Source organism: Oncorhynchus mykiss, chromosome 25 (assembly GCF_013265735.2).
Source record: "Oncorhynchus mykiss isolate Arlee chromosome 25, USDA_OmykA_1.1, whole genome shotgun sequence".
Classification (NCBI taxonomy): Eukaryota; Metazoa; Chordata; class Actinopteri; order Salmoniformes; family Salmonidae; genus Oncorhynchus; species Oncorhynchus mykiss.
Window position 1 is genome coordinate 22,481,510 of NC_048589.1, and position 288,236 is coordinate 22,769,745.

Below are 288,236 nucleotides of genomic sequence, written 5' to 3' on the forward strand. Positions count from 1 at the left end.
CAGGTGGCCATGAAATGACCAGTAGTCCCACAATGCAGGCAACTCTTTATGTGAAGCCTGTATAGCCGTTTGGCTGGGGACAGCCTAGCTCTGCCTAGTTGCATCAACTCAGGAGGAGGTGAAATGGTAGACTTCGGAGACCCTCTGGGGAACTCGGGTAGCCTCGGGTTCTCTCGGCAACGGAGCCATCAGGGACTTCCGGGATGTCTTAGAGGCGAGTTGGAAGCCTTGGGCGGGTGAGTGAAATTGAACCTCCTCTCCTTCCTTTGCTTCCGTCAAGGCGATGAGCGAGTCGAGAGCCGTCGGTAGTTCCCGGGCTGCAAGCTCGTAGTTTACTTCCTCCGATACTCCTTGCAGGAACATGTCGAACAACACTTCCGGGTTCCAGGTACTCTCAACTGCCAACGTGCAGAAATCCACTGCATAGTCTGCCACACTACGGGAGTCTTGACGAATCTGGATTAGCTTCTGGGCAAACTCTCTCTCGAACAATGAAGCATCGAAAACTTTCTTCACCTCCGACACAAACTCCTCCAGACTGAAGCATACTGTTGTTCCCATACTGCCTTAGCCCAGGCTGGAGCCCTCCGGGACATCAGCATGATGAGGTATGCTATCTTAGAGAGCTCTGAGGGGAAGGAGGAGGGCTGCAGCTCAAGGATGAGGGAACACTGAGCAAGGAACGCCGACAGGTGCCTGACTCTCCATCGAAGCGTTCTGGGGGATGTAAGCGTGGTTCCTGGGAAATCGTGGTGGCCAGAGAAGTGGCGCTGCTTGCAGCCGGGTTACTGGCTGGAAAGTTACCATCGTGTTAGGCTGCCTAACAGACAAGCTGCAGAATTGTACCAGCAATGTGTTCAACGCTCGGTCATGGCGTTTGGCCAAGGTCTGGAACCCTTCCATAAGACCACAAAGCAACTCCTTGTGCCTTCCAATGGTGGCTCCTTGGGAGGAGATGGCGTTGCAGAGTTGGCAAAAGTCTGCTGGGTCAGTCAAGGCCAGTTCGTACTATTGCGTTTCAGGAGAAGACCCAGATGCAGACAGTATTGAAGTAACACAAGTTTATTACTAGAACAGGGTACAGGCAAAACAACATGTCAAGGGCAGGCAGAGGTCAGTAATTCAGGGTAGTGTGACAAGGTACAGAACAGAGCCAGTTTGCGCTGTTCTGTGAAGGGAATAGTAAACAGCGTAGTACGAGATCGTCAGTTTCTTTGCAATTTCTCGCATGGAATAGCCTTCATTTCTCAGAACAAGAATTGACGAGTTTCAGAAGAAAAGTCTTTGTTTCTGGCCCTTTTGAGCCTGTAATCGAACCCACAAATGCTGATGCTCCAGATACTCAACTAGTCTAAAGAAGGCCAGTTTTATTGCTTCTTCAAAAGGAACAACAGTTTTCAGCTGTGCTAACATAATTGCAAAATGGTTTTCTAAATTATAAACTTGGATTAACTAACACAAGTGCCATTGGAACACAGGTGTGATGGTTGCTGATGTACGCCTATGTAGATATTCCATAAAAAATAATCTGTTTCCAGCTACAATAGTAGTTACAACATTAACCATGTCTACACTGTATTTCTGATCAATTTGATGTTATTGTAATGGACAGGAAAGAAATGTGCTTTTCTTTCAAAAACAAGGACATTTCTAAGTGACCCCAAACTTTTGAATGGTAGTGTACGTAAATGCCAGTAAAATAACGTTTTGGTCAGTGTGGTGTATGTGTGTAACCTTTATTTAACTAGGCAAGTCAGTTAAAAACAAATTCTTATTTACAATGACTGCCTACCCGGACAACCCTGGGTCAATTGTGCGCTGCCCTATGGGACTCCCAATCACGGCCGGATGTGATACAGCCTGGATTCGAACCAGGGACTGTAATGACTTCTCTTGCAATGAGATGCAGTGCCTTAGACCGCTGCGTTTGTATGTGTGTGTTAACTATTTACCTGTACTAGAATGATTAATTGGCGGCAAAAATGTTAAATATCGGTTATCGGTATCAGGTTTTTTTTGGCATGGAAAGTATCGGATATCGGTATCGGCCAAAAATGTAATATCGGTGCATCACTACAACAGACATGTGTGTGCCTTTCCAAATCATGACCAATCAATTGAATTTACTACAGGTGGACTCCAATAGCTCAAGGATGATCAATGGAAACAGGATGCACCTGAGCTCAATTTCGAGTCTCGTAGCAAAGGGTCTGAATATTTAAGTAAATAAGGTATTTCTGTTTTATATTTTAATACATTTGCTAAAACTCGTATAAACCTGTTTTTGCTTTGTCATTATGGGGTATTGTGTGTAGATTGAAGAGGGGGAAAAACAATTTAATATATTTTAAAATAAGGCTGTAACATAACAAAATGTGGAAAAAGTCAAGGAGTTAAGCGAGCAGTGTCAAGAAGCAGTGTGGCTTTGCAGGGGCGTGTTTCGGAGGACACATGGCTCTTGACCTTCGCCTCTCTCTAGTCCGTAGGGGAGTTGCAGCGATGGGACAAGACTGTAACTACCAATTGGATGTCACAAAAATGGGGAGAAAAGGGGCTAAAAGGACACACACAAAAAAAGACTCTCAGACCATGAGGAACAAGATTCTCTGGTATGATGAAACCAAGATGGAACTGGTCTGAATGCCAAGCGTCACGTTTGGAGGAAACCTGGCCCCATCCCTACAGTGAAGCATGGTGGTGGCAGCATCATTCTGTGGGGATGTCAGTGGCAGGGACTGGGAGACTAGTCAGCATTGAGGGAAAGATGAACAGAGCAAAGTACAGAGAGATCCTTGATGAAAACCTGCTCCAGAGCGCTCAGTACCACAGACTGGGGCGAAGGTTCACCTTTCAACAGGACAACGACCCTAAGCTCACAACCAAGACAACACAGGATTGGCTTCGGGACTAATGTTAATGTCCTTGAGTGGCCCAGCCAGAGCCCGGACTTGAACCCAATCAAACATCTCTGCAGAGACCTGAAAATAGCTGTGCAGCGACTCTCCACATCCAACCTGGCAGAGCTTGAGAGGATCTGCAGAGAAGAATGGGAAAAACTCTCCAAATACAGGTGTGCCAAGCTTGTAGCGTCTTACCCAAGAAGACTCAAGGCTGTAATCACTGCCAAATGTACTTCAATAAAGTCCTGAGTAAAGGAAATTAATAAATGTAAATGTATTTTATTTTTAATACATTTACAAACATTTCTAAAAACCTGTTTTTGCTTTGTCATTATGTGTGTAGTTTGTGTGTCGTTTGATGAGGGGGGAAAACAATTTAATCCATTTTAGAATAAGGCTGTAACATAACAAGGGGTCTGAATACTTTCTGAATGCACTGTATAACAGACATGACCTCATCCATAACTTAAGGCTGGTCTGACGTCCAATCAGGTTATCCTCCTGCAACAATGCTGTTATTTAGATCAAACATACAGTTACGTTGACTTATTACATCTGCTAAGGTTCAAAGTTCAAGATCAGGGATTATACTTAATTTTACCAAAAAAAACTGCATTTACATATATTTAAAGTGCTCCAGTTTATTCTCTTACTCTCCACATCCACTAAAATTACCACACACAAGGCATGATAGACATGAATAATTTTGATGATGTAACTTGAGTATGTGACATCAAGTTTAGAATTAAGGGCATATATAAACTGCAAAATGCCAGTTTAGATTCCATGATTCATTAAAGAATGCATAAATGTATCTTTTGAAACGGAGAGTAGAACAACAAAGGCTCGTGTGAAATATTATCACCCACTAGATGGAGACTGTGACTATAAAGATGCATCAAAGAGAACATGCTTTGTTCCAGTAAATAGCCTAACAGTGACATCACTGATTCAGGTTCAGAATCAGAAAACTTTAATGTCCTTAGAGAGTCAATTCATTTTGCAGCAGTCGTAAAACCATATCACATATAAACATTTCAAATAAATAGCAACGGATATTTTCAAGCAAATAGGCAGGGTACGTGCAATTTCATAGCGCAAGTGTTAAGCGCAATTAGTCCAACATTTTGTTGAATTGCAGAATTGCATTCGGAATAAAAGAGTACTTGGCCCTATTTTTTTTAACCTTAGGTAGGCTGTACCTGTGTCCAGAGGGAAGGAGCTGGAATTCGGAGTGGAGTGGATGGGAAGAGTGACCGCTATTGTATTTGCCTTCTGGAGGGCTCTGCCCAAGTAGAGAGATGACAGTTCTTGCTGTTGCTGCCCATGATTTTCCCACAAGTCCTGACTATCTTGCCTAACCTATTTTTCTGTGCAACCTTGATATTCCCAAACCAGCAGGTCAAGCAGTAGGACAGAATGCTCTCAATGAATGATGTACAAGAGAACCAGGATGATTAGAACAACTGATGTGTGATGTCTCTTGACTGTCTGTTTTATAAAGGGTTACCTTGTTGTTTGAGATTATTAGGTGTCCTTAACTAATTTTCAGTATTCTCTGTATTATCTATTATTTGTTCCCACTGGGCACAGATGTAATTTCAACGTCAATTCTACGTTGGTTCAAGGTCATTTCATTGAAATGACATGGAGACAACGTTGATTCAACCAGTGTGTGCCCAGTGGGTTGTTTTTTTAGCACTATTTTTCTGTCAATAAAGTCTCTGTCAATAAAGCATGGATTTCAGAAAAAAAGGGTGTGTCAATCACTGTGTCATCATGGTGTGTCACTGAGCTCACACTTGTGCACATCTTGATGAGTACACGACTCCACTCATCTTGAATTAAACACTATGTATGTGTATGTTAAGTATGGGACAGGCCACATGAGCTCTCCAGGTTTTAGGTAGTCCACCTCATCTCACATTGTCCAGTAAAAACGTCTTATCTTGCAGTAATTCAACATTGCCACATGGTGGCGAAAAAGACCAGTGTTATATGTCCTAACTCAGTCAGGGATGAGCAACTCCAGCCTCGCTCAAAGGCTGCAGTGCCTGCTGGTTCTCTCTTCCCCATTACACTTTATTGATCCATTCATGTCACTTATTGTTCAGAAAGTGCACACACATGGTTTTCCAGTCATTGATTTGAAGGAAATAACCAAAACCAGCAGACTCTGTGGCGCCCAAGGATTAGAGTTGCCCAAAATCATAGTTTGAAACTATTTTTACCCCTTTTTCATGATATCCAATTGGTAGTTACAGTCTTGTCCCTTCGCTTAACTCTCCTACTGACAGGGGAGAAGCGAAGGTCAAGAGCCATGCGTCCTCCGAAACACAAGCTGCACTTGCTTCTTGACACACTGCTCGCTTAACCCGGAAGCCAGCCGCACCAATGTGTTGGAGGAAACACCGTCTAGCTGGCAACCGGAAGTCCGCTTGCAGGCACCCGGCCTGCCACAAGGAGTGGCTAGAGCGCAATGGGACAAGGAAATCCCAGCTGGCCAAACCCTCCCCTAACCTGGACAATGCTGAGCCAATTGCGCGCCACCTCATGGATCTCCCGGTCACAGCCGGCTGTGTCACAGCCTGGGATCGAACCCAGATCTGTAGTGACACCTCAAGCGCTGCGATGCAGTGCCTTAGACCCCTGCACCACTCGGGAGGCCTGCCATTGCAGATTTAGTCAATTTTGTCTATTACCCTCTTGGCGCCAACCAGCTGTATGGGGCCATATTGAGCATGATTCACATGGCCATATCTCATAAATAATTGGTACATACAGCCCAATGATGGCTCAAAATGTTTGAGGGGGTCTGGAAAACACAGTTTTCATGGCTAGTGTAAACACTCTAAAAGTTATAGAAATGTGGCAGGAATCCTGCCCTGTACACCTCACTTTCTGTGAAATCCCATAGGAATGCATTATGTCCAGCAAAGCGAATGGTAACACATTTTAACAAAATAGTTTTATGATGAGACCTTTCAGCCTTTACACAAAATAAGTAACATTCAAAATAAAGATGTCAAGCTATAGTGCCATTGCAGATTGAACCTATTGTACTCTAAATGACTAGTTTTCCAAAATGACTTCCAGCTCCATGTTGGGCAGGATTCACATATATCCATAAATAGTTGGTACATAGAGCCCAATGAGGGCTTAAAATGTTTGAGGGAGATCTAGAGAACACAATAAAATGGCCCTAGTCAGCCATATGTATGTATCCTTAAAGATTTTGTAGAAAAGTGGCAAAAAAGTGACCAGAAACCTACCTAAATTCTGATTCTTGAACACACTTTCATCCTAATTTTCAGTATTTTACATTTAAACACTTTTAGAAAAAAAATAAAGAAAAAAAACGGTGAAATGGGTGTTCCCTAAAGTCTACTAATTACAATGATATATAATATTATATTCTGTATTTTGTCAATTTCTAGAAATATGACAAGAAACCTTCCCTGTACTTACTTCCTTGTACTTAGAATGTTGAAAAAGGAACCACAGACAAAGCCATTCCTATTTAAACAATCATTGGGCTGTATGTACCAATTATTTATGGATATATGGAGCTACAAATCCTGTACAATTAGAACCAATGTAGCTGGTTGATGATGATTTTGGAAAACTGGTCCAGCTACAGCTAGACATCTGTATTTGGACTTTTACTAACTTTGTGTAGCCTGAAAGGTCTCATCATGAAATTGTGTCAAAATGGGTTACCTGGGGCCTCCCGAGTGGCGCAGCGGTCTAAGGCACTGCATCGCAGTGCTAGAGCCTTCACTCAGGCTATGTCGCAGCCGGCCGTGACTTGGAGACCCATGAGGTGGGGCACAATTGGCCCGGCCTCTTCCAGGTTAGGGGAGGGTTTGGCTGGCCGGGATGTCCTTGTCCCATTGTACTCTAGCGACTCCTTGTGGTGGGCCAGGCGCATGCACGCTGACTTCAGTCTCCAGCTGTACGGTGTTTCCTCTGACACATTGGTGCGGCTGGCATCTGGGTTAAACGAGCAGTGTGTCAAGAAGCAGCGTGGCTTGGCGGGGTCGTGTTTCAGAGGACCTATGCCTCTCACGGGAGTTACAGCGATGGGACAAGACTATACCTACCAAAAATGGGTACAAAGTATTGGGTTACCTGCCTCTGCTGGACATAATGCATTCCTATGTGATTTTACAGAAAGTGAAAGTGATTTCCTGTCACATTTCTTAAAATTGGCACAAAACAGAAAACCACGTTATGTATCAATCAGTAGACACTCATAGAATTTCTTAGAGCATTTACATGTAAACTATTGGAAATAGCCATTAAAACATTTACGGAAAACAATAATTTGGCACTCATTTTCACCACCGTTCTACTTAACAGGATACGTACATATTGCATATTTTGGCAATTTTGTTGTGTTTTCCAGACCCCCATTCAACATTTTAAGCCATTATTGGGTTCTATATACCAATTATCTATGGAAATGTGGCCAAGTGAATCGTGTCCAATATGGCCCCATGCCGCTTGTTGGGGGCCATATTGGAAATAGCCACCATAGGGGTAGTGGACAAAAACTGAGGGCAATATAGCCACAAATAACGTATGTCTTTAGACATGCCGTAGCTGTGTGTGAAATTTGGTGCCTCTATCACAAAGTGCACCATTTCTTTTACGTAGCAGCTCGACTATGCTCAAAATGATCTCAAGACAAGCCCCATGAAGGTCTTAAGAGTACTTTATGATCAGAATTATCGTCTACATTATCTGCTGGGTTTATTTAGTGGGTAGTTAATATTACAAAGTCATTTTGATATTGTTTGGAATGATTTTACCCTATTTTCTTCTCACAGGAAATCCAAATGGCAGCGGTATGATTAAAATGGCCACCCTGGTTGACTGACAGGCTTCCAGACTGCCGCCAAATGTTTGAAATGTTCCTTATAGTATTTAGTACTAGTGTACCAAGATTGATAATTGTATTATAAAATGCATGACTATTTCACCTGCTGGTGGACTAATCCATGTAATCTTATTCATGCACTATAAGATCAGCACTCCTACTCTGAGACTCTTTATTCATATGGGCCCTGCAATTCAAATTTTAAATCTAGTTATGAATATGAGGCAAAAGTACAGAATGTCACCTTTAGCTGGACGTAGTTTTATGCTTGTTTTCTTATTGACCCTTTCATAAGTATTTGGACATCAGTTTAAAATATAGTGCCTTGCGAAAGTATTCGGCCCCTTTGAACTTTGCGACCTTTTGCCACATTTCAGGCTTCAAACATAAAGATATAAAACTGTATTTTTTTTGTGAAGAATCAACAACAAGTGGGACACAATCATGAAGTGGAACAACATTTATTGGATATTTCAAACTTTTTTTAACAAATCAAAAACTGAAAAATTGGGCGTGCAAAATTATTCAGCCCCCTTAAGTTAATACTTTGTAGCGCCACCTTTTGCTGCGATTACAGCTGTAAGTCGCTTGGGGTATGTCTCTATCAGAAACTGCTGTTCACAAATGCTCTCCATCCAACCTCACTGAGCTCGAGCTGTTTTGCAAGGAGGAATGGGAAAAAAATTCAGTCTCTCGATGTGCAAAACTGATAGAGACATACCCCAAGCGACTTACAGCTGTAATCGCAGCAAAAGGTGGCGCTACAAAGTATTAACTTAAGGGGGCTGAATAATTTTGCACGCCCAATTTTTCAGTTTTTGATTTGTTAAAAAAGTTTGAAATATCCAATAAATGTCGTTCCACTTCATGATTGTGTCCCACTTGTTGTTGATTCTTCACAAAAAAATACAGTTTTATATCTTTATGTTTGAAGCCTGAAATGTGGCAAAAAGTCGCAAAGTTCAAGGGGGCCGAATACTTTCGCAGGGCACTGTAAATGTATGTACTACAAAGCTTAGTATTTGGTTGCAAATCCCTTGCCAAAATAACTGCACCAAGCCTGGCTGCAACCCATTTACTTGACTGAGGGCTTGTGACGTATATGATCATCATGTCATGATATTAGATCTCGTAGCAACACCTAGCTTCACAAATCATGATGTTGAAAGATGGAACTGTTTCAAGACTACCAGATTGTCCCGAGAAGTACATAACACAAAGGAGCGAGTCAGAGCTACCTCATCTGTGTGTCTCTGTCTTTTGTGTGGATTACTGTGTGGATTACTGTCTGCATGTCTGTATAGGGTGAAGCAGGTGTGTTTGCATAATGCCTTTGTGTCGATGTCTGAAGTCATGCATCACTGCATGATAGTACTCTATGTCAATAAATATGGTGCTTTACTATCGAGCAGCACACTACAGTAGATTATGATTATTATTGAGTGAATTATTGAGTTTTAATGTATGACTGCTTAGCCTATATCACTGTGTGCACTGTATCATGGTAGTGGGTGTGAATATCAATGTGTAAATAAGTGTGTTGAGAAGTGCAAGTGCTCCAGTTGGGGTTCTATATTTAAACACTTTGGTCTCTAGTTTCTGCAGCTGTCACCAAGTTTAAGCTCAGCACCTTTAGCTTTTCTCAGACTGCTCTTGAGTTAGAGTTATACACCTGCCAAACCTTTAAGAGAGAGTGACAGTGAGGGACTCTCTCTTACCCTTGAGGCGGTGGCGGTGCCCCCTCAGCAGAACATCCCTGTTGAACATGTCATCCCCCTGTGCACAAGTGACTCCCAACACACACAGCTGCTGCCGCGAACCACCAGTTCTGTCAGCTAGTTGTACCCAGCTTTAAGTCATTGAATACAGTTGCATTAATACCACTTAGTTACATGCAGTGTGATCGATGAATTAATGTATCTGTCTGCAGAACATGCATGTAAGCCTACTCAATTCTCTGACTCTCAACTACATATTGGAACTGGTTATTGTAAGTAGGTAATTCATTTGACCAGGGACAATAGCTAGACATTCTAGTAAGAGCGGTGTCTAACACATACCGTAGACAACTCTTTCTTACCTGATCACTGTAGTCACCTTTCAGGGAAGGGTAGAATAATGCACCCGGATGAGGATGAGGATGAGGATGAGGAAAAGTGGCGCGGGTGTTTACAGAGCGTTCACATTTTATTGGACTTAAGTTTCTTTGGAATGTGAATGAGACTGTCTTCAGGTGAACACAACATAATCCTGCGCACACAATGTGTATTCATTTGTAATCTCTTTTATTTATGTTGAGATGTTTATTTTTCATTTAAGGCTAATCTAATAGATTTAGCAGCATCCTTCTCAAACTTGGGAGTGGCTTTACTGTCTGGGGCGTTGGTAAAACAAATGTAAACACTGCACCTGTTGTTTGCGCATCAGCATTTGTTTCACAGCCATTAGAAATCTTGACCCAATGCCCGTGCTTGCCTAGGAGTCATATTAACAACACTGTAGGTGTGCAGGTACATTTCCTTATTATCTACCCATCAGGGCTGTGGTGTAGGATGTAATGCTGTGTCTGTTTACCCCTCATTGTTTCTCCATTGGCACACACACGCACACACACACACACACACACACACACACACACACACACACACACACATGTTGATTTTACTATCCAAGTGGAGAACAATTGCTTTTTCATTGAAAATCATATTGTCCCTAACTCTAACATTAAACCTACACCTAACCCTTAACCCTTAACACTAACACTAATCTTAACCCTAAACCCTAACCTTAACCTCAAACCCTAACCGTAGAACTAACCCTAATCCTACCCCTAACCCTAATTGTAACTCTAATTGTAAACTAACCCTAATCCTAAAACAGGACCTTTCCTTTTGGAGACAGGTGAAATGCCCCCACTTGTCAAATTGACCTTGTTTTCCTAAAAGGATAAAGGATAGTAAAGTTAAACCACACACACACACACACAAAGCCTAGGTCAATTACATTTTCATTCGGTTGGTTTTATGGTTAGGCTTGGCTAGGTCATGATGACAGCAACAGTTCCTTTCTGCTGTTCTCCACTGTGCCACAGATATGCTGTAGTGCATACCCAAAGGAGTGACATTGTCTGCTTTTGAGCCTTTGAGCACATAACAAATATCTGCATCTAGTGGTAGACCTATAAACCAATGCTCTGTAAGGGTGGTCTTCAGTCCCTCTGGCTGCTGTAAGTGGTGTGGGGGGGGGGGGGGGGGGGGGGGGGTAACACATGGAGAGCGCTGTAATTACCCATGGCCACTGTCACAATGCAGCGAATGCACAGGACATCACAACCAGGACATTTTTAACCCCTTCTCATCCCTCTGCCTTTATGTCCCTATCAATGAGGCTGAGCTGTTGGTTACATTAGTGAAGTGTATTATACTCCCAACCGTATACCTAGCCATGCCTGATCATATATGTATCCCGCTACCTAAGGTGGCATGCTGTCAATAGCAATCTAGCAATGTTGTCTGCCTTTAAAGATGCTCATAAGGATTCCATCTTCTGTTACAGGTTGAGAGGTCCATGTTTCATCTGTGAGGTCAGGGAAGGGTGCAGAGTAGCTTGCCACAGATATCAGGAGAGTAGCAAGACAGATGAGGTGGGAGTGGTCAGAGGTAAGAGGGGAATGCATACATTTATCTCTGTTCTTGAAAGAGGTCTTTCTCTCTCGTGCATGTACACAATCACACACCCACAAACACACACAGAAACACACAGTAGGTTAACATAATATTTTATCTCTCTCTCTCTTCTGGACTCACTTAACTAGAGCATAACCAGTGAACCTCTTATGAATGACGAGCCACAAAGGCATTCCCACAAGAGAGGCTTACTGGCGATATATAGGACAGGAATGAGAAGTTTATATTCCTTAGTGCACGCATATCTGCGGCATAGGGGTCCTGTGTCCAAAGTACTGGTAACGGTTTCCATCCCCCTCTCTATCCTTTTCCTTCCCTCTCCCACCTCCCTCCCATTCCCTCTCTCCCTCTGTCATCTGCAAGCTAAAATAGCCTGAGCAGATTTTCTCCCTTTTGTTCCTTCTCAGGGAGATGTTTGGCACACAGACGATCGTGTTCCAACTTTCATTTCCTGAAATATTTTTTGGAGGACCCAACAAGGGTATTTTATCCTGTGCTGGCACATGGGAATGAGGGGCGAGGGGAGCGGGGAACTGGATGGAATCTAGTTTTCTGGGACTTGTCTCTCTCATGTCACCAAACAAACACAAACTACATTTTGCACCGGAATCTGGGGGGGAGGAAGGGGTGTGATTTAGGGCTGGGGGGGTCACATAAGCTGTTTGTGAACCCCTGGGGTAGGTGCGTGACGGCCCATGGGACAGTGGGGTATATTTCATTATCCCATATCCCATAACACTTCCTCCTGTTGTGTCTGCCTGTGCCCCTTACGCCCCTGGGGCCATTGCATGCAGCCAGGTAACATTAGCTCCATCAGGCCTCTCTAGGGATGGATGGTTTACTAAGGATAGTAATATTTGTAGTATTTTTATTGTGGAATAATGTTATTGCTTTTTAGTTTCATGCTTTTCTTTAGTTTAGTTTAGAATAATGTGTGGTGCATGTGTATATGTACATGTATTTGTATGTGTGTGCGTATACCTTCTCTGGGGCACATCACAGTAGTGCGCTCAAACTAGAATTGGCACAGGATAACAAGAGCTGTCAACTTGTGGAAATATTCAGTTCCAACATCCCAGACTGAAGTCACTTTCTTGTGTTCAAAATTCAATATTAGAAAAAAATATCTACGTATCGCTTTTCCTACTAAGGTCCCAAAATACCGATATCTGATTCTGTGAAACCTAGCTTTCTCTGTGAGGGTTGGTTACATGAGCCCAGGCCTTCCAGCTATATTTCTCTTTACAAGCTTTTTTCAAAGGCGTCAGAATCGAGTTCCATCTTGTCCTCCACCTTTTCTATTTGTAAAGATATTAAAATTCCCATTCATTGTCTGCTCTACTTGACACATTTCATTTGACACACAACATGCTGTCTTACACAATAATAGCTTGGGTTCATAGTCTGTGCTCCTCCTTGTCTTTGAACTCTGGGTCATGCATCACTCAGCATAGTGAGATAGAGATAAATATTTCTTTCACCAACGCTACTAGGAGCTTCCTGTTGTACCAGAGGCTTCCTGCTGGACCACTCTGAGAAGAGACTTTCTATGGCGCTCACTGTTTGCATTGAACAACACACACGCAATATTTACCTAGAAACACTACGGAGAACAGCTGTTTAAAGGTTATAGCACTGTATTATAGTACACACTTTCTCTCTCTCTTACACACACACAAACACACATGTTTGTTCTACTATCCTTGCGGGGACCAAACAATTGATTCCCATTCAAAATACCATAACCCCTAACCATAACCTTAACCCTGACCTTAACCCCAAACCCCTAAACCTAACCCTAACTCCTAACCCCAAACCCTAATCCCTAACTCTAATTCTAACTCTAACTTGCAATTGTAACCCTAACCCTAAACCTATCTCCTAAGCCTAAAATAGCCTTTTTCCTTGTGTGGAACAGCAAAATGTCCCCACTTTGTCCTTGCTTTACTGTCTTTGTGGAGATGTCTGGTCCCCACAAGGAATGTAAAACCAAAAACACACAAACACACACACACACAGTCTTAGTCTGCCTCTGGGGCAGGCCAGGCCAGGCTAGAGCGTTGTCAGATCCATGCATCATTGGTAAGAAAATCTCCACACAAGCCCGTCAACCCCCGCCCCACCTCCCTCTCTGCGGCAGACCTGAAAAGATCCTTTTGTCCCTCATCACCCCCCTTCTACCCCCATCTCCCCAAGCCCACACCCCTCATACAGTCTGTGGTTATGGATACCTGGGATTGTCTCACATGATGCTCCCATGTGGGGGTAAGGTTATACCTGCAGGCACTAGACCTGAGAAAGCCAACCCGAGACCAAGTTCCTTACCTTTGGCTTTTGTCCTCATTGTATATGATTGTTTTACTCACTCTGAGTTCTTACCAAAAAAATACATACCAGACCCCTCTCCCATGCTCTATAGCAGACTGTGTACATTGGTTTACTCGTCTTGATGTTTATTTACACCTGAAATGCCTTTCCTGACATTGATTTAATGGGACTGCAAGTTATATCCACGAAAAACAAAATGCCCTTGTGACTTCTCTACTGTCCATTAGCAGCTGTTGTTACTGACACCAGTCAGCTCACAGTAGACCTGATGCCACATCCCATCCAGGCCTAGTGCAAAAGGAGCCCAGTGGCTAAGACTGAGGCCAAGGCTACTCCTCCTAGACATGCTGCACTGCTGCACTTGTGGAATTCTCTGTGTGCCAGATAGAGTAGACTGACATTTTCTGTGTGTCTGTCTTAACTGTCCAGTGTAAATGCACAGTGTGTTCAGTTGGAATCGGAAGTGTGGGATTCAGGCGTAATTAAAAGCCTTGTCCGAGTTTCCGCAAGGGATTGAATTGATATTCTATTTATACCCCCTGTAGAGGTGACATTGATGGCTGCATTCCTGAATGGTACATAGTAATCTCCTGTGTATCCGTCCTTTACCGGACATATTGCCCTTAGACTTAACTTGCATGTCTGCTTTGGTCCCTTTGTTATTACCTGTTAGCCAATTACCTGTTAGTTTTTCTCTGCCTGCAGCCACATGGGAGATTTCTTGTAATTTGGTCTGAAGTACCTATTTTGTTAGTCAAAGGTTTGCTGCACATTGCTTGTGGGTGGGAGGTAGAGTGCAGAATATTCCAAACCTATTTTTGAGTCACTTAAACTTTTTTAAGACATAAACTTGTTTATGTGTCTCCTGTGAATCAAATACACTGGGGTTCCTGATTTTTTTGGAGTTCAAACGAGGTCCAAACGTTCTTTCTTATAAGATTTAAAGGATACATGTACATACAGGGAATCCTGAGGTATTGTGTCAAGTTGCCTTTTGTAATAGGGTAGACCTAGGGCTAGTATAACATATAATAGGGCACACTCTTTTCATGCCACTGATAAAAAATAGATTTTTGTAGCAGGTGAAGAGAGCATTTTTGCTAACCCTAATCCTTTTCCTAACCTTAACCTCAGTCTCCTACCCTGCTACATGATTTTTCCTAACCTGCTGCGTAAGATCTCCTAACCTGCTACAAAAAAAGTCTCTTCCATATCGAAGTGGCATGAAAAAGAGTGTTTCTCAACATATTATTGGAAAACTACTCAAAATCTAACAACCGCATCACTTCACAATATGAAATGCATAGTTGTAAGTGGTAAATATTCACTCCACTGTAGAATGCATTTGTTAATCATAACTGAGAAACAGTCCCAAATGACAACTTCCTCCGGGATGCAGACTGCCCCGGGCCAGGGTTCCTCATGCTACAGAGGGGCATAGACCTGCAATCTTCACAATCAGGCTCTAAAGCTAGCAACAACTGGTTCAGATTAGGCTCAGGAAATCCTTGGTGCTCTATGTTCAAAACAATTCACCCTGACATAAGCCGAATGGGTAGGGGGTGGGGGACGGAGGAGGTTACCAGAATCTTTTCTAGTGCAAGTGAGAAAATCAGTTTCAAAATATGAGCAGATATTTGGTTCAGGCAGTAGGCTATAAATGTTATTGTCCATTGACGATTGCCATATGGGCCAACTCACGCTACTTTAGACCCTAGTAATACCCTATACAAATCAGCCTTGCAGCAATGATTCTTAATATTATTCTAGTAGTGTTATTATTAGTATATTATTTGTATTATTGTTAGACAAATATAGTAACATGCTAATAACTAATAACATCAACAAAATTCAGATTAAGCTACTGTTGTTATTCTTGTTGGTGATGGTGGTGTTATAATTAACCATTCAATTTCCACAATTATTATAGGACATTTAGACTATAACAAGAGTGATACCAGGGTTATACCAGGGTTCAATAGTAATTGTATTGTAATTCTAACATTTGTCCATGATGTTGAACATATCTGTGTAAGAATGAAATATTACAAAAATATACATGTATTTGTTCTTCTTAATAGGCCACAGATTCATGTAAGATCATCGCGTGAGCGCGCCTTTCACAGATGGTGTGGCTTTCCGGTGGCCCAGAACCGACAGAACAAACACTTGGAGAGAGCAAAGTAAACACTGCAACACAGACGTAATGATCCGCAGCGCGAGAACTAGGCTTCGCCTTAGGCAAAACATGGCTTTAAATATCCTCAACAAAACTGTTCTGTTGTGCATACCTCATGTCATGGCCCTTTTTACCGATTAGATTTTGGGCCCACATTTTAGACGTTCCCTATCCGGATGTTTTCTAACGTTAGTTATTCTGGATTGCTCATGTGTTTGGTTTCAACGCCTTTAGCATCTCTGAAATCCCACGACATTGAGTGAAAATTAAAGCAACAATTTCCACAAAATATGAAATATGTAGTTTTGGTCCGGAGAGTTGAACAGAGAACTTCATCCAGAGTGACACACACCAATTCCTCACTATCTCACCCATGTAGTCAGTGATCAGCGCCAAGTGACATTGACGCCTAAGTAACAGCATTTGCTTTTCGAATAACTCCGTCTACAAAAGTTTAACATATATTATTTTTTGTATTGTTTCCTGCCATGGCTGTGCGTAACTGTAGAGGCCTCAAGGCTACAAAATGAAGGAAAACCTAACCAATATGTTTTGGTTTATTTTAGCCCATATTTTTTTTGCATGCCCTAAATATATTTGAGGAATTAATTAATATATAGTATATGAATATATAATACTATTTATTTTATTGAGTGGATATACAAATAACACACATGAAACAAATGTGACGTCTTTTTGGTTTTATTGGAAACGAATTATTATGATTCTAATGAAAACGTTGTTTCTTAGTTTCCATAGCAGGAAGGTGCTATACATTTAATCCGAACAAAAATATCATAAATTAAGCAAAGGGCAGTCCAGTTTAAGTGTCTCGTTGACTTAAGAGTTCGTAAAAGGGGGTTGATTGTATATTAACGGGCAGGAGGGTACCTCCTAAATCGGATAAGCGCATAAAGGAATTGCGTTATAGTTGTAACCAAATTTAACGACAGACAAAAGTCAGTCTAGTTATAAGTTACCACAGTTTAATTTCATATATGTAGGCCTATTCAATCTGGTAGAGTTATCAGTCTTTTCAAGGATAGTATCAGTTTGCCTTTAGGAGCCTAGATCCACAAGGCTCGACGTTAGAGGTCCCAGCAACGAGTCTTGGAGTTGGTGCGGGTGTCCGTGCATTCCATGCAGCGGCTGTGCGCCACCGAGGCCGGTCATAGGGTAAGAGGAGACGCCGGGGTGACTCATATTTCCCTGGAGCAAAAGCAAAGAGTTCTGATCAGGGCTTTGTGGTGGAGAGAACTCATCTTCCGAGCTGGACATGAGCGACTTGCCGCCGTCGAGGGGAGACAGCTGGTTCTGTTTGTTGTTACCGGAGTTATTGTTTTCGCTGTTCTCTCTGAGAAGGGAAGATATGTCAAAATTAGTGATGAAGGCCTTTTGGACACAGGTTTACAGAATCTATAGTCGTATAGGCTAAAAACAAGCCATACATTTCAATAATAAGACAACAACAATCCAATACAATATTGGTTTAAACTTTAGGAGAAAGCAATTTAGAAAATATTAAATCCGTTTGAATTATTTGTACATTTCAATTGCAAAATGTAAACTTTTGGTCACATACTTTTAATTATTTCATTAGAACAATATATCTTATCATACTGATTCCATATGTTGACGACTTAAACGCGTGACCTGTAGCTCCAATTGTATATGTAACATTATCTAAATAGCTATAACTTCTTCAGATGCCAGAAATGTTTAGAACACTATCGAAATAATGATAGTCAATAGGCTGTCATTGGTTCCATTTCAAATGTTTGCAGGCCATAGGCTTTGTTTAGGGTTATCACACTAAATGTTGGAAATGTAATTTACTGTGGATAAATTCTAACTTACAATGGACAAATCATTCAGCATACATTTACTCTAATATTATTTGGGCCATCTAAAAATCAGCATAAGGACATGTCACTGGAAATTAATTAGAAAGTTTGGAATTTATTCAACGAAATTCCACCTGGGAGATTACGCATGTGATGATGTTCCGTTTATTATATTCTACTATTAATTTATAGGCCCATATGGCAACATTTTACTTTTTGATTTAAGCATACCTTTCTTTAGCTTCTGCGGCTCTGTCTCTCTGGCGTCTGTTTTTGAACCAATTGCTGACCTGCGTAGTGGTCAGTCCCGTGGCCTCGGCCAGCTCCCTTTTCTCTCGCGGGGAGGGATAGGGGTTATGCGTGTACCACTCTCTCAGAACACCCCTTGACTTCTCCTTAAAGCAATAACTGGTCTCCTCGCCGTCCCAGATCGTGCGGGGCAGAGGGAATTTCCTGCGGACCCTATACTTCCCCACGGCTCCAAGCGGTCGGCCGCGCAATTTCTCCGCCTCCACGTAGTGCGCTTTCAGCCACAGCTGCTGCAGCTTGGGATGATTGTGCGGGGAAAACTGGTGGCTCTCCAGGATCTTATATAGCTCTCTGAAGTTCCCTCGGTGGAAGGCGACCACCGCCTTTGCTTTCAGTACACTTTCATTCTTGTGGAGGTGGTCACACGCTGGGAGAGACCAGAGAAAACGACCGAGCCTCTCCAGATTCCCTCCTTGTTGCAGGACCTCGCAGACGCAGGCTACTTGCTCCTGGGTAAACCCAAACGAAGGTAGTATTGACATGATGTCCGGTCCCCAGCCCAATCCAGAAGGATGATGAGAGTCAAAATATTATTCACTGTTATTCTGTTCCAGAACCCTGTACAATCCGCCCGGGCAATATCCACTCAACCCCTGATGCGCACGGGAGATTCGGATGTTGATTTTTGGGACAATTTGTTCCTGTTGGAGATATGTCAGGCTTAAAGAGAGCGCTGCGCGATTCGTTGATTGGCTCTTCCACTGCCCTATACCCTGGCAGCCGAGCAGAACTGAGTTTGCAGCTCCGTTTCCTCCCTGGGGGGAATACGTCAGGGGCTGAAATTGGAGCCCCCCCCCCCCCCCCCCCTGTACTCCTCTCCAGCGTTAGCGGAGGGAGCAGAGGTACCTAAATGCTAATCAATTATTACAGACCGCTTAAAGGGCATTTTTATCATGTCCTCGCCATGTTTTTGGAGAGTTTCAGACAGGGCTTGAAGTTAAGTAAGAGATCGATGGATATAGCTGAAGTAATTTACTGCATCACCATGCATGATTCATTATTGTCACTGTCAACCCCCCTCATCTTGCATTCGCGTTCATAGCACGCAGATTGTGTAATTCCCTGCTATTTTTCATAGTCTATTAATTATAAGTAGTTTATTTTATGAGGTGATATAATTTTAGAACTTCTTATGCTAGTTATACGTGTCATGAGTGCCTGCCACAAAGGTTGGGGCTTTCAGATAGAAAAAAAAGGTAAAGAAACATCCCACTGGGCAAAAACTGGTTGAACCAACGTTGTTTCTATGTCATTTAACCACCAAAATCTTTGTGATGACGTTGAATCAACGTGGAACACTTATTGGAGTTGCAAAAAGTCATCAACTTACAGGCATTTTAACTTAGATCCAACGACATGGTGAAAGTTTTTTGTTGATTTCAAGTTGAATTCACGTTAGTTGAAAACAACCAAATGTACATAATACCTAGACCTTGAAATGGCATCTATGCCCAGTGGGGTGCAACATTGTAAAGATATTGTAAATAAACTGGCATGGGTTTAAAGCACCGATGCTATCCTATTTCAAAAATAACTTAGGATAGTTATTTGAAAGGCCTCTGTATGTAAATATTGCATGATGGTCTATTGATTAAAGAAACCTATAGGCCTATACCTTATATTGTAGAATATTAGCCTTCTTACACGTTATTTCACTGAGTTTACAACGGACATTCTCCAAAAATAATACTGTGGTATAGATTATGGAATACATTAATCTCCTTTTATTTAACGTCCAAATAATAGCCCTAATAAACCCAACGTTATGCTATTCAGTTTGTACATGAGTATTAAAGTAGGCTATTGCATTATATTTTACTGGTGTGACTCGACTCCTCTCTATGCACCAATGCATATGCCTACCTGACTGGCTGAACCTAAAAATGTGTTAGCACATTGATGGAAATGTACATTGATAAAATATGTATTTGAGGTTTTTTGCAACTTGTCTAATTCTTTCAATTTCCAAAAGCCTTGTCTACGTCATTAGGCTCATATGTAATCATTAGGATATTCTGTTATATCTGTTTTTTTCATGTTGTTTCGTTTCAATTCGCATTAGTCAATTTTAGACTGGCCTACCATATTGCACTAATTGTTAATTTATTATGGTGTGAAAACTTTATATTTCTAGGAAATGATGTACATTTATATTCCGGGCTCTCCCAAGGTTATTTTCTTGGAAATCGTCTTTCCCCTGCTGTCCTCAATGTTGTGGCGTGAAACATAACACCTATCCATTAGTACATTAGTGATGTTTGTCACAGGCTCTTGGTCGTTGAGTCGTTATTTTGAAGGATAGATCAAATTCCTTATCTTTCCCAGGTTTTGCAACGTGACTCTCGGGCAACACGTTGAGAACTAGACACCCGAAAGGAGCATTTCGAGGGCAGCCAATTTTATTTCTGCTGTCCTTTAGGCTACATATTTAACCAATATGTGATATTGCTAATGAAATATAGTCTAATTTACTGGTAACATATTTGGTATTCCATACACCACTGCCAGTTAAGATTTAATCGAGCGTTGGTTTTATCAATTGTTTTTGTGGTCGCAGACACCGGTAAAAACAAACTGTAGGCTACCTCGTGCTTCATCAGTCTGGAAATAATGCCTATTACCATAAAGATTATAATATTGACGTAGGTGCACTTTTTGTAAATGAACCTTCCATCATACAATCTAATTAACAAGGGTATGCAATGAATTAAGTTTAAGACTCAAAGCTTTGCTGAGAACGTTTTATGATCTCAACATAACTGCCTCCTGATGAACTTACGGCCAGAGATAATTGCTAGACCTTCCCGGTTGTACTGATTATAAAGGAAAACAAAATCAAACGAGCATCCCAAGTAGCCTAACGTCGGTTAAGAGATGTGCATTCTGCCATGCAAATCAGACAGTACAATAAGTTATGAATTAATGTGGGATAGGCTACAATCGAAAACAAAGGGCCCATCATTTTGCATTTAAAAAAAGGTGCATAACGTGCCTAATGTTGGCCTGCCGGTTCTCGACATTAGGCCTACCTATGGGGTGCGCTCCGCTCAGTTCTCTAACCCCATGCACCAGCAAATGAGCCACTCGCAGGTTTCTCTAATATCTCTACCACATTGCGCCGCGCCTCCTACTTTAACCGGAGAAGCCAGGGGGACGTGCTCGATCTCAGGTCGTGATTATTTCAAGATGTGGACACCCCTCCAATGCCCATGAGAAACGATGACGACTGGCCACGTCTCTGCACACAACGAGAGGGAGAAAGAAACCGAGCCACAAAAACATAAAGCACTTCATAAAAACGTCACCATATTTCATATCAAACCGTCTATATGTGGCGTTTTGTGAGTGAAGCCTTTTCTTCATTAAAAGGGGAGAGAGTAAAATTATGAAAGTCCAGCAAAGCCGGTTTAACACAAACAATAGGCTAGCAGATGGGTTTCGCTAAATCAAAACTGCTATTTCAGCTGTTGAATGGAACAATGCTGATACTGTTCAAATTGGCTGAAAAATATGGACTGTATGCAGTCCAGTGGCTTCCCTTAAGATATCCAGCCTACTTGGATAAATCAAAATAGTTCGAGACATAGACATATAGCCCAGGCCTAATAATTGCTGTAAAATGTTTTTCCATTAAAAAGTGGGCCTATAATATTTGCCACCCCGTACAATTCGTTGCATAGGCCTATATATATTCAAACTATGCAAAGTATGCAACAAGCATTCTTAAACAAACATGTATTCTGTTAGGTTACATCAAATCTGTTTTAGATTGTCTATATTTTTATAACCCAATATAGGCTTAGGCAAATGTCGTGTCTGTATAAACGACAATCTTGTATTATTGTTATTTTTTAAATATATAATTGATCATTTAACTCACTCACCTGTGACGAAAATATGTGATTCATTAATTACCACGACTAGGATTTGATTTATATTCTGTTAGTTTGTAATGGCCTATAGGCTCAGCCCAACATAGGGCCTATATAGTAAAAATACAAGCCTATTCATCACTTTTAGTGCAATACTCCGAATTAGTTACTGCTTTCTCAAAACACAACCGTTGACATGAATTAGTAAATCAAATTGCAGCCGCAATTATCATCGTAACATGGGATCCTATCATGTTAGAAAATTAGGCATTTTATAAGAGCACTGCGGTCACCCCCAATCCAAATCATTACGGCTCACTTTCCTCGCATTGCCAGCCCATAGGCTACGAAAGGTTATTATACAGCAGGTCAGTAAACACGCTTGTTAAAATATAATTCGATTAAGAAGCTTAAACCGTAGGCCTGTACGAGTTCTATGTATTAAAATAACCACAATGTTTTGTCGTGTTGTCCTTATTTTCTAAACCATTTGAAATCATTGGTTTCAGACAACGTGTAAGGTTATTGGCAGGGAGGGGGCGCCAGCTTATAAACGACAATCCAATTGCCTTATGCACAGATCGAGATGTGATATATTCACATTGCCTAAAACGAAGCCTCCGTTGAATTAGGCTACTTGGAGAGTAGCTTATCTTCAGTGTCAATGTGCTAAATTATATTTTAAATGAATTTAAAATGTCTGTGAGTGTTGGAAACACAACTAATAAAACATATATTGGGCAGGTGACATTCGGCATGGCGAAAGAAGCTGTCATGCTTTAATGGCTTTGAGACGAAGTCTAACTCCTCAATAGTCATATGAGTCTTATCTGCGTCGCTCCTGTTACAAAGTGGTGTGTTTCTCTGGGAAATACCATCTGACCCGTGTGGTGTGGAGATGATGCGGCCTCCCAGCTGTTGCCTCTCTCTCAACATATTACTGTTCAGTGGCGAACAACGTGTGTGTGTGTATGTGTGTGTATGTGTGTGTGTGTGTGTGTGTGTGTGTGTGTGTGTGTGTGTGTGTGTGTGAGTGAAGGGGAGAAAGAGAGAGATATAGAGATGGATGGAAACACACGGGCACGTGTAATCAGGGGACGTTTACTAGTGCACGTTTGGACCGTTTTCACGCATATGTTATTCGTTGCCCTTATAGTGCAGAACCGACCATTAAATCGCCCCAGGTCGCACCTTTCCCCTTCTCTTTGATTGTGGATGATGGACTGAACATGTGCAGATATTTTCTCACGCCTGATAACTCTATTAACGGAGGTCGAAGTTAAAAACTGCGTTGTAGTTTTGATGGTGAAAACAACTAGCCTAACCTCTGTCATTCCCAATGGATTTTACGCACAGACACATCTCACATCGTAAACGCCGTAGAATGCCCGTTTTCACCAGTGATGCATCATTTTACATATATTTACTAACTTTACTTTCATTTCTTTACTTCTCTCTTTCGGAATCAACAAATGAATCTCAGTGGGGAAAGTATTGGTGGTGGGTGGGTCTGTTGGAGCTGTGCGGCACCCAGCGACCCCTGGCCTCTCATTAGTGAGTGGGACGTGGATCAGCGCAGTACCGCGCTCCCCAGGTCATGTTACATATGGCTTGCAGTCTGCTGCACCGCATTAAATGTCATCTTTGAAACTATCCAAGAGATCAGAGGTCACCGTTTTTAATAAGGCCTCGGTTCTGGGGGGTTTCCCTTCTTTTACTGCTCGCCCTTGCATGTTTTACAGTGCACGTTTTAAATTGCGGAAAAAATGATAGGCCTACATATTTTTTCTTCTACTTTTTGGTAACATTATGTCGTTGGATTGGAGTGTACTTGATCGTAAACGATAGCTGCTGGATGCATTTTATACAAACAAGTGTGTAATTTTAAAAGTTAAATATTTATGGAAAAATAAAATATGCAATACATCTAACAAGGTTGCCTTGTAGGCTACTGTAATTAAAATAAAATAGCAATATTACAAACAGATGTGACATGTTCTTCAAAATAATGTTTAGTCTTCCATAAAATGGACTGAGTGTGGTGTTCATTTTTTTCCTATTCTACAGGCACAATAAAAATGTGCAATTTCGAGCTTTCTGGGGGCCCCACCCCGTGAGACCAACAGAACATGGGCTCCCATTGCCAATGGGACATTGTTCAGGGCTTCAACAAAGCCTTCTTCAATATTACAGGAGGTGTTACCTGATACCTAACAATCAGCTAATCCAATGCCTGTGGCAAGGTCACCTGTGCACAGGTAACCATACACCAGCAACCTGCCTCTCCAGCTCCTTTTCTCCCACTCTCTCCCCGTCTCTGTCCGGGCCTCATCACCATTGAGTGAGCAGAGACAAACACCTTCTGTTTATTTGGGTCATCTGCATAGAACCCATAAAAAGGATCCACAAAGAGCACAAGGCCAATAGTTCGGTCTCTAAACCACTATAATTTGCCCATCTACCCATCCACAATCCCCCCCCCCCCCACACCCCCACCCACCCACCATCTTACTTAGCCTTACTTGGGATCCGATGGAGTGAATCAGAATTGGGTGGAAGATCATGTAAAATTCCCCTAAGCCATGTGAGCAGTTCAGGCTTTCTCTGTACAGACACACAGTGCTTGTGAGTGACAGCACTTCAGACTCATTCGTCCACTTGTGGGTTGGCTGAGTGAGCCAGACAGGGCTTGCTCTGGGTTAGCCCAGGGAGAGGGTCCTGGGACAGGGTGTTTTGGAGCTGTAGACCCCCCACCCCTAAGAGCAGTACCTCTGGAAATCTCATTGCTGTTTATATGAATTACGGGGGCTGAGATGAGAAAAGGAGGGCTAATGAACTCCAGGTTGCCAGGCATGTGCAAATGATCACTGCAGGTTTGCAGAGCGAGGTTGTAGGCTTGTTGGATTAGGGCACGACTGTTATACCCCTATCCTCACAGAGTTTGGCTTTTTAAGTCTTTTAAATATATAGAAGATATATGCTTCCTGTCTCGAGAATTTAGGTCCACTGTAGACATAACATTAAACACGAACCCAACTCACATGTTTAATCAAAAATACATCGAGAAAAAAATTGAAAAAAGTGTAACAGTTTTATATTTTTATAAATATAAACTTTTAATGAAGTATGTAGATTTAAAAAAATACATCCAGATCATTTGAGATTACAAATGTACAGTTCAAGATCAAATAAAAAACAATCTGTTTTACCATATGCCTATGGCTCATTTTGGGTATGTGACATCAGAGCAAGTAGACAAAGTTGTTCTGTAATGTCATCTTTATGTCAGTTTGCAGTCTGTTCATAGCACTACTCTGAATGGGGGTTTAGGTCATGGAACCTGACAAAGAAAAATGTACTGGCCACACTATGTACATGGATCTGTGTCTTACTGTCTTACTGTTATGTGTAAATGACATCTGCTGGTCATGACATATAATGGTTTTGTGTTGTGTGTCTGTGTGCTCCACATGTATTTGTTGACTGATGATGTCCACTTACTATCTACATTAATATAACAGGATATGTCTTCCTTATGCCCCTATCTGACAAAACCAGGAAATTACCCAAGGTGGAATAGCTAAGCTTTATCAGAAACCCATTAATGCATTGCATGTGTCACACTCTGCACCTACACATCAATCATAAAGTGTAGAGAACGTGTTAGCCACAGTCAATCGTATTTAAAAATAACAATTAAAAGTAAAAGGCACTAGTAGTAAGACATTCTAATATTGTTAACTCAGTTTGCCATGCAAAGGGACACAATAGAAATCCCTCTCCATATAAAACACATCAGACTGCATGTGGTTCTCCTCCATCAATCACAATACCCCCCTCCCAGATTCTCATACAAACACACGAACAGGCACGCCGGTCTTACTTTGTAGAAAAATATTTTGGATGTATTTTTTCACAGAGACAGTTTAGGAGACATTTAGAAATGAATGATGGGACATACTGTTGCCAAACAGCATATAGAGGTTTTACTATGTTCATTTAGACACAGACTGGACTGTGTAACAGCCCTTTTAGGCCCCCACCCTGTCTCCAATAATGGTGGAAGCTTGAAATATATGAAGCTTGAAATATGTTTTACACATTATAACAAATGTCACAGTATTGATTTGCTAATGTTTCCCCCAGAGGACAAAGTATGTTCTACATGTTCTATGTTGAAGCTACAATCTTATGTTTTGATGCTATAGTGCAAATTGGGAGAGGTCAGTGAATAATAATAATTTTTTTTTTGGGGGGGGGGGTCTTATATTTGTCCTGTTACACGTGTGTGTAATGGAAATGTGGTTCTTGCATATCCCAACTCCCCAGAGACACCCACAGGGAGTGGGGTCACGACCAGGGTCACCATTGTCCAGCGCCCCTGGGGTTAAGTGCCTTGCTCAAAGGCATAGAGACAGAATTTTCACATTGTCAGCCCCAGGATTCGAACCGGATCGGTTATTGGCCCAACGCTCTAACCTTGAGGCTACCTGCCACCCATTTGAAGTCTGACATTTTACGAGGCAGAAATGTACAGTAATTTCTTATTGAAGGACTAAATTGCATAAATCCGCAACTGCTGTGTACAGTGGTTTCCTGTTATTTGTATGTGGTTTCATGTGTGGTTTTCAGTGCAGCGTTAGTGGTTTTAATGAACCTTTTCACAGAGACGCTACCCCTGCCCCTACTAAATTACCTTTTTGGTTTCACCCAGATGATGCACTTAGTTTGGAGGAACATCCTGGTCACATGACCAGGGCCATTCCAACACCTGTTCTGCAGATTAAGTCCACTCAACAGGAAGTAGCAGGTGTTGTCTTTAAAAAAATGCACACTTAAAATGTGGTTCAAATGCATGCAAGGGACTTCGAAAATAACAGCTAGTCATGCCTTTCTGCAAGGCATAGAGGAAAGATCGGGGGATTTTAAAATATTTAAATAGGATGACTTCATGGTGCCAATCCAAGGGGTTTGTATCTGAATAGAGTTTATTGTAAGGTAAAATGAACACAACATTAGCAAATAATTTAACAGTTAGAGGAAATGAATGGTAAAAAAAAAGAGTAAAAAGATTCACCACATCACTGCTTGGGCAGATATGAGTGCTTATGAAAGGTCATAGGTTACAGGTTAAACGTCAACCATGTCCTCGTCCATCTGCACTGTCTGTAATTTGGCCAGCTCCTTCTCCTCCCCCGGCTCCATTTCCCCACACATGACCCGCACCATCTCATTCACCCCACCGCCACTAGCGTCCACCTTACTCTCCGACACAGACATGTAGTTGTTGTTCATGCCAGGGCCCAGAAGGTGTGAGGAGGGGACAGGTTGTGGGTTGTGGCCCCTGAGGTACTCCCCAGGCTGGAGTTGGTGTCCGTTAGGGTCTGTTTGGGCCATCAGAGGGGTGCTGACGGTGAGGCTGGTGTAGACCTCAGGCTCTGGACTGGAGGAGCTGACAGTGGTTACGTCAGAGGAGGAGCCCCGGCTGGAGGGGACCTCCTCTGAGGTTAGTGGGTCTGAGGAGTAGCTGAGCTGCCCACTGGGGTCCAGGTGAAGGCCATGGTGGTAGGAGTACACCCCTCCACCCCCACAACCCTCCAGGGGCTCCTTCTTGATGGAGGTCTGTCCAGCGTTGCCCATGCTGTAGAGCACCGTGCTGGGGTGCATGGGGGCCATGGCCAGCTTGTCCTGATGGTGCTGGTGGTGGTAGGAGTCCTCACTAGAAGAACTGACTGCTACATTGTTCATTTGGATTGTACCTGGGATATTCAAATGACAGATTATTAGACTAAACATTTTATACTTCCTTCATCTAACAGTACTTTATATTCTAATCTCTGAACCACTATAACATCCTCTCCTCCTTGACTATAACATAGTTCTGTAAATCTTTGGCTTCACTCTTACTGTCCCTCACTCTTACTCTAACTTGCAACATAATTCCATCTGAAATCTCTGCTGTGTCTCTCTCACAACTCCTGGTTTTGGAAGCTGGCCCTGTGAGACCCAGGAGAGTCGTATTGCTGTAAAAGCCTGCTAGGGGCCAACAAGAAGGCTTTTTTCTTTCCATTTTACTTTCCTGTTGTCCTGGTATGAGTTCTCTGCTTTTTGTCAAATTAAGTGCTGTAATGACTCTCTCCTCGTTAGTACGTTTTTTCAGTCCTGTGATTGTCTTAAACAGATTATCCTCCTCTCTCCCCCTGAGGTCAGGAGGGTGCAGTGATGATGACTGATGATGACTTCAGAACCTGTGTTCCATTCATCTCTATAATTTTCCAGGACCACCATATATCACCACACAAGAAAATATGGATGTGTGTGTGTGTGTGTCTGTGTGTGGCCTTTGCATCCAGCCCCAACTCATTGCAGTGTAGTAAAAAGCATCTGCTAAGACAGCTCAGACATATTGAATGCATAACAAAGCTGGTGACTACACCCATTTCCATTTCAACCCAGGACTCAATTTTTTTTTAAGGGGAGCGGGGTTAAGTTGCTCTAATATTTTAGATGTTTGAAAGGTTAGGGTCAACCACCATTTTACTGTAATGCACTCTCTCTTTCTCTATTAGCAGTTGGAATAGCACCTAAAATGCTATAATACTATATATAGAACAGTCATTAGTTGTCACCAATACCTCGGAAACTGCTACCAGCAAAACTTCAATGTGGATTTTTTGTTTTAAATGTAGAATAGAATAAAATACAACATTGTTGTCCATTGGTTAGAAGGGAAATGTGTCTTCTGCCTTTCCCAACACCCCCTGATACACACACACCACCACATAGACAGATATGAGGTAAAGTCAACCCACCTTGTGAGAGTGATGAGGAGTCAGAGGGGAGCTGCAGAGGAGGAAGACCCAAGTTGCTGTTGAGCAGTGACGTCCCTTCGCCGTTGGATACGCCGCTAGGCACGTGGACCAGACTGTAACCGCCCAGCTGGAGCGCCCCTGAAGACGAGCTGAACGTGAGGACAGACGAGCCGCCGTTTTGAGCTGCCATGCTGTAAACCCCCTCCAGCTTCACCTCTGCTCCGTTTACACAGCCAGAATAGGAGGTGTAGTCCACACTGGAGCCTGCCAGCCCCTTCTCCTGGCCTGCCTGCATCTGCATGTCCACACCAGAGCCCCCCATCAAGACCCCCCCAGAGGGCCGCAGGGAGTTGAAGGCCAAGGGCTGGATGCCCAGGTTGAGCCCATTGAACAAGATGTTGCTGGGGGCCTGGAGGTAAGACGAGCCACCGTTATGGAAGACAGTGGAGGGGTTACTTGTCACTAGGTTTCCGTTGAAGGGCACCTCGCTGCTGGATCCAGGGGGTATCTTGATGTCTCCAATCTGTTGGATGATTACACCACTGTCCAGAGACCCTGTCTGCAGGGGGAGGACCCCATGGGTCATCGTCCCTTCAGATGAATTGGAGAGGGGGCGTGGAGAGAGCTCCCCCTGCCCTTTACTAGACTCATCCTCTGTGCTGTGGTTGCCATCAGATTCACTGTGGAAAAAATGCAGGGGGGAGAAGAGAGTGAGACATTGAAAGCAGCTCAGGGACTGTCTGAAGAAAATATGTCCTCTTCTTAATTCTTGGTAGACTTTAATGATGGAATTGTGTGAGGAAGAATTGAGCTCAGCGAAGTAAGTTGTCCTACTGGTTTGACTTATGTTGTTGTCATTGGTGAGTGCACAGGTTGAGTCTTACTACTGACAGAGTGAGTGACAGACAGATTTTGAAACCGAAATAACCATAGAAAGACATTATTTGCATACAAAGTAATATGGCTGATATGTCAAAGCAACTTTGTCCATACCTAAACTCTCTTAGCCTATGAAAACAATGATACAACCACATTACACAGGCTATATAATTTTATTGGCACACAATATTTGTGGGCAGTGGTGATCAATGGAGATCTCTCAAACATGGCTTTAATGAGGAAAGTCGACTACCAAACGTTTTACCCCATGGAGAGTAAATTGGATTATAGCCCTCCTTTAGTTATACTCATTCAGGTCTACCATTTGGCGTAATAAATTCCGGGGTGACAAATGCAAGCGGTCGCAGCGTGACAACACATGGTCAAATACCTTTATTTGTATTTTCTTATGTGTGCATATAACGTCTTTTTATTTTATGTTTGCATAGCTTCACTTTTTAAATTAATAATGTTAGTAAAATATTAGGAAATCGAACAATGCCATCTGAATCGTATTTTTCATCATGAGCGAGTGACTGAAAAAGCTGCATTTCACTTGCTACAAAAAAGACGTGCTCTCTGAACTAAAGAGAAACGTATTCTTCATCGTCCTGAGGCCTGCATGCCAATTATTGAAGAAGCATAAATCCTATTCATCTTCTCCATAAATTAGCTCAGGCTTATAATCACTTATTTTGTCACTCAAAGCACAATAATGTTTAGTCAGTGGCAATATAATTATTGGACCCCACAAACTGTAATGAAGTGGATTGCAAAAAACAAATGCCTTTGATCAATTTATAGCATTATTTTGGGGAAGTTTGTGGTGAGAGAGAGAGTACCTACTGGGCACAGACCTCAATTCAAAGTCTATTCCACGCTGGTTCAATGTAATTCCGTTGAAATTACGTGAAAACAACGTTGATTCAACCAATGTCTGCAGGGTGGGTAAGAGGTCACCTTCACCAGGTACGCACGAGAAGAAAACATAAAAAGAAGGGAATAATATCTATCTGTCTGGGGGATTTTCTAATGAAGGGGAGGTGTTCTAATTCCCCTGGTTTGATAAGAGGGAAAGAAACTTGCCAAAGTGATTTATGTGGTGAGAATTGGATTCAGTTAATTGTGAACCCTAACATATGAACGGAGACTATTCATATGTATAGGCTACATCTATAAAAGCAACTTATTTATAACACAATCTAGAGTATAAAAGTTACATTTGGAATAGAGTAGGCTTATGTTGGACTGGGGTCCATGCTCTTAGTGCCCTAACACGCAAATGAAACCTGATCTGGATGGCAACAGCCTCATATTTCAAAACATTAGCGGCGTGTAAGCTACCCTGCACAATTTTTTTTGTGCCTATATTATAAAGTTAATGATTTACGCTGTCAACTCGCACACCAAGCTCTATGAGCGACTACCATGCAATCGTCAGAGGCTTCAGTCAGGTGTGCATGTACCATACAAGGCAAGCCTGCTCGACCTTGCCAGCAATAATCTCTCAAAATGACTCCTGGTAATGAATTTCTGAGTTTAATTTCTTAAACTATTATGCACACTGTGCCATTTGCGTAAAATCAAGCAATCAACGGATTATTTTCTCACCTTTTTGATTGTGCTTCGGACGGGTTTCTGTCCCTCTGTCTCCTGTTTTTGAACCAGTTGCTGACCTGCGTCAAGGAGAGTCCCGTGATTTTAGCGAGGTTTCTTTTCTCGGCTGGAGAGGGATATCTATTCTGCTTGTATAGATCCTTCAGCGCGTTGCGGGACCTCTCTTTGAAGCAGTATACTGTCTCTTCCCCGTCCCAGATAGTCCGGGGTAGTGGGTACTTTCTCCGCAGGCGATATTTATCCACGGCGCCCAGGGGTCTCCCCCGCGCTTTCTCTGCCTCGGTGTACCGTGCCTTATACCAGAGGTCTTGCAGCGAGGAGTGATTGAATGGACTGAAGTTGTGGTTCTCCAAAACACTGTAGAGCTCCTGGTACCGAGCTTGATGAAAAGCGACAAGAGCTTGGGCTTTCAGGATGCTTTCGTTGCCACGTAGCAGGTCACTCTGTGGTAAGGACCATAAAAACCTGGCCAGCCGGTCCACATTGCCTCCCTGCTGCAAAGCCTCGCAGACACACGCCACTTGCTCCGGGGAGAATGCCAGCGAGGAAGCCGCGCTCACCAGAAGTTCACTGTGGACTGCATCAGTGTTCGAAGTTGCGCGCTCCATAGACAACTCCGCGGTTTCCAGCGCTAGAAGCTTGATGCAATCTCGCTTGTCCGTCTTCACATTTTCTTTCTTGATGTTATTTGAAATTGTGACTTCTCCTGAAGAAGAAGACATTTTTCAAGCCTTCCTTGTAAGTCACTCCTCCCTGGTTTCGGCAAGCCTTCAGCCGATCAGGTTACCCCCTCGCCATGCGAACACGATCGAATGTCTGGCAGCAGCTGTAAATGGATAGCTCTCCCCTTTAGTTCCAATGTGTTTTTTACTCTGCGGGAACTGTAGCAAGAAGGGGCATTGGGGTCTGTCTGAGAGTCACCCAATTGGCTACGACGGGCTATACCAGGGAGGAGCAACCACGATCCAGAGACGAGTGTTTGGTTTGCATCTGTCACTCAGAGATGACGTACAGTATTTCAGAGGCTTACCTGTACAAGGTGAAGGTGTTTGGGATTTTGTTATGGGAGCGGAAAAGACTATCCATTTTGCCTGCATTATGGCATATTATTTTTTGATTGCACCAACTGAGCTATGTGACAATGGACTGCCCCTTTTAGAGAAAGAAATACATTTTCGGTGAGATGAAAGCCTACCCTTGCCATTTTGCCTTCAATTCCACCTTCGATTAATGTAAAAAAGTGAACTGATGAAAGTTAGGCTAATGAGTTACATTTTTGAAATACCGGTAGGCCTAAACATTGTGGAATTCTAAAATGTTCGTGTGTGTGAGTTTTTTCTTGTAATCATTGGACAATAACAATATTTATCACTATGTTGCATTTGTCCACTTTGTGCGATGCACTTTTGAGGAACCATTAACTAGGAAGCGTTCTTACCAGCGACGTTCTTATCGGGACTATTTGAAGGTGACACATTTGACCGCTTGAGTGAACTGTCAAGAAAGATTGCTAACTTATTAGCTAGCTGGCTAGTTCATTTTAGTTCTGTTTTCTCTCATTTCTGTGCTTTGTAGAGATGGACGATCAAGGGTGTCCGAGATGCAAGACAACGAAATACAGGAATCCTTCCCTGAAACTGATGGTGAATGTTTGTGGCCACACGCTGTGAGTAACGTTATCCATTCATGCTAACTAGCTAGCAAGCCCAGCAGTGTCCTGAGCGAGCTAGCTTCACAGATATAGCTGCAGGTTGTCAACCCGTTAAATATGTTATTTAGCCAGACCACTACAACAAGGAATATAAAATGTAATGTTAGCTAGTAGTACTTCTGCTATGTAACGTTAGCTAGTCGACTAAACTCAACTCGTGGAGTTTAATCTGTTGGCGTTACTATGTAGCTAGCAAAGCTGAAAGTGAAGAACTATGACCTTTTAGGTGCACGATGTTTGTTGTTTTTCATCCCTTTCTATCTGCAACATAAACACTTCCCCTTGTCTCAGCGCTTGATTACAAGTTGTACAGAATGCACAAGTAAATGTTTTCGTCTCTGGCTTAACACCCGTGCCAATATATCCTCCAAAACCCGTCTTCTCGGGCATTAATCACTTAAATAGACAACGCTGGCTTGTTGTTTATTTTTATTGCAAGAACATGTGATACTGAAACGTAACCATATAGCTATCAACTCAGGTTGATGTACTGCCTCAGTCTCTATGGAAGTAAAATAAAAAGATAGCAAGAAAGCTGTCCTCAATCCCCTGTTTGTAAGCCCAGACATCCTCCCAGTCTCCCTGATGAAGGAGAGGAGACGGGTTGATTTTTATGGGTGTTGTTATGCAGTGACAGTGGGTGAGGAAAATGCTGGTGTCTGTTGGCTCATATGCTTGACCCTGTTTGTTTATTATCCGTACCATCAGGAAGTGGCTGTGCTTCGTCATCAAGTCAGCACACTCATAACTCAGGGCTTCTGTTTTATCTGGACGCAGATTCACACTGGGAGAAAATTTAAATAACTTTGCAATAAAGCCATTTAGAGGATCACCCTTCCCTAGCTCTGTTCACCTTGATGGTGCTCTTAAGAACTGTTTACCAGATTATTTGGGTGCTGCTAGGAAACTGCAACCACACACATTGGTAATTGTTTTTGACTGTCCTGACTACTGGTCATTTGACAACTCATGATTTCAAGGTTTGGTGTGCTATTGTTGATGCACAATATTTACGCTATCTTGGAACCCAGAACCAAATTTGATCTGTCACAAAAGAGCCTGAACTTGACAAAGTTTCATAGACAATGTGTTGATTATGATTCACTATGTTTGAATGAAATTGAAGAAACAAAAATATCCTGTGCCGACCAGTTTATCTTCCTGTCTGTCTGTTGGTCTGACTGACGGTTTGTCAAACTGTCTGGGGAGAGAGTCTTGCTGACAAAGCTATGAAGCCATTCCGGTGTAGGCCGTCCCACACGCTATATGTAACCGCTCCACCCTGTGTCTAAATTTAAATCCCACAGCAGCACATTTAGTGTCCCCGTCGCCAGTAACACTGGCCTTATGTTATTTATTACCTATGTCCTTTGGCATTTGGAAGCAGGGACTGGGCACAGCACAGATGACGGTGGGCCAGGTACATTAGGGTGGGTATGTAGAGATTGAGGAAGGAGTGATAGGGACACTTCTGCAGGTGGAGGCTAGGTTCTTGTGTGTCTGTCGGTCACCTACCCATTAGAGGGCAGATCGGTGTAGTTTATTTGAAAACTAATTTAGGAAGTTTTACTCTTTCCCATGCTTGATAATGTACATTGTAATTTATGAAATTCCTCTTCCCATTTAGTTTTAAGAGCCAATCAAGTGTCCCAGTGTTTTCTGGCTGTGGCTCTGCAGGTGGTGGGTGTCACAGGCAGGAAAGGGGCGTCACAGCAGGTTAGCAGTGTTTGATGATTACTACAGGTGATTACTACACAAAGGGATCTCCTGTCTGGGCCTAGGCCCAGTCCAGAGCATGGAGAGGGCTTCATGGGAGAAGCGGGTGAACCAGCCCCTATGTGGCTGTGTTGTACTTACCTTCTCTACCGTAGAGGAGGAGGGAGGCAGGCAATGTCACTGGCCCTTGGGTTGTGGTGGTGGGGGGGGGGTTTGTTTTTGCCCTGTCAGGCCCCTGTTTACCCCCCCCCCCCTGACCTGCTGACAGCTGCAGATGGGAGAGATATGAGCCAGGAGCTCTGAACAGGACAGGTGAGGGCTGGGGGTGCAGGGCTCACTCACCACTTTGCTACAGTGAAAATAGCCTTGGGAGAGAAGGAGAGAGAGCATATGCCAGAGAAACTGTGTGTATGATGCTAGACATATGGTCTCTCCCTTGCCCTTATGCCCAGAAGCAGGAGAAAGGCACAATCAGAAAGAGGGTCCTATACAGATGGCTAGCCTAAAGATGGCAAGTTCACTTTGAAAGTCTCCTCCCTTCAATCTTCTCATAGCTTCACCTCTTCGCTCTAGAATTACACAGGATTTCCCCTGTGGAGGGTCTGTTGTGTGGTCCATTTATGGGGCAGGGGGCAAGCTATGCCCCACTCCTGGCCCTGCCTGATGAATGGGCTCTTTGTGGGCCTGTGGAAACAAGCAGCACCCCCCCCCCCCCTTCTACCTCCATATGGCCAGGCCTATACATCTCCTGTAGCCTGGGGCCACAGTGAACATCTGCCCCCACTGGGCTGCACTTGATCAGAAGGCTCTCTCATGGTCCCGGGGACCAACCACGTATAGGATAACTTTTGTTTCATCTATGTTTTTGTGCTAAATCCAGTGGTTGTTGAACACTAGGCCTGTTTGTGAATGTTTTGTGAACTCTGTTCTATACTAGAGGGTGTTTTGGTGTTAATTATCTTTTGGCAGGTTTGCTTTGATTGATCCATATCTGATATGTAAACAGGCAAAGCCCTGTAGTTTCTGCAGTTTCTCCCATAACTGCTTTTTAATTGAGAATCTTGCTGATGAGGTGACAAGGGTTTACTGCAACTTGGCCTGAAGGACTTGCGTTCTAAAGAAGTTTTGAAAGCAATGTGACTTTGGAAACAAATAAAAAAACATGGAGACACAAGATTTCCTCCAGAATTTCATCACATTGAATAAGCAACAACATTTTGGGGTGAAAACGGCAGTAGTAACCCTAGATGTGGCCATTTGGAAACCAGATGTTGGGGCTTGCTTTTGAAGGTGGGCAACTAGGAGCAGGAAGCCTACAGAAGGTGAATTCCAGTAGAATAAAGCTTCTCAGAGACTTAATTAAGAGTGGACTGTGCAAATGTTTATTCAGCCCCCCTGCTCGCCTCTCCTGCCGCCTACTTAGGGAAGAATTAGGGCCTTTTCCATTGTCTTCATGGATAAACGCCTACCTGCTCAAAGGTGTGATTGATTAGTAAATATTGCTCGGTCCAAAGTTGGCTCTGGTCGTTGCCAAGGCTGTGTTGTCCTGATGGTTTGTGGAGGATCGAACCTGCTGCATTCGAATGCTTTCCTTTTGGTCGAAATTGACTTAATGATGAGATGGGATTTGTGTATCATGCAACAATAGTAGTCAAGTGGTTAGACTTTCTTTATCGATGCAGTTCATAATGCCTTATGACGTATTCAAATCAAATCAAATTTTATTTATTTGTCACATACACATGGTTAGCAGATGTTAATGCGAGTGTAGCGAAATGCTTGTGCTTCTAGTTCCGACAATGCAGTAATAACCAACAAGTAATCTAACAATTCCAAAACTACTGTCTTATACACACAAGTGTAAGGGGATAAAGAATATGTAGCCTAATGTAATTTAGCCTAAATTTACTATAACTGTTTTGCAATTGTTTTGATTCATATTAGGTCAATTGCTAGAGCACTTTCAAGGTCATTTTAAAAATGATTACAATCCTGACAATGTTGAAAGAACCCAGAGCCTTTCAGGGAACTTCAGGATCAGTGGAATTTGAAATGGTTTAGTGATGAGAGGAGCTGTGGGTACATTGCTGAACTAGATTCTATATTCTATTCAACGTGGCATGCTGACTATGAGTTCCTTTGAAATGAAAAAAACAACAACTGTTTTTCCAGTGCAGACACAGTCAATGGCAGGGGTGTCAGATTAATTTCCGTGTGTGTGTGTGTGTGTGTGTGTGTGTGTGTGTGTGGGGGGGGGGGGGGGGGGGGGGTGTAAATCAACATTCCATTCATGATTCCTACTGTAAAAATACAAGATGGCCATTATCATGTGCTGTGAGGCTGATAACTCAGACAGACAAAATATAAAATGTAAATATACCACCAGGCCTTTGCTTAGGAAAAGTGCATTAGACTTGCACATACAGTAGGCAGTAGTTGACATGCATGCTCCATATAATATAGTTTCCTCTATAGCTGTGTGTGTTTGCCACAGGGTTTCCCAAACGTGGGACTCCAAGGGGTGCACGTTTGTTTTTTTGCCCTAGCACTACACAAGCTATTCAAATAATCAATTCATCATTCAGCTTTGATAATTTGAATCAGCTGCGTAATCCCGAGGACCAAGTATGGGGAAAGGCTGGTTTACTATGTCTGTGTCTCTGTCTCCTCTCAGATGTGAGAGCTGTGTGGACATGCTGTTTGTGCGCGGCTCGGGGAACTGTGTGCAGTGCGACACGCCCCTGAGGAAGAGTAACTTCCGTGTGCAGCTCTTTGAAGACCCTGCCGTCGACAAGGAGGTGGAGATCCGTAAGAAGGTGCTCAAGATGTGAGTGAGGGGCACGGGGGAGAAGGGTGTGTCTCTGTGTGTTCAGCCCACTCCTCCCTCTCCTTAAGCTGCCTTTGTCATTGTCATGATGCTGTTTGTTTTGTAGACAATGGGCCCCCCAGGGTTTGCTCAAATAGGAAACCTCTTTCCCTGCCATACTTTTTCCTCTCAGCCCCTCCTATTCCATCCATCCCTCATCTTTATTTCTTTAGCTCTGCTGTTTCAATGCAATGTCTGTAAACAAGCATTAAGCCTAATGCATATAATAACTCTTCGCTTTCTCCCTCACAGTTACAACAAGAGAGACTTTGACTTCTCCAACTTGAGAGAATACAATGACTACTTGGAGCGAGTGGAGGAGATCGGTGAGAGGTGGCGGGGGGAGAGAGGGAAGGATGTAGCCTGATTGATCTGGCCTTGCCTCTGGATGTTGATGTTTTACAGGCTTCAGTGCCAGGGTTAGAGACACACCAGTCTCTCTGTGCCAATTCTCAGAGATTTCTGTCAGATGGTGTTTGCACTGTGACAATGTGTTGGACCTCTCCTACTGTCCCCTATGCTTACATCGTCAGAAACATGGCTAATTACTTTTAGAGAAATGCACTGGCAAACCCTATGTTTCTATTGTTTATTTTAAATAGGGATATATACAATTTCAACATTAAACCTTAATTCAATGTGTTTTGATTAAATAAGTATCTAGGCAGATGCTTTGCTGCAACATAATTCAGCTTGTGCCAAATCCGATTTCCAGTATCAGTCCTAAATCATTTGAAGTGAAGTCCATGCTAGTATGTTGATAGAGGGCTGCCCTGCTCCCTTCTCTCCAGTCTATAACCTGACCAACAACCTAGAGGTGGAGGGGACCAAACAGATCATGGAGGCTTACCAGAGAGAGAATAGAGACATCATTCAGAAGAACAAGGCCAAGCTGGTGGGTACCTGTAACCCCACACTGACTCACTCTGCTTTGCCTGGTGAAACGCATCGCTTATGCATTATTCTGTTGTGCTAAATGGTCAAGCTTCCTCTCTCAACCCCTGTCTCCTCCTCTGCAATACTCTGTCTACTATGATATTGATTGTTTTCTCTCCGACTCCTCTCCCTCTCTTTGTCAGACTCGAGAGCAGGAGGAGTTGGAGGAGCTGCTGCTGTTGGAGCAGCAGGGGAATGAGCAGCGCAGGCTGGAGACTCTGCAGGAAGAACAGAGACAGTTACAGGCCAAGAGGAAGAGCAAGCAGGCTCTACTGGATGAACTGGTGAGAGACACACACACACACTAATAAACACAGATTGCCACAGCACCACACATGCAAATAGAGAAAACAATCAGGTGACATACAGTACCAGTCAAAAGTTTGGACACACCTACTCATTCAAGGGTTTTTCTTTAAGACATTAAAACTATGAAATAACACACATGGAATCATGTAGTAACCACTTATTTTTTTAAACAATATATTTTAGATTCTTCAAAGTAGCCACCCTTTGCTTTGAGGACAGCTTTGTACACGCTTGGCATTTTCTCAACCAGCTTCACCTGGAATGCTTTTCCAACCGTCTTGAAGGAGTTCCCACATATGCTGAGCACTTGTTGGCTGCTTTTCCTTCACTCTGCGGTCCAACTCATCCCAAACCATCTCAATTAGGTTGAGGTCGGGTGATTGTGAAGGCCAGGTAATCTGATGCAGCACTCCATCACTCACCTTCTTGGTCAAATAGCCCTTATACAGTCTGGAGGTGTGTTGGGTCATTGTCCTGTTGAAAAACAAATGATAGAGCAAACCAGATGGGATGGCGTATCGCTGCAGAATCCTGTGGTCGCCATGCTGGTTAAGTGTGCCTTGAATTCTAAATAAATCACTGACAGTGTCACCAGCAAAGCACCATCACACCACCTCCATGCTTCACAGTAGGAAACACACATGTGAAGATCATCCATTCACCTACTCTGCATCTCACAAAGACACGGCGGTTGGAACCAAAAATCTCACATTTGGACTCATCAGACCAAAGGACAGATTTCCACCGGTCTAATGTCCATTGCTTGCGTTTCTTGGCCCAAGCAAGTCTCTTCTTCTTATTGGTGTCCTTTAGTAGTGTTTCTTTGCAGCAATTTGACCATGAAGGCCTGATTCACGTATACGTGTCTCCTTTGAACAGTTGATGTTGAGATGGGTCTGTTACTTGAACTCTGAAGCATTTATTTGGGCTGCAATCTGAGGCTGGTAACTCTAATGAACTTATCCTCTGCAGCAGAGAACTCAGGGTCTTCCTTTCCTGTGGCGGTCCTCATGAGAGCTAGTTTCATCATACTACTTGGTGTTTGCGACTGCACTTGAAGAAACTTTCAAAGTTCTGAAAATGTTCAGTTTTGAATGACCTTCATGTCTTAAAGTTATGATTGACTGTTGTTTCTCTTTGCTTATTTGAGCTGTTCTTGCCATAATATGGACTTGGTCTTTAGGGCTCTTAGGCTCTTACGTAGAGGTCGACCGATTCAGATTTTTCAACGCCGATACCAATTATTGGAGGACCAAAAAAAGCCGATACTGATTAATCGGCTGTAATAATTTGTAATAATGACAATAATTACAACAATACTGAATGAACACTTATTTTAACTTTATATAATACATCAATAAAATCAATTTAGCCTCAAATAAATAATGAAACATGTTCAATTTGGTTTAAATAATGCAAAAACAAAGTGTTGGAGAAGAAAGTAAAAGTGCAATATGTGCCATGTAAGAAAGCTAACGTTTAAGTTCCTTGCTCAGATCATGAGAACATATGAAAGCTGGTGGTTCCTTTTAACATGAGTCTTCAATATTCCCAGGTAAGAAGTTTTAGGTTGTAGTTATTATAGGAATTATAGGACTATTTCCCTCTATACCATTTGTATTTCATTAACCTTTGACTATTGGATGTTCTTATAGGCACTTTAGTATTGCCAGTGTAACAGTATAGCTTCCATCCCTCTCCTCGCTCCTACCTGGGCTCGAACCAGGAACACATCGACAACAGCCACACTCGAAGCAGCGTTACCCATGCAGAGCAAGGGAAACAACCACAGGCTCAGAGCGAGTGACGTTTGAAACGCTATTAGCGCGCGCTAACTAGCTAGCCATTTCACATCGGTTACACCAGCCTCATCTCAGGGGTTGATAGGCTTGAAGTCATAAACAACGCAATGCTTGACGCACAATGAAGAGCTGCTGGCAAAACGCACTAAAGTGCTGTTTGAATGAATGTTTACGCGCCTGTTTCTGCCTACCACCGCTAAGTCAGATACTTAGATACTTGTATGCTCAGTCAGATTATATGCAACGCAGGACACGCTAGATAATATCTAGTAATATCATCAACCATGTGTAGTTAACTAGTGATTATGATTGATTGTTTTTTATAAGATAAGTTTAATGCTAGCTAGCAACTTACCTTGGCATTCACGTAACAGGCAGTGTCCTCGTGGAGTGCAATGTAATCAGGTGGTTAGAGCGGTGGACTAGTTAACTGTAATGTTGCAAGATTGAATCCCCCAGCTGACAAGGTAAAAATCTGTTGTTCTGCCCCTGAACGAGGCAGTTAACCCACCGTTTCTAGGCCGTCATTGAAAATAAGAATGTGTGTTTAACTGACTTGCCTAGTTAAATAAAGGTGTACAAAAAAAAAAAAACATTCGGCCAAATCTGTGTCCAAAAATACCCATTTCCGATTGTTATGAACACTTGAAATTGGCCCTAATTAAATCGGCCAATACGATTTAATTGGTCGACCTCTAATCTTATGTATACCACCCCTACCTTGTCACAACACAATTGTTTGGCTCAAACACATTAAGAAGGAAAGAAATTCCACAAATGAACTCTTAACAAGGCACTCCTGTTAATTGAAATGCACATCTCATTTACAGGTGCCAGTCTTTGAAGCTCCTCCCATCTTTTACTTGCCTTAAATACAGGTTTTGCTTGAGGCTAGATCATGGCTATTCAGTGGTTTTTGAAAATGCGCACACACACAAATACAGGTATGAATATGTCATATTTCTATGTTCCCCTCCAGGAGCGCTCTCATGTCCCCGCCACCATCCTGCTGGCCCAACACAAGGACCGGGCCGCCCAGCTGGAGACCCAGATTGAGAAGCAGAAACAGGTGGTCAAAACCACCATCTTCTCCACCGGCATCCCTATGGTGAGTACCGCACGCCCGTGTAAACACGCTGACTGTCCTGACTGTGAAGGATGCTTTAAGCCTACCGCATAGTTAGCATACAAACAGCACCCACACAGAAATGCTAATGAATGTCCAGCATGCACCCTGGGTCGGCCTATTTTAGCTAGCTTTAAAGCATGATAAGGTCATACGAACACTCTGCCTGCATGATTTCACTCAATAGTAACGCATGGTTAGCATACTTAAACAGAGCCCAATGCTGGCTAGCTTAATGGGGCACACACACTGCCATTTAGGTAAATGCTAATTCATTGTTAGCATATTACAGTGGTGGTCAGTTTAGATTTAGCTTAATGCTAATGGTTGAGGAGCCCCTGAAGGAGAGTGTTGCTTCAGTGCACTGTGTCCAATCCCTTAGTGCGCTTCTCTGCCTGGTGTGGGAACAAGCCCTCATCTCATCCATAGTTTCATCACATTCCTACCTGCAGCTCTCAGAGACAGAATGAGGGCTCTGGCTAGGTGTTTTGTTGAGTTGTCAGCTTTGTTGTTCAGGGTAGCTGTTGAGTTCTCCTTCCATTTGGCAACGGCTATGTTTTCCTTCACACTAGTTTATTTTCATTATACCATGACGAGATAAAGCGATATCCCCACACCTTTCTCTCCACAAGCCCATATGGGAGGTGTGGCTGACTTCCCAGGGTGCAATGTTGCGTGGGAGAATTCTTGTCTTAGTGCTCAACTAGTCCCAAATCCGTGACAGAATTGTGAAGTCTCTCTCTGTCCAGCTGTCTTTCTCCACACACACTCGCATACCTATACACTAGTTTTGTTTGCAGAATCTAGAAACCTTTTATTCTGTCTCATCAGCCCAGCTAGCATGGGTAATCCTCTGGGCAATATATTTGTACCATGAGTTTATTTGATATCCATTTAAACCCAAAGACATGACCACCGTCCAGTCTTCCTCCACTGTTGGAAAATGAGTTGCTCCAGTATGGCTGGCTTCAGGAGGATGTGGTTCTCTCTGACTGACTGGATATGCAGCATTAAGTGCTACTTGCTGATGGAGAGAAGGTTGTAAGATGCTGTTGCTCTTGGCTCGGACTCTGGCTTTTTCCAGTCACTTTTACCCCTCTTTCTCCTCCCTCTGACTCGGGGTGGGGTAGAGCAGTTGCCAGGCACATCTGGACGCCGTGAGGCTTCAGTTCGGCTTCAGTTCGGCTTCAGTGTGATTTTGGTTTCCCCTCACCTCAGTCCAGAAGACTGCTGTTTGACTTGGTGGTGTTTCAAGATGTCGCAGTTGATTCCTGGAGAACGCCGGCTTATTTATCTCCTCATTTTTTGTGTCCTGTTGAAGTAGTATTCAAAAGAGAGAAGGTGCAGAGTTATGTTGCTGTCATTTGAGAGCGAGAGAGCAAGAGAATTAACAGAGAAATTATCTTGCCATTAATCAATTATAGGCACCACATGGTTGTAAGAAGGGCGCTTCTCGCTCCTCTTAACTATCATATCCTGGAGATAGAAGCAGACACCCCTCTGGGGGTGTGGAAGCAGGGGGTTTGGCCTCCCACTGAAGAGTCTCTCCTGGCAGGCAGGCCAAGGTGAGCTGTCAGTATAGATAGGAGAGGAACCCGGTGTGGTCTTCTCTTTCAAGGATCGGCGAGTTGTGCATTCCGAAATGTCGTTCTGCACACCACTGTTGTATGGCGCCGTTATTTTACTGTTTGTGTCACGCCTGTTAGCTTGCAAAATTCTTGACATTCTCCTTCGACCTCCCTCATCAACGAGCTATCGCGCACATGACTGCTGCTGACTGGATGTTTTTTTTGTTTGTCGCACCATTCTCAGTAAACCCTAGACACTGTCGTAGTTGAAAATCCAAGGAGGGCAGATGTTTCTGAGGTACTGGATCCAGCGCATTTGCCACCGACGATCATACCACTCTCGAAGTCGCTTAGGTCACTCATTTTGCCCATTCTAACGCTCAATCAAACAGTTACTGAATGGCTCGATGCCTGTCTGCCTGCTTTTATATAGCAAGCCACGGCCACGTAGGAACTCTGTATTTCCATGAATGGGGTGGTGTACCTAATAAACTGGTAGTTCCTCAGTAAGCAATTTAAATCTTTACGATAATCACCAATCCTTGGTGTGAAAGAACAATGGAGGTTATTGGCCTACTGCTGTATTGCCATATAGGCTATGAGTTCCATTCGCTAATTTCTTTAGCTGCCAATGGATCACGGTGTATCAATGTGTCCATATGGCAGAGGCTGGTGATTTTGCATAGTTGACTTTAACATTAATTTAGATTCAGATTTTTATGATTAGCACATGACAATTATTGAGCAAATGAAAACCGTTATTGAAATTAAACTGTTTCACAAAAATGCACATGAAAAACATAACTGGCACGCAGAACGGTAGAAATGTCAGGATAAATTGTTAACTTTCACAAACTTTAAACTCACGTGCTGCCTATGAAGTCTTTAGAAAATAATTGCCTCCACGTTTCCATGGTTGGATTTAGCTTTTGTCTACTTTGAAGCAAGGTAAGACATTCCTCATAATATGAGAAATACATTCAGATTTCAAACAATTAAGTATGTTTTCAAAATGCATACGGCCTCCAGCTCACATTGTAAAGTGGTGACGCGCTGATAGCCTGTTGCCTGCACTTGAATGGTGATTGGGAGGCACGCTTCAATTACCAGTTGAGAAATAAAAATGGTAGCTATTTTTAATCATGCACTAAAACTGTTTTTAACATGCGATTGCCTTTAGAATTGTTGCGCAATGAATGGGTTGATTAAAAGCACGTTTTACTACAGCAGCAACCAGCAGAGGAGCAGCAGGAGAAGTCCCACAATAGATGGGCTCTGTTTGCTCTGCACATGTGATAGTTGTGCGGGATAAAGACCGATGGGCATGACGGTCAAATGTATTTCCATTCACTGGTATTTCCATCAATGAATAAAGAGCCTTTTTTTTTTTTTTGCAACAAAAATCTAAAATATCATGGTTTGGCCAGCAATATATATATTTGCAGCTTAAAAAAAAAAATGCGGCCAAAAGCCGGCAACTGTAGGTTAACGGAAACCCTGCTTTACACACATGCACCCACACTCAAACAATCATCATATATGCTGCTGCTACTCTGTTCTTATCATACAGTGCATTTGGAAAGTCTTCAGCCCACTTGACCTTTTCTGTATTTTGTTACAGCCTTATTCAAAAATTGATTGAGGGTGAAAACAACCATTTAATCTACACACACTAACCCATAATGACAAAGCAAAGACATTTAGACATTTTTGCAAAAAAAAAAAAAACGATCACATTTCCATGAGTATTCAGACCCTTTACTCAGTACTTTGTTGAAGCACCTTTGGCAGTGATTACAGCCTCGAGTCTTGTTGCGTATGATGCTACAAGCTTGGCACACCTGTATTTGGGGAGTTTCTCCCATTATTCTCTATAGATCCTTTCAAGCTCTGTCAGGTTGGATGGGGAGTGTCGCTGCACAGCTATTTTCAGGTCTCTCCAGAGATGTTTGATCAGGTTCAAGTCCAGGCTCTGGCTGGGCCACTCAAGGACATTGAGACTTGTCCCGTAGCCATTTTTGCGTTGTCTTGACTGTGTGCTTTTGGTCGTTGTCCTTTTGGAAGGTGAATTTTCGCCCCAATCAAGGATCTCTCTGTACTTTTCTCTGTTCATCTTTCCCTTAATCCTGACAAGTCTCCCAGTCCCTGCTGCTGAAAAACATCCCAACAGCATGATGCCACCACCATGCTTCACCGTAGGGATCGTCCCAGGTTTCCTCCAGATGTTACGCTTGCATTCAGGCCAAAGAGTTCAATCTTGGTTTCATCAGACCATATAATCTTGTTTCTTACTGTCTGAGAGTCCTTTCGGTGCCTTTTGGCAAACTCCAAACGGGCTGTCGTGTCTTTTTACCCGAGGAGTGGCTTCTGAACGGCCACTTACCATAAAAGCCTGATTTGGTGGAGTGCTGCAGAGATGGTTGTCCTTCTGGAAGGTTCTCCCATCTCCACAGAGGAGCTCTGTCAGTGACCATTGGGTTCTGGTCACCTTCCTGACAACCCCTTTTTAACCTTCATTTAACTAGGCAAGTCAGTTAAGAACAAATTCTTATTTACAATGACAGCCAAACCTGGACGATGCTGGGCCAGTAGTGCGCTGCCCTATGGGACTCCCAATCACAGCCGGCTGTGACGCAGCCCTTCTCCGATTTCTCATTTTGGCTTGGCGGCCAGCTGTAGTAAGCGTCTTGGTGGTTCCAACCTATTTCCATTTAAGAATGATGGAGGCCACTGTGTTCTTGGGGAGCTTCAATTTTTTTCGTACCCTTCCTCCAGATCTGTGCCTCGACACGATCCTGTCTTGGAGCTCTACGGACAATTCCTTCAACCTCATGGCTTGTTTTTTGTTCTGACATGCACTGTCAACTGTGGGACCTTATATAGACAGGTGTGTGCCTTTCCAAATCATGTCCAATCAGTTGAATTTACTACAGGTGGACTCCAATCAAGTTGTAGAAACATCTCAAGGATGATCAATTGAAACAGAAACCTGAGCTCAATTTCCAGTCCCATAGCAAAGGGTCTGAATACTTATGTAAATAAGGTATTTCTGTTTTTTTATTTTTAACAAACTTTAAATTTCTAAAAACCAAAGGCTGTAACGTAACAACGTGGAAAATGTAAAGGGGTCTGAATACTTTCCAAATGCACTGTATATCCTGATGCCTCGTCACTTTACCCCTATACCTACACTGTCTACCTTTATCACTCCAGTACCTTTGTAAACATGGCATTGGAACTGACCCTGTATATAGCTTACTTCCTCATGTTTATTTCTTGTATGTTTTTGTTCTACCTTACGGTATTTTTAGTATTACATTGTTATTGCTTACTGCATTTTTGGGGTCAGAGCTTGCTAGAAAGGCATTTCACTGTACTTGTGCACATGAACTTGAATGGTCCAAAGTCAGTCTGGGTAATCCCTGACTTTAGCACTCCACTGAACAAAGAGACTCTCCCTCCCTGCCTTGATGTCTCTCAAACACACACACATCCGTGTACTCCACACACACACGTTACCCAGCCTGGGCAAACATCCTTCGAAGACCAAAGTGAAGCGTGTTCTCTTTTTAAAGTAGACATCTGTTGAAATCAAAAGAAATTGGATGTGTGGGAGGTAACCCTTCCATGTTGAAACTAGCTATTGATGATGGCTCTCTCCCTCTTTTTGTTGTAGTCTGATAGCTATAGTCTGCCATAGCCAAGCTTGTTTGTGAAATTAAACCTTGGTTAAATTGTGTTACTTTAGTTCAATTATCCACTGGTTCATGGAAGTAGCCTAGGTAACTGTGTGTGTGTGTAGATGTCTGTTAAGTGTTGTGTTGCAGCTGTCTCACACACAGACCGACTAGAACAGTCTTCCATGCCTGCTTGCTGTTGACCTGTAGAGAATCTCCACCGTGGTCCAGCTTTCAGCGCCATCTTAAATAAAACGTCCCACTGCCACAGGGGTGAGATGCACCCCTCGTGGCTAGCAGAGCAGCTGACATGCCTGACAAGGCTGACGTGTGCTCTTGATGAGAGCGCGAGAGCAAAACTAATACTTGGTCAAATGCATGTGGGAAGTTTATCCCTTAACACAGATGTGTACCTTGCTAAAATTCTCAGGGTCCTCTTATACTTGACTGGGCCTTAGTGAACACACATTCGGTGTGTTGCGCTGGCCTGTTTTTCATTGGTAGTGTGCTGTCCTCTGCAGTGACCTTTGTTGGGTAGTCATGCTCCTCATTCAAGGCCAAGCCAAGCTCTGTCTGGCAGACTGGCTCAACCTGTTCTACTGTGGAGGCAGTCTGCTACAGCTACACCACACAGCTACTTTCCCCTCACTCTTTCTCTTTCACTCTTGAGTCTTAATCACGCACTCCATTTCTTCTCTCAATGCTGTGATATGTTCCTCCTCTTGCTGCTCCACTTAGCCATTGCTCAGATGTCATATTTAGCTTTTAAACACTTCCATTATGTGTATTAACACGGGTCTCTAAACGTGTGGTTGTATATGTTAGTAGTATGTTTCCCTTTATACCCCACCAACGTGATTGACATTCATTTTGACTAGTGTGTCATTCCCATCTCAAAGCCTGGCTTGTTTTATGTGGGAGAGGGCTCGATCCTTCACCTTTGCTCTTATATTCCATTGTTGGCACGGAGTCCCATGGCTGCGGGGCGGGGATGTGTGGGCTGGGGGTTTGGGAGATTACTTTTGGGGTAAAGGATAGTAGCCCCCCCCCCCCCCCCCCCGATTGGCACCATCTGTGGGCATTCATTCACACTTGTGCCCCTGTCTCTGGTTTGGCCTTGTTTTGCTTGGCCCCAGAACCCTACAGGCAGGCCGGCCCAGCCCAGAGGATAGTTGTCAGCTTTAAGGGCTTTGCGCTGATGCAGCTGCTGCCTGCAGGATGGTTATATTTAACCCTCCGAGGGAAGGGGAGGCACTGCAAAGGCAGGAGCGTTTACACTTGCTACTTGTGCTCAGTGGGCCAGTGGGGGCCACAAAGCTTTTTATCCACACAGAAGCACCATCCGTGACCGGGTAGGGGTGGCAGAGAGGGTGAGGGAGGCAGGAGGATCACACGTGGGAGGATTTGACCCTCTCGCTCGCTGGTGCAGTTCATCCTAACTCTGGTCATTAGACTTATCCCCAATACAATTCCACACAGTGGCCGTCTTACTCCCGCCACCTCACTCTGTTGTGATTGCAGCAATTATCACTGGGCCATTAGTGAATGGAGCCCCCTGTGGCTCTGCCTGGGTTACATAGAGCTCAGCTGAAGTTAGGCTACCCGTGGGGGGGGGTTGTCTCCAGCGATCTTGGGACGTCCCGCAGAGCTCCATAGTTGGGGTGATAGAGAGGGGCTGCTTACGAGAGCAAGTGGACTGTGTGTGGCGTAGGTAGTGGCTCCCTGGGGGTAGAGTGTGTGTGTGATTAGATCTCGTGCCTGGATGTTAATTAGGCTTGGCCTTGAACACTGACTAAGTAGCTCCCATGTTTGAATGTGGGTTGCTTTTCTACAATCATATGCTGGCTACAATGGCTGGCTAATTCAGTATCTTGAGAGTTGAATAAAGATGGTGTGATCTTAAACCTGATGTAGGCCTGACGTGGACCGTACCAGAGTAGGGATAACTAGAAGGGAGTAGTGAGAGACACTGATTTCCTCAAGTTATTCTCCCCTGCTGTTTTATTAAGATGGATGGTCCCAAGAGTTTTACTATAGTGTCACAGGGGACTTTTTGGGAATCTTAAACACACACGCAATTACATACTTTTTCCTTGGGTTTTAAGATTGGCCTCTTAATATTGTTTGCAGATGTTTGTTTTGGCCCTGTGGTAGTGGTGCTCTCGCTCTCTCTCTCGGACAGTCACGTGGGCCACGGGAGCCTATATCTCCGAGTTGTTCTGCTGTGTTGACAGTGAGCGCTCGGAAAACAACCATTTAGACTGATCCACACAGCTTTTAATAGAACGTGATGAGTTTCTGCCACACATGCGGGAGAGATACGATCATTGGGACTTAACTGTTGTTTTTGTTTTACTCATTTGAATATTTAAATGCAGTTGTGATGCTACCTGTCATGTATGTGGTCATCATTCTCGATGTCTGGCAGTTGTAAACCAGTCAACACTTTGTTGTTTAGGTATTGTTTTTCAATCCCATTGTACAATCTGCAGGCAGCTAGTGAATGAACTGGATGTTGACAATACTGATGTTACAGTGATGCAAACACATTTAACAGGGGAGCTCTGTGTGTGGTGTAGGGGTGAGCGATACAGTATGTGTGTGTTCCTGCCAGTTTTCAAGGTGCCTTTGGACAGGAATGCAACAAACTTCTCTGGACTGCTCTAGTTTGTCTGTCTGTCAAATTAGATTTACTGCCCTTTCACCATCTGTGACTCTTTCTCTTCTCACTTTCTGTCTCGCTTTCTCTCTCTCACCCCACCATCACTCTAGTCTGTTTGGGTGATTGGTGCAGGGGAGAGTAGGAGTAATACAGTGCTGAAAGAAAGACTGAAAGAAGATTGATGGAGAGCGGGGAGAGAGAGTGGCCGGTCTGGGTTTGATTAGCTTGTGTTGGGGCTGAAGTGTTGTAGGGATGAATGGGAGGGAAGAGTCTGCCTGGGTCACTGGCCCCACAGGGTTAAAGGTTGAGTGGCAGCAGCAGAGAAATGTGGGAGGAGGAGAGTATTTTTGTTTTGTGTAGTGAATGTTTGACTGTCAATAACCAGATTTCCATCCAACCGTTTCATGTGGATGAATAACCTGACACATAAAGTCATGACAGGGCTGATGGAAACAGGAAATGATGGTGCAATTTCATAAATGTCGATAGACAATTTGTTCGTTTGACATGGGAACTTCTTGTTTCAGAAAAATGAATAGAGGTGATAATGCCAATATTGATAATCACATCAGGCTGTTGTAGGCCTACCACCACGACAAGGAAAAGCAGTATGTTGAATAAGCAGATTAAATAAGTCATGAACTTCACATGCTAGTAAAGTGCACAGTGATCATGCAAATTGCCCATACGCTAAATATGGAGGGTAGGCTCTTATTTGATTGCTTGTGACATGATGATCAGTGCTTGGCTGCCAATTATCAAATAAAATGATCTTGCTCTTTTCCATATCTCATATAACACCCTGTGCACTTTATCAGCTAACTAGTTTGCTATTAATCAGACCAGTTGTTTTTGTGACAAACCATCAGTGGAGTTGGAAATGCAATTAAATACATTTTCGTCATGGGAACTTGACCGCCAAAGTGCTTAAAAAAAGAATGTACGCTGCGTCATCACGCACAGGCCATTTTATCAGCAAAACAAGTCAGTTTGATGGAAACACCTGGTCGGAAAATGAGCATATTGTTTTTATGCAGACTTTAGAATATTTTTCTGAAAATCTGTCGCCAGTTGGATAGAAACCTATGTTTGTTTTATTTGTTAGTGGCAATATCTTGATTTTTATCACATAATATTCAGATATTTTATATGGCCCCACACCACTGAATCATTGTTTTGAGCTGTGTGTCACACCGGACTGTGTTGCTTGTGTCGGCCCCAGCTTTGTTCATTCTATTGTGCATGATTGCCTGGCCAGCAGCATGCGTTAGAACAGCAGTCGGAGGCCAGGGGCCACATGTTACTAGTTCAGTTGGTTTTCATCAGCTCCCCTTTCACTGTAATGTTTATGCTCTTTGTCTCCCTGTTTCTCTCTCATACTTTTTGTCACTCTGTTTCTCTCTCATACTTTTTATCACTCTTTCGCTCTCATACTTTTTATCACTGTTTCTCTCGCTCTCGTACTTTTTATCACTCTGTTTCTCTTGCTCTCATACTTTCTATCACTCTGTTTCTCGCTCTACTTTTTATCACTCTGTTTCTCTTGCTCTCATACTTTCTATCACTCTGTTTCTCGCTCTCATACTTTTTATCACTCTGTTTCTCTTGCTCTCATACTTTCTATCACTCTGTTTCTTGCTCTCATACTTTTTATCACTCTGTTTCTCTTGCTCTCATACTTTCTATCACTCTGTTTCTCGCTCTCATACTTTTTATCACTCTGTTTCTCTTGCTCTCATACTTTCTATCACTCTGTTTCTTGCTCTCATACTTTTTATCACTCTGTTTCTCTCGCTCTCATACTTTTTATCACTGTTTCTCTCGCTCTCATACTTTTTATCACTCTGTTTCTCTCTCTCTCTCTCCTTTTTATCACTGTTTCTCTCTCGCTCTCTCCTTTTTATCACTCTGTTTCTCGCTCTCATACTTTTTATCACTCTGTTTCTCGCTCTCATACTTTCTATCACTGTTTCTCGCTCTCATACTTTTTATCACTTTCTCTCGCTCTACTTTTTATCACTCTGTTTCTCTCTCATACTTTTTATCACTCTGTTTCTCTCTCTACTTTTTATCACTCTGTTTCTCTCTACTTTTTATCACTCTGTTTCTCTCTCTCCTTTTTATCACTCTGTTTCTCTCTCGCTCTCTCCTTTTTATCACTCTGTTTCTCTCTCTACTTTTTATCACTCTGTTTCTCTCTCGCTCTCTCCTTTTTATCACTCTGTTTCTCTCTCTACTTTTTATCACTCTGTTTCTCTCTACTTTTTATCACTCTGTTTCTCTCTCTCCTTTTTATCGCTCTGTTTCTCTCTCGCTCTCTACTTTTTATCACTCTGTTTCTCTCTCATACTTTTTATCACTCTGTTTCTCTCTACTTTTTATCACTCTGTTTCTCTCTACTTTTTATCACTCTTTTTCTCTCTCTCCTTTTTATCACTCTGTTTCTCTCTCGCTCTCTCCTTTTTATCACTGTTTCTCGCTCTCATACTTTTTATCACTGTTTCTCTCGCTCTCATACTTTTTCACTGTTTCTCTTGCTCTCATACTTTTTATCACTCTGTTTCTCTCGCTCTCATACTTTTTATCACTTTCTCTCGCTCTACTTTTTATCACTCTGTTTCTCTCGCTCATACTTTTTATCACTCTGTTTCTCTCGCTCTCATACTTTTTATCACTGTTTCTCTCGCTCTCATACTTTTTATCACTGTTTCTCTCGCTCTCATACTTTTTATCACTCTGTTTCTCTTGCTCTCACACTTTTTATCACTCTGTTTCTCTCGCTCTCATACTTTTTATCACTTTCTCTCGCTCTCTACTTTTTATCACTCTGTTTCTCTCGCTCTCATACTTTTTATCACTTTCTCTCGCTCTCTACTTTTTATCACTGTTTCTCGCTCTCATACTTTTTATCACTGTTTCTCGCTCTCATACTTTTTATCACTTTCTCTCGCTCTACTTTTTATCACTCTGTTTCTCGCTCTCATACTTTTTATCACTCTGTTTCTCTCTCATACTTTTTATCACTCTGTTTCTCGCTCTCGTACTTTTTATCACTCTGTTTCTCTCTCATACTTTTTATCACTCTGTTTCTCTCTCTACTTTTTATCACTCTGTTTCTCTCATACTTTTATCACTCTGTTTCTCTCTCATACTTTTTATCACTCTGTTTCTCTCATACTTTTTATCACTCTGTTTCTCTCTCTCTCTCCTTTTTATCACTCTGTTTCTCTTTCTCTCTCTCTCCTTTTTATCACTCTGTTTCTCTTTCGCTCTCTCTCCTTTTTATCACTGTTTCTCGCTCATACTTTTTATCACTGTTTCTCGCTCTCATACTTTTTATCACTCTGTTTCTCTCGCTCTACTTTTTATCACTGTTTCTCGCTCTCATACTTTTTATCACTGTTTCTCGCTCTCATACTTTTTATCACTGTTTCTCGCTCTCATACTTTTTATCACTCTGTTTCTCGCTCCCTTCCTATATTTTTGTTTAAACATTATCTATGTTTTTTTTTTTTATTCTCTTTGTTTCATTGTCATCCAAACTCATCCATTACCCTTCTTCCAGTCTAAATGCTTTAAAGCTAGACTGAAACTCAGTAGAGAACATGGCCGACCGGAAAGTCCCTCTGACTAATGGCACAGGCTGAGATCGAACAATGCTGCAACGTCCTGAAGAAGGATCATGTTTCTTGCTCAATGGCCACAGTCAAGGGCATTTTGACTGCGAGGCAAGGCAGACATTTGAAACCCCTTTCAACCTTCATGGATTGGAAGAGAATATGCAGATATCAAATCTGTTTCACAGCATATTTTCTGATTGGAGGATACACGACAGATTAATGTGGGTCGTTTGGCGTGCCGGAGAGCTTACCAAATGGCAGTGATGTCATTCAGGTAATTTGGTTGGCCACCCACCGTGCCATGATGGTGTTTCTGGATGAATCCACTTAAAGCTCCCGTTGATTGGAGTCACACAGACAGACAGACGGACGGACGGTTACTGCTCTCCTCCATGACTTTGCCTCCCTCCTGTAAAGTTAATTTATCATGAATCACCGGAGCCTTCTGGGCAGTCTGTGTTCTGTATTTCTCATCATTACTTACCTTGTTCTCCACAGGATTTATTCATAGTATTTACTTTGGTTCAGAACTATTTTTGAGTAGCTCTCTCTTGCTTTGTACAATTCGAGCTCTAGCATAAGCACAGGCTTTCCCTATCCAAATCACCATCAGAGGGTTTAACTTAGGGTAGGTTATTTTCACTATTGAGAAAAATAGCTTTGTTCACTGCTTAACTCTTGCTGTCTACTTTGGGGGCCGTTTTGGACTTGGTCAATGCTGTTCGATCTAGCATGCCTTTTTACGACGACATAGGTTGCCGACCACCGGTTGTTTCCTTAAGGATTTGGGTAGCATATTTGTTCTACAACTGCTAAATCTCTTTGTGGTGATTTATTAGTGATGTTCACACCGGAAAACATGTTTGACTGTAATGTGCCACTTCTCCTGTGCTACAGGGTCAGACTGTGTCGCTGCTGACCGTGAACCGGTTAGAAGAGGTTCTGTACCACTACCAGCCCATCCACATGCACACATACGGACCCCCCGTCCCTGAGCTGGAGCAGCTGGGGCGACTCGGGTAAGAACACATCCTGTAACACACACAGCTCTGCACAACTGGCAAAGTTAGCTGCTGCACAAAATAATCTGGAGATGGCAGTGGTTTGATAAATAACTACAGGGGAAAGCACCACACTGTAAGGCCTTGCTTATATTGTTTAGTGAACAGTGGTGTAATCAGCACCTCCAAAGGTTGACCAGCTTAGTATAAGGCCTGGCCTAGTTTGCACAGCATATCTGATGTGGTACAGTAAGGTATTTAACTGGGAGTGAGGCTGCTCTGGATTTCAGTTTTTTCTTCTTCTCTGAAGTTGCCCTTGATTAGCTGTGAGAGGTGGGGGAGGGCAAGGTTTAAAGGGGAACAGCCAACCAGTTCCCCTGCACCAGCCCTCTGCCCCTTCCCTCTCACTGCTTCTCCTGGACCTTGCTGTCTGTCAGCAAAAACAATTTGATTTGATTTGACTTGACTAAGGCCCTCCCACCTGCCAAGAGCCCTGATCTAATTGGTGGAAAGTGGCACATGGAGATGAATTAGAGCGCTCAGTGGTGTAAGGAGGTGACTGTTATTGTGACAGTGAAGCTAAAACTTAATTTGGCTCTACTCCAGCATTTTGTATTTGAGATAAAATGTCTCATATGAGGCGACAGTACAGAATGTCACCTTTTTTATTTCATGGTACACTACCATTCAAACGTTTGGGATCACTTAGAAATGTCCTTGTTTTTGAAACAATCACTTTTGTTGTCCCTTTTTTAAAATAACATCAAATTGATCAGAAATAGAGTGTAGACTTGGTTAATTTTGTAAATGACTATTGTAGCTGGAAATGGCTGATTTTTAATGGGATATCTACATAGGTGTACAGAGGCCCATTATCATTATCAGTGTTCCAATGGCACGTTGTGTTAGCTAATCCAAGTTGATCATTTTAAAAGGCTAATTGATCATTAGAAAGCCCTTTTGCAATTATGGTAGCACAGCTGAAAACTGTTCTGATTTTTAAAGAAGCAATAAAACTGGCCTTCTTTAGACTAGTTGAGTATCTGGAGCATCAGCATTTGTGGGTTTGATTACAGGCTCAAAATGGCCAGAAACAAATACTTTTCTTCTGAAACTCGTCAGTCTATTATTTTTCTGAGAAATTAAGGCTATTCCATGCGAGAAAGATCTTGTACAACGCTGTGTACTACTCCCTTCACAGAACAGCGCAAACCGGCTCTAACCAGAATAGAATGAGGAGTGGGAGGCCCCGGTGCACAACTGAGCAAGAGGACAAGTACATTAGTGTCTAGTTTGAGAAACATGCGCCTCACAGGTCCTCAACTGGCAGCTTCATTAAATAGTACCCGTCTCAATGTCAACAGTGAAGACGTGACTCTGGGATTCTGGCCTTAGAATGACCAAAAATCTCAAATTTGGATTCTTCAGACCAAAGAACAGATTTCTGCCTGTCTAATGTCTATTTATTGTGTGTCTTAGCCCAAGCAAGTCTCTTCTTCTTATTGGTGTACTTTAGTAGTGGTTTCTTTGCACCAATTCCACCACGAAGGCCTGATTTACACAGTCTCCTCTGAACAGTTGATGTTGAGATGTGTCTGTTACTTGAACTGTGCTAAGCATTTATTGGGGCTGCAATTTCTGAGGCTGGTAACTCTAATGAACTTATCCTTTGCAGCAGAGAACTCTGGGTCTTCCTTTCCTGTGGCGGTCCTCATGAGAGCATGTTTAATCATACCACTTGATGGTTTGTGCGACTGCACTTGAAGAAACTTTCAAAGTTCTTGAAATGTTCCGTATTGACTGACCTTCATGTCTTAAAGTAATGATGGACTTTTGTTTCTCTTTGCTTATTTGAGCTGTTCTTGCTATAATATGGACTTGGTCTTTTACCAAATAGGCTATCTTCTGTATACCACCCCTACCATGTCATAGCACAACTCTTGACAATGCACACCTGTTAGTTGAAATGCATTCCAGGTGACTACCTCATGAAGCTGGTTGAGAGAATGCCAAGAGTGTGCAAAGCCGTCAAGGCAAAGGATTGCTATTTTGAAGAATCTCAAATATAAATATATATTTTGATTTAACACTTTTTGGGGGGATTTCTGCATGATTCCATATGTGTTATTTCATAGTTTTGATGTCTTCACTAATATTCTACAACATAAGAAGAACCCTTGTTTGAGTAGGTGTGTCCAAACTTCTTACTGGTACTGTGTATGTTTTAGAAATGAAAACACTGTGTCTAGTCCCCCCCATTTCAAGGTGTCATATTTTTATCTAAAAAATAGTGAATTCGTTATTTTCAGCCACACTCGTTGCTGACCAGTGTATAAAATCGAGCACACAGCCATGCAATCGCCATAGACAAACATTGGCAGTAGAATGGCCTTTACTCAAGAGCTCAGTGACTTTCAACGTGGCACCGTCATAGGATGCCAACTTTCCAACAAGTCTAATCGTTACATTTCTGCCCTGCTAGAGCTGCCCCGGTCAACTGTAAAAGCTGTTATTGTGCTGTGAAAACGTCTAGGAGCAACAATGGCTCACCTGTGAAGTGGTAAGCCACCCAACCGCACAGAACGGGACTGCCGTATATAGAAATTGTCTGTCCTCGGTTGCAACACTCACTACCGAGTTCCAAACTGCCTCTGGAAGCAACGTCAGCACAATAACAGTTTGTCAGGAGCTTCATGAAATGGGTTTCCATTGCTGAGGAGCTACACACAAGCCTATCATCATCATGCGCAATGCCCAGCGTCAGCTGCAGTGGTGTAAAGCTCGCCGCCATTGGACTCTGGAGCAGTGGTAACGTGTTCTATATAGTGATTAATCATGCTTCACCGTCTGGCGTTCCGACCGACGAATCTGGGTATGGTGCCTCAAGTTTTTCACTCATCATTAGAAACATATTTTACTCTTATTTATACTGAAACATATATAGACGCAACAAGATTTCAACAGTTTTACTGAGTTACAGTTTATATAAGGAAATCAGTCAATTGAAGTAAATTCATTAGGCCCTAATCTATGGATTTCACATGACTGCAGGGGCGCAGCCATGGGTGGGCCTGGGAGGTCATAGGCCCATCCACTTGTGAGCCAGGCCCACGCACTGGGGAGCCTGGCCTTACCAATCAGAATGAGTTTTCCCCTATAAAAGGGCTTTATTACATACAGAAATGCTCCTCAGTTTCACCGGCTGTCTGGGTGGCTGGTCTCAGACAATCCCACAAGTGACTGGGAGCCTGGCCTTACCAATCAGAATGAGTTGTGGAGGTCCTGGGCTGGCGGGGTTACATGTGGCCTGCGGTTGTGAGGCTGGTTGTACTAACTGACGACAAATTCTCTAAAATGACCATTGGAGCTGGCTTATGGTAGAGAAATGCACATTAAATTGTCTGGCAAATGCTCTGGTGAACATTGCTGCAGTCAGCATTCCAATTGCACGCTTCTTCAACTTCAGATGTGTTGAGGAAGTGTGTCACATTGTTTACCATTACATTTTTATTGCGCAGAACATGATCTGAAATGCAACCAAAACAAACTGTAAATCCAACAAGTTTGTAGAGTCAGAAGCTTTAAGTAGTCATTGCTTGCTAGGAATATGGGACCAAATACTAAACATCTGACTACTTGAATACACATATACTGAGTGTACAAAACCATTGACACCTTACTAATATTGAGGTGCACCTCACTTTGCCCTCAGAACTGTCTCAATTTCTCAGGGCATGGACTCTACAAGGTGTCAAGTGTTTTACAAGGATGCTGGCCCATGTTGACTCCAATGCTTCCCACAGTTGTCAAGTTGGCTGGATGTCCTTTGGATGGTGGACCATTCTTGATATACATGGGAAACTGATGAGTGTGAGAAACCCAGCCGCGTTGCAGTTCTTGACACAAACCGGTGTGCCTGACACCTACTACCATACCCTGTTCAAAGGCACTTACATTTTTTGCATTTCCTATTCGCCCTCTGAATGGCACTCACACAATCTGTCTCAATTAATTCAATTTAAGGGCTTTATTGGCATGGGAAACATGCTAAAATTGCCAAAGCAAGTGAAGTAAATAATAAACAAAAATGAACAGTGAACATTACACTCAGACGTTCCAAAAGAGTAAAGACATTTAAAATGTCATTATGTCTATATACAGTGTTGTAACGATGTGCAAATAGTTGAAGTACAAAAGGTAAAATAAATAAACAGAAATATAGGTTGTATTTACAATAGTGTTTGTCACTGGTTTCCCTTTCCTTGTGGCAACAGGTCTCAAATCTTGCTGCTGCGATGGCACACTGTTATTTCACCCAGTAGATATGGGAGTTTATCAAAATAGTTTTTTTCCCAGTTCTTTGTGGATCTGTGTAATCTGAGGGAAATATGTGTCACTATGGTCATACATTTAGCAGGAGGTTAGGAAGTGCAGCTCAGTTTCCACCTCTTTTTGTGGGCAGTGTGCACATAGCCTGTCTTCTCTTGAAAGCCAGGTCTGCCTACGTCGGTCTTTCTCAATAGCAAGGCTATGTACATAGTCAAAACTTTCTTAAGTTTGGGTCAGTCACAGTGGTCAGGTATCCTGCCACTGTGTACTCTCTGTTTAGAGCCAAGTAGTTCTTGTTAATTCTTTCCAATGTGTCAAGTATTTCTCTCTTTATTTTCTCATGATTTGTTTGGCCTAATTGTGTTGCTTTCCTAGGGCTCTGTGGGGTTTGTTTGTGAACAGAGCCCCAGGACCAGCTTGCTTAGTGGACTCTTCTCCAGGTTCATCTCTCTGTATGTGATTGCTTTGTTATGGAAGGTTTGGGAGAATCTTCCTTTTAGGTCATTGTAGAATTTAACGTCTCTTTTCTGGATTTTGATAATTAGCGTGTATCTGCCTAATTCTGCTCTGCATGCATTATTTGGTGTTTTACGTTGTACACAGAAGATATTTTTGTGGAATTCTACATGCAGATTTTCAATTTTGTGTTTGTCCCATTTAGTGAATTCTTGGTTGGTGAGCAGACCCCAGACCTCACAACCATAAAGGGCAATGGGTTCTGTAACTGATTCAAGTATTTTTAGCCAGATCCTAATTGGTATGTCATATTTTATATTCCTTTTGATGGCATACAAGGCCCTTGTCTCTCAGCTCATTCACAGCTTTGTGGAAGTTACCTGTGGCGCTGATGTTTAGGCCAAGGTATGTATAGTTTTCTTTTTGTGTGTGCTCTAGAGCAACGGTGTCTAGATGGAATTTGTATTTGTGGTTCTGGCAACTGGACCTTTTTTGGATCATCATTGTTTTTGTCTTACTGAGATTTACTGTCAGGGCCCAGGTCTGACAATCTGTGCAGAAGATCTAGGTGCTGCTATAGGCCCTCCTTGCTTGGGGACAAGCACCAGATCAGCGAACAGTAGACATTTGACTTCAGAATCTAGTAGGGTGAGGCTGGGTGCTGCAGACTGTTCTTGTGCCCTCGCCAATTCGTTGATATATATGTTGAAGAGGGTGGGGCTTAAGCTGCATCCCTGTCTCACCCCACGGCCCTGTGGAAAGAATGTTTTTTTTTTTTTTGTGTGCCAATTTTAACCTCACTTGTTGTTTGTACATGGATTTTATAGTACATTGTTTTCACTGAGGAAATGTACGAGTCTGTTAATGATAATGCATAGGATTTTCCCCAAGGTTGCTGTTAACTCATATCCCATGGTAGTTATTAGGGTCAAATTTGTCTCCACTTTTGTGGCGTGATCAGTCCTTGATTCCAAATATTGAGGAAGATGCCAGAGCTGAGGATGATGTTAGAGTTTAAGTATAGCCAATTTAAATTGGCCTTATTGGGTTGGAGGGTTTGTATTTTGTCCTGTAGTTCACTCAATGTAATTGGAGAATCCAGTGGGTTCTGGTAGTCTTTAATAGTTAAATCTAAGATGTGTATTTGATCATGTATATGGTTTTTCTGTTTGTTCTTTGTTATAGGGCCAAAAAGATTGGAGAAGTGGTTTACCCATACATCTCCGTTTTAGATAACTCTGTGTTGTTATCCAATTTTCCCAGAAGTGGTTAGTGTATGGTTTCTTCAATTACACTGAGCTGATTTCTGAGGTGCTGTTATTTCTTTTTCCGTAGTGTATTTCTGTTGTTTTTGTGATTCGTTTTAGTGAAGGTGTGGACTCTGGGTCTCTGTTTTTGGTTGGATAGGTTTCTCAATGTCTTTCTTAGGTTTTTGCATTCTTCATCAAACCATTTTTAAAAAAAATTCACCTTTATTTAACCAGGGAGGCCAGTTGAGAAGAAGTTCTCATTTACAACTGTGACCTGGCCAAGATGGAGCAAAGCATTGAGAGACAAACAACAGAGTTACACATGGGATAAACAAACGTACAGTCAATAACACAATAGAAAAATCTATATACAGTGTGTGCAAATGTAGTAAGATTAGGGAGGTAAGGCAATAAATAGGCCATAGTTGCGAAATTTAATTAGAATTTAGCATTAATACTGGAGTGATAGATGTGCAGAAGATGATGTGCAAGAAAATATACTGGGGTGCAAAAAAATAAATAACACTATGGGGATGAGGGAGTTGGGTAGGCTGTGTACAGGTGCAATGATCGGTAAGCTGCTCTGACAGCTGATGCTTAAAGTTAGTGAGGGAGATATAAGTCTCTAGCTTCAGTGATTTTTGCAATTTGTTCAAGTCATTAGCAGCAGAGAACTGTAAGGAAAGGCAGCCAAAGGAAGAGCTGGCTTTGGGGATGACCAGTGAAATATACCTCCTGGAGCGTGTGTTATGGGTGGGTGTTACTATTGTGACCAGTGAGCTGAGGTTAGGCAGGGCTTTACCAAGCCCTTTACCCACAGGTCTGGGAGTGTCTTGCTGGTCTGTGCGGTGTGTCTATTGATCTGTTGCTCCTGGTTGAAGTGTTGGGGCTGCGTTTTAGGGCGATGTCCTTTTAGGGTGAAGGTGGGCACTGCTGCCTTGTATAGGTGGACCTGGTCATAAAGACTGTTCAAGTCCAGAGTGGAGTGGTGGGTAAACATTTGGGTTTGAGACACAGTCATGGGAAATACTTGCGTTTACCCGCTCTATGGTAGGCTTAAAAATCTGTTTTTAACCTGTCTCCTCCCCTTCATCTACACTGATTGAAGTGGATTTAACAAGTGACATCCAATAAGCGATCATAGCTTTCACATGGATTCACCTGGTTAGTCTGTCATAGAAAGAGCAGGTGTTCTTAATTTTTTTGTGTACTCAGAGAAATTGAATTTGTTCAAGTACTTATGACACCTTCATATGGACTAGATACAGTTGCCAAATACATTTAAACTCAGTTTTTCACTATTCCTGACATTTAATCCTAGTAAAAATGCCCTGTCTTAGGTCAGTTAGGATCACCACTTTTATTTTAAGAATGTGAAATGTCTGAATAATAATATTTATTTAAACTTATTTCTTTCATCACATTCCTAGTGGGTCAGAAGTTTACAAACACTCAATTAGTATTTGGTAGCATTGCCTTTAAAATGTTTAACTTGGGTCAAACGTTTTGGGTAGCCTTCCACAAATTGGGTCAATTTTGTCTCATTCCTCCTGACAGAGCTGGTGTAACTGAGTCAGGTTTGTAGGCCTCCTTGCTTGCACACGCCTTTTCAGTTCTGCCCACAATTTCTATGGGATTGAGGTCAGGGCTTTGTGATGGCCACTCCAATACCTTGACTTTGTTGTCCTTAAGCCATCTTGGCTTTGTTGTCCTTAAGCCATTTTGCCACAACTTTAGAAGTATGCTTGGGGTCGTTGTCCATTTAGAAGACCCATTTGCAACCAAGCTTTAACTTCCTGACTGATGTCTTGACATGTTGCTTCAATATATCCACATAATTTTTCTCCCTCATGAAGCCATCTATTTTGTGAAGTGCACCAGTCCTGTTTTACTGTGGATATAGATACTTTTGTACCTGTTTCCTCCAGCATCTTCATAAAGTCCTTTGCTGTTGTTCTGGGATTGATTTGCACTTTCGCACCAAAGTACATTCATCTCTAGGAGACAGACCGCGTCTCCTTCCTGAGCGGTATGACATCTGCTTGGTCCCATGCGTACTATTGTTTGTACAGTTGAATGTGGTACCTTCAGGTGTTTGGAAATTGCTCCCAAGGATGTACCAGGCTTGTGGAGGTCTACAATTATTTTCTGATGTCTTGGCTGATTTCTTTAGATTTTCCCATGATGTCAAGCAAAGAGGCACTGAGTTTGAAGGTAGGCCTTGAAATACAACCACAGGTACACCTCCAATTGACTCAAATTATGTCAATTAGCCTACCAAAACCTTCTAAAGCCATGACATCATTTTCTGGAATTTTCCAAGCTGTTTAAAGGCACAGTCAACTTGGTGTATGTAAACGTCTGACCCACTGGAATAGTGATTTAAGTGAAATAAGCTGTCTGTAAACAATTGTTGGAAAAATGACTTGCACAATGTACATATCCTAACCGACTTGTCAAAACTATAGTTTGTTAACAAGAAATTTGTGTAGTGGTTGAAAGACAAGTTTTAATGACTCCGACCTAAGTGTATGTAAACTTCCGACTTCAACTCTACTGAAAGTGCTTTTATTTCTAAATGGCAAAACATATGTATGAAAATACCCTCAAATAAAATTACATTTTGTACTGTCGCCTCATATTTAAAGTTTGATCTCAAATCCAAAATCCTGAATTATAGAGCCAAATTAAAAGCTTTAGCTTCACTGTCCAAATAAATACACTGATGGAGTGTATCTACCTCATATTACCATCATTCAGCAGAGATTACATTTCATGTGGCCTCCAGATGATAGTCTTGCAAGGAAGAATTTCAGACCCTTGTGAGGGATGATTATCTTGCCGTTTCCATTGAGTTTTTAAATTATTTTATTTTAGTGATGTACCGATATGACATTTTTGGCCGATTCTGATATTTTCCTTACCCCCCAAAAAAGATCTGTGTAATTTAGAACTTTTGCGGCCTTTTAAGCGTTCTAGTACAGTTAAATAATTTACACATGGACGCAGCGGTCTAAGGCACTGCATCTCAGTGCAAGAAGCGTCACTTCAGTCCCTGGTACGAATCCAGGCTGTATCACATCCGACCTTGATTGGTAGTCCCATAGGGTGGTGCACAATTGGCCGGGCCGTCATTGTAAATAATAATTTGTTCTTAACTGACTTGCCTAGTTAAATAAAGGTTACACACACACCACACTGACCCAAAAATTTATTTTGTTGGCTTTTACGCATTTCCCCATTACCAGTAAGACCTAATCGAAACCTATTTCTTTCACCTACTTGCTGTGTTTCGTTGTTAATTTGTTCAGTCGTTTCATTCTCAACCAGGATTTCTATGGAACGCCGATTTGGGTTTTTGCGTGTGTCAAAAAAGATGCACGTCAAATAACACTATGACGTGTGAAATAAGCTTGTTGACCAATCAGGACATGAATATGACTGCACGTCACATAATAATTTAACACGTTCATACTTTTTTTTAATGTAATTATTACACATTGATTACACTCACTTGTATTTCATATGTCACAACGATTCATCGATACGTATGCTATGATGCTGGTAAAGTTGTCTCCCGCACCTACATTGCTGGTCAAAAAAAAGCTACCTAGCTCATGGATGCAAACAATGTTCTTGCCCAAAAACATAGCAAAACGACAATCTGTTTCAGTAGGTAGGTGTCAACATCTAAAATAACCCTAATTTATAACACAGTTCTTATTTGATTAATGGTGGTTGGACCCATCTATGTGAAGCTAACCACAGTAAGAATTAGCCACAATAGTGGACTTTGTGGCTAGCCTTCAAATTAAAAATGACACAATTCTATTTTATTTTGAAGGCAAACCGCAAATCGCCTAATCCTTATTGTGGCTAGCTTCACAACATATAACCCAGTGTAGCGAAATGCTTGTGCTTCTAGTTCCGACAATGCAGTAATATCCAACGAGTAATCTAACCTAACAATTTCTCAACTACTACCTTATACACACAAGTGTAAAGGAATGAATAAGAATATGTACATAAAAAAAATATTTGAACGAGGGATGGTATAGAATGGCATAGGCAAGATGCAGTGGATGGTATAGAGGCTTATAACGTTAGCTTTGGACAACAGGGTTAAGTAGCTGGCTAGCTATTTATTTTCATGAACTGAAGTTCAATTTCCATTGGCGAACAAGTGGCAACCTAGCTAATACTTACAAGGATTCCTAAATCATTGCTAAGAACTAATGAAAATGACTGCTGTTTCTACTAGTCATTTCAGGCTGGTTGTATTGGTGCTAGTTAGGTACCAAGATAAAGCTAGCTACCCTAGACTTTGCGGTCAAACAAATGATGCTTTATTACCAACGTGGTATTGTAAACACATCGTTCGTGGCCAGTGTTTGCTTGTTTGCAGACTTTAAAAAAAAAATTTAAAAAAATGTATACAGCTTTGACAGTGCTACTGTAGAAAGGATTGCAGGAGGCTTTAGTAGAATAACGGGGACTTTTTTTACACTACCGTTCAAAACTTTGCAGTACTTAGAAATGTCCTTGTTTTTGAAAGAAAAGCACTTATTATTTTTGTCCATTTTAAAATAACATCAAATTGATCAGAAATACAGTGTAGATATTGCTAATGTTGTAAATGACTATTCTAGCTGGAACCTAGAAGGCCAGCATCCCGGAGTCGCCTCTTCACTGTTGACGTTGAGACGGGTGTTTTGTGGTTACTATTTAATGAAGCTGCCAGTTGAGGACTTGAGGCGTATGTTACTCAAACTAGGCACTCTAATGTACTTGTCCTCTTGCTCCGTTGAGCACTGGGACCTCCCACTCTTTCTATTCTGGTTAGGGCCAGTTTGTTCTGTGAAGGGAGTAGTACACAGCGTTGTACGAGATCTTCAGTTTCTTGGCATTTTCTCGTGTGGAATGGCCTTCATTTCTCAACATGAATAGACTGATGAGCCTGTAATCGAACCCAGAAATGCTGATGCTCCAGATACTCAACTAGTCTAAAGAAGGCCAGTTTTATTGCGTCTTTAAATTCAGCACAACAGTTTTCAGCTGTGCTAACATAATTGTAAAAGGGCTTTCTAATTAATGATCAATTAGCCTTTTAAAATGATCAACTTGGATTAGCTAACACAACGTGCCATTGGAACACAGGAGTGAGGGTTGCTGATAATCAGTCTCTGTACGCCTATGTAGATATCCCATTGATTTCCAGCTACAATTGCCATTTACAACATTAACAATGCCTACACTGTATTTCTGATCAATTTGATGTTATTTTAAATGGACAAAACTGTGCTTTTCTTTAAAAAACAAGGACATTTCTAAGTGACCCCAAACTTTTGAACAGTAGTGTACATTATATATGCAGTGTAATGCTGAGGTTTTTGTTATTTTGGCCAGGCTGATCAATATGCAGATGAAACACCGTTAAGAGGGGGGGTGTGTGTCTGGTGTCAGCAGTTCAGGGGTCCTGCAGGACCAAGGCTGGCGGGGAAGGGCTCTGCCACTGAGATAAATGAGGCTCCTCTCAATGAGGAACCCCAGTCCCTCTGGCGTAGGCAGCCATACAGACTACTGTAGCCCAGTTTGACAAATAAACCACAACTCCCATGATGCAGTGGGCTCTGTTAGCTTGAGCTGGAATGCTGCTGACACTTCTGCATTGTTGGCAGTTTTGTGATTCAGCTAAGTTCAGAGTTTATGCGCCCGTGCATGGACACACACACACGCACGCCAAAGTCTGACAGACACACACCAAAAACTTGCATAGTGACACACACACACGTACACGTCCTAGTCTGCATTTCTGGCCACAACAGATATGGTTGAAAGGCGTGTGGAGAACAGTGGGAGGTTATGGAGAGGTTGGAAGGGAGTTCTCCAGTGCAGCGTTGGGCCAGAGCGTCAGTCTTTTGACCTACAATATGAAGGGGATATGAATAGGGAAGGAGGGACTGTCCTAGGGTGTTATCTTTAACAGGGCTGTTTCTCTTGGTCAGGGCCCATGGTGACAGCAGCACTGCTGCTAATTTGTCTTGGACAGGGGAATCTGGGGGGGAGAGGAGAGTTGGGCGATCAGCCATGCACACCCCTTGGGGCCTCTAGGGCCCGGCTCTGCACAGTATGTCCTACACCCACTTGAGGACTGAGTGCGCTCGCTCTCGCTCTCTGTCGCTCTCGCTCTCTGTCGCGCTCGCTCTCTGTCGCGCTCGTTCTCTGTCGCGCTCGCTCTCGTTCTCTGTCGCGCTCGCTCTCGTTCTCTGTCGCGCTCGCTCTCGTTCTCTGTCGCGCTCGCTCTCGCTCTCTGTCGCGCTCGCTCGCTCTCGCTCTGTCTGTCGCGCTCGCTCGCTCTCGCTCTGTCTGTCGCGCTCGCTCGCTCTCGCTCTGTCTGTCGCGCTCGCTCGCTCTCGCTCTGTCTGTCGCGCTCGCTCGCTCTCGCTCTGTCTGTCGCGCTCGCTCGCTCTCGCTCTGTCTGTCGCGCTCGCTCGCTCTCGCTCTGTCTGTCGCGCTCGCTCGCTCTCGCTCTGTCTGTCGCGCTCGCTCGCTCTCGCTCTGTCTGTCGCGCTCGCTCGCTCTCGCTCTGTCTGTCGCGCTCGCTCGCTCTCGCTCTGTCTGTCGCGCTCGCTCGCTCTCGCTCTGTCTGTCGCTCGCTCGCTCGCTCGCTCTGTCTGTCGCGCTCGCTCGCTCTGTCTGTCTGTCGCGCTCGCTCGCTCTGTCTGTCTGTCGCGCTCGCTCGCGCTCTGTCTGTCGCTCTCGCTCTGTCTGTCTGTCGCGCTCGCTCGCTCTCGCTCTGTCTGTCGCTCTCGCTCTGTCTGTCTGTCGCGCTCGCTCGCTCTCGCTCTGTCTGTCGCTCTCGCTCTGTCTCTCGCTCTGTTTGTCTGTCGCGCTCGCTCGCTCTCTCGCTCGCTCTCTCGCTCTGTCTGTCGCTCTCGCTCTGTCTGTCGCTCTCGCTCTGTCTGTCTGTCGCTCTCGCTCTCTGTCGCTCTCGCTCGCTCTCGCTCTGTCTGTCGCTCGCTCGCTCGCTCTCGCTCTGTCTGTCGCGCTCGCTCGCTCTCGCTCTGTCTGTCGCGCTCGCTCGCTCTCGCTCTGTCTGTCGCGCTCGCTCGCTCTCGCTCTGTCTGTCGCGCTCGCTCGCTCTCGCTCTGTCTGTCGCGCTCGCTCGCTCTCGTTCTGTCTGTCGCGCTCGCTCGCTCTCGCTCTGTCTGTCGCGCTCGCTCGCTCTCGCTCTGTCTGTCGCGCTCGCTCGCTCTCGCTCTGTCTGTCGCGCTCGCTCGCTCTGTCTGTCGCGCTCGCTCGCTCTGTCTGTCGCGCTCGCTCGCTCTGTCTGTCGCGCTCGCTCGCTCTGTCTGTCGCGCTCGCTCGCTCTGTCTGTCGCGCTCGCTCGCTCTGTCTGTCGCGCTCGCTCGCTCGCTCTGTCTGTCGCGCTCGCTCGCTCTGTCTGTCGCGCTCGCTCGCTCTGTCTGTCGCGCTCGCTCGCTCTGTCTGTCGCGCTCGCTCGCTCTGTCTGTCGCGCTCGCTCGCTCTGTCTGTCGCGCTCGCTCGCTCTGTCTGTCGCGCTCGCTCGCTCTGTCTGTCGCGCTCGCTCGCTCTGTCTGTCGCGCTCGCTCGCTCTGTCTGTCGCGCTCGCTCGCTCTGTCTGTCGCGCTCGCTCGCTCTGTCTGTCGCGCTCGCTCGCTCTCGCTCTGTCTGTCGCGCTCGCTCGCTCTCGCTCTGTCTGTCGCGCTCGCTCGCTCTCGCTCTGTCTGTCGCGCTCGCTCGCTCTCGCTCTGTCTGTCTGTCGCGCTCGCTCGCTCTCGCTCTGTCTGTCGCGCTCGCTCGCTCTCGCTCTGTCTGTCTGTCTGTCTGTCGCGCTCTCGCTCTGTCTGTCTGTCGCGCTCTCGCTCTGTCTGTCTGTCGCGCTCGCTCTGTCTTTCTGTCGCGCTCGCTCGCTCTGTCTTTCTGTCGCGCTCGCTCGCTCTGTCTTTCTGTCGCGCTCGCTCGCTCTGTCTTTCTGTCGCGCTCGCTCGCTCTGTCTTTCTGTCGCGCTCGCTCGCTCTGTCTTTCTGTCGCGCTCGCTCGCTCTGTCTTTCTGTCGCGCTCGCTCGCTCTGTCTTTCTGTCGCGCTCGCTCGCTCTGTCTTTCTGTCGCGCTCGCTCGCTCTGTCTTTCTGTCGCGCTCGCTCGCTCGCTCTGTCTGTCGCGCTCGCTCGCTCGCTCTGTCTGTCGCGCTCGCGCTCGCTCTGTCTGTCGCGCTCGCTCTCGCTCTGTCTGTCGCTCTCGCTCTGTCTGTCGCTCTCGCTCTGTCTGTCGCTCTCGCTCTGTCTGTCGCTCTCGCTCTGTCTGTCGCTCTCGCTCTGTCTGTCGCGCTCGCTCGCTCTCGCTCTGTCTGTCGCGCTCGCTCGCTCTCGCTCTGTCTGTCGCGCTCGCTCGCTCTCGCTCTGTCTGTCGCGCTCGCTCGCTCTCGCTCTGTCTGTCGCGCTCGCTCGCTCTCGCTCTGTCTGTCGCGCTCGCTCGCTCTCGCTCTGTCTGTCGCGCTCGCTCGCTCTCGCTCTGTCTGTCGCGCTCGCTCGCTCTCGCTCAGTCTGTCGCGCTCGCTCGCTCTCGCTCTGTCTGTCGCGCTCGCTCGCTCTCGCTCTGTCTGTCGCGCTCGCTCGCTCTCGCTCTGTCTGTCGCTCTCGCTCTGTCTGTCGCGCTCGCTCGCTCTCGCTCTGTCTGTCGCGCTCGCTCTCGCTCTGTCTGTCGCGCTCGCTCTCGCTCTGTCTGTCGCGCTCGCTCGCTCTCGCTCTGTCTGTCGCGCTCGCTCGCTCTCGCTCTGTCTGTCGCGCTCGCTCGCTCTCGCTCTGTCTGTCGCGCTCGCTCGCTCTCGCTCTGTCTGTCGCGCTCGCTCGCTCTCGCTCTGTCTGTCGCGCTCGCTCGCTCTCGCTCTGTCTGTCGCGCTCGCTCGCTCTCGCTCTGTCTGTCGCGCTCGCTCGCTCTCGCTCTGTCTGTCGCGCTCGCTCGCTCTCGCTCTGTCTGTCGCGCTCGCTCGCTCTCGCTCTGTCTGTCGCGCTCGCTCGCTCTCGCTCTGTCTGTCGCGCTCGCTCGCTCTCGCTCTGTCTGTCGCGCTCGCTCGCTCTCGCTCTGTCTGTCGCGCTCGCTCGCTCTCGCTCTCTGTCGCGCTCGCTCGCTCTCGCTCTGTCTGTCGCGCTCGCTCGCTCTCGCTCTGTCTGTCGCGCTCGCTCGCTCTCGCTCTGTCTGTCGCGCTCGCTCGCTCTCGCTCTGTCTGTCGCGCTCGCTCGCTCTCGCTCTGTCTGTCGCTCTCGCTCTGTCTGTCGCGCTCGCTCGCTCTCGCTCTGTCTGTCGCGCTCGCTCGCTCTCGCTCTGTCTGTCGCGCTCGCTCTGTCTGTCGCGCTCGCTCTGTCTGTCTCTCTGCACTCTCTTGCACTCTGTACCTGAATAAATATGGGCTGAGCTCTTATTAAAGGCAGCTGCTACACTAATGGGGTAGAGAGAAGGCTGCATGTTCAGGCAACAGGGGCCCCCGAAAGTGTCCATTCAGCTTCCACCCCCCCAACACACATACAATCTCAGAAACACAGTCCGTATTTGCATGTCTTTGTGCATGTGTCTCTGTGTGTGATTTAAAAACCACAGAAGAGAGGAGGCCCCCTATAGTGTGAAGACATTTTATGAAAAGGAAGCGTCACACATTCTGTTTCACTGATTGGCACATGCATTAATTTATTCCGCACCGAAAATACCTTTTGCTGTGCATTACCATAACAGATTATAATGTGAATTTTCCTACACTGTGATCTGGACCACTGAAGGTGTGGTTTACTGTAGTCTTAGAACTGAGGGTGTTCAGGACAGGTGTGGCTGGGTCAATACTGGCCTCTCCTGGCACGCCAAGCCGCCTCAGCCCAGTCTAACTTCCAGTGACATGGTTGGGAACTGATTACTGAGGTTTCACCACTTGACTCCACACACCACAGAGGGATGCCATTGTACTATCTGTGCTTCTGCTGTCTGTGGATGAAAAGAGAACCTGAATGATGGTACATTTGTATATTATGAACATATGTTACTGTTTTGGAAGTCATGTACGGTTTGTGTGTTTTGTTAGGGAAGGTTTGTTTTGGTCTTGTTGTGTGTCTTTGAGAAATGGAAAGAGGGAGCATGTGCTTGTCTTTGATCTCTGTGTGTGTGTGTGTGTGTGTGTGTGTGTGTGTGTGTGTGTGTCTTCTAGTGCACTTCTTAAGCTCTGACTGTAGGCGATGACAGACCCAAGTTGTCTGCCGCTCTAGAGAGAAAGTGGAGAAAATCTTGGACAATGACTAATCGCGTGGGGGGGAAATATGGAGAAGGAGAAATTGGCAGCACCACACTCAAACATTCTACTAAAACCTCAAGTGCTGACAATGAAAGCTAGAGAGAGCAGTTGTTTGTGTTGGCACAGGTTGCCCTGAAATTAGTCCATCTCTGTGACAGGGGTTGCTCAACGCGCCACTTTAATTACCAATGTAGATAGTATTTAGAAGTTTTACCCCCGCCCCTCTTCCCTCCCAGCTCTACCTAATTGGTGGAAAAAGTGAGGTTTTCGTCGTGGAGAGGTTGGTTGTCAGGCGGCCGTCTCTCCTCACCTGGTTGGGGTGAAGGGGAGCAGATGAGGGAGGGGGAGGGGGGAGCTTGATGTTTAGTCTGGAGCTCCTCTCCAGGGGACCCAGAGCTAAGCTGAGCTGCAGACCAGGAAGTAGTGATCCTGAGCCATGGAGGCTCCTGAGACTCACTGGAGTCTGGCTGAAGGGTTCAAGCTCTCTGACGGATGGATGGAGGGGATTGATTGGTACATATAGAGAAAAGGACGCTTTGTTGTTAAGCTACCATAAGCTATGTTTCCATTCACTTTTGTCAACATTTAGAAAGTTTGCATAGAAAATAGATTTGACATTTGCCTGCAAGAGTGTGTCCATTTGACATTTTTGTGTTGATTTTAAAAACAGCTGGACATAATGACGTCAAACCAAAAAAAGATATAATTCTGGCAAAAACCTACAATGTCAAATAAAAATAAACTTTTTCCATTACCCATTTTGGAAAATTGTTCATTAATAAGTTGGCAACCGCATGCATGCCCTCAGACTATCTGTTTCATGTCTCAGGTAAGCCGCAAAAGCCAGCATGGACAGCATGCAAGAATTGACAAATATTTGACATTCTAATAATTGTCATGTGCCAATGTATCGCGACGGTTCATGCCACGCAAAATCACATCTCTTTTATTTTTTTCAAAGTTATATCTGATTCATCATATGTATCTGCATTTCAAACAGTCAGAAATAATTTCATGAATTCAGGGCTTGTAAAATTATCCCTAGGCTTAAATATAAGCCTCCCACAACCATAACACCCACTAATTATTTATTTTTACCAAAATAGTTTAACTTGATTTTTTTGTTGTTGCAATAATCACTGATCACCCTTTTTGTTGCAAATGTAACCAGAACCATGTACATCCATTAAGAATGACCAACGTCTTGTAGCAGACATTCAATAAAATGAACACAGGTCTCATCAACAGTCTCTCAAGCACAAGTCCACATGCTAGTGAGAAGTCAGCTAATCTATTTGCTTGTGAACAAGGTAGAACAATTGAATTGTTATGCATATACAGTGGGGACAAAAAGTATTTAGTCAGCAATTTTCATCATAGGTACACTTCAACTATGACAGACAAAATTAGAAAAGAAAATCCAGAAAATCACATTGTAGGATTTTTAATGAATTTATTTGCAAATTATGGTAGAAAATAAGTATTTGGTCAACCGTGAAGCACGGGGGTGGCAGCATCATGTTGTGGGGGTGCTTTGCTGCAGGAGGGACTGGTGCACTTCACAAAATGGATAGCTTCATAAGGAAGGAAAATTGTGTGGCTATATTGAAGCAACATCTCAAGACATCAGTTAAAGCTAAAGCTTGGTCGCAAATGGGTCTTCTAAATGGACAATGACCCCAAGCATACTTCCAAAGTTGTGGCAAAATGGCTTAAGGACAACAAAGTCAAGTTATTGGAGTGGCCATCACAAAGCCCTGACCTCAACCCTATAGAACATTTGTGGGCAAAACTGAAAAAGCGTGTGCGAGCAAGGAGGCCTACAAACCTGACTCAGTTACACCAGCTCTGTCAGGAGGAATGGGCCAAAATTCACCCAACTTATTTTGGGAAGCTTGTGGAAGGCTACCCAAAATGTTTGACCCAAGTTAAACAATTTAAAGGCAATGCTACCATATACTTATTGAGTGTATGTAAACTTCTGACCCACTGGGAATGTGATGAAATAACTAAAATCTTAAATAAATCATTCTCTACTATTATTCTGACATTTCACATTCTTAAAATGAACTTGTGATCCTAACTGACCTAAAACAGGGAATTTTTACTAGGATTAAATGTCAGGAATTGTGAAAAACTGAGTTAACTTCTTAGCACACCCATCCCGTTAGCGGGATCATTTTCGTCAACATCCGCTGAATTGCAGAGCGCCAAATTCAAATTAAATTACTAAAAATATTTAATTTTCATGAAATCACAAGTGCAATATAGCAAAACACAGTTTAGCTTGTTGTTAATACACCTGGTGTGTCAGATTTCAAAAAAGCTTTACAGCTAAAGCAAACCAAGCGTTTATGTAAGGACATCTCTCTCAGCAGACAAAACATAACAAACAGCTAGCAGCCAAGTAGTTTGGTCAGAAAAGCAGTAAATTAAATCGCTTCCCTTTGATCTTCGGATGTTTGCACTCACGAGACTCCCAGTTACACAATATATGTTCCTTTTGTTCCATAAAGATTATTTTATATCCAAAATACCGGGCAAAATACAGGCTCTAGCGGTCATGACGGGGCAGACAAATTCCAAATAGTATCCGCAAAGTTCGTAGAAACATTTCAAACGTTTTTATAATCAATCCTCAGGTTGTTTTTACAATAAATAACCGCTAATATTTTAACCGGACCGTAGCTTTTTCAATTGGGGGGAGAGCGAAAATTTCTGCTCCAAGCTGTTGGCGCATACAAAACTCTGCTGGCACCCAGCCATCCACTGACGTGATGTGATTGTTCTCGCTCATTTTTCAGAATAAAAGGCTGAAACTATGTCTAAAGACCGTTCACACCATGTGGAAGCCATAGGGAAAGGAATCTGGTTGATATCCCTTTAAATGGAGGGAAGGCATGCAATGGAACAGGGAGCTTTCAAAATAAGAGGCACTTCCTAGTTGAATTTTCCTCAGGTTTTGGCTGCAATATCAGTTCTGTTATACCCACAGACAATATTTTGACAGTTTTGGAAACTTTAGAGTTTTATATCCTAATCTGACAATTATATGTATATTCTAGCTTCTGGGCCTGAGAAATAGCTTGTTTAATTTGGGTACGTTTTTCATCCAAACATCCAAATACTGCCCCTAACACTCAACAGGTTAAAATCTATTTGGCTAAGGTGTATGTAAACTTCTGACTTCAATTGTATGCGTTTCGGCTAGACAGAGCAGCTACATCTGGTAAGAAGAGGGGTGGGGGTGTTTGTCTATTTGTCAATAACTGCTGGCATGCGATGTCTAATATTAAATAACTTTTGCGGTATTGCTCACCTTGGGTAGAATACCTCATGATAAGCTGTAGACCACACTATCTACCAAGAGTTCTTATCTATATTATTTGGAGCCATCTATTTACCACCACAAACCAATGCTGGTACTAAGACCGCACTCAACGAGCTGCATAAGGCCATAAGCAAACAAGAAAAGGCTCATCCAGAAGTGGCGCTCCTAGTGGTCGGGGACTTTAATGCACGCAAACTTTTATATCTGTTTTTCCTAATTTCTATCAACATGTCACAAGTTCAACCAGAGGGAAAAAAACTATAGACCACCTTAACTCCACGTACAGAGATGCATACAAAGCTCGACCTCCTTTTGGCTAATCTGACCATAATTCTATCCATGATTCCAATTTACAAGCAAAAACTAAAGCCGGAAGCACCAGTGACTCGCTTAATAAGGAATTGTTCAGATGACGTGGATGCTACGCTACAGGACTGTTTTGTTAGCACAGACTGGAATATGTTCCGGGATTCATCCAATGGCATTGGAGTATACTACCTCAGTCAACCGCTTCAACAATAAGTGCATTGACGACGTCATCCCCACAGTGTACCGTACATACATACATTTCCCAACCAGAAGCCATGGAGCTGCCAGTTTCAAGGAGCGGGAGACTATTCCAGACGCATATAAGAAATCCTGCTATGCCCTCAGACTAACCATCAAACAGGCATAGTGTCAATATAGGACTACGATTGAATCCTACTACACCGGCTCTGATGCTCGTCTGATGTGTCAGGGCTTGAAAACTATTACAGACTACAAAGGGAAACGCAGCCGTGAGCTGCCCAGTGACGAGAGCCTACCAGACTAGCTAAATGCCTTTATGTTCGCTTTGAGGAAAGCAACACTGAGGCATGCATGAGAGCTCCAGCTGTTCCTGACGACTGTGGGATCACACTCTCCATAGCCGATGTGAGCAAGCCCTTTAAACAGGTCAACATTAACAAAGCCACGGGCCAGACGGATTACCAGGATGTATACTCAAAGCATGAGCGGACCAACTGGCAAGTGTCTTCACTGACATTTTCAACCTCTCCCTGACCGAGTCTGTAATATCTATGTTTCAAGCAGACCACCATAGTCCCTCTGCCCAAGAAAGAGAATGTAACCTGCCTAAATGATTACCACCCCGTAGCACTCAAGTCCGTAGCCAGAAACCCTAAATCCACTCCAATTTGCATACCGCCCCAACAGATCCTAATGTGAGAATGCTCTTCACTGACTACAGCTCAGCTTTCAATACCATAGTGCCCACAAAGCTCATTGCTAAGGACCCTGGGAATAAACACCCGCTGCAACTGGATCCTGGACTTCCTGACGGGCTGCCCCCAGGTGGTAAGGGTAGGCAACAACACATCTGCCAAGATGATCCTCAACACGGGCCCCTCCTACTCCCTGTTCACTCATGACTGCACGGCCAGGCACGACTCCCAACACCATCAAGTTTGCCTATGACACAACAGTGGTAGATCTGATCACTGACAAGATAGCCTATAGGGAGGAGACAACCTCTCCCTCAATGTGATCAAGACAAAGGAGATGATTGTGGACTATAGGAAAAGGAGGACTGAGCATGCCCCCATTCTCATCTACAGAGCTGCAGTGGAGCAGGTTGAGAACTTCGAGTTCCTTGGTGTCCACGTCACCAACAAACTAACATGGTCCAAGCACACCTCGACATGCTGTGCTTGGTGTCATGAAGAAGGCACAACAACTTTTCCCCCTACAGGAGACTGAACAGATTTGGCATGGGTCCTCAGATCCTCAAAGTTCTACAGCTCCACCATCAAGATCATCCTGACCATTTGCATCACCGCCTGGTATGGCAACTGCTCAGTATTTGATGGTAAGGTGCTATAGAGGGTAGTGCTTACGGCCCAGTACATCCCAGGAGCCAAGCTTCTTGACATCCAAGACTCACCTAAGGCATAGACTGTTCTCTCTGCTACCAGACGGCAAGTGATACCGGAGCAGCAAGTCTCGGATCAAAAGGCTCCTTAACAGCTTCTACCCCCAAGCCATAAGATCGCTGAACAACTAAGCTAATCAAATGGTCACCCGGACTATTTACATTTGTTTATATTTGTTTTTACACTGCTGCTACTCGTTGTTTATTATCTATGCATAGTCACTTTACAAATTACCTCGACTAACCTGTACCCCCACACATTGACTCGGTACCAGTCTCGTTATTATGCAAATGTGTGCTACTTTTTGATTAATTGGATTTTTAAAACTTTAGTTTATTTGAACTATTTCTTGAACTGCATTGTGGGTTAAGGGCTTTTAAGTAAGCAGTTCACAGTAACCTGTTGTATTCGGGCATGTGACAAATACAATTTGAATTGATTCGATTTTTAACCACTTATTTTTGTCACTAAACAGTCTCTATATAGTCTTTCATAATTGTGTTTGACTGGTACCAGGGGACCTTCAGACGAGTCAAACTAACCGATATGTATGTGTCCATGAGAGTCTCAACTTTACACAAAGGGGTAAAACGCAGAACACCATCGTGTTCGTGATAGTTGGCCAAACCGTTCGGACGCTATAGATGATTTCGTGAGAAGACTGATTTTTGTGATGTCTCATGGTCTGACAAACACCGCTCTAGCTCTGTCACTTTTAACAGCATTTTCTAGCTTAAACAGAGATTTTGATGGGGATTTTTGTTTTATATTCTAATTAGATTTCCGCAGGGGCGCGGACATAGACCTTGGGGGTTAATTGTCCTCCTCTGTGTCTCTCTCTTCATTTTCTTTCTCTCTCTCTCCCCCCTTCCACTCTCTCACCACCCACCCTCCCCGCTCTCCGCTTCCCTCACTAGGAGTCAGTAAATCTTAGTCACTGTGGCTCCCGTGCGTCTCGCTCTCTGAGTGTGTGGAGAGCAGCAGGCGTGTGCTTGGCTGAGGACCACTCCAGAGGGACTGTTTACACAAAATTGCCTGAAATGGCTTTTCCATACGGCCACGGCTCTCTGATCACAGCTGAGATCAAATCCACTTGATGGGCCTGGGGCCTGGGAGGGAGAGGGGGTTGGGAGGGGTTGAGGTCTTCACAGGGTCCTGGGGGGCTGCCTGGGACAGAGGAGAGTGACGGCACCTCACAGTGAAGGCCTCGCATACTGGACACACACACACACACACACACGCACACACACTGTAGCTTTGATGATTGAGTTATGGGGCTGGATGAAGGCGAGAAAGGCTCTGTCTAGTATGATCTGATGAACCCAAGGTCTTTAATCTGGTTTTTACTGCAATTACATAACCTTCCTTAATTTATTCAAGATTTTGTGGGGGCGATTTGAAATGTATAACTTAACAACAATGAATCATAAAGATGTATGTTATAGGATACTTTTGTGTAACAAATATGGTATACCTTCTGTTTCTCAAAAGCTCAGGCTGAAAGTGTCACTTTTGCTGGCAGCTAGCTGGGTAAAGCAAACCATTGCAAGATACTGCTTCTCTGGATGCTCTATCCACACCCTCTCAGAGCAGTGAGCACTGCTCACTGTGAAAGCTGTAGCTCACAGATTTGACATTTACACAGCCAAAAGATACTGCAGGAAGTATACGAGAGAATGGGAGCCAGATCTTTAATGCAGGGTTGACTGGCAAACCCACAGTATGAGCTGTTACCCAGCATCACACTCAGCTCTGAGTCAGTCAACTCTCATCTCTGATTTTCTATTATAGCTACTCTCGCGTGGCCAGGCGCTGTATTTTCGTGGGGCAAGCCTGGAAATATGGGGGAGTGGTGGTGGTTCTCTCCGTTACAGGGGTAGCTGTGCTACTCCCAGGGTATTGTGTGAATGTTGTATAGTACAGAATCCACTCATTATCCTGACCTGCACTCACAGAGAATATTCTTTGTCCTAGGAAACGGAAGCAAAACAAGCATAGCTCTGTATAAACTGGATTTATTGTTGTCTCTTAATGTGATCTGTGCAAATATTGATTGAGTGTGAGTCATTAGGCCAGTGGATTGGAGGAGGAGGCTTCTCTGCTGACAGTAGAAAGCTCTTTAGCTTTATGGGTTTGTTTGTAAAAACAGCAGAAAGCAAGGGAGTCGCCACGCCAGTCCTCCACTGGGTGTTCCTGGGATCTGTCTGTGGGTTTGAATGGAGAGAGGGCTGTTTTCTGTTTTTCTTATTAGGGCCCCTTGCCAGCCTCTTCCCCAGGCAGGCGGGTGGTGTTCCCATACACACAACAGGCCAGCCACAGTGATGGAGACTAGGGATAGCTAGCTAGCTGTCTGCTGCCTCCTTTGTTTATTTGTGGCGCTGGTTAGAGACTGCAGGGTCAACTCCCAGAAGAACGAGAGAGAGCGGCGATGTCTCCTTACTATTTATACATTCCCCTAATACAGTGGGGAGAACAAATATTTGATACACTGCCGATTTGGCAGGTTTTCCTACTTACAAAGCAGAGCAGAGCTGGAATTCTTACTAGTTGGTAGGTGATCAAATACTTATGTCATGCAAATTAATGACTTAAATCATACAATGTGATTTTCTGGATTTTTGGTTTAGATTCCGTCTCTCACAGTTGAAGTGTACCTATGATAAAAATGACAGACCTCTACATGCTTTGTAAGTAGGAAAACCTGCAAAATCGGCAGTGTATCAAATACTTGTTCTCCCCACTGTATATGCAGAGGTGTGTAAGGCAGGCTCCTCTCACCCTAGCTATAGGCATACACACACACACACACACACACATATTGGCACAGTGGATTGCTGTGTGTCTCCTCCTTCCCTCCCAGGGTTCAGTGATGTACAGGGAGATTAGCTGGCTCATTTTTCCCTCTTAAGAGCTAGGGAAAGAAAACAAACTCCCGTCATCTGGTGCTGTGTTGTGGGGACTTGCCTCACACAGCTAATTGTAGTAGGTACCTTTCCATTATGATGTTTGAATCTCCCTCCCACCCTCTAATTGAAATTATCTTGCCTCTCCCTATAGCTTGAGGGTCCGTGGAAACTGATACCAGTGTTTCAGAATCCAACTGGGGGAAGGTTTTTCTTCCGCAGTGTACCAGTGTTCTATTCACAATTTGCTACATATGACAATCAACACTCCCGTGTGGTGTGTTTTGTGGGTGTGTCCCGCGCTAACAACCATTTGGTGAAGAGCATATGCCCTTCCATTGTTTATGGGCCCATTTGGTTAACGAGGACCCTGATTGTATTCTCCCTGCTCTCCAGGGGATAGATGCTCAGTACCTGCCTGGCATCTCACTGCCCTAACGTGGATTCCTGTGTCAAGTGGCTAGTTAGTGGTGGGTTTCCATGCCATGGCTGAAGTACAGAGTTTGGGCTGTCCTTTTGCGCTGTCAGGCAGCCTCTACCGCCCCCACCAGGCCAGACATGGAAAGAACAGGTCTGTGACACAGACAGTCCTGGAGGAGCGGTGACAGGTGACGCTTTGTGAAGGAAGTATAGTTAAGTTTTAGGCGTCTACTTAAGCCTCTGTTCTTTGTAATGCCTTAAAATCACAGACACAAAAATGTAATTCATACTCTTTCTGTGATTAATGTAAACCGGCCTTATAGGTTCTGCTTGCCGGTTGTCAATCACAAATGAGTGTGTATTTCTGTAAGTGTTAATGTCAAGTGTCATACAATGCTTGTGTTAACACCCTGAAAGTGGCCCTCCTTAACTAAGTGTTACTTATGCCCCTTATGGCTCTCTGAGAGACACCCTCTGTCAGTGGAGTTGACCTGCAAGTGATGATAAGATACGTGATAAAGGATAAGGAGTCGATGACCAAGCGTGTGTGATGTCCCAGACCAATTCTCCAGTGTACAACAGGGTTTTGGGCCATGCCATATCATCCAAATGGTTCAGGATATAATCTCACACTCCCATGTCCTGAAGGAAACTCCATCCCAGGGAGATGAGACTGGCCTCTGGACCCTGATGATGAAAGGCTGCTGTTGACATATTTAGTTTACCTGTAAGAGTGCTCTATGTTCGTCTCCACTGCAGGGTTTTTTGTTCCTGGGTGGCTGGGTGTGTTTTAGCTAGCATACCTTCTAGTAAATTCTGCAGAGAGGAAGTATATTGCTAGTAAGGTTTTGGGAAAGATATGCAGGTCACTGTACCCTGTAACATAGAGACACACACACCCACACACAGCGGTGCTCTTGTTTTTAGGGCAGTGGGGGGTGTGTGTGTGTGTGTGTGTGTGTGTGTAAGTGGAGCTGTGAGTGTGTGTGTGTGTGTGTGTGTGTGTGTGTGTAAGTGGAGCTGTGAGTGTAACTGGAGCTGGCTAAGGAATGCAGGGGTGTTTCTGGAGGAGCAGTTGGGGTGGGGAGGGTGATTAGGGGGTTGACAGCTGAGTGCTGACCCGTCTATAATGACAAATCATCCGGCAGGTGTGTGGCTCTGCACCCCCACCCCCTCATTCCCAGGCCAGGATTTCCAGCCCCTGCTGGATCGAAGCGCTAAAGGAAGACTTCCGGACATGAGGCCTGCTGTCCAAGAGGCTCATGACTGGCCTTTCAGAAGTATGAAACAGGTCTTTGTGGAGAGCTCTAGCCAGGACCTCCCAAACACTGACCTTAATAACCCTTTACTGTCACCACACACCTCAGCCCTGATATCTTACACAAAACCCTCCACCACCTTCAACCAGAAGGCTGTAGTCTTGGATAGTTAATTGAGTTTTGACATTGCTAAATATTTTTTTCTCTCACTGTGTACAGAGTAGAATTGTCCCAGTTTTGTCCCATAGTGCGGTTGTGATGGGAGTTAAGATGCTCCGTCTCTACCATGGCCACGAGTGATGGGAAGTAAACACTTCTCTTTGATCTTTTGTGCTGCAAAAACAACTGCATTCCCAGGATCAGAGAGTGTGGTCTGGGAGCAGACAGGTGCTGAGCTGCAGCCTGGTCTGGGGTCAGTGACCAGACCGTTGTGAAAGTAAAGTGCAGGAGGAGGGAGACGAAGACGTACTGTAACAACAGCTGGCTACCACTACTGCTTCAGTGATTCATGGTTTTCTGATAGGGGCCTCTATTATACATTCACAGTGGAGTTCATTTATACTGATGCACTATTGTATATGAGCACAACCCACTCAGACCTACATACAGGGATGTTTTCATAGAGGAATACAACCAAGCAACCTGCCATAATCCCACAGTGTCAATCAGCAATGTTTTAATAAGGCTGGTCCAAATGAATTAATACATTCTCTTGTGTATGTGGTTTGTGAGAGCACCACCAACTGTTGGCCATCTATAGACAAGTGTGGTTGTGGCAGCATTATATCTTTGTCTCTTTTCTTTACATCATGGCTGGGTTTCCCCACAGCCAACACATGGAGTCTAGACGAGGGCCTCGATCCAGCCACTCTGCCAGTCCCTCACATAAGGTAGCTGCTCCAAAGCAGGCCGTTTTCACTCAGCCTTAGTCCTGCAGCTATTTCACTGAAGTCTAACACCCTCCCTGTCTTCCACACACACACACTTGCACAACAGAAAGAGAAGCCACACATTTTCAGATGATAACCACGCGGAACCTTCCGGGAACATTTCGGCACTTATCTTTTCACTTTGAATTAGAGATGTGCCTCCGTGTAGTTTTCCAGGCAACAGGAGCAGGGAATACTTTTGAGGTTCCAACCGGAAATCCAAGACGATTATTAGCGTTAGCAGGAGACATTTCCCAGGTATTCACCGTTCCATGCCAGAGGAAAAAAGCTGTTCGCTCCAACAGTTTGGAGGCATTTGGCTCTCGGAAAGGGGTGGATGGTAGCATGAACACTGAAAACCGAATTCTAGAGTAATATTGTTATTACTCCCTTGTGGTAATACACTGATTCAAGGTGTTCATGTTTTTAGATTTAACAGTAGGATCATTAGTTTTCCATTTCTAGGCCGTGTAGGACAATGTATACTGAAGAAAAATATAAACGCAACATGCAAGAATTTCATTTTACTGAGTTACAGTTCATATGAGGAAATCAGTCCATTGGAATACATTAATTAGGCCCTAATCTGTGGATTTCACATGACTGGGAATAAAGATATGAATCTGGTCACAGATAATGAAAGAAAAAAAAACTAATGGGCCTCAGGATCTCTTCACAGTATTTTCGTGCATTCAAATTGCCATCGATAAAAGGCAATTTGGTTTGTTGACCGTAGCTTATACCTGCCCATTCCATAACCCCACCGCCACCATGAGGCACAAAGTTGACATCAGCAAACCGCTCGCCCACACGACGCCTTACACATGGTTTGCGGTTGTGAAGCGGGTTGGACATCCTACCAAATTCTCTAGAATGACAAGATATGAACATTCAATTCTCTGGAAACAGTGTGACAGAACTCCACATTTTTAGAATGGCTTTTTATTGTCCCCAGCACAAGGTGCACCTGTGCAATGATCATGCAATTTAATCAGCTTCTTGATATGCCACACCTGTCAGGTGGGAGGATTTTCTTGGTAAAGGAGAAACGCTCACTAACAGGGATGTAAACATATTTGTGCACCAAATATGAGAGACATGAGCTTTTTATGCGCATGGAGCATTTTTGAGGTCTTTTATTTCAGGTCATGAAACATGGGACCAATACTTCATATTTTTGTTCAGTGTAGTATAACAAAGAGCTGGGCGTGCTATAGGATCCATACGTTTTCATGGGTTTTTGTATGGACTAAAGAACCAACTAAAATCATGCTGACAAATGTCATTCTGTCATCTCTATCGCCTGCATTAGTCTATTCCCGCCCCCCTAAGCGACATAATGGACCAGTCCAAAGTGACCCATATTTACCCAATAACAGGAGGCTTTGAAAAGGCCCAGATCAGGTTGCAGCTAATGCTCCAGTGGGGCCCGGAGAGTGAAAGATGTTACCGGCCGAAACGGCTTGGGTTTCAGGGGCCTGTGAACAAAAGGCAGCCAGTCCTTTGGGAGAAAGAGAATGAGGAGTGGGGGGTGGGGTGGGGGAGAGGTGTAAGCCTAACTTTGTCTCAGAAGGTGAAGTACAGACACCGTATAGTGAAATAGTAGCAGCAAAGCTGGTTCAGTGCACCATGTATACTGTTGAGTGTCTCATTCATTCAGTGTATGTCTATTGCTGTGTACCAATTACTAAACTTCATTGTCTGTTTGCAAATGTGTTATGAAGCACCCATGTAAAATATGTGTCTGTCTGTCTGGAAGTGTGTGTGTAAAGTAGAGCTTGGAGAGGAGATTTAATGGAGCTGAACTGAACTAACGTGTGGCGTTAGGGGGGAGCAGAAGGCAGACTGACTGGTTTAGTTTAACGGCTTTAGACTAGTGGACTCGCTGGTGATGATACTCAAAGGTGATTTCACTCTACATCCTCCCACTCTCTCTCTCTCTCTCCTCCCACCATTATTCTCCCTCCCTCCCTCTTTCGCTCTCCCTCCTTAGGGGCAGGCTGGTATAAAGTTACACAGAGCTCTCAGCTTTCTTGGAAGGAATGACCACACGAGTAGCTTGGGGATTAGATTAGCAGGAAGAGCAGACTTAGCCAGGCTGGAAATAGACCACTTTTTCACTGTTAAAAGGGCCCAGTACAATATAATCAATAGTCAGCACTCATCTGCTCTGGGGAGAGGAGCAGGAAGCCATCGGAGAAGGCATCAAGTGCTCTGTGAAGGACAGGCTACAGGAGCTAAGGCTAAATGAAGTTATTATTAATCACTGGGATGCCTGTTTTGGACTTGTGTGTTGTTTCTCTAGTGGGTGAAGAGTGGTCTTTATGTACAAAACCCGATCCGTCCTTCTCTTCTTACGTCTGGAACTTAACCACTGATGGCTAGAATTCATTTTCTGTTCATGTCAATGCATAACACATTAGTAAATGCCATATTGACCATAATGACCATGCATACGTTATGCTCAGCAGTTGGTTTTTAGATATTAGTATTTTTTTTCATATACTGTGTATCATGTCAAATGTTAAGTACACACAGGTACATATGTAAACTGCCAAAAAGAAATGCTCCATAAACACATACTCCAACAAACACCACCTCCCTCCCACTCCAACAGTCTCTCTCCAAGCCTCCCCATGTGTTGGGTTACTCTGTAAAGCAGACCGAACCAGAGCAGAAATCAGAGGGCTGTCTGTGTGCTCACTTCCTATTTCACTTTCCCTGGCTCTCAGGGACAGGAGGCACAAAGCTTAACTCGTGTGGGGGCTCTGTATTTGGGCTGTGAGTGTGGTAGAGGGGTGAGTGTGTGCTGTCTGTTGCTTTGGGTCTCAGTGGCTTGAGGACTATGTTAGCTTAGTAGTCAGAGACTGTAGAACCCAGTGAGGGAGGCCCAGTCGTGTGGGGGTGGGAGGTCGCTCCCTTGGTGCCCACTGAGCTGACTGACAGCCTAGGACTGACTGAGTGTGTGAGGAGGAAGGGAGGTAGAGTCAGGAAGAGCACCCCTGTCACCACAGAGACCAGGGGACAAGGTACAGTAGACAGCTCAGCTGTTTTTCCATCTACAGCTCAGAGTGAAAATGAACAGTGACTCGCCATCCTCTGGTGGGCTAGGGCAACATCTGTATGCACTTAAAAATAAAAGACACCTATAATACTATAATGGTGGCAGGGTGGAGGGGCGCCGAGGCACAAGGTGTTTGTGAGTGTGCACTGTGTGGGGTTGACGGGCGGTTTACTCCTGCCTTCATATGGTGCTGAGGGAATTCTGTAGGGCTAGAAAAACCTTGGGTGCGGGCCAAGTGTCTGAGGAAAAATCAACCAATGCTCAAGAAATGCTTCACATCAACTGCATCAATGCCTTTGTATCCAAGCTTTGGATGTGTTGACTGGGTGATTCGTTTTTAAAGGCCTCACCACCTCTAAAGACAGACTGTGAAGATTTTATCTTCACATCACATATACATCAGTTAGTAGAAGTGATGCTAATATAGGGATGATGAAGGAGAGGGGACAGACTAATATACCGTGTCTTCGGAAAGTATTCAGACCCCTTGACTTTTTCAAAATGTTGTTACGTTACAAGCTTATTCTAAAATGTATTAAATAGTTTTTTTTCCCCCCTTATGAATCTACACACACTACCCCATAACCACAAATCAAAAACTGTTTTTTTTAAGACATTTTTGCAAATCTATTAATATTAAAAATCATCACATTTATAAGTATTCAGACCCTTTACATAGTACTTTGTTGAAGCATATTTGGCAGTGATTACAGCCTCGAGTCTTCTTGGGTATGACGCTACAAGCTTGTCACCCATGGATTTGGGGAGTTTCTCCCATTATTCTCTGTAGATCCTTTCAAGCTCTGTCAGGTTGGATGGGGAGTGTCGCTGCACAGCTATTTTCAGGTCTCTCCAGAGATGTTCGATCAGGTTCAAGTCAAGGCTCTGGCTGGGCCACTCAAGGACATTCAGACTTGTCCCGCAGCCAATCCTGCGTTGTCTTGGCTGTGTGCTTAGGGTCATTGTCCTGTTGGAAGGTGAACCTTCACCCTAGTCTGATGTCCTGAGTACTCTGGAAGCAGGTTTTCATCAAGGATATCTCTACTTTTCTCCGTTCATCTTTCCCCAATCCTGACAAGTCTCCCAGTCCTTGCCGCTGAAAAACATCCCAACAGCATGATGCTGCCACCACCATGCTTCACCGTAGGGATGGTGCCAGGTTTCCTCCAGACGTGATGCTTGGCATTCAGGCCAAATAGTTGAATCTTGGTTTCATCAGATCTGAGAATCTTGTTTCTCATGGTCGGTCTTTAGGTGCCTTTTGGCAACCTCCAAGCGGGCTGTCATGTGCCTTTTACTGAGGAGTGGTTTCCATCTGGCCACTCTACTGTAAAAGCTTGATTGGTAGAGTGCTGCAGAGATGGTTGTCCTTCTGGAAGGTTCTCCAATCTCCACAGAGGACCTCTGGAGCTCTATCAGAGTGACCATTGGGTTCTTGGTAAACGCCCTGACCAAGGCCCTCCTCCCTGATTGCTCAGTTTGGCATGGCAGCCAGCAAGTGTATGGTGGTTCCAAACTTCTTCTTTTTAAGAATGATGGAGGCCATTGTACCCTTGCCCAGGTCTGGCCTTGACACAATCCTGTCTCGGAGCTCTACTCTATTCCTTCGACCTGATTACTTGGTTTTTGCTCTGACATGCACTGTCAACTGTGGTACCTTATATAGACAGGTGTGTGCCTTTCCAAATCATGTCCAATCAATTGAATTTACTACAGGTGGACTCCAAGTTGTAGAAACATCTCAAGGATGATCAATGGAAACAGGATGCACCTGAGCTCAATTTCGAGTCTCATAGCAAAGGGTCTAAATACTTCTGTAAATAAGGTACAGTGCCTTGCGAAAGTATTCGGCCCCCTTGAACTTTGCGACCTTTTGCCACATTTCAGGCTTCAAACATAAAGATATAAAACTGTATTTTTTTGTGAAGAATCAACAACAAGTGGGACACAATCATGAAGTGGAATGACATTTATTGGATATTTCAAACTTTTTTAACAAATCAAAAACTGAAAAATTGGGCGTGCAAAATTATTCAGCCCCCTTAAGTTAATACTTTGTAGTGCCACCTTTTGCTGCGATTACAGCTGTAAGTCGCTTGGGGTATGTCTCTATCAGTTTTGCACATCGAGAGACTGAAATTTTTTCCCATTCCTCCTTGCAAAACAGCTCGAGCTCAGTGAGGTTGGATGGAGAGCATTTGTGAACAGCAGTTTTCAGTTCTTTCCACAGATTCTCGATTGGATTCAGGTCTGGACTTTGACTTGGCCATTCTAACACCTGGATATGTTTATTTTTGAACCATTCCATTGTAGATTTTGCTTTATGTTTTGGATCATTGTCTTGTTGGAAGACAAATCTCCGTCCCAGTCTCAGGTCTTTTGCAGACTCCATCAGGTTTTCTTCCAGAATGGTCCTGTATTTGGCTCCATCCATCTTCCCATCAATTTTAACCATCTTCCCTGTCCCTGCTGAAGAAAAGCAGGCCCAAACCATGATGCTGCCACCACCATGTTTGACAGTGGGGATGGTGTGCTTTTACGCCAAACATAACGTTTTGCATTGTTGCCAAAAAGTTCAATTTTGGTTTCATCTGACCAGAGCACCTTCTTCCACATGTTTGGTGTGTCTCCCAGGTGGCTTGTGGCAAACTTTAAACGACACTTTTTATGGATATCTTTAAGAAATGGCTTTCTTCTTGCCACTCTTCCATAAAGGCCAGATTTGTGCAATATACGACTGATTGTTGTCCTATGGACAGAGTCTCCCACCTCAGCTGTAGATCTCTGCAGTTCATCCAGAGTGATCATGGGCCTCTTGGCTGCATCTCTGATCAGTCTTCTCCTTGTATGAGCTGAAAGTTTAGAGGGACGGCCAGGTCTTGGTAGATTTGCAGTGGTCTGATACTCCTTCCATTTCAATATTATCGCTTGCACAGTGCTCCTTGGGATGTTTAAAGCTTGGGAAATCTTTTTGTATCCAAATCCGGCTTTAAACTTCTTCACAACAGTATCTCGGACCTGCCTGGTGTGTTCCTTGTTCTTCATGATGCTCTCTGCGCTTTTAACGGACCTCTGAGACTATCACAGTGCAGGTGCATTTATACGGAGACTTGATTACACACAGGTGGATTGTATTTATCATCATTAGTCATTTAGGTCAACATTGGATCATTCAGAGATCCTCACTGAACTTCTGGAGAGAGTTTGCTGCACTGAAAGTAAAGGGGCTGAATAATTTTGCACGCCCAATTTTTCAGTTTTTGATTTGTTAAAAAAGTTTGAAATATCCAATAAATATCGTTCCACTTCATGATTGTGTCCCACTTGTTGTTGATTCTTCACAAAAAAATACAGTTTTATATCTTTATGTTTGAAGCCTGAAATGTGGCAAAAGGTCGCAAAGTTCAAGGGGGCCGAATACTTTCGCAAGGCACTGTAGATGTTTTTAAAATTTTTAATACATTTGTAAAAATGTCTAAAAACCTGTTTTCCCTTTGTCATTATGGGTTATTGTGTGTAAAATAATGAGGGGAAAAAATGCATTTAATACATTTTAGTATCGGACTGTAACGTAACAAAATGTGGAAGAATTCAAGGGGTCTGAATACTTTCCAAATGCACTGTAGGTGCTGACACTGCTTTGTTACAAAATTATATTTTTTACTGGTATGGTTCTTCTCTCTTTCTGTTGGTAGGTATTTGAACCACGTGCGTACTGCCCAGCCCCAGGACATGGCTGGAGGATACAACTCAGGACTGGCGTGTCATCGAGCCATCCAGGATGCCTTCAGTGGGCTCTTCCATCCACTGGGTTGACTCCTCAAAAACAGAGAGGAGCTCAGAAATATGAGGCTGTCAATACAAACTCTTGTCTAAGGACTCAAATCACCACCCTGCTCTACATTGGGGAGGGAGCCATAGACCGCTATGGATGGTGGTCTAAAGTCAGACCAGTATGTATATGTTGCTATTTTTGTATGATCTTATTTTCATTTTTATTAAAATAAATATTTAAAAAACAAGCCAGTTGTGGTCTGAACCATGTCGTTTGTTGGATAATAAAGCTTTTGAAACAATGCCTTATTGTTTGACCAGGATAATGGACCAGTCAAGACGTTACCATGATTTAGATCATGACCGCCTCATTGACACTTTAAAATTAAAATGTGAACACCATTCACAGATCAAAAACGAAATGTATAATTTTAATGTCTCAGAATGACTTCCTTGGTCAAATATATTCAATCTTTCGTCTCCCCAGACTTCTGTCTCTTTGGCGCTGGTTCTTCTATGGTTTCTGAGGAGAGGAGAAAGAGTATTTTCATTTTCAGTTTTTCAGAGTGAATGAATCATGCATGTGTGAGTACTGTGTGAATGAAAGCTCACCTGCCTGTGTGTATTCTTACTGCTGACGAGCACCTCTTTGGGGATAGTGAAGGTCACAGACATCATCTCCTTATTGGGGGCAACATTCCTCACCAGATGCACAGAGCACCGCCCCTCTAGGGACAACCCCAGGCTGGCTGAGGCCCTTTCCACCATGTCTCTCTGAGGGTCTTACTCCTTAGAGAACACATAGCAGTGCACTTGCGGCAGTTTCACATCACATGTACACACACTGGCTGTCCCCTTCAGCAGGCAGGCAGACAGGGGTCTTATAACCCCTCCCCTCCTCCCCTTCTATTAATACAACATCAAATGTATTTATTTAGCCCTTCTTACATCAGCTGATATCTCAAAGTGCTGTACAGAAACCCAGCCTAAAACCCCAAACAGCAAGCAATGCAGGTGTAGAAGCACGGTGGCTAGAAAAAAACTCCCTAAAAAGGCCAAAACCTAGGAAGAAACCTAGAGGAACCAGTCTATGAGGGGTGGCCAGTCCTCTTCTGGCTATGCCGGGTGGAGATAACATAAGCATAATCAATTATTATAATACATCAAACATTTGGTACAGCCCTGATCATGACCCCTATGTGAACCCCTGACAGTTCCAATACACACAGGAGAAATCAAACTCATATGTCACACCGTTCTCACGCACCTATAGCAGAGGGAGAGCGAAGATAAGGAATGAATGCAATGCGCATGCCTCTGATTTCATGACAAACTATGTTTAATCAAAATCACAATTTCATTGGACTTACTTTGGCCACCATATTCTCCTCTCCAACCATCACCATCTTGAAGAAGCGGTAGGTGGAGTCGATGGTGTTGGTCTTATTGACCACACAGGTCACCCAAGGGTTCTTATCCATTATGACTTGGCCTGGAAATTGATTTGCAACAGCAGACAGCATCATGCCAGTAAAACAAAATGAATCAGCACTATCGTTTTCCTCACACACGCACTTAATGTATTTCATCGGTAGCTAATTGACCACTCAGGAAACACAATCTTGGGAGGGTGGTCAGGGATTGAAGAAAGCATCACTTGTAAAATACACAATGACCTGTCAACAGCATCTCTGATACCCATGCTTGTGTCTGTCTTCTGACAGATAGTACTACTTATATTGTGATGCAGAACAGTACAGTATGTTTGTGGCACTCTCACCTATGAGGTTTCTGTAGGGAAGCTGGTGCTCCCGCAGGTTCATATGTGCAATGTGACCCACTCGACTAAACCCTGAGTGAAATCCTGTCCCTCTGGAAGCAGAGTGCACAGAACCTCCTCACTCTTCAGGTTATCATAGGTCAGCCGTAGCTTGTTGCAGCTGTAGCTCTTGAGGTACTCCAAATGACCGCAACACCTCGGCCTCTGCGTCGCTGAATGAGTTGGGTGAGGAGACACTGGCAGGGTACAGCAGCAAGAGCCTGTCATTATCGCTGCCTTCGACCGCCAAAAACGCTTTAACATGCCTGGGCGCTGGAGGGCTATTTCTTTCGGGCTCTTTACCAATTTATTCAGGACTTATTTTGTCACACACAGGGCTGGGACAACAACTGTCTGGGCAAAGGCTTCTTTATCCAAACAAGTCAGACCTCGGACCTCTGGAGGAGCTGTGTATAGGCTGGGCTCCATCGCGCTGTATTGTTGCTGCACAGGCATCTGATTCTGGAACTCACAGGACAAGTTGATGCTCGGGACCGCAGGTCCGATATCGATAGCGGGATTGCAAGCTGTTTTAAATTTGTAGTAGTGAGAATATTCTAGGAATACTCCTGCAATGACAAATCGTAGAAGAGGTCTCTTTGAAATATTACCTGCCCTAAGCATCTACATTAGGAAAATGAAAAACAGACAATATACGTAAAATAAAAAGCGGATAATTGACACACAACACTGAACGATTACTGCTTGATATTGCATGGAAAGATTACTTTATTCAGTACAAATGTAAACATTGAAACGCATTCATCACCTCAATATCGGCTCTGCATAACGCGCACATGTTTATGTCATCATTAGTGGACTTGTTTGCAGCCACATGATTCGTCAGATGGAACTGTCGATCTCTGATTTGATAAAAATGTTGTGCGACCTATAAAGGCGACGAATACATGCGGAAGCGTTTTCATGTCATATGACCAACTCAAATCAACTGTCAGAAGTTGCACACACAGCTAGAACGTTTCTAATAGTGGAGCATATTTTGTTGGTTAAAGGAAGCGTTTGCCGTGAACAGCCACCACAAACTGCACAGATGAGGTACCTATTGTATTGGTTGTTGAAAGTAACATTATACTAACGCCTTGCTCTTGGGTAAGTCACCTGGAGACATGAGTATCAATGGGGAAGGCACCACCGTCCACTCTGACCATTGGGCCGCTGCGGATGACATGGGCTGCGAGACCAACCCTCTCCTGGGAAATGTAAGTAAGCACTCCGCTCTAGCCGGGAATTAAGAGGCATACGTTAAATAACCTTGTGCTTACTCAGACAATGGCAGTCTGAGTTTCAGTAACGTTACTTTTGGCAACCGGTTTACAATCCCAATCTAGCCTACTACAACTGGTCTCTAGTAGGGAGTCTATATTATGTTAGAAAGTGAAACGGTCAAATAGAAGGCAGGACCCAGCTAGTGAACATGAGTCACATGCTCAATCTGTACAATTCTATCTCACATGACACTTTAGTTCACTTGCATTGTCTCCCTCAGCACTTTGGAAATCATGCACATTCTCTTCTCAGGCTGTTTGGCATTGCAAAGTCCACATTTCACAATGATTTGGCCCCAGGGAGGTACTGAACACATCCCATTAGAATGATTTGTTAAAAGTTATTCTTCTTGAGCCAGCAGATGGTAGGCTACATATTTCTTTGGCATTTTTTGTCTGTTAAATTTGGCATCTTCACACATCCCACTGTAAAGTGAACCTTAGAGTTCATGACAAAGAAAATAATGTCCCCTAATAAGGTCAAGCATTGCAACACTAGTCTTTAAAATGATTGATTGGACTGGTTACTCATTATGGTGATTGATTGCTGTGAAACAAATTAACTTACACGGGAATTGGAGCACCTCAGACATTTTACTACGGCTTCTCTGCTAGCACCTATATCGCCTCATGTTTAGCCCTCTAGTCACTTTTTAATAATGTGTTCATATTTTGCCTTACTCATCTCATATGTATATGATGTATTCTGTATTCTACTGTATTTTAGTCTATGCCGCTCTGACATTGCTTGTCCAAATATTTATATTTTCTTAATCCCATTCCTTTACTTAGATTTGTGTGTGTTGTATGTTGTGAAATGGTCAGATATTACTTTACTGTCGGAGCTAGATACTCAAGCATTTTGCTACACCCGCAATAACATCTGCTAAACACGTGACCAGTAACATTTGATTTTATGTAATTATAGTGCACTTCCTGTCCACCACTGCTGTAACCTTGGCTATATCAGCTCCAAAAACATGTATGTTAATCCAGACTCATACTCCTGTTTGCTGTGACACTGACACCCAGGGTTGTGGCTGGATCTCTCCAGGGTACTCCCTAATAGAGAGGCCATGCCGAGCCAGGCATCACCCTTAATATACACAGCTCAGGCAGCTCAAATCCACTCATCCCTCATTCCATTCCCACATCCTACATTTCATTATAGGGCAGTGATCCTCATCACCATTACACCAGTGTATCTCAGAAGGGTTTCCCCTAAGTAGTAGTCAGTCCGTGTGTCCCTTTCTTGATTATGTTTTGTATCAGAAATGGTGCTTTCAAGTAAAAGTAAGCTATTGTGTAGTGAGTTGTATATTGATTTGTGATTGACTGAGCTCTCCTTATGTCCCCCTCTCGCTCTTCCGCTACCCCTCCAGAGAGCAGAGGAGCCAAGGGCTAAAGGGGCCTCCTTTACCTCCTCGGTCTTCAACCTGATGAATGCCATCATGGGCAGTGGCATCCTGGGCCTGGCCTACGCTATGGCCAACACAGGCATAGTGGGCTTTTGGTGAGTAGGACACATCCAGGCATATTTTTAAGAAGAAATTGCGCTGCCTCTTAAATCCTTTGTGTGCTCAGCTTTCCCATACAATCTCTACAACTGTATCTCTATGTATGTCACTGTGATGTGAATGTGGCTCCATGTCTGCAGTATCCTCTTGCTGCTAGTGTCCAGTCTGGCAGCTTACTCTATACACCTCCTACTGAAGCTGTGTGATCAAACCGGTGAGCTGGCCTTCAGATCTCATGTCAAACGTCTGTATGATATAGCATGATTAGGCTGACAATGTAATAATGTCAATCTAGATCATTCCATCTTATCTCTTAGACGAGCTAAAATAAACCCACATGATCAGTCAGGTGATGGCACACCTCTAATTCAGTCATCTTGAGTATGTTACTACCAGTATTGTCTCCTGAGAGTTGGTTTAGATGAGATGTCAATGGGAATTAGAATTATAGCACACTTCCATATAGTTCCTGTTTAAGATTAGGTGTGAACTGTAGAGAATGTACACTGTTTGTTTATGATGGATTGATGGGTTTCTGTCACCCATAGGTATCACCTCATATGAAGACCTAGGCGGCAGAGCCTTGCAGAAGCCAGGCAAAGTGAGTCCGAATAACAAATCATAAGTCACAAATAAATATTATTCACTGTTTCCATCAAGGAGGAAGTAAGACATGAAGCTTGACTTGTATGCCTAGTATAGTACTACACAGTTGTGGAACGTTATGAACTCTGATATTTCACTTTTGTACCTGCGTAGGAAATAATCTATCATTCAAGTAACCCCTTTTTAAATTATTTGTAGGTTCTTGTTGGAGTCAGTATTCTCATCCAAAACATTGGAGGTAAGGTCAGCTTTGTTTCTTTGCTCTTAAGTTCCTCAATTCTGCATCCTGCAGTTTTAACATTTGAAATGAGGTAGCACCATTGAGAAGTAACATATTACGGTGAGGCAGACCTGGTTTAGCCTCAATGATGTCACAGTATCATGTGTCACTGGCGGGAGTGAGGAGGTTGTAACGCTGGACATGTTTCCTGTAACTGTATGAGGTTCTGGGTTCAATCCACGGCATCTCCACTCCTTTTAGGGCTCCTGAGTGGCGCAGCGGTCTAAGGCACGGCATCTCGACCTGGCCAAGGCTTTCGACTCTGTCAATCACAACATTCTTATTGGCAGACTCGACAGCCTTGGTTTCTCAAATGATTGCCTTGCCTGGTTTACCAACTACTTCACTGATAGAGTTCAGTGTGTCAAATCGGAGGGCCTGTTGTCTGGACCTCTGACAGTCTCTATGGGTGTGCCACAGGGTTCAATTCTCGGGCCGACTCTTTTCTGTATACGTCAATGATGCTGCTCTTGCTGCTGGTGATTCTCTGATCCACCTCTACGCAGACGACACCATTCTGTATACCTCTGACCCCTCCTTGGACACTGTGTTAACTAACCTCCAGACGAGCTTCAATGCCATACAACTCTCCTTCAGTGACCTCCAACTGCTCTTAAACGCAAGTAAAACTAAATGCATGCTCTTCATCCGATCACTGCCCGCACCTGCTCGCCCGTCCAGCATCACTACTCTGGACTGCTCTGACTTGGAATACGTGGACAACTACAAATATCTAGGTGTCTGGTTAGACTGTAAACTCTCATTCCAGACTCACATTAAGCATCTCAATCCAAAATTAAATCTAGAATCGGCTTCCTATATCGCAACAAAGCATCCTTCACTCATGCTGCCAAACATACCCTCGTAAAACTGACCATCCTACCGATCCTCGACTTCGGTGATGTCATCTATAAAATAGCCTCCAACACTCTACTCAACAAACTGGATGCAGTCTATCACAGTGCCATCCGTTTTGTCACCAAAGCCCCATACACTACCCACCATTGCGACCTGTACACTCTCGTTGGTTGGCCCTCGCTTCATACTCGTCGCCAAACCCACTGGCTACAGGTAATCTACAAGTTTCTGCTAGGTAAAGCCCCACCTTATCTCAGCTCACTGGTCACCATAGCAGCACCCACTCGTAGCACTCGCTCCAGCAGGTATATCTCACTGGTCACCCCCAAAGCCAATTCCTCCTTTGGTCGTCTTTCCTTCCAGTTCTCTGCTGCCCATGACTGGAACGAATTGCAAAAATCTCTGAAGCTGGAGACTCACATCTCCCTCACTAGCTTTAAGCACCAGCTGTCAGGCTAAGTACAGGTGCAGTGATCTGTAAACAGCCCATCTATCTACCTACCTCATCCCCATACTGGTATTTATTTATTTATTTTGTTCCTTTGCACCCCAGTATCTCTACCTGCACATTCATCTTCTGCCGATCTACCATTCCAGTGTTTAATTGCTATATTATAATTACTTCGCCACCATGGCCTATTTATTTCCTTAACTTACCTCATTTGTACTCACTGTATATATATACTTTTTGTTTTCTTTTGTTCTACTGTATTATTGACTGTATGTTTTGTTTATTCTATGTGTAAGTCTGTGTTGTTGTATGTGTCGAATTGCTACGCTTTATCTTGGCCAGGTCGCAGTTGCAAATGAGAACTTGTTCTCAACTAGCCTATCTGGTTAAATAAAGGTGAAATTAAATAAATTTAAAAAATCTCGGTGCAAGAGGCATCAATGACAGTCATTGTAAATAAGAATTTGTTCTTAACTGACTTGCCTAGTTCAGTAAATGTCAAATGAAATAATAGTAAATAAACTGTTCATTTGACTCATGTGTACTGCAGTCTTACTGGGCCTCCTGCTGGAAACCAAAGGGCCCTGCACCACAACCCTTCCTGGTGTGGCCATTGGCCCGAGTCCCTGATAACCTTTAACCTCAAGGCACTGTCTCCTCTGGCCCCTTCCATATGGGTCTGAAACGCACTAATTGATCTCAGATGGTGACCCTCATAGTCCCACCCCTCAGTGATGAGACCTAATGGGAGCCCCCACTTATACCTCCCCCTCCCTTCCTCAGCACTACTTCTCACACAGATGGGAGCCTAGGTGCTCTCTCTTGCCCAGTCATTAGCAACAGGGCTGAGTGGATTATTATTGCAGTGCCGTTTAAAATGTTTGTGGTTGTCCCAGCATGGGGCAGTCCTTGAGAGAGGGCCTATGCACTGCCATGTCCCCCCCCCCCCGTGTCCGTCCTTTTGTAAGGGGTGCAATTAGCTCACTCTGGGTAAACACTTATCTACCCTGCCAAAAGCTGATGGGCCTATCGACCTTAATTACTACATGGCCCACGGCAGTGGCTCCCAACTAGGGGTACTTGGCCTATCCACGGGGGTACTTGAGAAGACTCATGAGATCATAGGCCTACTGGTAAAATATACATGAGGGGGTACTTCAGGGGTACTCCAGGCAGAGTAAAATTCAGTTGGTGGTACAGTAACTGAAAGGGTTGGGAACCACTGGCCTAGGACTCTCTGACCCCCGCCCACTAGCTTAATGAAATGAAAGTGCCTCTGTCTTGTGCTAAATACACCTTCCCACTGTGGTCCATACGTCAGACTAAACTCCAGACTAGGTGTTATGTACTGTATTTACCATAGTGTCTGTAAGCTGAACTGAGCGTATGAGCAAGGAATATCCCACACTGTAGCCATACCACTGGGCTATTATGTCTGAGGAAGGGAGATTCCTGGCACCCCCATAGTAAAGCATGCCAACACTGTAACTGCACTTCATCAAGGCCAGGGCAGAGACAAGTTGGCATCTGATGCTGGGGTTACCTCAAATCCTATGAGAAAATGTCATCTGTGCGAGTCCAAGATAGGCGCCTAATGATTATCTGTACGTGTGGCTGTCTGTGTGGGCAGTAGTGTTGGAAGCGTTTTCTAATGAAAACAATTAGTGGATCAGTAGGGATAAGGGTACAGGTTAGTTTAGTTTAAAGGAGACAGGAAGTCCAGCCCCAGGGCAGTGTGGTCCAGGCAGCTGGCCCTGGCCCTCCCTCGTTCCCCAATCTAATACCCATAACGCTGCCTCCCTTAACCATAGCAACTGACTAACACTCTCACTTACCCTGACCTAAGCACTTCTCACCTCACGTCATTTGCTCCCTCTGTCCCGCTCTCTCATATTAGGGGTGGGCAGTCTGACCCACAGGAAGTGACCTAAAGTCTGGCCTATGATTGGCTGTCAGAAGAGTTTGGGTGGGAGGGAGGGGGCGGCTCATGAAACTCATACAATATCCTGTTTCCTAGGAAGCAGGAGGGAGGAGGAGAAATACCTGGATTAGTGTCAGGGATCATTATTGTTAGTATTCCTTCCCTCTCCATTCTTGCTGCCCTGACGGGGCTTCTGCAGTGGAAACATCTGCATAGTATCTGTAATTTGGGCTTAGCTGGGTGATCCCCGGAGTCTGCTGCCCCACCTCTGTCAGCTTGGAGAGATGTGGACTAATATGCTTAACCTTTGTCTGACCTGTGTTTGGAACAGCATATTTGACTATTTGCTCGTGTGTGAACAATGTGGTTTTAACTATAATGAGCGTCTCTGATATTCCTCCCCAGCCATGTCGTCATACATGTTCATCTTGAAAACAGAGCTTCCTGCAGCCATTGCCAGCTTCCTGAGCCCAGAGACCTCTGGGTATGCATACACTTCCTGCATTTTCAATTCAAATGAGCTTTTATTCAAACAAACAAACTAGTTACCAAGACCATCCTCCTGTGGTTTTATCTGCCTTATCACTAACAGTTATTTCTGTCCATATGGTGCATTAATCACATTTTACTGACACAGGTAAAATGCCATTTAGAGCAGATTTGGATCAAATAACTGACATAAGACTAAGGATTCTAACCACAAGGCAGCTAAACCTGGAATGAACTACTCATACCTAGCCAGGCATCAGATTCAGCTAAGATCACATGAAGAATGTGGAGGAAATATGTCACCAAACCACAATACACTCTCTAGCAGGGCTTGGAGGAAAGCCTCAGTGGTGTTGTGTAACGTGGAGCAGCAGTGGAGGAACTGTACCGCTGACTGACTGAGAACCATTCCTCAGACTCCATCAGTGTCCTGTCCTTCATTGAGGCCTGGCTGGAAGACGTACCCCTTCCCCTCCCTACCTCCTGAGAACAGCCCACAGGGAAGTCCAAGGCCTAGAATGTAACTTCTATCACTTTATTATCAGCCACACTGAGCTGAGCGATAGCTGTGGCTGGTCTCGGCCCAATCCGTCAACATCTGACTCTTCCCCGCACAGCTGCTTTGTATTAGAGGCACTCCCTCGCCCCAAATCTCTTGCATATGTTCCCTGGAATCAGAGCGATACAACGGGATATCAGTTTTGCCATTTTAATTACGGCCGTGCTGAGGGAAACAAAACTGTGCTGTTGATGAGTGGCTTTGGGATGTTAACACGCTCATATTGAAGCCCATTAAATGTTAAATACTCCAGTTGATTTATATTAAATAGCATACCCCAAGTTGATTTATATTAAAAAGCATTTCCATTTGCAGCCTCTTATCTTGGTATCCCAGAGTGAAAGGCAGTCAGTTGTAGTCTATTTTGGAGCTTTCGAGTCGTGTCTGTAGTGAATTATGTACTGCCTACAGTAAGTCAATGAGCCCTTGTTAAAGGCCACTGACGAAGCCAGGCACGGTCATGGACAGCTGGGATGGGTTTCTGCTGCATTGACCAGATTTATGCTAATCTCCAACACTTGGTGGAGATGGACTCATTGGCAGAGCTAGTCAAAACTCAGTCCCATCCTGCAGCTTGTTATACCACATTTCACAGGCATTTCAACAATCTTTTTTCCCCCCTCTCCATTGAGTAATCTAACCAGGGTTGATCCACATCCTCCAGATAGCCAGTGGCGATATGGGCTTCCCTTTGGTAGAAGCAGAGGAAAGGTTCTGAACTGAACAGTAGTGTAACCTGATTGTCCTAGGAAGGGTTTAGGTTTGAGCTGAGACAGGCGTTTGGGTCAGAGTGGTTGTTTACATGGCATCCTGTTAAAGAATGTCCAGCCCGTGCAGACAGAGAAGACTGGGCCACTATGGTAACCCAGGAGCCGTGAAACTGCCAAACGAGTCACTTGGTGTTGATGTGGTCAGAGCAGGTGCTGCTGATACTGGGAGCCCCATAAACAGCCCTGGAGCCATTCCCACATGACCCCACACTGCGTCTCTTCCCTCCCAACACACAACAGCCAGAGCCACCGCTCACTCCCATCCCGATCGACCCCAGCGGAGCCAGCATGCCTTCCACATGTCACCCCTTTGCCCCCCCCCTCGCTCTCCCACCACCCGCTTTCTGAATAAATTGCCAAGGCTATCCCTCAGCAAAGGAAAATATTATTCGCCCTCAGGAAAAAAAAACAGCGACTGAAATCATGCCCCATCTGACAGAACGTTTGCATGTGAATTACATAATTGTTATGGTTTGTGAGAGTTAAAGCCTTTAATGTATACCACATGATGAGACTGTCTCGCTGTATTTGAGCATGAAATGGAGACCATTTTTTTTGTTCGGGGTTCCAGGGGAGATTCCCCATTAGTGTCTTCATCATAAGACTGGGGGGGGGGTTCTGAAGATATCAACTATCAATATTCTCTTTCCCCCTCTCCCTTCATCCTCTCTGACCATCTCTCTGTAGGGGGGCCTGGTATGAAGATGGCAAAACGTTGCTGATTCTGATGACGGTGTGTGTGGTTCTACCTCTGGCTCTGCTGCCCAAGATTGGTGAGTAGCCTGGTTTAGTCTCGTCATCGGGCACTCTTGCCCCTGAATCTTTGATGGCTGTGTATATCACCATTCCTCTCCTTCCACCCTCTAGGTTTCTTGGGCTACACCAGTAGCCTTGCATTCCTCTTCATTCTCTTCTTTACAGTTGTGGTGAGTTCAGTTCAAATCTTATGCTTGTAAAAGACTTGTTTCTTTTCCTCCATAATCCATCTGACCTGTTGCCTCTTTCCCAGGTTGTGGTCAAGAAATCGTCCATCCCTTGCCCCCTCCCAAGCAATGTGACCCTGAGCATCAACCAGGTAACAACCACAATGCAAACTGCCGTGGCCTCACACACCAAATACTGTTGGTCACATTGACCTGAAGGCTGTGAGCTTTACTGCAGGCCTGGTTCAGGGCCATAGGATTAGGCCATAGGACACAATCCTGGAGATTGAATTTCTGAATGGGAGGCTTTGGTGGCTGACTGAGCTAGTTATGTATGACAAAGACCAGGGAACACTGCACTGTGATTGGTGCCAGTCCTGGAGGGGAGGAAGTACCTATGACCTCGCCAGTGCAAGGAAGTGACCGTTGACCTTGTTGGATATAAGCGCAGCACTATTGCTTCCTTGTACACAGTCACGGCTTTGGGTCCATTTTTAAATGGCTGCTATTTACGTTTCTCCACAGCCATGACTGGAATTTAATCTACCGCAACAACGCTCACATGTTTAGCCACCGTTTACAACTGGTCTCATTTTAAAAAAGAAAAAAAAGAATGGAATAGCTTTAACCTTGCTCCATTTTCTCTGTTCATAACATTTTTCCAGGTATCCAATTCTTCGGAATCGGAATGTACGCCCAAACTCTTTGTCATCTCCAGTAAGGTATGTATGCATTGGTTGAAAAGTTGTCTTCATCAACCATGGATATGTAGTCCATAAAACACACAGAAGCTATATAATAATTGGTAAGCTGCAATAAGTAGTGCAGTATAATGATGACAGTTGCAGAAGCAGTCCTATGGCTCTTTTAGCGCTTCAGTAAATGGCACTGTCTGTCTCTAGTTCTTAGTTGGTCACTGGTGACATTTCCCAGTCATTAAGAGTGCAGGATTGTGCAGTGTTTGGAATAACACCTGTGTGACATTACCACACTTCAGTTTAGCTGGTAATGTCTACTATTATTGCTTCAACTACACGATCCGCACACACACACACACACACACACACTGCTGCTCCCCCTCCCCGGGTTACCGTATAAACCGCTCCCCCTCCCCGGGTTACCGTATAAACCGCTCCCCCCTCCCTGGGTTACCGTATAAACCGCTCCCCCTCCCTGGGTTACCGTATAAACCGCTCCCCCCTCCCTGGGTTACCGTATAAACCGCTCCCCCCTCCCTGGGTTACCGTATAAACCGCTCCCCCCTCCCTGGGTTACCGTATAAACCGCTCCCCCCTCCCTGGGTTACCGTATAAACCGCTCCCCCCTCCCTGGGTTACCGTATAAACCGCTCCCCCCTCCCTGGGTTACCGTATAAACCGCTCCCCCCTCCCTGGGTTACCGTATAAACCGCTCCCCCCTCCCTGGGTTACCGTATAAACCGCTCCCCCCTCCCTGGGTTACCGTATAAACCGCTCCCCCCTCCCTGGGTTACCGTATAAACTGCTCCCCCCTCCCTGGGTTACCGTATAAACAGCTCCCCCCTCCCTGGGTTACTGTATAAACTGCTCCCCCCTCCCTGGGTTACCGTATAAACCGCTCCCCCCTCCCTGGGTTACCATATAAACCGCTCCCCCTCCCTGGGTTACCATATAAACCGCTCCCCCCTCCCTGGGTTACCGTATAAACCGCTCCCCCCTCCCTGGGTTACCATATAAACCGCTTCCCCTCCCTGGGTTACCATATAAACCGCTCCCCCCTCCCTGGGTTACCGTATAAACTGCTAAGGCCTAAATGACTGCAGTGTGGTGAATGATTGGTGTGTGTTTCAGAGTGCTTACACCATCCCCACCCTGGCTTTCTCCTTCCTCTGCCACACTGCCGTGTTGCCCATCTACAGTGAGATGGACCGGTCAGTACCCTGCCTGACACATCCCATACACATCATACTGTATATACCTGTGTATTCGATGTCCTTACGACAACCCTCGGCCTGCATGGGGTCGCTCTCTGTCTTGTTGTTAATCGAGCATAATAACCTCAGCCGCCGTTTATCCTCATCCTTCCTCACTAAATGTATATATTTCTGGACATGGGATGTGAAAGTGACATCCACTTCCGCTTTACTTCCGTATTGTCTCCCATGCTTTTTTGAACTGGCTTTACAATTATATAGTCATTCATGAAAATGCGGTCATTTTAATTTATGAATGTATGTAGATTAATTTACTTCTACCAGATGCATTTTAGGAAGTTTTTGCTCTTGAATACCATTGTGCCAAGTTTCTGTCTATTGAAGAGCATTCCGAAAAACTACAAGGCTGAGTGGGCAGTCATTTCCTGTTTACGTTCACAGCATATTGGAAATTATCATGGCCTCTGCAGTTATCATGTATGTATTGTGGGGCCTTTTCAAATGTATGCATACTGAAATAATCAATCACTCGCCTGATGTGTGTTTAGGCCCAGTAAGAAGAGGATGCAGAATGTGACCAATGTTAGCATCTCTCTGAGCTTCCTGCTCTACCTGATCTCTGCTTTGTTTGGCTACCTCACCTTCTACAGTAAGCGGACAGTGACACCTCACAGAGAGAGCGCTGGTTGAAACTATTCAATCCATGTTGTCTCCCCCTCCTTCCAAAATGTTTGACCAGTCCTTCACTCAAATCAAATGTTATTGGTTGTGTACACATATTTAGCAGATGTTATTGCGGGTGTTGCACAATGCTTGTGTTCCTAGCAGTAATATCTAACAATACACCCATCTAAAAAGTTATGGAATTAAGAAATATTAGGACAAGCTCTGATATATCTCTGACAGGCCACGTAGACTCAGAGCTCTTGATAAGCTATGACACGTACCTGCCGCGTGATGTCTTGGTGATGGCTGTGCGTCTGGCCATCCTGCTGGCTGTGCTGCTTACTGTACCCCTCATCCATTTCCCTGTAAGTACTGTACCCCTTTTAGACTACTGCTCTGCGTCTGCTTGTTTACTTACACTCTCATACTTCCATATGAGTAGTTGGGACATTCTATCTGCTAAATGACCAAGAATGTACATGTCTGTCCCATAGAAAGTTATGACTTGCATCCAATCACAGTACCATATTTTAATGAGTCCAGTTGTATGATTGCTCTAAACCTGTGCTGTCTGCCCTAAAGGCCCGGAAGGCAATGTCAGTGCTGTTTTGTGGAGATAGGCCTCTCTCCTGGGTGTATCATATCTTCTCCACTCTCTTGATCCTGACTGTGGTGATACTGCTGGCCATCCTTGTCCCTGACATCAGGAATGTGTTCGGGGTTGTGGGTAGGTGTTTAGTCATTTAACTAATGGGGTTTTCTTTGAGGGGAGGGGGGATTATTATTGTACCATTTGCATTCATACGTTAGGTCCTTATCAGATAAAAGGGTTTCAAATGGTTGGTTGATGTTCTCTTGTTTAGGGTGACTGTCTTTTTAATCTATAGTTAGATTTGGGTGTTAAGTATGTTGTGTGTGTACTGTATGTTCTTTTACCGCCTGTGCCTCTGCATCCTCCAGGCTCGACCACGTCGACCTGCCTGTTGTTTGTGTTCCCGGGGATCTTCTACCTCCGGCTCAGCAACCAGCCGCTCAAGTCTCTGGAGTCTGTCGGGGTAAGTGCACACTTCCCCAATTCATCCTCATACTGGAGTTGTTTAGCTTCAACTCATAGAAAATAGTTATTTGTAATGGCTGGAAACTCAAGAAAACACCACTATTGAATTTAAATAGCCATCTACTCATAGTTATTCTACAATAACATCTGGCAATGTAATGATTGACTACCTGTGGTTGTTTGTATATAATACTGTATTTAATACTAAAGTGATGTCCCCCCCCCCCCCCCCCCCCCCCAGGCTGTATGTCTGCTGATCTTCGGCCTGTTTGTGGGACTGCTCAGTCTGTGTGTCATCGTGGTCACCTGGGCACAGAACCCCTGAACAGGACCACAGAACTAGACCACCCACAGCTCTGCTCCATAGAGCCTAAAGGGAGAATTATGCCAAATAAATACTATTAGGCAGCACAACAGAACTCCATGACCACAAGATCACTGCATCACTTCACCCAGACTCTGAAAGCATTCGACTGCCCACCACCCCCATACAATCAGTGCTGCTCTTGTGTTTTTATGTTAACTGTACCTTTTAGCTATGGTGCTTCCAAAGCTTCAGAGTTGCCTTTTTTACTTCTGGACAATGTGTACAGTTGACAATACATCTTGAATGTGGGATGACGTATTAGTGTCGGTGAAGTTATTCTATTCATACTGTTATTTTTAAACTGCTTTTAAACTCCCTCATTGACAAGATTAAGAAATCGTTCATAATGCTTTAGCGAGCCAAGCTCTTTTATTGGGGCTGACCATGCTGAAGACCGGCCAATCACCAGACAAGAGGCGTCATGCTCATAGGGGGCACAAGGGCATGTGCAGATCTGTCAAATTTAATGACAACTTAATTTTTAAGCCCATGTTTTACCTTAATTCTTTAAAAAAAGATGTGTCAGCAGTATTTTACAGAGGGGGCACATTGAGTGGACCAGGCAAAGAGGCACCCCAATTCTCCCTAGTAAGTGGTTCCTTCCAAGGTGAACCATGGAGCAAAGTATAGAGCCAGTGATGGGTAGGACTTGCAGGTGGTATGTTAATAAGTTAATTTGACAAGTGATGTAGCCTATTGACTCCTTGATGAATAAATAAAATACATTTTGTTTCTGCTGTAATACTAGCCACATAACAATTTTATGAAGGTAGCTTAAACTAGCAAGCTAGATGGGTTCCCAATCTACCAACCACAATTTGCTTGATAGCTAGTTATCAGTCAAATTAGAGTATCTTATCTAACCATTTTAGCTGGAATGCCTGCTGGCAAGGTTGCTAGACTTTCTAAATGTACTGATTAAGACTCACATTCCTTTCAATCTTTTAAATATTTTGGCAAAGATGCAGATTTAGTTTCTTTAAAAAAGCACCACCGGTCAGGAGGATACCGACAGCTCAAGACAGATAAATACTTGGTTTAAATGTAATCTGGCATCGTATGATAATATGTGCTTATGTGATCGTATCTACTGGTGTAATATCCTAGGCATGTTAGTGCAGCATATCGAGATGTGTGCTATACAACAGTCAGAATGACACATCAAAATTACAATCGACAACCGGTAAATGACACCAGGTCATCATACCATACCTCTTACATAACCCATGCAGAAAAATAGGCATATCCTCATGTACTTTGTGCCCCCTCTAAAATGATGGGTGCATGACACCCCTGGACCGTTGTAACTCTACATTACTAGTAGCATCACTTGAAGCTGTGGAAGACCATGAACTGCCAGATCCCTAAATTAGAGACTGAGATTCTTGTTCGTAAATGAAAGTGCTGTAGAAAATGAATACACTGCTCAAAAAAATAAAGGGAACACTAAAATAACACATCCTAGATCTGAATGAATGAAATATTCTTATGAAATACTTTTTTCTTTACATAGTTGAATGTGCTGACAACAAAATCACACACAAATTATCAATGGAAATCAAATGTATCAACCCATGGAGGTCTGGATTTGGAGTCACACTCAAAATTAAAGTGGAAAACCACACTACAGGCTGATCCAACTTTGATGTAATGTCCTTAAAACAAGTCAAAATGAGGCTCAGTAGTGTGTGTGTGGCCTCCACGTGCCTGTATGACCTCCCTACAACGCCTGGGCATGCTCCTGATGAGGTGGCGGATGGTCTCCTGAGGGATCTCCTCCCAGACCTGGACTAAAGCATCCCCCAACTCCTGGACAGTCTGTGGTGCAACGTGGCGTTAGTGGATGGAGCGAGACAAGATGTCCCAGATGTGCTCAATTGGATTCAGGTCTGGGGAACGGGCGGGCCAGTCCATAGCATCAATGCCTTCCTCTTGCAGGAATTGCTGACACACTCCAGCCACATGAGGTCCAGCATTGTCTTGCATTAGGAGGAACCCAGGGCCAACCGCACCAGCATATGGTCTCACAAGGGGTCTGAGGATCTCATCTCGGTACCGAATGGCAGTCAAGCCCCACCTGTGGATGTCGGGTCCTCAAACCACCCTCATGGAGTCTGTTTCTGACCGTTTGAGCAGACACATGCACATTTGTGGCCTGCTGGAGGTCATTTTGCAGGGCTCTGGCAGTGCTCTTCCTGCTCCTCCTTGCACAAAGGCGGAGGTAGCGGTCCTGCTGCTGGGTTGTTGCCCTCCTACGGCCTCCTCCACGTCTCCTGACGTACTGGCCTGTCTCCTGGTAGCGCCTCCATGCTCTGGACACTACGCTGACATACACAGCAAACCTTCTTGCCACAGCTCGCATTGATGTCCCATCCTGGATGAGCTGCACTACCTGAGCCACTTGTGTGGGTTGTAGACTCTGTCTCATGCTACCACTAGCGTGAAAGCACCGCCAGCATTCAAAAGTGACCAAAACAGCCAGGAAGCATAGGAACTGAGAAGTGGCCTGTGGTCACCACCTGCAGAACCACTCCTTTATTGGGGGTGTCTTGCTAATTGCCTATAATTTCCACCTGTTCTATTCCATTTGCACAACAGCATGTGAAATGTATTGTCAATCAGTATTGCCTCCTAAGTGGACAGTTTGATTTCACAGAAGTGTGATTGACTTGGAGTTACATTGTGTTGTTTAAGTGTTCCCTTTTATTTTTTTGAGCAGTGTATATTAGTTTACATGGTCTCTCTGACAATGTCATTTTCAGTTACTTAATGCTCTGATGTGTTGAGTGAATATACTATACACTCCTTGACTGCACCTCAGGTATCAATCGTAGAAAAGTTATCCTGCTGTCTTACTTCGACCTGGTTTTAAAACATAAAAAATGCTAATCATGGTTTATCATCTGTATTACATGATACATTTATTGTAAAATAAAAGGGAAACATTGTGACTTGTGTAATTGACTTTGGAATTTAAATTGAGTACTGCTGCGATCTCCTTTACTGTGGAATAATAATCACTCTACCATGTATTTGCATGCATTGTATTGACGTTGGGACAATCTCTGCAGTGTAGCGTTTGGGGTCTGTAGCTAATGAAAGCCAAATGCCCAGTACGTTTCCAATCATGATGCTGTTTAGATTGTCTCTCGGCACCCTCTGGAACCTCTGGCCGCTGCACTGCTGCTTCTAATCTGAGGAATGGAGTACTCTGGTCCCCAGGCCTAGCAGGAGTCCGCCCACTCCTCACACATATGGGAGATCTGCTATCGTCAGGGGAGGGAGGACATGGTGTGTCATTGCTGGAGTATTCTGGTAGAGATTTGCTAGTTTAGCTCACATGTGGTTTAGTTCTGGTCTACCTCAGCAGTGAGGAGTCCAGTGTCTTTCCTATGAAAGGCTTTGCACCCCAGAGGAAGGATCTCCTAGTTTGGCTTTATAGAAACCAAGGGCAGAATCTCAATTGCATACACCTTACCACCGCCTCAAAACTCATTGGAGAAGGTAAGAGGGGCGGGACCCCTGGCTTTCTCATCCAATGGGTTTTGAGAAGGAAGTGAGTATGCAATTGATCTTTTCATCTCTCATCTGCCCCATAACTACACATATTTCCACAGTGAACTGATCAAACAAAAGTAATCCTTTGTCTGCTTGTCTGACGACTTTGGTTGCAAAGAGAGGCTCTTCTGTAACGCTTTGCAGCAGAAACACAGGCTTGTTAAACAGTAACAGATATGAGTTGTACAGATCATAGCTATCTGTCACCACTGTTGTCTGTTGGTCAGGACACAGGTTTTCACAGAAATGGTGATAATCAGGAACATCACTACACTGATGGCCATGTCTTATGTTCCCAAAGGAACCAGTATAGAGTAAATTGCCAATATTCCTCAATCACTGCACCATCTAGTGTTTGACCAAGCTCACAGCAACCTCGACTCCACCTCTACCACTGCTTGTTGACATTGTGTGCTTTGTATACGTAGACTTTGGTAGAGAGATGTAACCAAATGCGGCAGTTTTCTCCAAGCGTTTCCCTGAGTTTGAGCTGTATGTTAATGCAGACCAGAGATGTTTTGATGGAGGGTTCATGCATGTGTCCTCAGTGTTTTTGTTTTGCTTAATGGACTTAACGGAGGAGAGTTGGAGTGGGGAGGAGGGAAAACGGGGCTTAAATTAAACCTCTGTTGGCAGCCGCAGCTTGCCCCATAATTTTTTAGAGCTGTCAGTTTTATTTTTTCATGTTTTTTCTTCTGTTGTTGGAGATCGGGACGTGAGGTACCACCAATTCTTATTCCATGTCCCTACTCAAATAAAATAAAAATGTATTTGTCACATACACATGGTTAGCAGATTAATGCGAGTGAAGCGAAATGCTTGTGCTTCTAGTTCCGACAATGCAGTAATAACCAACGAGTAATATAACCTAAGAATTCACAACTACCTTATACACACAAGTGTAAAGGGACGGAAAAATATGTACATAAAGATATTTGAATGAGTGATGGTACAGAACGGCATAGGCAAGATGCAGTAGATGGTATCGAGTACAGTATATACATATGAGATGAGTAATGTAGGGTATGTTAACATTATATTAAGTGGCATTGTATAAAGTGGCTAGTGATACATTTTTTACATAAATTTTTCCAATATTAAAGTGGCTGGAGTTGTCAGTATGTTGGCAGCAGCCACTCAATGTTAGTGGTGGCTGTTTAACAGTGTGATGGCCTTGAGATAGAAGCTGTTTTTCAGTTCTCGGTCCCAGCTTTGATGCACCTCGCCTTCTGGATGATAGCAGGGTGAACAGACAGTGGCTTGGGTGGTTGTTGTCCTTGATGATCTTTATGGCCTTCCTGTGACATCGGGTGGTGTAGGTGTCCTGGAGGGCAGGTAGTTTGCCCCCGGTGATGCGTTGTGCAGACCTCACTACCCTCTGGAGAGCCTTTTGGTTGTGGGCGGAGCAGTTGCCGTACCAGGCGGTGATACAGCCCGACAGGATGCTCTCGATTGTGCATCTGTAAAAGTTTGAGTGCTTTTGGTGACAAGCCGAATTTCTTCAGCCTCCTGAGGTTGAAGAGGCGTTGCTGCGCCTTCTTCACCACGCTATCTGTGTGGGTGGACCAATTCAGTTGGTCCGTGATGTGTACACGGAGGAACTTAACTTACGACCCTCTCCACTACTGTCCCGTCGATGTGGATAGGGGGGTGCTCCCTCTGCTGTTTCCTGAAGTCCAAGATCATCTCCTTTGTTTTGTTGACGTTGAGTGTGAGGTTATTTTCCTGACACCATACTCCGAGGGCCTTCACCTCCTCCCTGTAGGCCGTTTCGTCGTTGTTGGTAATCAAGCCTACCACTGTAGTGTCGTCTGCAAACTTGATGATTGAGTTGGAGGTGTGCATGGCCACGCAGTGGTGGGTGAACAGTGAGAACAGGAGAGGGCTCAGAACGCACCCTTCTGGGGCCCCAGTGTTGAGGATCAGTAGGGTGGAGATGTTGTTACCTACACTCACCACCTGGGGGCGGACCATCAGGAAGTCCAGTACCCAGTTGCACAGGGCGGGGTCGAGACCCAGGGTCTCGAGCTTGACGAGTTTGATGACGAGTTTGGATGGTACTATGGTGTGAAATGCTGAGCTGTAGTCGATGAACAGCATTCTCACATAGGTATTCCTCTTGTCCAGATGGGTTAGGGCAGTGTGGTTGCGATTGCATCGTCTGTGGACCTATTGGGGCGGTAAGCAAATTGGAGTGGGTCTAAGGTGTCAGGTAGGGTGGAGGTGATATAGTCCTTGACTAGTCTCTCAAAGCACTTCATGATGACGGAAGTGAGTGCTACGGGGGCGGTAGTCGTTTAGCTCAGTTACCTTAGCTTTCTTGGGAACTGGAACAATGGTGGCCCTCTTGAAGCATGTGGGAACAGCAAGTCTTGTTTTCAGATTAGCCTTGTTAAAATCCCCAGCTACAATGAATGCAGCCTTAGGATATGTGGTTTACAGTTTACATAGAGTCAAATAAAGTTAGTTCAGGGCCCTCGATGTGTCTGCTTGAGGGGGGCGGGGGGGGAATATATGCGGCTGTGACTATAATCAAAGAGAATTCTCTTGGTAGATAATGCGGTCGACATTTGATTGTGAGGAATTCTAAGTCAGGTAAACAGAAGGACTTGATGTATGTTGTTATGAGCACACCCGTTTGTGTGTGTGTGTGTGCATGCATATTTTAAATACATATTTTCAAAAGTCTAAGAATTCCAGTTCAATGTATTCCTATTCTGAGAACTGAGTAACGATACAGAGTAAACCCACAGGGACCCAGTATAATGGCCTGTAGTCCTCCCAGGAGGAAGAGACAGGTCCTGGCCAGACAGATGAATGGTCAGACAGTCCAGGTTTCCTTAGGTAGTCCTGGTGTAACAGAGTGTGTGGTAGTAGCCAGGATGATCAGTGGTTGGCTTTGAGAGCGTGGACAGGAGGGAGAGCAGAACCTCTGCTTGAGTGCCACACTTCCTGGTCATTCCTGCAACAGATGAGGAGCAGTCACTATAGGCTCACTGCAGTGGCTTGGTTACAGTGCCAGATCTACTACATCTGGCACTGTAGTAGATCTAAGTCCTGTAAGACATCTGCTTACTGTTCACCTTTACAACCTATTCAAAGCCAGCACTGAGAAGAAGTCTTGTAATACTTTCTGATATTATACTTTCTCCTAGTGGCGGTGTGAGTTTTCATTATTCTAACATTATGGTTGTGGAATGTCACGCAGACATAAGAACAGTCTGATTCTACTTGTAAATACTATAATAGATCTCTACATAATGTAATTTGACTGTCACCACAGCTTGTGTTTTCGTAACCACTGTGTCATCCTGCTGCCTCTAACCCCTCCTCCTTTTTTATTTTTTTTATTTTATTTAACCAGGCAAGTCAGTTAAGAACAAATTCTTATTTTCAATGACGGCCTGGGAACAGTGGGTGCTTGTTCGGGGGCAGAACGACAGATTTGTACCTTGTCAGCTCGGGGGTTTGAACTCGCAACCTTCCGGTTACTAGTCCAACGCTCTAACCACTAGGCTACCCTGCCGCCCCCTTGCTTCTCTGCATCCCCCAGACCATCTTCAACCCCAATCGATTTACATGGTATATCACTAACCATGCTTTTCACGTCAAACTAAGAACATTCCTCACTCTGAGGACTCTTTTAAGTCCACAGATGTCCCCTCATTCACACCACTCCAGTCATATTAGGGCATTTCCATGTAAAAAGACCCATGCGCACCAACATGTGAAGTTCATAGCATTATATCAAATTGGGTGTCAAATGAAAGCTAAGAGTCTTTTTTTTTAGACTTCCACATTTTGTTGTGTTATAAAGTGGGATTAACATGGATGTAACTGTCATTTTCTGTCAACGATCTACACAAAATACTCTAATGTCAAAGTGGAAGAAAATGTTAACATTGCTTTTAAATGAATGAAAACTAAAACACTATATCTTGATTAGATAAGTATTCAACCCCCTGAGTCAATACATGTTAGAATCTCCTTTGGCAGTTACTACAGCTGGGAGTCTTTTTTGGGTAAGTCTCTAAGAGCTTTACACACCTGGATTGTACAATATTTGCCCATAATTATTTTTAAAAATTCTTTAAGTTGGTTGTTGATCATTGGAAGACAGCCATTTCAGGTCTTGCCATAGATTTTCAAGGCGATAACTGTAATTAAGCCACTCAGGAATATTCAATGATAGTCTTGGTAAGCAACTCCACTGTATATGTGGCCTTTTGTTTTAGGTTATTGTCCTGCTGAAAGGTGTATTAATTTCCCAGTGTCTGGTGGAAAGCAGACTGAACCAGGTTTCCCTCTAGTATTTTGCCTGAGCTTAGCTCTATTCTGTTTATTTTTATCCCCCAAAAAACTCCCTTCTCCTTACATCATGTTATGAATATGCTTGTCATCAGTATCATGCTGCCACCACCATACTTGAAAAGAGTGGTACTCAGCAGTGGCGTCATTTCACCTAAACCTAGGGTAATACAATTTGAAGAACAGCAAAAATAAGCTAAATTTACTCCAGCCATTATCAACTTGGCTACTGTAGCTTCAGTCACCTCAGTTGATAGGTGACTTAAAATTCTACAAACACATGCCATACAGCAATTAGCTGGTAGACACTAGCTCAGCACCGGGATTAAAAACTGTAGTTTAGTTTCATGTCATGTCAAACAGCCGACGTTACCTAACTTCCACCTCTGCCCAGTGCAGTTGCGTCAGCGGTGGCATAATGGAATTTCTCGGTGCTCGCAAGGTCTGAGAATTCTCATGCTATTTTACACATTTTGCTATGAGTCTGAGAGAAAATGTTGCTGTTTTAGAGCTCAGGGATTCTTGAAAGATGGGACAATCTCAACTTTTTTCAACAAATATTTGTCTTAATATTAACAACATTTGAAATATACATTTTGATAGACCAAAGTATCAGCTATCACACCATGTGAAGGAACAACCTTATTTTTCATAAAATGCAACTAACTGGTGTTATGTCAACTCCATCAGACACCATAAAGGCATTACATTTGTACAATTATTGTCCAACAAGTGTTTAAAGGCCTTGATTGTTTAATTCTAACATTATACTATTCAAATATGTAATCCAAATCTCCAAACGTATTTTTGTTTCATTTTATAGCACTATTAAATGGCCCAGGGCTAATTCTGTTAATATTTTGGCATGTTTTTTTTACATTTAGGACATTAAACAACATTTATAAAGCAAACATGATCCCTTGGGTCTAGCACAGCAAATACTTCAATTGTTTAAGCATATGTTGCAGAACAGTGATTGTTTAAGCATATGTTGCAGAACAGTGATTGTTTAAGCATATGTTGCAGAACAGTGATTGTTTAAGCATATGTTGCAGAACAGTGATTGTTTAAGCATATGTTGCAGAACAGTGATTGTTTAAGCATATGTTGCAGAACAGTGATTGCGGATTTTTGTTGTTGTTGTTAGGCATCAGACATGGAGTTGACAAGTCACTGACAGGGGTTGACAACATACTCAAAACAGACATATTTTTGCCTCCAAATGAAAGTTTAATACAAACATTTGTAAAATATGGAAAATTATTAATTTGAAAATCCCCAATAAAAACAACAATTCTGTCATCTTTCAGCAATCTGAAGGAGTTGAAGACAAAAAAATACAAATATTCAGTTTCTTTATGACTCTAAAACCTCATTAAATGTAACATATTTGAACCTAAATTAATTTTCTATTTTAATCTATCAGCCTGCATGCCATCTGGTGCCTTTGCCCCTACTCCAGATTACCGATCCCTGCCTGCCTTGACCTGTCGTTTGCATGCCCTGTTGTTGTAATAAACATTATTACTTCAACACAGTCTGCACTTGGGTCTTACCTGAAACGTGATAGTACGAACTGGCCATTACTGACCCAGCAGACTTGGACCAGCTCCGCAACGCCATCTCATCCCATGGAGCCCTCATTGGTAGACACGAGGAGTTGTTTCGTGGTCTGATGGAAAGGTTCCTGGTTGTGGCCGAACGTCATGACCTAGCATTGGACGCTTTGCGGGAGCAATTCCATGGGTTGTTTACCAGGCAGCCTACCACGACGGCAACCTCCCAGCCCCTCAGTAACCCGGCTGGTTGCAGCGCCGTCACACCGGTTTCCCGGAAACCCGCTTATCTCCCAGTGCTGGAGATCGGAGATTTCAGAACCTGCCGGGCCTTTCTCTCCCAGTGCTCCCTCGTTTTCGAGCTGCAGCTTTCTACGTTCCACTCGGACCGCTCAAAGATAGTGTACATTATTATGTCCGGGAGGGCACTCGCACTATCCGGCAGGGCACTCGCCTGGGTCACAGCGGTGTGGGAGCAATAATCCGCCGTCTGCCTCAGTCTGGAGGTATTCGTGACGAAGGTGAGAAAGGTGTTCGAGGCTCCGGTGTCCGGGAGAGAGGCTGCCCACCAGAAGTTACTCCAGCTTCGGCAGGACTCCCTGAGTGTGGCAGACATGTGGTGGATATCCGCACGCTAGCAACGTAGGGTGCCTGGAACCCGGAAGCGCTGTTCCTGCACGGATTATCGGAGGAAGTAAAGGAAGAGCTTGCAGCCCGGGAACTACTAACGGATCTCGACTCACTCATCGCTTTAACCATTAGGATCGATCAGCGGCTACGGGAACGTAGGAGAGGTCTGATTGCGGTCCCAAACGCTCCCTCAAGGATCCCACCTTGCATCTAATGAACTCCGGAATTCCCCGGCATCTTTGTCCCCGAGAGTTCCTCCAAGAGCCTCCGAAGCCTGACGATTTGCCTCTTCCCTAGCTGATACAGCTCGGCAGGGCTAGGCTGTCTCCAGGCAAACACATATGCAGACTTAACACTCAAAATTGTCTGTATTGCGATACTACTGTCATTATGTGTTTACCTGTCCCTTCAAGAGACCTAACTTATTGGTAGGACACCGAAGGATAATTTTGCTTCTCCTTCTACTCGCCCCCCTCTCCATGCCACCCTGCTGTGGGGCGACCAGTCCAAGTCTCTCCAGATACTCATTGACTCGGGGGCCGATATGAGTCTTATGGACGTTACCCTAGCATCCGAGCTGGGCATCCCCACTCAACCCCTCTCCATTCCCATGAATGTTAGAGCACTGGACGGGCGCTCTATAGGCCAGGTCACCCACCATACCACCCCCATCAACCTATGAGTGTCGGGGAACCACAGCGAGACCATCCAATTCCCGCTAATTGAGTCCTGTGGTATTGGGATTCTCTTGGCTCCAGCGACACAATCCCTTGATTGACTGGTCTACTGGTGCCATCGTGGGCTAGATCCCATTCTGCCATGCCCATTGCCTGAAATCAGCGCTGCCTGCCGAGGGACGTCTTCCTGGGGGATTGGAAATTGCCCTGAACCTCTTCGCCATTCCCAAGGAGTACCAGGACCTCCGGGAGGGGTTCAGTAAGGCCCGGGCCACTTCACCTCCAAAACACCGACCGGTACCCAAGGAGGTTAAGCCGGTTGAGCTGACACACCGCTATAGTCTGGCACCTACACCCCCGGAAGCCGAGACCTTTCCCCCCTGCTCCAAAATCAATAGCCCATCTGCTGTTTGTCCTCTGTTACCCCGTACCCTCCGTATACGTCCTACTTTTCATGTCTATATCTAAACCCATGTCTCACAGCCCTTTGTCTCCTGTTTCCAGGCCCACCCCTCTCCCCCGTCTCATGGACGGCCAAACAGCGTACAGGGTGAGACGTCTCGGGGCAGATTCCAGTACCTGGTTAACTGGGAGGGTTATGGCCCGGAGGAGAGGTGCTATGTCTCCGCTAGGGACATCCTGGACCCAGGCTTCATCTCGGAATTCCAATGCTGACACCGCGCTCAACCAGGTATGTGTCCAGGTAGGATGCCAGGTGGCGTCCCTAGAGGGGGTGGGGGGTAAATGTCACGCCCTGATCTGTTTCACCTGTTATTGTGCTTGTGTCCACCCCCATCCAGGTGTCGCCCGTCTTTCCCACTTATCCCCTGGGTATTTATACCTGTGTTTTCTGTCTGTCTGTGCCAGTTCGTCTTGTTTGTTAAGTCAACCAGCATTTTGTTTCTCAGCTCCTGCTTTTCGAAAGTCTCTCTCTTCTCACCCTCCTGGTTTTGACCATTGCCTGTCCTGACTCTGAGCCCACCTACCTGACCACTCTGCCTGCCTGCCGTCTGGTGCCTTTGCCCCCTACTCCGGATTACCAACCCCTGCCTGCCTTGACCTGTCGTTTGCCTGTGCTGTTATTGGAATAAACATTGTTACTTCAACACTTCAACACAGAATTTCCTGGATTTCTGCATAAATTTGACATGATCTTCATCTAAGTCACAACAATAGACAAACTCAGTGTGCTTAAACTAATAATACACAAATTATTGTATTTTTATTGTCTATATTGACTACAACATTTAAACATTCACAGTGTAGGTTGAAAAAAATATGTGAACCCCTAGGCTAATGACTTCTCCAAAAGCTAATTGGAGTCAGGAGTCAACTAACCTGGAGTCGAATCAATGAGACGAGATTGGAGATTTTGGTTAGAGCTGCTCTACCCAATAAAAAACATTCACAAAATTTGAGTTTGCTATTCACAAGAAGCATTGCCGAATGTGAACCATGCCTCGAATGAACTGCAAAAATCACTGAAGCTGGAGATTTCCATCTCCCTCACTAGCTTAAAGAACCAGCTGTCAGAGCAGCTCACAGATCACTGCACCTGTTCATAGCCCATCTGTATACAGCCCATCTATCTACCTCATCCCCATACTGTATTTATTTATTTTGCTCCTTTTGCACCACAGTATCTCTACTTCCATATTTTGCACATCAACCATTCCAGTGTTTAATTGCTATATTGTAATTACTTCGCCACCATGGCCTATTTATTTCCTTAATTTACCTAATTTGCACTAACTGTATATAGACTTTGTTTTCTTTTTTTCTACTGTATTATTGACTGTATGTTTTGTTCATTCCATGTGTAACTCTGTTGTTGTATGTGTCGAACTGTTATGCTTTATCTTGGCCAGGTCGCAGTTGCAAATGAGAACTTGTTCTCAACTAGCTTACCTGGTTAAATAAAGGTGAAAAAAACAAACAAGAGATCTCATAAAACGTAAGATTAAGAATTGTTGGAAAGGGTTACAAAAGTATCTCTAAAAGAAAGTCCACGGTAAGAGAAATTGTCTATAAATTGAGAAATTTCAGCACTGTTGCTACTCTACCTAGGAGTGGCCATCCTGCAAAGATGACTGCAAGAGCACAGCGCAGAATGCTCAATGAGGTTAAGAAGAATCCTAGAGTGTTAGCTAAAGACTTACTGAAATCTCTGGAAGATGCTAACATCTCTGTTGAAGAGTCTACAATACGTAAAACACTAAAGAAGAATGGTGTTCATGGGAGGACACCATGGAAGAAGCCACTGCTGTCCCCAAAAAATATTTTCAGGTCTCTCCAGAAATGTTTGATTCGAGTCTTTGTCCTGTTGGAAGGTGAACCTTCGCCCCAGTCTGAGGTCCTGAGTGCTCTGGAGCAGGTTTTCATTAAGGATCTCTCTATACTTTGCTTCGTTCATCTTTCCCTTGATCCTGACCAGTCTCCCAGTCCCTGTCGCTGAAAAACTTCCCCACAGCATGATGCTGCCACCACCATGCTTCACCGTATGGATGGTGCCAGGTTTCCTCCAGACGTGATGATTGGCTTTCAGGCCAAAGAATTCAGTCTTTCATCTTTCATCAGACCAGAGAATCTTGTTTCTCATGGTCTGAGTCCTTTAGGAGCTCTGTGACCATCGGGTTCTTAGCCACCTCCCTGACCAAGGCCCTTCTCCCCGATTATTCAGTTTGGCCGTGCAGCCAGCTCTAGGAAGAGTCTTGGTGGTTCCAAACGTCTTCCATTTAAGAATAATGGAGGCCACTGTGTTCTTGGTGACCTTCAATGCTGCAGAAATGTTTTGGTACCCTTCCGCAGGTCTGTGCCCTGACACAATCCTGTCTTGGAGCTCTACGGACAATTCCTTCGACCTCATGGCTTAATTTCTAAAAACCTGTTTTCGCTTCGTCATTATGGGGTATTGTGTAGATTGATGAGGATTTTTTATTTATTTAATCAATTTTAGAATAAGGCTGTAACATAACAAAATGTGGAAAAAGTCAAGGGGTCTGCATACTTTTTGAATGTACTGAACCCTGCCAGTTCGCTCTTTGCCACTCACGTGGTCCTAAAGCCAGCCACTAATCCCGCTAAACTGCAATTGCCTTATTAAATTGGGATTGGAATGATTTTAGTAGCCTATTTTAAATTGTTGGTGTTGAGCTAGTGTATGGCAACTGCCATACTCTGACATACCCAATTTACACTCCTGGTACTCAGTGATGTGTTGTTGTTTTGAATTTGCCACAAGCAACGCTTTTTTAGGCTATTCAGGACAAAAGTACATTTCTTTGCCACATTTTTTGCATTATTTTAGTGCCTTATGGATGTATGTTTTCTAATATTTTCATTCTGTACATGCTCCTTCTTGTCACTGTCATTTAGCTTAGTTTTGTGGAGTAATCCATCCTCAGTTTTTTTAAATTGTCATTCTGTTACCAAAAACCCACATTTAAGTAGGATAATGAAAGTTCACAGAAGTAACAATTAAAAGTAGACCTACAAATGAGTTAGTGTTTTTCTTGATAACAAATTTGTTTATTAATTATTAAAGCTACAATATGTAACTTTTTGCAAGACCTGACCGAATTCACATAGAAATGGTCAGTTATAGATCTTTCATTCTCATTAAAGGCAAGTCTAAGAAGTCTGTTCTATGTGCGCTATTTCTATGCTTCGTGTTCTTAAGTTTTGTTTTTGCTTCTTTTGGTTTTGTACACCAGCTTCAAACAGCTGAAAATTGGGTCGCGTCCATATATGCAGAACAAAATACTAAATGACTGGGTCGCGTCTCTGCCAACTGAACCGATAGAACGATTGACCAGCCGGCTTGGGTAGCAACCCTAGATTTGTGTCATGACTACATCTTGTGGAAGGATGAAATAGTATGAATAAATTCATCAAAATAAAGTTAATGAAAATATGTCAATCATTATTTGAATATGTTGGTAACCCCTTGTATAAAAGTGATAATGCCCTAGAAGCTGGTGTTTGGAGGGTATATCCTCCAAACACCTGAGTACAGTTTAATTAACTGTATGTACTGTACTGAACATATCTACTTGACTGTACTCTACTGTTCTGTACAGTACTGAACTCTACTTGTGAAACATTTGGTTAAAATAGACGTCTATGATTGGTTCAGATTTAGTCCGGTATCGACCAATCAAATTTGGTCACACGCACATTACTATACTCGTGATGACTTTTTGAGGACCATCAATTAATTCCCATTCAAAATCCTATGTTCCTTAACCCCTAACCCGTAAGCCTGAAATAGCCGTTTTACAAGTGAGGATTGGCAAAATGTCCTCACTTCTCTGAAATGTAGTTGGTTTACTATTCTTGTGAGAGCTTCTGGTACTCACAAGTATAGTAAAACGTGTATACACTCTCTCTCTCTCTCTCTCTGGGTTGAAGAGTTAACACTCAGTTAAATGTATGTAAAGCTGGCAGCAGGCTCCCGCAGTGTAATTGACGGAAGATTCAGGGCCACAGACCTTTTCAAAACAGCCTCTTTGTCAAGTGAGTGACATACACTGATCACAAAAGCATACGTGAAAGGTTAAGCTGAAAGAAGCTAACATTACTTTTTCACATTGCAACAGGCAGTTTCTTGTAAAGATCTTGAAAACACACCATTGTATTGTCTTTGTGGCTGACAGGCTGTGTGTCTAACCCTTATTATAATGACAAGAATGGAGCAGTGCCTTCTCTTGACTGGATGTCGGGTCTGCTCGATAAAGTGCCCTCCAGTTCCACTTCCCCTAGTTGTCCTCTCAAGTGCTTTATCAATCCCTGCAACAGAAAGACAACGCTGAGTTCATCGCTCAACACCAACCAAATGTCAACAGAATGCATTTGTGAAGCCTTGGCAGTAGAATTGGGTTCCATGCTGATCACTTTTCTCTTTCTCACTACAGTCATAGTTGACACAATAGCAGAAAAATAATGTTGAATAGACTGATTCAAGCAATGCTGTCACCATAGAAAAATAGGACCAGATTAGAGGTAAAAAATAATTCCACATAACTGCACAGAAACATTAGAAGAGGAGAGCACAATGAGCTGTTTACTACATTTAGAGCAGAATGGTAGTCTCCAACAGCCCTTAGCTGACTTGTACAGAGAGGGCTGGGTAGGTGGGGAAGTTTGTCTGGAAAGGGGGCCACAATAGTGAGCAGCACAGTATGGGGCTTTGAGTAGGCTCTGTTTTTGGGAAGTGGGGGGTGCATTTGCCTTTCCCCCGATCCCCTTAGCACTTCGCTGAGCCCTTAACGCGGCCCTGACGCCTCACTGGCAGAAGCCACGCTGCCCCACATCTGGAGCCAATTACCCAGGAGGGGCTTTGACATAGCCCCCCACCCTCCCACACTGGATGGCCCAGTCTCTCACACACATTCCTCTGCTTTTCACAACATTCTCTCACTCGCTCTCATTTTTCCCTTCATTCCCTTCCTCTAAGTCTCTGTCTCCCAGTCTATATTTCTATATCCTGTCTTCTCTCACCCCCTAACTTATCTTTTTACATCTACTATGGTACTATTCACACACAATCTGCGTGTCTCTCTATATTAAACTTGAAATAGGAAAAACAGAACTCACTCTGTCCCTACTCCAAAAAGGGTGAAAGTAGTGGTAAAGTGAGCTAGTGAGGTCTCATGCACCCTGATTGGCACAAACTTTCTCTTTCTCGCTGTCTCTATCTCTCCATGCCTTTTTCCCTTGCCCTCAACCTGTACCAATTAAGGTGTCACGTTTCCCAGCGGCAGAGTGCTGGTATGAAATATGGACGTGTGAATAAAAGGGACACTTCGCACCAAATCAGCTTTTACGACTGTGATTTATGGCCTGCTGGTTCTCCCCTCATTTCATCTAAAGGACTGCTGTTTTTATTTTGCTGGGGGAGAGGTAAACTGAGGGGCTCAAAAGCTAGTGGAGGGCAAACATACATTGACTTAGTTCTGCAAAGAATAAATAGTACGTTCTCACAATAACAAATAAGTGGTTATTGTCATTCAACATTGACACGCCCCAAATTGCATTCAACCATCTTGGCTTATCATTTTGCAATTGTTTGGCATAATGCCACTGGTAATGATGACACATATAACCTACATATAAGCTCTCTTTTGAAGGGTTCACTCTGGTTTATCATGTACCTTTTGATATCTCTGTTTATAGCCCTGTGAGGACAGTGACTAGGAAAGAAAGATACTGGTGGATTACACATAATCAGCTCATTTGGCCTAGTTCAGTATTCAGTGTGTAGGAGTCTCTAGTCGTACCCAACCTGAAGGGGACGAGAGGTCCAATGTGGCATTAGGTGAGGGGGATAGTGTTGGGGTACTGCCCCTGTGAGGGATGGAGGCAATTGGGTTGGGTCTGAGGGGGGTGATTGGGAGGGGGTTGATGTGGGAGGCATGGTGTTTATATACTAGCCACATGGGCCTTCCCTTACCGGGGTCACACACAGAGGGCTGGGGATGGAGCTCACCATACCTGGCCCATATTACCCATATTCCCTGTTGTCCCATTTGGCACCAATGCTATGGTTCATTAGCTGCAGCTATAGAGTGTACCTGGGCAGGGAGCCAGAGAATAGAGCTGTCCAGGGTTACAGGAGCATAAATCGTAATGTGGACGGTGAAGGGAATGTGGAAACACTACAGGTGGCAGTTACTTTAGTCGTACCAATGAATACCCTGGACTGTTACAACCTGGTTGAGGTAGCTGCTTCTGTGTTAATGTGTACAAGAACGTTAACATGCAATTTTAGAGTTTACACCAGAGGTGTGTCCTTGCAAAGAAATGTGTGATTATATGTATGAGAAAGTGTGGTCATGTGTGTTTGTGGAGTACACACCAGAACACGCGTTTGAGTTCAGATGTGTGTAAGTGTGTGATCATAACTCTTGATTTGGGCATGGCAACATCTGTAGGGAGGAGAGTATAAAAATTGATGAAAAACGGGAGAGAGTTGGAGAAATAGAGAGATGAGGACAGTTGGGAAAACAGAGAGACCAAACAAATCACCCTCCATGATCGTATAAACGCCAGCCAGTGAAACGACTGTTGTGGAGAAAAATGTCTGAGGTAGCCTAAGAAAAAAAGACCACTGTCAAGATGAGGAAGTAGGGCATGTAAAAGTAAAGATGCAAAAAAACAAAAGATTGATGATACGGTATGAAGGAGGAAGATGGCTATCAAATGAACTTTCTTGAGTTCAACAGCAGTCTCAGCCTGCCCTCTGCTGGACTGTATGGTGTAATGCTCCACAAAACTGGCAATGAAAACCAATGTACAGTATTCCTTGGGAGGAATGGTTACTCACAGACCATGGATGATGGATCAATTGAATGTGTTTTTACCGGTAATGAAAGTTGTCTCAGGAGGTTGTCTTAGACCACTTTGATGTATTACGGGCACATGTTTGTCATGTAATGACTCAATGTCTGGCTGAACACACTGACATACACATACATCTGTTGTATTCAGGTTAGTCATTCTGGGGTGATAATTGTGAAAAACATATGAAACCACACTACCCTATCTATCTGTCACTTTTATCTCATCACTGTCTTCTTTTTATAAGGGCAGGTAAAAGCCGTTGTTTATAAGACAGGCTCTATCCCTGAGATCTGTAAGAGCCGTGTTAAAATATTTGTTTTTTAAGACCATCTCTGTTCCCTGGGATGTGGCCCCTTTATTGGAAGCAGCTGGAAGAGAGAGATGTGGGGAGGCGACGTTTGGCAGAGAAGGCTGAGAGGTCAACTCTAACACTAATAACGGCCAGACTTTGATCGTGAGAGAGAGAAATATTTACTGACCTCAAAGATTGACAGTGTGGCACCGAATATGACCTTTTCTTTTGCCAAAAAGATTGGGGTCAAGGGAGTTTGGAAATGAGGGCAGAGAGAGTATGTGTCAGAGGAAGATATTCAGAGACAGAGAGGGGTTAAGACTGGAGGGGAGTTAGAACTAACCCATGAGTTAAGGTCATCATTAGCGCTTGCTGGTTACTTTCATAGGTCCTCTGAGGCACTCTTTCAGAAGAAAACTCTTGCCTTTAATTTCCTTCTTTTTGATTCTGGTGTTATTAGCATTCAGCATAAATCAACTCCACAGCGCCCATCCTTACAACTCAGATTAAAAGCCCACTTGTTTCTACCATGTCTTGCAGCTCATGGCCATGTGCCTTTAATTACATCTTCACAGCTGTGCCAGGTGATATTCTTCACACAAGAACTGTACAAGAGACCTCTGGAGGCTAAATAGCTGTAGTCACACTTTCTGTATATCACAAGGGGGTGCTATTTCCTTATTTATCTGCCGAGGACAGGAGAATCATTTCGATAGCATACCCCCATGCTCTGAGGCAACCCTAAGCGCTGCAAGTGCGCTACGGTAGTTATAGTCTTAATGCTACTTTTTCACATTATTATATCAATCCTTGATAATAACCGATGAGACTAATATTGACTAGACCTTTTACAGTTAGTTGTAGCATGCCGATTAGTCAGAACAAAATGTAAACACGTGCATTGAGAAAGAAGAAACTCTATAGAAAGCATTATCGTGCATGGTCCCTACTTCTGTTACTTCCTTTTTACGGAACTTGCCTTGTGCTTCCTTGAAGTAGACCTAGGTCGTTCTCAGAACGTGCGCGCTTTCTGTATAGCCTACATCAGCAGTGTTGTTTTGGGAGGCAAGATCACACGCGCTGGTCCAGGGCACCGCTCACGACCGAGGGTCAAGAGCACCGTCCGAACGAGTCACCTGCAAATGCCTATTGACGAGCAATGTCTTCGAATTGCTCTAGGATGCAACATTGGACTCAAATTCACAGTCAAATATATTGATTTATATTATTTTGAAATTAGGTCAGTATGTAGGAATGCTTTACATGACTATCGCAATAGCGTAGTTTTAATTTGAGTTTAAAGTCTTTTTTTATTTATTTATTACTTTGAACTTGTTACGTTTTTTTTCTTTCTGTAGAGGAACAATATGAAGTTCAACGGGTATCTGAAGCTTAGAATTGGTGAGGCGGTGGACCTCAAACCAACTACTTTTTCTCTTCGTCACTCTGTAATGTTCAACAAAACGGCTCCCACTCTAGACCCTTACCTTGTGATAAAGGTGGACGAGTACAAAATTGGACAAACGCATACAAAACAGAAAACCAACATGCCAACTTACAACGAAGAGTTTTGCCTCAATGTCAACGACGGCAAGCATATAGAGTTGGCTGTATTTCATGATGCACCCATAGGGTATGACGACTTTGTTGCCAACTGCATTATTCAATTTGAGGACTTGATCAAAACCTCGAACACAGAAGATACTTTTGAAGGATGGGTGAGTAGCTTTAAAGCGGCAATCATTAGTTAAAACAGTAATAAAGCCGAATCCCTTCCCTGTTCCTATAAAAAGCTGAGAGATGGGGCTGGAGAAATGTAACCACGAGCAAAACATTTTTTTTTACAACAAAACAAAACGCACTATTTTCACATTTGTTCGGGTGGTGCTGAAAATGATGAATACGAAGTTGAACGTTTTGGAAATGACACTTTAAGCCCTGGGCACTGTGAGGATGAATAGGGACTGATGTGGCTGTCATGACACAATTGTATCCTCTTGGCAATTCACTCAAATAGCCTTTATGATAAAGCAGAATGAATATAGCCAGACTGTCAGTAAAAAATACCCTGATCATATTTTCCTTTACCGCTCTGAAAAGTCCCATTGGAGAACTTTTGGGGAATTTGCATATACACATTCCATACTGTACTGTTGGGTGATAAACTAATGCCAAGGGCCAGACGCAAGGTAATAGGCACTTCTAAATACATCCCCATCAGTAGTGCTACTTGTAGACCTGAGATGCATAGTTTACACTCATTTTGCCATTCCCTTTCCAGTCCTTTCTTTACAGGGCAAGAGCCGATAGTGTCCTTTCCCCATATAGAGCCGCTAATTATAGGTGGCATCTTAGTGAATGTCTGTGTGTTTAGCTTACGCCTAGTCTCAAACCCAGACCCACATGAGCACATTATAGGAAGCAACACGTCTGTCTAGAGACTAGCTTACGCCTAGTCTCAAACCCAGACCCACATGAGTACATTATAGGAAGCAACACGTCTGTCTAGAGACTAGCTTACGCCTAGTCTCAAACCCAGACCCACATGAGTACATTATAGGAAGCAACACGTCTGTCTAGAGACTAGCTTTACGCCTAGTCTCAAACCCAGACCCACATGAGTACATTATAGGAAGCAACACGTCTGTCTAGAGACTAGCTTTACGCCTAGTCTCAAACCCAGACCCACATGAGTACATTATAGGAAGCAACACGTCTGTCTAGAGACTAGCTTACGCCTAGTCTCAAACCCAGACCCACATGAGTACATTATAGGAAGCAACACGTCTGTCTAGAGACTAGCTTGAGCCTGTCGGAAAGGCAGAAGCGACATCAGCAAAGGGCCATAACCACACATGCTGTTCTAATGTGTTAATTGTGCTCCCTGCTAGCAGTATGTCAAGCATGCCATTGTAAAGTGTGCTGGAAACCACAACCAGCAGAGACTTTGCATCTGGGGTCGGTGCCTTGCATGCACAAACAAGCTGAAGTGTGATAATACCCTATCTTACTGCATCTCATACCGCCACTCAAATACAGCCATTGATAGATGTTAAAGTGACAGTATCAAAAGAATGACCTGTTATGACTTTCTACATTTCTCTCTCTGGTTGATGTGCATTGCTTTAGGGGCTACATGGATACCTCTTTATACCATTGTAGGCTACTATTGGTTTGGGTTATGTTTGTCACTGGAACTGCCCTCTATAACATAGTTTCACTCGTCTGGTTTACTTTTGGTCCATTTTAATAATGTGTAACCTGAACCCGTGCGAACTGGGATCGTCAGTGGGCCTTGAGACCCACCGTCCTCCAGTGGCTGTCAGGGCTTCTTATTATCTCTTATGGTCACACAGTCCAATTTTTAAAATTGAACCTTTATTTAATTAGGCAAGTCAGTTAAGAACAAATTCTTATTTACAATGAAGGACAAACCCGGACAAATTGTGCACCACCCTATGGGACTTCCAATCACAGCCAGAAGGGATGCAGCCTTGATGTGAACCAGGGACTGCAGTGACACATCTTACACTGAGATAGAGTGCCTTAGACCCCTGCGGCACTCTGGAACAATGGGCTGACATACTCAACCTCCTCTGTCATGGTGCCAAAAAGCTATTAAGCAATACTTCACAATGTTGGCTATGAAGCCCAGAGTCAGATGAACTGGTGGATACCATTTTTATGTCTACGTGTGCAGTTTGAAGGAAGTTGCTAAATAGCGTTAGCGCAAACGCTGGTTAGCATGGGCTCTTAAAACTACCTCTAACTTCCTTCATACTGGATGCAAAGACATACAAATGGTATCCATGAGTTCATTCGACTCTGGGGAAGTATCCCTTTAACCTCTTGAAAAGTAGAATCTGAGTTTGTTTTTTTTGCAAAGCTTCCACCAGGGGCCAATCGCTGAAGACCAGAGTCAGTGCAGTGGGTGTGTCTGTGAGGTTTTATTGACCAAGATGTGGGCATAGCCTGCCCTCACACTTTAGGACATGCACTCTTGACAGCACTTATCTGATAGTTTCACAGTTCAGATCTATCTTTTTGCTTTGTTAGCTTTCTCAGATGAAGTGCTTGGGGCCCTATATGTATGACAAAGAGTAGAGACTAAAAAGTAGGGCACAGGCCTCCACACGCCAACACCACTGTTATTGCTGCTTTCCCAACGTCTGCTTGACGCTCCAAGTCCCTCTCAATCCCATCCCATCTCATCTCCCTTGTTTTATAACATCACTTTCTCTTTCTCACCTGTGTTCCTCTCTAACCAGCAGGGCAATTCCACGACAACAGAATGATGCTGAGACTCAGATTTCTCACTTTAAAATGTATGTCAAACAAAATAAAATGATTGCAAAGTTAAACAAACCATACAACTCTGTGCACAAGGTCTACTTTTTAACAATTTCCACTGAACATTTTACAAAATCACATTTACCTGGAAGAACAGCACAAACTGTCATTCTGTTCCAAAATTTGCATCTGCACTGTTTTTTTTAAGTAAATGTGTTTTTGGACAATGTTAAAAGTAGTCATTGTGCATAGAGTTGTACGGCAGGTAGCCTAGTGGTTAGAGCGTTGGGCCAGTAACCAAAAGGTTGCTGTGTCGAATCCCCGAGCTGACAAGGTAAAAACCTGTCATTCTGTCCCTGAACAAGGCAGTTAACCCACTGTTCCCCAGTAGCCTGTCATTGTAAATAACAAATTGTTCTTAACTGACTTGCCTAGTTCAATTTAAAACAATGCCCCTCAAAAAATGATTGCAAACGTTTAAAGTGTAACTTTGGAATTGCTCAGTACAGTGTTGCATATTAAACACAAACAGACTTTACAGAGTGTCTTAAATCTTAGGGGGGGGGCTATCGGGACACACACATACAATAACTTTACTTCTTATTGCACTGTTACACAGAACCTTGACCAGCACCATAACACTGTGTGCCTCCGCCCCCATGTCAAAGTACAGAGGAGCAGAGAGAGAGTCTATGTTGTGTGTCAGGACAAGCAGCAGTTTGAGGTGTTAACCTAAAAAATAGCAACTCAAAATAGAAGCATGCAGTCATATCTGTGTCTCATCAGCCTGTGGCTCAGCCTCATGTGCCACCCACCCACTCCTCTCACACCCCACTCACATCCTCAACACTGGGGGACAGTTTCCATTAAGACCCATAACTTACACCTGTGACAACTTCAAATAGTGGCCTGTGTTGAACCATTTATCAGGTTCATTGAAATTTTGTCTCTTCTAGAAAGGGTTGGGGACTGAATACACTAGACGCAGTTTAACTCTAAATGTCTGTCAGCAGCTTCCACTCCCTGAAAAAACCACTTCCTCCATTGCTGTGGCTCAGCCAGGCAAAGTTCCTGCTTTTTAAATTTAGTGTGGTCCTGTTTGCATCAGAGCTTGATTTAGTCTGAACACTTCTGTCTTTATCTGTCTCTGGAGTCCTGACTGCATCAGCTGCTTCACAGAGTACACAGACCCAGGGCTCTCAGAGAAAGAGAGAGAACGGGAGCTAACAGTAATGGGTGACAGTAGGCTAATAGTTTGTGTGTGCTCAGCTGAACACAAAGGAAACATGTGGAGGGTGATGTCTTGTCAAGGTCAATAGTTAAGGAATGAGAGAGGTGAAATTATCATAACATCTACATCTGATGTCATTTTCTGTCTGGGATTTCCGTTTCCAATGTTTCAGCCTCAGCATTAGATCATGTGTGATGTTAGTTCTGTATCACTGTAAGGAGGGAATATATCTATCTAACTGACCAAGTATATTGAATGGAGAGACCAGTTGGTAGAGATGACTAAATCAGGATAGAGATGACCCTGCAGTATCAGTCCAATCATGTCACTTTTGTTGTGGGTTGTCAAGGTTTTTCCATTGGGGCATCTGTCTGACATGAACCCTCTCTGTAGTTTGTGCTGTAAGCAAGGTTATCACTTTTTGTTGGATATTTGGGGTTGGGGTCAGGGTCAACGGGTTCCGGTGTCATAACCCCTCTAGGGGGGTCTGGGGTCATGTCCCCACGGGAGATGTTTTGTTTTAAAAAGGTCTGAAATGATTGTTTCTGGTGAATTTGGTCAATATACCCCAAAAACAACTGAAACACAAATATTTATTTAAACTGTGTTGTTACTCGTACCAGTTCAGAAAGTCACCACCACACCCCTTCTTTAACTACATTTAAATGTTAAAACCCATTATTCTATTTGTGTACCCTTCACCACGCTTGGCTAGTACATGGTCTTGAATAACTCATTTCTTATACCAAATTAACTTAAAATCTGACTCCAGAAACATCTTACTTAGTAACACAATTGAATTGTAGTATTAATTCATAAAATAATTCAGTGACATTCAAAATATAACTCTTCGATATGGATCTAACGATAGACTTCAAAATTAACCAATCAGTGTAGCATCATGCTCAAGCAATAGACTTGCTAGCTAGCTGACAACAAAGTCCCAGTCTATTATGAATTGTACAGTGTACTGTAGTTAGCTAGCTATGTATCCATTAATTAATTTGGTACCTCCATTAAGGGCACTAACTACTTTTTCACTAGGGTGAACAGTGACTCACTAAGTGCTGCTCATCTGGAGCTGCAGTTGAAAAGGGGAAGATACTGTGCTAGCGAGCTAAAATAGCCAACCTAGCATAGCATCACCCACTATAAAACTATTTTTACACAATTATCTCATCACCAGTAAATAGTTCACTAGTTACACAGGAACATAGGAATAGATTTATGAAATGTTCATTAACTTTTACTTGTTTTAAAATTTTAAAACATTCATTCATTGGATTGCTCATGAATGTAACTACCCAGGGCTCAAAAATAACTTTTTTCATCACCGGGACAGAATCTTCCCAAAGTGCAACTTTTAACATCCCGAACTGTAGATGACCATCCCACATTAAAATACACTATACATACAAAAGTATGTGGACTGCCTTCCAAATTAGTGGATTCAGCTATTTCAGCCACACCCGTTGCTGACAGGTTTATAAAATTGAGTACACAGGCATGCAATCTCCATAAACAAACATTGGTAGTAGAGCTGCCCCGGTGAACTGTAAGTACTGTTATTGGGAAGTGGAAATGTCTAGGCGCAACAACGGCTTAGCCACAAAGTGGTAGGCCACACAGGCTCACCGAACGGGACCGCCGAATGCTGAAGCACGTAGTGAGTAAAAACCTGTCCTTGGTTGCAACACTCACTAGAAAGTTCCAAACTGCCTCTGGAAGCAACTTCAGCAACATTACTGTTCGTCGGGTGCTTCATGAAATGGATTTCCATGGCCAAGCAGCCGCACACAAGCCTAGATCACCATGTGCAATGCCAAGCGTCGGCTGGAGTGGTGTAAAGCTCGCTGCCGTTGGCCTCTGGAGCAGTGTATACATGTTCTCAGGAGTTATGAATCACACTTCACCATCTGGCAGTCCGACATTTGGCGGATGCCTGGAGAACGCTACCAGTGTGTATACCAGTGCCCGAATGTGTAGTGCCAACTGTAAAATTTGGTGGAGGAGGAATAATGGTCTGTGGATTTTTTTCATGGTTCGGGCTAGGCCCCTCAGTTCCAGTGAAGGGAAATCTTAATGCTACAGCATACAATGCCATTCTAGATGATTCTGTGTTTCCAACTTTGTGGCAACAGTTTGGGAAAGACCCTTTTCTGTTTCAACATAATACCCCCGTGTACAAAGCGATGTCCATACAGAAATAGATTGTCGAAATCGGTGTGGAAGAACTTGACTGGCCTGCAAAAAGCCCTGATCTCAACCCCCATCAAACACCTTTGGGACAAATTGGAACGTCGACTGTGAGCAGGCCTAATCGCCCATCATCTGTGCCTGACCTCACTAAAGCTCTTGTGGCTAAATGGAAGCAAGTCCTAAAGCAATGTTCCAACATCTAGTGGAAAGCCTTGCCAGAAGAGTGGAGGACGGTTATAGCAGCAAAGGCGGGACCAACTCCATATGAATGCCCATGATCTTGTAATGAGATGTTCGACGAGCAGGTGTCCACATACTTTTGGTAATGTAGTGTACTTCTATAGATGTCTTAATAGAAAATGACTCAAGTAAAAGTGAAAGTAACCCAGTAAAATACTACTTGAGTAAAAGTCTAAAAGTATTTGGTTTGAAATATACTTAAGTATCAAAAGTAAAAGTATAAATAATTTAAAATTCCTTACTAAGCAAACCAGATGGCACCATTTTCTTGTTTTTTAAATGTATGGATAGCCAGGGGCACACTCCAACACTCAGACATAATTGACAAAAAAAGCATTTGTGTTTAGTGAGTCCACCAGATCAGAGGCAGTAGGGATGACCAGGGATGTTCTCTTGATAAGTGTGTGAATTGGACCATTTTCCTATCCCGCTAAGCATTCAAAATGTAATGAGTACTTTTGGGTTTCAGGGAAAATGTTTTGAGTAAAAAGTACAATATTTTCTTCAAGGAACGTAGTGAAGTAAAAGTAGTAAAAAAAATAAATACCCACTTTACACCACTGCTTAAAAGGCCAACACTGGAATAATATTCTAATCTATTTTGCCTAAATGTACGGGTAACTGACAAAATAAAAGAAACACTTGAGTAAATGAGGGATACAAAGTATGTTGAAAACAGGTACTTCCACACAGATATAGTTCCTGAGTTAATTAAGCAACTTCATGCTTAGGGTCATGTAAGATATAATAATGCCCAGTTGCCCATCATTTTGGCTACCATGGCTAGAATAAATAATATCATGGAGTTTAAAGTGTGTGTGTGTCAGTCACCTGATCTCAAACCAATTGAAGACTTATGGAAGATTCTGGAGCTGCGCCTGAGACAGCATTTCCCACCACCATCAACAAAACAACAAATTATAGAATTTATCCTTGAAGAATGGTGTTGCATCCCTTAAATAGAGTTCCAGACACTTGTAGAATCTATGCCAAGGCGAATTGAAGCTGTTCTGTCGGCTCGTTGTGGCCCAACGCACTAAAACACTTTATGTTGGTGTTTCCTTTGTTTTGGCAGTTACTTGTACACAAATAATTAGCCAATCATAAAATGAGGAATGAGGAACATAAAGCCAGTAGCTGCCTGGCACTTTACAGTGGGGACATGTTTTCCAATCAATCAAACTAATCATGGTAAGATAGTAACGGGGTCAAATTGACCTGTTTCTAATATTTGGGCAGTCATGACTCCCTGTCCCCATGCCCCCGGCAAGTTACTCACCTGGCTCCATTTTCGTGGTTTGTGCATGGCCTCCGCAGCACTGTGGAGATCCTTCAGGTTCTCACTGTGGGCCTAATACAAACCTTTCGACCTCTGTCAGTCTCATTATGTCTATCTGTCTGTGTGTAGGTCTTCTTTATACTTGCAGTGTATTTAGAAAGTATCCAGACCCCTTTACTTTTTCCACATTTTATTATGTTACAGCCTTTTTCTAAAATTGATTTTTGTCATCAATCTACACAACCCCACGCTGACGAGGCAAAAACAGTTTTTTTGGCAAATGTATGAAAAATGTAAACTTAAATATTAAATTTACATAAGTATTCAGACCCTGTACTTTGTCTAAGCAACTTTGGCAGCGATTACAGCCTCGAGTCTACTTGGGTATGACGCTACAAGCTTGGCACGCCTGTATTTGGGGAGTTTATCCCATTATTCTCTGCAGATCCTCTCAAGCTCTGTCAGGTTGGATGGGTAGCATTGCTGCTCAGCCATTTTCAGGCCTCTCCAGAAATATTGATCGGGTTCAAGTCCGGGCTCTAACTGGGCCTCTCAAGGACATTCAGAGACTCCTGCGTTGTCGTGGCTGTGTGCTGACTGTGTCCTTTTGGACGGTAAACTTTTGTCCAATTCTGAGAACCTGCTCCAGAGCACCCAGGACTTCATCAAAGATCTCTCTGTTCTTTGCTCCGTTCATCATTCCCTCTATCCTGACTAGTCTCTGCCGCTTAAAAATATCCCTACAGCATGATGCTGCCACCACCATGCTTCACCGTAGGGAGGGTACCAGGTTTTCTCCAGACGTGACGCTTGGCATTCAGGCCAAAGAGGTCAATCTTGTTTTCATCAGATCAGAGAATCTTGTTTCTCATGGTCTGAGAGTCCTCCCAGCAGGCTGTCCTGTGCCTTTTACTGAGTGACTTCCATCTGGCCGTCTGGCCCTCTACCTCTACCATAAAGGCCTGATTGGTGGACAGCCAAAGAGATGGCTGTCTTTCAGGAAGGTTCTCTCATCTCCACAGAGGAACTCTAGAGCTCTGTCAGAGTGACTATCAGGTTCTTTGTCACCTCCCTGACCAAGGCCCTTCTCCCCCGATTGCTCAGTTTGGCCGGGCAGCCAGCTCTCGGAAGAGTCTTGGTGGTTCCAAACTTCATCCATTTAAGAATGATGGGGCCACTGTGTTCTTGAGGCATTTCAATGCTGCAGAAATGTTTTGGTACCTTTCCCCAGATCTTTGCCTCGACACAATCCTGTCTTGGAGCTCTACGGACAATTGCTTCGATCTCATGGCTTGGTTTTTGCTCTGACATGCACTGTCAACTGTGGGACCTTGATTTGGTAAGGCACATACATGACTATACATGTCCAATCAATTGAATTTACCACAAGTGTACTCCAATCAAGTTTTAGAAACATCTCAAGGATGATCAATGGGAACAGGATGCACCTGAGCTCAATTTCGAGTCGCATAGCAAAGGGTCTGAATACTTATGTAAATAAGGTATTTCTGTTTTTGCTTTGTCGTTATGGGGTATTGTGTAGCGATTGCTGAAGAAAATGTTGTATTTAATTCATTTTAGAATAAGGCTGTAACGTAACAAAATGTGAAATAGTCAAGTGGTCTGAGTACTTTCCGAAATCACTGTATGCCTATGTCTGTGTGAGATGGATGTTATTGTCACTGGAGCAGGGTGTCATTTTAATAGAGCTAGCTCAACCAGCTGGACCTGCTCTCTAGTCTCTTCACCACATTGCTCACATTCTCCCCACATTACATACACACTCAACCCACTCAACATGCTAAATACCGGTATGTTAAAGAAAAACCTAACAATGCAGATGTTTTTTTATCTCAATATCAAATCATTTCTGGGTAACAATTAAGTACCCTTCTGTGATTGATTATTTTGAATTAAATGGTAAAAAAGAAACAGAACTAGTTTCTTAATAAAGAGCAATTTCTCAAGATGTATTTTTCTATGACTGTCTTGGAGTGGTCTGAGTGGGGAGGGAAACTGAAAACTAGCTGAGGTTTGGAACTCTCTTTCTTATTGGTCTATTAACTATATTACCGCCTGGTGATGTCACCAGGCAGGCCAAAACATCATCCCACCAAAACCAAGTGGCCTTTTCTAACAGCTCTTACACTAAAAGGACATCATTATAATTTTCACAGTATTACCCCAAGCTTACAGTGTGGAAATATATATAAAACACAGGAAAATCATATTTGACTGCACTGGGCCTTTAAATAGTCTAGTCTAATGCCTCCTGTGTTTGTGTGCAGGTGGACCTGGAGCCAGAGGGCAAGGTGTACATACTCATAGCACTCAATGGCTCCTTCATTGATGGTAAGAGTTTTTCACTGTATCTCACACTAACCCTCTATCTATTTCATCCGTAGATGGCACAACTATCTCTTTCTCCCTCTTTCTCTGTTCCTATCTTTTATTTTTCTTACACTGAGACAGCATACATTCTTTCAACTCCTTAAATATTCAGTAACATTTTGTTCTATTCGACCCTCCTCCCTCTAAAGTTAAAAGTCTGTCTGTCTGTCTGGCTACTTCAACACAGCCACTGATGCGGTTGATAACTAACAGGCTGTCAAACAGACATTCGGCGTCACAAAAACCTGGTTGTGTGTATGTGTGAGCGTTTGTGCATGCCTGTGACTGACTTACTGTAAGACATACTGTAGATGCTTTGACTGATGGGAATCCTATCTCCTTTGTTTCCTTTCAGATAAAAGCAACAATGTTCTATCATCCATATTTCCTGTCTGAATAACATACTCCCCTCTAGCAGTTTGTATAGTGCTCTGCCGTGATTTTATCACCACTGAAAATCATCATGACCTTATCTAAACTGCATCTGACCTGGATACCCTACAAATAAAAACTGCACATAGCTCTGCAAATTTCTCTCACTTTATCATAATATCATTCATACACTTCTTCATTCTGAAGGTCACTTCCCTGATATAATAATATTTAATTTGTAAAGAGTACGATTGGGATAGTTCATGAATGCTTTAGGGAGGTTCCGTCCAGGAAATAACACACATTAAACCCTAGTTTTTGCTGTGGCAAATCAAACATCCTTCAATAGCTGACAATTGAGTGCCATTCTCAGTGTAGTACTCCACCACCTGTCTCTCTGACATGTGTCGGGACATACAACTTTCCTCTGTTCGTATGTGGTTTTAGCACCTCACAAACTCAACTATTATTACTCTAGACAGACACACACGCACACAGACATACACACTCACCTATAGACACGCACACACTCATCCATAATACCATACATGATATGATCAGTGGCATGTATTCATGGATGCCAAGGGAAGCCAGGCTTCCCCCAAAAATGTACCAAGAAAAAAACATATAAAATAAACTCCTTCAAGACTGTTGGAAAAGCATTCCAGGTGAAGCTGGTCGAGAGAATGCCAAGTGTGCAAAGCTGTCAGGGTGGCTATTTGAATCTCAAATATAAAATATATTTTGATTTGTTAAACTTTTTTTTTTGGTTACAACATGATTCCATGTGTGTTATTTCATAGTTTTGATGTCTTCACTGTTATTCTACAATGTAGAAAATAGTAAAAATAAAGAAAAACCCTTGAATGAGTAGGTGTTCTAAAACTTTAGACTGGTAGTGCAATCTCTCTGTGTTTCATACGTTCAGCCTCTTGTGAATTGAACAAAATGTATCTCACCGGAGAAAGCATCCCAGTGAACGAAACAGCGCCCCTCTGTCTCAGTATGTGTAGTGTATCTATCCGATGCTGTCTGGTCAGAAAGAGTATGAAATTGATGCTGCCCATAATATTGAATGCAAGGGAAGCCAGCAAGTATTTGGCCTCCCTTGATAATAGCCAATCAGCTATTAAACTGAGTGAGCTCAGCTTTGAATGGTCCTGGCGCAACAAAAACATTTTTTAAGGGAAGATAGTTTGGATTTGGCTTCAGTCCAATCACATCACAGGCCAATCATCATTACTGACAGAAAAAAAATTAATTGTTGTGTTCTCCGGTGGCTAGCTAGCTAAAATCGTCCCTTTCCTAAATTAGCCATGGATGGAGATAGGGATTTGGACTTAATTCTCCATACTGGTCAATCATTAAAACGGCGATTCTGATCCAACCATAAATTCGTACATTGTGCCCCTGGCCTGAGAGGATGGAAGTTTAACGTGTAGCTAGATTGTGGTATGCTAATGTTAACTAGCTGGCCTGACCTATCGTTGCCCATGAAAGGAAGTTAGGCTAGCGAGCAAGTATTTTAACCAGGTAGCCTAGGTCAACAACAACTTAAAGTGTGACTGTGTGACTGTCATAGACCGTTTAGGCAACATAAAGGGAGAGAAATACTCCTCAGAATCATTTTGAAAGAAAAAAGCTTTTTGTGCTTATTGAACATTTCTGGGATCTTTTGTTTCAGCTCATGAAACATGGGACCAACACTTTACATGTTGCATTTATATTTTTGTTCACTGTAGTTGTCACTCTATTAGACTAAGCATAGGTGATAAGCTGTTGAAATTGAAATGGTGCTGGAATAGGGGAGACCGCTCCAGTTTTCTTTGCGTCTTGCGGTAACTCTCTGTGGCTCTAAATAAATAGTTGTTTAGTAGTGTGAAAATGTCAAACATTACCTTGCTCTATCATGCTGTAGGTCATGTAACTGTTTGCTACACGCAATATGTTTTGTGGACTTCACAGGACAGATGTTGCTCTCTGGTTTTGTAATGAAACATGTGTGGTTGACTTTATTCTGCCACTGTGTCTTTTTATTGCCTTGGGCCTTAGGCCAATATGTCATGGTGGTAAGGCATGTGAGCTAACAGGTTATAGAGCTATCAAAGCATTTATCACAACACCGGTTTAAGTATGGCTTTTTTGTCCTGGATTGGCTTCCTTGGTGATTTTACCCACGCAATATATATATATATATTTTTATTTTTATTTTTTATTTAACCAGGTAGGCAAGTTGAGAACAAGTTCTCATTTTTGACCTGGCCAAGATGAAGCAAAGCAGTGCGAAACAAACAACACAGAGTTACACATGGGATAAACAATAGTACAGTCAATAACATAATTGAAAAATCTATGTACTGTGTGTGCAAATGTAATAAGATTAGGGAGGTAAGGCAATAAATAGGCCATAGTGGCAAAATAATTACAATTTTGCAAATAAACACTGGAGTGATGGATGTGCAGAAGACGATTGTGCAAGTAGAGATACTGGGGTGCAAATGAGCAAAAAAAATACAAAACAATATGGGGATATTTTGTAAATGACATCGCTGAAGTTGAGGATCGGTAGGATGGTCTGTTTTACGAGGGTATGTTTGGCAGCATGAGTGAAGGATGCTTTGTTGCGAAATTGGAAGCCGATTCTAGATTTAATTTAGTTTGGAGATGCTTAATGTGAGTCTAGAAGGAGAGTTTACAGTCTAACCAGACACCTAGGTATTTGTAGTTGTCCACATATTCTAAGTCAGAACCGTCCAGAGTAGTGATACTAGACTGGCGGGCAGGTGCGGGCAGCAATCGGTAGAAGATCATGCATTTAGTCTTACTTGCATTTAAGAGCAGTTGGAGGCCACGGAAGGAGTGTTGCTTACAGCTCAACACTGTGCAGGACGTTTGGCATTTGCCAAAGAACACCAAGATTGGCAAATTCGCCACTGGCGCCCTGTGCTCTTTACAGATGAAAGCAGGTTCACACTGAGCACATGTGACAGACGTGACAGTCTGGAGACGCCGTGGAGAACGTTCTGCTGCCTGCAACATCCTCCAGCATGACCGGTTTGGCGGTGGGTCAGTCATGGTGTGGGGTGGCATTTCTTTGGGGGGACGCACAGCCCTGGTGTAACCGATGTGAAATGGCTAGCTAGTTAGCGGGGTGCGAGATAATAGCGTTTCAAACGTCACTCGCTCTGAGACTTGGAGTGGTTGTTCCCCTTGCTCTGCATGGGTAACGCTGCTTTGAGGTTGGCTGTTGTCGATGTGTTCCTGGTTCGAGCCCAGGCAGGAGCAAGGAGAGGGACGGAAGCTATACTGTTACACTGGCAATACTAAAGTGCCTATAAGAACATCTAATAGTCAAAGGTTAATGAAATACAAATGGTATAGAGAGAAATAGTCCTATAATTCCTATAATAACTACAACCTAAAACTTCTTACCTGGGAATGGTTGCAAGATTGAATCCCCGAGCTGACAAGGTAAAAATCTGTCGTTCTGCCCCTGAACAAGGCAGTTAACCCACCGTTCCTAGGACGTAATTGAAAATAAGAATGTGTTCTGAACTGACTTGCCTAGTTAAATAAAGATTAAATAAAGGTGTAAAAAAATATATTTAAAAACAAATCGGCCAAATCGGTGTCCAAAATCGGTCCTAATTAATCGGCCATTCCGATTAATTGGCTGAACTCTAGTTATATCGTTTAGGACCTTGAGTGTGGCTGAGGTGCACCCATGACCCACTCGGTAACCAGATTGCAGAGCGGAGAAGGTACGGTAGGATTCGAAATGGTCGGTGATCTGTTTGTTAACTTGGCTTTCGAAGACTTTAGAAAGGCAGGGCAGGATAGATATAGGTCTGCAACAGTTTTGGTCTAGAGTGTCTCCCCTTTGAAGAGGGGGATGACTGCGGCTGCTTTCCAATCTTTGGGGATCTCAGATGATACGAAAGAGGTTGAACAGGCCAGTAATAGGGGTTGCAACAATTGCAGCGGACAATTTTAGAGAGGGTCCAGATTGTCTTGCCCAGCAAGGGTCCAGATTTTGCAGCTCTTTCAGAACATAAACTATCTGGATTTGGGTGAAGGAGAAATGGGGGAGGCTTGGGTAAGTTGCTGTGGGGGGGGCAGAGATGTTGGCCAGGATAGGGGTAGCCAGGTGGAATGCATGGCCAGCCGTAAAAAAAATGCTTGTTGAAATTCTTGATTATTCGGTGGTGACAGTATTTCCTAGCCTCAGTGCAGTGGGCAGCTGGGAGGAGGTGCTCTTATTCTCCATGGACTTTACAGTGTCCCAGAACATTTTGGACTTTGTGCTACAGGATGCAAATTTCTATTTGAAAAAGCTAGCCTTTGCTTTCCTAACTGCCTATGTACTTCCCTGAAAAGTTGCATATCGTGGGGGCTATTTGATGCTAATGCAGTACGCCACAGGATGTTTTTGTGATGGTCAAGGGCAGTCAAGTCTCGAGTGAACCAATGGCTATATAACTTTTCTTAGTTCCATTTTTTTTGAATGGGGCATGCTTATTTAAGATGGTGAGGAAAGCACTTTTAAAGAATAACCAGGCATCCTCAACTGACGGAATGAGGTCAATATCCTACCAGAATACCCGGGCCAGGTCGATTTGATAGGCCTGCTCACTGAAGTGTTTTAGGGAGCGTTTGACAGTGATGAAGGGTGGTCATTTGACCGCATGCCCATTACGGACGTAGGCAGTGATCGCTGAGATCCTGATTGAAGACAGCAGAAGTGTATTTAGAGGGCAGGTTGGTCAGGATGATATCTATGAGGGTGCCCGTGTTTACGGATTTAGGGTTGTACCTGGTAGGTGCCTTGATAATTTGTGTGAAATTGAGGGCATCTAGTTTAGATTGTAGGACGGCCAGGGTGTTAAGCATATCCCAGTTTCGGTCACCTCACAGTACAAAGTCTGAAGATAAATAAGGGGCAAATAATTCAAATATGGTGTCCAGGGCACAGCTGGGGGCTGAGCGTGGTCTATAACAAGCAGCAACAGTGAGAGACTTATTTCTAGAAAGGTGGATTTTTAAAAGTAGAAGCTCAAACTGTTTGCGCACAGATAGCATGACAGAACTCTGCAGGCTATCTCTGCAGTAGATTGCAACTCCACCCCCTTTGGCAGTTCTATCTTGGCTGAAAATGTTGTAGTTGGGGATGAAAATGTCAGAATCTTTGGTGGTCTTCCTAAGCCAGGATTCAGACACAGCTAGAACATCCGGGTTGGCAGAGTGTGCTAAAGCAGTGAATAAAACAAACTTAGGGAGGAGGCTTCCAATGTTAACATGTATGAAACCAAGGCAATTACGGTTACAGAAGTCATCAAAAGAGAGCGCCTGGGGAATAGGAGTGGAGCTAGGCACTGCAGGGCCTGGATTCACCTCTACATCAGCAGAGGAACAGTAGGATAAGGGTACGGCTATAAGCAATAAGAATTGGTCGTCTAGAACGTCTGGAACAGAGAGTAAAAGGAGGTTTCTGGGGACGATAAAATAGCTTCAAGGTATAATGTACAGACAAAGGTATGGTAGGATGTGAATACAGTGCAGGTAAACCTAGGTATTGAGTGATGATGAGAGAGATATTGTCTCTAGAAACATCATTGAAACCAGGAGATGTCATCGCATGTGTGGGTGGTGGAACTAATAGGTTGGATAAGGTATAGTGAGCAGGACTAGAGGCTCTACAGTGAAATAAGCCAATAAACACTAACCAGAACAGCAATGAACAAGGCATATTGACATTAAGGAGAGGCATGCTTAGTCGAGTGATCAAAAGGGTCCAGTGAGTAGTGAGGTTGGTTGGGGTCACGGCAATTCAGACAGCTAGCCGGGCCATCGGTAGCAAGCTAGCATAGGATGGAGGTCTGTTTTTAGCCACCTCGTGCGTTTCCGTCGGTAGGATTAGTGGGGTTCCGTGTGGTAGAGGGGATGAATCCAATTTGAGTCCCAAGAAGTCCCAAGAGTCCCAAGAAAAAATAAAATAAAATAAAAAAATAAATTGTCCGATAGGCCTATTCAGATAGCAGCCGATAAGACAGCTAACGATTAGCGGACCGCAGATGGGCGTTCAGGTTACGTCGCGACGGAGGAGCCAGCTGGATAACTCCCTCGGGTAGATTACGTCGGTAGTCCAGTTGTGAAGGCCCGGTGGGGCTCCGCGTTGGCAGTAAAACGGGTCCGGATAGGTGATTGTAGCCCAGGAGTGACTGATGGAACTCTTCAGCTGGCTAGCTCCGCAATAATTGATGTTTGCTCCGGAATCAACGTAAGCCGATAGTCACACGGATAGCAGCTAGCTAGCTGCGAGATCCAGGTATAAATGTCCAGAGTTAGCGGTTGAAATCCGGGGACATGGAGAGAAAAATAGGTCCGATATGTTCCGGTCTGAGCCGCGCCGTACAAAACTGCCGATAGATTTTTGAGCTAAAGGATAGCTGATGACCACAAACCGTGGTTAGCTGAATACTAACGATTAGCCAGTAAAGAATCTAACTAGCTTCTGATTAGCTTCTGGTTAGCTTCAGGCTAGCTTCTGGATTAGCTTCTGGCTAGCTTCTGGTTAGCTTCTATGGAGGATTACAGATTTGAGGTAAATAATACTTTCTTTTTTTTAAAATATAAATTGGTGAGGCGGGTTGCAGGAGAGTGTTTTGAAGATGAGTTTATGGAAAATAAAAAATATATATAAAAAGGTATGCGAAGAAAGTTGTAAATATATATATATATATATATATATATATATACGGGACACGGCAAGACGAGGACAAAAGACGTCTGACTGCTATGCCACCTTGGAGCAAGATGTGTGTGTGCTAAAGCAGTGAATAAAACAAACTTAGGGAGGAGGCTTCTGATGTTAACATGCATGAAACCTAGACTTTTACGGTTACAGAAGTCAACAAAAGATAGCGCCTGGTGAATAGAAGTGGAACTGGGGGCTACAGGGCCTGGGTTAACCTCTACATCACCAGAGGAACAGAGGAGGAGTAGGATAAGGGTACGGCTGAAGGCTATAAAAACTGGTCGTCTATTGCATTGGGGACAGAGAATAAAAGGAGCAGATTTCTGGGAGTGGTAGAATAGATTCAGGGTATGATGTTCAGACAATGGTATGGTAGGATGTGAGTACAGTGGAGGTAAACCTAGGCGTTGAGTGACGATGAGAGAGGTTTCGTCTCGAGGCACCAGTTAAGCCAGGTGAGGTCTCCGCATGTGTGTGGGGTGGGACAAAAGAGCTATCTAAGGCATTTTGAGTGGGACTGAGGGCTGAAATAAAACAGTAAGAACTAGCCAAGACAGCAGTAGACAAGGCATATTGACATTAGAGAGAGGCATAAAGCAAACACAGTTGTTGATCAGGAGAGCTAAGACAACAACGTGTAAATGGCGATGAAAGGGCAGAGCGGGTTGGTTAGGACATACAGGACCTGAGTTTGAGGCTGGGGCCGACAGGTAAACAAAATGAGGTACCGTGTTATTGAAACAGTACAGGGGGCATCCGCTGTGTAGCCGAGTGATCATAGGGTCAAAAGAGCAGCAATAGGTGAGTCAGGGTGCTGTTCGGTAGTCACTACTACACTAGGCGAACAGGGGACACAGAGTTCAGAAAAGCTAGCGGGCTGGGGCTATTAAATGGTTATTTGGCGACATCGTAACAGAATAGCCTGTTGAGACCCCCTCGGACAGTTACATCGGTAGACCAGTCGTGATGGATCGGCGGGGCTCCGTGTCGGCAGTAAAAGGGCCAATTGGAAAAATAGGTATTGTAGCCCAAGAATTGGCTGAAGGACCTCTTTGGCTAGCCGGGAGATGGGCCTAGCTCGAGGCTAGTTCCAGGCTAACTGGATGCTTGTTTCGGGACAGAGACGTTAGCCAGGAGTAGCCACTCGGATAGCAGCTAGCTAGCTGCAATGATCCGGTGTAAAGGTTCAGAGCTTGCAGTTGGAATCCCAATACTGTCTGACCCCCATCCCATTCTGTTCCCATGTTCTAAGATGATGCCACGGGGAATGTGAAGGTGTTTAAGCAGTTCAACAGGAAGAGGCAGGGGGCCGTGAAACGCAAAATTCACCAGGTCAACGGACACAAGTTCATGTCCACATTCCTACGGCAGCCCACCTTCTGCTTCCACTGCAAAGAGTTCATCTGGTAAGGACACACACACACACACACACACACACACACACAAAACATATGTTTTACTATTCTTGAGGGGACCTAAAATTGATTTCCATTCTGGTACCCTAACACTACACTAACCTTAACTCCTATCCCTAATTGTAACCATAAGCCTAATCCCTATATTGAAAATAGTCTTTGGGAGAATGTTCCTTGATTTACTGTCCTTGTGGAGACTTGGGGATTTCCGGTACCCACAAGGATAGTAATACAAGACCACACACACACTCCACTGCCCTCACCTCATAGAGTTCATCTAACGTGTTACACATAGTGATAGTATTGTCGATGGTTTATAATAGAAACAGTCAGTTACAAATATATTTCATATGTAAACAGTATGCTTTGCATGATTCCTGACTGTCAGGTCTTCTGTTACAGGGGTGTTTTTGGGAAGCAGGGTTACCAATGCCAAGGTGAGTGACCCTTTTTCTCCTTTTCACTGTTTTCTTTCTTGAGTCTTTCTTTCTGCTCAAACCCCCAGTCTTTCTTTTCTCTCACTCTTATTCACACCATTTCTGTGACCACCAGCCCACTCAGAAAGGAAGTCAGTGCTACGCCACAGAGACGGAGCTCTCTCTCACACGGCCTGTTTTTATTATTGAGCTGCTGAACCCAAAACCCAATCATCTCACAGTGCCCGGCCTCTATCTCAAATAATTAAGCCACATGGTCTTTCTCAGAAACAATTGATAAAAATCCCTAGTGTTTCAGCAGGAAGCTGATGCCTTTGTCAGGGTTTCTTTCACACTTAACGGCTGTGTTAATGAAAAACATGGTTTGATTGTTGTTTTGATTAATTCTCTGTCTGTTTTCCAGTATGCACTTGTGTGGTTCACAAGCGATGTCATCAGTTGGTTGTCACGGTGTGTCCACGCATGAAGAAGCCTGTCAAGGAGCCGGTGAGACAACATACAGAGACGAGCCATTTGAACTTTAACACCATACCCCTATTACACTACAATAACACTGTAACATCTCTGTCATGTCATTACTAGAACACCCACCCCTCCACATTCCAAAAATCACTCTCTCATCAATGGAATGTGTTCTGACAATGCAAAGACAAAAAGTTGTCTTTGTACCTGAAATACACTATTTTGACTATCCGGGGGATTCCAGAGTCAAAATCGGCTGTTCTACAGGTGCATTGTGCATCAGCTGATAGATCCAGATCCAGTCAGATGGCCTTCAGACGCAGATGAAAATATCTTTATTCAGGAACTGTGTCAGTCAGGGACCCTGCCCCGGATGCTGTTTGTGCTGAGTTGTTGTGGGTGAACAACATCAAGCTACTGAATACAGATGTAGGATCTTAATTTGATCACCCTGTTGCAGGAGAACTGCAATGCAGGTTTAAAAAGGCTTCTGAAGTTTGTAATTACCAGTTTGAAATTTCAGACTTTATTTTCCCTTAAAATGTCCATTCATTATAATCCACATAATAATTCACATTTCCTGTTGCTGCAGGATAGTTTTCTGCTGAAGCAAACTGGCACAATGACATGATGCCATGTGATGGTTTGCTTGAGCACACACTGCTACCTGCTGGCTGTGTGGTTTATAACATGCAGTATTTACATGGTCTCCCATTCAAACCGAGGTCAATGCAGTGGTGGAAAAAGTACTCAATTGTCATACTTGAGTAAAAGTAAACATACCTTAATAGAAAATGACTCAAGTAAAAGTCACCCAGTAAAATACTACTTGAGAAAAATATAAAAGTATTTGGTTTTAAGTATACTTAAGTATCAAAAGTAAATGTAATTGCTAAAATATACTCAAGTATCAAATGTAAAAGTATGATTCATTTCAAGTTCCTTATATTAAGCAAACCAGACAGCACAAATGTCTTTTTTTTTAAACGAATAGCCAGGGGCACACACCAACATAATTTACAAACAAAGCATTTGTGTTTACTGAGTCCGCCAGATAAGAAGCAGCAGGGATGACCAGAGATGTTCTCTTGATAAGTGTGTGAATTGGACCATTTTTCTGTCAAAATGTAACGAGTACTTTTGGGTGTCAGGGAAAATGTATGGAGTAAAAAGTATATTATTATCTTTAGAAATGTAGTAAAGTAAAAGTTTCCATAAATAGTCAAGTACAGATACACCCCCCCCCCCCCCCCCACACCCCCCCAAACTACTTAAGTAGTCCTTTAAAGTATTGTTTACTTAAGTACCTTATACCACTGGGCCAATGTGATGACATTCTGATAAATTCTCATTCACAGACCACCAATCAAGGCTTCAGTATCAACGTCCCCCATAAGTTTAACATCCACAACTTTAAGGCTCCCACCTTCTGTGACCACTGTGGTTCTCTACTGTGGGGCCTTGTCAGACAGGGTCTACACTGCAAGAGTAAGATTCTTTCTCTCATTTCTTATATTCTTTCTCTCTCAGATGTTTATAGGCAGGTGTTCCATTTTCATGGCTTATTAACCTGTACTTCCTGTCTGTTGTGTGTCTGTCCTCTGCAGTCTGTAAGATGAACGTACACATCCGCTGTAAAGGCAACGTAGCACCCAGCTGTGGGGTCAACAGTGTGGAGCTGGCCAACAAGCTGGCAGAGATGGGGCTGCAGGCTGGGGGGCTCTCCAAACGCAACTCACTGGTATGCTAACTAGATGAAAAGAGAGAGCGGGAGAGGAAGAAATAGTGTGCCAAGTTAACCCACACATACAAACCACAGGAGGTTGGTGGCACCTTAATTGGGGAGGACAGGCTCGTGGTAATGGCTGGACTGGTATATGTGAAATGGTATTAAACAAATGGTTTCCATGTGTTTGATGCCATTTCATTTGCTCTGTTACAGACATTATTATGATCTGTTATCCCCTCAGCAGCCTCAACTGATACACACACGTACTTAGATACATACACATACAGTTTATATACACTAATGTTGGAGTCATTAAAACTCGCTTTTCTTTTTTTTCATTTTTTTTTTATCCCCCTTTTCATGGTATCCAAATGTTAGTAGTTACTATCTTGTCTCATCGCTACAACTCCCGTACAGGCTCGGGAGAGACGAAGGTCGAAAGTCATGCGTCCTCCGAAACACAACCCAACCAAGCCGCACTGCTTCTTAACACAATGCGCATCCAACCCGGAAGCCAGCCGCACCAATGTGTCGGAGGAAACACTGTGCACATGGCGACCTGGTTAGCGTGCACTTCGCCCGTCCCGCCACAGGAGTCGCTAGTGCGCGATGAGACAAGGATATCCCTATCGGCCAAACCCTCCCTAACCCGGACGACGCTAGGCCAATTGTGCGTCGCCCCACGGACCTCCCGGTCGCGGCCGGCTGCGACAGAGCCTGGGCGCGAACCCAGATTCTCTGGTTGCACAGCTAGCACTGTGATGCAGTGCCCTAGACCACTGCGCCACCCGGGAGGCAAAAACTCGTTTTTCAACCACTCCACAAATTTCTTGTAACAAACTATAGTTTTGGCAAGTCGGTTAGGACATCTACTTTGTGCATGACACAAGTAATTTTTCCAACAATTGTTTACAGACAGATTATTTCACTTATATGTAATTCACTGAATCACAATTCCAGTGGGTCAGAAGTTTACATACACCATGTTGACTGTGCCTTTAAACAGCTTGGAAAATTCCAGAAAATTATGTCATGGCTTTAGAAGCTTCTGATATGCTAATTGTCATCATTTGAGTCAATTGGAGGTGTACGTGTGGATGTATTTCAAGGCCTACCTTCAAACTCAGTGCCTCTTTGCTTGACATCATGGGAAAATCTAAAGAAATTAAGACCTCAGAAGAACAAATTGTAGACCTCCACAAGTCTGGTTCATCATTCGGAGCAATTTCCAAATGCCTGAAGGTACCACATTAGTCTGTACAAACAATAGTACGCAAGTATAAACACTATGGGACCACGCAGCCGTCATACCGCTCAGGAAGGAGACGTGTTCTGTCTCCTAGAGATGAACGTACTTTGGTGTCGAAAAGTGCAAGCCAATCCCAGAACATCAGCAAAGGACCTTGTGAAGATGCTGGAGGAAACCGGTACAAAAGTATCTATATCCACAGTAAAACGAGTCCTATATAGACATAACCTGAAAGGTCGCTCAGCAAGGAAGAAGCCACTGCTCCAAAACTGCCATAAAAAAGCCAGACTACGGTTTGAAACTGCACATGGGGACAAAGATTGTACTTTTTGGAGAAATGTCCTCTGGTCTGATGAAACAAAAATATAACTTTTTGGCCATAATGACCATTGTTATGTTTGGAGGAAAAAGTGGAAGGCTTGCAAGCCGTATAATACCATCCCAACAGTGAAGCACGGGGGTGGCAGCATCATGTTGTGGGGGTGCTTTGCTGCAAGAGGGTCTGGTGCACTTCACAAAATAGATGGCATCATGAGGAAGGAAAATTATGTGGATATATTGAATCAACATTTCAAGACATCAGTCAGGAAGTTAAAGCAAATGGGTCTTCCAAATGGACAATGACCCCAAGCATACTTTCAAAGTTGTGGCAAAATGGCTTAAGGACATCAAAGTCAAGTTATTGGAGTGGCCATCACAAAACCCTGACCTCAATCCTATAGAAAATATGTGGGCAGAACTGAAAAAGCGTGTGCGAGCATGGAGGCCTACAAACCTAACTCAGTTACACCGGCTCTGTCAGGAGGAATTGGCCAAAATTCACCCAACTTATTGTAGGAAACTTGTGGAAGGCTACCCAAAACGTTTGACCCAAGTTAAACAATTTAAAGGCAATGCTACCAAATACTAATTGAGTGTATGTAAACTTCTGACCCACTGGGATTGTGATGAAAGAAATAAAAGTTGAAATAAATCATTCTCTCTACTATTATTCTGACATTTCACATTCATAAAATAAAGTGGTGATCCTAACTGACCTAAGAAAGGGATTTTTTTTGCTAGGATTAAATGTCAGGAATTGTGTGAAAAGGTGAGTTTAAATGTATTTGGCTAAGGTGTATGTAAACTTCTGACTTCAACTGTACATACATTACATACATACTCTGTTGTCCCCCAGTCCCCTGGAGGGCAGGGCCAGGTGCGGGCCCTCAGTGTGAGGAGGGAGAGTGGAAACCCTCAGCAGCAGACCAGACGGCTGGGTATCACTGACTTCACCTTCCTACAGGTGTTGGGCAAGGGCAGCTTCGGCAAGGTGAGACAATAGAGATACACTATGGAGCGATAACACAAGGGACTGTGTGAGGGTTTGGAGTTGGGTTAGTGACGTGTGTGTGTGTGGTTTATTCTTATGTCAGGTGATGCTGGCTCGGTTGAACTGCACTGAGCGGGTGTTCGCAGTTAAGGTGCTGAAGAAGGACATAATTCTGCAGGATGATGATGTTGAGTGCACTATGACAGAGAAGAGAGTGCTGTCACTAGCTGGCTGCCACCCCTACCTCACTCAGCTCTACTGTTGCTTTCAGACACTGGTGAGACACGCACACATTCTTACATTTACAGTTGACTGCAATATATATATTTGCTGTAATGCAGTTAGAAAAGCCAAGGCTAGCTTTTTCAAGCAGAAATTTGCTTCCTGCAACACAAACTCAAAACAGTTCTGGGATACTGTAAAGTCCATGAAGAATAAGAACACCTCCTCCTAGCTTCCCACTGAACTGAAGATAGGAAACTCTGTCACCACCGAAAAATCCACTATATTTGAGAATTTCAATTAGCATTTTTCTACGGCTGGCCATGCTTTCCACCTGGCTACCCCTACCCCAGTCAACAGCACTGCACCCCCACAGCAACTCGCCCAAGCCTTCCCCATTTCTCCTTCTCCCAAATCCAGTCAGCTGATGTTCTGAAAGAGCTGCAAAATCTGATCCCCTACAAATCAGCCGGGCTAGACAATCTGGACCATTTCTTTCTAAAATGATCTGCCGAAAATGTTGCAACCCCTATTACTAGCCTGTTCAACATCTCTTTCTCTTTCTCTGAGATTCCCAAAGATTGGAAAGCAGCTGCGGTCATCCCCCTCTTCAAAGGGGGAGGACACTCTTGACCCAAACTGCTCTATCCTACCCTGTCTTTCTAAGGTCTTCGAAAGCCAAGTCAACAAATAGATCACCGACCATTTTGAATCCCACCGCACCTTCTCCGCTATGCAATCTGGTTTCAGAGCTGGTCATGGGTGCACGCTCAAGGTCCTAAACGATATCTTAACCGCCATCAATAAGAAACAATACTGTGCGGCCGTATTAATTGACCTGGCCAAGGCTTTCGACTCTTGTCAATCACCACATCCTCATCGGAAGACTCGATAGCCTTGGTTTCTCAAATGATTGCCTCGTCTGGTTCACCAACTACTCTCATAGAGTTCAATGTGTCAAATCGGAGGGCCTGTTGTCCGTGCCTCTGGCAGTCTCTATGGGGGTGCCACAGGGTTCAATTCTTGGGCCGACTCTCTTCTCTGTATACATCAATGATGTCGCTCTTGCTGCTGGTGAGTCTCTGATCCACCTCTACTCAGACGACACCATTCTGTATACTTCTGGCCCTTCTTTGGACACTGTGTTAACAACCCTCCAGACGAGCTTCAATGCCATACAACTCTCCTTCCCTGGCCTCCAACTGCTCTTAAAAACATGCTCTTCAACCGATCGCTGCCTGCACCCGCCCGCCCGTCCAGCATCACTACTCTGGACGGTTCTGACTTAGAATATGTGGACAACTACAACTACCTAGGTGTCTGGTTAGACTGTAAACTCTCCTTCCAGACTCACATCAAACATCTCCAATCCAAAGTTAAATCTAGACTTGGCTTCCTATTTCGCAACAAAGCATCCTTCGCTCATGCTGCCAAACATACCCTCGTAAAACTGACCATCCTACCGATCCTCGACTTCGGCGATGTAATTTACAAAATAGCCTCCAATACCCTACTCAATAAATTGGATGCAGTCTATCACAGTGCCATCCGTTTTGTCACCAGAGCCCCATATACTACCCACCACTGCGACCTGTACGCTCTCGTTGGCTGGCCCTCGCTTCATACTCGTCGCCAAACCCACTGGCTCCATGTCATCTACAAGACCCTGCTAGGTAAAGTCCCCCCTTTTCTCAGCTCGCTGGTCACCATAGCAGCACCCACCTGTAGCACGCACTCCAGCAGGTATATTTCTCTGGTCACCCCCAAAGCCAATTCTCCCTTTGGCCGCCTCTCCTTCCAGTTCTCTGCTGCCAATGACTGGAACAAACTACAAAAATCTCTGAAACTGGAAACACTTATCTCCCTCACTAGCTTTAAGCACCAGCTGTCAGAGCAACTCACAGATTACTGCATCTGTACATAGCCCATCTATAATTTAGCCCAAACAACTACCTCTTCCCCTACTGTATTCATTTATTTTGCTCCTTTGCACCCCATTATTTCTATCTCTACTTTGCACATTCTTCCACTGCAAATCCACCATTCCAGTGTTTTTCTTGCTAAATTGTATTTACTTCGCCACCATGGCCTTTTTTGCCTTTACATCCCTTATCTCACCTCATTTGCTCACATTGTATATAGACATATTTTTTCTATTGTATTATTGACAGTGTTTTTTTTACTCCATGCTGTTATATGTGTCGAACTGCTTTGCTTTATCTTGGCCAGGTCGCAATTGTAAATGAGAACTTGTTCTCAACTTGCCTACCTGGTTAAATAAAGGTGAAATAAAATACATAAATAAATGCCTAGATTGTCCTGTTGAGGGCAGCAGTGCCCTAACGTTATGAGTGTGAGAGGTTAAATTGATTGTGACACAGGAAGCACAGTGTGAATGGCCATCTGGATGCCAGAGCTATTCTACAACCCAGAGCTCTGTTTTAGTTGTTTGAACCCTCGCTGGTCTACTTCAATGTGGATGAAAATCGAGCAGTGTTGAGTGATGGGTTATCTCTGGCTCCTAGACACAGCTTACTATGTATACCTCAGCTACCCCAGACCACACTCTATCTTCACTCCATAGTTCTGTCTTCTTTGAGTGGGAGTTACAGTACTTCATATCTTAACAATACAAATTGTAGCTGTACCTCATCTCTCACAGAGCCCCTCTACGCCATTCATATCCATGACTTATCCAGTTGGGTTAATCTAAGACATGCTCAGTAGAATAACACAGTAAGGGCTCTATAGTCTTTACCTACCTAGTGTGCTGCAGTTGAACAGAACACCTTGTACTGGCTAGTCATGTCTGGTACATTTATGGCCCATACAGTACTGCACTCCGTGTTCCACAAGGAAGTGTTTTTTCCTGCTCCCATATTCTGGAACATATGTGTGCCTAACCTGTAATGAGATAAATTATTTATGTATTTGCACAGTGTACATTGCTTAAAATGGAGCTGGAGAAGAAGGCAGATGTTTTACATGCCCCCAACAGATTGTGTTTTTTGTTTGTTTATTTGCGTTGTTTGTAACTTATTTTAACTTATTTTGTACATAATGTTGCCGCTACCGTCTCTTATGACTGAAAATAAATTCTGGACATCAGGACTGCGAATACTCACCGCGGACTGGCAGAACCCTTTTTTTCCTCTTTAACGAGTCTGACGAGCCTGACGTGAACGATATACTGCTTTCTCGGGAACAGGCTCAGATCCCTGTGATTTGCGTGAAGAGGAGGCGGAGAAAAAGGGGCTGGAGGGTGGGTTGCCTTCTGAGAATTCGTAGGCGATCGAATAAACCCCCACTTTCTTCCATTATGCTAGCAAACGTGCAATCTTTGGACAATAAAATAGATGACCTACGCGGAAGATTAAACTATTAACGGGACATTCAAAACGGTAATATCTTATGCTTCACGGAGTCGTGGCTGAACGACGACAGTCAACATACAGCTGGCTGGTTATACACTACACTGGGAGGATAGAACAGCGGCGTCTGGTAAGACAAGGGGCGGTGGACTATGTATTTTTGTAAATAACAGCTGGTGCATGATATCTAAGGAAGTCTCTAGCTATTCCTCGCCTGAGGTAGAGTATCTCATGATAAGCTGTAGACCACACTATCTACCTAGAGTTTTCATCTGTATTTTTCATAGCAGTTTACATACCACCACAGTCAGAGGCAGGCACTGACAGAAATGAATGAGCTGTATTTTGCCATAAGCAAACAAGAAAACGCTCACCCAGAGGCAGTGCTCCTAGTAGCCAGGGACTTTAATGCAGGGAAACTTAAATATGTTTTACCAAATTTCTATCAGCATGTTAAATGTGCAACTAGAGGGAAAAAAACTTTGGACCACCTTTACTCCATACACAGAAGCATACAAAGCTCTCCCTCGCCCTCCATTTAGAAAATCTGACCATAATTCTATCCTCCTCAATTCCTGCTTACAAGCAACAATGTAAGCAGGAAGCACCAGTGACTAGATCAATAAAAAAGTGGTCAGATGAAGCAGATGCTAAGCAAAAGGACTGTTTTGCTAGCACAGACTGGAATATGTTCGGGGATTCCTACGATGACATTGAGGAGTACACCAGTCACTGGCTTCATTAATAAGTGCATTGATGACGTCGTCCCCACAGTGCATACCCCAACTAGAAGCCATGGATTATAGGCAACATCCGCACTGAGCTAAAGGCTAGAGCTGCCGCTTTCAAGGAGCGGGACTCTAAACCGGAAGCTTATAAGAAATCCCGCTATGCCCACCGAAGAACCATCAAACAGGCAAAGCATCAATATAGGACAAAGATCAAATCATACTACACCGGCTCTGACGCTCGTCGGATGTGGCAGGGCTTGCAAACCATTACAGACAACCAAGGGAAGCACAGCCGAGAGCTGCCCAGTGACACGAGCCGACCAGACGAGCTAAACTACTTCTATGCTCGCTTCGTGGCAAATAACACTGAAACATACATGAGAGCACCAGCTGTTCCAGAAGACTGTGTGATCACGCTCTCCGCAGCCGATGTGAGTAAGACCTTTAAACAGGTCAACATTCACAAGGCCACAGGGCCAGACGGATTACCAGGACGTGTACTGCGAGCATGCGCTGACGAACTGGCAAGTGTCTTCACTGACATTTTCAACCTCTTCCTGTCCAAGTCCGTAATACCAACATGTTTTAAGCAGACAACCATAGTGCCTGTGCCCAAGAACGCCAAGATAACCTGCCTAAATGACTACCGACCCGAAGCACTCACGTCTGTAGCTATGAAGTGCTTTGAAAAGCTGGTCATGGCTCTCATCGACGCCATTGTCCCAGAAACCCCAGACCGACTCCAATTTGCATACCCCCCAACAGATCCACAGATGATGCAATCTATTTTGCACCCCGCACTGCCCTTTCCCACCAGGACAAAAATAAACACCAATGTGAGAATACTATTCATTGACTACAGCTCAGCGTTCAACACTGTTGTGCCCTCAATGCTCATCAATAAGCCAAGGACCCTGGGACTAAACACCTTCCTCTGCAACTGGATCCAGGACTTCCTGACGGGCCGCCCCCAGGTGGTAAGGGTAGGTAACAACACATCCGCCACGCTGATCCTCAAGACAGGGACCCCTCAGGGGTGCGTGCTCAGTCCCCTTCTGTACTCTCTGTTCACTCATGACTGCACAGCCAGGCACGACTCCAACACCATCATCAAGTTTGCCAATGACACAACAGTGGTAGGCCTGATAACCGGGAAGACAGCTTATAAGGAGGAGGTCAGAGACCTGGCCATGTGGTGCCAGGACATCAACCTCTCCCTCAATGTAATCAAGACAAATGAGATGATTGTGGACTACAGGAAAAAGAAGACTGAGCACCCCCCCATTCTCAGCGATGGGGCTGCAGTGGAGTAGGTTGAGGGCTTCAAGTTCCTTGGTGTCCATCACCAACAGACTAACATGGTCCAAGCACACCAAGACAGTCATGTGAAGACAGCACGACAAAACCTATTCCCCCTCAGGAGTCTGAAAAGATTTGGCATGGGTCCTCAGATCCTCAAAAGGTTCTACAGGTACACCGTTGAGAGCATCATTGCCTGGTATGGCAACTGCTCGGCCTCTGACCACAAGGCATGACAGAAGGTGCCTAGTCACTGGGGCCAAGCCTCCTGCCATCCAAGACCTCTATACAAGGCAGTGTCAGAGGAAGGCCAAAAAGATTGTCAAAGACTCCAGCCACTCTAGTCATAGACTGTTCTCTCTGCTACTGCATGGCAAGCGTTACCGGAGCGCCAAGTCTAGGTCCAAGAGACTTCTTAACAGCTTCTATCCCCAAGCCATAAGACTCCTGAACACCCTAATCTAATGGCTACCCAGACTATGTGCACCCCTCCATTTTACACCGCTGCTGCTGTCTGTTGTTTTCATCTATGCATAGTCACTTTAATAACTCTACCTACATGGTAGCAGTGTGAACAAGCAGCGGCCCGGGTGGTAATTGTCCTTGATTATCTTTTTGGCCTTCCTGTGACATCCGGTGCTGTAGGTGTCATGGAGGACAGGTAGTTTGCCCCCGGTGATGCGTTGTGCTGACCGCACCACCCTCTGGAGAGTCTGGGTGGTGCAGTTTCCGTACCGGGCAGTGACACAGCCCGACAGGATGCTCTCAATTGTGCATCAGTACAAGTTTGTATCCACCCTCTGGAGAGCCTAGCACTTGAAGGCGGTGCAGTTGCCATACCAGGCTATGATACAGCCCTACAGGATGCTCTCGATTGTCACCCAAAACCCTGACCAACTTTTACAGATGCACAAGACAAATTTCTTCAGCCTCCTGAGGTCCACCCACACTATCTGTGTGGGTGGACCTTTTCAGTTTGTCCGTGATGTGTACGCCGAGGAACTTAACTTTCCACCTTCTCCACCACTGTCCCTTCGATGTGGATAGGTGGGTTCTCCTTCTGCTGTTTCCTGAATTCCACGATCATCTCCTTTGTTTTGTTGAGTGAGATGTTGTTTTCCTGAAACCACCCTCCGAGTGCCCTCACCTCCTCCCTGTAGGTTGTCTCGTCGTTGTTGGTAATCAAGTTCACTACTGTTGTCTGCAAACTTGATGTTTGAGTTGAAAGCGTGAATGGCCACGCAGTTGTGGATGAACAGGGAGTCCAGGAGGGGGCTGAGCATGCACCCTTGTGGGGCCCCAGTGTTGAGGGTCAACGAAGTGGAGATGTTGTTTCCTACCATCACCACCTGGGTGCGGCCCGTCAAAGTCCAGGACCCAATTGCACAGACCTAGGGCCTCCTGCTTGATGATGAGCTTGGAGGGTTCTATGTATGGGGTTGAATGCTGTAGTCAATGAATAGTCAATGAATAGCATTCTTACTTGGGTATTCATCTTGTCCAGATGGGATAGGGCAGTGTGATGGCAATTGTATCGTCTGTGGACCTGTTGGGGTGGTATGCAAACTGAAGTGTGTCTAGGATGGCCGGTAAGGTGGAAGTGATGTGATCCTTGACATGTCAATCAAAGCACTTCATGATGACGGGGCGTAATACGGGGCGATAGTAATTTAGTTCAGTTGTCTTTGCCTTCTTGGGTACAGGAACAATGGTGGCCATCTTAAAGCATGTGGGGACAGCAGACTGGGATAGAGAGCGACTGAATATGTCCGTAAACACACCAGCCTGCTGGTCTGTGCATGCTCTGAGGATGCGGCTAGGGATGCCGTCTGGGCCAGCAGCCTTGCGAGGGTCAACTTTTTTGGGATAGGGGGCAGTATTCGGAAGTTTGGATGACTGAGGTGCCCAAAGTAAACTGCCTGCTACTCAGGCCTAGAAGCTAGGGTATGCATATAATTAGTAGATTTGGATAGAAAACACTAAAGTTTCCAAAATGGTTAAAATAATGTATGTGAGTATAACAAAACTAATATGGCAGGTGACAACCTGAGGAGAATCCATCCATGAAGTGCTATTATTTTGAAATGCCTGTTTTTCCATTGAAAGCCTATCCACCATACAAAGACTTATGACGCAGTTCACGATTCCTATGGCTTCCACTACATGTGGCCAGTCTTTATGCATTGTTTCAGGATTTTACTCTAAAAAATGAGGGAGAAACACCACTTTCAATGAGAGGCCAGTGGAAATTTCCAGAGATGTGTCCTCGCCTTTCTTGTTTTTCCTTTTCTATTGACGAAGCTATTGTCCGGTTGAAATATGATCGATTATTTTTGACAAAAACAACCTGAGGATTGATTATAAACATCGTTTGACATGTTTCTACGAACTTTTATGATTTTTCGTCTGCCTGCTGTGACAGCGCTTTGTGCCAATGGATTACTGAACAAAACAAACATTTATTGTGTCACATGGAGTCTTGTGAGTGCAACCATACAAAGATCATCAAAGGTAAGTGATACATTCTATTGCTATTTCTGACTTTTGTTACTCCTCTGCTTGGCTGGTTACTGTTTAATGATTTGTCTGCTGGGCGCTGTTCTCAGATAATCGCATAGTTTGCTTTCGCCGTAAAGCCTTTTTGAAATCTGACACAGCGGTTGGATTAACAATAAGTTAATCTTTAAACTGATGTATAACACTTGTATGTTTTAGGAATTTTTATTATGAGTATTTCTGTTTTTGAATTTGGCGCTCTGCAATTTCACTTGCTGTTGTCGAGGACGCTACCATCCCACCTATCCCAAGGAAGTTAACACGTTTAAATGTTTTGCTCATGTCGGCCACAAAGAAGGAGAGATGGGGGGGGGGGGGGGGCTGCAGTCCTTGTTAGAGGTCTGCAAGAATGGCACTGTATTATCCTCAATGCGGGCAAAGAAGGGTTTTAGTCTGGAAGCGTGACGTCGGTGTCTGGGACGTGGCTGGTTTTCTTTTTGTAGTTTGTGATTTCCTGTAGACCCTGCCACATACGTCTCGGGTCTGAGTCGTTGAATTGCGACTCCACTTTGTCACTGTACCGGCATTTCGCTTGTTTGATTGCCTTGCGGAGGGAATAACTACACTGTTTATATTCAGTGATGTTCCCAGACCTCTTTCCATTGTTAAATGCGGTGGTTCGCTCTTTCAGTTTGCTGCGAATGCCGCCATCCATCCATGGTTTGTGGTTAGGGTAGGTTTTAATAGTCACAGTGGGTGCAACATCGCCAATGCACTTCCTTATATACTCACTCACCGAGTCAGCGTATAGATCGGTGTTATTCTCTGAGGCTGACTGGACCATATCCCAGTCCGCGTGATCAAAACAATCTTGAAGCGTGGATTCCGATTGGTCAGACCAGCATTGAATGGTTCTAGTCACTGGTACATCCTGTTTGAGTTTCTGCCTATAAGATGGTAGGAGCAAGATGGCGTCGTGGTCGGACTTGATGAAGTGAGGTCGGGGGAGGGCTTTGTATGTGTCCTGGAAGTTAGAGTATAAGTGATCGAGTGTATTACCCCCGCGAGTACTGCAATCAATATGCTGATTGAATTTAGGTATCCTTATTAAAATCCCGAGTGACAATTAATGCAGCCTCAGGATATATGGTTTCCAGTTTACATAGAGTCCAGTGAAGTTCCTTGAGGGCCGTCGTGGTGTCTGCTTGAGGGGGAATGTACACAGCTGTGACGATAACTGACAAGAATTCACTTGGAGGTAATATGGCCGGCATTTGACTGTAAGGAATTCTAGGTCGGGTGAGCAGAAGGACTTGAGTTCCTATATGTTATGATTACACCATGAGTCGTTAATCATGAGGCATACACACCCCCTCTTCACAGAGGGGTGTTTATCTCTGTCGGTGCGATGCATGGAGAAGCCCGGTGGCTGAACCGATTCCGATAACATATCCCGAGAGAGCCATGTTTCCGTGAAACAGAGAATGTTACAATCTCTGATGTCTCTCTGGAAGGCAACCCTTGTTCGAATTTCGTCTACCTTGTTGTAAAGAGACTGGACATTGGTGAGTAGTATACTTTGGAGCAGTGGGCGATGTGCACGTCTACGGAGCCTGACCAAGAGGCCGCTCCGTCTGCCGAGGCACAGTTGTTTTGGTTTGGCTTCTGGGATTAGATCCATTGTCCTGGTCCAAACAGAGGACCCGCTTCGGGTATGTCCTATTCCTGGTCGTAATGTTGGTAAGTGGATGTCGGTCGCTCTTATATCCAATAGTTCTTCCCGGCTGTATGTAATAAACTTAAGATTTCCTGTGGTAACAATGTAAGAAATAATACATAAAAAAACTAAATACTGCAAGGTTTCCTAAGGACTCGAAGCGAGGCGACCATCTGTCGGCGCCATTTTGTATAGTAGGGTAATAGACAAGAGTTTGACGTCTCTTCCTCCTTGACATAAGGAACTTGGTATGTCCTCAAACATGTAGAGCTGTTGTGGATAAAGTTGGGATTCGTTATTGTGTATGTACAAACTGAACCATTGTCCCTGTGTTGCAGGACCGCCTGTTCTTTGTGATGGAGTTTGTCAACGGGGGCGACCTCATGTTCCACATCCAGAAGTCCAGGAAGTTTGAGGAGGGCCGCGCTTGCTTCTACACTGCCGAGATCACCTCTGCACTAATGTTCCTGCACAGCAAGGGCATCCTCTACAGGTCCAATACACACACACACACACACACACACACATGCTCTTATATAGAGACGGCTAACCTTTTCATTGAAGTGATGCCAAGGTGGCAGGTGACTGGTTCTAATCCATTTAGATTTGTGTGTGGTCTTTTAAAAGTCTTTTTACATGGTTGTTGTCCACTTACCATGATGGCCAACACAACGATCTCTCTGCCAAACCTCATGTTGATAAAGGTGGCAGCAGCATCTGAGCGGCTACGCTAAATGTTGAGTTTATATTTACAGTGCCTTGCGAAAGTATTCGGCCCCCTTGAACTTTGCGACCTTTTGCCACATTTCAGGCTTCAAACATAAAGATATAAAACTGTATTTTTTTGTGAAGAATCAACAACAAGTGGGACACAATCATGAAGTGGAACGACATTTATTGGATATTTCAAACTTTTTTAACAAATCAAAAACTGAAAAATTGGGCGTGCAAAATTATTCAGCCCCCTTAAGTTAATACTTTGTAGCGCCACCTTTTGCTGCGATTACAGCTGTAAGTCGCTTGGGGTATGTCTCTATCAGTTTTGCACATCGAGAGACTGAACATTTTTCCCATTCCTCCTTGCAAAACAGCTCGAGCTCAGTGAGGTTGGATGGAGAGCATTTGTGAACAGCAGTTTTCAGTTCTTTCCACAGATTCTCGATTGGATTCAGGTCTGGACTTTGACTTGGCCATTCTAACACCTGGATATGTTTATTTTTGAACCATTCCATTGTAGATTTTGCTTTATGTTTTGGATCATTGTCTTGTTGGAAGACAAATCTCCGTCCCAGTCTCAGGTCTTTTGCAGACTCCATCAGGTTTTCTTCCAGAATGGTCCTGTATTTGGCTCCATCCATCATCCCATCAATTTTAACCATCTTCCCTGTCCCTGCTGAAGAAAAGCAGGCCCAAACCATGATGCTGCCACCACCATGTTTGACAGTGGGGATGGTGTGTTCAGCTGTGTTGCTTTTACGCCAAACATAACGTTTTGCATTGTTGCCAAAAAGTTCAATTTTGGTTTCATCTGACCAGAGCACCTTCTTCCACATGTTTGGTGTGTCTCCCAGGTGGCTTGTGGCAAACTTTAAACAACACTTTTTATGGATATCTTTAAGAAATGGCTTTCTTCTTGCCACTCTTCCATAAAGGCCAGATTTGTGCAATATACAACTGATTGTTGTCCTATGGACAGAGTCTCCCACCTCAGCTGTAGATCTCTGCAGTTCATCCAGAGTGATCATGGGCCTCTTGGCTGCATCTCTGATCAGTCTTCTCCTTATATGAGCTGAAAGTTTAGAGGGACGGCCAGGTCTTGGTAGATTTGCAGTGGTCTGATACTCCTTCCATTTCAATATTATCGCTTGCACAGTGCTCCTTGGGATGTTTAAAGCCTGGGAAATCTTTTTGTATCCAAATCCGGCTTTAAACTTCTTCACAACAGTATCTCGGACCTGCCTGGTGTGTTCCTTGTTCTTCATGATGCTCTCTGCGCTTTTAACAGACCTCTGAGACTATCACAGTGCAGGTGCATTTATACGGAGACTTGATTACACACAGGTGGATTGTATTTATCATCATTAGTCATTTAGGTCAACATTGGATCATTCAGATATCCTCACTGAACTTCTGGAGAGAGTTTGCTGCACTGAAAGTAAAGGGGCTGAATAATTTTGCACGCCACAATTTTTCAGTTTTTGATTTGTTAAAAAAGTTTGAAATATCCAATAAATGTCGTTCCACTTCATGATTGTGTCCCACTTGTTGTTGATTCTTCACAAAAAAATACAGTTTTATATCTTTATGTTTGAAGCCTGAAATGTGGCAAAAGGTCGCAAAGTTCAAGGGGGCCGAATACTTTCGCAAGGCACTGTAGATAGCCCTCCATGTTAGCGCCACATAGAATGACTGCTAGATTGATGTGACGAGCTAATGTCTTTTCCTGGAAATACCCTAACCCTAGAACACCAGGCCTTGCTCTATAACAGTACTAAAGACCCTGTGCTGACTTCTCAACATATGGTCCCAGATGTAGCCCAAGTGTATTATGTAACCTAACCACCTTCTTGTCTTAACTACTGTATCTCTTCCTCGTGCTCTTTCACCTCAAGATAAAGGGCTCATTATCAGCCAATCAGGGGCCATAAAATGGAGCAACAAAATTATTTTTGCAAAAGTGCTTTAATCTCGATTTTAGACCATTAATATAATCTTAAATCAAAGACCAGAGCTTATAGTACCCAATGTCAAAATGTTACAGACCACAAGGTCCCCTCCTTGACTAGTCCTTTAATCTCTTTAGGTTTGCTTACTGTGCTGTTAGTCATTATTACATATTTGAAGTCCAGATAAGGTAAATGGTTTGGGTTAGTAAGTCAGTAAGTCACCAACTACTCCCTCTACTAGTACTTTCCGCTCCCTGTATGATTGGGAAGCACTTGGTCCCTCTCTCTATGCCTGCAGCTGTTTCCCAATCACCAGTTGGAGATGTGATTCACAGCAGATCAAGTCAGCATGTGGCAGACGTTCAGAATGCACTGAGATGTTTCCAGCATGGCAGTTTGACCCCAAGGTCATGAACACACTGTGACTATGACCTACATCGCATAGACAAAGGTCTAATGTCTCTAATATCGACGCTAGATTCACTGCCCAGCCGTGCCTCTCACAGGAAGTGATGAAGAGGAATTAGGTGGATGAGGTAGAGACTGAGGTTGGAGTAGAGAGCCAAACAAAAACCAGAGGACAGGAAGCAGGCAGGGTTTGTGATTAAGTGGAGGGTAATTCTTTAGTAAAACGGTGTCATTGGACTCAAGCCTGAAAACCCCACCACCCACTGGTCACAAACTGTTTGAATCAACGTTGTTTCAACCTAATTTGAGAGATGAACGTACTTTGGCGTGAAAAGTGCAAATCAATCCCAGAACAACAGCAAAGGACCTTGTGAAGATGCTGGAGGAAATGGGTACAAAAGTACATATATCCACAGTAAACCATATATCGATATATCCTATATCCGGAGAAGACAAGGTGAGTGCTACCATCAGTCCTGTGTCATGCCAACAGTAAAGCATCCTGAGACCATTCATGTGTGGGGTTGCTTCTCAGCCAAGGGAGTGGGTTCACTCACAATTTTGCCTAAGAACACAACCATGAATAAAGAATGGTACCAACACATCCTCCGAAACCAACTTATCCCAACCATCCAGGAACAGTTTGGTGACGAACAATGCCTTTTCCAGCATGATGGAACAGTTTGCCATAAGGCAAAAGCAGGGAACAAAACATTGATATTTGGGTCTATGGCCAGGAAACTCCCCGGACGTTAATCCCATTGAGAACTTGTGGTCAATCCTCAAGAGGCGGGTGGACAAACAAAAACCCACAAATTCTGACAAACTCCAAGCATTGATTATGCAAGAATGGGCTGCCATCAGTCAGGATGTGGCCCAGAAGTTAATTGACAGCATGCCAGGGCAGATTGCAGAGGTCTTGAAAAAGAAGGGTCAATAGACGCCTTTGACACTTATGAAATGCTTGTAATTATACTTCAGTATTCCATAGTAACATCTGACAAAAATATCTAGACACTGAAGCTGCAAACTTAGTGGAAATTAATATTTGTGTCATTCTCAACTTTTGGCCACGACTGTATGTACCTCCGACTTCAACTGTATTGTCTTTTTATTTATTTTTTTACCCTAGGTTGAATTGAAACAAAAGTCGTTGATGACTTTGCAAATGCTTTTTAGGCCTAAAAAGTATCATTGAAATACTGTATGACTTATAAAGTATGCTTACATTTAATTTGCTTTGTTAAAATGTAGCTTTGGAATGGCTGATAGCAACAGTGAATATATTTAGTTACTAAGAGATCTCTCAAAATCATTCTCTCGATAGCACATTGATAGTAGTCAGTGACACATATTAAAGCTGAGCAGGGCTGGGTTTGGGAGACCAAATGGATAGCTGTAGATATATAAACTCTCCGATAGTTTTTTTCTGATAGTGGATATAACGGTATTTCAAAAGGTGCAAATTCAACATATTTTATATAAGGTTTATCTATGTTGAAAATGTGTAACCATGATGACATAATCCTGTGATTCAAATTTCACCCTTAAAACAACAATTTCACATTCAATATGTTGAAAAATTACATTGAAACAATGTTGATTCAACCAATTTGTGCCCAGTGGGATATTACATTTTATTAAAATGTAGACAAACTGGAATTTGACAACCAAACACAATTTAATATCACTTTTGCAATACAGTAAATTCCCTATTAACTTGATGTGTTGGATTCACATCTCTAACTTCAACAACAAAAATGTAAAGAATAAGATTAAGCCAGTGGCTCAGATGAAACTATCCAAGCATTAGATATCCTTGAAATGTTGATATTTGGTTGCGTGGTCAACCAAACACAATTCAATAATCTTTCATAGGTAACAGTATTTATTCAACCTTAAAATGAGTAACACATCTATGGCCACATTTTGAGGTTAGCCTACTGTAACTCTAAATCTCTTACGTAATCAAGCGTGCATGTTCAAGATAGCATTCAAAGGTCGCAGGTCTGTGGAGATCTTCAGTTGCTTTCATGATCTGTGCAGAATCTTGAACAGCATTGATCACTTGCACTATGTACTTTTAATGTAATCTCATCTGCAACCCAGGACATTTGGTTGTTCTATTAGATGAAGCCCATAACACGTTAAGTTGTTGTATAAATACAAATATCTGACATTGTATTCCCATTTGAACTTTGTTATGCTTTTAAATGGTTGACAGCGCAGTAATAACACATTTAGATGACAACTAAACCAAAAATCAAACATATTGTTTTTCTACTGTAATTTGGTTGTGCTTTTATACTGAACAAAAATATAACTGCAACATGCAACAATTTCATTGATTTTTACTGAGTTACAGTCACTCAGTCAATTGAAATAAATTCATTAGGACCTAATCTATGCATTTCACATGATTGTTGGTCACAGATACCTTAAACAAATGGGCCTCAGGATCTTGTTACGATATTTTTGTGCATTAAAATTGCCCTCGATTTAAATGCAATTGTGTTCATTGTTTGTAGCTTATACCCATACCATAACCCCGGCACTCTGTTCACAACGTTGACATCAGCAAACCGCTCACCCACACTACGCCATACACGTGGTCTGCGGTTGTTAGGCCGGTTGTATGTACTGCCAAATTTTAAAAAATGACGTTGGAGGTGGTTTATGGTATTTTTCAATTAACATTGAATTATCTGGCAACCGCACTGGTGGCTAATCCTTTTGTCAACATGCCAATTGCACGCCCCCTCAAAATTGTCGACATCTCTGGCATTGTGTTGTGTGACAAAACTGCACATTTTACAAAAGGTGCACCTGTGTATTGATCATGCTGTTTAATCGGCTTCTTAGAGTAATGGTGCCGATAGAGAGGGCTGCCTCACTTCTAGTCCTTAGGAAACTTTGCAGTATTTAAAAATATATATACAGTGGGGCAAAAAAGTATTTAGTCAGCCACCAATTGTGCAAGTTCTCCCACTTAAAAAATATGAGAGGCCTGTAATTTTCATCATAGGTACACTTCAACTATGACAGACAAAATGAGGGAAAAAAATCCAGAAATCACATTGTAGGATTTTTAATGAATTTATTTGCAAATTATACAAGGCCCTCCCTCCCCCGCCCTCCTTTCGGCAAATCTGACCATGACTCCATTTTGCTCCTCCCTTCCTATAGGCAGAAACTCAAACAGGATGTACCCTTGCTAAGGACTATACACATACGTCTCGTGTCTGAGTCCTTGAATTGCGACTCTACTTTCTCTATACTGACATTTTGCTTGTTTGATTCCCTTGTGGAGGGAATAACTACACTGTTTGTATTCGGCCATATTCCTAGTCACCTGTCCATGTTTATTATCTTGGCAAAGGAGACATTCTCACTAACAGGGATGTAAAACAAATTTGTGCACAATATGAGAGAAATAAGCTTTTTGTGTGTATGGAACATTTTTGTGATCTTTTATTTCAGCTCATGAAACATGGGACCAACACTTTACATGTTGCATTTATATTTTTGTTCAGTATAGAATCACAAGCTTCATGTAGTAAATGCGTGCTTGAAGTATGGGAGCAAATATTATACTTTAGACTGCTTTATTTCTACAAGTCTTTTTTGCCATGTGTTTGTTTTGCAGTGAGCCAGAGGCACCATGAGGAACTGAGTCAGTCAGGACAGGAAACACCAGATTAAACCAACCACACTATACTTCCATTAATGTGTGTCTGTGTGTCTTCACTCTATTTCTTTTTCCTCACTCCCTCCCTCTCACACATACACACACAACCTACACATTAAGTCATTACCTCACCTTTACCTGCAGACTCAGCCATGCCCGTCTAACACATTGGTGACACATCACTGCTGTGTCACCTGATCTCAGATTAGCGCTATTGGCTGGGTTAATCTGTCTCTCAGATAGCCAAGGCTCCAACGGCCTTAGTGGGGAGGAGGAGGGGCCTCCAATAGAGATGGAGACAGAGACCAGACAATTTATTGTTATGGGGGATGATTCATTATGAAGGAAATTAATAATGACTCTGCTTTGCTCCTACCTTACTGCTTCTCCTGAATATTGCTTCTCCTCGTTACAGTGCTAATTTAAAGACGCTAGACAAACTTCAAAGATACAAGAGCCCAACGCCAAAACATTTTGTTAATGTCTGTTTGAAGTTCTCCCCATTTTTTGGGGGTGACAGATCAATATTGACACTGCAGCCCAGCCATTCCCCTGCTCATCCCCCTTCCCCATTAGGCTCTGTCGTATGACTGTGACAGACTCTTCTCTGCTTCTCTGCTGTTAGTCATTGGTCAGTGTCCTGGCCAACAGTTCTCCTCTGTGTCTCCTGGTCCTACAGTTGGTCACAGTCTACATGTGGTCTAACTCACCATATTCTCTCACCTCACAGACATATTTTAGCAACAACTCTCGAAGGGGAGGATAGTTTAGCCGTCACAAAATTAAATATAGCAGTATTTGCTGACTCACTGGTAATGTTTTTATTTTATTTGACTAGGCAAGTCAGTTAAGAACAAATTCTTATTTTCAATGACGGCCTAACTGCCTGTTCAGGGGCGGAACGACAGATTTGTACCTTGTCAGCTCGGGGATTTGAACTTGCAACCTTCCAGTTATGAGTCCAACGCTCTAACCACTAGGCTATCCTGCCGCCCCAATAGGGAACATACGTAATAGTTGAATAGTTTCCCCAAAAAAATGAATGCGTTTAGGAGTCTACAGGTCTGGAGATGTCTGTAATGAGGTGTTATGTTTTCCAGGGATCTTAAACTGGACAATGTGCTCCTTGATAAGGATGGACACTGTAAACTGGCTGATTTTGGCATGTGCAAGGAGGGCATGTTTGAAGGTGTGGCCACGGGCACCTTCTGTGGGACGCCTGACTACATCGCCCCAGAGGTCAGTTTACCCCCCTCCACTCTTATACCCCTTCCTCTGCTCTAAGATTGCATCCTTTACACCAATGGGAATCATTAAGTATCGGTCTCCCATCTATCTTTCGAAGGAGCAGCTAGGTAACACACCTGTGTTGGGTTGGCCCCCTGAAACCACTTCAGTTCTGTTAGGAGAGCCCCATCTGCCTCTCACAGGCTCTGTTTGCCAACACTCTTTAAATCCCCACGACGAAATGCACCAAGAGAGGGGTCCTTGGTTACGAATTAGTGAGTTTATGAATGTGGAGTGTGTATGTGTTTGTACGTAAAGCATTTAGTCTGATTTTGATGAATGGCTTCATTGCCATCCCCAACACTCAGTCCTTAGTGTATCCCAGTGAAGAGCAGCGAAACCCAAGGAACTGTCTTGGCTCTGGAATTTGGTGTTACATTTAGTAAAACTCCAGTTGATGTACTTTAGAAGGTCTCTACTATGTTGTGTAATGTTGTTAAATGTCATGTGTTGTGGGTACCCAGATTCTTCAGGAGATGCTGTATGGGCCGTCTGTGGACTGGTGGGCTCTCGGGGTGCTGCTCTACGAGATGTTGTCTGGCCACGCCCCCTTCGAGGCAGAGAACGAGGACGACCTGTTTGAGTCCATCCTGAATGAGGAGATTATCTATGCATCCTGGCTGAGTGCTGATGCAGTCAATATCCTGAAAGCTGTAAGTCCATCCTAAAAAAATTAAAAGTCCATCCTTAATGCGGAGCTCATCTATCTGTCCTAAATGACCACGGTTAATCATATTCAATAACACTCAATGCTGTTCATGTTACAGAGGCCTTTATATTGTTTACATGAGAGAATATACAGTGGAGTCTGAAATTATTGACACACCTAAAGATTTGTATAAATAAAGTAGTCAAAAGCTTAGGATTTGGTCCCATATTCCTAGCACGCAATGACTACATCAAGTTTGGGACTGGACAAAATTGTTAGGGAGCCAAGCCCAGCCAATGAGAATTTGTTTTAACCCCACAAGGGCTTTATTACAGACAGAAATACTCCTCAGTTTCATCAGCTTTCCGGGTGGCTGGTCTCAGACTATCCTGTCGTTGGAGGCGGCTTATGGTAGAGAAATGAACATTGAATTCTCTGGCTACAGCTCTGGTGGATATTCCTACAGTCTACATGCCAATTGCACGCTCCCTCAACTTGAGATGTCTGTGGCATTGTGATGTGTGACAAAACTTCACATTTTGGAGTGGCCTTTTATTGTCCCCAGCACAAGGTGCACCTGTGTAATGATCATGCCGTTTAATCAGCTTCTTGATATGCCACACCTGTCAGGTGGATGGATTGTCTTGGCAAAAGAGAAATGCTCACTGACAGGGACGTAAACAAGTTTGTGCACATAATTTGAGAGAAATAAGGTTTTTGTGCATATGGAACATTTCTGTGACCTTTTATTTCAGCTCATTAAACATGAGACCAACACTTTACATGTTGCGTTTATATTTTTGTTCAGTATAGAATCACAAGCTTGATGTAGTCAATGTGTGCTAGGAATATGGGACCAAATACTTAACTTTAGACTACTTTATTTCTACAAATCTTTAGGGGTGTCAACAATTTTGACCCCTACCTTTTTGAAAATAGAAAATATTACTATTTCTATTTCTCTCAGCAATTGTATTAGTATGAATAAATAGAAAAAGTCCCCCTTTTTTTGTTGCATACAATATAGCTCAGATTTGAATTATTGTACACAGTCATTATTGCTCATGTTTATCAGGAAGGTGTCAATCATTTCGGGCCCAACTCTGTCAGAGTACATTTTGTCTCTGAACCAAAGGGCAAGAAGATCGATCTATACACAGTTGTGTATTTAGAGCCTTGTGAGGAAAAAATGATAAGTCCAATTAGCCTACCACCAGCGGTTTGCATAATAGAATATCAACATTACAGACCACCATGTAGAGAGAAGCAGTAGCAACACTTCCATGCAAACAGAACTGGCACCCCATCTGTTGCCACAAGTGATCACAGGGTTAAAAAATAATATAAGCTCTCAGATAGGAGAGAACATACAGGACAGGGTTTTGGGGACGGATTTTTGGTCAGCGCATCGGGGTGGATAATAAATAATCTGGGTCCTCGTGTATGACACTAGCCTCACAGTGCTCCCTCTGTCTTACATAACTACATTAAGGCACAGTCCACTACCCCACCACTATAAATAACGCTGCCTCCTCCCCTCTGCCCCCCCCCCCCCCTAGCGTCACATCATGTTATGTAAAGGCTAGCTCGTGTCATCATATCCAGAGGCTTTCAACAGTTGAGTGGATTTAACTCGCTGCTCTATTTATACTGAAAGCTGCTCGCTCTGATAAAGTAGGCTTGTTGTCTGTCTGCAAAGTTTAGTTCTCAGGCCTGGCAGAGTGGATGGCACAGGCCTGGTGTAGCCAGTGGAAAATATGATAGACTCAAGTAGGATTTCCCAATTTCCATTTTGTGGTCAGTTGAGGAGGAGGGAATTACATAGTGCATTTCTCTGTCCCATCATGAACTGACTAACCAATTTCCTCTGCTCCTCTACTCTTCTCTCCTGGCCTCTTCTTGTCTTCTTGTCTCTGCTTGTGTCTTCCTTTCTCTACATCAGCTCTACTTTCTCCTCTCCTCTCCTTGTGAACTGTTTTGTTATAAAAAATGCAATGGCTCTGGGCTGTTGAAGAGTGGCTTAGATTAAATCTCAGTTTAATTGTGGTCTGGTCTTAAAGCAAAGTGTATTGGTTGCGTACACAGATTTGTAGATGTGTACGCAATGCTTGTGTTTCTAGCTTCGGCAGTGCAGTAATAGCAACAGTTAGTTCAGTTAATCTATATACATAGGGCAGCAGTCTCTGAGGTTCAGGGCAGGGTACTGGGCAGAGGCCAGCTATTGGTGACTGTTTAACAGTTTGATGGCCTGAAGATAGAAGCTGTTTCTCAGTCTCTCGGTCCCATCTTTGATGCACCTGTACTGTCTCCGACTTCTAGATGGTAGCGGGGTGAACAGGCCGTGGCTCGGGTGGCTGAGGTCCTTGATGATTTTCTTGGCCTTCCTGTGACATTAGGTGCTACAGATGTCCTGAAGGGCAGGCAGTGTGCCACCGGTGATGCGTTGGGCTGACTGCACCACTCTCTGGAGAGCCCTGCGGTTGCGGACGGTGCAATTGCCGTACCAGCCGGTGATGCAGCCTGACAGGATGCTCTCAATGGTGCATCTGTGGAAGTTCGTGAAGGTCCTAGGGGCCAAACCAAATTTATTCAGCCTCCTGAGGTTGAAGAGGCGCAGATGCATTTTCTTCACCATCCTGTCTGTGTGAATGGACCGCTTTTCAGGTTGTCGGTGATGTGCACACCGAGGAACTTGAAGCACCACTCTGCCAGGGCTCTAATCTCCTCCCTGTATGCTATCTCATCATTGTTGGTAATCAGGCCTACCACTGTTGGGTTGTGAGCAAACTTTATGATTGAGTTGGAGACGTGCGTGGCCAAGCAGTCATGGGTGAACAGGGAGTACCGGAGGGGGCTGAGCCCACACCCTTGTGGGGCCGGTGTTGAGGATCAGTGTGGCAGAGGTGTTGTTGCCTACCTTCACCACTTGGGGTCAACCCACCAGGACCCAGTTGAATGGGGAGGAGTTCAGACCCAGGGCCCTGAGCTTAGTCATGAGCTTGGAGGGCACTAATGGAGTTGAAAGCTGAGCTGTAGTCGATGAACAACATTCTTACATACAGTACCAGTCAAAAGTTTGGACACACCTACTCATTCCAGTGTTTTTCTTTATTTTTACTATTTTTGACATTGTAGAATAATAGTGAAGAGATCAAAACTATGAAATATGTAGTAACCAAAAAAGTGTTAAACACATCAAAATATATTTTATATTTGAGATTCTTCAAAGTAGCCACACTTTGCCTTGATGGCAGCTTTGCACGCTCTTGGCATTCTCTCAACCAGCTTCATGGGTAGTCACATGGAATGCATTTCAGTGAACAGGTGTGCCTTGTTAAAAGTTAATTTGTAGAATTTATTTTCTTCTTAATGCGTTTGAGCCTATTAGTTGTGTTACAAAGTAGGGGTGGTATACAGAAGAGAGCCCTATTTGGTAAAAGACGAAGTCTGTATTATGGCAAGAACAATGGTTGGTTTGGATAAGTTCTAATCGTCACAGTGGGAACAACATCCTCTATGCACTTCCTGTCACCAAGTCAGTGTATACGTCAAAACTATTCGCAGAGGCAACCTGGAACATTTCCCAGTTCGTGTGATCAAAACAATCTTGAAGCATAGATTTTGTTTGGTCTGACCAATGTTGAACGGCCCTTACCATGGTAGCTTCCTATTTAAATTTCTACCTATAGGTGGGAGGAGCAGAATGGAGGTGTGAGCTGATTTTTTAAATGTTTTGTTTATTAAATTGACCATAAAACTTAAATCCAAACGTGCATATTAGTAAAATCATCGAGGATAACACACAAAGTCTAGGACTTATTTCCATCGTGGTCCTCTTGAGACAAGATGGCTAGGCAAAATCCAACAGTTGCAACACAGTATGACAGCGAGATGATAATAAAACATAAAAACAAAGAATAAGAACATCTACAGTGCCTTGCGAAAGTATTCGGCCCCCTTGAACTTTGCGACCTTTTGCCACATTTCAGGCTTCAAACATAAAGATATAAAACTGTATTTTTTTGTGAAGAATCAACAACAAGTGGGACACAATCATGAAGTGGAACGACATTTATTGGATATTTCAAACTTTTTTTAACAAATCAAAAACTGAAAAATTGGGCGTGCAAAATTATTCAGCCCCCTTAAGTTAATACTTTGTAGCGCCACCTTTTGCTGCGATTACAGCTGTAAGTCGCTTGGGGTATGTCTCTATCAGTTTTGCACATCGAGAGACTGAAATGTTTTCCCATTCCTCCTTGCAAAACAGCTGGAGCTCAGTGAGGTTGGATGGAGAGCATTTGTGAACAGCAGTTTTCAGTTCTTTCCACAGATTCTAGATTGGATTCAGGTCTGGACTTTGACTTGGCCATTCTAACACCTGGATATGTTTATTTTTGAACCATTCCATTGTAGATTTTGCTTTATGTTTTGGATCATTGTCTTGTTGGAAGACAAATCTCCGTCCCAGTCTCAGGTCTTTTGCAGACTCCATCAGGTTTTCTTCCAGAATGGTCCTGTATTTGGCTCCATCCATCTTCCCATCAATTTTAACCATCTTCCCTGTCCCTGCTGAAGAAAAGCAGGCCCAAACCATGATGCTGCCACCACCATGTTTGACAGTGGGGATGGTGTGTTCAGGGTGATGAGCTGTGTTGCTTTTACGCCAAACATAACGTTTTGCATTGTTGCCAAAAATTTCAATTTTGGTTTCATCTGACCAGAGCACCTTCTTCCACATGTTTGGTGTGTCTCCCAGGTGGCTTGTGGCAAACTTTAAACAACACTTTTTATGGATATCTTTAAGAAATGGCTTTCTTCTTGCCACTCTTCCATAAAGGCCAGATTTGTGCAATATACGACTGATTGTTGTCCTATGGACAGAGTCTCCCACCTCAGCTGTAGATCTCTGCAGTTCATCCAGAGTGATCATGGGCCTCTTGGCTGCATCTCTGATCAGTCTTCTCCTTGTATGAGCTGAAAGTTTAGAGGGACGGCCAGGTCTTGGTAGATTTGCAGTGGTCTGATACTCCTTCCATTTCAATATTATCGCTTGCACAGTGCTCCTTGGGATGTTTAAAGCTTGGGAAATCTTTTTGTATCCAAATCCGGCTTTAAACTTCTTCACAACAGTATCTCGGACCTGCCTGGTGTGTTCCTTGTTCTTCATGATGCTCTCTGCGCTTTTAACGGACCTCTGAGACTATCACAGTGCAGGTGCATTTATACGGAGACTTGATTACACACAGGTGGATTGTATTTATCATCAGTAGTCATTTAGGTCAACATTGGATCATTCAGAGATCCTCACTGAACTTCTGGAGAGAGTTTGCTGCACTGAAAGTAAAGGGGCTGAATAATTTTGCACGCCCAATTTTTCAGTTTTTGTTTTGTTAAAAAAGTTTTAAATATCCAATAAATGTTGTTCCACTTCATGATTGTGTCCCACTTGTTGTTGATTCTTCACAAAAAAATACAGTTTTATATCTTTATGTTTGAAGCCTGAAATGTTGCAAAAGGTCGCAAAGTTCAAGGGGGCCGAATACTTTCTCAAGGCACTGTATCTCATCATTGCAGTTACATCATAAGGTACATTCAAATGGGCACAGAAGACAGTTTTTTTTTTTTAACTTAAACTGTCCAGTGAGGATGTTGTTTTCATGGGCAGAAGCAACTCATTCCACTCTGAGGACCCAGTATACAAGAAAGTACCTTTCCCAGCATTACTCCTGAACCTGTATAAGTACACATTATCAACACCTGATCTGATGCTGTTATGTGCATCCCTAACATGGGGAAAGTAATCAGTTAGATATCTGGGCGCAGAACCATGAATAGTCCTGTAAACCAAACAGTTTAATCTGGGACACCCTAACCTCAACAGGCAACCAGTTCAGTTCCTGAAAGCAGCTCCTGCCTATGTGAGTATGTGGACTCCCCTTCAATACTGCCCTGATCAGCTAATTCTAGGCTATCTGGAGTACTAGCGTATTCAAAATGGCATTGAATGAGGGCAGTGGCTAGCACTCTCATGGAGTCCTTATTAAGCAGCTTGGACTTTCTAGCCAAAAACGTAGTCCTGGGTGGGGGAGGGATTTGTAGCCGTCACGGAAGGGAGAGTATTAATGTTCTGTTAACTGTGTTTGGGTCTGGTGTGGCAAGACCTATTAATCTTGGGGTGAACTGGAGGTGAATCTGGTCCCATTTTTCATTAGTTTTGGCTGATTGGGAATGTCACTGCTAGCCCCCTAGACTCCTCAGCCAACACAGCGGTCCAATACATTAATTTGTTCCTCTGGAATCACTCCTCAAGGAAATTTGAGAGACTGTGTTTAGTTTAGTTTTGTTGTGTTTTCTTTGACTCTTCCCCTTGGCTGCTCATACCCACCAACGTCAGATGTTGTTGAGAAAAATGTAAGGTCCACATACAGTATTTAGTCCAGGAAATGGTTGCTTTGTTTTGTTGACACAGTTCAGATAAATAGAATTTACAAAACACATCTGTGTCTCTCCAGACGCCAAGCTGAGCCGGAAAGGAGGTGCTACTGGGCCTCGGGGTGTGTCTTTCTGCAAGTGTGTCAGGGGGGTGGATGGGATGGCATTCAAGGTCGAACCAAATCTGATGCTAATCTCAACAGTCATATTATAAGCCACATTCAAATTATTTACTTCATTAACACACTTTATTTTACTTTTATTCGCTTCTCATATGCAATTATATTTCTGTTCTCTCCACAGTTCCTGACTAAGAACCCAGCCCGGCGTCTAGGCTGCATGGCGGAAGAGGGCGGGGAGAATGCTGTGACTAGCCACGCCTTCTTCATTGGAATCGACTGGGACAAGCTGAACCGCAGGGAGCTGGAGCCACCTTTCAAACCCCGCATCGTGAGGCGCGCACACACACACCTGATATACATGATTGATGTCATTACAAACTGTTTACAGTAGATATTATGGTAGAGTTGTAATACCTTCCTATCTTACCATGTATAATACACACCCAGTTTTACTCTCTTAACCATTGAATTACAGTATGGTAGGTAGTGGCCTGGGTTATGAAAGACATGCAAGGTGGTATCTGTTGGCAGTTACCCAAAAGTATTTCCAGGACATCTCACTGATATTTTGTTATTGTGCCTCCTTTCCTGTCTAACCAATACTTCACTTTCAGAAAACTGCAGAGGACGTGAACAATTTTGACCCAGACTTCACCCAGGAGGAGCCCACCCTGACGCCGATTGAGGACCTCCTTCCCTCTGTCAATCAAGACGAGTTTCACAACTTCTCCTTCACTGCTCCTGAGCTGCTGGACGATTAAGGGGCCCTGTGTGACACCCCAGCACCCCCAGACTTCTGTCATACCTCCCCCTTTCACTGTTGACCCCTTTTTCTCTGGCCCTACTGACTTCTACTTCTGCCCAATGGGGAGGCAGTTTGAGTGGAAGAGGCTGACTTCCAGATACATGAGGACTCATATGGACTCTTACTGTAGCACTGAAAAACATATCCAGCTTCTGACATTATCAATTAAATTCTTGCAGCAGGATTGTTGCGTAATTGCGTCTTGGCACTGTGGGATATGACATCACTGTCTCGTCACTGTGAGACATGACTGACTGGTTCTGTGTTGAGACAGAGAGAGGTTGCTCAATGAGGCCAGATTTTAATCAGAGATTCTTTATTTTTCCATGCTCGTTCCTGTCACCTTTGGAAAACATGGGACAGTTCTGACTTGTAATCTTGCTCAAAGTGTTTTACTGATCTTTCAGACTAGTTGACTGAAATGCAAAGCAATGTTAATGGCAATTTGTCCACTGATACAGAAAGATGAATTTCCCTACAGTTACTTCAAGATAAATACAAGCATTTTTTAAACTAATGAGAATTGTGTATCTGTGTCTTTATTAACTTGACATACTTCTTGTTCATGATGTGACCATTGGCGATTTTAGCATGTAAATCCTGGTGGGCAAACTTTTTCTTTTTTTTATGCATGCCAGCAAAACCACTACACAACACTAAACAATACATTCATTGCACTATAACGGTGACGAACGGTGCCCACAAACTCTTAGGCCTACATAAAGCTGTCCCAACAGCAGAGCTGAACTTTTCAGCACCATGGAATGAATCCTTACCGCTGCTACACCTGGCTATCAACAGAGCCTTGTCTAGCAGTGAAACAGTTAATTCAGCCTCATTTACTGCCTTAAAAAAAACATAGCTGATATGTCTGACTTGCTTAAACAAATGTGGTTCCTACTGACATTTGAGATCTACAAACTATGGCATAAGGGAATGATGAGCGGATAAGAGGCAATCCGTTATTTCAATGAAGACATTAATTAGCTAGCTAGGACGGGCGTAGTCAATATAACTTTGTTCAGCACTTTAGAAATGTACAGCGACAGAATTCAGAACATGGGCCGTTCTTAAAGTATTTTCCCTGTACACCAAGTCAGAACTGTAGGATAAATATAGACTGACAATGAAAGCTCTTACAATATTCGATGATTACAGTTCTCTAAAACAGGCTATAGGCTACATGTGCACCACCAAGTCAGAACAGAAGGCTAAGTTATGAGGGGGGAAAGGGACCAAATTATTAGGGTGAGGCACATGGGCTACTAACAACATACTTTCAGTATACATATCTCCCTGGCATATTGCATAATTTATGCAGCAGCATACAAGACATTTTTGGACTCACCTTGTTGTGCTGTGCTCACTTGAACAGGAAGGTGGCGCGGCGGTCTTTCTTGTGGGCTCGAGAAAGAGGCCCGAGTTCCCGACTTGGAATTCCGAGTCTAAATAATTTTCTGTATTTTCCCAGTCAGAGGGGGAACACATTTGAGTTCCTTACCAATTGGATATCACGTAATTGGGGAAAAAAGGGGTTCAAACATTTTAAAGGATAAACATTCACATATAACGTCATGGGCCAGAAGTTACAATCTTGTTTCATCGCTGCAACTCCCCTACGGACTCGGCGAAGGTCGAAAGCCAAGCCGCATTGCTTCTTGACACAGTGTTCGCTTAAACCGGAAGCCAGCCGCACCAATGTGTCGGAGGAAACACCATCGAACTGAGGACCGAAGTCATCGGGCAGGTGCCCGGCCCGCCACAAGTAGTTGCTAGAGCACAATGAGACAAGGAAATTCTGGCTGGCCAAACCCTCCCCTAACCCGGACAACACTGAGACAATTGTGCGCCATCCAATGGGTCTCCAGGTCACAGCTGGGGATAGAACCCAAGGCTGCAGTCGCGACTCAGCACTCATTGTTGAATTTGAGTAATGTTTATGGCCGATGAGCACCGATATGTTTTATCTATAATTTATTTTATTGTGGCAAAGAAGATGATAAGGATTTGCTAGTAGATTGTCGACTTGATTTATGATGACTGCTTGTCTGGCTAGCTAAGATTTTGAAAGTATGATGTTGACAAGACCAGTCCAATCAAAGCTACTGTAGATATGTGGCCAATGACTTTGAGCCTTCTTTGATGGGCACTTCTAATGTAAGTCTATGGCAGCACCCAAGGGGCTTCAATATTCGAGCTATGCCTCCCGGGTGGCGCAGTGGTTAAGGGCGCTGTACTACCAGAGACTGGGTTCGCGCCCAGGCTCTGTCGTAACCGGCCGCGACCGGGAGGTCCGTGAGACGACGCACAATTGGCCTAGCGTCGTCCGGGTTAGGGAGGGTTTGGCCGGTAGGGATATCCTTGTCTCATCGCGCACCAGCGACTCCTGTGGTGGGCCAGGCGCAGTGCGCGCTAACCAAGGTTGCCAGGTGCACAGTGTTTCCTCCGACACATTGGTGCGGCTGGCTTCCGGGTTGGATGCGCGCTGTGTTAAGAAGCAGTGGGGCTTGGTTGGGTTGTGTATCGGAGGACGCATGACTTTCAACCTTCGTCTCTCCCAAGCCCGTACGGGAGTTGTAGCGATGAGACAAGATAGTAGCTACTAAAACAATTGGATACCATGAAATTGGGGAGAAAAAGGGCTAACATTTTTAAAAATAATAATAATAATAAATATTCGAGCTCTACCCGTAGATTTTGCGGTGACGTAGTGTCCCCATGAGTGACAGAACACTGAGAACATTACCAACCCCAAGGCGCTGTATTTTCTGCTGGCTGTCCCAGCACCACAGAAAGTACTGAGCTAGGCTGCCTTACTCAAGAAAGCAAAAAAGAGACCATGTCTGCATGCAGCTTTATTAACTCTTTTTTTTAAACATTGTTTGCAAACTGATATGTGACAGAATATTAAAGCCAGAATAACATGCAAGAGAGGCGCAAAAAAATGAAATGGGCTAAACAGGTAGGGCTCAAGACAGGTTGGGCTGAATGACGTGTCGCCACTGGCTGTGACCATTAGTCAAGATAACTGACTGACTCCAGCACATAGACGATAGCAGGGAAAATGGTAACGTAACCAGAACGGCTGATCTGCTCTAAAATACTGGAATGACTGCCGAGGGGTCCATGTGAAAAAGTTTCTCTGTCCTTCCCGGAAAACACAAACACACACACACACACAGCATACAGTATGTTTTACTATCCTTGTGGGGACCTAAAAAACATCATTTTTTACCTAACCCTTAACTTAACCCTAACTCCTAAACCTAACCCCTAAACATATCCCTAATTCTAACCCTAATTGCAACCATAAACCTAACCTCTAAGCTTAAAATAGCCTTTGTCCTCATGAGGATGAGGGAGAATGTTCCTTGTTTTACTATCCTTGCGGGGACTTTGGGGGATTTCCCGTACCCACGAGGATAGTAATTCAAACACAATGGAGATAAATGTCAGTCATTTTCACCTTTCATATCAGACACAGGGATGTGGTCTGAGAAGAGGGAAGGGGGTCTCACACCTCTTGTTTTGTCCCTGTTTTTAAGGAATAAATCTCATCCTATTTTATTTGTCACAGGCTTCGTTAGCAACAGGTGTAGACTAACAGTGAAATGCTTACAATGCAAAGAGAAAAAAAAGAAATAGAAGAATAATAACACAAGAAATAAATACACAATGAGTAACGATAACTTTGCTATAAACACGGGTTACCAGTACTGAGTCAAATCAAAATCAAATTGATTTATAAAGCCCTTCTTACATCAGCTGATATCTCAAAGTGCTGTACAGAAACCCAGCCTAAAACCCCAAACAGCAAACAATGCAGGTGTAGAAGCACGGTGGCTAGGAAAAACTCCTTAGAAAGACGAGAACCTAGGAAGAAACCTAGAGAGGAACCAGGCTATGAGAGGTGGCCAGTCCTCTTCTGGCTGTGCCGGGTGGAGATTATAACAGAACATGGCTGAGATGTTCAAATGTTCATAGATGACCAGCAGGGTCAAATAATAATAATCACAGTGGTTGTCGAGGGTGCAACAGGTCAGCACCTCAGGTGTAAATGTCAGTTGGCTTTTCATAGCCGATCATTGAGTATATCTACCGCTCCTGCTGTCTCTAGAGAGTTGAAAACAGCAGGTCTGGGACATGTCCGGTGAACAGGTCAGGGTTCCATAGCCGCAGGCAGAACAGTTGAAACTGGAGCAGCAGCACGGCCAGGTGGACTGGGGACAGCAAGGAGTCATCAGGCCAGGTAGTCCTGAGGCATGGTCCTAGGGCTCAGGCCCTCCAAGAGAGAGAAAGAAATAAAGAATTACAGAGAGCATACTTAAATTCACACAGGACACCGGATAAGACAGGAGAAATACTCCAGATATAATAGACTGACCCTAGCCCCCCGACACAAACTACTGCAGCATAAATACTGGAGGCTGAGACAGGAGGGGTCGGGAGACACTGTGGCCCCGTCCAACGATACCCCCGGACAGGGCCAAACAGGCAGGATCTAACCCCACCCACTTTGCAGAAGCACAGCTCCCACACCACTAGAGGGATATCTTCAACCACCAACTTACCATCCTGAGACAAGGCCGAGTATAGCCCACAAAGATCCCCGCCACGGCACAACCCAAGGGGGGGGCGCCAACCCAGACAGGAAGATCACGTCAGGGTTCTTAACCCTAACCCTAACCCTAACCCTAACACCCTTGGGTAGGCGGAGGGAGTCTGGAAGGGCATCTAGGAATCTTTGGGTTGTGCGAGAATTTATAGCACAGCTTTTGATGATCCTTGGTTGGGGTCTGAGCAGATTATTTGTTGTGATTGCAAACATAATAATTGATGATTGATTAGGCTGCATAGATTTCATGACTAGAAGCTCAAAAGACGAAAACGTTGTTTTCTTTTTTTTTTTTGTAAATTTAAATTTGCTATCGTAAATGTTAGCAACACCTCTGTCTTTGCGTGATGCACGGGGGTTATGGTCACTAGTGTAAGCAGGAGGTGAGGCCTCATTTAACACAGTAAATTCATCAGGCTTAAGCCATGTTTCAGTCAGGCCAATCAAATCAAGATTATGATCAGTGATTAGTTCATTGACTATAACTGCCTTGGAAGTGAGGGATCTAACATTAAGTAGCCCTATTTTGAGATGTAAGGTATCACAATCTCTTTCAATAATGGCAGGAATGGAGGAGGTCTTTATTCCAGTGAGATCGCTAAGGCGAACACCGCCATGTTTAGTTTTGCCCAACCTAGGTCGAGGCACAGACACGGTCTCAGTGGGGATAGCTGAGCTGACTACACTGACTGTGCTAGTGGCAGACTCCACTAAGCTGGCAGGCTGGCTAACATTCTGCTGCCTGGCCTGCACCCTATCTCATTGTGGAGCTAGGGGAGTTAGAGCCCTGTCTATGTTCGTAGCTAAGATGAGAGCACTCCTCCAGCTACGATGGAGTCCGTCACTCCTCAACATGCCAAGCTTGGTCCTGTTTGTGGGTGAGTCCCAGAAAGCGGGCCAATTATCTACAAATTCAATCTTTTGAGAGGGGCAGAAAACAGTTTTCAACCAGCGATTGAGTTGTGAGACTGCTGTAGAGTTCATCACTCCCCCTAACTGGGAATGGGCCAGAGACAATTACTTGATGCCGACACATCTTTCTAGCTGATTTACACGCTGAAGCTATGTTGCGCTTGGTGACCTCTGACTGTTTCATCCTAACATCGTTGGTGCCGACGTGGATAACAATATCCCTATACTCTCTACACTCGCCAGTTTTAGCTTTAGCCAGCACCATCTTCAGATTAGCCTTAACGTCGGTAGCCCTGCCCCCTGGTAAACCGTGTATGATCGTTTGATGATTCGTTTTAAGTCTAGTACTATGGGTAATGGAGTCGCCAATGACTAGGGTTTTCAATTTGTCAGAGCTAATGGTGGGAGGCTTCGGCGTCTCAGACCCCTTAACGGGAGGAGTAGAGACCAGAGAAGGCTCAGCCTCTGACTCCAACTCGCTGCTTACTGAGGAGAACCTGTTGAAAGGTTCTGTCGGCTGAATGAGCGACACCGGTTGAGCTTTCCTAAAGCATTTCCCTCCAGAAGCCATGAGAAAGTTGTCCGGCTACGGGGACTGTGCGAGGGGATTTATACTACTATCTGTACTGGTGGCACAGACGCTGTCTCATCCTTTCCTACACTGAAATTACCCTTGCCTAACGATTGCATCTGAAGCTGGGATTGCAGCACAGCTATGCTCGATGTATCGAGTCGATGTGCATGGGTATGAGGTAATTGAGGTAGATATGTAAACTCAGCAAAAAGAGAAAACATCCCTTTTTCAGGACCCTGTCTCAAAGATAATTCATAAAAATCCAAATAACTTCACAGATCTTCATTGTAAAGGGTTTCAAACACTGTTTCCCATGCTTGTTCAATGAACCATAAACAATTCATGTACATGCACCTGTGGAACAGTCGTTAGGACACTAACAGCTTACAGACGGTAGGCAATTAAGGTCACAGTTATGAAAACTTAGGACACTAAAGAGGCTATTCTACTGACTCTGAAAAACACAAAAAGAAAGATGCCCTGGGTCCCTGCTCATCTGCGTGAATGTGCCTTAGGCATGCTGCAAGGAGGCATGAGGACTGCTGATGTGGCTAGGACAATAAATTGCAATGTCCGCACTGTGAGACGCCTAAGCAGCGCAACAGGGAGACAGGACGGACAGCTGATCGTCCTTGCAGTGGCAGACTACGTGTAACAACACCTGCACAAGATCGCTACATCCTAACATCACACCCGCGGGACAGGTACAGGATAGCAACAAGAGACTATAAGAGACTGCATCAGATTATTATTTATATGTTGCTTTATGGATCTCTTGAGAGAGAGAAGGGAAATGCAGTTGCAACCCTAACCATAAAGATCCATCCTCAGTTTGAGCCATCATGTACGGTATATCTTACATTCTTACTGTCGTCACAGACAATAAATGGATAAACAGGAAACTACAGTGTCATGACTGTCGCCTCTGATAGTTACAGGAAGGTGAGGCTACTGTTCGTTGAAAGGGAGACTTAGATGTTGGCCAAGCATTCTGCTAATAAGCAGCTGGTCTAGGAGATGGAAGATAGGTTTGAAAACAACCCTTCTCTGACGCTGAAGGAAATCCCAGCAGTCAGAAGAAACAATTTGCTGCCCTGTGTTGAACCTGCTCAGAGCTCGATGTTCTTGCCCCTGAGATGTGCACTGATATGTTCAGATAGGATGGGAACTTCCTGTCATTTAGCACTGGAAGTCTTCAGACAGTACCAGAGTCACTGATTTATCCTGCTGGAAGAAATTCCTAAGATATAAAATTAGCATTGTTTGAAATCAATGGCAGGAAATAGCTCCCATCTAAACAGAGCACAAGTAATGTCCCACTAGCCTGTGCTACAAGGACACATAGACCTTATGTGAACTTTATTCAATTGAAAGAGGATGCCTCACACGGCTCTAAAACTTTGCCAGCACTAAACTAACAAAATCCCACCTCTATCTTCTTTATTCTATGACTTACTGGAGCATCAGTTTAGCTCAAGGTTTAAGGTCAAGAGCATTGATCTCGGGAGGCACCAGTGCAGGCTACTAATCTGGTTTAATCAGACCTTGCAAAAATTCAACCCCTGTGCAATGCCTCAGGCCTCATTAAGGGGCCTAGTGAGCTGAGCATAATAAAAATACTAGTAATAGTTTAAAAAATATATATATAAGTTCTCTACTTGAGCCCCCCTGACAAACGACCCGCTGTCGTGGGCTGCTCAGCTCATCACTCCAATTATGTTTTGGTTCAGCAGTAGCAAAATCTGCAGAAAGCTTGAAATTTGCAAAGTAAATGGGGAGGGAGTGGGGTTTATCCCAGGACATTGTTTACTAAGGCCTCAAAAAAAGTACATGAATCCATACAGCTGAATAATAATTCATAATAGACCATAATTTATTTCCATACCTACAGTTTTTCTCATAATAGTAGAAACGAGTGTCATTAATCACCCACAGACTGATTCATTCCTGTGCATTGTTCCACTCAATATGGTTGCAAACGTGACTTTCATTGAAATTAAGCTCCGGCAAAGAGGAGCTTTCAGAGTGGGGCAGAGAAAAAGAAAGAAGATTTAATTTGAACAGAAAAAGTACCTAAACTAATTTCTTTAGTAAAAAGACAGGTGCTGCAAAATACTGGCAGGGGATTTATTTCTCCTTGAGGCAGAGGACATTCATGTGTTACCCATGTATCTGATCATGTCTGGCCTAAAAGAGTATGGCATGTCATACTCCTTTTGACTAGCCAGCATCAGATACAGTGACATGCAAAAGTATTCATCCCCCTTGGCGTTTTTCCTATTTTGTTGCATTTCAACCTGTAATTTAAATGGATTTTTATTTGGATTTCATGTAATGGACATACACAGAATAGTCCAAATTGGTGAAGTGAAATTTAAAAAATAACTTGTTTAAATTTGATTTTATTTGATTAAAAACGAAAAGTGATACGTGCATATGTATTCACCCCTTTTGATTTGAAGCCACTAAACAAGATCTAGTGCAACCAATTACCTTCAGAAGTCACATAATTAGTTAAATAAAGTCCACCTGTGTGCAATCTAAGTGTCACATGATCTGTCACATAATCTCAGTATATATTCATCTATTCTGAAAGGCCCCAGAGTCTAAGCAAGCGGCACCACCAAGCAAGCGGCATCACCAAGCAAGCGGCACCATGAAGATCAAGGAGCTCTCAAAACAGGTCAGGGACAAGGTTGTGGAGAAGTACAGATCAGGGTTGGGTTATAAAAAAAAATCTGAAACTTTGAACATCCCACGGAGCACCATTAAATCCATTATTTAAAAAATGAAAGAATATGGCACCACAACAAACCTGCCAAGAGAGGGACGCCCACCAAAACGCACAGACCAGGCAAGGAGGGCATTAATCAGAGAGGCAACAAAGAGACCAAAGATAACGCTGAAGGAGCGGCAAAGCTCCACAGCAAAGATTTGAGTATCTGTCCATAGGACCACTTTAAGCCGTACACTCCACAGAGCTGGGCTTTAAAGCCAGAAAAAAGCCATTGCTTAAAGAAAAAAATAAGCAAACACGTTTGGTGTTTGCCAAAAGGCATGTAGTAGACTCCCCAAACATATGGAAGAAGGTACTCTGGTCAGATGAGACTAAAATGTAGCTTTTTGGCCATCAAGGAAAATGCTATGTCTGGCGTAAACCCAACACCTTTCATTAGCCTGAGGGCACCATCCCCACAGTGAAGCATGGTGGCGGCAGCATCATGCTGTGGGGATGTTTTTCATCGGCAGGGACTGGGAAACTGGTCAGAATAGAAGGAATGATGGATGGCACTAAATACAGGGAAATTCTTGAGGGAAGCCTGTTTCAGTCTTCTAGAGATTTGAGACTGAAACGGAGGTTCACCTTCCGGCAGGACAATGACCCTAAGCATACTGCTAAAGCAACACTCGAGTGGTTTAAGGGGACACCTTTTAAATGTCTTGGAATGGCCTAGTCAAAGCCCAGACAGAATCCAATTGAGAATCTGTGGTATCTTAAAGATTGCTGTACACCAGTGGAACCCATCCAACTTGAAGGAGCTGTAGCAGTTTGCCTTGAAGAGTGGGCAAAAATTCCAGTGGCTAGATGTGCCAAGCTTATAGAGACATACCCCAAGAGACTTGCAGCTGTATTTGCTGCAAAAGGTCGCTCTACAAAGTATTGACTTTGGGGGGTGAATAGTTATGCAAGCTCAAGTTCTGTTTTTTGGGGGTCTGTTCCACAATAAAAAATATTTAGGATCTTCAAAGTGGTAGGCATGTTGTGTAAATAAAATTATACAAACCCCCCAAAAATCTATTTTAGTTCCAGGTTGTAAGGCAAAAAAAAATGGAAAAATGCCAAGGGGGTTGAATATTTCGCAACCCACTTGGGCTACATAATGTAAGGCAGAGGGGTGCTGTTTTGCCTAGCTCGGATGCTTTCTCCTGTGAGATAGTTGTAGCCACTTGCATATTGAAGGAAAGTTGGCGGGTGCACAGTGCACTGTTAAGATGCTGGAATTATTTTGGATGAACGTGCGAAGGAAACCTACTTTTTTGACAATCAGATAAAAACATCATGACTGGTTGTGTCATGGCACATTAAAAGGTAATATTTACTGGGAAAGAGTTTGAGTTTGGAGTGGTAATACTGCCATAACCCCCCACTCTTGAACCATAGGCCTACATTTTTGGTAAAAAATGCCTCACTTCTCATTGTAAAAGGTAAATGCTCATGTTTTATTATTTTGTGTAGATTGAACTGAGATTGTTTGATGTTAGTCTTTTATTGAATTTGTAAGGGAACTGACGTTTGGCCTGGTAAATGTGTCATGCTTACATTTTAATGATAGCAGTTCAGTCAACTTTGTGTAAAGGAGGGAAACCAAACAAATGGAATATACCGTACCATAGAGCTCGTGCGCGCCGCCGGTGGAGAGGCATGTGATTGCGTGCGCTCCCGAAAAGACAAAGAGGTAATGGGAGGGGACAGATTCTCTTTTATTTCACCTTTATTTAACCAGGTAGGCTAGTTGAGAACAAGTTCTCATTTACAACTGCGACCTGGCCAAGATAAAGCATAGCAGTGTGAACAGGCAACAACACAGAGTTACACAAGTATAAAATGTTAGCTGATTCCAGACCTGTAGTAATTGCTCATCTCTCTGGGGGAGATAAGCAAATACAACCCATATTTATGTTAATTTGTTTTTCACTTTTATACTTTATCTATTTGCACATCGTTACAACACTGTATATAGACTTAATATGACATTTGAAATATCTTTATTATTTTGGAACTTCTGTGAGTGTAATGCTAATTTTTATTGTTTTATTTAACTTTTATTTATTATCTACTTCACTTGCTTTGGCAATGTTAACATATGTTTCCCATGTCAATAAATCCCTTAAATGTAATTGAAATTTAATTGATAAGCAGCTGATCACCTAGCCACAGAGTTTCTAAACCCAGAGGAGCGACATCGTGAGACTTCCGGGAACCAGGCCGGGGTTTGAGAAGTCAATGAAAGAAGTGAAAAATGATTCGTTAGTCGTTCGTTTTCTCGAAATCTAAAGGCACAACCTAGACTCGAGACAATGTCTTAAGTAGTTAAACATGTTATTACTCCAACCTCGTGATAGTGACAAACAGCCACGTTTTCATTTTCGTCAAAATGAATTGACGGCCTGCACATGCGCATTTGGGCGCGAGACAACCATTAGACCCGTAATGACATGTTTCTACGCATGAATTTAGCTTGCCAACAAGAGTGATCGGGGATTTCTTTTGGAAAAGCAGTTTCTACCTATCTTACTGTACGGTGTTTGACCTAGCTCCTCAGCTAACTAGATGCAACGTTGTTCCAAGCAACCGCTAGCGTGGCACCTCATGCCATTTCGAAGGAATTAAAACACATTCTTCTGCACTCATGTTTTGACTTCAGCGATGGAGGCTTGACCTCTCCTGATTTGCATTTATCAACAATTTCTGGAAACACAATTACGGATTTAATTTGAATAGCTACATGAATTTTCGCTTGTTTTTGTACGGGCCCGAAACACAGTTTATCTTCTTGGCTGAGGCTCAAAATAAGTCCGTCGTCATTAAAATGAACACAGTTGTCCCAGAAAAGAAAAGGTACGTTCGCCTCTAGTAATCTAGCCGATTAGCTAGCTGTAATGTGTTGTTTCGTTCGGCTTGGTTTAGATTTTGACGTGTTTGCGTAACTAGTTAGCTAGCCTAGCCAGCTACAGTAAATGTTAGAGACGACTCGATATTTTAATTTCTAGAACTAACGTTAGCTAGATAGGCGGTTAACTACTAAACTAACTACATAGCTAGCGGCACTGACAGCCAGTGTGTTAAAAGGTCGCGAGATATGGGTCCACTTGCTGTCACTTGACTTGCCCGAATGATCGTGAGAGCTTGTTTTGAGGTGCTGAATACAGATTATGAACGTTTTGAGGAATTGTTGAAACGTGTCTTTGAGGTTTTCAAATGTTGAGGCAAGAACAGGGAAGAAAGCCAGGTATGTCAACTCCATTATCTTGTCTCCCATTTTCTGGCCTTCATTGTAAAGGTGTTGAAATGTATTGTTAGTGGTTGCTCGTATAATACTCAAAATGTAATTAAAACTGTTTGGCGCCTCTATAATTGAGATGGTTTAGTTGCCGTAGGCCAATGTAGTGGTATCCGTGTGAACCAAGGTAGGCTGTTCTATGGGAGGCAGCTACTTTTGTTGTTAGTGTAACATTCTATGGGACTATGTGGGCAGAATTTAGAAATGTATACTAATGTAGGATGAGGTTTGCCTCAGTGATGGAGCTTTTATTTGTTACCAAATACCTTACTTAAAACTGCTGAAATGAATCTAACGTAGTGCTTTGCGCTCTATGCCTACTTTCACAACAATTTCACACTGCTTTGTCCGCAGGTTCTAAAACCAAAACAGAAATCAAAACCATTGCAAAAAGTATCAAGCTTATTTTAATGTTATAGTGTTTGCCATTCCATGGATTGCTGTGACCTTGTTATTTCTGTATCACGTCTTAATCACTGAGAGCCTGACGTCAGTGGGAGTTCCTGGCATAAAGTGTGTGTGTGGCAATTCACTGGTTGCCAGGAAAGGCCTTTAATTGACACTTTCTTTGTGCATAGGCCAAATTTAAGTAAAAAGCCTGTCCACTGAACAAAACATCTATTTAAGATAGCATTTTTGTGTGCAACTATGGGTCTTTCATGATCCATGGGCTTTTTGCACAGCTGTGGTCTTAAATATATTTTCTGGCATAGGGCTAGATTCAAGACGCTGACAGACAGCTAGCGGCGACAGGGTGTTAGACTTGTTAGTCAAACATTCCGACTTGTCTCTTAGTCACGTTGTGCTTATATATATAGCCACATGGTCAAGGGGTCTGAATACTTTCCCAATGCACATACATACATACACCTTTTTTAAATATTTGTATGTATGTATATATACATACATACACACAAATATATATATATATATATTTGTATGTATGTATGTATATATACACACACATACATATATATATATATATATATATATATATATATATATATATTTATGTGCGCATTGGGAAAGTATTCAGACCCCTTGACTTTTTCCACATTTTGTTACATTACAGCCTTATTCTAAAATGTATTCAATTCATGGTTTTCCTCATACTATGTTGTGACATTTTGTATATGCATCTCTTCATGAGGAACAAGTTTTCCATAAGGACCTATAAGCTTGTCCCATTACATACAGTGAGGGAAGAAATACCCATTACTACACACATAGTAAAAAAAAATGTATTGCGGGTATCTACTGACAGCCTGTACAGGTCCGGAAAGATACATCCGTTATTTTTGTTTTACTCTGCCTGCAAACACGCTGGATGATTCAGAATCCATTGAAGAGCTTGAACGATTAATTGACGAGAGATACTTATGAGCTCAAAGAAACATGTTTCTGGTTTCGGGGGATTCAAGCACTGTTAAGGACAACAAACCCAATCAACAAACCAAAGCCAAGTTGGCCAAGCAGTATCAACGATGGCACCAAACCATCCCCAAACAAGAGGGAGTGTGTGGGAAGGTTCACTGATATGGATGTTCACTTGTTAAACTTGATATCTTGGATATAAACTCAGCAAAAAAAGAAACGTCCTCTCACTGTAAACTGCGTTTATTTTTTAGAAAACTTGACATGCAAATATTTGTATGAACATAAGATTCAACAACTGAGACAAACTGAACAAGTTCCACAGAACAGAAATTGAATAATGTGTCCATGAACAAAATGGGGGTCAAAAGTAACAGTCAGTATCTGGTGTGGCCACCAGCTGCATTAAGTACTGCAGTGCATCTCCTCCTCATGGACTGCACCAGATTTGCCAGTTATTGCTGTGAGATGTTACCCCACTCTTCCACCAAGGCACCTGCAAGTTCCTGGACATTTCTGGGGGGGAATGGCCCTAGCCCTCACCAACAGGTCCCAGACGTGCTCAATGGGATTGAGATCCGGGCTCTTCGCTGGCCATGGCAGAACACTGACATTCCTGTCTTGCAGGACACCCACCTCCCATCTGTAGTGTGGAGGGGCTGACGCACCATTAAGACAGCAGCACGAGAATCCTGTCTTCTGTAGCTGCCTTTGTTTGGACTGCACATAACTCACTTTGTAGAGTTTGTGGTCCAGCCTAAACCAGGACTTTTCAGGTAAAGGGTTTCCAGACATTCCCTGTATTCTCTGTGCATAAGCCATACTTGTCTGTCACATCACAATAGATTCCAATACATAGCACAGAGATACGCTTAGATTTTATTTTACCTTCATGTGGCCAGATTTTCCACGGGTGAAGACCTAGATATTCATTTATTTTTATCTGCTTCACTTAGCAGTGGTTGGTTGGTTGAAAGCAATGATTATTGAAAGATATTGCTCTGGGCTAGTGCAAGTGACCAGGAAGGTCTCTGTAGCGGAGGGTGAGAAGTGTGATGGCACTATGCAGAACTGGTTGCATTACACAGAGGACCAGAGGACCACAAACTCAGACCCCAGAGAGGCAGAACTCATGTGGTCTGGGAGATCTGACTGAGGATAGTGTAAATATTTGGCCCCCGCTGACTGAGCTCCTGACCTGCACAGTCAGTCTGTCAGCTTGGTAAAGAGACACAGACTGCTACCTACTGACTGCCTGTCTGTCAGTTTGACTTCAGGTTGAGGTATTACATTGGTTATTTTCATCATGCATGCACATGATGCAAAACCTGCAGACACATTCACTGAGCATGCAAAATATTTGGGTTGCAAAACTGACCATCTAGGCTACTCATTTGTGTGTGGACATGATGTACATTGAGGTGGATCAGTTTCTGTCATTAACTGTTAGGAGGGACTTTCTGGACTCAAAATAATGTTAGGAAATGTGCTAATCTATATAGGCTAGTAGTAAATGTATATATTTTTAAATTACGTTCAATTAGCTAGCTGCAGCATTTTACTGATTTTTACAGACAGTCTCAAATAATATAATTATGTTACTCTAACTCCATAACAGATAAATTGCAATTATGTTTCGGGGGGGGGGGTTTATTTTTACTGACGTCTATTTTCATGGTGAGCGTTGCACACTTTTTGGATTTACGCTGTTGTCTGTAGGGTTAAGACCACAACTCAGCAGCAGCCTCTGGTATGCATTGGTGTCATTGCCTTGACTTGTCTACAATCTCTACATGCTTCAATACATATGGACAAGACCGACAATAAGCCATGCATGTGTTCACATCACGTGGGAGATAAACAGTATCAGTCAAAAGTTTGGACACCACCTCATTCCAAGGTTTTTCTTTATTTTTACTATTTTCTACATTGTAGATTAATAGAGGAGACATCAAAACTATTAAATAACACATGTAGTAACCATTAAAGTGTTAAACAAATCAAATATATTTCAGATTGTTCAAAGTAGCCACCCTTTGCCTTGATGAAAGCTTTGCAAAGTCTTGGCATTCTCTCAACCAGCTTCATGAGATAGTCACCTGGAATGCATTTCAATTAACAGGTGTGCCTTGTTTATTTGTAGAATTTATTTTCTTAATACGTTTGAGCCAATCAGTTGTGTTGTGACAAGGTAGGGGTGGTATACAGAAGATAGCCCTCTGTGGTAAAAGACCAAGTCCATATTATGGCAAGAACAGCTCAAATAAGCAAAGCGAAATGACAGTGTCCATCATTACTTAGGGTCATGAAGGTCAGTCAATACGGAAAATGTCAAGAACTTTGAAAGTTTCTTCAAGTGCAGTCGCAAAAACCATGATGAAGCTGGCTCTCCACGCCACAGGAATGGAAGACCCAGAGTTTGATGATCCAAAATGTGAGATTTTTGGTTCCAACCGCCATGTCTTTGTGAGACGCAGAGTAGGTGAACGGATGATCTCATGTGTGGTTCCCACCATGAAGCAGGTGTGGGGGTGCTTTGCTGGTGACACTGTCTGTGATTTCTTTACAATTCAAGGCACACTTCATGGCTACTACAGAATTCTGCAGCGATATGCCATCCCATCTGGTATGCGCTTAGTGGGACTATCATTTGTTTTTCAACAGGACAATGACCCAACACACCTCCTGGCTGTGTAAGGGCTATTTGACCAAGAAGGAGAGTGATGGAGTGCTGCATCATATGACCTGGCCTCTACAATTACCTGACCTCAACCCAACTGAGATCGTTTGGGATGAGTTGGACTGCAGAATGAAGGAAAAGCAGCCAACAAGTTCTCAGCTTGTGTGGGAACTCCTTCAAGACTGTTGGAAAGCATCCCAGGTGAAGCTGGTTGAAAGAATGACGAGTGTGCAAAGCTGTCATCAAGGCAAAGGGTGGCTACTTTGAAGAATCTCAAATATATAATATATTTTGATTTGTTTATCACTTTTTTGGTTACTACATGATTCCATATGTGTTATTTTATAGTTTTGATGTCTTCACTATTATTCTACAATGTAAAAATAAAGGAAAACCCTTGAATGAGTAGGTGTGTCAACTTTTGACTGGTACTGTGTGTATTATACACTGCTCAAAAAAATGAAGGGAACACTAAAATAACACATCCTAGATCTGAATGAATGAAATATTCTTATTGAATACTTTTTTCTTTACATAGTTGAATGTGCTGACAACAAAATCACACAAATTATCAATGGAAATCAAATTTATCAACCCATGGAGGTCTGGATTTGGAGTCACACAAAATTAAAGTGGAAAACCACACTACAGGCTGATTCAACTTTGATGTAATGTCCTTAAAACAAGTCAAAATGAGGCTCAGTAGTGTGTGTGTGGCCTCCACGTGCCTGTATGACCTCCCTACAATGCCTGGGCATGCTCCTGATGAGGTGGCGGATGGTCTCCTGAGGGATCTCCTCCCAGACCTGGACTAAAGCATCCGCCAACTCCTGGACAGTCTGTGGTGCAATGTGGTGTTGGAGGATGAAGCGAGACATGATGTCCCAGATGTGCTCAATTGGATTCAGGTCTGGGGAACGGGCGGGCCAGTTCATAGCATCAATGCCTTCCTCTTGCAGGAACTGCTGACACACTCCAGCCACATGAGGTCTAGCATTGTCTTGCATTAGGAGGAACCCAGGGCCAACCGCACCAGCATATGGTCTCACAAGGAGTCTGAGGATCTCATCTCGGTACCTAATGGCAGTCAGGCTACCTCTGGCGAGCACATGGAGGGCTGTGCGGCCCCCCCAAAGAAATGCCACCCCACACCATGACTGACCCACCGCCAAACCTGTCATGCTGGAGGATGTTTCAGGCAGCAGAACGTTCTCCACGTCGTCTCCAGACTCTGTCACGTCTGTCACATGTGCTCAGTGTGAACCTGCTTTCATCTGTGAAGAGCACAGGGTGCCAGTGGCAAATTTGCCAATCTTGGTGTTCTCTGGCAAATGCCAAACGTCCTGCACGGTGTTGGGCTGTAAGCACAACCCCCACCTGTGGACGTCGGGCCCTCAAACCACCCGTTCGAGCAGACACATGCACATTTGTGGCCTGCTGGAGGTCATTTTGCAGGGCTCTGTCAGTGCACCTCCTGCTCCTCCTTGCACAAAGGCGGAGGTAGCGGTCCTGCTGCTGGGTTGTTGCCCTCCTACGGCCTCCTCCACGTCTCCTGATGTACTGGCCTGTCTCCTGGTAGCGCCTCCATGCTCTGGACACTACGCTGACAGACACAGCAAACCTTCTTGCCACAGCTCGCATTGATGTCCCATCCTGGATGAGCTGCACTACCTGAGCCACTTGTGTGGGTTGTAGACTCCATCTCATGCTACCACTAGAGTGAAAGCACCGCCAGCGTTCAAAAGTGACCAAAACATCAGCCAGGAAGCATAGGAACTGAGAAGTGGTCTGTGGTCACCACCTGCAGAACCACTCCTTTATTGGGGGTGTCTTGCTAATTGCCTATAATTTCCACCTGTTATCTATTCCATTTGCACAACAGCATATGGAATTTGTCAATCAGTGTTGCTTCCTAAGTGGACAGTTTGATTTCACAGAAGTGTGATTGACTTGGAGTTACATTGTGTTGCTTAAGTGTTCCCTTTATTTTTTTGAGCAGTGTATTTCTTTACAAGAAACTCTGAAGGAGAATTAAATATGTTTTATTGGCACCTTTGTTTTCGGCAGACCTTCTACGGAATTAAAAGTTCTCCTTGTCGTTTTTTCCCACCGGATATTTTTTTACTGTTTAGTTAAGATCTTATTTTAGCCTACATATTTTAACATTCTCTCACTCAATGGAGAATTGCATCGTGGTCTATATTTGTACAGCATTTATTTTATTTTTTTACCTTTTTGAGGTACTGATCTTAGCGGAGTCCTAGCCTGCATAGTTTTCAAAACGGGCTCCTTTTTGTTCCTCTTATGGTTCTTGTTGCATGAAGTGGACCAATTTTTAAAGAGGCTGTCATTCGTTCAGTAGCCTGTATGTTTTTGAATGTAAATGTGTGTCCTTAACGAGGACCGTCTGTCCCCCCTCACTGTCCCTCAATAGTGGAGGATTGTACTATTGGAAGTAAATGTCAGGATGATTGGTGGAGAGGCTTGGCAGTGCACCAAGCAGGTAGAGTGGAGAATCTACTGCGTATCACACACAACCAAGTCCCCACTCCCAGCCAATGATGCCATGGGGGGCTCACTGTGCTTCCTTTGGTTTGCAGCCAATAAGACGGCAGGCTGGGCCAGCGTCCGAAAATGAGCCTGCTAGGGTGAGACGGTTGGACTTGGAGCTTGTTGCAGACCCCAGCTACTGCAGCCTTTCCCATTGTCTGGCCAGTGGCTTAGTGAACAGTGCGCAGAGCAGGCAGACAGACAACAAGGATGCAATCCCTGGTGGTGTGTGTGTTAGGCCCGGACTCTGACTTGCATCTTGTTGATCGGCCTGTCTCCCACAGCAGGGTGAGCTCGGAGCGGAGGAAGGAGAAGTCCCGGGATGCAGCGCGATTCCGGAGGGGGAAGGAGTCGGAGGTGTTCTACGAGCTGGCCCAGGAGCTGCCCCTGCCCCACAGTGTCACCTCCAACCTAGACAAGGCTTCTATCATGAGACTGGCCATCAGCTACCTGCACATGAGGAAACTGCTGAGCACAGGTCAGTACGCTGGGGGGAGTGAGGAAGAGGAATATGGTAGTGTCCAAATTAGAGGGACACAGTTGTGGTGCGGATAGTGTCAAAAGTGTCTTGGGGGTTAAGGGGTGGGGGTGAGGAGAGAAGTGGGAGGTGAGAAAAAGCAGTGAGGTGAGCAGCGTGGGTGACCTGGAAGATCTAGAAACTTGCAGACAGGAGGATATACAGTGGGGTCTGAAATTATTTACTCCCTTGATAAAGAGGAACAAAAATTCCATCTAAGCATAAAATGACCGTATGAAATAAATAATTCAAATACTGAGCTATATTTATATTTTATATTAACACAATTGCTCATAGAAAGATTTTGTTTAAAAGATAGGGGTCAAAATGATTGACACCCTGTTTTCAAACCTCACCTTGTGTGGATAACAACCCTTTTTCTAAAATGTTTTATGAGTTGGAGAACACATTGCGAGGGATCTTAGACCATTCCTCCATACAGAATCCTTCCAGATCCTTGATATCCTTCGTCTGCGCTTAAGGACTGTCCTCTTCAATTCAAACTGTCCTCTTCAATTCAAACCACAGGTATTTAATGGGTTTCAAGTCCGGAAATTGTGATGGCCATTGCAAAATGTAGACATTTCTTTGTGGATTTTGATCTGTGCTTAGGGTTATTGTCTTGCTGGAAGTTACACTTGTTGACAAATTTCAGCCTCCTGGCAGAGGCAACCAGGCTTTTGGCTAAAATGTCCTGGTACTGGGTAAAGTTCATGATGCTGTTCAGGATGGCTTTACACTCGTACCCGTATGTATATTGGTTGAAAGTGGCAGATTTGGGCACCAATAAGAGCCTCAATTGGAACGTAGTGGCTGTACAGTAACATGCTATACATTAGGCCTGCACAATTAATATCATTTTAATCGGAATTGTGATATTGGCGTTCACAATATCCATATCGCAAGAGGCAATATGGAGAGGTGTGTGTGTGTGTGTGGGGGGCCACTTGGAAACACCAGTTAGTCCTCTCACTCAAACCCTTCATTGTTTTGTATTATGTTGCACCATTTTCCAGGAATAGTCTTATGTTACTGAATGTATCCAGAGTGTTTTCAGATCAACAAATGAGGAAAAAAGTACAGTAAATGTAAAATGGACATAAGATCAACAGTGTGATGTTTGGATTCAGTCTTGTCAGGTGAACTGTTGTGTCCTCTCCTTTTGGTCTAATACTTTTCCAGGTAACTGTTCCCTTTCAATTGCTACCTTGGTTATGCAGATGCGTTTTTTCATATTTCTTCTTTAAGAAACATTTAAATTTAGCCCTATCCTGGCTGGTATAGCGTATTTGACTATATACCGGTATTGATGAATGGACCGGTTTGGGTTTTTACTTTACCTTCTATAATGATATTTAATGTTTGGTTTGTTAAATTTAATACACAGTATGTAATGTCAATTTTTATAATTTACTCCGCTACTTGATTCAGCTCTTTTGCCGTCTCTCTCTTTTGCCGTCTCTCTCTTTTGCCATCTCGGTCTGTCTGTCGGTCTCGGTCTGTGTCGGTCTCTGTCTGTCTTTGTCTGTCTCGGCCTGTCTGTCTGTCTCGGCCTGTCTGTCTGTCTCTCTCTGGCTGTCTCGGCCTGTCTCTCTCTGGCTTTCTCGGCCTGTCTCTCTCGGGCTGTCTCGGTCGGTCTCTCTCGTGCTGTCTGTCGGTCTCTCTCGGGCTGTCTGTCGGTCTCTCTCGGGCTGTCTGTCGGTCTCTCTCGGGCTGTCTGTCGGTCTCTCTCGGGCTGTCTGTCGGTCTCTCTCGGGCTGTCTGTCGGTCTCTCTCGGGCTGTCTGTCTGTGTTTCGGTCGGTCTGTCTGTGTCTCGGTCTGTCTGTGTCTCGGTCGGTCTGTCTGTGTCTCGGTCGGTCTCTCTGTCTGTCGGTCTGTGTTTGTCGGTGTCTCGGTCTGTCTGTCTGTCGGTGTCTCGGTCTGTCTGTCTGTCGGTGTCTCGGTCTGTCTGTATGTCGGTGTCTCGGTCTGTCTGTCTGTGTCTCGGTCTGTCTGTCTGTCTCTGTCTCGGTCTGTCTGTGTCTGTCTTGGTCGGTCGGTCTGTGTCTGTCTCGGTCTGTGTCTGTCTGTCTCTGTCGGTCTGTCTGTCTCTGTCGGTCTGTCTGTCTCTGTCGGTCTGTCTGTCTCTGTCGGTCTGTCTGTCTGTCTGTCTGTCTCTGTCTGTCTGTCTCGGTCGGTCTGTCTGTCTGTCTCGGTCGGTCGGTCTGTCTGTCTCGGTCGGTCTGTCTGTCTGTCTCGGTCGGTCTGTCTGTCTCGGTCGGTCTGTCTGTCTGTCTCGGTCGGTCTGTCTCGGTCGGTCTGTCTGTCTCGGTCGGTCGGTCGGTCTCGGTCGGTCGGTCTGTCTGTCGGTCTGTCTCTGTCGGTCTGTCTGTCTCTGTCGGTCTGTCTCTGTCTGTCTGTGTCTGTCGGTCTGTCTCTCGGTCTGTGTCTGTCTGTGTCGGTCGGTCTGTCTGTCTGTCTCTGTCGGTCGCTCTGTCTCTGTCGCTCTGTCTCTGTCGCTCTGTCTCTGTCGCTCTGTCTCTGTCGCTCTGTCTCTGTCGCTCTGTCTCTGTCGCTCTGTCTCTGTCGCTCTGTCTGTCTGTCTGTCTGTCTCTGTCTGTCTGTCTCTCGGTCTGTGTCTCTCGGTCTGTGTCTCTCGATCTGTCTCTCTCGGTCTGTCTCGGTCGGTCTGTCTGTCTGTCTGTCTCTGTCTGTCTGTCTCTGTCTGTCTGTCGGTCTGTCTCTGTCGGTCTGTCTCTGTCTGTCTCTGTCTGTCTGTCTGTTTCTGTCGGTCTGTCTCTGTCTGTCTGTCATTTCAATTTAGCCCTATTGGGTGGTATAGCGTATTTGACTATATACCGGTATTGATGAATGGACCGGTTTGGGTTTTTACTTGACCTTCTATAATGATATTTGGTTTGTTAAATTTAATACACAGTATGTAATATCAATTTTTATAATTTACTCCGCTACTTGATTCAGCTCTTTTGCCGTCTCTCTCTTTTGCCGTCTCTCTCTTTTGCCGTCTCTCTCTTTTGCCATCTCGGTCTGTCTGTCGGTCTCGGTCTGTGTCGGCCTGTCTCTCTCTGGCTGTCTCGGCCTGTCTCTCTCGGGCTGTCTGTCGGTCTCTCTCGGGCTGTCTGTCTTGGTCGGTCTGTCTGTGTCTCGGTCGGTCTCTCTGTCTGTCGGTCTGTGTTTGTCGGTGTCTCGGTCTGTCTGTCTCTCGGTCTGTCTGTCTGTCTGTCTGTCTGTCTCTGTCTGGTTTCTGTCTTGGTCGGTCTGTCTCGGTCGGTCTGTGTCTGTGTCTCGGTCTGTCGGTCTGTCTGTCTCGGTCGGTCGGTCTCATACGGGCTCGGGAGAAACGAAGGCTGAATGTCATGCGTCCTCCGATACACAACCCAACCAGCCGTATTGCTTCTTAACACAGCGCTCATCCAACCCGGAAGCCAGCCGCACCAATGTGTCGGAGGCAACACCGTGCACCTGGCCACCTTGGCTAGCACGCACTGCGTCGTGAGACACTGGCCCCATCCGACGATACCCCCGGACAGAGCCAAACAGGAAGGATATAACCCCACCCACTTTGCCAAAGCACAGCCCCCACACCACACCAAAACTAGAGGGTTTTCTTCAACCACCAACTTACCATCCTGAGACACGGCACTACCCAAGGGGGAGCGCCAACCCGGACAGGAAGATCACGTCAGTGACTCAACCCACTCAAGTGATGCATGGAAGAGTATCAGTAAGCCAGTGACTCAGCCTCTGTAATAGGGTTAGAGGCAGAGAATCCCAGGGAAGAGAGGGGAACCGGCGAGACAGCAAGGGCGGTTCGTTGCTCCAGTGCCTTTCCATTCACCTTCACACTCCTGGGCCAGATGACACTCAATCATAGGACCAACTGAAGAGATGAGTCTTCAATAAAGACTTAAAGGTTGAGTGTGAAGAAGTGTTTCCGCTTGGAAATTTGTTACTGCTGTTACGGCAGCAGAAGGTAATGGGAAACCTTACCACGTTAAGAGAGAATTAAAACAATGACAATGATCATGCCTCAGGGTGTTTTTGTTTTTCTGTCTTGTTTCTTCTGTTTATCCTTTCTCTTTTCTATATGGCAATCAATTGCAAGGATCCTTAATCAACGTAGACAAACTGAGCGTGATATATATGTGTGTGTGTGTGTGTATATGTATGTGTATATATATATATATATATATATATATATATATATATATATATATATATATATATATATATATATATATATATATATATATATATATATATATATATATATATATATATATATATATATATATATATATATATATTATTATATATATTATATATATATATATATTATATATATATATATAAAATATATATATATTATTATATATATATATATATATATATTATATATATATATATATATATATTATATATATATATATATATATATATATATAATTGTGTATATATATATATAAAATATATATATATTATTATATATATATTATTATATATTATATATATATATATATATATTATATATATATATATATATATATATAATTGTATAGTATGTAGCAAACTCACTTGGCTCATAGTGGCTTTGAGGCGAGCCTTGCATTTAGTTTTCAAAGTGGGAGACAGAAGCAAAACGGCCGCCTTTCACCGAGATATGCTCGGCATGAAGATTGTGCTTCACAAAGAGTTTGAAGAAGGATGTAAGGCAACTTGTAAGGGCCCTAATGATGGAAAATGGAGCAAGACAATGGTCGGCTTGGGGCCAGAGGATGATGACATCGTGACTGAACTCATCTACAATTATGGAGTGGGAGAATATCGCCACGGTAATGACTTCCTCGGTTTGACTTTGCAGTCTTGCCAGGCTGTCAGCAATGCTAAGCGTCTTGGTTGGCCCCTCACTGAGGTTTGAAAGGGCCTCTATCTGGCTGAGGCCCCAGGAGGTTATTGCTTCTACCTGGTGGACAAAGAAACAGCCTCCCAATGATCCTGTACAGAAGGTGTGTCTGGCAGGGTCTGACCAGCAGAAATCAACACAATACACTGCTGCTCCTCCCTTCTGGGGATGAAGGTGAACAGGGGAAATGAGAAGACTGTGCTGATGGGATTCTGATGGGATTCACAGACACTCACTGTAAACTAGAGCTTCACAACATTGTTGGGACAGCCTTCAGGCGGATAGCATTCTCCTGTCCACATGAGCAGTGGGCAGATCTTGAAGCCTTGATGACAAAGAGTAAGGATTTCATGGTTTCCATCTTAGTTAGCCTGGACACCCCTGGGAAGACTACAGGTCATTTGGGCTGATTCAGATGCCCGTGAGATCTGCTTTGTTGTTTGAGTGTTTATTGTGTTGTGGGTTCCCAGACACAAGTTCTTTAAATCTCTCTGTTTTCGCGAATTCGTCTTTTGACCAATCGGTGACTAGTCCAACGCTCTAACCACTAGGCTACCCTGCCGCCCCTATGTGAACAGAGCCTTTAGTGTTTCTGTGTATGTTGCAGTACCCTCTCCTTTCTTTTTCCCCATAGGGTTTTCATGTCAAATAACAATGTATTCAAAGTGCCTACTATTATATTCTAACTATAGAATTATAATAATAATTAGTGTTTTGATCTAAATCGCAAGTCAAATTGCAATTGCAAGATTTGGTTAAAAATAAGGCTTCATTTTTTTTTGGACAATATCCTGCAGAACTATGTGACAATGTGGAATTGCAGCAATTGATGACATTATTTTAAAACAAATGTAAATAAAAATTAAAAATGTAAAAAGCAAATTTACAATTTGTATTATTCAAAAGCATCAAATACCGACATACTGTGAAAATTTGGAAAAATACAGTGATGTGATATTTTGGCCATATCGCCCATCCCTACTATCCATATAGGCCAATTCCCACAAGTCTAAAGGGTTAACACGGGCCCAGGACCAGTGGAAGCAAAATAGCCCCATAACATCAAAGATCCACCACCATATTTTGCGGTAGGTATGGGGTTCTTTTCTGCTTATGTATTCTCATTTCAATGCCAAACCCACTGCTGGTATGTGTGGCCAAAGAGCTCTATTTGCATGTCATCTGACTAGGGCACCTTTTCCAATCCAAGTGCCAATGCCGTTTAGCAAAGTCCAGGTGGTGCTTTAGACAAATGACATGAAAATAGAGCACATTGGCCACGCACACCAGTGGTGAGTTTGGCATTGAAACATGCAGAAAAGAACCTCATACCTACAGTCAAATATGGTGGTGGATCTTTGATATTATGGGGCTATTTTGCTTCCACTGGTCCTGGTGCCTTGTTGAGGTCAAAGGCATCATGATTTTTACCCAGTACCAGGACATTTTAGCCAAAAACCTGGTTGCCTGGAGGCTGAAACTTAGCCACTTATAGATCTATCAGACGGTAACACCAAGCACATATCACAATCCACAAAGACATGGTTAATTGGCCACAAAATCAGCATTTTGCAATTGCCGTCTCAGGGCTTGAAACTAATTGAATACCTGTGGTTTGATTTGAAGTGGGCAGTCCATAAGCGCAGACGTAGGATATCATGGATCTGGAAGGATTCTGTATGGATGAATAGTCTCAAGGTGAGGTGCTGTATTAAAAACAGATGTAAATTTTGACTCCTGACTTTTCTTGAGAAAATGTTTTATTACTTGTTAAACAATCTCTTTCTCTAAGCAACTGTAATATGATTTCCACATTTTTTGAGCATGCAGTATTTTACTTAACTTGGCAAGTCAGTTAAGAACAAATTCTTATTTACAATGACGGCGTACCCTGGACAAACCCGGATGACACTGGGCCAATTAATTGCCAGCAGCATACCACCCTGCATCCCACTGCTGGCTTGCTTCTGAAGCAAAGCAGGGTTGGTCCTAGTTGGTACCTGGATAGGAGACCAGATGCTGCTGGAAGTGGTGTTGGAGGGCCAGTAGGAGGCACTCTTTCCTCTGGTCTAAAAATATTCAAATTCCCCAGGGACGTGATTGGGGACATTGCCCTGTGTAGGGTGCCATCTTTCGGATGGGACGTTAAACGGGTGTCCTGACTCTCTGAGGTCATTAAAGATCCCATGGCACTTATCGTAAGAGTAGGGGTGTTAACCCCGGTGTCCTGGCTAAATTCCCAATCTGGCCCTCAACCCATCATGGCCACCTAATCATCCCCAGCTTACAATTGGCTCATTCATCGACCTCCTCTCCCCTGTAACTATTCCCCAGGTCATTGCTGTAAATGAGAATGTGTTCTCGGTCAACTTACCTGGTAAAATAATGGTTAAAATGATTTATTTTATACAGTAATTTTTGCTCGTCTCTATCAAGGGTATCAATAATTGGGCACTTTTTGACTGCGTTTAGACAGGCAACCCAATTCTTCTTTTTATTATTCACTAATTCGTCTTTTGACCAATCAGATCAGCTCTGAAAAATATCTGATGTGATTGGTCAAAAGACCAATTAGTGGAACAAATATCAGAATTGGGCTGCCTATGTGAACGGAACCTTTTAGTGTTTCTGTGTATGTTGCAGTACCCTGCCACACAAGCATGTGTGTTGGCTAGTAATCATATATCCTGCTTTATTCATGTCCCCATGTCTGCCACACGGTCCCTTCTGCTACCTCCCTCTCTTATTCTCTTTCTCATCCCCTCACCCCTCTCTCTCGCTCTCTTTTTCCAGAAGATAAGGCAGTAGAGAAGGAGCAGGAGGAGAGTGAGATGGACTCCCAGCTGAATGGCTCCTATCTGAAGGCTCTGGAGGGCTTCCTCATGGTGCTGTCTAAAGACGGGGACATGATCTATCTCTCTGAAAATGTCAACAAGTGCTTGGGTCTGGCACAGGTAGGTCTGGTGTCTCGTTAGAGACAGAACTGACTAGGATAGATCGATAAAGAATGCCCCAAAAATTGAAAGACTTGAGTAAAAGAGGGATACGAAGTATATTGAAAGCAGGTGCTTCCACACAAAATCAAATCAAATCAAATTTTATTTGTCACATACACATGGTTAGCAGATGTTAGTGCGAGTGTAGCGAAATGCTTGTGCTTCTAGTTCCGACAATGCAGTAATAACAAGTAATCTAACTAACAATTCCAAAACTACTGTCTTGTACACAGTGTAAGGGGATAAAGAATATGTACATAAGGATATATGAATGAGTGATGGTACAGAGCAGCATAGGCAAGATACAGTAGATGGTATCGAGTACAGTATGTACAAATGAGATGAGTATGTAAACAAAGTGGCATAGTATAGTATAAAGTGGCTAGTGATACATGTATTACATAAGGATACCGTCGATGATATAGAGTACAGTATATACGTATGCATATGAGATGAATAATGTAGGGTAAGTAACATTTATATAAGGTAGCATTGTTTAAAGTGGCTAGTGATATATTTACGTCATTTCCCATCAATTCCCATTATTAAAGTGGCTGGAGTTGAGTCAGTGTCAGTGTTAGTGGTGGCTGTTTAACAGTCTGATGGCCTTGAGATAGAAGCTGTTTTTCAGTCTCTCGGTCCCAGCTTTGATGCACCTGTACTGACCTCGCCTTCTGGATGATAGCGGGGTGAACAGGCAGTGGCTCGGGTGGTTGATGTCCTTGATGATCTTTATGGCCTTCCTGTGACATCGGGTGGTGTAGGTGTCCTGGAGGGCAGGTAGTTTGCCCCCGGTGATGCGTTGTGCAGACCTCATTACCCTCTGGAGAGCCTTACGGTTGAGGGCGGTGCAGTTGCCATACCAGGCGGTGATACAGCCCGCCAGGATGCTCTCGATTGTGCATCTGTAGAAGTTTGTGAGTGCTTTTGGTGACAAGCCGAATTTCTTCAGCCTCCTGAGGTTGAAGAGGCGCTGGGATGGTTTGTGAGTTATAATTAAGCAGTTAACATCCCATCATGCTTAGGGTCATGTATAAAAATGCTGGGCAGGCTATTATTTTGGCTACCATGGCTATGTCCCCATAGGATGACAATGCCCCCTTCCACAGGACACAAGTGGTCATGGAATGGTTTGATGAGCATGAAAACGATGTACACCATATGCCATGGCCATCTCCGTAACCAGATCTCAACCCAATTGAACACTTATGGGAGATTCTGGAGTGGTGCCTGAGATAGCGTTTTCCACCACCATCAACAAAACATAGTGATGTCATTTCTTGTGGAAAAATTGTGTTTTCTCTCCAATAAAGTTCTAGACACTTGTAGAATCTATGCCAAGGTGCATTGAAGCTCTTCTGGCTCGTGGTGGCACAGCGCCCTATTAAAGGGGCCGCCAGAAATACAATTATGATATTCCTGTCAATTTGGTGAAAGCCTATGTTCTGTCAGTGGGTAAAATAAAATAAAATACCCATGATTTAACTTCTAAGTGGTCCATCTGTGAAAATCTGGATATTGTGTAGTATTGAGTCATAGCTACATCATTCTCATCACTAGATGGGGATAACCCACAATATTTTAAACAATTACCTGCACTCCAGATCGACAAATCAGCCAATCGATGGTATGAGAATACCGTCTTGAATACATCCATCCGTTTATATTGTCATGACAAAGTATATATATTTCGTGAGGTGTGCTCACTCTAAATGGTGTACCAAATTGTTCAACTCCGTTTCTCCTTGAAGTACCATGTCGCAATGTGCCCTGTGTCTGTGGGAAATGGAGAGATATATTACAGAAAGGAGGAGATTGGAATCCAATTGGGCAATGAATGAAGAAACTCCCCACCCACTGACTGTCAACCCATTGCATTCATGTTGTCATGCTGTGTCACGCGGTTGCTAAGCTAAACATAACCTTCCCAAAGTCAGGGTATGTGTTGAGAAACCTGCCTATTTTCCTCGAATGTGCGTAATGTCACAATTCCAAAGTTATACGATATTTCAGAGAACAAGTTAATCATCTCACAAAATGCATTTTTCACGACCTATTAACTCACATTCACTCCTTGAAGGAGAGGTGTCCTTTTCCCAGAATCACCCAGAATGCCCTGCGCGGCCCATTGATGACTTATGGGAAACTTGTTAACACGATTCTAATGGAGTTTCCCCATCTCCTCAAAAGTATCTGTGGGAAAGCAATGTTACTCTGCTCTCCCTCTGGGCAGAGATGCCATTTATAGCTCAGTGACCGAGACTAACTTCAAGTTGAACTCGGTAGGTAAGACTCCTAAATTGATAGTACAGTTTTATTTAGCCGATTTTGACAACTAGCTAGCTATTTGACATGCTGATATTGACTTTAGTAGCTATGTGTTCTAGTTAGCCAGCCAGCCCAGAGAGAGAGAGCATTGCATTGTGTGCTTTGTAGTAAATTTGAGATGCAACAGATTTCCAAAATAGATTTTCACATGTTTCTACTAACCTTGTTATAACTACGAAATTAAACATTTGTTCCCAAAACTTGATTTCACATATTAGTAGCATTTAACACTGTTAATCATTGGAATTAGTGATTTGGGGCTTGATTATCCCTTTAAGACACTTTTTTATGTTGTTATTTCCTTTATTTTGGAACTTACCTGTATTTGTGACTGACCAGCTCGATTCGGTCTTATGTAGCAAAATGTGAAATTGTGTTTTTTACATTGTATAAAAGTAGCGACTCAGAGCTACAAAATGGTATATCATTCACTACAGTTGAGGAACAATGGGAAAGTAATTCTGCTTTGAAAGTTGAATAACTTGTAACCCCACTTTTGAGAAAATGGCCTTTGAATGTTTTGGTACACCTACTGGAGAGCTCTTCTTTGTCTACACCCATTCAGCATCGTTCACACCCTCTTAAGCTTTATCCCCACCCAGCTCTTTTAAGGATTCACATGTGAGGCCATGTACAAAACAACCAAAAATGTCAAGACTAATACCTGGTTTATAGAATGGGTGTGTTTGTAAATTCAATCTGAAGTGCCAAAGTGTGTGCTCTGGGCGTTCGTAAACTGAAACTCAGAGCATTGTCAGTTATGTAAATTCAGAGCGTTTTGCTCTCGGAGCGTTCAGAGAGCACACTGGATGGTCCTTCTGGCCGAGGAGTAGGGTTGATCCGAGCATTCTGACCTAACCGCAGTCAAGCACCCAAGCTAACGTTGGCTAGCTTGCTAGCTACTTCCATACACAAATGAGGGAACTGCTTTCTCTGACCATTTTACTTGCTCTAGCAGAGCTGGTTAGGCTGTCTTTATGTTATCCAGAGTGTTGCTGACTGCTGCTGGCAACAATTTAATTACGCTTTTTTCTTACGCTTTTATTCCTCAACGTTTAATGACACCGGCCATATTCAACGGGTGTTTAGCGTTCATAAATTCGTCATTTATTCTGCCCTCTGGCACAGTCAGACGAGTGCTCTGAAATCAGAGTAGATAGCCAGAGGGAATTTACCAGCTACGTCTATCAACAGTTATCACAGTGACATGATGAAAATTTAAATGGTTACTTTCATAGTGGAGTCTTTGGTTTAGACTAGAGGTCGACCGATTATGATTTTTCAACGCTGATACTGGTTTATTGGAGGACCAAAAAAGCCGATACCAATTTAATCGGGCCATTTATTTATAGATGTATATATCTGTACTAATGACAATTACAACAATACTGAATGAACACTGAACACTTCTATTTTAACTTAATATAATACATCAATTTAGTCTCAAATAAATAATGAAATGTTCAATTTGGTTTAAATAATGCAAAAACAAAGTGTTGGAGAAGAAAGTAAAAGTGCAATATGTGCCATGTAAAAAGCTAACATTTAAGTTCCTTGCTCAGAACATGAGAACATATGAAAGCTGGTGGTTCCTTTTAACATGAGTCTTCAATATTCCCAGTTAATAAGTTTTAGGTTGTAGTTATTATAGGAATTATAGGACTATTTCTCTCTATACCATTTGTATTTCATATAGCTTTGACTATTGGATGTTCTTATAGGCATTTTAGTATTGCCAGCCTAATCTCGGGAGTTGATTGGCTTGAAGTCATAAACGGCGCTGTGCTTCAAGCATTGCTAAGAGCTGCTGGCAAACGCAGTAAAGTGCTGTTTGAATGAATTCTTACGAGTGTGCTGCTGCCTACCACCGCTCAGTCAGACTGCTCTATCAAATCATAGACTTAATTATAATATAATAATCACACAGAAATACGAGCCTTTGGTCAAATCCAGAAACTATCATTTCGAAAACAAAACGTTTATTCTTTCAGTGAAAAATGGAACCGTTCCGTATTTTATCGAACGGGTGGCAACCCTAAGTCTAAATATTGCTGTTACATTGCACAACCTTCAATGTTATGTCATAATTATGTAAAATTCTGGCAAATTAATTACGGTTTGTCAGGAAGAAATGGTCTTCACACAGTTCACTACGAGCCAGGCAGCCCAAACTGTTGCATATACCCTGACTCTGCTTGCACTGAACGCAAGAGAAGGGACACAATTTCCATATTAATGTTAGCAGGCAATATTAACTTTCTTTTAACTTCATATGCAGTTTTAAAAATATATACTTGTGTATTGATTTTAAGAAAGGCATTTATGTTTATGGTTAGGTACATTTGTGCAACGATTGTGCTTTTTTCGCGAATGTGCTTTTGTTAAATCATCACCCGTTTGGAGAAGTTGAAGTAGGCTGTGATTCGATGATAAATTAACAGGCACCACATTGATTATATGCAATGCAGGACAAGCTAGTTACCCTAGTAATATCATCAACCATGTGTAGTTAACTAGTGATTATGTGAAGATTGTTTTTTACAAGATTAATTTAATGCTAGCTAGCAACTTACCTTTTGATGCTACACTTGCATAACAGGTGGTCAGCCTGCCACACAATCTCCTCGTGGATTGCAGTGTAATCGGCGTCTAAAAAGGCTGATTACCGATTGTTATGAAAACTTGAAATTGGCCCTAATTAATCGGCCATGCCGATTTAATCGGTCGACCTCTAGTTTAGACATGTGGAGTCTTTTGGTTTAGGACTTGTGAGGCGTCTGTTTCTCAAACTAGACACTCTGATGTACTTGTCCTCTTGCTCAGTTGTGCACCCGGGCCTCCCACTCCTCTTTCTATTCTGGTTAGGGCCAGTTTGCTCTGTTCTGTGAAGGGAGTAGTACACAGCGTTGTACGAGATCTTCAGTGTTTTGGCAATTTCTCGCATGGAAGAGACTTCGTTTCTCAGAACAAGAATAGACTGACGAGTTTCAGAAGAAAGGTCTTTGTTTCTGGCCATTTTGAGCCTGTAATCAAACCCACAAATGCTGATGTTCCAGATACTCAACTAATCTGAAGAAGGTCAGTTTATTGCTGCTTTAATCATCAGCACATCAGTTTTCAGCTGTTCTAACATAATTGCAAAAGGGTTTTCTAATTATCAATTAGACTTTTTTAAATTATAAACTTGGATTAGCGAACATAGTGTGCCATTGGAACACAGGAGTTATGATTGCTGATAATCGGTCTCTGTACGCCTATGTACAGTACCTTGCGAAAGTATTCGGCCCCCTTGAACTTTGCGACCTTTTGCCACATTTCAGGCTTCAAACATAAAGATATAAAACTGTATTTTTTTGTGAAGAATCAACAACAAGTGGGACACAATCATGAAGTGGAACGACATTTATTGGATATTTCAAACTTTTTTAACAAATCAAAAACTGAAAAATTGGGCGTGCAAAAACCTGAAGGATCTGGAGAAGGTCTGTATGGAGGAGGGACAAAATCCCTGCTGCAGTGTGTGAAAAGCTGGTCAAGAACTACAGGAAATGTATGATCTCTGTAATTGCAAACAAAGTTTTCTGTACCAAATATTTGGTTCTGCTTTTCTGATGTATCAAATACTTATGTCATGCAATAAAATGCAAATTAATTACTTAAAAATCATACAATGTGATTATAGATCTGTAGCAGTTTGGGTCAAGAGTGTCACCCCCTTTGAAGAGGGGGATGACCGCGACAGCTTTCTAATCTTTGGGGATCTCAGACGATATGAGAGGTTGAACAGGCTAGTAATAGGGGTTGCAACAATTTCGGCAGATCATTTTTAAAAAAGTGAGGGTCCAGATTGTCTAGCCCAGCTGATTTGTAGCGGTCCAGATTTCGCAGCTCTTTCAGAACATCAGCTATCTGGGTTTGGGTGAAGGAGAAATGGGGGAGGCTCTGGCAAGTTGCTGTGGGGGGTGCGGTGCTGTTGATAGGGGTAGGGGTATCCAGGTGGAAAGCATGGCCAGCTGTAGAGAAATGCTTATTGAAATGCTCAGTTATTGTAGATTTATCAGTGGTGACCGTGTTCCCTAGCCTCAGTGCAGTGGGCAGCTGGGAGGAGGTGCTCTTATTCTCCATGGACTTTAGTGTCCCAGAACCTTTTGGAGTTTGCGCTACAGGATGCAAATTTCTGTTTGATAAATCTGGAGACAGGTGTTTTATACAACAGCTGTATGTTTTCTTTTCGACTCTGTCTGCATATTTGCAGTCAAACGCGTTGTTGTCATACTCAAATTCCATCGTGCATCCCACTAATTTCAAAACTCGATCCTTTGGAAAGTGGACACCTTTGTAGTTCTACTACATGATATCTTTCAAAAAAGTTGCGCCTTAGAAAGGATTACCAACACGTACTGACCAGCTCATTTTACAGACAGAAGCATGGTATATGGCAGACCAAGCCGAACTCATCTCTCGGCTTGTCCAGCCCACCCATTATCTCAGCCATTATTGGCTAGTGGGAAGTTTCCTGTGTTTCTGTGGCTAAACCAACTAGGCTCGTAACATATAACAATATCATTTGTATTTACAGATGGCATACAAGTTTGTTATTAAGGCACATGAAAGTCCACATGTTCGAGATGGCATTTCTGCCCCAAAAAAAACGTATTTAGATTTTATAAAAAGTTTACTTTCAAATGGCTCTCCTGTGAAGTAGTAATGGATGACATACGCCTAGTTTCCTGAAAATAGTCACATTTGCTGTTCTTTCCTTGACATGAATATGTTATTTCTAAACATCCTTCCTCTTCTGTCCATGTGCAGTTTGACCTGACAGGACTTAGTGTGTTTGAGTACACACACCCCTGTGACCACGAGGAGCTAAGGGAGATCCTGGTACACAGAACAGGTGAGACCCACAAATGTGAATACACACTCAAACTAAAGGTTCCTACTGAGAATAGACTCTGCTACACACAGCACTCTGGAATATCAGTGTAACAAGTAGTGTGGGGCTCAATTTAGCAGCTCCAAGCAAAAGTCGGAGCCTGTAGAAGTAGTTATCATTTCCCACTCCAGCCCCGAGGTCAGGTTGATTAGTGGGCTACTGTCTTTTCCCTTGGTATTCACTCTGCTTCACTGGCACCATTCCTTTTTTGCACATCGCACCAACACTAAATGTAATTGTTTATTTAGTAACCTTAACCTTCTCTCTCTCCTCTGCCTGGTCAGGGACCTCTAAAAAGTCCAATGGACCAAACACAGAGCGCAGCTTCTTCCTGCGGATGAAATGTACCCTCACCAGCAGGGGGCGCACTGTCAATGTCAAATCATCCACCTGGAAGGTTCTCCACTGCTCAGGCCATGTGCGAGTCCATGAAGCCCCAACTGAGCAGAGCCCCATTGGGCACAAGGAGCCGCCTGTCTCCTACCTGGTGCTAGTCTGTGACCCCATCCCCCACCCCTCCAACATCGAGGCGCCATTGGACACCAAGACCTTCCTCAGCCGCCACACACTGGACATGAAGTTCACCTATTGTGACGAGAGGTGAAACTGAGACCTACCATTCCGCTGACTGCAGCACCAGCATGAATAATGTAGTAGAAGAATACTGAATGTAACACAAAGCTTTACTCAATATAAGAATAAGGGCTATTGTTGTAAGAATATATGTTGCGTTAGATTTTTTTCCTTGAAAAGTTAAATGACTTGTATTCACACAAAGATGTGATTTAAAATAATAGGTAGCTCCTGAATGTAGTGCCACAGATCCACCTTGTGTCCAATAGATTGAATGGCACTCCAGTAAGCAGCAGGATTAACCTGTCCCCTAACTCTGTGTTGTCCAGGATCACTGAGCTGATGGGCTATGATCCAGAGGACCTGATAAATCGCTCTGTGTATGAGTACTACCATGCCTTGGACGCAGACTACCTCACTAAGACCCATCACAACTGTAAGCATCCCCACATAAATAAGTACGTAATATATTGTTGAAGTACTAGGTAGCTACTTGCAGTCTCTCTTTCCTCTTCTCTCACCCTTTTCTTCTTTCTTTGGCTCTCTCCAGTGTTTGTTAAGGGCCAGGTGAGCACAGGCCAGTACCGCATGCTGGCTAAGATAGGTGGCTTTGTGTGGGTGGAGACTCAGGCCACTGTTATCTACAACAACAAGAACTCCCAGCCCCAGTGTGTTGTCTCTGTCAACTTTGTGCTCAGGTACAGTCATGGTCTACATAGTGTGTTAGATGCTAGTTTGATCAGGGGTTTAAACTGTCTGGTGGACTGACTCCACTGGGTTCTGACTCAACCAATCAATCAGATTTTCCCTTTGTAAGGTGGAGTAAGACATGATATGTAACTGTTTTTGTCTCCTTCTTGCTCCAGTGGCATTGAGGAGGAGAAGATGGTGCTGTCTCTGGAGCAGACTGAGGACATGAGGTCTGTAAAGAAGGAGCTGGTGGAGGAGGAAGAGGACGAGGGCCCAGAGGCAGAGGTGTCCCCTGTGCTCTTGAAGGAGGAGAAGGTGGATGTGATTAAGCTTTTCACCCAGGCAATGGAGGACCAGCCGCTGGCCAGCCTGTATGACAGACTGAAGGAGGAACCAGAGGCCCTCACCCTTCTGGCCCCGGCCGCAGGAGACACCATCATCTCCCTGGACTTCAGCAGCCCCGGTCAGTACCCTGCCCTGCCTGGAGCTTTGGGTGAAAGTTACTTTTTAATGGAAGATTAACTTTATAATTAGTGATAAAGTCATGCTTTACTTTACTATCCCAAACTCATTCTGACCTCCTCTTTACTGTCCCTGCAGACTCTGACATCCTGCTGAAGGAGGTGCCTCTCTACAACGATGTGATGCTGCCCTCCACCAGTGACAAGCTGGCCCTGCCTCACTCTATGCTGCCCCCCAATGAGCAGCCCCTGATCCCCAGCGCCTCAGTGGACACCAAGGCAGGTCCAGACTCCTTCAGCACCCCAGGCAGCCACAGCTCAACTGAGGTGACCAGGGATACCACGTCCAGATGGACCGCTTTTAAAACTGCCAGTCAGGAAATCAATGTCAAAAATACTTATTTTCACAAATACTAGTCTTTAACCAATGTAATGTCCTCTGCAGCCTGACAGCCCGCTGAACTTCTGTTTTCCAATGGACTCTGACATCAGTGCTGCACTGAAACTGGACCTGGTGGAAAGACTGTTTGCCATCGACACAGAACCCAAGACACCTTTCACCTCACAGGTATGGTACCTACAGTGCATTCGAAAAGTATTCAGAGACCCCTTGAAATTTCCCACATTTTGTTACGTGAGTCTTATTTTAAAATGGATTACATCAAATATTTTCCTCATCAATCTACACAGAATAGCCCATAATGACAAAGTGAAAACAGGTTTTTGGAAATTTTTGCAAATGTATAAAAGAAATAGTCAATTGGAGGTGTACCCATGGATGTATTTCAAGGCCTACCTTCAAACTCAGTGCCTCTTTGCTTGACATCATGGGAAAATCGAAAGAAATCAGCCGAGACTTCAGAAAAAAATTGTAGACCTCCCACAAGTCTGGTTCATCTTTGGGAGCAATTTCCAAACGCCTGAAGGTACCACGTTCATCTATACAAATAGTACGGAAGTATAAACACCATGGGACCACACAGCCGTCATACCACTCAGGAAGGAGACGCATTCTGTCTCTTAGAGATTAATGTACTTTGGTGCGAAAAGTGGAAATCAATCCCAGAACAGCAAAGGACCTTGTGAAGATGTAGGAGGAAACAGGTACAAAATACCCTCTATAATCCACAGTAAAACGAGTCCTATATCAAATCAAATCAAATTTTATTTGTCACATACACATGGTTAGCAGATGTTAATGCTTGTTGTAGCGAAATGCTTGTTGTAGCGAAATGCTTGTTGTAGCGAAATGCATATCAACATACCCTGAAAGGCGGCTCAGCAAGGAAGAAGCCACTGCTCCAAATCCGCCATAAAAAAGCCAGACTACAGTTTACAACATGGTGACAAAGATAGTACCTTTTGGAGAAATGTCCTCTGGTTTGATGAAACAAAAATAGAACTGTTTGAATACAATGACCATCATTATGTTTGGAGGAAAAGGGGGGAGGCTGGCAAGCCGAACACCATCCCAACCGTGAAGCACAGGGGTGGCAGCATCGTGTTGTGGGGGTGCTTTGCTGCAGGAGGGACTGGTGCACTTCACAAAATAGATGGCTTCATGAGGGAGGAAAATAATGTGGAAATATTGAAGCAACATCTCAATACATCAGTCAGGAAGTTAAAGCTTGGTCGTAAATGGGTCTTCCAAATGGACAATGACCCCAAGCATACTTCCAAAGTTGTGGCAAAATGGCTTAAGGACAACAGTCAAGGTATTGGAGTGGCCATCACAAAGCCCTGACCTCAATCCTATAGAGAATTTGTGGCCGGAACTGAAAAAGCGTGTGGTCACCAGAAAAATGTCACGAGCTTGGGTTACACACTATCAGTAGCTGGAGGAGGTAGTGAACAATATAAGGAAGAGACTGGGGTGGCAGTGGGACGCGTCCATCTTGGTACAATGGTGAACCTAATTGAAACGAGAATCAGCTGTTGTGTGGTTTAAATACTGTAGGCAGAGATGTAATTGCTGTGATTCCATTCCACCACTTCCCTGAACTTGCGTGGATTCTAAACGTCTTTTAAAGGATATGACTTGATTCAGGTAAAATCTGATCTGACATATGTTCTTGTTTCCCCATGTAGGGCATGGAGGACCTGGACCTGGAGATGTTGGCTCCATACATCCCCATGGATGATGACTTCCAGCTGCGCACCCTGTCCCCAGAGGAGCCCCCATCGTGTGGCCCAGCCCAGCCCCTGGAGAGCTCTCTGTGCTCTCCTCTGCACCTCACCCTTAGCTACACTGATTCCCCCTTTAGTGCCCCAAGAAGCCGGAAAGCTTCCCCAGCCCCGGAGCTGGCAGCTAGCCCTTGCCCTGCCTCCTTACTCACCATGAGGTAAGTCCCACCACATACACACACTCCTTCCAACTTACCCTTTCCTCAAAACTAAAGCATATCAGTGTTTTCTGACTGCTGACATGGTGTGTGACTCTCTGTGCTCTAGGGCGCCTCCGATGGACAGAGAGATGTCCCTCAGGACACTGGCCACCCAGAACTCACAGCGCAAGAGAAAGTTGTCTCTGTCTCAGGCTGTCGGAATAGTAAATGTGTGTAGGACCTTTAGAAATGTTTTTATCACATTATACATATTAAAAAATAAACATTTAGCAGAGATATTCTGTTTGATAACATCTGGCATGTTGAGGGCTAATTTGAATATGTTATTTTTCTTAGGGGGCATTGCTCCAGGACCCTCCTGGGCCAGGTAAAAAGCTCAAGGTGTCTGAGCTGGGCAGCTCTGAGGCTCCCTCCAACAGGACCATACTGCTCCTACCTACAGGTAGTTAGTCCTGGAATACACAATAGCCACGGCCTGACATTAAACGTATGTACAGTGCATTCGGAAAGAATTCAGACCCCTTGACCTTTTCCACATTTTGTTACGTTACAGCCTTAATCTAAAATGGATGAAATAAAATAAAAATACTCCGCAATCTACACACAATACCCCATAGTGACAAAGCAAAAACAGGTTTTTAGAAATGTTTGCAGAAACAGAAATACCTTATTTACACAAGTATTCAGACCCTTTACTTTGAGACTCGAAATTGAGCTCAGGTACATCCTGTTTCCATTGATCATCCTTGAGATGTTTCTACAACTTGAATGGAGTCCACCTATGGTCAATTCCATTGATTTAACATGATTTGGCAAGGCACACACCTGTCTATATAAGGTCCCACAGTTGACAGTGCATGTCAAAGCAAAAACCAAGCCATGAGATCGAAGCAATTGTCCATAGAGCTCCAAGACAGGATTGTGTCGAGGCAAAGATCTGGGGAAAGGTACCAAAACATTTCTGCAGCATTGAAATTCCTCAAGAACACAGTGGCCTCATCATTCTTAAATGGAAGTAGTTTGAAACGACCAAGACTCTTCCTAGAGCTGGCAGTCCGCCCAAACTGAGCAATCTGGGCAGAAGGGCCTTGGTCAGGGAAGTGATGAAGAACCCGATGGTCACTTCCAGAAGGACAACCATCTTTGCAGCACTCTACCGATCAGGCCTTTATGGTAGTGTGGCCAGACGGGACCCACTCCTCAGTAAAAGACACATGACAGCCAGCTTGGAATTTGCTACCTTCAGGACTCCGACGATGAGAAATAAGATTCTCTGGTCTGATGAAACCAAGATTGAGCTCTTTGGCCTGAATGCCAAGCGTCACGTCTGGAGTAAACCTGGCAAAATTCCCTACGGTGAAGCATGGTGGTGGCAGCATCATGCTGTGGGGATGTTTTTCAGCGGCAGGGACTGGGAGACTCATCAGGATTGAGAGGAAGATGAACGGAGCAAAGTACAGAGAGGTCTTTGAAGAAAACCTGCTCCAGAGCGCTCAGGACCTCAGACTTGGGCGAAGGTTCACCTTCCAGCAGGACAAAGACCCTAAGCACACCGCCAAGACAGCACAGGAGTGGCTTCTGGGACAAGTCTCTGAATGTCTTTGAGTGTCCCAGCCAGAGCCTAGACTTGAACCCGATCGAACATCTCTGGAGAGACTTGACAATAGCTGTGCAGCAACGCTCCCCATCCAACCTGACAGAGCTTGAGAGGATCTGCCGAGAAGAATGGAAAAAAACTCTGTAATCGCTGCCAAAGGTGCTTCAACCAAGTACTGAGTAAAGGGTCTGAATACTTATGTAAATGTGATATTTCAGTTTTTTTTATTTTATTAGCCCCAAAAAATATATTTGAAATGCTTTTGCTTTGTCATTATGGGGTATTGTGTGTGTATATTGAGGGGGGGAAACGATTTAATCAATTTTAGAATGCGTCTGTTACCTAACAAAATGTGGAAAAAGTTAAGAGGTTTGAATTCTTTCTGAAGGCACTGTATGTTTTACATATAATTTACATGAAACAATGACACTAGTGTCCCTTATATTCTCTTGTTTCTCTTAGACCTGGCAAGCTGCCTGCTTGGCATCTCCTCGGAGGGCAGCGGCTCACCCTTCACCCTTCCACAGCTGACCCGGTATGACTGTGAGGTTAATGCCCCCGTGGTGGGTCGCCAGCACCTGCTGCAGGGCGAGGATCTGCTGTGTGCCCTGGACCAAGTCAACTGAGTCAACGCTTAGCCTGCCCCCTGCTGGACCAGACTAGACACTACAACTTCTCACTCCCTGTTCCCACCCACTGCCACTTTATTTGTCTCAGTGTGAGTTTGATATTATGCTTTGGCTGCCGTCTGCATCCACCAAGTGATCTCTGCAGCGTTCCACCTTGATGAACGTCATACAGAGTTGGTGTAAGGGATGTGGTAGTGTTAGCAGGTAGAGGCACGTAATTGTTTCTTTCTCGGGAGTCTAACAGCACACACATGGCACCTCCATGGATGGCTCTGTTGCCTGGTCTCCATGGAAACCGGCAGCGCTACTGCCAGCAGTGTATTGTAAGCTTTAATCGCACAGTTTATATTAAAAAAATAATTCCGATTACCAGCAATATATATATATTACGGCTTTTTAAGTCGTTCTAATAGAATTTCAACCATTTTATTGAACTTTTCCCTCTGTATTCTTATGTCGTGTACAATGATAATATATGGTCCAGAAGGCTGAGTTCATTGTTTCATTGGATGTTATATCCCCATTACTGGTTACCAGTATTTTAGGCATAAGTGTGTGTTTCTTACTGTGCATTGACCAGGGGAACTTTCCGAGATGTCTTAAAGCCTTGTCATGAGTAATAAAATACATGTGGAAAGGTATAATTGGAACTAAATCCAGTGTTTGTTTTTAACAATGGAGGATTCGTCACTCAGCTTGATCATGTATTTCATATTTTTAGTAGAGACTCAAACACTTCATTTAGAATTTAGTGACGTGTGTCATATGATCATCATTTTACCAGTATAGTTATCTTATCATTAGTAGCAAGCAAGTGTTATGCTTGCATGTTCTCTCTTTTTTGTCTGTTTTATGGCATTGGTCCACATACTGTAGTGTTGTCATGCTTCCTGTTGCTGTGTAAAATAAAACTGAATTATTATTTTTTTGCCTTGTTTAAAACATATATACACTGCTCAAAAAAATAAAGGGAACACTAAAATAACACATCCTAGATCTGAATGAAATATTCGTATTAAATACTTTTTTCTTTACGTAGTTGAATGTGCTGACAACAAAATCACACAACCATTATCAATGGAAATCAAATGTATCAACCCATGGAGGTCTGGATTTGGAGTCACACAAAATTAAAGTGGAAAACCACACTTCAGGCTAATCCAACTTTGATGTAATGTCCTTAAAACAATTCAAAATGAGGCTCAGTAGTGTGTGTGGCCTCCACGTGCCTGTATGACCTCCCTACAACGCCTGGGCATGCTCCTGATGAGGTGGCGGATGGTCTCCTGGGGGATCTCCTCCCAGACCTGGACTAAAGCATCCGCCAACTTCTGGACAGTCTGTGGTGCAACAGACTGTTGGTGGATGGAGCGAGACAAGATGTCCCAGATGTGCTCAATTGGATTCAGGTCTGAGGAACGGGCGGGCCAGTCCATAGCATCAATGCCTTCCTCTTGCAGGAGCTGCTGACACACTCCAGCCACATGAGGTCTAGCATTGTCTTGCATTAGGAGGAACCCAGGGCCAACCGCACCAGCATATGGTCTCACAAGGGGTCTGAGGATCTCATCTTGGTACCTAATGGCAGTCAGGCTACCTCTGGCGAGCACATGGAGGGCTGTGCGGCCCCCCAAAGAATTGCCACCCCACACCATGACAGACCCACCGCCAAATCGGTCATACTGGAGGATGTTGCAAGCAGCAGAACGTTCTCCACGGCGTCTCCAGACTGTCACGTCTGTCACATGTGCTCAGTGTGAACCTGCTTTCATCTGTGAAGAGCACAGGGCGCCAGTGGCGAATTTGCCAATCTTGGTGTTCTCTGGCAAATGCCAAACGTCCTGCACGGTGTTGGGCTGTACGCACAACCCCCACCTGTGAACGTTGGGCCCTCATACCACCCGTTTGAGCAGACACATGCACATTGGTGGCCTGCTGGAGTTCATTTTGCAGGGCTCTGGCAGTGCACCTCCTGCTCCTCCTTGCACAAAGGCGGAGGTAGCGGTCCTGCTGCTGGGTTGTTGCCCTCCTACGGCCTCCTCCACGTCTCCTGATGTACTGGCCTGTCTCCTGGTAGCGCCTCCATGCTCTGGACACTACGCTGACAGACACAGCAAACCTTGCCACAGCTCGCATTGATGTCCCATCCTGGATGAGCTTCACTACTTGAGCCACTTGTGTGGGTTTAGACTCCATCTCATGCTACCACTAGTGTGAAAGCACCGCCAGCATTCAAAAGTGACCAAAACATCAGCCAGGAAGCATAGGAACTGAGAAGTGGTCTGTGGTTATCACCTGCTGAACCACTCCTTTATTGGGGGTGTCTTGCTAATTGCCTATAATTTCCACCTGTTGTCTATTCCATTTGCACAACAGCATGTGAAATTTATTGTCAATCAGTGTTGCTTCCTAAGTGGACAGCTTGATTTCACAGAAGTGTGAATGACTTGGAGTTACATTGTGTTGTTTACGTGTTCCCTTTTTTTTTTTTGAGCAGTGTATATTCTGTGTCATGTCATGGAATATTGTGGTATCAATATAAACATGAATTCTTCACTCCAACAGAAGAATCCTGCAGTCAAATTAAAATTAGATACACATTAGATAACAAGGACAAAACTCTATTTGATTGGTACATACACAAATGTTGACACGTTTTCTGTAAGTCTTCACAAGGTTTTCACACACTGTTGCTGGTATTTTGGCCCATTCCTCCATGCAGATCTCCTCTAGAGCAGTGATGTTTTTGGGCTGTTGCTGGGCAACACGGACTTTCAACTCCCTCCAAAGATTTTCTATGGGGTTGAGATCTGGAGACTGGCTAGGCCACTCCAGGACCTGGAAATGATTCTTACGAAGCCACTCCTTCGTTGCCCGGGCGGTGTGTTTGGGATCATTGTCATGCTGAAAGACCCAGCCACGTTTCATCTTCAATGCCCTTGCTGATGGAAGGAGGTTTTCACTCAAAATCTCACGATACGTGGTCCCATTCATTCTTTCCTTTACACGGATCAGTCTTCCTGGTCCCTTTGCAGAAAAACCGCCCCAAAGCATGATGTTTCCACCCCCATGCTTCACAGTAGGTATGGTGTTCTTTGGATGCAACTCAGCATTCTTTGTCCTCCAAACACGACGAGTTGAGTTTTTACCAAAACGTTCTATTTTGGTTTCTTCTGACCATATGACATTCTCCCAATCTTCTTCTGGGATCATCCAAATGCTCTCTAGCAATCTTCAGACGGGCCTGGACATGTTCTGGCTTAAGCAGTCCCTGGCGGCGTAGTGTGTTACTGATGGTAGGCTTTGTTACTTTGGTCCCAGCTCTCTGCAGGTCATTCACTAGGTCCCCCCGTGTGGTTCTGGGATTTTTGCTCACCGTTCTTGTGATCATTTTGACCCCACGGGGTGAGATCTTGCGTGGAGCCCCAGATCGAGGGAGATTATCAGTGGTCTTGTATGTCTTCCATTTCCTAATAATTGCTCCCACAGTTGATTTCTTCAAACCAAGCTGCTTACCTATTGCAGATTCAGTCTTCCCAACCTGGTGCAGGTCTACAATTTTGTTTCTGGTGTCCTTTGACAGCTCTTTGGTCTTGGCCAAAGTGGAGTTTGGAGTGTGACTGTTTGAGGTTGTGGACAGGTGTCTTTTATACTGATAACAAGTTCAAACAGGTGCCATTAATACAGGTAACGAGTGGAGGACAGAGTAGCCTCTTAAAGGTCTGTGAGAGCCAGAAATCTTGCTTGTTTGTAGGTGACCAAATACTTATTTTCCACCATAATTTGCAAATAAATTCATTAAAAATCCTACAATGTGATTTTCTGGATTTTTTTCTTCTCATTTTGTCTGTCATAGTTGAAGTGTACCTATGATGAAAATACAGGCCTCTCTCATCTTTTTAAGTGGGAGAACTTGCACAATTGGTGGCTGACTAAATACTTTTTTGCCCCACTGTACAGTGGCAAGAAAAAGTATGTGAACCATTTGGGATTACCTGGATTTGTGCATAAATTGGTCATCAAATTTGATATGATTTTCATCTAAGTCACAACAATAGACAAAAATAGTATGCTTAAATTAAAAACACACATTATTGTAATTTTTTGTCTATATTGAATAAATAATTTAAACATTCACAGTGTAGGTTGGAAAAAGTATGTGAACCCCTAGGCTAATGACTTCTCCAAAAGCTAAGCATTGCCTGATGTGAACCATGCCTCGAACAAAAGAGATCTCAGAAGACCTAAGATTAAGAATTGTTTAAGCTGGAAAGAGTTACAAAAGTATCTCTAAAAGTATTGATGTTCATCAGTCCACGGTAAAACAAATTGTCTATAAATGGAGAAAGTTCAGCACTGTTGCTACTCTCCCTAGGAATGGCCTTCCTGCAAAGATGGCTGCAAGAGCACAGTGCAGAATGCTCAGAGGTTAAGAAGAATCCTAGAGTGTCAGCCAAAGACTTACAGAAATCTCTGGAACATGCTAACATCTCTGTTGACGAGTCTACAATATGTAAAACACTAAACCAGAATGGTGTTCATGGGAAGACACCACGGAAGAAGCCACTGCTGTGCCTAAAAAACATTGCTGCACGTCTGACGTTTGCAAAAGTGCACCTGGTGTTCCACAGCCCTACTGGCAGAATATTCTGTGGAACAGATGAAACTACAGTTGAGTTGTTTGGAAGGAACACACAACACTGTGTGGAGAAAAAAAGGCACAGCACACCAACATCAAAACCTCATCACAACTGTAAAGTATGTTGGAGGGAGCATCATGGTTTGGGGCTGCTTTGCTGCCTCAGGGCCTGGACAGGACATTTTGCAGGAAAATGTTAGGCTGTCTGTCCGCCAATTGAAGCTCAACAGAAGTTGGGTGACGCAACAGGACAACGTCCCAAAACACAGACGTAAATCAACAACAGAAGAAAATACACCTTCTGGAGTTGCCCAGTCAGAGTCCTGACCTCAACCCGATTTGAGATGCTGTGGCATGACCTCAAGAGAACGGTTCACACCAGACATCCCAAGAATACAAAACTGTTTCATTTCAGCAATAAAGAGGAATGGTCCAAAATTCCTCCTGGCCATTGTGCATTTCTGATCGGCAACTACAGAAAAATGTTTGGTTGAGGTTACTGCTGCCAAAGAAGGGTCAACCAGTTATTAAATCCAAGGGTTCACATACTTTTTCCACCCTGCACTGTGAATGTTTACACGGTGTGGTCAATAAAGACATGAAAATGTATAATTGTTTGTGTTATTAGTTTAAGCAGACTGTTTGTATATTGTTGTGACCTAGATGAAGAACAGATCACATTTTATGACCAATTTATGCAGAAATCCTGGTATTTTCAAAGGGTTCACATACTTTTTCTTGCCACTGTAATTAATATGCATGTCAGTCTCTCTTGGCTAAGAAACATACACAGACACTATAAGAAACATACACAGACACTTATTACACCAGGAGTCCCCAAACAAATTCAAGAAAGTGTACAGTATTATAAAGAGACATCATTGCATGGAACTCCCATCTCATATTGCGCAAATGAAAAGCAAACCTGGTTTCAAAAAACAGATAAAGCAACACCTCACAGCACAACGCCTCTTCCCTATTTGACCTAGATAGTTTGTGTGTATTGATATGTAGGCTATATGTGCCTTTAAATTTGATTTTGGATGTAGTTCTGTCCTTGAGCTGTTCTTGTCTATTAATATTCTGTATTATGTTATGCTTCATGTTTTGAGTGGACCCCATGAAGAGTAGCTGCTGGTTTCGCAACAGCTAATGGGGATCCTAATAAAATAACCAAAATACAAAATTCCCATGTTTATACACAGGACCAAGGGTACCATGCAGTACTGTTATTACTACTTTATGGCATAAAGAGTATAAGGACACATTTCATGTCCTGGGTCTCAGCACTCCATTCCAATGGTAACTGTTGAAACTGTCACTAACTGAAAACATTTTAAATGTTTATATTGTCATCTTGTTCTGTTCTAAATTCATTTGTTTTCATATATGTATGGAATATGAGACATATTCCAACAGATAAAAATGTAATATGAAAGGACTAGTTTCTGTGACCTGCACAATGTTCATGTATTTATTTGAACTCATACAGTGACAAGGAATATCATTTTAATTTAGCATTAGAAACATGCAACTACTCAATGTCTGCTCTAAGTGGCCAAGGTCTACGCGTCTAGAAGCTGGTGAGAGTGGAGGCAGGTGGCTTCTCGGTGAGTTATTTTTTTCTGTGTGTTTCCTATTAACCTTGCAAAAATAATGTAATAACGGTTTTACCCTATTAGGTGACCGGAGCTGTCCACTGAAAACTTGGCTTCTCACTCCCTTTGTCGATCCCTGAACAGCACAGGAAATGCGCTACAATCTGGCGCATGGCAGAACAAGGTCGGTTGTGGAGCGCACCATAACTTAATAGAAATACAAAAGTTTAATTTAAAATGGGTTAACTTAAAGCAACATATACCAACATTTTATTGAAATTGCACACCCAAAAGGTTTTGGCCAAATAGCTGAAAACAGTTCATTTCAGTTACAGAGATGTCACCTTGAAACTTGTTAATTTTGAAGCAATGCTAGTGTAAACAAATGGAATCCTATCATTTCCACTGGCATTGCAACAAAATGCGAACAGATTTCAAGGGGACTTCTCATTAACTGAAGTGCAAGTGTATTTGACAAGAACGTTGGGCATTATATTGAAATGGATGAGAAGATTAGAATGGACCACCAAGAGCCTCCTAACCCACCATCTAATGGAGCACCTGCCCCGGGTGATGCAGTGAGGAGGCGGCAGCTCATACAGAGATTGGTGGTAAGAAACAGAATGCTAGACAAAGCATAGGTTTTTTATTCACGTTGTGGGAAAAGTTCAACAATTGCATTATGTAAATTAATCAAACCCCTTCATATTCTTCTGAGTTCCGTCACAATCTGCCCAACCCGTTCTGGTTTTGCAGGACTGAGGTGGTCAGCATGCGAAATGTGGATGCAGACATGGATGGACCATCGACACCTGTAGCCAAACCTGGACAGCATTCCTGGCACCTGCTGATTTGGGAACCTCATGCACTTTATCCCTGTGTGGAGGGTGCACGGGCTGCAGAGCAGCTTCCCCCATTCCTATGTGAATAACATAATCTAATAAAATCATGTGCATGTCTTGTATATTAAGTACTGACAACCAAGTTTCACATTCTCTTAATTACTTACCGAGATCAAGTGATGCAGACGTGGGGGTTTCGCACGCCGACTTTATCGTTTCCAATGTTACTGCTAAACGATGTAGAAGTTAGGATTAAACCCCCCCAACTTTTCAGTATGCAAATCCAAAGTTTCATCAGATGTCCAGTTGGCTGGTCTCAGACGATCCCGCAGGTGAAGAAGCCTGATGTGGAGGTCCTGGGCCGGCATGGTTACATATGGTCTGTGGTTTGCAAGACCTGGATGTAATGCCAAATTCTCTAAAACAACATTGGAGGCAGCTTATGGTAGAAAAATTAGCATTCAATTCTCTGGCAACAGCTCTGATGGACATTCCTGCAGTCAGCATGCTAATTCCACACTCCCTCAAAACTTCAGACATCAGTGGCATTGTGTTGTGTGACAAAACTGCACATTTTAAATTGACCTTTTGTTGTCCCCAGCACAAGGTGCACCTCTGTAATGATTATGCTGTTTAATCAGCTTCTTGATATGCCACACCTGTCAGTGGATGGATTATCTTGGCAAAGGAGAAATGCTCACTGACAGGGATGTACAAATTTGAGAGAAATACACTTTTTGTACGTCTGCAAAATTTTTGGGACCTTTTATTTCAGCTCATGAAACCAACACTTGTTGGTTTATATTTTTGTTCAGTGTACATGATTCCCTGAGAAGACTTCTCTATGAGTGAGTGGCTGCAGTCATATCATGTGTTGAATGTATGAGACTACATTAATTGTATTTTGTTCCCCTATGGCACCATCATCCACCATACATGCTATGTAAAGACCACTCTGTTTCCTTAGTGCGCTATTCAAACTTGAGATAAGTAGACCTTTATCCAATCTGTACTGGAAGTTCCGCGTTACAGTGTGATTGAAATTTAAAGGTCATGTTTTTTGACTGAAGTCCATGTTTAGTGCTCAACTCAATACGTATCGCTGAAGTTCAACATTATAGCATGATTGAAATTTTAAGGTATTTTCCAATTGAGCCGACATATGCAGCAATTATTGTGAATGCAGTTTCCACACACGCTGGAACATTGCCTACACATTTCAATCGCGCTATAGTGCCAAACTTCAGCGATATGGCTTGAATCGAGTCTAGTTTACTTATCTTCCTCTACTTATCTCCAGTCTGAATCCAGCCCTTAGTGCACCGTGTGGGCCCAGGCAGCCACCTGCTGTTTGTACAGAGTTAATGTAAGATGTTCCAGCCGTTGGATCTTGGTGAAGATGTGTGTTAAGAGAGTGAAGATGATTAAAATGAACTTTTCAGACTAACATGTTTCTGCCTGAAGACAATGGAGCAAACAAATGAAAAGATGCCTTGTAACATTTAGAGTTTTAGGAGACCTATTATTTTCTCTTTGTTTGTTATTTAATGAACACCCTTGAAACAGAGCTAATACAATTGTGTCTGATCTGTGTAAATGTCTGGACCAAACCTCCCAGTCTGCCACAATGTATTAACGATGTCAATACCGTCTCAGCAATTCACCAATATCCCTCAAGTAAAGTGAAATCCAAATGTTATTTTTTATTTTGAACCTTAAACTACTTGTAATTGGAAATGCATGATCTCTGAGGTACTTGACCTCTAATATTGTCATGTGTCAGAGAGGATGCAGAGAGAGAATGATATATCTTTATTAAATCATGTTTATTTTTGACATTTATTATAACCTATATCTTCAACATAAAAAAGTGGAAAAACCTGTTACTGTATTTTTGTGAGCATTTAACAATAATATGGTTATCTTTTTAATTGATTCTTCAAAGGAATTATTGAACCACTATGTGTATAACATACTCTCAGTAAAGCATAAGATCACAACATGAAAGTTACATGTAGCATTTCTAAATCAAGTGAAATAGCCTTTAGCATTTCTAAATTAACTGGGTGTCATGTTTTTGTTTTCTGTCAATGCCCAATTGCAATATGTAAGCGATGTCTTTAATCAATGAATATATATTTCTATTTTGCACAGAAGCTTTGATGCCATGTCCAGCACCTCTGATTCGTTCTCATACTTGAACATCTGATTGGGAATGTGTGGTGATGGGTGGTAGTTTGGGTATTGAGTGGTCTTGGGGTCGACTCCCAGCTGTTTCAGTTTGCTCACAATGTTGGGTAGAGTGTCTAACTGGGGGCTGTAGCGAGACACCCGCTCAGCTAGGCTGGAGATGGAGCTGTCTTTGCAATGATTTCCATGTCTTTTGTACTCTGCTGCCACCAGAGCCTTCTCCACAGCCTGATGTACCTTGAACAGAGTCCACTCTGTGGTCTTGCCTCCTGTGTCGTTGTCAGCAGCGGCTAGGTCACACTGTGCTTGTCTCAGCCAGCGCTCAGCCTCTGCTCGGTTGGGTTGTGGTACATTTCCATGATGTGTCCAGAAGTTGTATCTAGTATTGTGTCCCCTGTAGAACCTCTCTCTCCCACACTGGTGGCGATGAGCTTCTTGGTTCCACTGGTTGTAGAAGTTTCTGAAATTTGTGTTCCACTGCTGTGAGGATGGGTTCCCCGTCCTGTGTGAGGATGGTTTCCCCGTCCTGCCGTTTTCAAGATCCTCAATTCTGTTTTTCAGATACTTGAATGCCTCCGTGGCTAGCTGTTGGCAGTCTGGGTTTTTGTCAGGGTGCCACCTCAGGTAGAGGCGTCTGATGGCCTTGAACCGCTCCTCTGCAGACAGAATCCAAATCTCTGCCAGACATTTGTCTATTTCTTTTTTGGCTTCTTCCAGAGACTGTGGTGAGGTCTTTGTGGATGAAGACCGCTGCACAGATTCTCCCAGTTGTACCAGTTCCATGCACGTTGCTCCAGTGGAAGAGTATGAGAAAGGCTTCTTTTCCCGTTTAAATTGGTAGAGATCAAGGGCACTGACTTCTATGACTTCATCTTTCCCAATCTGTATTTTGTATCTGTAGGGACTCTGTCCTGATTGGCCAGATGGCACACACAGCTGTTCCACTATAACTGCATAGCAACAATGCTCCTCCTCTGCCGTATTCTTAAAGCCAACATATTCCCCAGATTCATAGTTGTTGAGGAAGCTCATGTCCAGGGCATCATGCCACTCTTCAGGAACAGGACTTCCTGGTTCTGGTGGCCCTTTCATGGAGTCCTCAGTATCAGCACTGTCATGGATTCCATTCTGTTCTAGAGTTGTCTTGACGTCCTTCATGCTATCACACGAAAGAAGGTGTCCTAGAACTAGCAGGAGATTTGAGCCAAGAATGTTATTAAGAAGGGCATTAATCTCTTTAGTCAGTCTCATGATGATCTCACTCTTCACTTTGTGGGCCTGGTCGTCATTGTGTTTCAGGTAGAAGGTACAACCTTGCTGGCCCTTTTTTACGTACACCTGTGTGACAGCAGTGGTGTCACTCAGTACCTCCTGGCCAAGTTGAAGCACTGTTTCAAGGCTGTTGCAGCAGGTGATCTCAATGCCGCCAAAGGTTTTCTGACACATGGTGGCAGCATCGCCTTGTGATATCTTGCCCTGACACTGCTCTCTGATGAGACATACTAGACCATGCATGAAGGGAGCTGAGGATAGGTGTGCCCCAAACCATCCGCTGAACTCGCAGCCCTCCCCGTACTCACACAGTTGCATGTTGGATTCCACCACATTCTCTACTGTAATCTGAGAGAGCATTTTGGGTTGTATCTCCAGGGGCAACAACTGCATCATTTTACAATGTTCATACATGTCGTTTTCTAAATGGCAATTGCTCAGTTTCTCCAGGAGTTTCAATTTGTCTTTAATGGCACCCTCCAATCTGCTAACCTTGAAGACTGTGTCATTGAAATACAGTGAGGCTGAAGGGTACAGTCTGCCATCGGTTGAAGGTAGATACAAGGTCTTGGGAATTTCTGAGGTCAACTGATTTTCTTGCAATTTGATGATCAGATGAAAAAGCTGCTCCACAGCTCGCTTGACAGTTTTCTCCTGATTTGGCTGAAGGGTCTGCTTGTCGGTGGAATCTGCATGGATTTCTTGTAGAACATTGCAGTACTGCTCTGCAGTAGGCTCGTCTTTGACGCCAATTTTCTTGAAGAATTCTGCAAACCTGACATCCTTTGGAGGAATGCAGTACAAGTACGGCCTGAACTCCATACAATGAAGCAGTATCAGAGCTGTTTGCTTGCTCTTTACAAGTGCAGAATCTTCCTCCACAAGCACCACAGGGAGATCAGTCAACGGCTTGGGGTCAAACTCTATTGTTTGTAGATAGGTGTAAGATGTCCGGAACACTTCAGCTCGTGTTCCAACCAAGTCAGCAGTTTGGCATGGTGACTGACAGATGTTTCTGAGGTTCTCTGTCACACGTTCAGAAGGGGGTTGGTCAACTGCACCTGCTTCTCTAATCATTTGAATATGCTTTTCATCGCAGTTTCCTACGTGCAGTATTGGCATGGATGTCCAAATTAGGCATGGGTGGAGGACATCTTTTTCAATCAGACAACCTCTGATTGAAACTACAGTCCTCTTTCCTGCAAATGACTGGTGGTAGTTGCACAACCTCTTTTGAATTTCCACAGGAAAAACAAACTTGATGTCAGCAATCGTTTTCAGAAAGTCTGGTGCTAGCTTTTTGACATCTCTTTTGAAAATAGTTTCAAACAATGTAGACGACATCAGTTTCAGCCCTTTGAGGCTGGCAGTGCCTTTGGCATCCAATTCAATTCGATGAGCAAATTCAATTATTTCCTCATCTGACACAGTGCACTTCATTCCAAGTTCTTTGAGCAGTTTCCTTGCTTGACTCTTGAAAATGATGTTCCTTCTATTATGAAATTCATTCCAGAAGCTTTCTGGCACAAATCTTTCTTGCGGCAGCATCACCTTGTACAACGTCTGATTCTCATCAAAGAAGTAGGAGGCCATCTGCAGATTCCTATGGATGTCCCGAATGAATTTCACATTTTTCATTATAGAGATGATTTTGTCATGGTGCTGCTGATAGTCCTGTTTGAGTTGTAGTGACAACAACAGCTGGACAGAGTGGATCACTTGGTTGTTGTTTAGCTTGTGCAGGAAAGGCAGAATGAACTGGACATAGTACTCCAAATCACTTAATATCTTAATGCTCAGGTATTTTGACAAGCTCTCATTTACAATGTTGTATTCCAGGAAAATGTTGTTGTCATCTGCCATGTACACATCTGGAAAGCGTTCCCTGAACTCTGTGTTGAGGATGTATACATTTCTGGGTCCATCAATACGCTGCCGTCCACCCTGTATGGTTTCAAATAGTGGCAATGACTTGAGCTTTCTCTGGTAGTCCTGTTTGTTTTTAGATGAGCATATCCCAGACTGTAGGACATTTTGAAGTGTCTTCAACTCATCATCTGAAAGATGCTGAAATTCTGAATGTTCCAGCTGGTGGACTTGGTCTAACACAGCACTGCGGTCGCTTGTCCTCAAGAGCTCAGGGAGTAGATGTTGATGCAGATGCCTGTTCACTTCTTGGAAGAATGTAAGGTCCAGTTTCATGAGACCAAGTTTCATGAGAATTAATATAATTTCTTCTTTTGAAAACAGAATCACACTGGACATCTTCCTCATTGTTTGTAGAACATATTTGTTGTTTAGTCTTGGGCACACAACAGGCAACATAGGGCAGTCAGAGAACAGCTCCTTGATGGCTATCAGAGCCTGGTTACCATCTCCATTTGGTGAAGCTGTAGCATGTATGTGATAACTAAAGAATTTCCATAGTTCTTTCAGCCATGAGTGTATTATCTGGTTTGGTACATGTAGCCTGCAGTGTGGATCGGTTTCACAGTTTTGAAGGAGGTGCAGAAGTATAGGTTTCAAATACTTTGCTGCGACTGGAATTGTCAATTCTTTAAGAAAGTTCCCATCTTGTAGAACCTGAAAATGTTTGGTGTTGGTTATGAAATCAGCAAAATCCTCATGATGTCCATGGAACATTCTGTAAAATGTTGACAGAAGCTTGGGAGAGTCAGGGTCAAACACTCTAAGAATCTGGTCTTGAGTGAGAAGCAGTGGAAGTCCGGTGACTGAACTGGAACTCTTCCTGTTAGCATCTTTTTTAAGTCTACTGTCTGAACTGGAACTGTCCTCACTAACTACAACATTTTTGATACAGTACTCCAAGAGAATGGAGCATCTCTCTTTGTCTCTGATCAAAGTCTGGCCAATGGGTAGAGGTAAATCCATTTCAGTGTGAGTTGGATCATTCAGTGGTTTCTTCCTCAGGTAGTTACCCACTGTCAAAGGACTGACTATTCTCACTTCAATCCCAGCCGATTTGAAGCTGGTCCATATTTCCACCATTTTTCTGGATGAAGGAACCAACTGCATTCCAAGATCATCTAAAATAGAAACAATAGATCTATTTTCTTTGTTCAAATGAGGTGCATCACTTGGTTCCGTCTTGCTCACACTAGACCACTCAACAGTGTACTCTGTTATTGACATGTGTTGAACTTGTCGAGTTGAGCCGTGTAGCACTGGAATAAGGTCAAGTTTTCTGTCATTGACTGACCTGTACACTTCATGAATCATTTCATGCCAATCTTGGCCAGTGTCTTTGGAGATGGTGGGGAAGAAACACAAGTATGAGCTATCAAGGACTGAATCAATATGTATGGAATTGACTTTCACTTTCTTTAGGTCACAACGGATGTAATTGAGAAGGTCAGCATACAATGGGGCAATGACATTCAATTTCAGGGACTCATTCCAATCTATCTTCAGACTTTTTCCATCTTCTTTCCAGAAACCCCGTCTGGAGGAATCTACCTCAAAGTTCCCGTTGACATGGACTGGAAGTCCAGTTTTACCAGGCAAGGGCAGGGAGCAGAATGCTTGTCCAATGAAGTCATCCTGTTTAGGCAGAGAGCTTGTGCTGATAATTTTTCCTCTGTCTCTAGGCTGAGAGCTTACACATGCTGCCAAAGCTGCCTGGGGAACTCTGCCAGTCTGTCCTTCCATATCAGTGTTTACTTTAAAAGAGCCAAACTGCTCTGCAATGATCCACTGGCTTTGCCTTTTACCAGATGATGAAATCTTGACACTGTAAATGGCTTCCTGTGGTGTTTGTCCGTGGGACAGCAGCGACTGTTGTACGTGGTTTTGAAAAGAAACCCATTCTGCAATGCTCTTCTCATGTATACTTTTTTCAATCGAGAAAGTAGTCTTGAGCTTTCCTGTGCCTGGGTTGATTTCATGAAACTGGATTTTCCTGATGTTCTTCAAGAACATTATCAATCCCTCAGGGTCTTCACAGAGAGCTGAGGACAGTTCTGCCATATCTTCGACACTGACCCCATTGTCGGATATTTCTGAGGTTTTTGCCATGGCACCAGTCCTGATAGGCAACCTAAACATGGTGCCTTCTTTAAGAGAGAATTCTTTTGGGAGAAATGTATTGTAAACATCAATGAAGGTGTTCTTACATTCCTCTTCCCATAAGATTTTGACACCTGGTGATTCTCGTGATGCTTCAACATACTTCAGATTGGGATCAGATATGCAGAGCCATTTGTCACCGGTTAGGATCGAAGGACAGTCAGTCAGGTGGTAGACTGAGTTAAACCCAAGTCCATATTTTCCGGTTTTCCCTGGAATGTTGTGCTTTCCACCTTCTCCCAGCTGCTGAATACCGTGCAGATCAGCAGGAGAAAACACCTGGTTGTTGTACACACACAGTGCCGGGCCCTGAAGTGGATTCCATCTCTGTCCAAATGTTTTCTCTGTGCTGTGCTGTCTTTTGTCCCAAACAAAGTGAATTTCTGTGGCCTCTGCATCATCAGCATTTTGGATGAGTTCTTTCAGGATGTCCTTCTTCGAGGGATAAGCTGAGATTATGTTTTTAATGCGAACTGTCAGTTTCTCACGTTGTCCAAACTCTTCAGCAAATGGTGAGAAGTTCTCCACTGAATGCTTTAGCAGTGTGTGATGTCTTGTTGTAATCACCCCAAAATGAAGTGCAACGGCACGAGATATTTTTGCATGGCACAAAGTGACATCTTCTGACACTTCCATCCAGGGGCTGTCATTGAAATACAGCTGGTTAGATGGCTGCAAAACACACATTTCATCAGGTATGAGACAGTCATCATGTTTTTCATCTTTGGCCTCATATAATCCCCTTTGGACTATTGTCAGACAAATTTCTAGATCATTATTGGAAAGTGGGCTGATGCCATAGGCTTGGCTGAGTTTCTTCAGTACACCATGAAACTGTTCTGATGTGAATTGTTTTTGGATGCATAGACATTTCCAGAGATTCTTGAAACTGGAGAAGGCAGTTGGAAGCACATGAAGATAAGGTTTAGCATCAAATTCCTCATTTTTAGCCACAGACTTTACATCCACAAACCTGTCTTCAACAAGGATAAAGGGGAATGAGTGTGCCCTCTCAAAAATGGCAGTCAATTCCTTCTCATCATACAGCCATCTGTTCAAAAAGCTGTAGCAATTATGGGCTGTGTTGAAGAGCGTCTGTTTGTCACATGTTTCCGAGTGCTTGGATGATTCTTGTAGCTGCTGAAGCACTGTCTCGAGTGATGGGCTTTCACAAACTCCCAGTATGCATAGCACTGCATCGTCACTGTGTATTTTCAGATTTAAAGAGTCTACCACAGACTGTGTCATGTCAACTAGATGGCGACATCTGTCACTGTAAATGTCAGTAGGCTTTTGAAGTCTGACTATTCCATCCTTCACTGCTCCACCCTTCCCTGCGTATGTAATAACTGGAGGACATGCTGGAATGAACACGGTGTTTCTCAGAGTCTCCCAGTGAGGCGAGGCTTCATCCTTTAGGGAGTCCCTCATCAGCTCCAGGATGCACTGGAGTTGCTTGTATGCTTTGCCTTTGTCTTTTTGCCAGATTTTGTCAATGGTCTCTGCTCTTTCTGTGATGTCCTCCAAAGGGAGCTGGTCACTCAGCATCCCCAGTTCTGACAGACGTTGAATCCTTTTAGGGGAATGAAAGTCATTTTTGGTTCCACCGAGGAACCGTCCTTCCTCTTGCTCAAACAAGTGTGCCACTTTTCCAGAAGTATTCACAAGTTTTTTGATGTACTGAAGTTTTCCACTTTTCTTTGTAGGAATGCATGGGTAGCTCCTTAGTAGAATGTCAATGGCATCGTCCTTCAGGTCAATAGCATGCAACACAAGAGCATTCCTACTCTTCTGGTCCATATTGTTCAGGTTGTTGAATACCACTTCTTGGTAAAATGCTTCCCAGTCAAATGTTCTCTGCTGGAGAATCTCATCTAAACCGGTCTGTATGAAACTCTGTCTCACCCACAAAGGCAGAGGAACAACAAGATAAGATGTGTTTGAATTGCTTTTACACACCTTCATTGCAAGCTCTCCAACAGCTTTGTCCTCTTGAATATTTGGGTGCAGAAATCTGGCTTTGTCCATTGAGCACCAGTTTTCCCCATCACTGAAGAGCTTCAGAGGTTTGCCAGAGAAGTGCTGACTGACGACCAAGTAAAATGTATCAACCAAGGGTTTGAAGGGTTTGTTCACGTTCTCTCCATTAGGCCAAAAGGTATAGTACTGATAACGTTGAAGGGTTCCATTTCTTGACATGTTCTTCAACACTAGCAGTGTACTGACATATGCGGTTGTAACAGCATCCTGAAGGAGAGCTCTATTCCAGTCGTATTTCACACCACTCTCCCACAGACCTCTCCGATTAGAGGTCACAGCAAAGGATCCGTTCAGGTTCACTGGGAGCCCTGTGGCAACAGAGAGAGGGAGGAAGCAGAACGCCTGGCCAACCAGGTTGGTTTCTCCAGGGACCCATTTCCCTGTCTTTGGTTCTTTGTTTAAAGGTACAGCAACACCTCCGATTGGCAAGGAGAGCTTATTATCTCTCTGGACCATTTGTAAAGAATTCTTTGTCCCAAAGCAATTGTATAGGAGCCAGAACTGGACATCAGATCCATCACAATGTTGTTGCGTTAGTTCAGCTATGTTGGCTTTATGGCAGTCAATGACCTCTTGGCATTTCACATCACGCTTCATCAGACATTTCAGAGCATCATTCTGTAATATTCCTAGAGGAGTGTCCTCTGGAATCTTGATTGTGCTCACAACCTTTTTGGTGGCAGTGAAAATATTCTCTATCTGGTCGTCTTGAGGAGGAGTGGAAGCATCAACCGGAAGGTTTTGAAGAGATACAGTGTTGATGTTCTTCAGAAAGAGGAGGTGAGTTTGTGAGTTGTTTGTCAGGTCCTGTTGAAATGTCACTATGTCATCTCTGTCATACACATTTCTGCTGATTTCTGACTTGACAGCCTCCTCTTGTGTTCTGAAAGGTAGTTTAATGAGCGTGCCCGGGTAGAATTTCTGAGTGCTGTCTCTTGAAAGATTGCAATTAAAAATCTGCTCATATGGTCTGAATTGACCAGGAAACCTGTGCAGAAGCTGCTCCCGAGACAAGTTGAGCTTGATACCAGGAGTTGCTTTGGTTTGTATGTGCTTTTGCAGGTGTGTAACATTTGGATCAAGTATCAGAAGCTTGTTGCCACTGAGGATTGAGGGAATATCAGTCACATGGTACACCGCATTAAATCCAAGTCCAAATTTCCCTATTTTTTCCACCTGGTTTTCCTTTGAGGCAGATCCGAGTTTGACAATGTTTTCCCAGTCATCCTCTGTGAACAGCCCGTTATTGAAGGCCCAGAGACACGGTCCCTGACAGAGAACCATGCCTTGGTCTATGAGGCTGTCAGCAGGGTCTTTGTGGTTCCTGAAATCCACCATGAACTTACAGGTGTTTGCCCCAGCATCTTCTGCATTCTGAATTAGCTCTTTGAAGATGTCATTTTCTTCATCATACTCCTTCAGAATGTTCTTAATCCTCAGAGTTATGGGCTCCGACTGCCCACACTGTTCTATTCCAATGAACTCTGGGCGCAGGATCCGGGTGCTGAGGAAAGGGATGTTCAGCCACTGTGCCGTCGCCGGTGGAATCTCCTCGTGGATGACATGAATCTCATCCTGGTCATTCTGTAGATCCTCCAGACCATCCCTGCTTATATCACAAAACACTGTCTTTGACAATGGTTGCAGGGTAAATCTCTGACTCCCTGCCATGACCGGCACAGGGATATTGTCCCTGACTCTCTTCTTCTCTCTCCACATCCAGTTCAGAATGGCTATTGACACTTTCAGCTCTGAGGATTTTCCAAAAGATTGGGGTCTTTTTTCAATGGTCTGTTTGATGTCATGAAGGATGTCCTCTATTTCTTTCTCTGAGAGTGATGTCTTCACTCCAAACTCTGTCAGCAACTTTTTGTATGGAAGAAATTCGTCTAGCACCTTCTCAATGTACGAGCTCAGATCCAAATCAGGTGGGTAGTCCAAGACTACATCGTGAGGAAAAACAAAATGATTGTGTATCCACAGCCAAGGTATGACTCTTTTGTTCATCACTTCCCTGACCTCACAGATGTGATCTTGCATGTATTTGTAAATGCTATGCAGCTTGGTTTTAAACTGCACGTCTTTATCTGGATCGGTCATTGCCTTGGCCACAGCTGCCAATGCTGACAGATTCTCCACAACCTTCTCAGCAGGAGGTAGGCGTAGCAGACCAAGTTTGCTGCTTACTTTCTGACTAAAGTCTCCTGTAAGAGGCATGACATGCCCTACAATGCCATTGTACTCTGAATGTCGTATCTCCTCTAGCTTGTAGAAACTTTTCCCCCTAGTATTTTCTTTTGTGATGTAAGGATTCTCACAAGGGACCCACTGCAGCTGTGATAAGTGCTGCAGCTGCTGATGTGAGAATTGGGAAAGCAGGTCATTGCGATTCAATAATCTTTGAAGTGCTTCTGCTTTTTTGAAAGCCTTTTGTGAATGAACATGTAATTTATCAATATGGGTGCCAACATGCAACACGTTGTCTGCTGAGACGTCAGTTTCCTTTGTCTGCAATCCAAGACGTATTAAGCTGTCAAGCTTCTCTGGAGTATTTGTGAACACTGCTGGAGGAAAGAATTCTCTTTCAAAAAGAACTTTGAAGACTTCATTGTTTGGATCAAAAATACTGGAGGTCTTCTTCAGCTCTCCATCTATTTCGATAAAGCTCAAATCTTGGCATTTTTTGTACAAGGTCCCATTCTGTGAGAAGAGGATACTACCATGCTGTAATATCCAGGTCATAATTCCCTCTCTCTCTTGTTTCTTGAAATACTTCTTCTCAACTCCATCAATCAAATGAACGGCCACCTGAGCAGTATTCAAGAGATCAATCTTGAGCAACAATAGGAGCCTGCGATCAGCCTCAGTTGCACACCGGACAATGGAATCCGACATTGGGAGCTCTGTGGGGAGAGCTGGGGTGGAACCCAAAACCACTGCCTGCTTGTATTGGGTGGGAACATATTCTCCGGCCATTGATTGGAAGAGAGGCATCTTTGAGAGCAGGTCTCTCTCATGGACTGTGAGAGAATCCAGAGTAGAGAGGTAGGCTTTGAGTTCCTCTTTCTCATGGTAAGGAGCAGACCTGATTCCACTGATGACCTGACTAGCAGCTAAGTTCATGAACACCTGTAGAGTGTTCTGTGGCGATGGTGGTAGTACGTACGAGTCAAGATCTTGGTGTTTCAGGCATTTGTCTCTGTTAACGACTGTTCCCCCAACCCTCTTCATGACTTCCTTTATTTTGTCTGGTAAGATGGATTGCATGCTTTTCTGAAAAATCATGGTTGGATTCTGTTGTAGTCTTGCAAGTATGACAGAATGGCTAGTATCGTGTAGTGGTTCGATGGGTATCAGTGGCATGCCTTCAAACCGTCTCAGATCTATGCAGTGAGTGTTGAGACATTTCCAGAACTCTCTGAGCCATTTCAATGGTGGGTGCTGAGCACTCCCTACCTCCCAGGTGACATGACCTGTCTGATTCCAGTCCTTTGGGAGAGTCTTCTTGGCAAATGTAGCCACAACTTCCACATCTACATTGAATAGTTTGAATATATCTAAAAAGATGGAGATATGAAAATAATAGCCATGTGACAAACATGCAGGTATTTGCAATTCTACATGATATCCAAAACCTTTCATTGTTAAATATAATTGTACAATGTATTCTCTTACTTGTTGCAGCTAGTTGCTTCAAATGTTGGATGCTAGTGGTGCTGAGATCATCAGGCAGAAACAGGTCTTTGCAACCTGGCAGCAATACTCTGTATGAAGAGAATACTTACTTGTAAATTATTAATGGAGAAAGGGAATGGATGAAAAATATGAAAAATACTATAATGTATACAGGGATGGAATTTAAGGATTTTTCGCATGGGCCAGCCGGGATAGAAGACTACAATGTCTAATAGCCCAGACGGAGAGCGAAGGGTCCAAAATCTATGCAGTGTGGTATTTAAGAAGACACATTTCTGGCATATTTTCTACTAGCCCTGTCTAGCTTTATTTCCATACCTGACTAAGACAATTAAGAACTTACCTTGGAAATGTGTCATTGTCAATGAGAGTGATGTCCTTCTCTTCATTTGTGAATGTCTTGAAAGTCCCGTCACTGAGAGGCAGCATCTTCAGACCCCTGAGGTCGTGGTAATTCTCATCAGTCAAGATGTACTGCAGCAGAGACAGTTTGTCATTGTTGGAGAGATTAGACACAACACCTCTGCGGAGAACACCCCTTACAAGAGCTGGAGTCACCCATTTCAGTGTGTCTGGGTCTGGGAAGGCCAGCTGGACAGCTCTGGAGACATGATCTGGGAAGGTGACAAGTTTTTCTCCACCTGCAATCAAGGCCCTGGTCACGGCAGCCATCATTTCAGGCGGCATGGTGTCGTCGGATGGGCACACAGCCACGGCGGGAGAAACAAACTGTCTTTCGTCTTCAGCTAGAGAGAAGATGGCAGTATTCTGTTTGAGTAGACGTTGTAGAATGTCTTCAGCAATTCCATGCCACTTGTCTTTGTGTTTGGTCTGACTGAGGTCTGGCCAGATGTTGTACACATATGAGACGGGGAGTGTGGAGCTCTTGGCTAGGTTGGTGGCATCCTGCAGCATCAGGAGGTATGTGTGAGGGAGGACCTCCTTCACCAGCAGCTCATTCCACTTCGCAGCTTCATCATACTTCTGGTCTTCCTCCTGCCATTTGATGTGTCTCCTGTTGTCAGTGAGGCCAAAGCAGGCGTTCACATGGACTGGGTAGCCAGTCTTGTTGGAGTCATTGTTTGGGAGGGGCAGGAAGACACTCAGTCTGCCATCAGTCAGGACACTCGCCTGGCTACACTGGAATGCCAAGTCAACTTGAGGGCGGAAACTCAGCTTCTTGGCCAGTAAATCTAGCTCTGGAACATTTCCCTCTTTCATGCAGCATGTTGTCACAAGCCACTTGGTTTTTGTCTGCTTCTTGCCTTCGGAAGTAGAGGTGATGGTTTTGAAGCAGGTTGATCCATCAATGTTTGACTCGTTCCTTGTCTTCAGACTCAGATCAACTGTGGGACTTGAGGTCACTGTAAGCCGGACATTAACAAACCCTTTGGTGTTGATGTGCTGCAGGGAGACTGATGACACATTCCTCAGGAACAGAGTGCTTATGTCTGCATCCGCAAGGAAACTGTCGAAAAGCTGAACTACTTTATTGGAGTCATACAGGTTGTCTGAGATCTCTGAGGCCTCACTGCGTAAAGGAAACCTAAAGAGTGTCCCTTTAAAGTGCTGCTCCTCCTGGATGATATCCTTCCACCTTTGGCCACTGACTAGTTTGACAACGTCTCTGAATGGTTGGAACTGATCTTGCAGATTCAGTAGAGTTTCCTTGTCTTCCTCTTCCTCCAGAGACCACCGGAAGCCTCCAATTCGCTCCCCAAAGAGCTTCTCTTGGGGGTCCAGGAAGCCCAAGTACTTGGAACTGAATATGGATGGCACATCTAGAAATGATCAATATTACTGAGTGTGAATAAAATGCTGTAATGTAATGAAAAGCTGGCTATGAAGAGAAATTAAAATGTAGCAATGGGCGGTATGACTACATTTACAGTATACCGGTATAGATCCATGTGCTGTGATATGGATTTTGGCATATCAAGCAGACCTTGTGATATAGCTAGCGCATGTTCATGGTTAGATTCTTTCATTGTGATAATAATACTCTGAGGTTCACCTGTTATGTGGTAGACAGAGTTGAATCCGATCCCAAACCTGCCAACTTTATTTGGGTCGTTGCGTTTGACGCTCCGGCCGGTGGTCTGGATCCCCTGCCAGTCCTCTGCTGTGAACTCTGCATTGTTGAAGGCATACAGAGCAGGACCTGCTCACAGACACAACAACGTTCATGAAAATCAGTAGTATAATTAATCAGGCTGTAATATTCAATTCATTGGTATACACAGCCTGAAGCTAATGCCTGATAAATCATGTAAATGTTCCTTACAAGCCAGAATGTTCAATAAAATGACATTTACACTTACTCTACCGATTTATCTGTGTGGTTTGTCCTTCAGCTACTCAAAATTTGCATCTGAATCTGAATAAAGGTATATAGTTTGGTTTGGCACAGAGGTCAAATTATATTGGATATTCGGGTTTCTCTTGCTATTGAACCAAGCATGCCATGACAATGACAAAATGTATATTCTGAATCAGGAGGGTGGAGAACAATAAAGACAATTTTTTGTGTTCATCTTTTTATTTAAAATATTTTCTGGAGAATCCTGCATGGAATTCTGGGGAAAGGCTGTTTGCTGATCAAGCTCTGTGACAATTTTGGCCTAAATTTGAACTTCACGAGTTAAAAGTACATATTTGACCTTCTAAATCGGACTGGCAATGAGTCAGGATAAGTATTCAAATGAAAGACGGCATCAAAGAGAAGATACTCCACTATGTTCACCGTGTTTAAGTCGCTAACTGAGCCCAACTCCACGAGTTGGTAGAGGCTGCCATCACAGCCGAAACAGAGATGGCGGAGGTTCATCTCTCATGGCAAAACTGAAGTTATTTCAATGAGAAACAGCCACCTCACTTGACAAGATGCAAACCTCTATCGATTGCATGAAGACTACTCTAGAGAAAAATGGGATGACCCACATTGAAAAAAAGAGGAACATGACAAAAAGCTAATACAACAAAACCAGGCTATTAACTACCTGATGGGCCAAGTAGAGGTATTGTAAAAAAAAAAGTACAGTTGGAATAATATTCAAATGTTTGGGCTCGAAACCAATGCAGAAAAGGGGCAGAGAGCCCACAGAACGGCACCTGCAGCCCAGAGTAGGCCCGGAGCGAAGGACACACAGAGGCCCAGCTCTATCATCGTGCGCCTTCTCAACTTCTAAATGAAACAGGAGATAATGCAGCTGTTGAGAACCAACGGAGAACTATTCTACAAGGACAAGCACATATCTATCTCTCTAAAAAAACATCACATACTCTCTGATGTTCCCTGCGAAGCTGCACCTCACCCATGAGAGCAACCCACATCTTTGATTCTGTACCAGATGCCGAGTCTTTCCTGCACCTCATTGGGATTATACCACCTTCCAGACCGAGGACAGGGTCTGAAAAAATATGCCCACTATGTGGAAAACTCCCAGGAGGAGTGAGACAGAAGAACTCAAGGCCCAAGAAGTAGCTCAAATCTACCACAGAACATTGTCCAGTCCACACTGACTATTGAAGCGACCCCTTCTTCTTAAGGACTTGAAACTATTTGAATTGATGCTCATAATTGGGAGTTTAATGCTGGAATAATTCATCAATCTTTGACGTACAGTGTGTCAGGATGATAAAGTATTATTTCATCTGGAAAAAACAGAATAGCCTGCTTTCCTCATTCCCACCTTCTCTTTTAGTAGGCTATAGGGTAAAGATTATTTATTTGTATTCATTTTTTAAAACGTTTTATGGCAATTCCATATAGGCTACCACAGTAGGTTACTGAAAATATTAGCCTAACATTTGCTGATTATTTATTGATTTAGACAATGCTTTTGGATTCCATTTCATTTCCAGTATTTAACCCTTACTGTTTAGGACAGTCTGCTTTGGAATGAGAGACAATTACTATGCCTGCCCGCATATGCTTTAATTAATTTATTTTGCGTTCTGTTTTCTTATAGCCTAATATTATTTGAGTTGGAAGCAACCGTTCCCTGTTAAAGAAGCCAGGTAAGGACCGACTAGACTGTGGTTCCCATTGATCAGTAAGTACAAATTGGGACAGTAAAATCAATGAGGTAGTAACAAAATTATTCAAACCAGGTTCATTAAAGGACGTCACTCAACGTCGAATATAAGACGACTTCTGAATATTATCAATTACTCTAAGACCCAACTCAAACACACAGTTATGCTGTCTCTCGATGCTGAAAAGGCATTTGACCTCGTTGACTGGTCTTTCTTTTAGCAACGTTAAAAAAGTTTGGTTTTGGGGAGTGCGTTTTGAAATGGATAGTTAATATATTCATGTCCAAAACCATCTGTTATAACGAATGGGAATATGTCGCATTCCTTTTCTCTACAATGAGGAAATCGTGAAGGAGATTCTCTATTGCCACTGTTATTTGCCCTTACCCTCTGGTGGAAGCTATTCGAATTGCCATTCACAAGATATCTCTATATACAGATGATGTCATCCTGTACTTGAGGCTGAGACAACAATTCCAAATATATAAAAATGAATAGGTGCTACATCAGGCTATAAAATTAACGTTGGTAAAACTATTGCAATGATGACATTTGGTGATGCACCCTTGAGTATCAAAGGCAACTACGCATTTAAGTGGACTGATACAAGCATGCCTTACTTGTCTTAATATTACGTCAGACTATTTGAAACTATATGCTTTCAACTACACTGTGATTAGTAAAATCACTGAAGATCTAGACCGCTGGATGCCCCTCTATATATCTCTAGCAGGTCGGGTTGCTTCAGTGAAAATGAATGTCTTACCAAGACTGCTTTATCTGTTTTCAATGCTTCCTCTTAAAACTCCCGCTAAAACCTTAACTAGCCTAAATGCAGCAATAGGCAAATTTTAATGGCAAAATAAGAAGGCTCCTATTAGTTATAAAAAAAACTACAGTTGTTCAAAAAATTGGGTGGGCTTGGCCTCCCTAACCTTAAATCATATTACTGGGCGGTGCAACTTAATCACATAGCATCATGGATTCAACAACCAAAGGATTTGTCATGGCTTGAAATTGAGAGTCAATATTGTGATATGCCTTTACATTGTATTCTCTTTATAGCAGACCCTATTTCTATTGACAGGGATAAACAAAACCCAAGTATTCCTCTTACATTGAAGACATGGAGGGAGGTTCAACACCAATATTAAATGAGTAATGACTCACCTATATTCCACAACCCAGCCTTTCTTCCTGCTACTATGTCCCAAGGATTTAGGGACTGGGAAAAGAGATGGCTTTGTAGTCGCTCAACTATTCAAAGGCTCAATTTTTAAATCATTTCAAGAAATCCAGGAGGAATTCATTGTATGCCAAACAACATCCGCAACATCCGCTGAAATGGCAGAGCGCGAAATTCAAAAATATTTTAGAAATATTTAACTTTCATACATTCACAAGTGCAATACACCAAATTAAAGCTTAACTTCTTGTTAATCTAGCCATCGTGTCCGATTTCAAACAGCAAAAGCACACCATACGATTATGTTAGGTCAGCGCCTAGTCACAAAAGATTTTACAGACATTTTCCAGCCAGAGAGAAGAGTCACAAAAAGCAGAAATAGAGATAAATGAATCACTAACCTTTGATGATCTTTATCAGATGGCACTCATAGACTTTGTTACACAATACATGTATGTTTTGTAACCGAACAAGGGAGAATCAATTCAAAGTACTACTTTGTTTTTATGAGCCCTGATAAACTTAATCAAATTAAAAAAGGAATATCCGCTACGTGTTGGAGGCAGTGTGGACGAATAGGTACTTTATTACTTATTTTGGCAATGTCCAAAAATCCAGTATTTTTGGTCTGAAATTCTCCATGTTATACAGGACATCACAGGTATTATTATTCAACCAGACCCATGTCATCTCCTTCTAGGTATTGTTCCTAGGAATACACTCCAATCCTCTCCACTTTAATTGATAGCTTATCTTTTAGCAGCAGCAAGGAAATGTGAAACAAAATGCTGGAAAAATGAACATGCACCCTCAAAAGATATGTGGTTAGGTCTATGTGGGGAACTTGCTGACATGGAGAGAATTACATAAATCTTGCAACATAGACAGTATAGGTATGAAGGTGTCTGGTCAGAGTTCCAGACATATCTTACTGGTCTTATTCTGTAATTTATTTTTGTTTGTTTCTGTTGTTTTTCTGTGGCTTTATCCAAATTGTATTCTTATTCAGACTCTTGAAATATTTACACTATTCAGCCTAAATGTAACCTTAACATGTGAATGTAATTACCCTCATTAAAGACAGCAAAGATATGTTGTGTATGTATGGCACATGTTCTTTGTGTGCTCTTGAAAATTAACACAATTTTCAGATTTAATCTTTTTAAAACGTTGAAAATTCTAAAAATAAACAAGTGTAGATTGTTCTCCATCCTCCCCTGATTCAAAAAATACCATTGTCATGCATTCATTGTCAAAGCAATCTTGAATATTCAATATTAAACAAACTTTACCTTGGTGGCTTTTGAGCAGTTGAAGGACAAACCACACAGACAACCGGTAAAGTGTGTTTAAATGTAATTTTATTCAACATTTCCTAGGTTTCCATCCAATTGGCGATAGATTTTCATGTGAATATTCTCAAATCTGCATAGAAAAAAATTGCTTGATGACACAGTGCACATAAAAGCACTTTTGCACTTACGCTTTCATGTACCAAAAATGTTTAAAGTTTTTTGTGTTTCCATCAAATGCTCAACTCTACCATGGTTTTGTTACAAAAACTTGTGATAAATAACATACTTGCTTATATGATGAGATACGGATAAAGATAATTAATTAATTAATTGGCAGCCAAGAACCGATCATCATGTCACCAGCATCATTCATATGATAGGGCCTAGCCTACCCTCAATATTTTTGGGAAATTTGCATGAAGCTCGTCACCGTGCAGTTACCCACCATAAGATAAACAGGTAAAACAGATTTCAGTTTTCCTGCATTAAAGTCCCCGGCCACTAGGAGCGCTGCTTCTGGGTGATCATTCTCTTGTTTGCTTATGGCTTTATACAGCTCGTTGAGTGCGGCCTAAGTGTCTGCATCGGTTTGTTGCGGTAAATAGACAGCTACAAAAAATATAGTTGAAAACTCTCTTGGTAAATAGTATCATCTACAGCTTATCATGAGGTACTCTACCTCAGGCAAGCAAAACCCTGATACTTCCTTAATATTACAGATCGCGCAACAGCTGTTGTTAAATGGATCCAACCTTTTTTTTCAATTTTCACCTAAAATGACATACCCAAATCTAACTGCCTGTAGCTCAGGACCAGAAGCAAGGATACGCATATTTTTGATTCCATTTGAAAGGAAACACTTTGAATTTTGTGGAAATGTGAAATTAATGTAGGAGAATATAACACATTAGATCTGGTAAAAGATAATACAAACAAAAAAAAACATGCGTTTTCTATATATTTTTTGTTCCATCTACAATCAGAAAGGAGTTTAGGTGTAATTTAGACTTTGGCCACCAGATGGCAGCAGTGTCTGTGCAAAGTTTCAGACTGATCCAGTGAAGCATTACATTACTACACAATATTTTGTATCAAGTCTGCCAGGAGTTTGCCAAAATGTGCCGAATTGGTCGATTCTTACCTTTGCCTCGATTCGGCAATCTCGTCCAGATCATCATGGCATTTGCAGTTCTTCATGATAGCCACATTAGCAGCTAATTACCATTTCATTTTTGGGGGTAAATACAGTGAATATATTGATAAAGGACCTTGTTCTAGAGAGATTTACACGGTTATCAAAACGTCACTTCAGGGCAAGCCTACACAAAACACAGCCCTTATTTGAAGTATTTCTAAAATCCCCTATGGGAAAAGTTAATGGATCAAAAATGATTTCAACTATTTCCCTGTTTAATCGCTAGGTTTTATGGGTATTATGACACCTCCACTGTGGGACTCTATTGAGGGCTTCCACCATGCTTTCACCATTTTAAAGTAGTCAACTGGGTGGGGATTCCTATGGTTTATAGCTTCAATGACATTGCCCATGCTGTCACAGAAGCCATGATGGCACAGATATAAAGATTAGTCCTCTATCTATCTCAATGGCTACAACATCATTGCTTGTAAATATTTGCGCATGAAAGCATTCCCACCGCAATTGTTGCATCATGTATTTCACAGACCCCCAAAAATATCCCACCATGTCTAACGTATTTATTTTGTCAACATTGAGACATTTTGTCGACAAATCTGATGTTTCCATAAGGTCTGTAGTGACTTTTCTTATGCTGCAGGTCATTCATCCGCATTAAATGGTTGGATGGAAACCTGGTTATTCTGGCTTGTACATTTACATGATTTTGCGAGCATTAGCTTCTGGCGGTAAATACCAATTAATTGTGTATCACAGCCTGATTATCAGAGTAAAACATCAGGACCTGCTCTCAGACACGACAACATTCATACAGATCAGGACCTACTCTCAAACAGGACAACAGTCAAAGTTTATCCCTCTTTTCAATGCTTTTGCTTCAATATTTGTTTTGAAACCAAATCAAAAGTGATGGGGCATTGCCACACCGGTTTTAACATTTTTGGAAAAATGCCAGCTCACCACACGTTTGCTGGTGGCACTGCATGAGCCAGGGCAAGCATGTTTCCTGATACTGTGACTACTTGTATTTTTTGCATTCAAGTATGATGATCAGGATCCTAATCAGTTCTGCACCTGATATTAATCTGGGCATGTTGCCTTCTGTTTTATGCCTTTTTTTCTCCAGATGTTGTGGTAGAAACCCTTTCTACATTTACTGTCTAATGTGGGGTTATTAAAATGAAATCAGAACACTTTCATAAACCCACTGTCAAACATCAATGTTATTAATTTTCAATCTTCGCAAATATGAAAGAACGGTACCTTGGTACTTCCCCAGGCCTTCAGTCTTGAGGCTCTGTCTGTCGTAGTATCTCTCATCATGGAGGAACACAACCTTCGACGCCCCAGCATCATCCGCATTCTGGATCAGCTCCTATAGTCACAGTACAGATAAGGATAGGGATGTTTACATAGGTGCCTTTAACTAACGTTTGCATAGTAAATTGGTCTATGGCCGACTTATACAAAACAAGATACTCACACCTCTCCTTTAAATGTAGTGGCTGTGATGATATTTAAGTTAGGTTTACATGTTGGTGATTTAGCAGACACTCTTTTCCAGAGCGATCAGATGACATTATTAATTGATTGATTAATCAAACTCACCTTTAATATCTGTCCTCCATCAGGGTACCTCCGCAGGATGTCCTTCAGGTAATCAATGAAAGGGGGAGCTGTTGCACCAAATGAATGTCTTAATAGAAACAGGTTGAAATGAAATAGTTGGATATTTTAGTTTTTACAGTATTGTTGAAAATGTAAACTCATGTAAACCTTCCATCTACTAAAATTCGGAATAAATGGTTTTAATTCTATAAACTCGTAAAATATAACTGACATTTCCACACACACCAAGCAACTACTTCAATTGGTTTAAAATAATTACACTGGTAAAAGTATTCTTCTTACCGTGTTTTTCTCTTACTCAAACTCATCCTTCCACATCGTAGGATTCTACAGAAACCAATGAATTAATTATAATAATCAGGGTTATATGGCAGGACAAATATAACTGTACTAATCAGACAGAAAACTGTCACTAGTTCAGAAATGTAATAATCAATGTTCAAGTATCCTAGTCATAATTATAACCTATAAGTAAATGAAAATTATCATAAGAGATTTGTTGTATTTAAGATACATAAATTGATCAATTTACCTCAATCATTTCATGGAGTGTGAAGAATTCATCTGAAGCCACCTATGTCGTCAGACTAAATATTCTTAGTAGGCTAACGGTTTTATATGCCCAGCGTCTATCTGTCTATACGTATGAGCCTCTCCCCATTACCCATCCCTACCAGACTGTTCAACAGTTTCAGTTTATCAACATTTCCTCCACAGTGGTGAAATGAAACTTTACAGCCCATGTATCCTGTTCTGTCCGTCCAGAATCTGAATACCAAAGTTGTTTCGTTTTCATGCATTTCCGTGTATGAAACGAAACTTTGATCATGATGTGAATGTAATTCAAACAAGGGAGCCTGTGAAAGCCTATAGCGCGGCGACTCCGTAAAAACGCGCCACTTCGATACATGTGACTTTTCGTGACGCAAATCTCAGATATGCACAACTTCTAGTGATTAATTGTATTGCAAGCAAATATTGTTATTTTGAGGGAAATTGAGACGTTTGGTGGACCGGATTTATAATAATGGCTAATAAAAACATTTGAACATAGGCCTTATGATAAAACATGCATTTGCCATTGGTAAGGAGATCGCATAGCAGTTTGTAGCCTAATGTGTTTCTTTGAGTTTTATTGTAAAGGGCCTACATCAAAATCATATTTTCTGACATGACTGTTATATTCCCACTACACAACAAATATCAGGCTACAATTTATCTATCCATCGCTCATTCAGCTAAGCATGCTCGAAAGTAAATAGACCGGTAGCCTGGACAGTATGGGTAGGCTCCAGTATTGCTGTGAGATAGTTCAAGGTTTATTTCATCTCAGAGCCTATACCATGACAGGAGATCGAAACAAACATCTATTGACAAACAAAATATTGAACAACAATTAATATTTTGCACAGTATGGGCTGTAGCATTTACTTTTAAATTGTTTCTATATATAATCAATCATGCAGAATGCCAGGCCAGTGTTTGGCACTTGCTATAGGCGAAATGCATTTTTTGTTTGAAAGTCAATTGCAAAAAGATTAAAACATCCTACCAACACCTCTACAGAAATGTGCTAGAATTTGATGAATTAAGATACACCTAATTCCAACCTTTCCAAAATCATACAGCAAATTAGGACGTTTTATAACCATAAAATTAGAATTATGGGCGTTTTCCAGGCAGGGTAGCGCTCATTCACTAGTACACATTTATAATATGGTTCTGATTTATCAATGAAAACATGCTTATGTTGTGTGCGATAGTTTCATAAATCCCAATCATTTGTGTGGCAAGCAAATCCTAGAATCTTCACTTGACGGAATTTAGTAAGACATTTATGTACGTTTCATAAATAATTCCGCAGGTGCCCAACATGATGACGTGCTGGTTTGGAGTGAAACGCCACCCTCCCTGCTATAATGTGCACTTTGTCACCTAAAAACATTTACACATTTCTCCCGGAGGCCGCTAGTCTTGCTCAACTAAAAATGTAATGTCTCATCCCAACATTTTAAGTTAGGTTACTCCCAAAATATTTTGAGTTAGGCCTACATTGAGCTAATAATTTGTAGTTTAGAAAAAGTTATATCTAATTAAGTTTTAATTTATACCAGTAGGGAGCATTGGGTAAATAATCAACTTGGTTAGAGTCCCCAATAGAAAAAATATTTTTCACATGACCCTCCTCTTCAACCTGGTCGCAGAGCATTTCATATTATTCACTATGTAAATCCGAGACACTCCATTTCGTATTATATGTTAAGTGTAATTTGGTATGTATTCATTTATAAATGTCCATCACCCATTTCGTAAATGTTACGAAATTACGAATTGCAATTCGTATTATGTGTTACGAATTTGCAAACGTACTATAAATGACTAATTTGCTAAACAAATGATTCAGTATGTTACACATCCTACCTAGGTGGTTAGGTTTAGGAAGTAGGTATTTTAAGGGTAAGGATAGTGACGTCCCAAGGATCCAGATTAGCGCTAACCATGAGACCGCAGACGTTCATTTCGCCGAGCCGAAATCTGCGAAAAGCAAACAGAGTCTATGTATGCGGACTCGTATGGGACTATGCATCCCACTCGCAATTTTTTTCTGGTTCAAATAGTCAATGAACTAAGCAGACCAGACCCAGCTGCTATCGCATTGGTGTCAATAGGAGAGCCACCATGTTATTAACAGACTGGAACTGACTTTTTATAAAATATTTTTTGTTATCGTAAACGGCCTGAGTAAACGATCTTCATTTATCCACCATCTTTGGTTAAAAAAAACAACACAGATTTTAGCCAACCTTTGGAGCAGCAGCAGGCACAATCCCGCTGTCGCCTTTTCTCTGATTGCGGTCATTACCCTAATTATGGGAGTCGCCAGGGAAGGTGCGTCGTAAGTAGCCTATGCTAATAATATAGCCCACTACAGAATATGTATTCAGCATGGTTTATTTGTAGCGTCGCTGTATTTAGCAGCATCAGAAAGGCAGGGTCTATTTTCCTCCTCGCTACACTACCATTTATGATGTCCACTTAAATCCAGGAAACAGAAGGCGCACACATAAGACAGTGTAATATGCCGAACAACATTACAAAGACATATAGGTTACTATATGATTGTCGGTGAAAATGTTCCGTTTGTAGAATAATCAGCTCAGGGACTGGTAGTCTACACCAGAGAGGAAGATGCGAAGCGAGAGGGTCAAAATCTGTCCTGGCGAAAATACAGCGATAAACAGACCTTCTACCTTCCCGCCTTTGGGACAACAAGTCCCTTTGTAATGGCGGAGACAGACCGTCTCGTTGTAATATACACTATCTCTGGCTACACCCGCCATGTTGGCCACTTCTCATCACCCAGGCAAAAAAAATGAAATATAAGGACAGATGCATGTTGTTGTACAGAGATGCTTGTTGTATCAAGGCTACATGGCGCGATTTCATGAACGTGTGCGGAAAATGTGATTCCATGCCTGCCAGTGATTGGCATGCATTTTATTCTTATTTAACTAGGCAAGTCGGTTCTTGTCTGACTGCTGTGCTAGATGGAGCCTAAAACCGAGAATGACGTGCATAATCATTTAAATAATAGTGCAACAGCCAGTGGTGAAAAGTACTTAAGGAAACATACATTAAAGTACTACTTAAGTAGTTTTTTGGGGTATCTGTACTTTACTATTTATATGTTTGCTTTTACTTTTACTTCACTACATTCCCAAAGAAAAGAAAATACTTTTTACTCCATACATTTTACATGACACCCACAAGTAATCGTTACATTTTGAATGCTAAGCAGGACAGGAAAATGGTCCAAGTCACACACTTATCAAGAGAACATCCCTGGTCACCCCTACTACCTCTAATCTGGCGGACTCACTAAACACAAATGCTTGGTTTGTTATGGCTGAGTGTTGGAGTGTGCCCCTGGCTATCTGTAAATAAAAAAAATAAAAGTGTCTTCTGGTTTGCTTAATATAAGGAATGTGAAATTATTTCATATTTTACTTTTGATACTTAAGTATAATTTGGAAATTACATTTACTTTTGATACTATATTTAAAACCAAATACTTTTAGACTTTTACTCAAGTAGTGTTTTACTGGGCAACATTCACTTTTACTTGAGTCATTTTCTATTCATGTATTTTTACTTTTACTCAAGTATGACAATTGTACTCTTTCCACCACTGGCAACAGCTACCTCATATAGGCTAACAATGTCAGTGGTTAGATGGCACTATAGTCCTTCACACACTTTACCCAGTAGGCTACTGTAGTGATTGGCAACCAATTATTGGTCAAAAGAGACAATTTGATGCTGCACTGTGCAGTTTTATCATTTTTATCAGAACATTTTTGTTGTCAGAGCATTATTATAAGCGAGTTCCCATAGAAAGTTCAATAAAGGTTAACATTGTTGCTTCACTTGATAGCGAGAACTATCACTAATGCATCCCTATATGTGTTTACTTTCAGGTTTGAAGAGGAAGAGAAACGCCTTGTCATGATGAAACCTTTGACTAACCGTCAGAAGGGTTAGTGTGTGTTTCATCCAAACACAAACCCAGGTGTTAGTGCCACTGCCAAACGCATGCCCAGGAGTAGATACAGGTGTTAGTGTCAACTCTATGTCAAGTAGACACTCACCAACCATGAGGCCTGACAATAACAACAACAACAACAGTGTGCTGGATGGAGACGGAGTGGAGGACGTGTCTGGACCAATCAGCAGGCCCCGTCAGCCCCAGTGCCGCTCTCTCTCCTCCGGCCGGGCGCGTCACAGCCACCGCCGCAGCAGCAGAACAGACAAGCAGCCTCACACCTGTCTTCTCTGTTCCAAAACGTTCATCTCCTCCTCTCACCTGGCCCTACACCTGCGCTCCCACAGCGGGGAGAGGAAGTATAAGTGTGGCGTGTGTGGGAAGCTCTTCCTGCAGTCAGCCCACCTGATGCGCCATAAGACCACCCACACAGGGGACAGGCCCTTTAAGTGTCCAGACTGTGGAAAGGGCTTCGGTCGCGCTTCACACCTGAAGACACACCGACGCCTCCACACAGGGGAGAAGCCATTCCAGTGCTCTGTCTGTGACAAAGCTTTCACCCAGAAGGCTGGGCTGATCATGCACCACCGCCTGCACACTGGAGAGAGGCCCTACAGGTGTGATCACTGTGGTAAAGCCTTCCGCTCCTCCACACACCTGCTGGCCCATCAGGCCCTGGAGTCAGCCAAACAGAGCTTCACCTGTGACAGGTGTGATCAGAGTTTCAGGTCAGCCTCGTCCCTCAGACAGCATGTTAAGACACACAGCAGCACCATGGAGGACCTCTGCTGTGGGGTCTGCTGCCGGTCCTTCGTCCGCTCCTCCTACCTGCAGCTGTACATGAGGCTCCACAGAGGACAGAGGCCCTACCACTGCAGGGTCTGCAACAAGACTTTTGCTAAGATGACCACCTTCCAGAGACACTGTGACAAACACCTGAGGAGGAACGGGGACATGGACCAGGGGCAGGAGGAGGAAGAGGAGGAGGATGTCAAACCTACATTGCCCCCACCCTCCAACCCTCCTTCTCCTGCCCTTCTACCTCCTCCTGTTCCTCCATCCACCCTTCCTCTCTTGTCTGAGGTCAATACACGCTCTAAAACTAGAGCCAAAATTAGGATAGAATGACTGTTCTGGACTTGGAGTATAACAATGGAGAAAGAACATAAGTGGCAAAAATGTGCTATTACTTGCAACAGTCATATTATGTATATTTACTGATAGGGTATTACAAATTACTTAAAGTTTTTAATTACACAAACTGTACTGTAATGTGGTTAATGGTATTGTTACATTTTAAGCATGCTTTTGTATTTACTAATGCACACTTAGACTTTCCCTGTGTGACTTCAACACTCTAAAATGTGCTATACAATCCTGATGATTTTCATACCATGGTCCACTTCGTACAGTACCACACTATACCATAACGTAAAGTTTGTTTGATCATATCACTCCATCCTTGGACCAAGTATTAACTTTGTTATAACAATAAATGTTGATTGGACAGGTTACAGTATTTTATCTTCTCAATCATGTGATTCTTCCAGGTTGTGAGTGTTTAATGTTGCTCAGCATTCTGTGTATCTGATCTGAGTTCCACAGAAGAAGCAGACTTTAAACCAAGTATCAGTATTAGAGGTCTGCCTGCTACATCCATAACTATGATGTCATGGGGAAACTCTTTGTCTCGACCTACAGGGGAGAAAATAGCTACAGGTGAGGTGGCTCATATCTATAACTTATTGTATATTTAGATCTACAAAAACCGATTGAATTTGAAATATGTTCATGTCAGAAGATAGAGAATGCGAAGTAATTAACCTACTGTACACACTGGGACAAATTGTAACTTCCACATAAATAGAATTTTCACAAAATTACCCAGGGCCGGCTCCAGGCATAAGCGACATAAGCGGTTGCTTAGGGCCCTAGGCTGCTAGGGGGCCCCCCAAAACAAAAACAAATTTAGGAACTCAGTCAGGGTCTCAACTTACTGTTGAGAGTTAGAATAGTAGAATACACAAGGTGCAAGTTAGAAATATGGTTGTGCATCAGAAATTTCTCTTGTTATGTCAGTCACTGACTGTCACTCAATTAGTCATTTCAGTAACACTTTTTAGATTGTTAAATTAGCCAAGGCAGCCATCTAATGTGGCAGACCAGGGGGGGTTGATCTAGACGTTTACACAGATCAGACACGGACAGAATGGTGATACCTCTGTTTTAAGGGTTTTTACTTAAATCAATAAAGAAAAGAAACAGGTCTTCTCCAGGAGACCTCTTCCAGGTTACTGCCATCTGTGCTCAGGGGAATGCTGTCTCCTCTGGGGTAGAACACAGAGCTCCTAGGTTCTAGCAGACCGTGAAGATGTCTATCCGGTAGCAACCTCTTACTACCTCCAACCCTCCCTTGTGCTGCCCTCCTGGCAGTTTTATTGGCCCCATACAGTTGGTGAGCAATCAGCCCCTTGATTACTCACCAGCCTAAATCAGCCCCAATTAGTCCTGGCCAGAGGACCCGTTGAGATGTGGCACGTCCAGCAGAGGGCGCCATCACCGCGTGATGCAGACTCCGTCTGTCACCAGGCCTCGACGAGTCTCCCCCTGAAGGCTTGTCTGAAGGCTTGTATGCCAGGGGCCATCTAGACCAGGGTGAAGTGTGTGAAGTGCATGCCCAACAGGTAATACTTAAGAGTGTCAGCACCCACTTCACCGCTAGACACTCTTTCTCGACAATCAAGTACTTATTTTCTCAAGGGTATCAACCTCCGGCTTATGTACATGATGGGGTGTTTCTCCCCATCGTGTACCTGGGACAGGACAACCCCTAGCCCCGTGTCGCAGGCATCTGTCTGCACCAGCATCGGTACCTGGAAAACGGGTGTCACAAAAATTGGTAAAAATACTTTAAAGTATTAAAGTTTTTTGGGGGTGTCTGTACTTTATTATTTATATTTTTGTCAACTTCAATACATACCTAAAGTAAACTATGTACTTTTTACTCCATACATATTCCCTGACACCCAAAAGTACAATTTTAATGTTTAGCAGGACAGGAAAACTGTCCAATTCACGCACTAAGAGAACATCCCTGGTTATCCTTACTGCCTCTTATCTGGTGGACTCAAGAAACACAAATGCTTAGTTTGTAAATGATGTCTGAGTGTTAATTAAAAAATTGCTTAATATAAGGAATTTTTAATTATTTATACTTGCACTTTTAATACTTAAGTATATTTTAGGAATTGCATTTACTTTTGATGCGAAAGTATATTTAAAAATGTCGCATCAAAAAGTCACTGGGTGACTTTCACTTTTACTCCAATTCTTATCTATGAAGGTATCTTTACTTTTACTCAAGTATGACAATTGGGTACTTTTTCCACCACTGGTCACGAACCGCCTGGACCTTCCTCCCCTGGGGCTTGACGTTCCCCTGTCCAATCAAATACTCCACTTCCTCAAACCCTAGTTTGCATTTCTTGACATTCGCTGTCAACCCGGCTTGCCTGAGCGCATAAGGTGATATTTCCAACCTTGGCTGTGGATGATAATGTCATCTAAATAGGTCATGGTGTACTGTTGGAGGGGTCAGAGGACTCCACCAACCAGGAACTTACTTTCTGTGGTGGAGAATAAAACTAGCACCTTGTCACCCACATGGAACTCTTGGGGCTGGGTACCATCCACTGCAATCACTTGGGCCACGGCGGCTTTCAAGTTCAGATCCTCCCACTGGCTTTTTCCCAGCTCGTGCCTCCACAATCTCGTCCCATGAGGAGGGGTACCGGCAACTCAGGTACGGCACCTACCACCATCTGGCAGCTCCCTTGTTGTGTCACGATGGTGGCCTGCCCGGTCGATTACCGCTTGGTGTCGACGTGGACACAGGAGATGGACATCTCCTCACCACGGTCAGTCGGATGGGCCAGCAGGCGTGCTTGTATGAGCTTTACCACACTCCCATAATACAACAGAGCGTGGGTGTCGTGACCGTCGACTTTCACCGGGACCATGAGTGCTGGTGGTTCGCTGTGTGCCCAACAGGAGGTTGGTGGCAAAAAAGTATTTAGTCAGCCACCAATTGTGCAAGTTCTCCCACCTAAAAATATGAGAGAGGCCTGTAATTTTCATCATAGGTACACTTCAACTATGACAGACAAAATGAGGGGGAAAAATCCAGAAAATCACATTGTAGGATTTTGAATGAATTTATTTGCAAACCACCTGGTGACGCGATCGTTTGTGTCCCTTCCTCTGGCCATCCAGACCAGGGGAGCATGGTCCGTCACCAAGGTGAAGTGAGTACCTAACAGGTAATACTTGCGCCCACTTCACCGCTAGACACTCTTTCTCAACAATAGAGTATTTTTTTTCTCTGGGTATCAGCTTTTGGCTGATGTACATGGTGGGGTGCTCCTCCCCATCCTGTATCTGGGACAATCTCGTCCCACTAGGAGAGGTACAACTCTGCTACTGCACCCACCATCATCTGGCAGCTCCCTTGTGGCATCACGATGTTGACCCATGTGGTTAGATACCGCTTTGTGTCCCTGTGAACACAGGAAATGGACATCTCCCTACCACGTTCCATCTCCTGGTTCAGCAGGCTCGTAGTTACGAGGGTAACCATACTTCTGGAGTCTAATGGAGCTTCCGCAATTCCAGGCAATGTGCCCCCGGGCGCCACACTGAAAACACCTCCTTTGGTCTCCATCCACCTGGGGTCGTCGGTGGCGGGTCGGCCCTACCCCAGTCGTCTCTCCAGGGGTTTGCTGTCCTTTGGCCCTGTCGACTGTCGGTTCGGGATACACAGCAAGGGGTTGTCCTTCCGACTCCTCGAATAGGTCACCGACTCGGCCCGGCTCCCACTCAGCAGGGCCTGAGTGTTCAGATGCGTCTCCACTGCTTCCAGGAGGCCCTCCAAGGTCTGGGGTGCGCATAGACTCGCTGACCTCTTCATGTCGTGGGGTAGTGCCCATAGGAAGCGATCCAGGACCAGTTTGTCTTGGATGGAGAGGGTGGATACCACGGTTGACGCGCAGTAGGTCGCTCATCTGGGCTCGGGGGGATGCGTTGGCTATGAACCTCCAGTTGTGGAATAGTTGAGCCCGATGGGCCAGGCTGTACCCGTAGCGGCTGAGTATCTCCCGTTTGAGTCCGTCGTAGTTAGCCACCTGTTCATCGTTCAGGTCCCAATACGCCTTTTGGGCATTCCCAGAGAGGAACGGGGCCAGCAGACTGGCCCACTTCTGTCTTGGCCATCCTTCCCGTAGTGCTGTCCGTTCAAAGGTAGAAAAAAGGTGAAAACCTGAACCAGGACTAGAGGTTCCCTGTCTGGTGATCCCAGGGGACCAGGTCTACATCCGAGTGTTCCGGAGGAAGTGGAACGAGCCAAGGCTAGAGGGTCTCTACAAAGTGGTCCTAGCAACACCAGCAGCTGTCCAGTTGAAAGGAAGCACTACGTGGTACCATCTAAGCCACTGTACCAGAGTTCCTGGGGGGATCGATGAGGAAGCAGAGGATACATGCATCAGGCAGGAGCCCAGAGGGAACAGAAGGAGAGGATGCTGATACACCAGGCAGGAGCCTGGAGGAAACAAAAGGAGAAGAGGACCAATGTCCAAGTCCCAACAGTCAACAGATACACTCTCCTGAATATCCAGAGAGTCCAGGGATGGGGAGGAGTGACATGCTTGTTGCTCCTGATGACATACCTACTCTGGCAGATACCTTTGACGGAGGCGTTGTCTAAGGGGACGGAGAAACAACGACAGGGGAATGGGAAGGAAACTTCCCTACCATTGACTTCTCTGCCCTCACATGGTCTTCCTAACAGACAGTGGAAACCAGGACAGATGAAGAACGGTAGAATGGCCTTGACAGTAACAGCGGCAAACCTAGAAGAAATGGTAACAGATCTACCTACAACCATACAGTACACCAGTACACCAGAAGTGTACAAATCGTTCTCATTGAAATCCTTCTCAATCAGGAGAAGTAAACCTTTACCAGAAATAACGCTCTGTGGATGGACCCATCATCCAATGATGGGAGAAGCCATCTCGGATTCAAAGGATGTGACCTAAAAATATACAAAGGAAAAGTTGATTGGCAAATTACTATGAAAGGATTTGACCAAAAGGAGGGCGAGGAATACGTCATAAGAATAATTAACAATAAAAAAGGGACAGAAGGGAATAGTGTGACGGTTATCCAGATGGACCCTACCCTAGAGCCCTTAACAAGACCAAGAAGAGCTACAACATCGGTAAAATCACCTCCCACTAGCACTAGTATACCAACTAAGACAATGGCAAAACCACAAGAAAGTGGGTTGCTGCAGAAAATCTGGACATCTGTTACCAGTTGGGGTAGCCACAATGAAGAATCTACCCCAGAATCAAACTGTTACGGATACAAGTATCCTGTGTGTGTATCCTGTGTGTGTATTTCTTTTCTCTCCTTCTCCCCTCACAGGTGGCAATTATCAGTCATTAATCAGTTGCTAATCAGAAGACACCTGCTCCTTTTCCCTTACCCTACTATCACATCCCCTTTCCCTTGGTTTAAAAACCCAGTCAGTTGTTTTCTCTGGAGCTTGATCTCTCTGTGTTTCGACCTCTCTGTGTCTCAATCTCTCGCTATCTCTCTCTCGCTCTCTTTTTAATGAGCTCGCTTTTGGTTTTTGTTCCTACATGTCACATTTGTCCGGAATTATGTGAGTATGTATTGTTGTGCTTCATGACTGTTTGTTTGTTGGTGGGAAAAGGGGGTACCAAGACAATTCGCCCATGGGCATACATTACCCGTAGGTAAACTTTGTCTAAACACCCTAGTTAGAACTGGGCGGACCACCCACTGTATTTTTGGTTAGTTAGCTCACTGTTCTTAAAGCAGGCTAGTCTAGCTTAGGGGTGTTTTAGGATATTTATTTCCTTGGGTCCAGCTCAGCCCCTCTTCCCACCCCCTTTACCGTGTGTTTAAAAATAAACCCTGAGTGTTTGACTGTAGATTGAATTTGTCTGTGGTTTTTGTTCTCACTGTTACTTTTTCACTGTTATAATATGCATGAGTTATGTTACGGGTCTCGTTGCCATCCCCCCTAGACTGTAGAGCCAAATGGATTCGTAACACAAACATTGACCCAAAATTGAGGAAAGCAACAAAAAATGGCTGGTATAAGTGGGCTCAGAATACAGCCCAAAAACATAGACTGGACAATTGTATACTGTGTAGCAAATCCCCCATGACAGGTATATTAATAGTACCTGAACCTGCGGCGTTTGTGCAAATGGTGCAAACTAGATGATGTGAAACTTGGACATTTTCATCATGCTGTTCTCTTATGTTGGGATAGGGAATGTGTTTAAAGTATACACATAGTATAACAGAATATAATCATGTAGTCACTGTTAAAGGGATATAACCATGTAATCAATGCTCAAAGTATATAACCATGTACTCAATGTAACAGTTACTGAATGATAAATGATGTTAGACCTTCTGAATATCTGTTTGCCTAGAACAGTATGTGACATAGGGTTTTCCGGTTACAAGAGTCCACGGACCATGCCCATGATCCTCTAACAGGTTTTTTCACTTAAGACCAAACAGTTGTTAGAGAGGTGTCTGTGAGGGAGGGCCATATGTTTAGGTGTCATATTGAGAACAACGTTAAAAGGGTTTATGAGGTTCAGTTGATTTATTTTTGATGTTTTTCTTGTTCTTATATTTTACATAACTGAGAATCTGGGGCAAGGCAAAGAAATGCATGCACATGCTTATCCACAGTATGTTAAAGGACAATTGGCTTAAGGATGGATCTTTTCTTTCTTTCTAGCTATATGTGAAATGAGATGTTTGGTCCTGAGTCCCCAGTATGAATGAGGAAGAGGTGCAAAGGCTGACAAGGAGAAAGGGAGGCAGATTGCCTCCATAACAATACAGAAGGTGCTTCTCCTTCTCACTTGTACTGGAACAAATTTAATGGTTGGGACTTATTAAGTCCCAAAGGGGGGAATATATGATTTTTCACTAGCATATTGTTAAATAATAATGTAATGAAACAGAATCATTAAAAGCTTTTAAAGAACCTGTAACCACACCTGTATAGCATAAGAAAAGCCAATGTACAAAATAAATAGACACACATTGTAATCCAGATGCATGCCTGGATAAGAAATGTCATAATCAATATAATGAATGTACTTATGACTATAGCCTGGTGGGTGCTGATATAATCTATATAAATGTACTTATGACTGTAGCCTGGTAGGTGCTGATATAATCTATATAAATGTACTTATGACTATAGCCTGGTGGGTGCTGATATAATCTATATAATGAATGTACTTATAACTGTAGCCTGGTAGGTGCTGATATAATCTATATAAATGTACTTATGACTGTAGCCTGGTAGGTGCTGATATAATCTATATAAATGTACTTATGACTATAGCCTGGTGGGTGCTGATATAATCTATATAATGAATGTACTTATAACTGTAGCCTGGTAGGTGCTGATATAATCTATATAAATGTACTTGTGACTGTAGCCTGGTGGGTGCTGATATAATCTATATAATGAATGTACTTATAACTGTAGCCTGGTAGGTGCTGATATAATCTATATAAATGTACTTGTGACTGTAGCCTGGTAGGTGCTGATATAATCTATATAATGAATGTACTTATAACTGTAGCCTGGTAGGTGCTGATATAATCTATATAAATGTACTTGTGACTGTAGCCTGGTAGGTGCTGATATAATCTATATAATGAATGTACTTGTGACTGTAGCCTGGTAGGTGCTGATATAATCTATATAATGAATGTACTTGTGACTGTAGCCTGGTAGAGGCCCCTATTCTTTTTTTTTTAACCAAACTGTCACAGTTGCGCCACCAATATAATCGGATCAGTGATTTTTTAGAGTGTTAAATGATTTGTAGATGTGGGAAGAAGCCCGCCTCAAAGAAGAATTTAGGGTGGGAAAACAATAGTGGCGCGAAGCCAAAAATAGTTGATCATTAACATAAAGAGGCCTAACTATGTATGTGATGTAAGGATGAAAACTGTATAATAGAAGTGTGCCGAGGCTGGGAAAACAGTTGATCCATAGTCCAGCTCGGCTTTTTACTTTGTAACAAAGTCTACTTTGAAGAAACAAGGTCTGGTATCTGAGAAATTATTGGACCAATATTTCTACAATATCCCCTTTTCTCCCGGCCGGTTTGGACCTTCCCTCCTGCTCCTTGGCTGAGTGACTCATTGCGAGCTTACAAAACAGGGATGCAGGCAGCTGAGCAAAAATGGAGGAAAACAAAACTTCCAGAGGACCTTTCATTCTTTCACTCCCTCCTCTCTACCTTCTCTTCCTCTGTATCTGCTGCTAAAGCCACTTTCTATCACTCTAAATTTCAAGCTTCTGCCTCTAACCCTAGGAAACTCTTTTCCACCTTCAACTCCCTCCTTAATCCCCCCCCCCCTTCCTCCCTCCACAGACACTCCACAGTGTCACCCTCCCAGAGTAAAGAACCTTGGCATGACCCTGGACAACATCCTGTCGTTCTCTGCAAACATCAAAGCAGTGACCTGCTCCTGCAGGTTCATGCTCTACAACATTCATAGAGTACGACCCTACCTCACACAGGAAGCGGCGCAGGTCCTAATCCAGGTCCTAATCCAGGCAGATGTCCTCTCCCATCTGGACTACTGTAACTCGCTGTTGGCTGGGCTTCCCGCTTGTGCCACCCCTGCAACTTAGCCGGAACGCAGCAGCCCGCCTGGTTTTCAACCTTCCCAAGCTCTCTCATGACCCTCCCCCACTCCTCTGCACATTCCACTGGCTTCCAGGTGAAGCTCGCATCCACTACAAGACCATAGTGCTTACCTACAGAACAGAGAGAGGAACCCCCCCCCCCCCCCCCCCCCCCCCCAACCTTCAGGCAATGCTCAAACCCTACACCCCAACCCGAGCACTCTGTTATGCCACCTTAGGTCTCTTGGGCCTCCCACCCCTACGGGAGGGCAGCTTCCGCTCAGCCCAGTCCAAGCTGTTCTTTGTCCTCACACCCTAATGGTGGAACCAACTTCCCCCTGAAGCTAGAACAGAGTCCCTGCCCATCTTCCAAAGACATCTGAAACCCTACCTCTTCAAACAGTATCTAAAATAATCCTCCTCCTCACCTCGACCCCTCCCCCCAAATAAATTAATAATAATAATAAAACCACTTAACCAGCACTTGCACTTGACCCCCGAATTTTGGCAAAGAGATTTATTTATAGACAAATACACCTGAAATAAATTGAGCGCCACCCTATGGTTGTGATGCAATCTGGATGAAGGGTGGATGAAGGGTGGCCAGACTGCCTTCCCAATCTCCTACGCCTTGTGAGTGTCCAGTCTCCCATGGGCTGCAGAGTAGAGTTTAACATCTGTCTGTTGGCTTGGGACAGATAAACGCCGCCTGACTCGACAGCTTTGCTATAGGAGGCATTTCTAACTGCGATTCGGTTTGCCTGGGCTACAGCAAGGTCGTTGGACTCGGTTATCCTTTAGCGCGCACCACCGCTAACTAGCTAGCCATTTCACATCGGTTACACTTTTGACCTCCTCGTTTTCCGCAGCAACCAGTGATCCGGGTCAACAGCATCAATGTAACAGGACTTTACGTCCGTCCCCTCGCCCCAATCTGGGCGCGAACCAGGGACGCTCTGCACACGTCAACAGTCACCCTCGAAGCATCGTTACCCATCGCTCCACAAAAGACGCAGCCCTTGCAGAGCAAGGGGAACCACTACTTCAAGGTCTCAGAGCAAGTGACATCACCGATTGAAACGCCACTAGCGCGCACCACCGCTAACTAGCTAGCCATTTCACATCGGCTACATTCACAGCGAACTCCGCTTCTTGCATCCATCAAGTCTAAATCATATGGACAGATAGTGGAGTTATGTAAAGCGTTTCCTATGTACGAGTTTCTCGTACTCCCATATAAAGTTTTTGTGTCATGTCAAGGGAATTGGTTTAAGTTAATTATAATCTCTGTGGTGACTGGTATGGTGTGCTCCTATAGAGATTTTTTAAATTCATATAACGATGACACCGGCAGGTTAAGAGGGATGAGGCGGGGTCAGCTAAGGAGACCTCACACCATAAGAGACTCAGGTCCCTCAAACAAAGGACCACTCATCTGACCCGAGGCAAGTTCCTATGTACGCGCCTGCCGGTAGGCATACACCTCAAATCTGTTCCTTACATCACTTTAAAATGGTTCTGATCAACTAACAGTCTGTGTGTCCAACAGGTGCTGCGAGGGAGGAGGCTCTGAAGACCATGAGTCAACTTGAAGCTCAAGTTGTAAGGGCTGTGGCACAGGGAGTGAATGGATGTGGCAAGCTCTCCACACACTGCAGTATCTGCTCAGACAGTTTTGATCCAGATAGTGGTAGTTCGAGAGATGGATTTGATTGTATTTACAATTACACTGTAATGTATTTACAATTACACTAATGTATTTCATATGAATGATTGGAATATAAGTCTAGAAGTCGATGTGCTATAAATAAATGTTGCTTTCGTTTTGTTTAATTTAGAAACCACAAAAAAGAAAAGGAAATTCAAAAGGTGACGTCACAGAAGAGGACAAATATACAGAAGAGCTGGTTTGGTTTAAAAAGTCTCCAGATCAACATCAGGTGTAGAGAATTACCAGTATTGGTCAGTTTTTCACATGATTAGTGTCAGGCAGCCATCAATCCCTGTGTAGAGCCACAATCATCAGCATCATCAGCATCATCTAAAGGACAGGGCTACCGCAGACAGAGCTATCGGTAGACAACCCTGAGGCCACGGCAGAGGACAGGAATAAGAAGTCCCGCTATGACCTCTGCAGAGTCATCAAACAAGCAGAAGGACAATATAGGAATAAGGTTGAATCCTATTACACAGGCTCCGCCGCATGTGGCAGGGGCTACAGTCCATTATGGATTACAAAGGAAGAACCAACCATGATCTGCCCAATGATGCCTCTCTAACAGACAAACTCAATGCATTTTATTCACGCTTTGACAACAACATCGTGCCGTGTGTAAGGGCCATCACCGACCCAGAGGATTGGGCGATCTCGTTCTCTGAGGCCGACGTGAAAACGGTCTTTAATCAGGTCAACACCCGCAAAGCCGCGGGGCCTGGGTGTGTTCCCAGAGCATGCATATTCACAGTAATTTCAACCTCTCCTTGTCCCAGTCTGTAATCCCCACATGTTTTAAGATGACCACGATCATAACTTTCCCCAAGAACTCTTAGGCTTTATGCCACTGACTACCACCCTGTAGCACTCAATTCTGAAATCATGAAGTGCTTTGAGAGGCTGGTTATGGCACACACTAACTCCACCATCCCAGACACCCTAGCCTAGACCCAATTAAATTTGCATACTGCCCCAACAGATCACGCAATCTCAATTGCTCTCCACACTGCCCTCACCCACCTAGATAAGAGGAATACCTATGTGAGAATACTATTCATTGACTACAGCAAAGCGTTCAACACCATTGTCCCCTCCAAGCTCGTCAACAGCACCTCCTGCAACTGGATCCTGGACTTTCTGACGGGCCGACCCCAGGTGGTGAGGGTAGGCAACGTTACCTCTGCTACGCTGACCCTCGGGCTCCACAGGGGTGTCTGTGTAGTCTCCTGTAGTCCCCTTTTCAGCCACGACTGCGTGGCCACGCACGATTCCCAAACCCAAGTTTGCTGACGACACAGCGGTGGTAGGCCTGATCACCGGCGATGATGAGTCAGCCTACAGAGAGGTCCGTGAACTCAGAGTGTGGTGCCAGAACAACAACCTCTCCCTCAACGTCAGTAAGACCAAGGAGCTGATCGTGGACTACAGGAAACGTGAGGGTGAGCACGTCCACATCGACGGGGCTGCAGTGGAGCTTCAAGTTCTTCGGTGTCCAAATCACTAAAGACTTAGGTCTAAATGGTCCAACTACACACGCACAGTCGTGAAGAAAGCACAACAGCGCCTCTGCCCCCTCAGGAGGAGGTTGAAAAAGTTTGGCATGGCCCCTCAAATCCTCAAAAGATCTACAGCTGTAACATTGAGAGAATTTTGACTGGCTGCATCACTGCCTTATATGGCAATAGCCCCCCCCCCCCCCCCGATGGCATTGTGCTACAGAGGGTGGTGAGGACAGCCATGTACATCACTGGGGCCGAGCTCCCTGCCATCCATATCAGGTGGTGTGGAAGGAAGGCCTGGAAAATAGTTAGACTCCAAACACCCAAACCATAGACTATCCTCTCTGCTTCCACACGGCAAGTGGTACCGGTGCATCAAGTCTGGCATCAACAGGCTCTTGAAGAGCTTCTATCCCCAAGCAATACGAATGATAAATAGCTAACAAAATAGCTACACAGACTATTGGAGTTAACCTTGTATCCTTATTGACTGTTTATTTTTAACACTCACTCCATCATCTGCTCATTCAAATCAAATGTATTTGTCACATACACGTGGTTAGCAGATGTTAATGTGAGTAGTGAAATGCTTGTGCTTCTAGTTCCGACAATGCAGTAATAACCAACGAGTAATCTAACCTAACAATTACAAAACTACTACCTTATACACACAAGTGTAAAGGGACAAAGAATATGTACATAAAGATATATGAGTGATGGTACAGAACGGCATAGGCAAGATGGAGTAGATGGTATAGAGTACAGTATATACATATGAGATGAGTAATGTAGGGTATGTAAACATTATATTAAGTAGCATTGTTTAAAGTGGCTAGTGATATATATTTTTACATCAATTTCCATTATTAAAGTGGCTGGTGTTGAGTCAGTGTGTTGGCAGCAGCCACTCAATGTTAGTGGTGGCTGTTTAACAGTCTGATGGCCTTGAGATAGAAGCTGTCTCTCAGTCCCTGCTTTGATGCACCTGTACTGACCTCGCCTTCTGGATGATAGCAGGGTGAACAGGCAGTGGCTCGGGTGGTTGTTGTCCTTTATGATCTGTATGGCCTTCCTGTGACATCGGGTGGTGTAGGTGTCCTGGAGGGCAGGTAGTTTGCCCCCGGTGATGCGTTGTGCAGACCTCACTACCCTCTGGAGAGCCTTACGGTTGTGGGCAGAGCAGTTGCCGTACCAGGCGGTGATATAGCCCGACAGGATGCTCTTGATGTTGCATCTGTAGAGGTTTGAGTGCTTTTGGTGACCAGCCAAATTTCTTCAGCCTCCTGAGGTTGAAGACAACGCCTACTTCACCACGCTGTCTGTGTGGGTGGACCAATTCAGTGTGTCCGTGATGTGTACGCCGAGGAACTTAAAACTTACTACCCTCTCCACTACTGTCCCCGTCGATGTGGATAGGGGGGTGCTCTCTCTGCTGATTCCTGAAGTCCACAATCATCTCCTTTGTTTTGTTGACGTTGAGTGTGAGGTTATTTTCCTGACACCACACTCCGAGGGCCCTCACCTCCTCCCTGTAGGCCGTCTCGTCGTTGTTGGTAATCAAGCCTACCACTGTAGTGTCGTCCGCAAACTTGATGAAAGAGTTGGAGGCGTGCATGGCCACCAGTCGTGGGTGAACAGGGAGTACAGGAGAGGGCTCAACACACCCTTGTGGGGCCCCAGTGTTGAGGATCAGCGGGGTGGAGATGTTGTTACCTATCCTCACCACCTGGGGGTGGCCCGTCAGGAAGTCAAGTACCCAGTTGCACAGGGCGGGGTCGAGACCCAGGGTCTCGAGCTTGGTGACGAGTTTGGAGGGTACTATGGTGTTAACTGCTGAGCTGTAGTCTGAACAGCATTCTCACGTAGGTATTCCTCTTGTCCAGATGGGTTAGGGCAGTGTGGTTGCCATTGCGTCGTCTGTGGACCTATTTGGGCGGTAAGCAAATTGGAGTGAGTGGGTCAAGGGTGTCAGGTAGGGTGGAGGTGATATGGTCCTTGACTAGTCTCTCAAAGCACTTCATGATGACGGAAGTGAGTGCTACGGGGCGGTAGTCGTTTAGCTCTGTTACCTTAGCTTTCTTGGGAACAGGGACCATGGTGGCCCTCTTGAAGCATGTGGGAACAGCAGACTGGGATAAGGTTTGATTGGATATGTCCGTTAACACACCAGACAGCTAGTCTGCGCATGCTCTGAGGACGCGGCAGGGGATGCCGTCTGGGCCTGCAGCCTTGCGAGGGTTAACACGTTTAAATGTTTTTGTTAAGGGAATTTTTATCAATGATGACTAATTATGTATACATTTCAATCAGGACTGACTAGTTCAAATGCTATTATGTACTGTACATATATGAATTTTCTCTCTTGCTCCCATTCCCAATTGTATATAATATAGTCAGGAGTTTAGTAACAATGACAGTTCATTCATTTGTACAAAGGAACAGACAATCTCCAGATGGAAGGGACGGACTATCTCCAGATTGTCTAGAATGCTGATTTATACTGACTGACCTTGGCTTTAGGCGAGGAGGGAAGGCTCGAGAACTATAGGGCCTCTCTACCGGTGTCATGAAAGAGATAGAACATTTAGAAAACGCTGACGTCATTTTCAGTTTATAACCTGTGGAAAAATGTGTATGTGCCAGTACTCTCTTGAATTAAACGCTGTTACCTGACTTTTAAGACTGGTCTCAATCTATTTCATGCATAAATGATACATTTACAACTTCTTATGAAATAGAGAGAGTGCGAATTTGGTTTTGGCTACAAAACATATAGGAATTTAGAATTCCTCTAACACATCCTCACTGAGCTAAAGGGTAAAGCTGCTGCTTTCAAAGAGCGGGATTGTAACTCGGACCCTTATAAGATATCCCGCTATGCCCTCCAACGAACCATCAAACAGGCAATGCGTCAATACAGGACTAAGATTGAATCGTACAACACCAGCTCTGAGGCTCTTCGGAAGTGGCAGGGCTTGCAAACTATTACGGACTACAAAGGGAAGCACAGCCGCGAGCTGCCCAGTGACACGAGCCTACCAGAAGAGCTAAATAACTTCTATGCTCGCTTCGAGGCCAGCAACGCTGAAGCATGCATGAGAGCATCAGCTGTTCCGGATGACTGTGCGATCACGTTCTCCATAGCCGATGTGAGTAAGACCTTTAAACAGGTCAACATTCACAAGGCCGCAGGGCCAGATGGATTACCAGGACATGTACTCTTCACTGACATTTTCATCCTGTCCCTGACCGAAGAATAAGGTAAAAGCACCATAGTCTGGCTGTAAGGCACATGAGTATAGTAAGAAGAGCCATACTAGAAGCATTATCACACTTTCTCCCCTTCCTTCTCCCCTTCCTTCTCTTCTTCCCTTCATTCTCATCATTCTGTAATACCAACATGTTTCAAGCAGACCCCCATAGTTCCTGTGCCCAAGAACACTTAAGGTAACCTGCCTAAATGACTACCAACCCATAGCACTCATGTCTGTATCCATGAAGTGCTTTGATTGGCTGGTCATGGCTCACATCAAAACCATTATCCCAGAAACCCTAGACCCAGTCCAATGTCATACCGCCTCAATAGATCCACAGATGATGCAATCTCTATTTCACTCCACACTGCCCTTTCCCACCTGGACAAAAGGAACACCAATGTGAGAATTATTTTCATTGACTACAGCTCAGCTTTCAACACCATAGTGCCCTCAAAGATCATCACTAAGCTAAGTACCCTGGGACTAAACACCTCTCTCTGCAACTGGATCCTGGACTTTCTGACGGACCACCCGCAGGTGGTGAGGGTAGGTAACAACACATCCGCCACGCTGATCCTCAACACGGGGGCACCTCAGGGTTGTGTGCTCAGTCCCCTCCTGTACTCCCTGTTCACACATGACTGCATGGCCAAGCACAACTCCAACACCATCATTAAGTTTGCAGACGAGACAAAAGTGGTAGGCCTGAACACCGACAATGATTAGACAGCCTATAAGGAGGAGGTCAGAGACCTGGCAGTGTGGTGCCAGGATAACAGCCTTTCCCTCAATGTGATCAAGACAAAGGAGATGATTGTGGACCACATGAAAAGGAAGACAGAGCCCGACCCATTCTCATCAACGGGGCTGTAGTGGAGCAGGTTGAGAGCTTCAAGTTCTTTGGTGTCCACATCACCAACAAAGTATCACTGTCCAAACACACCAAGACAGTCGTGAAGAGGGCCCGACAACACCTATTCCCCCTCAGGAGACTGAAAAGATTTGGCATGGGTCCTCAGATCCTAAAAAAGTTCTGCAGCTGCACCATCGAGAGCACTGGGTGCATCACCGCCTGGTATGGCAACTGCTCGGTCTCCGACCGCAAGGCACTACAGATGGTAGTGCGTATGGCCCAGTACATCACTGGGGCCAAGCTTCCTGATATCCAGGACCTCTACACCAGGCGGTGTCAGAGGAAGGCCATAAAAATTGGCAAAGACTCCAGCCACCCTAGTCATAGAATGTTCTCTCTGCTACCGCACGGCAAGCGGTCCCGAAGCGCCAAGTCTAGGTCCAAATGGCTTCTAAACAGCTTCTACCCCCAAGCCATAAGACTGCTGAACAGCAAATCAAATGGTTACCCTGACTATTTTTATTGTTCCCGCCCCACCCCCATTTTTACGCCCTTGCTACTCTCTGTTTATTAGCCATGCATAATCACTTTACGTCTACCTACATGTACTGTGGCAAAGAAGGGGGCCGAGTGATAAATGGCAGATATGTGAGAGACTAATAATGTGAGAGACTAATAAATGTGAGAGACTAATAAACGGGCTCTGCCCTATTAGTAAAATTGCCACCCGGATCAGAACTACAGATCACAAGATGGCCGACTGCCAAAACTACAATTCCCAGAAGCAAGGGGGACCCTCAAAAGGTGGGGCCGACTCACAGATAAAGGGTCAAGACAAACCAGGAAGAGAGAAAGAAAGGTCTGGAAGGATCTGTGAACCATAGAGAAAGAGACGATATATACCTGTTGGCGTTTGGACCTGGACCTACCGAGAACCCGATTTGTGTACGGAACCCTGCTATCCTTGACCTTGCCTGTGGCCTGGGTGGACCAGGACGGAGAAACAAACACACAGATACTGTCCTGTTTGAAAGCATGCTCATTCTGGGGTGATTTTGGCGGCAGTTTCCCACTTAATTTGTGACAAACGCTCCTAATCTTGAAGAGATTTGCCACAGTACATATTACTTCAATTACCTTGACTAATCGGTGCCACTGCACATTGACTCTGTACTGGTATCCCCTGTATATAGCCTATTTCTTAACCAACAATTCAGTTTTAAGAAAAAACAAGTTAAGGGCTTGTAAGTAAGCATTTCACTGTAAAGGTCTACACCTGTTGTATTCAGCGCATGTGACATAAAATTTGATTTGATTTTAAGGAATTGTCCGTCGAGCTCCGAGACCGGATTGTGTCGAGGCACAGATCTAGGGAAGGGTACCAAAACATCTCCGCAGCATTGAAGATCCCCAAGAACACAGTGGCCTCTGTCATTCTTAAATGGAAGACATTTAGAACCACCAAGACCCTTCCTAGAGCTGGCTGCCTGACCAAACTGAGCAATCGGGGGAGAAGGGCCTTGGTCAGGGAGGTGACCAAGAACCCGATGGTCATTCTGACAGAGCTTCCAGAAGGACAACCATCTTTGCAGCACTCCACCAATCAGGCCTTTATGGTAGAGTGGCCAAACGGAAGCCACTCATTCTCTGGATGCCTAGCATCATGTCTGCAGGAAACCTGGCACCATCCATTCTATGAAGCATGGTGGTGGCAGCATCATCAGACTCGATCCTGTAATAGCTACCAAAGGTGCTTCAAAAAAGTACTGAGTAAACGGTCTGGATACTTATGTAAATGGGATATTTATGTTTTTATGTTTTTAATACATTTGCAAAAATGTCTGAAAAAAACTATTTTTGCTTTGGCTTTGTCATTATGGGGTATTGTGAGAGAACACGATTTAATCAATTTTAGAATAAAGCTGTATAGTAACAAAGTGGAAAAAGTCAAGGGGTCTGAATACTTTCCGAAAGCACTGTATAGTGTAAGAAAATGTATGGGAGTGGATCAGAAAACCAATCAGTATCTGGTGTGACCATCATTTGCCTTCTGCAGTGTGACACATCTCCTTTGAATAGAGTTGATCAGGCTGTTGATTGTGTCCTGTGGATTGTTGACCCACTCCTCTTCAATGGCCGTGTGAAGTTGCTGGATATTGGTGGAAACTAGAACACACTGTCCTACACGTCGATCCAGAGTATTCCAAACATGCTCAATGGGTGTCATGTCTGGTGAGTATGCAGGCCATGGAATAAATGGGACATTTTCAGCTTCCAGTAGTTGTGTACAGATCCTTGCAACATTGGGCCGTGCATTATCATGCTGAAACATGAGGTGATGGCTGCGGATGAATGGCACGACATTGGACCTCAGGATTTCATCAAGGCTTGTATGTGCATTCACATTATCATCGATAAAATGTAATTGTGTTCGTTGTTCGTCACTTATGCCTGCTCATACCGTAACTCCACCGCCACCATGGGTCCCTTGACCACGTCTGCAATCTGCCCAGTACAGTTGAAACCGGGATTCATCCGTGAAGGGCACACTTCTCCAGCGTGCCAGTGTTCATTGAAGGTGAGCATTGGCCCACTGAAGTCCGATACGACGCCAAACTGCCGTTAGGTCAAGACCCTGGTGAGGGTGACGAGCACGTCGATGAGCTTCTTTGAGACGGTTTCTGACAGTTTGTGCAGAAATGCTTTGGTTGTGACCACCCAAACCACAGTTTGATCAGCTGTCTGGGTGATTGGTCTCAGACAATCTCGCAGGTGAAGAAACTGAATGTGGAGGTCCTAGACTGGCGGGGTTACACGTTGTCTACGATTGTTAGGCCGGTTGAACGTCCTACCAAATTCTCTAAAACGACATTGGCCTTATGGCACCAGCTCTGGTGAACAGTTGCATGCTCCCTCAAAACTTGAGACATCTGTGGCATTGTTTTGTGTGACAAAACTGCACATTTTAGTGACCTTTTCTTTTCCTTGGCACAAGGTGCTTCTATGTAATGATAATGCTGTTTAATCAGCTTCTTGATATTTCACACCTGTCAGGTAGATGGATTATCTTGGCAAAGGAGAAATGCTCACTAACAGGGATGTTAACAAATTTGTGCACAAAATTTGAGAAAAATAATATTTTTGTGTGTATGGAATATTTCTGGGATCTTTTATTTCAGCTCATGAGACATGGGACCAACACTTTACATGTTGGGTTTATATTTTTGTTCAGTGTAATTTGTATATAGTGGTCGTGCTTGTGATTGTTATGTAAAATGTTTCTTGAATGAATTCCTGTATTTGTCTTTCCCTCACTCATTCAGCTCCATAGTAGTTCTCCTGCCTGTACATTCTCTCCTTCTCTTTGTGAACTCTCTAACCCCTGTGTGTGTGATCTCTGGTCTATCCAGTGAACAGCTATAGGGGTGATGATTAGTCCAGCTCGTCAGACAGTGATGAGGTGATTGTGAGGCTATTTGAGATCTCTGTCTCTCTCTCAGAGCTTTCACTCTACAGGGACCACTGAGATTGTAGCCCAGGCTACATTGGAAAAATGCTGCAAGTTCACCCGCCTACTTTCTGACCAGGAGGAAGTCAGCACAGAGCCCTCAGACTGTGAAGGTACACACACATACATACATACATACATTCATGAATTCATTCTAAACATCTAATCCAGAAGCATGTAAATCAATCAACCCACTGCTCCAGTTCCCAAAAATAACATTTCATCACAGATTACTGTCTGTAAAAAGATCAGGCTAAGCTTGATTGGACCAATCTGTTGGGATCAATGCGGAGATAGTCAGTCAGATAGCGCTCTGTGTCCTTAGATTCATTAATTACTTGTTTGGACTCAAATGGTGGCAGGTGTCTTAGACACGCTATAAGAAGGATCGTGTAAGTGGTCACAGCAGACTCTGGCATTATACAGATGTCATGGCCCTGCAAGATAAGGGGGGATTTTCCCGACCCAACCCCCTCTTTCACCACTAGTTATTGGTACAAAAAGAATACAGATAAAGCCTAAGTGGACATCAGAGCCCCTGTTAGATGCATTGGAGGCCCTTAGCATAATGAATCCCTGACTATGCCTCATTTTGTCAATGAATTCAATTGTTTTATTGGAAAAAAGAGGTTCACATCATAGAGGTAAAATGAATTGAATGGACGTCCCTATTGAAGTCAATGATGTCATAATGGGTGGACTGGCAGCCATTTTGAGTGTACCCATGCCAGGAAATAAAATCAGGAAGTGTTCCCTTGATGCTGTGCTGTGATTTGTTGAGTAAATTTAACTGACATTACCACAGTTATAATCATTTGAATGAACTTTCTATATTACCACGGCAATCCAGCATAAATTGATAGAACATTCCAAATTACCATGGAAATTATTGCATATTATTATACTATTATTGCATATAGTACATACTACCTCAATAAGCCTGACTAACCGGGGTCTGTATATAGCCTTGCAACTCTTTTTTTCAAATGTCTTTTTACTGTTGTTTTATTTCTTTACTTACCTACACAAACACACACACACATACCTTTTTTTTCCCCGCACCATTGGTTAGAGCAAGTAAGCATTTCACTGTAAGGTTTACACACATTGTACACCTGTTGTATTCGGCACGCGTGACAAATAAACTTTGATTTGATATCAATACCAGGTGGTCATTGCGAGTGTACCCATGAGTTTACCAGTCAAATTGCCAAGGTTAGAGCTTCCAATCCCGTTCTATTCATTATATTTATATGGCTCACAATGCCTCAGTGACCTTAATGACTACCTGGTTTCCTTTAGCACGTTTCCTTGTTCCAGCCAGCATGTGACTGGTGGGGTTATGATATAACTAGTGATCTGATCGAACCTGGAAACACACAATACACACTGATGAGTCATACTGTGGAGTTAATTGCCGTTGATCAGCTTATGGTACCGTCTGTACAAACTACCTTCATTCAAGGAATAGGTTTCTGACAAGTTATGTCATTTCTGTTCAAATAGGAATCTTGGGATTACTTATGTTTTTAACATGCATTCAATGACTTTGTCATACACATAGTCATGGATGGCTTGTATCTTATATCCCAAGGATGTGTTTCATGATAATGTTTTATTATAGAACATAAGTCTGTTCTGTCAGATATGTTTTATTAAGTCTGTCCTGCTGCAGACTGCATATCATACAAAATATCTCAGTGTGAGTGTGTGTGGTGTGTTTCCATGTGATATTGTGTCTTCATGAGGCGCTGCTATGATCCTCCCCAGACGTGGATGGAGACGTGAGCAGGCTGAGTTACCAGGACCCCCTGTCGTATGGGGATGAGAAGCGGGGCTCTCTGGAGTCCGAGGAAACGGCTGAGGGTCTGGACGGTCCACCATAGGAGGATTCGCTGGACATGGGGCAGCTCATGAGCCACCAGGCCACTGAGGAGATTCTGGAGATTGCCGTGGACAACCAAGGTTATGACAACAACGACCCCATGGACAGCTCCTCCCCATGAAGCCCAGAGGTACTGTAGCCAACGAGCTCCCGCTGTCACCTTGGGCCTGGTGAACCAATGTTAAAGGCCCAGAGGTTTCCTGATCAGGTTATGGAAACACTCCTAGCCCTACCAATAGCATACAGTATCTTTGCTATGCAGAGAATCAGAGTTTCTTATCAAGGGAAATGTTGGTTGACAGTAAGAGGCAGCAATGTCCATCATGCCATGGTATCAATACTGATGGGAAATCTGACAAGGAGAAGATGTTTTGTATTTGTCCCACAGTGTTTTCCTGTCAGATTAATTTGGGGGATACCAAAACAAGGCCGGCATGAGGCCCAGGAGCACATTGGGAGAAGTAAATAACTCCTTCCCTATGCCTCATAAATGTTCATTAAATATGTGGCACAACCTGTTGCTGTAAAGCGTTACTAAGTGTTGCTAATGGATGCACGTGTGTTAGTGTGTTACTTTGCTAAATACTAATGTGTCATGATTGATTATGGCCTCAGTTGGGGTGAGGTGACAGCGAGTGATGCTGGATATCACTGCAGGCTTTCAGCCCATTTCACTGTCTGCCAAGACCCAGGCCCAGATGGACTTTTGCAAAAGCTTGTCGCTGTGTGTGTATGCGTGTCTGTCATGAAAGTGCCTCTTAGCAACCAAATCATGCGGTGAAATGGGGAGCAATCTGTGCATGAGTATCCTACTCACCTCTTTCTCCTTTTATCCCACTCACTTTCTCACATAGGACATGGTATGTGGATGGTAGTGGGTTGTTACACCAATTCGGAGCCTTTTGAGAAGTGTAACTTTATGTCATAGAGACCACATGTTCAACTTAATAAAAAACTAATTTTCCTGTCTCGAGGTTAAATTAAAAAATTACTATAGTCATTGCCTATTAAGTGCCAAATAGATTAACAGGGTTGACTGTAACAGGGTTGACGATTTTATCTTAAATCAGCCACAAATCCCCTTGTGACAGTGGGAAGGGAAGCTTGTGCGCGACAGGGAGTGGCAATTGAATGAAAGCTTCACACCAATAATTTTTTTTGCTAAAACATTTCTTGCTCGTCTATCTATGGGTAACAGTATTGACGTGTTATGCTCCACCTGCTCAGTTTCCCACCACAAAACATCAGATTTTTTTTTTTTAAATAGTAAAAAAAATAGTAGAACCAGCTCACCTGCTTTTACACTATGATTTGACTATTAGATGTTCAATGTTTCTTTCGGAAAAAACAAATATATAGTTTTGGCCTCCCAAGTGGTGCAGTGGTGTAAGGCACTGCATCGCAGTGCTTGAGGCTTCACTACAGATCCGGATTCGATCCCAGGTTGTGTCACAGCCGGCCGCAACCTGGAGACCCATGAGGTAGCACACAATTGGCCCAGTGTCGTCCAGGTTAGGGGAGGGTTTGGCCGGCTGGGATGTCCTAGTCCTGTCGCGCTCTAGCGACTCCTTGTGGTGAGTCGGGTGCATGCACGCTGACTTCAGTCGCCAGTTGTACGGTGTTTCCTCTGACACATTGGTGCGGCCGGTTTCCGGGTTAAGTGAGCAATGTGTCAAGAAGCAGTGTGGCTAACGTAGCTAACTTATTTACCGGTTGTGCAGTCCCTCTGCCACCATCTCTATGATGGTCAACACCTTCTCCTCCAGCTGGTCCACATAAATGGTCTCTCAGCTCCCTTCTTCTTAGCAGCCGGCTTGATGTCGGACCACTTCTTTTTTATGGTGTCACTGTCCCTTGCCATACCCCCGACGGCAGAGACAGACTCGGCCACTCTCGCCCATCCTTTCTCTTCGGTCTCTGCAGTGAACCTGCAGTTATCAAGTCTCCCCAACAGCAACCTTTTTCCTGGCTGCTATTTCCTCCACCATCACTTCAATCTCTTTTCTTGGTTATCAATTTTAGATTTTGATATAGCTAGTCTGATGGCCATAATGTGTGAAAAATAACCAAATCCGAACATCCCTGTCACACAGGCTTATTTACTGGTTTCAAGCACGTCACTTATGTCAATGCCACATAAGAAGATATTTACGAAGTTCCTAAGAACATTTTGAGGAATTGCATTTACGAACTATCTTATGAACTTCCATTTTTTTTCCTTAAACTTCTTACGTTTTTTCATAAGTAATGTTTTGTGAATCCGGGCCCAGGTATGTTGGCTGTTCCACTAATTGTGCACACCTGATCTTAATGAGTGCTTGTTTCCTTTTTTTATAGTATCTGTTTGAAAAGGCTAAAATGAACAGCTTTGTATAAGTAAAAAAAAAAAAATGCCTAAGCAAATGCATTTCTACGTGTCCTATCTATGCTTGGAGTTCAAAAAAGTTAAACTAAGCTAGCAGTGTTATTAAAAGTCTTATGGAAACATTCAGTGAATGTTTTAAGGAAGTCAAAATAACCTTTACATTTTGTGTTCTTGGAACGTTATTTAATTATCTTCAAATAACCTATAATTTCAGTTCTCGAAACATTTAATAAAACCTCACAGGAAGACTTTCATGGAAACCATAAAACCTCCCTGCAACCTAAAAATTAACATTCCCAGAACATGCAATATTTTCACTTCCGTTATTAGAACATTAAAAAAACATTCAGTTTTACTGGTTGGGAAACGTATGGCTTTGTTCCATTTGTGAATGGAACAGCACATGCAGATACACATGAACGGAAGGAAATTGTTAGCATAATTGTATATTGTTTTGGATCATTTGAGCTGTGGTTAACCTTGTGAGTCAGGTTGTCATGTCAGTGAATGTAGTGAGTGCGGGGGAAGGACATGTCGCATGATCTGGGCAGTATATTGTAGCCGCCACTACGATGGTCTTATCTGTGATCCGTGGTTGTCGTGCCAACATCAATATTCAACCTGCTCTGTCAACATGGTGATACAATTGATGCTGTGCTTACTGACTGTTTGAAGCGCTGCTTGACTGGGGTCAATTCTACCATTGTCTGATACACAGCAAAATACAGTATATTAATTTAAGTAATTCGAATTTTGACATTTGAGATCCCAAATTAATACACCCACTAGCATAAAAAAAAATGTGTTTACGCAATGTGGCTGATGCAACAGATCAGAATGTTCTCACAACTCGTAGACCCTTGTCACGGATAGGCTATTGCAGCAGATGACCACACCGGGTTCCACTCTTATCAGCTAAAAACGTCTCCAGTTGGCACGCGATCACCTACACTAGACCATTGAGGAGTGGGAAAACATTGCCTGGAACATGACAGTGAGTTCAGTTTCTTTGAGTGGCCTGTACAGGCCCCAGACCTCAACACAATAGAGCATCTTTGGGATGAGATGGAACGGGCATTCCAGTGGAGTATACTGCCAGGAGAAAGACATGTCTGCGGAAATACTCGAACAGGCTCTCCCATGGATCGTTGTTGAGTTGACAAGCAGAGTCATGGAGAAAGAGGGAAACCACCTCTGCAAGAGAACATTCACATCCGAGAGAGACTCGGGCATTTCCAACGGGAAGATGGAACTGAATCGAATTTAACAGAATTAATAGTTACTGCGAGCTGTTAAGACTTTGGGTTGTTATGGTTGACATTGCAATAGGTCAAATATCTCCCCTATTTTCCCCCAATGCTGAACAAGGGTGAGTAGACAAAAGTAAGTGTTCTTTATGAACACACTAAGTAGCGTCAATTTAATAACGTATATGTTAGCTAAGGATTAATGACACATTGGCAACGTGGTGACAGAAGGGCGTATCAAGGGGAGGATTCATGCATGACCAATATAGTTTTCACTTGTAAATAACCGATGTGTATAAGCGACGAAATAGGCGCCCTTATTATTTTTGGTTCCAACAGGTCTGGTTAGTGACTACGTCACACATTTTCATATCTGAGCGAGGGGTCCATCCTGCAGACAGGCTCATCCCCTCAAACCCCAGAGGCAAGAGACAGTCCTCTGACATGGGAGTCCAAATACCAAAGTACTTTCCCTCTTTGGTTTACTTTAATATCGTTCTTGATTTTTCGTTCATTTTTAGGTTCATGATAAGCAGGCAGACATGGTGCACAGGTATTTTATTTATATCGATGCATCATGGGGAATTTAAGGTCATAAGTCTCAATGTGAACGGACTGGGGAGTGACATCAAGAGAAGTAAGGTAATAGCAAAGATGAAACGGGAGAGAGGTGACATACTATTCTGGCAGGAAACTCACTTATCCACACCTGAACATGAGAAACTCAAGAAAATGGGATGTAGGAATACTTATTTTTCTTCTTATAAAATGGGTAGAAGGGGAGTGGCATTCTTGATCCCAAATTCAGTTAATTTTGAGTTTATGTCAGAAATAAAAGACAAGTGGGTAGATTTATACTTATTAAATGTAAAGTGGATAACAAGGAAGTTACCTTATTTAATGTATATGCTCCCCCAGGGAGTGACATGATCTTCTACGGGAAGGTGTTTGATTTAGTTGCCACAGAAACCTCTGGCACTCTTATCTGTGGAGGGTATTTTAACACGATTTTAAATTCAAAATTGGACAGCACAAATTAAAATAGGAAAATTAGTCTAGTTGCTAAAAAGATCAATGGGATACTGCAGGATCTAGGACTGCTTAATGTATGGCGTGACATCCACATGACAGATAAGGAATATACTTTTTACTCAGCCCGCCACACTGAATACTCAAGGTTAGACTACTTTTTCATATACAATGCAGATAGACACAGGCTTAAGGATTGTAGGATCAGGCAGAGCAACTTATCAGACTATAATGAAGTTGACCTTACTCTACACCTTGATAGCAAACCAAGAAATACTATATGGAGACTTAATACAAGCATGCTGAATGGTCCAGCATTCAAGGATTCAAAAAAGACAGAATTGAACATATATCTGGAGAATAATGATAACGGGGAAGTATCTCCTGCTACATTGTGGGATGCAGCTAAGGCAGTTATTAGAGGAAAGATTATCTCTCAAGAAAAAGATTAAAGCACAGAAACTGCCGAAATTACAGAAAACACTAAGAAACTTAGAACGCTCTCTTAGTCAATACAAAGACCCTCTTATATTACGAGAGATTCAAAAGGTAAAACAGGAAATTGACCAGATTTATAGAGAAGGAGTAGAGAAAAAGCTCAGGTTCCTGAAACAATGATATTACGAAGCAAGCTCAAAGGCAACCAAATTACTAGCATGGAGACTCAGGAAACAACAAGCACAGAATACAATTTTCAAAATAAAAGACCCCAAAACAAAGAGGATCACATGCAAATTAGATGAAATATAGAATGCATTTGAATCATATTACACAAATCTGTACAAGCAACCAGAGAAGGCAGATGAACAGACAATAGAGCATTTTTTTAACTCCCCTCAATTGGGACAGAGCAAAATTATAGACTTACTTTCGAAATATCCACCGAAGAAATTAATAAACAATATCTCAACTAAAAGTAAACAAGTGTCCAGGCACTGATGGCTTCCCAACAGAATGGTTCAAGACCTTCAGAGAACAACTAACACCTCTACTTAAGGCCCTGATGGCTTCCCAACAGAATGGTTCAAGACTTTCAGAGAACAACTAACACCTCTACTTAAGGCCCTGATGGCTTCCCAACAGAATGGTTCAAGACCTTCAGAGAACAACTAACACCTCTACTTAAGGCCCTGATGGCTTCCCTTCAGAATGGTTCAGGACCTTCAGAGAACGACTAACACCTCCACTTAAGGCCTGTTTTAACTGGACTCTGCGGGAGGGGGGTCTCCCACCATCGAGAGAGGCCATCGTATATGTAATCCCAAAAGAGGCTAAAGATAAGAAGGAATGCAGTTCATATAGACCTATCGCAATTCTTAACAGGGATTATAAACTATATGCATCAATAATAGCCAAAAGAATGGAGAACATAATCCCAGAATTGATTGATGGAGATCAAACTGGTTTCATACAAAATAGGCAGACACAGGACAATATAAGGAGAACACTACATGTCATGGCCCACATTACTCAGAATAAGACAAGTGCAATATTAATAAGTCTAGATGAAGAAAAAGCATTTGATTCAGTGGGATGGGATTACCTATTCCAAGTTATGGAAAGATTTGGTTTCAACAAAGAAGTGATACAGTGCATCAAATCACTGTATTCATGTCTGACTGCTAGAATAAAGATAAATGGACATTTGTCACAAACGATAAAATTAGAGCGAGGGGCAAGACAAGGCTGTAATCTTTCACCCATGCTCTTCTCCTTGTACCTCGAACCATTAGCACAGGCAATGAGACAGGACCCAACTTTAGAGGGAATAACAATAAGAGGCAGTGAATATAAGATACAGTATGCATGTATGCTGATGATGTGCTGTTGTTCCTTAAAGACACAGGCTCAAGTGTACCTAGATTGATGGATGTTTTACAAACATTTGGAACTTATTCAGGTTATGTGCTTAACATACACAAGACCCAGGCCCTAGTATATACCCCACAGAAAGAACTGATGAGTAGGTAAAACTTCTACTGCATCTCTTCATCCATTAAATATCTTGGAGTAAATCTACCAAAAGATACAACCAAACATTATTGCATGAATTACGATCACATCAACAAGAAAATATATGATGACCTAGACAGGTGGAATTCACTTCTCTTAGATCTTAGTAGTAGGTTTGAAACAATTAAAATGAACATCCTGCCGAGGCTACTGTATTTGTTTCAATCACTGCCCATAGAAATCCCACCTAAACAGTTTAGGGATAAATGGATATCAAGGTTTATCTGGAACAGGAAGAGACCAACAATTAGATATACAACATTACAATTACCAAACAACTGTGGGGGTGTGGCCTCACCAAACCTAAAAGATTATTATGTGTCAGCCCAATTGAGACCTCTGGTGTGTTGGTGCAATTCAGAATACGAATCCAAATGGAAAGGCATGGAGACTATTTTGACAGAGATACCCATACAGTCAGTTTTGGGAAATAAAGACATGGTAATATAAATATGCAATAGACAAAATCTGTGGATTAATTTTTCTCTAAAGACATGCTTAATGGTAGTTAAGCTAAATCATTTAGACAGAGAGGTCAAACTGCTGAGTTGGCCCGCATACAACCCCAGCTTCATCCCTGCTTTTCAGGATAGCAGATTTAAACAATGGACGCAGAAAGGCATCACATCATTCAGTACAATTATAAGGAATAACTAGATAACTTCCAGGACCTAAGTAAAAAACATGGCTTGGAAAAGCAAGATTTTTACAGATACCTACAAGTTCAACATTATTTCTTAAGGGAGATTAAAGTGATTTGACCCTTGAGCACCTCAAAAATTATTCCAAGTATTCACTTGGGGTAACAAAAAAACGATTTCAAATCTTTACTTGGGTATTCAACCTCAAAGAAACATTCTACAAACTATATTAAAAATAAATGGGAGGAGGAACTTAACATTGAAATAACTGATGAAACATGGTTGAACATATTAGAGACTCAACAAGGCTCCACCAACTCAAGGTCATGGAGAGAATTCTGTTGGAGGAATGTTATACGTTTCTTCATAACACCTAAACTGAAATCAAAACAGACGGGCTCCCTACACCCTTGTTGGAGAGAATGCGGTCTATTGAGGGTGGATCACTCTCATATCTTTTGGACCTGCTCCACAATCTAAACTTACTGGGGAGAAATACGATCTAACATTGGAAAATAATGGGATTTGACATAGAACAAACATGAATTTCTTTGTACATGGGTGAAATACCTGATAACTTACACAATAGAGACAAGTACCTGTTGAAGGTCCTACTGGCAGCCAGTAAAAAGGCTATCACTAGGATATGGCTACAAAAAGACCCTCCCACAGTGACACAATGGATAGATATTGTAGAAGAAATACACCACATGGAGCGTATGACCTTTAAGAACTCAAGAGGAGAGAGGTCAGGAACACTGGGGAAAAATGGGTTTCGTGTTTGAAAATGGTCTAATTCAAAGATGTCAATGTAACTAATATGATGAAGGTATGATGTGCACTGTAGCTGGCAGATCTTTTTTGTTGTTCTTTTACTTGACTTTATTTGTACTTTCTTTGTGTTCCTCAATAAAAACAAAGTATATAAAAAAAGAAAAGGTTATTGAGTGTTGGCGTCACATATGTTTACATTGTGTTACCTCAGACAGCTAGATGAAGTTTGGTTGGTCATTTCTGTATGTAGGCTATGTAGATGTCAGAAAAAAATGGGTGTACTGTTATGATTGTCCAAGGACAATGTTTTTTGATTCATTACTATAGGACTTCATTCAGCCACACTTCAAGATGAAAAGTACAAATCTTTTAAAATGATTTCTTCCTTCATGATGGAAAAGAGAGACTAAAATCGTTGTAATTTTCTATCATTCCAAACACAGCATACATTTGATCATTTGGATTTCAAAACATTTTTGATAGATTTCTTCCTCCTTTTTAGGTTTTGGAACTGTATAGTTTAGGGTAATTTCACATTGAATTACCATGCGTTTTGTTCTTTATCACACATGTTTGTATCTTCATCTACTCCTTTTACTTATTCCTGTTACTCCTCCTCTCCTACTGTAAGACATGACCTGCTCTAAGACAAGAAGCTAAAGGACACTTAATTTTCTGTGTTGAGAACATCCGTCCTCTGTCTGACTGACTCAGTCTCTTCATTTAGTGGGACTGATAATGTCTTTGGCCCTTATAGTGCCTTCCCAAGTCAAAGCTCATTTCAACAGCCATACACACTGAGATCAAAAGAGGCTTTAAATATCCCAGTGCAGCTATTAATAACATCATGCCATGAATGACCCTTCCTGGCAGTGTATTATTTTTCTCTGCTCATTGGTATTTATTTATTTGTTATTTTACCAGGTAAGTTGACTGAGAACACTTTCTCATTTACAGCAACGACCTGGGGAATAGTTACAGGGGACAGGAGGGGGATGAATGAGCCAATTGTAAACTGGGGATTATTAGGTGACCGTGATGGTTTGAGGGCCAGATTGGGAATATAGCCAGGACACCAGGGTTAACACCCCTACGGTAAGTGCCATGGGATCTTTAATGACCTTAGAGAGTCAGGACACCCGTTTAACGTCCCATCCGAAAGACGGCACCCTTACACAGGGTAGTGTCCCCAATCACTGCCCTGGGGAATTGGGATATTTTTTTAGACCAGAGGAAAAAGTGCCTCCTACTGGCCCTCCAACACCACTTCCAGCAGCATCTGGTCTCCCATCCAGGAACTGACCAGGACCAACCCTGCTTAGCTTCAGAAGCAAGCCAGCAGTGATATGCTGCTGCCGTATGGTAGTTACAGTCCTTGGACTGTAAAGCGTGATGATGATAATGATGATGCTCATGCTCATGGCCAAGTCTGTCTTAACTTCATTGAATCCAATTGAAGTTGCTGCTTTTGGGTGATTACATTTGATTATTTAGCCAGTCGACCCACAACCCCTTAGGTAAAGTGTTTCTCACACCAAGGAGGATGGAAAATAATGTTTTATTTTCACGTTAGAACAACTGTATTCCTACTTAGTGTAGCACACAGGGATGTGTGAAATTTACTCCTCAGCCTGAAGTGTCCCCACTTGCGCCACCGACTAGCTAGCTTTTCACATTGCGCCAACTGGTAAGATGCTTCAGGAGGGCGGTCACGTGTAATAGCAAGGCATAGCCGAATCAGGAGGAAGTGGTACTCGATGTACTTTACATTAGCATCTTTTGCAAAGCATCTCATCTCTTCTAGATAGCAGTTTACTGGCCTTCTGGTCCCCTGGTTTTCAATCTTACTGTACCTAGTTCCTCTCAGTCAGTATTTGTCTAGTAGAATCCTATGTCTGATGAACTCTTAGGAGACATTGATTGTTCAATTAAGTACTGAGGTGGAATGTAAATAAGCACTATGCTCTGCCCTCTGAGTTAATCATCCATGGCCAGTGGGATGTTAAGGAGTATTGAATCTGCGACCTTCACAACCACAGGCTTAATTACTGTAGGTCCCTTTGTTTGCACAAGGGATGACACCAGGAACTGACTCACTTAGAGAGCTGTGCTACAAATGAACATGTCCATTTCCTCCAAACTAATCACCCCTACATCACATTATGGAATTCTACCAATGAGTGCATAGATGGAACATTAGATTTCATATATAGCTGGCTACATGGCTTTTCTTGGAACTGAATTGCTGTCTTGGAAATTCCCATGTTGGTTAAACGTTTGCATTTGTATCAAAGGTTAAAACCACTTTTTCCACTTATAGTGATAACATTGACTTAGTAAGTCATTGATTCAGGGAAGTGTACGGCACTGCGTTTGATGATGATAGGTTCTAATTTTTCAGAGTAAATAACTCACGGACACTAGAGAAGCTTAACCAAGTTTAATTCTTCCCAAAGGGTCGACACAGCTGTGTTCAGACAAAAAAACGTTTCACACAAGCACTGATATTTAACCCTTTCTCCAAGGTTGAGTCTCCTCCTCTGCAACTGAACAGCCAATGCATCTCTATTGCTAGACAGAACCTTAGTGATATCTGTTCTTCCTTACTTTGTCTAACCTGACCTCTACCCCAAAGTGCTCACTCCTACCCAACTCAAGGCTGTCATGGTTATTGATACCAGACTGTGTCTCTTCTCCCAGTGTATCCCTGATGGCTAACAATAACATATCCTGACATAATGTAAATGTTATACATTACCCTCTATCCCTCAGTGACATTAGTTTCCAAGAACTCCACCCATCTCCCCTTCTCAATGCCTGCCGCATGTAATCGCTTCCCTGCACTCAACATATTCCAAGCTTAGTTGCACACACTATATACCTTCCTCCTATAACCCTTAACTTCTAGTGTAAACCCTCAACCTTAGCACTCCATCAGTGACATGAATAAGTATATTTTCATATTCTCAGAACCCAACAATGATGAGCTTTTCATCACTAGATGACAAACTGTATGAATGAATGCCACAGTTGGAGAGATTGTCCTCTGCTCTGTGGATGAACTCTAACCTAATCTGATATGACAGGTATAGTTAATGTCATGTTTATAACACAGGTTTGTATTGTTAATGACTTGACCAATGATTCAGTTCACTTGTATCCCCATAATTAGCATTTAATGGATAATATGTGTTATTTATGGTACACGCTGCACCAATTACAATGTATTTTATGCATGTCAAGAGTTGCTGTACATAATCTCTCTTAGAAATGTTTAATGTTGAGATGTCCTCTATGAAAAAAAAGTAAGAAAATGGATGCACTCACTGTAAGTCGCTCTGGATAAGATCGTCTGCTAAATGACTAAAATGTCAAGTATAAATGTCCTCTGAAGTATAGACAGTATGTTACAGCATGCTTGTTTTCAGCTTCCAAACAGTGAGATTCTTATAAAGTGCCTATAGCGTAAAGGTAAAAGTTAATGCCTGTATGGGAAAAATGTATTATAATAATCAATGCATAATTTGAGCATGAGTGTATAGTCAACCATGTTTGACGTTCCTGTGAGATGAAGCTGTATGCATGGGCTGTTGATTTGTTCTCGTGCCTATACAGTGCCTGCACCATTCATGCAACGAATGACAATGACATACAGTACTTCTGTACATATTCGTTTTTGTTCTTGTTAAAGTAAAACTTGCTGCCATCTGGTTCTTGAGTGATATTTCTGAGCTGCGTGTTTGTTAAGACGCCTTAATTCTGAGAAGGACTGTGTCATAGTGTGAAAGGTTTTCCGTTGTATGCCTTATACCTCCTTACCCAGAACACTACGGAAATCATCAAGCTCACAGAGGCAGGATTAGACAAGATTAATAATAGAATATTGTGGTTTTTGGATGAGATCAATGAAATCCAGCGGATGCTTGATTTAGTTAATTCCAGGGTTTAGGGGGAAAAAAAGAGATCTATGTTTTGTACATAAGCCAAGTTTAATAGGCCACTACTGTGTATGTCTCATATCTGGGCTATAATAGCAGCCATAGGCTACAATAGAAAGGTTAGGCCTACTTTTAAATCAAACATCAAATAATTACTCATCCAGTCAATAGGTTGCCCATACACCCAGGGAGAGAGAGAGTGAGAAACCAGGAAGCACAATGCGAGAGTAATGGAGCCTGATGATGAAGCGTCATCATTGCCTAGTGAATCTCCTAGCAACAGAAACATCTGCTTTTGTGAGGACCAATGAGGTTTCAGAGGGTATGGTGTTGTTGCTTGTTTCACAGAAAATTATATTTTAAGATCCCATGTGTTGCGTACTCTGAAGGGAGTATTAAAATGAAGCTACAGTGACTGCGTGTGAAGTGCAAACTTCAGGCAAAGCTTGTAGCTGGGATAATTGGGACAGACAGTAAATGTCGCAGCAACGGATGATCACGCATTGGACAGATTCAGAAGAACTGATTACTTCATAGGTTGCCTACATCTGAAAGGACTGCTGATTTGCTGAAGTGCTTTATGAACTGTTGAAGATTCACATCATAAGGTAATTTTATAAATTAATTTAGGTCATATTTGATCAAATGTGTGGGTTATTCTCACAAATAGCTGAGATTCCAATAAGATAAACTGAATAAAATAATTAACATTAAAGACATGCATCATCAGTATCATCATCAGATCAGTCAGTCAAAAGATTTTTAATGAATTTATTTGCAAATTATGGTGGAAAATAAGTATTTGGTCAATAACAAAAGTTTATCTCAATACTTTGTTATATACCCTTTGTTGGCAATGACAGAGGTCAAACGTTTTCTGTCTTCACAAGGTTTTCACACACTGTTGCTGGTATTTTGGCCCATTCCTCCATGCAGATCTCCTCTAGAGCAGTGATGTTTTGGGGCTGTTGCTGGGCAACACAGACTTTCAACTCCCTCCAAAGATTTTCTATGGGGTTGAGATCTGGAGACTGGCTAGGCCACTCCAGGACCTTGAAATGCTTCTTACGAAGCCACTCCTTCGTTGCCCGGGCGGTGTGTTTGGGATCATTGTCATGCTGAAAGACCCAGCCACGTTTCATCTTCAATGCCCTTGCTGATGGAAGGAGGTTTTCACTCAAAATCTCACGATACATGGCCCCATTCATTCTTTCCTTTACACTGATCAGTCGTCCTGGTCCCTTTGCAGAAAAACAGCCCCAAAGCATGATGTTTCCACCCCATGCTTCACAGTAGGTATGGTGTTCTTTGGATGCAACTCAGCATTCTTTGTCCTCCAAACACGACGAGTTGAGTTTTTACCAAAAAGTTATATTTTGGTTTCATCTGACCATATGACATTCTCCCAATCTTCTTCTGTATCATCCAAATGCTCTCTAGCAAATTACAGATGGGCTGGCCTAAGCAGGGGGACACGTCTGGCACTGCAGGATTTGAGTCCCTGGCGGCGTAGTGTGTTACTGATGGTAGGCTTTGTTACTTTGGTCCCAGCTCTCTGCAGGTCATTCACTGGGATTTTTGCTCACCGTCCTTGTGATCATTTTGACCCCACGGGATGAGATCTTGCGTGGAGCCCCAGATCGAGGGAGATTATCAGTGGTCTTGTATGTCTTCCATTTCATAATAATTGCTCCCACAGTTGATTTCTTCAAACCACGCTGCTTACCTATTGCAGATTCAGTCTTCCCAGCCTGGTGCAGGTCTACAATTTTGTTTCTGGTGTCCTTTGACAGCTCTTTGGTCTTGGCCATAGTGGAGTTTAGAGTGTGACTGTTTGAGGTTGTGGACAGGTGTCTTTTATACTGATAACAAGTTCAAAAAGGTGCCATTAATACAGGTAACGAGTGGAGGACAGAGGAGCCTCATAAAAAAGAAGTTACAGGTCTGTGAGAGCCAGAAATCTTGCTTGTTTTGTAGGTGACCAAATACTTATTTTCCACCATAATTTGCAAATAAATTCATTAAAAATCCTACAATGTGATTTTCTGGAATTTTTTTTCTCATTTTGTCTGTCATAGTTGAAGTGTACCTATGATGAAAATTACAGACCTCTTTCATCTTTTTAAGGGGGAGAACTTGCACAATTGGTGGCTGACTAAATACTTTTTTGCCCCACTGTATATTTTTTGATATCTTGAATGGGAATACAGTCCCACTATGCCTAACTGCAGAGGGAGTAAAATGTGTTTTATAGCAGGTGTCATTCAGCTGAAAATTCACAAATTAGTGCAATATCCGAAACTCTCTCTGTTCTCTATCTCTCTTTGTCACACACACATACCACACACGCGCACACTGACTCCCCAAGCACATACTCAACCCAATTTCTTCATAAATAGCCTTGTGTGGGATGATGGCAATGGCAATAAAAAATTCAGCTCTGCCTACAAAACACATGCTGAAAAAAGTAATATTTTTAATCCGGCCATTACAAATAACCTATGCAGTGAAAATAAATATAAGAAAAGATAGGCCACATGTTAAAATGTTGCAGCATATCTAGTCCATGTTTTACAGTTATGGAATACAGATACAAATAAATGTTCTGTGTGTGACTTTTTATTAAAACAGGTGTCTCTCTCCGGTCTCTATTCCTACCTCTCTCTCTAATTATCTCCTTATCTATCATTCTCCTCCACTAGAGGCCCCTGAAAGCAATGTGTGCGGCTCAGAGAGCAGCCCAAGCAATCAGGAGGATTTGTGGCTCTGGGCTGTTACTATCAGGTAATGTACCGTGGATATGACCACTCCTGCTGGGGCTGTTATATAATTCTGTGTCACTCCACTAACCACATAATCTGTCCTTGCCAATGTGTTGAAAGGGAGAGATGTATCAAGGTTGTAATTGCAATTTTCCTTATTGTGCTTCAAGCAGTCGATTCCCTCTAAGAGAGATTCAACTATTCAACAACGTCGAAAGTTGCCTACTTCAAAAGGAAATATGCGGAAGAGGAGGATTTACATGGAGACCTACATGGTTGTGTATCAAAAGTAGGAACTGCTTTGATTGTGTTTACATGTTCAGACATAAATTTGTTGTCCTATGACGTGACACTTTAAATGTGACTTAGATTTCTGTCTCATAACCATGACCTCTGTTTCCTTAGCACCTGATACGTCAGGAGGACCGCAGCTGCATCCTCCAACTCTCATTGGAGAAGCTGAGATTCTTAGAGGACCCTGAAGCCTACCTGCGACGCTCAGTGCTCATCAACAACCTGCTGAGAAAGATCCACCACGAGGAGGAGGAGGGTGAGACAGGGCAGGAAGAAGAAGATGAAGAGAGGCAGGGGACCTGTGATAGGGGCCCAGGCAGCCAGCGGCTGCTCTACCCAGACAGGAAGCGTGTGAAGGTGGTGGTGGCAGACTGCTGCTCTCAGTCCTTTGGACTGAAGGAGATACCACACTACCACCTGGTGGCCTACCCCTCCTCCACATGCCTCTATGGCCTTGGCACATGTCCCAGCATCTCCCCTTGCCACAGGGCACAAGTCCTGCTCTATAAACTGGATGATAATGGGTGACTCAGTGAATTGCTGCCAAAGTACGGGTAGAACTTGAGATGAACTATGCACATCGAAGTAATTGTCAGGGAGTGGTTTGGTGACAGAACCCCCTATTCAGTCAGAGCTGCATTCTGCATCTTGCAGTCTGATGCTATCTACATGCAAAATGGGAGACTACAGCTTCTTATGTGTGATTTCTGACACAGTCAACGGAGCAAGAGTCCGAATCAGTGTCTGTGACAGCATGCGCAGCGCCATTTAGTCAATCTCCATTTTGAACAGTGGAGGTTGGAGGAGGACTGTTATAGGAGGACTGTCTCATTGTAATGGCTGGAATGGAATATGGAACAGAGTCAAACGTGGTTTCCATACATTTGATGTGCTTGATATAGTTCTGTTTATTCCATACCGGGCATTACAATGAACCTGTCCTTCTCTCAACCAGCTTCTTCTCTCATGCTGACAAAGGGTGGCTACTTTGAAGAATCTCAAATATAAAATATATTTTGATTTGTTTTTGGTTACTAAAGTACATGATTTCCTATGTGTTATTTCATAGTGTTGATGTCTTTACTACTATTCTACAATGTAGAACGTAGTAAAAATAAAGAAAAACCCTTGAATGAGTAGGCGTGTCTAAACTTTTGACTGTTACTATATATATATATATATATATATATATATATATATATATATATATATATATATATATATATATATATATATATATATACACACAGTGGGGCAAAAAAGTATTTAGTCAGCCACCAATTGTGCAAATTCTCCCACTTAAAAAGATGAGAGGCCTGTAATTTTCATCATAGGTACACTTCAACTATGACAGACAAAATGAGAAAAAAATCCAGAAAATCACATTGTAGGATTTTTAATGAATTTATTTGCAAATTGTGGTGGAAAATAAGGGGAGGAAGAAGTGTACCTTAAACTTCTTGAATTCAACCATTATTGGGTTCAAATACACTTTTAGATTTGTGAACAGCCATCCACAACAACCACAATCCGTAAGGCGCAAATAGCTAAATGAGAGAGCAGCAGTGTGATTCACATCAATGCGCTATGTACAGTAGATATCAATAAATAATAAGTGATATCGGTATCTTCGTAGACTACACCACTGCTGTCATCCATCTCCAAGCGTTTAAGTTGAATAGTCTTTGGATGCTGACAGCAGTCGCAGTATTGGAAGACATACCTTGGACTGTAGCCTACAAAAGCCTATTGTCGCTCTTTTGCCTTGATTGATCAAACACATTTGGTGTGTCATCATAGTGGTCTCTGACTTGTGGTCAGACTCGCTCAAGTGGAACAAACTTAAACTTGTGCCTTTTTTCAATGCTGATTTGAATATCAATGAGAAAACATAGAAGTGTCAAAGATTTCTTTTCGCAAACATCTTTTCTGAATTTAAAAGTAATCCTCGAAGTAATCATCTATTTTTTCAAAAGTATCTGTAATCTGATTACAACATTTTTGCTGGTTACATAACGGATTGCAGTTGCCATTGTTTTGTAATCCCTTACATGTAATCTGTTACTCCCCAACCCTGTTGACTACATTCAAATGTTGGAAGCCCTCAAAGTCCTCAGTTCAATGCAAAACGGCCATTATAAACTGGGTGGAGCCTGAATGCTGAATGGCTGACAGCAGTGGTCTATCAGTATACCACAGGTATAACAAAACATGTATTTTTACTGCTCAAATTACATTGGTAACCAGTTTATAATAGCAATAACGTACCTCGGGGGTTTGTGATATATGACCAATTTACCACAGATAAGGGCTGTGTCCAGGCACTCCACATTGCGTTGTATATAAGAAGCCGTGGTATATTGGCCATATACCACACTCTTGCTTAACTAGAGGCCTCTATCATTCTCTATGA

At 43.4% G+C, this 288,236-nt stretch overlaps 8 protein-coding genes, 1 long non-coding RNA gene and 2 pseudogenes across 20 annotated transcripts; 7 read left to right on the top strand and 4 right to left on the bottom strand.

Annotated features, from left to right (window-relative positions):
• Positions 1 to 16,661: 16,661 nt before the first annotated feature.
• On the bottom strand, positions 16,662 to 18,828 carry six1a (SIX homeobox 1a). Its single transcript, XM_021584956.2, has 2 exons — positions 18,051 to 18,828; positions 16,662 to 17,329 (listed from the first exon to the last, which is right to left on the bottom strand). The coding sequence occupies exons 1-2, from the start codon at positions 18,608 to 18,610 to the stop codon at positions 17,035 to 17,037; spliced, it is 855 nt and encodes a 284-aa protein (XP_021440631.1). The 5' UTR covers positions 18,611 to 18,828; the 3' UTR covers positions 16,662 to 17,034.
• Positions 18,829 to 26,923: 8,095 nt separating this feature from the next.
• On the bottom strand, positions 26,924 to 32,314 carry six4a (SIX homeobox 4a). Its single transcript, XM_021584957.2, has 3 exons — positions 31,303 to 32,314; positions 28,813 to 29,492; positions 26,924 to 27,759 (listed from the first exon to the last, which is right to left on the bottom strand). The coding sequence occupies exons 1-3, from the start codon at positions 32,028 to 32,030 to the stop codon at positions 27,131 to 27,133; spliced, it is 2,037 nt and encodes a 678-aa protein (XP_021440632.2). The 5' UTR covers positions 32,031 to 32,314; the 3' UTR covers positions 26,924 to 27,130.
• Positions 31,085 to 88,478, top strand: mnat1 (MNAT1 component of CDK activating kinase). 2 transcript variants are annotated; one of them, XM_021584958.2, is made up of 9 exons: positions 31,085 to 31,213; positions 32,884 to 32,974; positions 37,410 to 37,562; positions 37,854 to 37,927; positions 38,393 to 38,496; positions 38,681 to 38,821; positions 41,628 to 41,756; positions 54,199 to 54,320; positions 88,148 to 88,478. In XM_021584958.2, exons 1-9 carry the CDS (start codon positions 31,204 to 31,206, stop codon positions 88,266 to 88,268), a joined length of 945 nt encoding a protein of 314 aa, XP_021440633.1. In that variant the 5' UTR covers positions 31,085 to 31,203; the 3' UTR covers positions 88,269 to 88,478. The 2 variants fall into 2 exon arrangements, with proteins under 2 accessions (XP_021440633.1, XP_021440634.1); XM_021584959.2 differs by lacking the exon at positions 31,085 to 31,213 and adding an exon at positions 32,644 to 32,776.
• Positions 88,479 to 88,762: 284 nt separating this feature from the next.
• LOC118944370 lies at positions 88,763 to 90,967 on the bottom strand (annotated as a pseudogene).
• On the top strand, positions 90,948 to 104,449 carry slc38a6 (solute carrier family 38 member 6). The gene is made up of 16 exons (XM_021584961.2): positions 90,948 to 91,265; positions 92,714 to 92,844; positions 92,989 to 93,062; positions 93,397 to 93,449; positions 93,653 to 93,692; positions 97,370 to 97,448; positions 99,470 to 99,555; positions 99,650 to 99,708; positions 99,792 to 99,857; positions 100,371 to 100,427; positions 101,535 to 101,614; positions 102,166 to 102,266; positions 102,524 to 102,648; positions 102,866 to 103,010; positions 103,244 to 103,338; positions 103,582 to 104,449. Exons 1-16 carry the CDS (start codon positions 91,173 to 91,175, stop codon positions 103,663 to 103,665), a joined length of 1,368 nt encoding a protein of 455 aa, XP_021440636.1. The 5' UTR covers positions 90,948 to 91,172; the 3' UTR covers positions 103,666 to 104,449.
• An 18,329-nt stretch (positions 104,450 to 122,778) lies between these two features.
• On the top strand, positions 122,779 to 173,842 carry prkcha (protein kinase C, eta, a). 2 transcript variants are annotated; one of them, XM_021584962.2, is made up of 14 exons: positions 122,779 to 123,787; positions 133,597 to 133,660; positions 142,078 to 142,231; positions 142,643 to 142,677; positions 143,081 to 143,163; positions 144,498 to 144,627; positions 144,747 to 144,880; positions 147,295 to 147,429; positions 147,533 to 147,706; positions 157,604 to 157,758; positions 165,128 to 165,266; positions 165,779 to 165,967; positions 172,702 to 172,848; positions 173,135 to 173,842. In XM_021584962.2, the coding sequence occupies exons 1-14, from the start codon at positions 123,437 to 123,439 to the stop codon at positions 173,279 to 173,281; spliced, it is 2,037 nt and encodes a 678-aa protein (XP_021440637.2). In that variant the 5' UTR covers positions 122,779 to 123,436; the 3' UTR covers positions 173,282 to 173,842. The 2 variants fall into 2 exon arrangements, with proteins under 2 accessions (XP_021440637.2, XP_021440639.2); XM_021584964.2 differs by lacking the exon at positions 133,597 to 133,660 and having other exon boundaries at positions 123,631 to 123,787.
• A 10,568-nt stretch (positions 173,843 to 184,410) lies between these two features.
• Positions 184,411 to 215,049, top strand: LOC110505629 (hypoxia-inducible factor 1-alpha-like). 8 transcript variants are annotated; one of them, XM_036962422.1, is made up of 14 exons: positions 184,411 to 185,046; positions 192,377 to 192,570; positions 200,307 to 200,467; positions 207,650 to 207,734; positions 208,058 to 208,373; positions 208,676 to 208,782; positions 208,897 to 209,044; positions 209,213 to 209,499; positions 209,637 to 209,776; positions 209,943 to 210,065; positions 211,586 to 211,839; positions 211,949 to 212,051; positions 212,179 to 212,284; positions 213,902 to 215,049. In XM_036962422.1, the coding sequence occupies exons 1-14, from the start codon at positions 184,934 to 184,936 to the stop codon at positions 214,063 to 214,065; spliced, it is 2,301 nt and encodes a 766-aa protein (XP_036818317.1). In that variant the 5' UTR covers positions 184,411 to 184,933; the 3' UTR covers positions 214,066 to 215,049. The 8 variants fall into 8 exon arrangements, with proteins under 8 accessions (XP_036818317.1, XP_036818316.1, XP_021440644.2 ...); XM_036962421.1 differs by having other exon boundaries at positions 192,380 to 192,570; positions 200,310 to 200,467; positions 209,637 to 209,824; XM_021584969.2 differs by having other exon boundaries at positions 184,412 to 185,046; positions 200,310 to 200,467; positions 209,637 to 209,824.
• LOC110505630 lies at positions 197,191 to 198,511 on the top strand (annotated as a pseudogene).
• A 7,889-nt stretch (positions 215,050 to 222,938) lies between the features above and the next one.
• LOC110505631 (sacsin) lies at positions 222,939 to 244,496 on the bottom strand. 2 transcript variants are annotated; one of them, XM_021584972.2, is made up of 8 exons: positions 244,268 to 244,471; positions 244,018 to 244,062; positions 243,715 to 243,802; positions 243,370 to 243,481; positions 236,446 to 236,592; positions 234,775 to 236,212; positions 234,411 to 234,499; positions 222,939 to 234,292 (listed from the first exon to the last, which is right to left on the bottom strand). In XM_021584972.2, the coding sequence occupies exons 2-8, from the start codon at positions 244,041 to 244,043 to the stop codon at positions 223,272 to 223,274; spliced, it is 12,921 nt and encodes a 4,306-aa protein (XP_021440647.2). In that variant the 5' UTR covers positions 244,044 to 244,062; positions 244,268 to 244,471; the 3' UTR covers positions 222,939 to 223,271. The 2 variants fall into 2 exon arrangements, with proteins under 2 accessions (XP_021440647.2, XP_036818935.1); XM_036963040.1 differs by having other exon boundaries at positions 234,182 to 234,292; positions 234,411 to 234,519; positions 244,268 to 244,496.
• A 1,723-nt stretch (positions 244,497 to 246,219) lies between these two features.
• On the top strand, positions 246,220 to 249,790 carry LOC110505633 (zinc finger protein 239). Of its 2 annotated transcripts, none has more exons than XM_021584974.2 (2): positions 246,220 to 246,631; positions 248,214 to 249,790. In XM_021584974.2, the coding sequence occupies exon 2, from the start codon at positions 248,366 to 248,368 to the stop codon at positions 249,404 to 249,406; it is 1,041 nt and encodes a 346-aa protein (XP_021440649.2). In that variant the 5' UTR covers positions 246,220 to 246,631; positions 248,214 to 248,365; the 3' UTR covers positions 249,407 to 249,790. The 2 variants fall into 2 exon arrangements, with proteins under 2 accessions (XP_021440649.2, XP_021440650.2); XM_021584975.2 differs by having other exon boundaries at positions 246,220 to 246,624.
• Positions 249,791 to 283,187: 33,397 nt separating this feature from the next.
• On the top strand, positions 283,188 to 286,856 carry LOC110504329. The gene is made up of 4 exons (XR_002470588.2): positions 283,188 to 283,375; positions 285,470 to 285,551; positions 285,703 to 285,818; positions 285,935 to 286,856. It is a non-coding gene; the product is annotated as an uncharacterized LOC110504329 (long non-coding RNA).
• The last annotated feature ends 1,380 nt before the right edge of the window (positions 286,857 to 288,236 follow it).

Bases quoted from the DNA above. Each gene is read 5' to 3' on its own strand.
- six1a (XM_021584956.2), bottom strand. From the start codon at position 18,610: ATGTCAATACTACCTTCGTTTGGGTTTACCCAGGAGCAAGTAGCCTGC. The intron at 17,330-18,050 runs GTATGCTTAAAT...TTCCCTTCTCAG, and splicing joins GCCGCAGAAGCTAAAGAAAG to AGAGAACAGCGAAAACAATA.
- mnat1 (XM_021584958.2), top strand. The intron at 37,928-38,392 runs GTGAGAGGTGGC...CCTTCTCTCCAG, and splicing joins GGAGCGAGTGGAGGAGATCG to TCTATAACCTGACCAACAAC. The intron at 41,757-54,198 runs GTGAGTACCGCA...CCTGTGCTACAG, and splicing joins TCTCCACCGGCATCCCTATG to GGTCAGACTGTGTCGCTGCT.
- six4a (XM_021584957.2), bottom strand. From the start codon at position 32,030: ATGTCTTCTTCTTCAGGAGAAGTCACAATTTCAAATAACATCAAGAAA. The intron at 29,493-31,302 runs GTGAGAAAATAA...TTTTTTCCACAG, and splicing joins TCCGAAGCACAATCAAAAAG to TGAATCTGATGGCAACCACA. The intron at 27,760-28,812 runs GTGGGTTGACTT...TGAATATCCCAG, and splicing joins CTCCTCATCACTCTCACAAG to GTACAATCCAAATGAACAAT.
- slc38a6 (XM_021584961.2), top strand. From the start codon at position 91,173: ATGAGTATCAATGGGGAAGGCACCACCGTCCACTCTGACCATTGGGCC. The intron at 91,266-92,713 runs GTAAGTAAGCAC...CTACCCCTCCAG, and splicing joins CCAACCCTCTCCTGGGAAAT to AGAGCAGAGGAGCCAAGGGC. The intron at 102,267-102,523 runs GTAAGCGGACAG...TATCTCTGACAG, and splicing joins TGGCTACCTCACCTTCTACA to GCCACGTAGACTCAGAGCTC.
- prkcha (XM_021584962.2), top strand. From the start codon at position 123,437: ATGAAGTTCAACGGGTATCTGAAGCTTAGAATTGGTGAGGCGGTGGAC. The intron at 144,881-147,294 runs GTATGCTAACTA...GTTGTCCCCCAG, and splicing joins TCTCCAAACGCAACTCACTG to TCCCCTGGAGGGCAGGGCCA. The intron at 157,759-165,127 runs GTCCAATACACA...TATGTTTTCCAG, and splicing joins AGCAAGGGCATCCTCTACAG to GGATCTTAAACTGGACAATG.
- LOC110505629 (XM_021584968.2), top strand. From the start codon at position 184,934: ATGAATTTTCGCTTGTTTTTGTACGGGCCCGAAACACAGTTTATCTTC. The intron at 192,571-200,306 runs GTCAGTACGCTG...CTCTTTTTCCAG, and splicing joins GAGGAAACTGCTGAGCACAG to AAGATAAGGCAGTAGAGAAG. The intron at 200,468-207,649 runs GTAGGTCTGGTG...GTCCATGTGCAG, and splicing joins AGTGCTTGGGTCTGGCACAG to TTTGACCTGACAGGACTTAG.
- LOC110505631 (XM_021584972.2), bottom strand. From the start codon at position 244,043: ATGAGTTTGAGTAAGAGAAAAACACG. The intron at 234,500-234,774 runs GTAAGTTCTTAA...CTCTTCATACAG, and splicing joins GACAATGACACATTTCCAAG to AGTATTGCTGCCAGGTTGCA. The intron at 234,293-234,410 runs GTAAGAGAATAC...CCATCTTTTTAG, and splicing joins GAAGCAACTAGCTGCAACAA to ATATATTCAAACTATTCAAT.
- LOC110505633 (XM_021584974.2), top strand. From the start codon at position 248,366: ATGTCAAGTAGACACTCACCAACCATGAGGCCTGACAATAACAACAAC.